General features: G+C 37.0%; 3 protein-coding genes across 6 annotated transcripts in view; 2 read left to right on the plus strand and 1 right to left on the minus strand.

Annotated features, from left to right (window-relative positions):
- Positions 1–10890: 10890 nt before the first annotated feature.
- Positions 10891–231201, minus strand: LOC135078997 (uncharacterized). Of its 2 annotated transcripts, none has more exons than XM_063973612.1 (10): positions 230945–231201; positions 190122–190301; positions 177655–177700; positions 46627–46835; positions 45276–45448; positions 16066–16238; positions 15393–15609; positions 14507–14846; positions 13200–14349; positions 10891–12169 (listed from the first exon to the last, which is right to left on the minus strand). In XM_063973612.1, the coding sequence occupies exons 2-10, from the start codon at positions 190185–190187 to the stop codon at positions 11952–11954; spliced, it is 2592 nt and encodes an 863-aa protein (XP_063829682.1). In that variant the 5' UTR covers positions 190188–190301; positions 230945–231201; the 3' UTR covers positions 10891–11951. The 2 variants fall into 2 exon arrangements, with proteins under 2 accessions (XP_063829682.1, XP_063829683.1); XM_063973613.1 differs by lacking the exon at positions 230945–231201 and adding an exon at positions 230677–230798.
- On the plus strand, positions 178052–182469 carry LOC135078541 (uncharacterized). The gene is made up of 2 exons (XM_063973078.1): positions 178052–178292; positions 181914–182469. Exons 1-2 carry the CDS (start codon positions 178097–178099, stop codon positions 182459–182461), a joined length of 744 nt encoding a protein of 247 aa, XP_063829148.1. The 5' UTR covers positions 178052–178096; the 3' UTR covers positions 182462–182469.
- A 55746-nt stretch (positions 231202–286947) lies between the features above and the next one.
- Positions 286948–288358, plus strand: part of LOC135079031 (uncharacterized) — a 6459-nt gene continuing 5048 nt past the window's right edge. For all 3 annotated transcript variants that reach the window (XR_010258704.1, XM_063973660.1, XM_063973662.1), the window contains exon 1: positions 286948–288046. Coding sequence is in view for 1 of the 3 variants with exons in the window: in XM_063973662.1 (XP_063829732.1) it covers positions 287119–288046 (928 nt within the window). In the remaining 2 variants the exon portion in view is untranslated. The remainder of the gene's footprint in view (positions 288047–288358) is intronic.

The following is a 288358-nucleotide window of genomic DNA, read 5'->3' on the forward strand; positions in this document are numbered from 1 at the left end:
CGCCTGATTTTTCATTGCACACAATCACTTTGTTCGATTTTGTCGAGCTTGATTTTATATTCTGTTAGCTGTTAGATACATACTAATGCAATTTTATAGGGACTTAGCGGACTACAAAACTGACTCCAATCAACAGATTGCCTAAGCCAATCTACGTTTGTAGCTAAAAACTGGTGCTCATTATAATGACACTACTTCTTCTTGCGACAAACAATGTCAATGAAATTATTGTTTTTTTTTTATAGTTATCTGATAAATAAAATGTGTAACTCAGTACCTACCTAACACAATCATAAATGAAGAAAAAAATACATACAAAATGTATGTATGGTATGTACTAAATTCAACGACAATCTTTTGAGATGATGACAATATGATTTTTTTACTATATCTGTTTTATAGTATTTCTTTATGTTCATAAAGTATTAACTACGTTAGTACTTACCTCTGTTTATCTGAAGAGAGTGTATGCGAAAACAGCTCTAGTATCCTAGCTAAAGAACTAGCGCGATCTTTCAAAGTGGTTTTTAATAATGCATACAAATCTCTATTTGACTTGAGGTTTTTCATTTTAATGAGTATTTTTACTGAATTGCACACGATAAACAACTCATAAACCAAAATAAACATCTTTGGTTTACCTGACATTATTTTAGTGTAACGAATTTTACCTAAGTTAATTTTGCTATGCGGAAAAATGAGGCGCTTTTATTTAGTTTTTTGTGATTTTCTCGAAAATAGGGATGAATAAGGGTCTAAAAACTGAGTAATAATATCGCCCACGTTGTCATCTATCATCTCTCATTCATGGTTTGTTAAAGATCGCCCAAGATGTCAACTAAAACACGCAGTTTTCATTAAAAAAAATACCTTTTAAAAATACGTCAAAATAGCCAAGCTAGAAGTTTTTTAGGCACTCATTTTAACACACAGATTAAGATAAAGGTATAAGATAATACATTAATAAGTAATAACATAAAACCAGTGAACGAAATTGGATAAATTGACAATACAAACAGAAGTCAGAAAATCCATGATTTTGACTTTGTTCACTTTACGGTCGCACCACATAACTATGATAGTAGATCATGACTTGATATTAGTGATATTTGATAGAATGAAGTCTCATCTTTCAATTTATATGCAAATCAATCTTGTTTTAAGTAGTTGCATTTAAAGCACCATGTCCAACACCTTGTATGGGCTCGATCCACCGTGCGCCGCGCGGTAAAACCATTCATAAAATGGTAATGCCCAGTACAGTCAGAGAGCGACAAAATTAAAATTCATATTTAGTTACATATGAGTGGGTAGCAGAAAATTATAGTGCTTTTAGTATAGGTAATGAAGGTCTTCTTGCCTTCGTAAAATTAGTCGTGCTGAGTTTTAGATCGAGTGAAAATGCTGAAAAGGCTCAATGGGAATTTCAAGCGTCTTTTTCTACAATTCAAGACAGTCGGAAAGCTCAGCTTTAACTTCGCTTCTTGCTTAAAAAGCTTCCATACTTTCCCTTATATTTAAGCACATTTATACTAATTCAAAATAGATTTTACCTTTTTAAACATTTAATAAAAACGATTCCTACTTATCCTTGAACAATAACAAATGCATTGTTTCTATTTTTGACATATAAGGATCCTCATAAGTTTGAACAACCACAAAGTACAATCCATGCGGGTGGACAATCAGTCAAGACGTTGTTTTGACGCATAAACAGTCGGTCTGACGTAGGGCCTATGCGGGCGACCTTTAGCACGAGAAATATTGCTGATCTGCTAGTTATAAATCTGGGCGTTAACAGGGTACCTAGGTATTCCTTGACCGTGGTACAGCTGAGTTATATTAAAACAGCGATTCGATTAGAAAACGATACCTACTTTCTTTGGCTCGCGTCTGGAAGTGTTAGAAGCCGCCCTCCTAAATCTCGTCACAAGGATGTAGTTTGTTAGTCGAGACAATGACAATTGTTGTTTTGTGTCTGGCGCATATTTATTTAAGGAGAACCGGAAAATGCGATGGACTTGGATGCGTTAGCCTTCTATAATAGGTTTCAATAGGAACGATAAAATCGTAAAAGCGCTTTTAAAAAGCTTGTTTTACAAGAATGAATATTTTTATGGACTTTTATGACTTTGTGAAAAAATAAGTTTCTATTTGCTGATGACAAAAATGGTCGGTATTTTTAGTTGCATTTATATAATCTAATGGCCTAGCTATGCTTCATTGTTCTAAAGTCGCATTTAGGGGATGTGACTAATAAAAGCTGAGATATACCTATTTTTCAAGAGTTGTCAAAATAGGCATGCATGTAGATATTTTTTGTAAAATTAACAAAAGTACAAGATGAAGTTTATTGATTTCATGAAATAATTAATTGACCGTAAGTTTATTGATTCCATCAAATATACGAAAATGATTTTCATACATTAGGTAATCGTCGTTCTTTTAGTAAGTTCAGGAACACGATTTTGATCTTAAACAACCTAATAAAACACCTGTGCCCGTTTTCACCATCGATCCCTAATTTTTAAGTGACCCCCTATGAAAACAAAATTCCTGTTATGTGTTACCATAGGGGTCACTTAGAAATTAGGGATTAATGATGAAAACGGGCACTAAGCAATCATCTAATGTACGCTTATAAGCGTACATTAGATGATTAGCGTACAAACCAGATATATCTGGTTTGTGGCATCTTCCCTCGCTGCACCGTTATCCAAGATTTCAGAATCACCCTCTGAAAGGGGATAGAGAAAGGTGATCGGGATTTGCCAGATTTCATGGGATAGATAGGTTTGAAGATAACTGGAATAAAGTTCATTTTAAAAGTGGAGTTGAAGTAAACTTATGTTATTGTGCATAAGATTGGAATGGAGCTGATGGATGATTTAAACTTTAAAGGTTAATGGTATTAACATGGAAAAGCCAATCGCTTCACGTACTTATTTCTTTGTAGTTTCAAAACGTTTGACTGTAAAAAATAATTAAATAAGATTTCTTCTGTTATCTTACCTCATTTGCTATTGATGGGTAGGTAGGTATGTACTTCTTTGTTATAATATTTATTCTCACGCATTCATATTGTTAATAGAAAGTGTTGTAAAACTTCTGAAGACATTATTCTTGTCGTTATTATACTTGAACATAATAGAATACCTACTAAGTAAACTTGCATAATTGTAACGTAATCCAAACAATACCTACTTTTTTATATTTAAAGACACAGTAAAAATATTTTCTTAAACTGATTCTATTGCAGAAAAATCTCATTTGTATTGTTTCAATCCTCCAATAAACTATAATACCTACGTAATAATTAACGAGTTTTACATTAAATTGAACCATGAGAAAATTCAGTCAAAGTTGAAAATAATATTATTATATGCAGACAAATCCGCAGCAAGTAACTCTACCTCATTTTTATTTAACAGAAATAAAGTAGATTCCCATTTCCCACAATCGTTACCGGTTTCTTTGCATTATGCAAATTTTATTTAAAAACGAATACTTGTTTCCTTGCCATACTGGCCTAATTATTTTACATTAACCTTCCAGGCGCCACTAGTGACTTTTGGAAACTTCTTTTTATTTCTTTCGTTTGTTCGTTTCAGCCAAATGTCGTCCACAGCTGGACAAAGGCCTCCCCAAGGATTTCCACAGCAACCGGTCCAGCGCCGCTCGCATCCAGGCACCTCTCTGCTCTTTTATTTCTTTTCTTTAGGCTAGATGGAATAGCACTAAGTACGAACATACTTTACATATTTATATTTATGTAAACTTTAAAACTTTTCTTTTAACACTTTGGTGATGTGTTATACCTACGCAATAAATTCTGCAAGAGACCGCGCTGAAAACTAAAAATATCTTGACATTTCGCAACTAGGCGTTTTCTGTAACCTTAAATAAATAGACACATAATTATACAACCTAAATACCTAGTGATAAATAAAACACTTTGTTTTTTAAAATTGCGAGAGTAATGGAGCATAATTACTTGTATTTTTTAAAATTGTTAAATGATTTGATTGAAAGATTAACCAATAAATATTATCTCAAGCATTCCTAAAAAAACTGGTCGCTTGTTTTAAACCCAGTAAAAGCTAATGTTCGTTTGATAGTACAAGCAGTTCATTAGAATTATTGATTTTATCTTCATTCTTATATTACAAGCCTTTAATAGTTTCTAAATAAGTTTTTTGTCGCGGCATATCCTTGTCACATGTCATGATGAGACTTGATATGCCATCAGATAATTTAGTATTTCGAGTAGCACGGTAGCGAGACAACTTTCGATGATTCACTTTCAAATTAATTTCACTTTGTTAAATCTGCCTGTTGTGTGTATTGTGTAATTTAATTTAGAAGTGTCAATCAATTGGTAATCTTGATAGTTGACAAGAAGATATCACTTTAATTCCTACCTATTACACATTACTCGTACATCTATACTCGTATCAAAATGACGTCATTACCACCTTACTAACACGCACGTTTTGGACCAAATAAACATTTTTCTTTCTTTCTTTCAGTAGGCTGAGTTGCACCACCTTATTTTAACCGTAACTATAACCATATCCGGTGTTATTTGTATGGAGTTTGATAAACTTTTGACGTTTGATAAAGTTAAAGTAAGATTATGCAACCCAGCCTTACTATTACTTATGGCCGATTTTTCAATCGTCGGAAAACTTTTAACTGAAGAATAAGTTTGGAACATTGACTGTTTCAGTATGGGAAATAGGTGTCAAAAGACAAGGTTATTCTTCAGATAAAAGATATCTGACGATTGAAAAATCAGCCCTTAGTTTAATTCAGCCTTACTAACTTATGGCCGATTTTTCAATCGTCGGATAACTTTTAACTGAAGAATAAGTTTGGAACATTGACTGTTTCAGTATGGGAAATATGTCAAAAGACAAGGTTATTCTTCAGATAAAAGATATCTGACGATTGAAAAATCAGCCCAACTTATCACTTGTACTTGTAGGGTATGCATGATTTAAAGGACATTGTCAGAAACCGCCTAAAAAACCGCCAAAAAACATTAACCCATCATAATTATTTTCTATTTTTTTTAATACATTAAGCACCCTTTCGTTCTAATGGACACTTAAGCATTGAAAAATTAAATAAATAAGTCTTTTAACGTTTATTCTATAATACTATTACAACTTCCGGACGTTTTGGTGCGTGGCATGGTCTAAAACCTATCAAGTTCCATAATTTTTGCCGATAAAATCTGTACGAGGCATTACCGTACTTTATTGCTGGGAGTCCATGTATAGTGATGTTCCTGCGGCCATCATAGACAATAAAATATCGATTTTGAAAATAAAATAAATCGATTAAACTGCTTTGAAGACTAGATTTGCGTTAAAAGCTAAAAAGATATTGACACTATTACAAGAAGCTATCTAAAGTGTCCAACTGGTCGAAGGTCGTAAATAAAATAAAAATAATTAGGACCATAAACTGATATTCATGGTATCATAACTGTAAAAGTGTCAGAATCCGATGTTGAATCCAATGCCAGTTGAAGTGTGAGAAACATACATCAACCTAGTATAGTTGCCAGTCTCTCATAATCTATGCCAATGAGGGTTTTCGCGATTGAAAAATCCGCCAGATGGCAATACGTAGACGTGAGATCCAAATGCTGCATGATTGGTTATTTTTGACATGACATTGACAGATATGTCAAAATCCACCAATCATGCAGCATTTGGACCTCGCGTCTACGTATTGCCATCTCGCGGATTTTTCAATCGCGAAAACCCTCATTCATAGCACATTAATAATAGACCAAATGAACTTTTATAGATTGTGAAAGAGAAGATAAAGATTTTATTATTTTATTAAAATCTTGCCACGAAGTAGTTTTTCAGTAGAAACCAGGATTGGATAATCGCTACAGGCAAGTATCAGAACATTTTATAAATATTTTTAATCGATTATATCCTTGTGAATCGATTTAATAAATTGTCATTTTACTTTTTCAATTAAAACTTTTTCAATCCCTAGTCTTGTCAAACTGTCATAATGTCAACAAATTATAAATGTCACGTCAGTTGACTCAATTTCAGTCTTCTGTGCGTTTATTGTATTTTTATTTCAATGAAATAGTGCTAAAGGGTTAGTACTAAAAGTGAAAGCCTTTTTTCAGAAAGAAAACCAATGTGGTGCCCTTATTATTCATACTGTTTGAAAGTTACAAGTCAGTGATACAGAGTTGCCGACATTATAACTCCGTAGTGATACCATACCAAAGAAGAAGTTTTCCTAAACACACACACTTGTGTTATTTTTATATGTGATCAAATAAAAAGGATTAATTCTACTGCTCAAATGGAATAACTTATCCCAAGAGACCGAATATAAAAAAAAACCTCTCCATAGAAATTATCACCATCACGAGGATGTGAATTTTTTTGAGAATTTGATATTGGTCCTGTAAGAAAAGTAGTTGTATTTCAGTAGTAGAATCAACCCTTCTTGTTTCATCAGCAAGAGTAACTATAAAAACGCCCTGTAGGTAGGTATTATTAAGCTGAAGAGTTTGTTTAGTGTCAAAGACTGTCACACAGTGTAACTTAAATTGGCATATTATGATAATGAACATAAAAACTTAAATAAATATTTATGTTAATATTTTTTGTATTTATTTATTTTCCCAAAGCTTCACAGTGACAGCTGAAACAGCAATACTGTTGTAAAACTAAACTTGGAACAAACTGTTACATATATTTTACAAATTAAAATAAAACCGCATGTTGCTTTACTTTCTCGTATAGGTAATAAATGTAATTAATGGCTAGATTATTAATGTTACTTTGTTACCCTCAATAGTGAGGAGATCTTATAAAATGGTAACCCTGATTTTCATTGTCATTCAAGTGCTCTTTCTTCGCATAGGCTTCTGTGATTTGGCCAAGGGCCACACACATTGCGATAACATTATGCGACATTGATTTGACGGCAGCGGAGTGAAGTCTTGCGACTATGCAAAATGATACACTGTAATCGTAGCGCATATAGACATAGACGGGGCGGGGCACATAGCTCGTAGAGCTGATGGCCGCTGGGGCAGGAAAGTTCTTGAGTGGCGACCACGAGCCGAAAGACGTAGCGTGGGCAGGCCTCCCACTAGGTGGACCGACGATCTGGTGAAGGTCGCGGGAGGTGCCTGTATGCGAGCGGTGCAGGATCGGTCTTCGTGGAAATCCTTGGGGGAGGCCTTTGTCCAGCAGTGGACGTCTTTTCGGCTGAAACGAACGAACGAACGATACGTATTACCACTATTTACCAGACATTACTATTTATTGCATACTCGCCGGATTACACGTAGGAGCACGCGCGTAACAGCTTCGGCCTTGCATTATTATAAGATCTTGTTCCGCCCTTTTACGAACTTCCTCCGTGAGGATATCCCCGCCGAATTCTATGATGAACCTATCAAAAGTCATATTCTGCAATGTCAACCCACCACAAGGTGGACCGACGACCTGATAAAGGTAGCGGGAAGGCGCTGGATGCAGGCCGCTACCAACCGTGCGATGTGGAAGTCATTGGGGGAGGCCTATGTTCAGTAGTGGACGTCCTGTGGCTGAAATGATGATGATGATGATGAAATGAATGAAAATGACAAATCTTCGAACGTGTATAATACCGTGCCAAAGTAATCATATAATTTTGGCACCTTAATAACTATTGCCGTTTTTGTTGTAAAGATCATGCAGCGCTACTTGCGGATATTATTGGAAAGAAAACTATGTGGGCTCTAGATCTGAAGCCGCTTTAGCGAACACGAAGTGCTCATACAATGCGGCGTATTTTCTTCCAGTCTTTAGTCAGGACTTTAGTCGAATTAAAACCCCGGTTGAACGTGATATAGCCGCACTAGAATACGATGCTTTTTTGCATAATCGCAAGACTTCGTTCCAGTGTCGACCGAATGTTATCACGATGTATGTGGCCCAGGGGTTACCGTAGCCGCTAAGGTTTGAAACTTCTTGCTTAAAATATTGTAGTCTTTGGCATAGACTACGACGGTAGTCATGGAGATAGGAGTTTGTTATCTCGTGTCAGATGTAAATGGTGAAAAGAAAACTCATGATTCGTGTTATTTTTATGCAATATGTAGGTATTTTATAAAAGTGGAACCCCGAGTGATCTCCAAAACCCATTCTATTATTATATACGATTCGGCTTCGATATCTATAATACAATAGAACTCCTATTTTATTTCATGTGTCAGATGACAAGGGTGGAAACAACCTACGATTCATGTTGTTTATTTACGTGCAATATGTGGGCATATTATAAAAGTGGAATGCCGAGTTGTATTTCTAAAACTTGTTCTATTATTTTATACTATTTGGCTGCGACTCGGCGTGACGACAATACAAAACATTTTTCGCGAATCGGTGTTCATACATTCACATAATACATTAGACGCCATGTTGTCATAAACGACATATTATAAAATCGCTGTGATTTAATATTCTTAATCATTAATTTTATGGCAAGTGTCCATCAGGAATCATTGTTCTTACACACAGAATCGTATTATTTCGCTTTCGGGTAGTAATATGTCAAAATTGTTGGTTCTTAGGCGAACAATGTATGGAGAACGAACATTGTCCTTTGAATTCTTAATGTAGGTAGCCTATGGGACTATATTCCTGAGATTTTCGGTAGTTATAAAAATATAATGATATTTTCTCCAGACTGTGATTCTTAATTCGGATAGTTGGAACCCCGAAGATTTAATCTAAGTGGGTACGGCTAAAGATCTTTATTTGCCTTTCATGCATTCATACATCTTTCCAGGTTTTAGTAAGCTTAATAAATAATTTGTTATATTTTTTTGTCTTACTTCTAGCAGATATAAGGACAAAGGGAATTTGAAATAGAAAATACACATTTGTTTGAAATGCACTAATCAGTTGCAATTAAATATTACAAACCGTTTATGTATTAAAACTATCGCAACGTAAAGTTTATAAGAAAATAGTTAACTTTTTACATAAAATAACTATTTAATGTGCAACAATCCCTCGTGAATACCAAACCATGGGCAAGCAGGTCTCGGACCAAAAGAGTTTGTGGTTTTAATAAAATTCATTTATTTACAATGAAGCCTGACTTTAAATGAAGTACCTAGCACATAAACAAATGAAACTTTTCATTGTCATCGATTTGTGTCAATGAATTTTAAAATAGAAAATCGTTTGGTACGAGATCTTTTGGTGGCCACGGTAAGGTTTTAATAAATATAAATTAAAATTTTGTTTAGTTGACGTTATGGAAAGTGCCGTAGACTGCTTGGTTGTGTAAAGTAAAACACGGCAAAAAAACTTCTTTTAAAGAGCCTTTATGTGGCCTTTAGTCGCAATAAAGTCAATAAAATAAGGTAATATATTATGTAACACTAAAAGATATTAAAACGTTAAAGTGGCCACCAATCAAACACTGACTAGACTATAAAACCGACCAGCGCTAAATAAAAGTGTTCCAGAATAATTTAATATTAAGGTTACAGTTACAACGCGGTCGAGTTAACTGCGTACCTTGTTGGAATGCGACTCTCCCTCGTACATCTTTCCGCGTTCGCCCCAGAGACGTGACGTCACGGCTATCAGGTGCGCAGTTAACTCGACCGGGTTTTACACATGCTCATAAAATGTCATCCTTATTAGCATGCTTAAAACGAGCGTCCTCGAACAAATTGAAATGAGCATGCTTAATATTAACAATGTTTCAACACACATGCTACTAAGTAGCAATTGCTCAATGGTGACATGCTTTATGCTAGTAATGAGCATGTGTATTTGTAGTCCTATTTGCAAAACCACGTATGAGTTTGGCAAGAAAAACATGCACGTAATAAGTCGAAATCGGTATAAATAAATTATGTAAGTACCTTATCTTTCATTAAAACAACTAGGTTATCTGGTATTAGTTGCAAAATTTGTGCGTTTTAAGTCTGTATAAAATTCACAAATACAATTGTAGTAAGTCGTTAATTTTTACGAAAAAGAGGAAATAAAAGTCGTATATTTTATTGGGAGGACGACCTTTTTTGTATAAAACTACTTATCAAAAGCATTTCAAATGTAAACATGAGTAATAAGTTTTTTAACATGGATGGTTATATTGCTATTGCTTATAATTTGCAAATAGGCGTTTGAATGGTATTTGTTACATCTGTACATTTACATATAAAATATATGCATTTTGGCGGGTTTGTTTATTTTATTCGATCCGTTAACTATTCACAGTAATATAATACAATAATACGCGTGAAAATGTAAAGAACGAGTAAATGAAAGGCACAAATAATTTAAGTACCTATATCAACCTCTAAATGAAGTACATTGTAATCTTAAACCTACAAAAATATGTTATGTATTGCATATTGTAATTTTACAAACACCCAACGAAGTTACAATCCATAAATAAATGTAAATTCATTTGTTACAATAAACAAAACATTCATTTAATGAAATTGTGGTCCTTTACTTACAATTCCTTTTAATTTTACTCATGTCTAACTTAAATAACATATTTTGCACGAATAAATGAATACAATAAAACCACTTACATAGTAATATTATTTTACAAAATTTACTTTCTATATACCCAAAACCCAGTATCATATAGCCAGCTATAATATTTTTGGCACACTACTACATAACTAAATTCGAAAACAACTAAACTAAAGTACCTACTCGTTACAATTTTAGTCTTTTACATACTATGTACATAGGAACAACGTTGTGTTTTGCATGTACTTTAAGTTATGTACATTTTATATACACTGTAGTCCATTAGGACTTCGATTGGTATCGAAAATTAAAAGAAAAACGTTTTTAATTCTAATGGTTTTAATTTTCAAATTAAGTTGCTTCCAAAAACCAAATTTAAAAGCGGTGTATAACGTCTGTTTTAAGTTTTGACTCTGAATTATGTTGGTGACATAAATGCAACCATTGCAAACTTTAAGCTTAGTTAGAGCTCTTATTGCAACTTTAAACCTGGCTAGATTGGTGAAACCATTGGAAAATTACCTATATCCCTTTAAGCATTGGTTTTACACATTAACCAGCTGTGATCCATAAATGCCACCATTGGAAAGTAACCTTCATAACTTTAATTGATGTAATACGCTAACTAGCCAACAGTTCTGATCTGTTCATGTTAGTACCATAAATGCAACCATTGGAAAGTGACCTTTATGCTTCTAAGCATTAGTATCACACACGCTAGCCAAAACAGATGTAAACTGATCAGTTTCGTGCAACTATCGGAAAGTGACCTTTATGCTTCTACGCATTAGTATCACACCAGCCAATGCAGCTGTAACCTGGCAAGTTGGGTCAACCATTGTAAAATTAACTTTATGATTTTAAGCTTTATTAGAGCTCTAATACAGCTCTGACCTGGCTAGTTTGTTGCAACCATTGGAAAATGACCAGTATGCTTCTAAGCATGAGTATCACACACGCTAGCCAAAACAGCTCTATCCAGTTTGGTGCAAAATAAAATGACCTTTATGACTTCAAGCTTTATTAGAGCTCATGGAGCTGACCTGGCTAGTTTAGTGCAACAATTGGAAAATGAACTGTATGCTCCTAAGCATTAGTATCACACTCTAGCCAATGCAGCTGTAACCTGCCACGATGGGTCAATTATTGTAAAATTACCTTTATGGCTTTAAGCTTTATTAGAGCTCTAATACAGCTCTGACCTGGTTAGTTCGAAGAAACCATTGGAAAAAGACCTACGCTTATAGTCTAGCCATTAGTATCACACACGCTAGCCTAATCAGATGTAACCTGGCCAGTTTCGTGCAACCATTGGAAATAACCTATATGATTCTTTTAAGCATTAGTGTGATACAGTAGCCAATGCAGCTTTATCGTGGCCAGTTAAAAATGACCTATATGCCTTTAAGCATTAGTATCACACACGCTAGCCAACGCAGCTCTGTCTATACTGGCGTATTCTTTCCCAGAGCGAGGCCGCGTCAAGTGCCGGTCTGCTGACACGTCACAGGAGCTGAAGGAAGACACCGAGAGAGACTCCATGTAGTCGGAGGTGTCTGAGGCGCCACTGGAGGTGCTCTTGTTGGTCAGCTGGCTGAGACGCGCTGTGATGTCAGGGTCTACTGTGGAAGAAAGGTAAGGTTAAAGTTTCAAGTTCATCATCATCATCATCATTTCAGCCATAGGATGTCCACTGCTGAACATAGGCCTCCCCCAATGCTTTCCATGTTGATCGATTGGTAGCGGCCTGCGTCCAGCACTTCCCTGCTACCTTTACGATGTCGTCGGTCCACCTTGTAGGTTTCAAGTTCACAGAAGATAAATCTATATCTATAAAAGCGAAAGGGCACTGATTGACTGACTGACTCACTCATCACGAAATCTTAGAAACTATAACACCTACAAACTTGAATTTTGGCAGTTAGGTTCCTTATAGGGTGTAGACATCCGCTAAGAACCGATTCTACGAAACTCCATCCCTAAGCGCGGCAGTCGCTAGTTTATAAATAAATTGAAAAAAAAACGAATAGCCTAAAGCCGGATCCAGACATGTGTAATGTAAGATTGCGTGTAATATAACACGAATTCTACGTGTGGACGGCACTACGAACATTACATGTAAAGTGCTGCCCATACTATTTCAATTACTTTACACGATATATTGCATTACGTGATACACCCGTCTGGATCCGGCTTAAAGGCGGGAATTGAACCCACGACCTTTCGCTTGCCGGGCGACTGCTCTTCCAACTAAGCTACTCGTACTTAGACAGTGGGTGAACCCGCAAATAAAAACATAAAGCCACATACTACTAGCCAGTCTTGGCTATTCTAGATTAGACAGACACGTTTCTCGAGCTCTATGTAGTAGTGTAATCCAGACAGTAAAGTTGGATACTTAGATAACTATTACAATTTCGTCAGGATTCAAAGTGACTAAATTTAATTGTAAACCGTCTTAAAGCTGCTTACCCAAGTAATGAACAAGTCTGAAAACTTACGAAACTTAATTTATAATTTAAGCGTGACTTTCAACTTCAAGGAGGTAAAAGACGAAACTACGAGTATCTTTTAATCTTGCAGAGCTCTTAAGTCTAAAGATGAACTTGGCTGTGTTGGTGGAACTAACAATTAAGGGAAAAAATAACTTACTAGTTTTCCTCTTCCGCATTGTAAGAGTATCGACGTCACACGAATTTGACTTCGTCAGCGCCGAGACTTCTTCGAAATGAAACGTCAGATTCTTCAGAGGGTCTGACGAATTCGACTTCACAAAGGCCGAATGCACTGGCGTCAAAGATTTCCTCATATTTTGCTTGTTGCACTTGATATGTTTCTTCATGGATTTGGAATTAGTCACGGGCATTTCGAACTCCTTGAAGTCTCCCTTGTGATGCTTCAAAGATCCCGTCGAAACTCCAGAATCGTTTGAACTGGAAGAATCCCTATTTTTATCGGATTTACTGGGAACACTTGACGAACGTCGGATCTTGACTGCATCTCTGAACCGAGCCACAAATACGTTCTCGCTTTTCAATTCGGGAACTTTGAAGGTTTTGTTCTTGTCTTCAAATTCTGATTTGTTCCCTACAGGGATACCTTCGTTTATCCTCTCATTCTTCGTCGCTTTTCTAAGCACAGTAGGCGTAAAACAAATCTGATTGTTCAGGTAGTCATCATCGTGTCTCTTAGTGAAATCGGCGGAACTAGATCTCCTGGTACTGATGGTACTGACTGTATCCGAGTGCTGAGTAGGATCCGACACGTGGCTGATCCTGCTAATATTATCTGAACAGTTTTTGTTGCTATTACTTGAAATACTGATTTCAAGAGGCTCCATGTGCATATAATTTAGGTGATCGTTGCAACAGTCTGTTGAAGGGTGCACAGTGTTCGTTGTAGCCGTGGAAATGTCATCGTCATGTTCAGGGATGTCTTCTAACGCATCCAAGTCCTCTTGACTGAACCCAGCGCTTCGAAGGATCTGCAAGGAACTTTCGAACTTCTCTAAAGTGGCTGTAAGGTCTAGGTTCGCGTAGTTATTATACTCGATTCTTATATCAGGTTTTTTGGTAACTGGGGTTACGTTAACGTAATTGGACAGTGCCTCTGCCGTGGATACTTCATTATTATTAACACTAGTATCACATTGGTTGTTGTTGTCCATAGGCTGGTCAGTTTCCTTTTTGGCATCGGTTTGGTTCTGAACGCAGGTGCAGGACTGGCCGTTGATGAGACATTTAAGTTTCTTTGGTGTGTCGTATAAGTTTGATGGGTCTGAGTTGCCATCTATTGGGTGCTCCTGGAAGAATATGAGAAAAATGAGTTAGTTTTGACAGACGCCGTTTAGTTTGGGAATAATGATGAGGGTTGTTAAGAAACGAGATGAATTCAGTAAGACTGGTCAGGAAAACTTTGTGTTTATGTTCAAGGTTTAGAAAACTTTCTACATTACTTACTTGTATTAAAGGCATCGGCGTCTTTGGCACGTCATAATTCTCGTAGGGTCCACTGAAGGACTTCTTCCTACAGCAGCAAGGCTTCGGCTGCTGCCAGCACTGGCAGCCGTTGCCGGTCTTGGCTGGTACAGTTGGCGTGCAGCAGGCCACTGGGCTGCCGCGTTTCGATTCGAAGCTCTTGTCGAGGAGGCATGCACTCCGCGGTACACTGTACTCGGAGGCAGACCCGCTTGATCTGGAGTAGATGGACGCGCGGTCGGAGTCCGAACGCTTCTCCATAATGTTCTCCATGGTCCACACTGGGGACATGATTGAACCTGGTGTGCCCATCGTGGAGGACCTGAAAAATAGATTAATCGAGGTTCAGATATAGTATATCTTATAGTAAGTCGAATGACTTACCAAGGTTTGTGAATGAGCAATGATGGTTTGTCCACATATTCTTCATCATTATTTCAGCCATATGACGACCACTGCTAATCATGATCATTGGCAGCGGCCTGCATCTGGCGCCTTCCTGCAATCTTTGTAAGGTCATCTGTTCACCTTGTAGGTGGACGTTCACATGTTATTGAACGGATATAATAATATGTAGTATATCCATACCACCACCACCTGAAGTGATTGAGTGGCCTGAATAATGACAGACAGTAGACAGTATTTTTTCCAAGAACAATGAATATTTTTCATCATTATGATGTCTATTATTATATTATTATGATTATGAGTCCATTATTATGATTAAACGATGATGATAACTCATCACATGGCAGGAAGGCGCATGATGCAGGCTGCTACCAACCGGGCGATGTGGAAATCATCATCTACGTTCAGCCGTGAACGTCCTATAGCTAAAATTATGATGATAATGATGATGATGACTTACCTAGTCAAGTGACTGATCTTGCCAATGCAACTGGAGCACCTTGGCAGCGACGTGGGCCGTCGGAACTTGTCTTCGCTGTCCAGGCTGGTGTCGAGGTCGGACAGGCAGTGCATGGTCTGGCTGGCCGGCGCCGCCCAGGACGGAGACACAGACCGCAGCGACGGGTGGAAGCAGTCGTCCATGCAGGAGCTGGTGTCGGAGAAGCGCTTCTCTAGGACTGGAAGAAGAATGAAGTCGTTTTTACAGGATATTCTTTAACTTTCTTTTATTGTGAGGGCAAGTCACAAGAGGACCACACATCTGGTGTCAGATTATTAGCTGTCAAAGACATCATTGAGGGTCGATTGATTGACAGTTTAGCGTACCCTGCAAAGTATGGATTATTTTCGAAAAAATAACTACGTTATACCTACCATGGTAGCGCTTACGTACGAGTAAGATGCAATCAAAGTAAATTAGCACTTTCTCTACTCAAATTGCATGCACTTGCTCTACCAAAAGACTAGAGCGGCGTCGCAAAAAAAAAATCTATGGTGTTGTCGAAGCCTCGGGAACAGTTGTAGGAGGTACAGCAATTGCTGCCTGCGGTTGCCGTCAACCGCCTTCTAACTCACGCTTTTTATTTTTAGTCTTCGAAGTCTTTGTCCATAAGGTATCTCAAGATGCGACTCACCAGAACCACTCCTAGAAGCGATGCTCAGCCTGGACTGCGCGTCGTGGCTATACGCGTTGAGGAGGTCCGTCAGCTCCCTCCCCCCCTCCGCCGCGAACACGAACAGCCCCTCCCCCTTGCCGCAGCGCGATCCCCCCTCCACGCAGAAGCGTTTGTCGACCACGCCGTAGCGTCTGGAAAGATAGAAACGAAGGTTATTCATTTATTTAACATTTGCACAAAATATTGGACTAAAAAGGCGAACTTATTGTCATATTCTCTTACAGACAACCTTTGGGCCAAGCTAGTTTAGTTTGCCTGTTAGGCACCTATTTGTGAGGTCCAGAGAACTTTTCTTACGAGCCATTTCAAGTGTTTCAATGAGGCTTTTCTATTTTCCTTCCACTGCTAAAGCTTTTGTGAAACCCGGACCTACATATTGACCACCAATAAACCTAATTTAGTGAAGACTAAGTTTTTAAAAGATAAAATGAAAAACGTGGCGACTGAAACTTCATTATTCCTGCAGATTTAATTTTCATAAGTTTTCAGTATGAATTTGTTTACGTATTTTTTACTGAAGTTATTATAGTAACTAAATTGAACGAATTCCAGAAATAAACAAAAAAGAAGCTAGCTTTTATACGATCATTATTGGAATTCCAAGAGAAAATAACATTCCTAGACGCTCCACTGAATTCGTTTATCAAAGCAATAAAAAATCTACAAATTATGCTCTACGAGTCTTAATCAATATAAGGGCATATTAAATAGTCTTTTTAATTGTAGTAATTGAAATCAACGCACGCGCACACAATTCTTCATCCGGCGAGTTAAGCTGGATATAATTGCTGAAGCAGTGTGTAACAGCTTAATAGTTTGTTTACGCACGCCCCGGTGACATTCGCTTAGGGCCTGGCTACAGGCTGGTGAGAACAGCCAATTCACCGCAAACGGAGGGATGTTAAGGGTAATATTTTAACGGGTCTTAATATGATCATTATTTCAGCCAGAGGACGTCCACTGCTGAACATAGGCCTAGCCCTGTGATTTCCAGATTGACCGATGTTCGGTTGCCTTTCCGCAACTATTAGGAGGGAGAAGGATTCTAGTATTCACAAGTATTCTCTTATTTTTATAGCAGGTAGGCAGGTATTAACAAGGCAGGTATTTGACCGCAATCGCACCTGGTGTTATGAGATGCAGTCTAGGTTAGTACATATTCTTATCTGCCCTGTAAGTGCCTATTCACTCTCGCCTTGAAAAGACCTGGATTCTGTACCACTGTCTATTTATTTTGTATTAAATAAAAATCCCGCTAAGCCCTCATGGTAAGTTAAATATGCTTGTGTTACGAGTGGGTCCATATTCGGTTGCATAAAAAATATTGTCATAATTTAAGAGTGCATAAAGTTTTTTGGCATACTCATCATTTCGCATAACGTTCATACAGAATAAATCATAAGGCATATATTTTTTTGCCATAACCACTTTTATTATAATAATATTTTAGTATATATTTTTTCTGTATTCTCGTTTTTTTAATAACGATTTCTAGGCATAACATTTATTGGCATCTAAACCAATGCCATAAATATTACCATTCATAATATACAAAATACCATAATGTTAACAAATATAAATAGACAAGCAAGCATGCAAACAAGCATGCAAGCAAGCAGCAAGCATGCAATCAAACAGCAAGCACGCAAGCATGCAAGCAAGCTGCAAGGTAGCATGTAAGCATGCATGCAAGCAAGGATGCAAACAAGCAAGCCTGCAAGCAAGCAGCAAGCATGCAAGCAAGCAGCAAGCAAGCATACAAGCAAGCAGCAAGCATGCAATCAAGCAGCAAGCATGCAAGCATGGATGCAAGCAAGCATGCAAGCAAGCATGCAAGCAAGCAGCAAGGAAGCATGGATGCAAGCAAGCAAGCATTCAAGCATGCAAGCAAGCATTAGGATTGCCTTATCTCCGGCGCTGCGGGAAGTGCGGTCCTTCCGCTCTGGCGTAACATATACCCGGCATGCCATGCTCGCTTCCGCAGCTTCGGCTTGCTGGTCGCCTTCGGCGACCAGCCTCAGCCGCTCCAGCTCGCACGGCTGCCGGATATATGTTACAGCAAGCGAGGACCGCACTCCCTCCGCGCCTCCGGCTTTTAAATTACACTCTAGTATAGGGCAGACTAGTACCACGTGGAAGAGACCACGGCCAGTCGGGATCTACATAATTTCAGACCAGGCAAGCTTAATGTTGTAAAAGAAATGTGGGCTGTATAATATGTGCGTTATAATAGATAAGAGGGATTCGAAATCAAACAGAATGTATTTTCACGAGCTTAAGTTTTCTAAGAGACAGGTCAAAAATTAAGAACAAAAATGACAATGATACAGAGAATTTAGTTTTTGCAAATCTATAGGCCGAAAGAGTATAAAGGTGGAAGGAGGATCGTTCGCAACATCACAAATACATAATTATTTACTCTTCAATGTTGGTTGCTCTTATAGACAATATTTATGACTTTAAATGTTATAAATAATTACATTATGTTTATAGTATTTTATTAAAAACAAACTTTATGTATATAAAAATTATGTTCTTTACATTTATGATTATTTAAATTATAGTATTGAAAATTAGAGAAAGTTATTATTATGCCTAAGAAACCATTATGCATTTAGAAAACTATGCATATCAAAGTTTATGCGAAAAAACTTTATGCAAATACTGTTATCCCAAACTAAATTATGATGAAAAATGTTATGCGTCTGAGAGGGCACCCGTTACGAGTGACCCGACACCGACAGCATTGGGCGATTGTCGCTTCAATGACTATGTATCATCTGTGACTATGTAGCGGCGATAGAGATCTTTCTATGTCTAGGCTTTCGAGCGCACGGCAGGTCGCCCATGCGCTGGACTACTGACCAGGTCAAAACCGCACTCAATGGTCCACTCCACGAGTGCACAAGAAGGCTGCAGTGCGGGAGGAATGGCGACGGATTGTGAGGCTTGCCACCGGGCCGGGTGTGACGACCACGACCACTCTGGCAAGAGTGTAGCGACGAAGAAGAAGAAGAGAATGGCTAGGCTGTTCTCCCTGAACTGTGCCTTGTTGAGGCCACCCGCATGGCACAAATGAAGTTAGATACGTTAATTAGCGAGCACGAACAATAGCCGTGACTCGCGTTCCGAGCAGCCTCAAAGCAGTAGCAAACCCTGGATCATATGCAATTGCAATAGGGTTCATTTTTCAATAAAAATGTGTAACATGATGTGCTGGAATTTGTACCTTTGTGCCGTTATCGGGTACGAACTTTCAGCCTTCGTGCGGGACACTTGGTAGTTGTTGGATTGTCTTTGAATGGTTGCTTTTATGGAAAACAAAACGGGTGAATTCTAAAATTAATGCATTTTTAACCGACTTCAAAAAGGAGGAGGTTCTCAATTCGGTTGGTATGTTTTTTTTCTTTGCTCGGATTCCCACCAGTAGTTACTTACCCCGATTTTTTATATGTACCTAAACATTTTTTAAACTAACAATATGGAGTGCGATTTCAAAGGCTTTGTTTTGAAGTTTTTCTGGAAAAACTTCTCAAATATAATTACAAACCTAAGGACTATTATCACCAATATTCATTTACAAATTAACATGTCAGTTAAAACATCTGTGATTTTCCAAAATGGCTGTAATAATAAACAAGCTCAGTCCTTAGCGTGCACTTATATCGCAATCTTGGAAGTAGACGCGAATAATTTGACCAGAGGTATTTAATTTAACGGGCCCCGAAGGAATCCTACCCACGCCGAACGAAGCTATGTACAGACAGCACATAATGCTGTTTTGGTGGCAATATAGCATTTATTTCAACTACATAAGGTGTACGTTGACGTGCTGCGGTCTGTACCTATATTGCACGACGGTCTTCACTCTTCAGCTATGAGCGCCTGGTTTTCTATAAGGTTCAGTTTTGGTCAGCTTTCAGTTTGAATAGGAAGTTCCTGAAGAAACGCTACCATGCTTTTTTTACCATGTGACGATAACAAACCGGCCAGCCACATTTTTAACTAAGGTGCAGAATTTGTGAAGTTAGGACGAGCTTGGCTCTAGATGAGATCTGAGAACTTTTTCACGGTGCTAACCGAGCATTATAACATTTTACATGAAAATGTCTTTGGTGGGATCACAATGAACTAGAAAGTCATTGGCAGAAGTTATCCATCAGTGTTATTTCCTCGTATTCGTGACAGTAAAATTGATTACTCTATTTTTTGGGACATCCAACAAAATTGTAAGCTTATCCCAAAGCTCACGTTTTATGTTGCAAAGAAGATTGTTTATTATATTACGAAAGATTGTCGTTTAAAGGTCGTCAACTCGTAAAGACCAGCAATCTTAAGGAAGGAAAATAAGAAACGATAAATCTCATTTGGAAAACAATCCAGCCGAGGCAAATGGAAACGTTTATAACCTTATTAAGAGCCAAATTGAGGATCGTTTGGGAAAAGTATTCCTCAATCTCCAAGATCCTTATAAATAAGGAGACAGCAATAAACTGACTTTCATCAGAAAGGAGAGTTTCCTTTCAAGGAATTTATAGATCTTGATGTAAATAAATGCATTTATCACTTCGCAGTAGCTTTTACGGTTCACAATAAAATCTAAATCACACTAAAAGATCTTGAAAGCGTACCATTGTTCCGGCGATAAAACAAAACCGCGGTCCAAAGAAGTTTCCTGCTTTAAAAAGGTTGGATTAGTTTTTATAAGGATATAAAAAGGTGCGATATAAAACCTACTACCAGCGCGCACGTGCCAGTAACATTAAAAAAGACGAAAATATCATAAAATGTTCTAAATGCATTTTTTTTTAATAAAGAATGGAATTACGATATTCAAACGCGATTCATCTCATTCCAAATTCGCTCTTATTCTAAATAACGTTGCAAGTTGCACAGCGATTATCGCGTAGCCGACCTCGGCGGCATTTACGTAATAATACCACAGGCTATGCATTCGAAAACGGGTCGCTGCAATGAAAAGTCCGTGCGATTCGAACATTGAGTAAGTCTGGTCGTGCATTTCCAATTCGGTCGAGTTATCATTTCGTAGGCGAACCACGTATTTCTTTTACAAGCGCATCTCGAAGACTACAAATGTAGTTCTTCTTAATGCATGTTAAACGTTCTAATAACTGCAATAAAACATGGCTTGATTTATGGCTATTCGATGGAATTGTTGTGTTTCTCGCCTTCTTAAAGATTTTCGAGATGATAAAGTTTTATGGCCTTTTAGATTAATATAACAGCGGGAGGAGTGTTATTCTGGGGGCGTCAAAATTTAATAGCATTTATCCGATTCTTGCATTTATATTTATTTTGTTTTGTTTTTTACTTCTAAATTCACAATCGTAATGGATTCATTTATTTGTATGAAACATTTTGTCATTTGACATCATGAGATCTTAACATTTTATTGTCCTGAAGCAGTGATAGGTTGTATGTAGTAAGAATAATGTTTAAGAATTTATTTTTGGCACAAAGAGCTTTTTTACGCTTTTTGAAATCAGTAATATAGTTTTCAGTACATTTAAATAAGCAATATTATTTTCAGTCAATTTAATATTCCGACAATAGACGTCTTCAGATTATTCGAAGGCTTTTGAATTTCGTAAATGATTTGTAAAGTTTATCAGAAGCGTTTATTAAATCAACTTTAGAGTGTGCTATCGTTCGGCAATGAGCACAGATAACTGAAACGGTCTTGTTCGTCAATTTGAAATAAAAGCCGTAACGCGAGATACCAGATAAGGTGAACAGGCACGGAGTCCGAGTTCTTAGGACTCGGGGCTAAGTTGTAATAAGTAAAAAAATAACGGGACTATTCCCACCTCCTGTTCCCACTGCTGCAACTCCTGTGTAGCCAGGATCTACAGCTTGACCGCCAATAAAAACCCAACCAGTGAAGGTTGTCCCGGGGGAAAGTTAAACTGTCATTGGACCCGCAATGAAATTAATCAGAAGAACATAGGACTTCGAAGACTTCGCGACTGTCGGGAATTATTCATAATAACCGGTTATTGTTAATAATTTTCAGTTTATCACATTAACCGTAACATATAAACTAATCTAATTTTCTAAAATGTTATAGTGTCATGCTTCTCAATCTGGACTGTTACTTAGCTTTATTATTAGTTTTTTTTTTCTTTAAGAGATAACTTGGTATTGTCATTCTCACTAAAATGTCTCTGGGGTGGTGGCGTAGTGAGGCGGGTCGTTACATTCCCTCTAATATGGTCGAGTGAAGCGATGGCTGGTTCACTCGTCATGTCTGTGAACAGGCGCTGCTTTCGGGGACTGGTCAATCCAAGTTATTCCAACTTATGTATGCGAGTCATTTCTACTAGTATTTGAGTATGTAATCTGTAAGTCTAGATATTAGCACGTCACTACCTTGTTTAATATGCCACGCAATTTTGTATACCCATTCTTATAAGATACACTATACAAGAATGCATGGTAAATTCAGTGAACTGCTCCTGAATCGAATGTACCTACTACTGCTATTTCTATTTATTTATATTAACCGGCAGACAGTGGTGACTGAGTTTGTTGCGGCGCTTCTTCTCAGCACTTGCCAAATGTTGGTCTCGAAGCGCTGGTAGGGTAAAAAGATTATGAGACATGTAGAGGCTCCTTAAGAGCAAAATGACGATTTGTAAGAACTATTTATTAGTCTAAACAAATAAAGAAATTTTGACTTTGACTTGACTTTGACTTTGAAGTTAAGGTTCGACTTCCCTTCAACGCAAAGTGGATGACAGGTGACAAAACAAGCAATAAAATAATATTTTAGTCGAGGGTCGAAAATATTTGTATCATTGGTTAAAGAAACAGTGACAGTTTTTGGGACGTAAGTTCGTTCGTTTCAGCCAAATGACGTCCACTACTGGACAAAGAACAATGTACAAGAGTGGGTACGTTAAATGACTGAAACCTGTGTTTTCAGTAGGTAAGATAAGTAAAAATTCTACTGAATTTTTCATTGACTACAAAAAGCTGAAATTTAAAAGAAAACAAATTAAATTGCCCCTTCTGTAAACTCTCAGGGTCCGCCCCCGGGCCTGCCCTAGATAGGGCCCTGTTTGGGCCCTTCCATTAAAAGATGGGATAATATCAAAGCAGGGCCTTAGGCGAGAGTCAGCCTTGTACGTCGGGCTATACATTTGTATTCTAAAATAGCCTTTATTACAATTTGCATAAGATGCCACGGTGTCAAGCTTGAAGTGCCGTCTGTACAAAAGATGGAGTTGTTATTAAGATCTTCCGCAGCGGCGACTTTCATTTATTTAAAATAATATTCGTACGTTTGTTGGAAATGGATTGGTTTTGTTGGAGAAATGAATTGTTTAGTGTACAAACATAGAAGGATTGATATTTCTGTTGATTTTAGTATTTAATAATATTTGCCAATATAAAGCCTAAATGGGCTGATTAATTAAATAAAATTTACAAAATCAGATATGTATGAAAATTCAAATGATGATATCAATTTTCTGACTTCACCATACTTACCATTTATATGCATATGTTAACATGGGCTAGTGTCGGCTCATATACCCATTTACCTAACACCCTGCATATTTTTCTTTTATCAAAAACTATAAAACTGCAGCCACAAAGTCCAATGAAAAAGATTGTAATTGGTTTCGCACTCCGCTAAGAGCGTCACAGGCCACGCTTTTACTTATATTACAAGCCATCGAATTTTAACCAGCTCTTAGCTTATTGGCGACAAATCCCTCATTTATTTACGGCATTATTTACCCGGGGTCCAATAACTTAAGCGGAGTTAGCGGGGCCGGTGCATAAGTTAGCTAACTTAACGACAACTGGTTAATCCGTTTAGTCAACAGCGATTAGTTAAGCTAAACTGTAAGGGAATCTTATTGTTGGGGCATACGTGTTTTGTTAATTTGATTTGTTAATCGGTTTACAGGAGCAGTTCTATGAGTGACAGGGTTTAAACTTTAAAGTAAATAAGTTTCTCCGCTACTTCCCAGCACTAGTTAATGAAATCACCACCTACTAAGTGGTGACAGGGTTATAGATATATTTGGGACCTTAAACTAAAAAAAAAACTTTAAAAAAATAAAACTTAACAGATGCGGGCATTAATTGAAGAAAGTTAATTAGGCTAGGTTAGGTTTTATTCTCCTACCTGTAATGATGGTGTAAATGTTTGGAAACAAATAAATAAATTTTAGGTAAGTTATGTTTGCAGAAATGTGATTCTTTCAACTCCAGATGTTTTTTATATAACATCTCTCATTTACGTAGAAATCATGTTAATAACACCATCAAAATACTTTTTTGATATGATTTAAAATAATTAAGATACAAAATAATTTATATAATATCGAATTATCCAAGTACCTTTTAGTAAATATAAAAAAACACTAACGCGCAGTAGAGAACAAAAGTTAGGGACACCAGCAAAGTATGCAGTTTTTTTCATAAATTGCATTGCAACTAAGAAATAAGTGTTTCTGTCAACATAATCACAATTCGTAGACAATTTGCGAGTCCAGCTTAAGTGATTACCCTGTTTTCGGGGAAATAGCCCAAAATGCCGTCGTAATAAACACATATTTCGCCCGGCATCAGATTTGAAGCATTAGTGTAATCAACAACATTTTCTTTCAAGATTTTTTCGTAAATTATAAAAGGAAAATGTGAGATTTTCTCGGAAAATGTTATGCTGAACGAGGATATTTTATTACTGTAGCATTGTGCTACTAATATTATTAACGCAACAAAAGTATGTATCTATACTTATAATATTATAAATAATATTATAAATGCGAAAGTAACTCTGTCTGTCTGTCTTGCTTTCACGCCTAAACCACTGAACCGATTTTGATTAAATTTGGTATAGAGATAGTTTGAGTCCCGGGAAAGGATACAGGATAGTTTTATCCCGGTTTTTGAAACAAGGACGCGCGCGGTAAAGTTTTTCTGTGACATACAAAATTCTAGGCGATCGAAGCCGCCCGCGGGCGGAAAGCTAGTAAATTAATAATAATAAAAATGATGTTTTTATTTATGTTTACATTAAGTTATGGGTGTCTGGTATAGTATCAAGAAAGAAGAATTTAAGAACCTACTTAGGTTTTTCTACACAAATATACATCATCAGATCATTTAGTCTCCACTGCAGAAGCTTCTCTCGTCACTTCTCTGTACCAGAGGCAAATGAAAGATTTGGCCTGACTTGGCCTGCAGGTGAATTTGAGGAGGCCTGACTGTGTTTTTGTCCCATAGAAACACATCAAACATGGAGTGCAAGTGTGGTTTTGTTCCCCAGTTGACGAAGCACATGATGTCGTGCCCAAACAACTGCAAGCAGGAAGATTTAATGAAGGCTACTGACAACGCCATTCTTGTGGCGGTGTTTTGGGCTAACATTGTGTAGGTTTTGTTGTCGACATTTTTCATATTCAAATCAAATATATTTATTTGCATAAAACAGGGTTACAATGGGTCTTTTACATTTTCATGTTTCGAAGTGTCAGTGCCTGTTCAGAGTGTTCAGCCATAAGTCATAGCATGCAATTCTCATATTATTTATTTTTTTAGACAAAAAAGACCGGCGCCGCGGTAATAACTAGTCCAAAAATATTTCAAAGCGTTTCTAATTTCAACCCTTCAGCTAATAGAGTTCTGCCCCTGGGGTTAATTATCAGAAAACAGATAAAAATTAAGGAGGGATCTCAATCTGCGCGTCCCTCCGTCTCAGAGGAGTTTCAAATATTTACTCGCTGCTTTCGATCCGTCTTCGCGAATAGCTCAGGGAGAAGAAACAGTGCATCTTGTGTTTTTTGTAGGCTTTTAATGGGTTTAATTTAACCTGCATTTATTTGTGTAATCCAATAACGTATTTAGTCCATCGAGCGCGCAACAGTAACGGAATCACTTCCATTCCTTCTATAGTCCTTATAATGGTATAAAACATAAACTTTTCTAGCTGTTCTATTTACAGATATTACTTTACAACTAGCGGCCGCCCGCGACTTCATACGCGTGGATCCCGTTTTAGGGCAGAAACTGCGTTAATCGGGCACCCGCGCGGTTTCATACAAAATGCTCCGTCGCGGCCACCCGCGCGGGGGACTTTCGTATGAAACCGCGCGGGCGTCCGCTTAACGCAGTTTCGGGCTGTACCCCTTTAGAGGTGGATTTTCGTAAAATCCTTTCTTAGCGGATGCCTACGTCATACGAGTAACATCTAACTGCATGCCAAATTTCAGCCCGATCCGTCCAGTGGTTTATTATTTGGAGATTTAATCATATTTTTTAAAATAATTACAGCTCATTATATTTATCCTCACAGTAGAATAAAGAGGCTGCTGCAATGAGTTGGCTGTTCTCCTTAGCCTGTGGTATTTACTTATGCGGTACTTTGGATTCATAGTCGGTAACTTATTAATTACTGGATCGCGCCCGCAGTGTACCTGCTCGGAATTACAATTAGATATGACTATTTTTGTAAAAAAAAATGTATAGTGCCGCTCCTTATATCTCAGGCTGACTGAGTTATAACAATATTATAGTGTTAATTTGTTTTTTTTTTTAATGTGATCTAGGTAGGATTAATAATACTAACACACGCATGCATATATTCATACATTACACACGCAACAAACACTTGAAGAGCATTGTGTTAATTTGTGTGAAACTTAAATATTTGTGTCTATCCACTTAATATGGCTGCCACAGAATAGAGATGGGTTATACTAGGTAAATTTGATACTAGGTGCACCTATTCCAAGTATTTATTAATACTCGATCCAAATACCTGTTCCACCTTGTACGTAGTAATTTAGCATACTTGACGCGACTAGTGCGGCGGACTAATCCAAGTAATATGACTTTAAAATACAATTTTCTTTGAAAAGATACAACCGTAGTATGAATAATCCATTTTGAAATTGAATAATAATTCCTCCCTTCATACTTCAACAGGCTTTGGACTGTCAACTTAAAAGTTGGCGTATTTAAAAGATATCAATTTCATAAAAATATTTACATATTTTTTTTTATTTACATGAATATGGTTGGACTACGTTTGTGTGCGTTTGCTTCGTCGCGCTCAAATTTGTTTGGTCAGACAGAGACGGAGTGAATCTCTACGTTCGCACATAAGCTTAGCGAGAAATACTAGGTGCGCGTAATACACGACTACGGATTACGCAATAATAACCTCTATTACTTTCAGGGTAGGGTCGGAAATCGTGTAATTTATAAAATACTAGGTGGATCAAGTATTTTAAAAAATGGAATAGGTGCCGCCTAGTACTGTAAAATACCTAGTGTGTGGATCTGTTCTAGTAAATACGTCTCATCTCTACCACAGAATACCAGCGTGCTCTAGGTGCTGACCTAGCCTAGAGCATAACACAACATGCTGAGTGGCTGCCATTTTGGTTCAAAACTATGTAAGTAACTATGTTGTAAGTAGTCTAAGGATATTTGGACTAAATAAAAATATTTTCTTTCTTTTTCTTTCTTCTTTCAATAATATTATTAAATAAAATTGTATGGGTAAATCAAAATTAATTAAATGCCTCTGCCAACTCGCCAATCTGGAAATCATTGTGGGAGGCCAATGTTTAGAAGTGGATGTTCTGTAGCTGAAATGATGATGATGAAATCAAAAATTAGAAATAAGATTAGAATATTTACACTTTGAATTACATCCAACAAAAGTATTTGACGTTTATTGTTTATACGTTTTTGTTACAAAATCAATCTTACTACAACGGCATAAGGAGCTACAGAGTTTACGTTGACATGCGTACAAGCGATCAAACAAAATATGCCGGTATTAATAAACCTTTCCCGTTTGAACGCATGGCTCGATTCAATTTCCGCCCTTTTAAATATTGATGGAATATTTTCGTACTGCAGTTTTGGGGATTTGAGTTTCATCGATGTTTTTGTTTAAAGGTTTGTTAGTACAATACATCATAGAATTTTCTTAATTTTTGTTATACAGGGTGTTAGGTAAATGGTTATATGAGCCGACACTAGCCCATGTTAACATGGTCATATAAATGGTATGGTGAAGTCAGAAAATTGATATCTTCATTTTAATTATTTTATTTTTCATACAAATCGGATTTTATAAAATTTATTTAATATGAAAATTAAAAAAAAATAAAATGATGATATCAAATTTCTGACTTCACCATACCATTTATATACCCATGTTAACATGGGCTAGTGTCGGCTCATATACCCATTTACCTAACACCCTGTATATGTCTCCGTAAAATTGTGAATTCCGTCAGATTTATAATCTGACGTAGTTAAATTACAATCTAAACTTTTTTTTTTTCGTCAGGAAATGCATGAAATTGCATACCCACTGGCCCGGGGGGTTATGTAAGGCTCTCCCTGCCAGATGGGCAGGGCCTACTCACTAAAACCTGACGGTGTCCTCCCGAAGTCTTTGGGACGGTGCTGCGAGTTATTGTCCGAGCTAGACGGCCTAGACATTCTTTCGCGGCTCCGCCCCAATTACAATCTAACCTAACCTAACCCACTGTTAGTTTACAATCTAACGCGTTATATTATAAACTGACAGAGTTCACAATTTCACGTTGACATATATTATACACCCCTTTGTTATGCTTTCTTTAATGGCAAAATAAACATTCTGAGACAATTCAGTCAGTGTTTCAATAGAAAAGGTCCTAATATCAAACAATATTGCAAGTCTGTTGGCGCGAATAATACAATATTACTGCATAAGCGGGTACCATTATTAGGCCGGGTACACACGGCGTGCCCACAACTATTCCCGTGGGATTACGATCCTCAAGCCATAAGCCCGGGCTCACTTAGCTTTAAGTAAATAAATTGAAACTTGCTGCAATCTCGCCAGACTTGAGAACTGTTGGGTAAATATTAATTAAAATCTAAATGTCGACTAGCAGTAGGTGGCAAGAATACTTATTTAGTTGTTATCTTTTCACCTCTTAATAATAAGCATAGAAGATAAGAAATCTGTAATCACCAAGATGCTGAAATTCTATTTTTTAATTTTAAAATATTAATATTAGCAAAAAAAATTTCTGAATCTAATTTAAGGCAATAATGGATTCAGTGGTAGGATCCATTAAACGAGTTGAAACTCGTAACAAAGAATCAACTTCAAGTCTCTTACAAAAAAATAAAATAAAAAAGTGACCTTTAATTTCAGCAATCCATTTTTCCCAGTGCAAGTCTATTTTTTGTGCCTTGGGCCGACAAAAATTGCGTGTAGCCGCGGGCGATACGCGCTCGCCAAACAAACCAGCTGTAATGAACTGCCGATGCGAAATAATAGGCTACCCCTTCGTGCGCGCCTGGCTTTATAATGCAATTAACATTTTTTTTTGTATTGGAGAGAAAGAATTTTATTCTAACTAGCTTTTACTCCTGGCTTCGCTCGCGCGGTTCTGGTCCGTTACGTCATAGATGTCCACGGTTCAAAGGTGTACATAATAACGTGCTATTGAATAGAGACTCCAAATGAATACTCAAAATGAAAAATAAAAATCATAAATCAAAAATGTCTTTATTTGTCTAGATTAATTAAATTAGTACTTTCAAATCGTCTATTTCTTTTGTAGAGCCTTTACATTCGACCCACGACAACTCAACCCACTCATTATTTTTTCTTACTCAACCCAATTTTGTTCCTTAGGGGAGACCTAGGAGAGTTGTGACAATTTTTACTTTAGGGGTCATATCTCGCTCAAAAAACATTCCACAGCTATGAATCATACAAATTAATGTAGCGCCGTTCCTTCTGTTTTCAAAACAATCACCAAAGTTAACTGAAGTATTAGGGTTTCTAAGAAAATCACCAAAATCTTAGACCACTCCCTCTGTCACAACTCTCCTAGCACCGAGGTAAGTTGTGACAGGTACCGAGGTGAGTTGTGACAGCATTGTATTTCATCTATTAGATATAAAAATACCATAATACTCAATCAAATATGATTTTTTAGCAAAAAAAGTACTTTAATTATCCTTTAGTAACAATAAAAACACATAGTTAAAGGATGTCGTTACACAGATTGAGATACATTTCTCCAGCTTTAATTTTTCTCCCACGACACTGGATTTTTTTATTATATTTTTTAGCTAATATATTTTCTTCCTCTTCTGTAAAAATATAATAGTCGCGGTGGTATAATCCATAGGCGGAGCTTCGCCTTCTGGGCTTACTTGATAAGCCTCTTTCTTCTTAATATATCGTAACAAGTTTAGATTGTAAGAGGTCGCAGCATATCTTAAACTTTAACCCTTTTTAACCTAATCACTTCATAAGCCAGGTCCTATATTTCGACTCCAGCAAGCAGTTCCTCTATATGGCATTCATGTATAGTTATTAGGCATTCAGAATCAAAAAAGTAGCAGCAGGCAATTATACAAATTATGAACCTACTAACACACAAAAAACATCTAAAAACATCGTGGAAATGGCCCATCAGAAAAATTAAGTAAGCTAGGAGAGTTGTGACAGGCTGTCACAACTCTCCTAGGTGTTTAAAATGACGACTTGGTTCGAATAATAATTATTATTTTCTAAACACGATGCGCACACAAAATATCAGTGCTACATTTTGAGACCTGAATAACCATGCAACTTGAGAAAAAATAACACAACAGTGCACATATACTAAAACATGATATAAATTGAAATAAATTTTTGACGAAAAACTTACTTTTCGCATTTTTTTGTACACAGACGTCATATTTACGTAACCGTGCCTCTAACGCCGCCCGCAGGTACTTAGTCAAGAAGAGCGTCTTAAAAGCGACAAACAAGCGTTTTTTCCACCTTCCTAACTATATGAAGTAAGGAGAAATCGTCCTTGTCACAACTCACCTCTGTCACAACTCTCCTAGGTCTCCCCTACTCTACCCACTACAAATTTTTAATTTTATGTTCCTTATTCACCCCAAAATCATTCCTAGCTCAAACCATTTTAAAACCACTTAAAAAATATAAGATTTTTATGTACGGTCAGAATCCCAACTAATATTATCCCATCCCAACTAATCCCAACTAATATTATAAATGCGAAAGTAACTCTGTCTGTCTGTCTGTCTGTTACGCTTTCCCGCTTAAACCTCGCAACCGATTTTGATGAAATTTGGCATAGAGATAGTTTGAGTCCCGGGAAAGAACATAGGATAGTTTTTATCCCGGTTTTTGAAACAGGGACGCGCGCGATAAAGTTTTTCTGTGACAGACAAAATTCCACGCGGGCGAAGCCGCGGGCGGAAAGCTAGTAAAAATATATTTTTTAGAAATTTAAGCTCAATTAACTTTTGTGTTAAGATCGTTCTATTAAATAAAACTGCAGGAATTCTGATATTTGAAAAACGTTTTCACAAAAGGACACAAATCAAATAATGACTAATTAGAATCTACTATAAATCCACTATAAATCTACTATAAATCAATCAAACGACTGTGATTTTTTATTATATCAGTATAACCAAGCGATGGCGTATAATTTTTCCCTAGACACTTGTTCATGAATGTACAAATATTTCAAATAATACAATGTATTTCATCAATTTTTTTCAAGCGGTATGACATGACAAAAGAAAAATAATAAAAGTATTCATGTGGGCAGCTAATCCCGCGGTAAAAGTTTTCAGCCTCTTAATTTGTTTATGTATTTACCTTAAAATAAAATAAAATCTTTGATATATTTAAGGTAATCAACATATTCATATCTATCATTTTTAGGGTTCCGTACCTCAAAAGGAAAAAACGGAACCCTTATAGGATCACTTTGTTGTCCGTCCGTCCGTCTGTCAAGACCCTTTATCTCAAAGACGCGTGAACGTATCAAGCTGAAATTCACATGAAATACTCAGGTCTATTGTCCCTTTAAGCTGTGAAAATATCAAACTTCTAAGCCAAGCCAATCAAAAGATACAGCCGATTATGTCGATATTTTCAACAAATTTTCGACACTCGCAAAGGAATCAAAACCTACAGGATACTTCCCGTAAACTCAGAATCTTGAAATTTGGCATAAAGCATTGTCATATAATGCAAATATAGGAAAAATTGCGAAAATTACATTTTTTTAGTTATACAGGGTGTTTGGCGCATCGTGTGCCAAAATGATTTGATAGAATGGGTCATTTCCTTTATTTTCAGCCCCCATAACACGTTCCATGCCAGGCGGCTACTTTTATATTAATTTTTTTAGTAATTTCACCAAAATACCCAAATCGCATCATTTAATTTCGATTTAAAAAAAAACTACTAGGTGTAGCTTCAAAGTAAATATTTTGTTTTGACATGCATTGATGTAGGGTTGCATCAAATCTAAATTTACTGGCAAATATCATCTAGTTTTTTTTTAATTCAGCTTTGAAGTTTTCCGAAAAGTTAAAAATGGACTGAACATTTAAGTTTACATGGCTATAAAAAAATAAATAGAAGAGATAGCGATCTTCGGATTTTATCAAAACTTCTCTAGTCTATCCCCATTCAAACGGTATACTAATCTTATTTAAATAATAACAATAACTTCACAAATTCCTTAAATTAGTGCATTGACTCTACTCGGACTGATTTGCGAAATTTGTGTTTATAGCCCCTTTTTGTGTGAATAGCACGTTATTAAACACCTAACAGGTAAAAAATATTTATCTCATGCAATGTAAAAACCTTTTCCCTATTGTTTTTCAATGTGGATTTCTTGAAATTAAAGACGAAAATAATTATTTTGATCGTTTATTAATTATTACAAATTTTGTTCAAAATGACCGCCTCGGCAACGTATACACTCACGACATCTTCTTCTAATTTCGACTGTTGTCGTATGCAGCCACAGTTCTCTTTTTATTACTACAAAGGCGTTTTCTACTCGTGGATTAGAAGAGATGGCCCTATACAGTGGCCTGCACGTTCCCCAGACCTAATTCCGTTAGATTTTTACGTCTGGGGACGAGCTAAAGAACTGGTGTACGTAACGAATTCAAACATTAGAAGAACTACAACAACGAATAAAAAACGCCTTTGTAGTAAATAAAAAGAGAAATGTGGCTGCATACGACAACAGTCGAAATTAGAAGAAGATGTCGTGAGTGTATACGTTGCCGAGGCGGACATTTTGAACTAAATTTGTAATAATTAATAAACGATCAAAATAATTATTTTCGTCCTCAAATTCAAGAAATCCACATTGAAAAACGATAGGGAAAAGGTTTTTACATTGCATAAGATAAATAATCTTTACCTGTAGGTATTTAACGTGCTATTCACACAAAAAGGGGCTATAAACACAAATTTCGCAAATCAGTCCGAGTAGAGTCAATGCACTAATTTAAGGAATTTGTGAAGTTGTTGTTATTATTTAAACAAGATTAGTATACCATTTGAATGGGGATAGACTAGAGAAGTTTTGATAAAATCCGAAGATCGCTATCTCTTTTATTTATTTTTTTATAGCCATGTAAACTTAAATGTTCAGTCCATTTTTAACTTTTCGGAAAACTTCAAAGTTGAATTAAAAAAAACCTAGATGATATTTGCCAGTAAATTTAGATTTGATGCTACCCTACATCAATGCACGTCAAAACAAAATATTTACTTTGAAGCTATGCCTAGTAGTTTTTTTTTAAAATCGAAATTAAATGATGCGATTTGGGTATTTTGGTGAAATTACTAAAAAAATTAATTTAAAAGTAGCCGCCTGGCATGGAACGTGTTATGGGGGCTGAAAATACAGGTAATGACCCATTCTATCCGCCAAATTATTTTGGCACACGATGCGCCAAACACCCTGTATAATATAATAAAAATATTTTAATAAAATAAGAATAAGAATAAGAATACTTTATTCAGCATAGAAAAATAAAATAAAAATACAGTACATATAACATTAAACTACAAGCTATGCTGAAGAGGCGTCCGCTCAGCTATATTCGCGACATAACAAGCGCCATGTCGAGAAGCTGGTTTTCAGCGGGAACCAACACGATGAAGATTGCGGATTGCGCACCCTCTTGACCGGGACCATATTGAGGCTACCAGTCAAGAAGGCGCGCAACAGGGGGCGTTAAGGACGGTGATCACAAAAAAGAGAGAGAAAAAAAAACAAAACAAAAAAAGAAAACAATATTAACACAAAACTAAACAGAATCAAAAACTAAATTAACTAAAAACTAATGTATTAAGAAATGCCACACCCGAGACACTAACGCGCCCGGAGAGGCTTAGTTCAAACGATCATAGCAAATGTTGTGATAGGGATAGAGACATGCAATTTTTGGTTTTACAAAGATAATACGATAGAAAATAATACAAAGTAATAAAAACCACCGGTTATAGGGGCATTTTTTGGAGAAATTTATAAAAAAAAAATTCTATAAAAAATTTAAAAAAAATCTCAAAAATTTTTTGACCTCTTTTTTGTCGATAAAAATAGGTCTAGTTTCATCTATTTTCATATGTACACTTTAACGTGACTCACACTGTATAGTACAGATAAAGGAAAAATTGCGAAAATGATAAATTTGAAGTTATATAAAATTTAAAATATTATTTTTGCTTACATGACATAAAATATTTTTTTAATAATTATAAACTTACTACCTACCCTTTTTCACATGAACGCGTAGAGATATTAAAGTTGAAATTCATATCAAACACTTCTTAAATCTAATTGCCTCTAAACTGTGAGAAATTCTAAATCAACGCAAAAATTCAAAACGCTGAGGTAGGTACCTACCTATAATGCAAATATAGGAAAAATAAATAAATAAAAAATAATCATACCGCATATTTTTTTTTTATAAAACTCCGGACTTTGACGTAATTTTGGTTTAAGTGAAATGAATGGTGTCCATTGGCATAGCTACAGGTTTTACCTTAGAATACTTGTTTTATATTTGTAGATAGTTACCCTGCCTAAAAAAAAACCCTAGCTACGCCAAAGCTAGCGTTATTTGATAAGGATCAGATATAAACACAAAATAATCTTGCGTGCATACCAATGTTATTTATACCATTTTGCAAGGGGAAAAGGATTTGTGGTTAGCCCTGACTACTTAAGGACAGGAAAAAATCAAATGATACCGCGAGCTAACTACGAACAGCGCCATCTATTGACAACCGTGCGAACTACGTAGTGTCGTTGCTCGGTGATAGGTGTTGCTGATTGCAGCTCATTGTTACAATACTTTTTATTAAAATCGGATTTTATTCCGGAGGTTTTACAATTTCTTACTACTTTCGCAAATCATTACAAATGAAGAAAGGAATTTACGGTGTGGTACCCTCAATGTACAATTAGATTTCGAGCGATACCACTTTTGGGCATTCTCCTTTTAAGTAGTTACTTTCCCCATTGTAATGTTATGAATTTCATTTTGCAATAAAAATACCATAGTTATGACTCGATTGTCGTAATGAACGAACTTTGTAAACCTTGCAGGTTTGTACGGAACCCTCGGTGCGCGAGTCCGACTCGCACTTGGCCGGTTTTTTCATGTAGGTGATGTTTTTTATTTTTTTTATTTAATTATAAATCAATGTACATACTAGTATGTATTTATCATTATTTTTCTGAAAAAACAGTAAACGTTGTTTTGCTATCCATACTTATTTTTGGTATATTTACTTTGGGTTGAGTAAGGAATGCATTTGGGTAGAATAACGAAATTATGTAATGGGTTGAGCTAGGAATACTAATTTGGGATGAGTGAAGAAATGGGTTGAGTTGTCATGGGTCGAATACGGAATAACCTGCCTTTACATGTCTCATTATTTTTTGCCCTACCACCGCTTTGACATAGACATTTAGAAGCGCTACAACAAACTAAGCCACCACTGTCACAGTAGGTATAGTATATGATTTATCTACTGTGCCACTGTCACCTTAAATATACGAGTATGCCAAGTGTTTTTTTGGAGAAAGGATATATTAATAACAAAATACATTATTATTTTGGAAATTTTTGTCTATCTGCATACTTATCCAAGCTGACCCCTATAGTCACGACTTACGAAACTGCTCGGCTCTAATAATCTCGTGACTTGTCACTTGTCCAATAATTACTAAGTCAATGTCAATGTCAGAGCCAGGCCTAATTAAAAGTGAAGGAGCCCATCCATTACGTTTTTGATAAGCAGACAGGCTGTACTTACAGAAGACAACGGTATGATGGATGAATTTGAAAAATAGCCCGAAGCAGCTGTTTGAGCCTTAATTTTATTAGTTAGGCAAGTGCTGCTGAAATTAAGGCTGGGTTGCACCATTTTACGTTAACTTTACAAACGTCAAAAAACTGTCAAACTCCATACAAAAACACCGGTTATCGTCAAAGTTACGGTCAAAGTTAGATGGTGCAATTCAGCCTAAATATAGACTTCAATGTTCAATATGTAGTATTGTAGGTTTGTAGGCCAGTTTTTATGCGGGCTGGTAAAAAAATATACCGTCATTTTCGTTTCTGGTTTAAAAAAGTCTAAAGACATTTATTTTACAGTTTTTTAAAAAGCGCTTTTATACGTCCATTTACTTAGTTGATTTAAGATTTTTTCATCAGTTAAATCGCTTGTTTAGCTGTATTCAGTACTTCATTTCCATTTAGATATATAACATTCTTATAGACAGGCCCACAAAAAGGGACGTGTTCTCGTTTTCTTCTATTTTATAGACAAAACTACTATAAAACAAAATATCGGCGGAGGGAATTCAATAACGAAGGTCTTATTACACTGCCATATCCCAAACTTACCTTCAAAAGAAAGTTATTTCGATCCATGATAATATCTCCTCTATCCCTCAAAGATAAAAGCTAAATTCGCGTGTGGATTCCTGTAGGAGGTAGGTAGAAAACAACAATAAAAGTCCAATTTTCTCTTAATAAAAGTATTAAGAGCGAGAGCGGTGTATTCTCGCCTCGCTCGCTCGTATGATCGGAAAGCAATTTATTTTTGACACTCGATATAAATCGGCGAACGTCGGGGGCATGCACTAGTTAATAACACGAGTATTAGTGACTTTGTCAGATAATTAAGCGGTGATTTGTTGGGGTTTCTTTAATAACGTTTCATGGAGGATTGAAAGAAATGGCTGAATCGGATCAAGATAATAGGATATACTAGAAAAATATAGAGCCTGATATTACAATACTTTTGGAAGTGAGAACTTCTTCACTTATAATTAAGAAATGTCCTGTTGCAAATAAATAGATAAAAAACAAGAGGTTCACATTTAGGAACGTGCCGTTATTGCAAATTAGCTTTATAACAACTACATTATTTAAGACTGGTTTGCACCATCTTTATATTAACTTTGATAAATGTCAAATATCTGTCAAACTCTATACAAAAATCACCGGTTATCGTTATAGTTACGGTCAAAGTTAGGTGGTGCAACTCTGCTTAAGAGACTTATGCCCGTTTTCACCATCAATCCCTAATTTTTAAGTGACCCCTATGGTAACAAATAATAGGAATTTTGTTTCCCTTAAAAATAGGGATTGATGGTGTAAACGGGCATTAGTGTTAAGCTTGACGAGCTGTCATCTGCTACTCAACTACTTATACTACGTGACCCTATTGTTTACTTTTAAGCAAATATAGTTTCTTAATAAAAAAGAAAAACGATCGTAATTTATGCAGAAAAAAGATAACATTACACAAAGATTCTGAATAAGATATCTCCGAAAACGGCGGAAGTAAGTAGCGCTCGACGTGCCGCCTACAGTAACGTTAACATAAAATCGCACCTTGAATTTTTTACGAGCGACAGCGTCTCAATTCCGTGAATTATCATCGCAATTTCTCAAAAACCAGAGCGGAGTCCTTCAGGACTAATTGAGGAGATACCAACAGTAGTGAAGATGGACAGTAGGGTCTCTTGTTGGGTCTTGAGACCGGAAAGAGACCCACTTGTCCTGAGTTTTTGAATGCTTTACACCACGATGGTACGATACTTTAAATTATCGTCTTCATTGCTCTATTAATATTAGAAGAAATTGAGTTTCTACACTCGTAGGTTCTGGATTCGATTACGAGGCGAGACAAGTTTTGTTTTAAGTTTGGTTAAAACATTGCTGGATTGAATTAGCCGGATAGACTGGATACCAACCCAATAATATACCAACTTAAAGAAGAAAAGTTTGAAAGTTTATTTGTAGGAGTAATCCGGAAACTACTGAACCTGAAATTCTTTGATCAGTAGAAACTTAGAAAGCTTATAATTCCCTAATATAGTTAATGTAACTAACATTTTGGTTGCAGTATTTAGTTTGATGTGCTGCTATACTTGTAGCAAATCTATACTAATGTTATAAATGCGAAAGTAACTGTCTGTTTGACTGAACCGATTTTGATGAAATTTGGCATAGAGATAGTTTGAGTCCCGGGAAAGGACATAGGATAGTTTTTATCCCGGTTTTTGAAATAGGGGCGCGCGCTATAACATTTTTCTGTGACAGACAAAATTCCACGCGGGTGAAGCTGCGGGCGGAAAGCTAGTATATAAAATAGCAAATATAGTTTTAAGTCCCTTTGTTCTGTTTTTTATTTTCTTTTTGTGTCAAATAAATATTGTCCCCACTGTGCCAGTTTACATTGTGTCGCGTTTTTTCATCTTTTGTAAGAAAATGTTTTCACAAAGGCCCAATGATAAGGATGTCTCGCTTCACAGATTTTCTCTTCAAAGTGCAAGGCGTTTGTTTTGGATAGAAAAAAATCTGTTATCGATATAGTTACGGTCAAAGTTAGGTGCTCAGAAATAGAACAATTTTGTGACACTTTTAGTTTACTACTTATTAAACGAAGTGACGTTTGATTAAAAGAAGGTTACACCTAGTCTGAATAAATATTTGAGCTTTTTTAATGAAGATTAATCTTACAAATGTGACATTTATACCTTTTTGATACACTTATTAGGCCGTAGAAAGTATTTTCTGTCTGACGTTAAGTTAAAAATTAAAATCCGATCTGATACATATCGATAATAAATGTATTGAATGACACTTTCTATATCAAGTATTGTCGATATTTGCACAACACTAATTTAAATAGGACCCCACCTAAGTATCGAAAATTAAAACGCTAAATTATAAACATTATTAAAACATCTCAACACTCCAGTCAAAACAAAGTCTAAAAGAAGCTAATTTAATAATTAAAAAAAAACGGAGCGTCTTTGAAAATATTCTTTTTACAAAAATACTCGAGTATTTCTCTTAAAAAGGCGTAAATAATTTCGGAACTGTCAGTAAAAAAACTTAAACCCTTTGAATATAACTGGCTCGAATCGCTTTGGGAATAAAAACATTTGCGCCTAAAGAGCCATTCGAGAAGTTTCCAAGTTGTTAAAAATAAAATAGCTCGGAAAAGAGGCGGTGTGGTGTAGTGATGGGAATGTCACGGGAATATCGACATAAAGTAATATTGTTATGTATAAAATAAAGGCACAAGAACTAAAGATTTTTATACACGTTTTTATAAGAGTTGCCATAAAATTTGAGGGATTAGATTTTGGGTACAAATCGAATTTTTAGATTTTTCATAGGTTTAGGTACACACAAGTGGGTTTTATTTATTAATGCAATGAGCCTTGTAAAAGTTATAAGAGTCAAGTTGATTCAAGTTTTTTACCAAATTGAAGATCAAATGCACTATTTAGTGCGTAACTTTAATTTTACGCATTTTACACATTGTACCTACGCTATCTGCGAATTTCTGAATTTCCCAAAAGTGTCTGAGTTTAGATACCTATGAAAACGTGTTTATCGATATTCCCATCCTTAAAACATGAAAGATCTCAGTCAGTGCCTTAAGCAGAGTTAATTTGGAGCTGCGATTCCAGAATAGGTCCGTCGTAACTTCCTAATAGGTTAATAAATGCCCGACCAGCCGGGAAGGGTCAGATTATGCACTCGAACTTTGAATTCATGGGAATTTTGTTCCACCTTCACATCAAGAAATCATTTTAGGGTATTAACACCCAAGCAAGAGAGCAAAATCATTTTCATAGAAGGTTAGTGATTTTTTATTTAGGTAAAACAAACATGGCTGAATTAAAAACAAATGACAACTTTGAATGGTGGTTATTTGCCGTACCTACAATGCTTTTGATATGAAACTTTTTCCTGGGGATTCAGCCGCGTAAACATTGGTCTTTAAAAATACTTTATCCCCTTTCAAAAACCGGGATAAACACTATCCTTTGTTTTTATCTGGGTCTCAAAATGACTCTACTCACTATGCCTTTAATCTAAATTGATTCAGAGGTTAAGCGCGACAAGGACATCCCATCAAAAACAATACTTGTCAAAAAAACCAAGTCTCGCAACTCAGTTGTTCTACGGTAAAAAGTTGTGAGATCCATGTAATACCAAGTCCAGGCCAGGAAATCTTTAACGTTTTACATAAATTATTGACTTGGCCATCGCACTAAATAATTTAATTTACACGTGTTTTCATGCGATGGCCAAGTCAATATATTTATGTAAAACGTTAAAGATTTCCTGGCCTGGACTTGGTATTACATGGATCTCACAACTTTTTACCGTAGAACAACTGAGTTGCGAGACTTGGTTTTTTTGACAAGTATTGTTTTTGATGGGATCTCATTTCTTTTTGTATTTTGTAGACAGCAGTTATGTATCTAGAAAACTGGACCGAAATTGAAAAATTTTACTCGACTTGGCGGTTGCACTACCGTGCCCCCAAATATCATTTCTTTTTGTATTTTGTAGACAGCAGTTATGTATCTAGAAAACTGGACCGAAATTGAAAAATTTTACTCGACTTGGCGGTTGCACTACCGTGCCCCCAAATATTTTAGTTTTTCCTTGATTCATACACCAAACACTACTTATATTCCAAATTTGAAGCTTCTAGGTCTGCTAGAAGTGCCTTAGAGTTTTGATGATCGGTGAGTCAGTGAGTCAGTGAGTCAGTGAGTCAGTCAATGAGTGACAAAATTAAGTAACTTTGACCCGTTATAATTCTTAAACTACTGGTTCAAATTGAATGAAATTTTAAATATACCGTGTCTTTACAATGCCTGCATAGCTAATGAAAATTCAGCCTTCTAGTTTTATCCACAACGAAGTTACAGGCGGTCGAAAATGGCCTGAATTGCTTCGAGAAAAGGATGGTACGGCCGTGCCGCTTTTTTGCTCGACTTGGTGGGGGCACTGCCGTGCCCCCAGATACAGACATTAGTCACTTTCGCATTAATAACAAAGGTTCATCATAACTTTAAAATACTAAAGGAAAATGGCCATCTAATAATAAAAAAAAAACATTCAAATACTGAAAGCTTCATTAAGGTAAAGTAAACAACTCATATTAATGCCCACTTTATTCCCAATTGACTGCGTACAATGTATGTAAATATAAGAATAAGGTATTCAGAATATTCAAAACATTCCCGTAATAAGCGAGCGGCGAAATGAAAGAACAACAGTCAAGTTGGAATTGGACGTTTTTGAAACAACACGTTAAATAATAATGCTCCAGTTTCTAACTTGGTGCCGGGGGCTGGTCTGTTAGGGTTCCATACGTTAAAAAATTAAAAAACTTCCTTAAAAAGAGTGTTATATAAATAAAAAAATACAAACATGTAATTTGAAGCTTTTCAGTGAAATGTGGATTGGTTAAGTGGCGACAGTAAACGCACATATTCGGATTAATATCAAATTGTGTTCAAGATCAAAAGCTCTTTTGAGAAGTAATTAATAATTGTAATAATTGCCTATTTTACCATTATTTAATGACTCAACTACTACTATCTGTAGCAACTCTTGTAGGAATACGGTGGGCGGAAGTTTGCATCGTGCGGTCATAAGCTGGCCACACAGCTATGGAGCAACACTATCTGTGGTCGCGATCCTCATCAGTGAGGGACCGAGGAAGAAGAGGGTAGCAACTCTGGAGACCAAAAAATCCGGTTTTCTTTACTAAATTGTATTAACTACGAACCCCTCCCATATCACCGTTGTGACAGCCCTGTAAGTTTTTGCGTAGTTCCGCTGCGAGAACTTTGTCAGTGATTCTTAAAGAGTCTATAATCATCCTCTGTTTAATTAACTATCTCTGTTGCAGCTTTTCTGATTGAAAAAATGCTGTTTTCTTCGATAAATTGTCTACGGACCCCTCCCATATCACCGTTGTGGCAGCCCTGTATGTTTTTGCGTGGTTCCGCTGTAAGTAATTTCATCAGCGCTAGTTGTTCTTAAAGAGTATAATAATCATCCTCTGTTTAATTAACTATCTCTGTTGCAGCTTTTCTGATTGAAAAATGCTGTTTTCTTCGATAAATTGTCTACAGACCCCTCCCATATCACCGTCGTGACAACCCTGTAAGTTTTTGCGTGGTTCCGCTGTAATTTCATCAGCGCTAGTTATTCTTAAAGAGTCTATAATCATCCTCTGTTTAATTAACTATCTATGTTGCAGCTTTTCTGATTGAAAAATGCTGTTTTCTTCGATAAATTGTCTACGGACCCCTCCCATATCACCGTTGTGACAGCCCTGTAAGTTTTTGCGTGATTCCGCTGCGAGTAATTTCATCAGCGCTAGTTCCCGCCGGTTGCTGTTATTTTTCTTTTGCCGCAGAAATAGTTCTCTGCAAATCGATTGCTTCCACATTTGTTGCTAAAAAGTGTACGCAATAACGAGCGAGTTTTCTCGAATATGGTTTTGAGCTGGCATTTTTAGGGTTTGCTGATTCAGGTCAATTAAGACTCGTTTGACGTTTGTAAAGTTATTAAGGCTTTAATAAGTAAATAAGTAAAATTCTTAGAACTAAGTTCTTGTACATAGTTTTATTAGTTTAGAATTTAAAATGTTTCTTTTCTCTTGTAATTTATGTTTTCATGCAAAAAGTTCAATTAATTTGATGATTATATTCTGTTGAAGTCATATATTTTAATTATAGCCTGGTCAAATTAGCACAGAAAATAGGGGTTACAATAATTCGCATAGAAATGAAAATTGAAATGAAATAATTCCTAACATAACAATTAGTATAAAAACATCACCGCATTAGTTAAATGAACAAACTCAGTTGCAGCTGGCTAAACAAATAACAAGAAAACGGGATTAATGTTAATCCGGGCCGATTTGAATGTCAAAGTTAAACGGAACGCGAAGTGGGGCGAACTTGCGATTCGCACTTATCCGCAACGAGTTCTGACTTTGCAGGGTTGCCACTAGGAATATAAAGATTTTATTATTCTACGAGTATTCTTCTTGTCGTGTCGACAACAAACCTACACAGCGTCAGCCCAAAACTCCGCCACAAGAGTGGCGTTGTCAGTAGCATTCATTAAATCTTCCTGCGTGCAGTTGTTTGGGCACGCAGGGGACGATATCATGTGCTTCGTCGACTGGGGAACAAAACCACACTTGTACTCCAAGTTTGAGCCATCCTAGAATCCCCACCTGAACAGATTGTCCTTACTACGGCCGACCTGCGTCCGAAGTATATTTAAAGATTACAAGTATTTATAGATATTATAAAAATGTATAAGGCAATATTCATTGTTTGAGTTTAATTGACACGCACTCTGAACCGTCTAGTCTGTGTGAGATCAAATTCATTCACCATCATCATTTCAGACATAGAAATGATTCCACAATGGCTGGTTGGTGGCGGCCTGCATCCAGCGCCTTTCCGTTTCACACGGAAAGCAGATCAGCTTTTGGTGTTGTCTAAAATAATATAAATTCCTATAACTGTATCATTCTTGATTTAGCATCACAAATATTATAACTGTCAGTGTATTTCAATCCTAGATCTTGTGAATATATTTACGTTATTATTATAAGTCTAAATTGCTTTCAAGTACCACATAAAATATGAAATATATTCTATTTTCTTTTTTTTCAATAAAAATAATGAGTATTTCGGTTGTAATTGGATCAAAAATTTGAATATGCGATGGCAACCCTACGCATAAGCAAACGGGCGGATCCTGATGAAATATTGAGGTAATTTCTCAGCGGAACGCCTTCCTGTGAAAAAAGATTAGCGCAAAGTTTCAGGCCCAGATTTGGGCTGAAATTGCAGGCAAGTTTCACACAAACCCATAAAGTGGCAATAAAAATCTAGGCCGTGACCATTATTTCAGATGGCAACCGCAGTTTTAATGACGTACGCCAGTAAGTATCATTTCAGTGTCTTGAAAATACTTAACGGGCATTTCTGACTCGTTCTTGGCAAAGTATTGTCGTTTCTGATTTTTAAAATCAATTACCAAAACACCACAGCATGTTTTCATTAATCATAGACTAGACTTAAGCCACTTTGTTTGTCTATAGATGTTTTTTCTTAAATCCGTGACATTGTAGATTTTGTTCAAATAGAGACTTCTTCTTCTTGTCGTGTCGAAAACAAACCTACACAGTGTCAGCCGAAAACTGACTAATTTTTAATCTATCTGTGTTAGCTAAGAATTAATGTATAAGTGCTTGAGTACAGTAGAGTCTTGCTAGTTTGCGTAAACTATTGAATAATTTAAGCCCCAAGTCGATGCAAAATATTCAGGTGACCTTTAATAGGTCAACACAATCGTGTAGGTTGAAATAAACTTTAGCATTACCCACATTTGGTTCCGCAGACATTATTCTTATCCATATATGGATGCAGTAGTTTCCGCGACCCAGTACGGACTACATTTATTCTGAATTGGAACGTGGTTATAATATTCCTATTGTTTTAGTTGATTTAAACAAGATTTAAGAAGAAGGTTATTATTTTATATTATCCATGTAATTTTTGGTAACATATTTTTTCTAGACTGCCCGCAGGCATTACGAGAAAGGTGCTCATCCAATTTATGCCAAAAATATGCTAAGCTTATACACACTCTAAGACCTTTGGTAGTTGGTAAACTCAAATCACCCTCAGAAACTCGACAAGCCACTACCTTGTTTGGAGCCTCAGATGAGCTCAAGACTTGCTATCTGCTATAGCAGCGCTTCGAAATTGTTTTAGGCCCAGTTCTTCTGGCAGAGAAATCCCTATCCCGTCGGCGCAAACACCACAACTTAAACGCACTCGAGTGCTGCCATGCTGCCATGAGGCCCTAGAGAGAAGCAGGAGGTGGGGCCCTAGAGGCTTCATAATATGCTCTCTCGTGAGCTGACAATAGTTGAAGACACTCACCTCAGCAGCTTGACGTCCCACAGCGCCAGCACCTCAGGCGGGCGATGAGCGCACAGCGCCAGCCGCGGGCCGCACGCATGAAGTCTCACAGGCCCCTGCTTCACGCTGTTGGTGCTGGGCGAAGAGATGATGACGGCCGCGAACTCCTTGCTACTGCCTAGGTTGTGCTGCACCTGCAAGAGAGAAGGGCGGTAAGGAACTTTTATAAGACTCGTTGTTTCTTTACGAGATTGAATCAGAAATGAGGAGATCCGTCTACTAAAGTCACTTAAAATGCCCGACGGATTAGCAAGCTGAAGTGGCAATGGGCAGGGCACATAGTACGCAGAACTGACGGCCGATGGGGAGCAAGGTTCTGGAATGGACGTCTTGTACCGGAGAGTGAGATGTCCACCCACAAGGTGAACCGACTACCTGATAAAGGTAGCAGGAAGGCGCTGGATGCAGGTCGCTACCAACCGTGCTATGTGCTTTTTGGCTCTTATATTGTAGATTATAATATAAAGTCGCGAGTGTACTTAACCACCCTCCATCCATCCTCACAATCTCTCCTGCTTATAATATGTATTAGTAGGATTTGAGAAGGGTTCGACAACTACACAACACAACAGAGGTTGCTTGTAAATCTTTAATTCTATTACAATAAGGTTACTCGAAGTCGATATTTATTTTATAGAGGTCATACCTATTATAGATTCAAATGTTATTAAGGATTACGATATATTGGAACAAAACAAAGGTCTAAGGTCGCATCGGTTGACTGGACATGTTCGATTCTAATCTCCGATTAGAGATAATTCGGGTCCCGCCACTAATCCCGAGGGTGAGGTTTGGAAGGGCCAGAGGATCAACTGAGGTTTTATTCAAAACTTGTATGGTACAGAATACAGATAGTACAATTGATGGGATAAAGCGGCATATGTATAGGTATTTGAATATCAAAAAGTCCTAAACACTGTGTTTTGGGTGGTTAACTGCCCTGTGGATTAATTGATGAAAACAGTGCATAATATACGATACTATTCCCACCTCTCATTTGCTGAAGGTCGCGGGAAGTACCTGGATGCGGGCGGCGCAGGACCGGTCGTTTTGGAAATCCTTGGGCGAAGCTTTTTCCAGCAGGGGATATCATTTGGCTGAAATGAACGAATAGCTTGACCGCTAAAAAACCCAACCAAACTAAACCAAATTTCTTGGCTGATGCTTGGGTCAGCAGTATCGCAAAGAGGCGCATCCTACACCTTCCGGATCTGGTGAGTAATGAAAGTTGAAAAATGGGGGAGTCTCAAGTATCAAAGACCTAATTAAATTATGCAACGCGAAAGTTTAAAATTAATTATTAAATACCTACCTTCACCCTCCATTGAATCAGGATCTCCCTGGTGTCAAAGGCCAGCACAGGCACCACGTCCTCGCACAGGATGGCAAGGGTGTTGGACTCCTTGTCCAGCGTGAACCCGGACTCGAAGCCGAGGTACTGCTGCAGAGAGAGCGAGGCCTTGGTCTGCCCGTTCTTCTGCCGTTCTTTCAGGTCTTTGTACAGTTGGATATGGACGCAATCTGTGGAAGAGGGTTTGAGAATTAGATTTTTATTCTTCCTTCTTCATTAATTCACCTTGAAAGCGGTCATGAATATTGCTTGAGTTTAACTAAAAGATAAACACACTATGTTACTTATACGGATCTTAGGAAGTTGCAATGTTTTTTCCCAACATTCTTAAGTTGTATTTTTGGTTAGGATTTTTTTTTCAAAATTACATAATGACGTGTGTGAGTCTTTTAATTATATTTTTTCTAATTCGGATTTTACTTGATACCTTTAGTCTTTTAATACCTAGATAAAGGTAGACGATGAAACTTGTAAGCTGTAATTTGTTTTCATACATTTTCAGCCTAACTTCTATCTTATTCCTCTCATAAATCTTACGGCAACTGGTAGTTCGTATAAAAACACAATAGAACAGTAGAACTACATGCCACTCATATTAAACGAGATTCCTAAGAAATTCTTTAATAAACTGACAAATCCCAGAATTGAAAGTAAAACACAAAGGAAAAGGAATACAAAACAGCTCGGAGTTCATTAAAAGCCCGACAGACGTCGCTTGAAATGGGACTTTTCTACAAAACCATATTCTTAAACCGACTCTATCCATCTTTCTCTCTCATCACCATATCTCAATACGATAGAGAGAGACAGAAAGAATCGAATATGTCGAAATATGTCGTGGAATAAGGATTCGGATTGTAATAAAAATTTTTCGTCGTGAAATATTGGCGAGGTAGATACGATGTCGTGAAATTTTCCAGATTCCTCTTATTTCCTAGCTCGATGTATTACGGCTAACACAATGCTTAATGAAATAAGGCACTGGTTTTCAATATGTTTAATTGCTTTCTTTGCCAGTTGTCTTTAAAATCACAAAAGCAATTTCGAAATTTTAGAAACAACGTTGTATTACGTGTAGTGACGTTTTTAACAGTACAATTACTAACCGTAGGAATAGTATTTTAACTAACCGTGGGAGAGCCATGCTTCGGCACGAATGGGCCGGCTCGACCGGAGTGATACCACGGCCTCACAGAAAACCGGCGTGAAGCAGCACTTGTGTTGTGTTTCGCCGAGTGAGTGAGGGTACCGGAGGCCCCCCCCCTCCCCACCTCCTAATGATAGCGCAGTTAAAAACTATTTTACCCCAGGAGGGTACCAGCTGCGTTAGCGTTGGAGAATCCCTCCCTGGACATCCATGCTCAGGACACAACACACCTGAGCGTGGATGCCCAGGCCGCCCCTCGTACTCTGGGGAGGGCAAAACCGCGCTCAACACCTGGGGCAAGAGCAAATTTACCATGGCACCCCCTGCCACGCTGGCCGTGGACTTTTGCAATATCAGGGGCTTACACTCTAACCTCAATGCTGTTCACCACCACCTTGAGACAGCAAAGCCGGCCTTGCTTTTCTTAACCGAGACTCAGATATCGTCTCCTGCGGACACATCTTATCTCTCCTACCCTGGGTATAAACTGGAACATGCCTTTGTGCCTAGGGCCGGGGTGTGCGTGTACGTAGGGGGCAATATCAGTTCTCGACGCCTCAGCCACCTCGAAAGCAGGGACCTCTCCACCTTATGGCTCCGCGTAGACAGCGATGACCACCCCCGCGTCTACGCCTGCCTCTATAGGTCCCATAGCGGTGATGCCGAAACTGACCGACTCATTGAGCACGTCCAAATGGCTGCAGAATCAGTGCAGCAGCAGATCCCCTCTGCAGAGATCGTGATACTTGGCGATTTCAACGCCCATCACACCGAATGGCTCGGATCGAGCAAAACCGATCATGCAGGGAGATCTGTTCACGACTTCGCCTTCGCATATGGCTTGACACAACTGGTTACTACGCCCACGCGAATCCCAGATGTAGAGAGCCAAGAACCTTCACTGTTAGACCTTCTGCTGACTTCCCATCCGGATGGCTATCAGCTATCCGTTGGCGCCCCTCTGGGCTCCTCGGACCATTGCCTTATCCGGAGTACGGTGCCACTCACGTGCTCGCCGCGACCACGAGTTGCATGCAGTCGCCGCGTGTGGCACTACAGGTCAGCAGACTGGGATGAGATGCGGTCCTTCTTCGCATCTTACCCCTGGAGGCAGGTTTGCTTCACGCAGGATGATCCCAGCGTCGTTGCTGATCTTGTTACTGATGTGGTGCTGCAGGGTATGGAACTTTTCATACCGTCTTCTGTTGTTCCCATTGGTGGCAAATCTCAGCCTTGGTTTAGTCAATCCTGCAAAAAGGTTTTACGCCGGAAGCAGGAATCCTACCAAGCCTGGGCAAATGCAGCGAGGCTACGGGATGAAAACACCAGCGCATTAAAAAAGGAGTTTAACTTTGCCTCTAGGTCTTTCAAAAGAGTCATTGCAAGGGCGAAGTCGGAGCACATTGGTAGAATTGGTGGGAAGCTAGAGCGTCTTCCTTCTGGAACTCGTGCGTTCTGGTCTCTTGCCAAAGCTATCCAAGGAAATTTCTGCACGCCATCATTTCCACCCCTGCACATGGGAAACGGTTCGTTGGCCCACGATGCAAAGGAGAAAGCCGATCTTCTGGGCAAACTCTTTGCGTCCAACTCGACACTGGATGACGGGGGACATGAGCCACCGATTATACCAAGGTGTGAGAGCTGTATGCCGGATATCCGGTTCCACCAAAGCTCAGTACGCCTGGCTCTATTTTCCCTGGATATCCATAAGTCGAGTGGGCCCGATGGAATCCCTCCTATCGTGCTGAGGACGTGCGCTCCAGAGTTAGCACCGGTTTTAACGCGCCTTTTTCGGCTCTCCTACCTCTCTGGCATAGTGCCGACCTCATGGAGGACAGCTTTGGTGCACCCGATCCCTAAAAAAGGTGACCGCTCAAATCCGTCCAACTATAGGCCGATAGCAATCACCTCCTTGTTCTCGAAGATAATGGAATCCATTATCAACAGCCAGCTCCTTCGGTACCTAGAGGCCCACCAGTTGCTAAGTGACCGACAGTACGGTTTCCGTGGAGGTCGCTCGGCTGGTGATCTTCTGGTCTACTTGACACATTGTTGGGCACAGGCGATCGAGACTAAGGGGGAAGCATTGGCGGTCAGTTTGGATATGGCGAAGGCCTTCGATCGGGTTTGGCACAAAGCGCTTCTTTCGAAGCTCCCTTCCTATGGGCTTCCCGAGAAATTATGCGGATGGGTCGCCAGCTTTTTAGCAGACAGAAGCATTAAGGTCGTTGTCGACAGTAAATGCTCAGACTCTATGTCTGTGAATGCTGGTGTCCCCCAAGGCTGTGTGCTATCGCCTACGCTCTTCCTTCTGCATATCAATGATATGCTGCAAATTAGCGGCATTCATTGCTATGCGGACGACAGCACGGTTGATGCCGCTTATACCGGCCGCGCAAATATCTCTCGGGAGAACGTCATTGAGAGCCGTAACAAACTTGTGTCCGACATTGAAACCTCCTTGAAGGAGGTCTCAGACTGGGGTCGACGCAATTTGGTCCAATTTAACCCTACAAAGACACAAGTTTGCGCGTTCACCGCCAAAAAGTTGCCGTTTGTCGTATCCCGCTGTTTCGAGAGCACTCCCCTAACTGCCTCAGCCAATATCGGAATCCTTGGTGTCGACATATCGAGCGAAGTCCAGTTCCGTGGTCATTTAGAGGGTAAGGCTAAATTAGCCTCGAAGAAGCTTGGTGTGCTCAATAGATCGAGACGGTATTTCACTCCAGCCCATCGTCTGCAACTTTACAAGGCGCAGGTTCGGCCTCATATGGAATACTGTTCTCATCTTTGGGCAGGTGCACCCCAGTACCAGCTTCTCCCTCTGGACCGCATTGAACGGAGAGCAGCTCGAATCGTTGACTGCCAGGACATTTCGGATCGGCTTGACCCCTTGGCGCTGCGTAGAGATGTATCCTCACTGTGCATATTCTATCGCATGTATCACGGGGAGTGCTCCGAAGAATTATCCGGACTTATTCCTGCCGCCACTTTTCGCCACCGATCTACCCGACAGCACTTCCACCCCCAGCACTTAGATGGTTGGCAGTCCACAACAGTACGTTTCTCTAGAAACTTTCTGCCCCGTACAACCAAACTGTGGAATGGACTGTCGTCTGCGGTGTTTCCGGACGGATACGACCTGCAAGCTTTCAAGAGGAGAGCGTATCTTTACCTTAAAGGCCGGCAACGCACCTGTAACGCCCCTGGGTCTGCGGGTGTCTATGGGCGACGGTAATCACTTACCATCAGGTGATCCGTTTGCTCGTTTGCCTCCTATCACATAAAAAAAAAAAATAAAAAAATACAAAGACTGGTGGTATGTGGTTTAAAGTAAACATTGCCTACTTATCAAATTAAATGATTTATTCAGTTCTTAAGCCCTTTCCAGATTACTTGTTCACGTCCCAAATAAAGCTTGCCCTACCACTACTTCGTGACAACATGGGCTAGTGCTGTGAAGAAGTGGTAGAAGAAACTCAGTCACCTTTGTCTGATAAAAACCTAAAGCCTGTCACTGAGTAGTTTGTTAACTCTTAAATACATGTTTTATTTAATAAACTAGCTTTCCGCCTGCTGCTTCGCCCGCGTGGAATTTTGTCTGTCACAGAAAAACTTTATCGCGCGCGTCCCTGTTTCAAAAACCGGGATAAAAACTATCCTATGTCCTTTCCCGGGACTCAAACTATCTCTATGCCAAATTTCATCAAAATCGGTTCAGTGGTTTAGGCGTGAAAGCAAGACAGACAGACAGACAGAGTTACTTTCGCATTTATAATATTAGTATATAAGTAATAGAAGTATAAATAGTATAGATTAAAGCACAATTTCTCGTAATTTTCTTAAAAGACTTCGTTCGCTTCATTTTGCCACGGCCATGGAAATCTTTTGTCGTAAAACGGGAACAACTACTGACTAGAGTCCAATCAAGTGAGCACAAGTCGGCTTCTTTAGGAGACAAAACGTCTGGTATTGTTAACGAGGGAGGCGAGTAGGATGACTAGCCGTCTGGGATATGTAGGACTTTCCTTTTTCTTGTTCTATCTATGATAAAATCAAAATTAATTACTATGATACCTTTAGAGAGGGCTTAATTGGAAGCTTTAGTCTGCTCTTATGGGTTGCTATAGACTATTATAGAGAGAGTTCATAGACTGCCATTAAGCTAGATTGAGAGAGTCATGATGACGTCATTTGGGTTATCAGTCAAATTTTAACTAAAGATTGGTTTAACTGCACCTGCTTCTTTCTTTTTGTTTTCTCTCTACCTCGTAATCGGCTGAAAAAATTGTTGGTACAAATCAAAAATTCTGTAAATAGGTGTTCAGTTCAGCTCAGCGGGACAGATAACCTGGTATAAAGCACCCATTACAATTAGATCAGATGCCAGTGGACGGCTTATTGTGCTGTCTATACATAACTGTGCAGAAACTCGGGAGGAGACGTAGGCATACTAGACCACAAAGAACTCTTTATAGAAGCACTCTAATCTCAGTGATGACCTGCGTATATCGGTCTTCTTTCCGACACCTTTACGGTGTAGCCATAAGGTCCAATTTATAGTATGCATCTTTTTGGAAAAACTACAACTAACATTCTAGTGTGGTCACCCTACCCCGGGAGGTAGGTTCCGCTTTGCGCCGCCCGAGCTACCCTTTCGGGCTGATGAGCTGCGGTAATGAGCCGCTCAGGCGACCTTGACTTCATTTGATGCCTTTGTGGCGAATTCGGTTTGTAAACGTGAAGAAAATGACGTTTTGCTGATTGGAAGACAATGGGGCTGATTTGAGTCGATTTTGTTATTATTTTAGTAATAGAAGATGTCACATCCAGCTTAACAATGTGGCTTCTTTTGCATTGGAGATAGATGCTATAATGCAACAAAAAAGCACTCGACTCTACATACATACACTCGGCATCAAATAAATCGCACCTCCCGCTACAAGCACCTATCAAACGTATTATGCATCCCCACTTCCCACCAACCATGGTACCATTTGAAAGCCTAGTTCTAAACTTCAATTCATTAAAGGAAAGGTTTTTCCCCAAAAATGTGTCTTTAGAAGGATCCAGAGTCACTTCTTCAAAAAATAGGCAGTTACGCTTGAGCCAACTTTTATGGCTATTAAACTGTTAAATTGGGATTAATTGCTATCCATCTGTTAAAAAGGACACGTAAGATCATTATTTGGTTTTATAACCACAAAAATTGGTCTACTTGGTCCCAGAGGTGAACTCCAAGTGAGGCCTATTTTCAAGTTACATTTATGGTACCTGTTTATTGTTTATAAAAAACTTAAATGTGTTTTTCTTTAAGTTTATTTATTGGGCTTTCAAATAACACCAATATTGTTGGGGTACGATAATTGTGTCAGAAGAAAATCTTTAAAGTTCGCGTCGCGGAAGGTGCGATTTATTTGATGTTGAGTGTAGTTCGCAGCGCTGCCGCCGTAACGTCATTCCTAACTGAGTAAGTTAGACGTAAGACTTCGCTATATTATAACAAGGTAAGAAACACGTTATAAGAAATGATTATGTTGAAAGAACTTGTAAAAAGATTGAGCCTTTCATATTTTAATTAATCAGAGACTAAGTACAATCAATGTTTCGAATTTAAACAAGCTAATGAAATGAACCTTTCAGACTACAAACTTAGAGATGCTATTATTTGGTATTTACCTGAAGAAAATCTAAAGACAATTAATAAGAATTAATCTGAAATTCAGAATATTTGAAGAGCTTAAATTTGACGGTGAAATTAAGAAGCACAAATCTGTTCTTTGAATAACTTTTAGTGCCAGTAATGCTATAATAACTTCTCTCATCCCGTAAGTCCTTAACTGTAGCCCTACCTTTCAGTTACTAAGGCTTCCTCAAAGCGCGCTCCGCTTTGTACCACTTGATATCACCCATTCGGAACTAATGAGCTAGAAGGAACGCGCTTTGAGAGACTTTTTAAATGACCTTGGGATAAGGACGTCCTTTGAAAAAAGTTTTTTTATTAAACGCTCCAGTAATATTAACAACATTTGGAATCAGGTCAGAGATTTTTAGGCTGTATCAATAAAAGAAGGAGACTGAAATAATTCGGTTTGTTTTTGTTTCTGAGCAATGTTGATTGGTTATGTGAAGATTGGTAAATTAAAGTACGACGTATTTTTTTAGATAAATATGAATAAGGACATCATAGAACGAAAAAACACTACATTATTCAAAACGGAATTTAAAAAAGGAAATATCTACGTCACTAGATGTAGCTGTCATCAAACTGCTCGGCTTATTTCGGAAGCACGACACGTTTTAATAAGGACCCAAGTAGAACGCATTTAGTAATTACTAAGCCACCCTCGAGCTATAATGTGCTTTATGTCCTTGAGCATTAAATCCAAATTTGACTCCACCCTCCCATGTGAATGACATTCAGTATTTCACCTATTATCTCATGAGCTTCGGCGTGGTACACCGCAAGGCGTTTTGATCTTTGAAATTGGAGCTGTAAGGACGAATTTCCTTTGTCGTCGAAGACAAAGGGCACATGACAGATTCCACTACATCAAAATCGAGTGTTCCATTTTGAAATTAATTCGGAACCGTTTTCTAATTGGCGCGACGTGACTGGGCTGTGTTCGGATCTAATCAGAATGTTTGAATTCGAATTCTAATTTGTGTTTCGAACGGTTGTGATTGTTGCCAGTAAGTTTCTGTTGAATTGATTACGTTTACTATGTAAATAATTACTATCAATTGATGTGAAGCGAAGACGAAAGGAATTACAGATTAGAGATTAATATAACATGGAACTCAGATACAGATTAATAATGTTAGCTAGAGTTGTCAAAGATTGACATTTTACAGCAACGACAAGACCTTTTTTACCATGCAAAATGACTGACTGTTGAACAGTTTTGGTAAAATTACCTAACCTATTTAAGTTACAAATTCTTACTCGGATTCTTGGACGAAAAGTGAAGTAAGAAAGGAAGAAATTTAGCAGTTTTGTTGTGGTTTTTTAAATTTGTGTTTGTCGAATATGAATGTGTTATCATGGTGGATTATTAACCAATAAGGCTGGGTTGCACAATCTTACTTTAACTTTAACAAACGTCAAAAATCTGTCAAACTTCATACAAAAAGCACCGGTTGTAGTCATAGTTACCGTTAAAGTTGGTGGTGAAACTCACCTTTAGTGCTCGTGATATATTTGAGGCAAATGAAACAAAACAGTGCAACATCTCAAGTTTTTTCTCAAGAAGCCCGTGTGAGGTCTCAAGACTGATCTCTACTGAAACAAGGGAAAGCAAGCAGACCGTGCAAAGTTATTACAATAGATAAGTTCTAGACAAGATATCCTTGTGGCAGGTCGTGACTGACCAATCTGATAGCTGCGAATGCTGGCAACTAGGTCAGCGCTGACTCTTGCTTTTATAGCTGCGACGGTTTTTACGAAAATTGCTTTGCTTTTAGTCGAATGGTAGGTATGTTACATACCTACTTGTGTTTGAAATTATATATGCTAATGCCGAATTAATCGTAACTATTACAATAACCAGTGTTTTTTGTATGGATTTTGATCGATTTTTGAGGTTAATATTAGGAACTAATTCCTAAAGTAATAAAATTTCGAAAATATTCGTTCAGCTAATAAATATTCAATGATACAACATGCGAAAAAGATTTTCCAATTTAGACAGGTACCTAGTTACGAGTAGTTACGTAAATCAATCAATTTATCAACTTTGATTTTTAAAATTAGTTTCCTCTGTTTCTACAATACAATAATTAGTAAGCCTCAGTTGCACGACTTTAACTGTAACCGTAAAATAACCAGTGTTTTTGTATGGAGTTCGGCAGATTTTAGACGTTTGTTATAGTTAAAGTAAGATAAATAATAATAATAAATAAATATCCTTGGACATTTTACACTACAAGATGGTGCAAGAGTTTGAAGTCAAATCACTCGAATACAATCAGATCTCATTATCGAATGCAAACACAGTATTATATCCCACGTACATATTTCCCGCGCCCCGGAAAGGCCTTACGTTTCATAAAATACAATAAAACCCCCCACCTATGTCAATTCACCTAAATCTCTTGCTGACGTTGCACCTCAGTCCCTCGGTAAACGAGGAGAAACATACGGGGTCATAGTTCAGACGGCAGCGAAAACATAATTATTAAAAGTAATGGCTGATTTGAAGGAGCTGGATGCAGGCCGCTACCAACCGGTCAATATGGAAATTATTGGGGAGGCCTATGTTTAGCAGTGGACGTCCTGTGGCTGAAATATGACGATGGCTGATTTGTTGCTATTATTTGTAATCATCATCATCATCATCAACAGCCCTTTACAGTCCACTTCTGGACTATGAGCCTCCTCCACTGTAGTGGAGGGTTTTGCCATAATCCCCACGCTTGGCAGGCGGGTTGGAGATCGCAGTTTAAAAGATTGATGTTTTTCAAAGAGCGGTGCTACCGGTTCTCTGTTTGATGTGTAGTCCCTAATTATTTGTAAGCGGCTAGATATTCGAACAAACTTTGGTTAATATTCGGATACCGTTTTGATTTTCCTGGCACTGAAGCTGTAGACTTTTAACATCATTGTTGTGTTCCGGCAATTGGAGATGAGATAGCTAATTCCACTGTGATTGAGAAATTCCGGGTGAACCTCATTTTCAGCTTCGGCCTGATCACTTTCCATCAGGGTAGATGCAGGCCAAGAACTTCCTCGTAAAAAAGTTTCCGTCTCAATTTTCCTCCCCTATGTTCGTATTCCTTCATGCGCGGGTAACGTACTAGTTCCCAAATGGGCCAGGATCGTGAATAAGTAACGCAAAGGCCCGGCAACTGAGCGATCGAGTTAACTTTTTGTTTGTATCTAACTCTGATACACCTGCGTTTTGGCAACGTTCTGGATAAAATCGTTTTTAACCTGGCTTGATTGATGCATGCCCAGAAAAACAAAAATGAAACAAAGGAACTCTTAGCTCCCAGATTCATAATGTACAACGTGAATGTAGGTGTTCATGATGTTTCACAGTATTAAAATATCGATAACAATAGATCTGTATATCGATTGCTTGAAAACGGACGGTAGATTTTGATTGTTTAGATTAGTAAGTATTATTCGTCGACAAGATACAGTCATATCTTTTGTATATTTTCTGTGTTCCTAAAAGTTGAGATCATGTAGGTATGATTTAGTGTGACCATTTTTTACATTATTTACTATCGATAGAAGAACTTCACTAGTCGGGTTTCATTGGCCGCCAAACTGTAAGTATCCTAGCTACAAGGCTTGCAGTGGTGGCAACGGGAGATGGAATAAGTGCCCTTATCGATAAAAACACATACATAATTCGGCATCACTAGCCAGTGTTGTACCGTCACGTACAACCTGAATGAACGGTTCAAGTGAATTAGACAAATGAGCTTTGTAAGGTACCTGGGTCGAATATGGCCAGCCGAAAAATATGGCCACTTGCCATTATTTCAAATACGAAATATTATAATAACCTGAACGCGACCATAAATTGTCGCTAGTGTAGCGTGTATCCGAACGGCGTACCTGTCACTCCTCCCGCGCGCCCGCTAGTCGCCCAGTGTTTATTAAATGGAAACGAGTTTTAAGGTTATAAAAACATCAAGTAACTATTGTCCTGTATTTTGTTAGTTTGAATTTAAGAATCTTTGTAAATCACATTATGATTTTGTGTGGCGATTGTAATTTGATATTTCTTTGTTTAATTACCAAAGTAATAATGAGTTTTTCATTCCTGATATGAAAACGTAAAAAATGAATGACTGCAAATATGGCCACCGTGTGGCCATATTTCCGATATTAAGTAAGTAGTAACCTTTTTTTTTGTTTTAGACCATGGCACGCTATAAATCTAAAGGGATTAGAGGTAATTGGTCAGAAGCATCAATGAAACAAGCATTAACTGCAATCAAAAGCGGTAAGATGAAAATATATACGGCTTCAAAGCACTATAATGTGCCAAGACGTACTTTGAGGCGTTATTTACTAGAGAAAAAGGAGACAAAATCTACATTGGGTTGGAAACCGCTTCTTAACCCTGAACAAGAGAAGATTTTAGCATACTTAGCATTTTAAGTTTAAAATTAAGAAAGACTTGTTGAGTCTCATTGTTGACTTTATCTTTTAATTTAATTTTTTGTAAAGGTACTTAGTTCCTTATTTGTAATGAATATCGCCCAAAGAATATCTTTTAAATAAATCTTATATTAAAATATAATGACTATTTTTATTTCATTTTATTTAGAAGTTTTTTAAACTAACTAATTCATACAGTAAATATGGCCACATGTATGGGCATATTTACCTCCCCCGTCGGAAATATGGCCAATTTCTATATTTTTAAAAATGTTGCAAATACTTTTTTATCATTTGAAGTCTTTAGATTTTTTTGCCTTTTTTGTAAAGATAAATAACCACTCTTTAGAAATGAGTGCTAAAACTTTCTTTTTTTAGCTTTATTATTATTAAAAAAGCATACCAAACCTTAAGGTGGCCATATTTGACCCAGGTACCTTATTTATGATATTGGGGTAGCAAAGGTTACCTTTTACACGCGTGACGTCATAAATGATGCAAGGCTTCAGGCGGGCACGGAGGGTATTTTCAAACGGCTCGGCATTTTGAAAGTTTTGAGGGGTAAAACGTGATGAAGGAATAAGTAAGATTATTTTTAGTTTAGTCGGGATAGTGGCTATTACTACAGCAGGTATACAACCTACACCCACTATAATAATAATTATGCTTAGAGCATTTCCTCCGTAAAAAATGCTAATTGCTTTTAGTGTGATTTTCAATCAAACGTGATACGATGTTGCCTTTATAAAAAATCAATAGCAGCATCAACGTCTTTTAGTCAATAATCAACATTAATTTTTTTTCAAAAGTAACTTATGTGTGACATTTCTTTTATCCTGTTCTATGCAACTTACGGGCGTGGAGAGAGGAAGGTATGGGGTTAATGCACTTTCTTTTCCTTCTCAAGGAGAGAGAAATAAAAATTGAAACGTTCTCGTGGTTGTTTCGACACGTCATCGCCTGTCGTCTTAACAACAATGTAAAAAAATAAAGAAGTCTCGCTCAACACTTTCAATGATTCCTTTGCCACCGCGATCTAATTAGAGACAGCGCCATCTAGTTTCTTAAAAGAGATTCTTGCGGTCTGCATATTTAGTAGTATTGGATACATATTCATTAGTTTTGTCTGATAAGATCGCATAAGATCATGCATGGTAGTTGATCCTGTCAAAATCCCACACATTCTGTGATGGCACTACTGGGTATACCTTTATTGTAGTCTTAACATTCACAAATAAGGAAGAAACTGGAAGAAACAAGACATTTCAAAGGGGAAACTTTGTACGACGTTTCATTAAAATTAATAGAGGGGAGGTTTTATAGGGCGTGTGCTATTGAGAAAAAAATGAAAGCTTATAATATTTTTGGGACCAACCTCAGCCCCCGTTTTTTTAGAAAGAATAACAATTTTTTGCATATTTTATGTATCGTAGACTGAAACGAAAAACTCCATAGGACACACTTAAAACCCAATAAAGTGAAGGATGTGACACAGGCCACATACCGAGCAAGACATGACATAATATCTCAACAAACATACTAGGTACTCAATGTTCCAGCATGGCAACAGATTGTAGTGAAAAAGAGAATAAAAAAAAAAATTTTATTTAAGTAAGTTATTTTTAAATTACTTTTAAGCTGTTACTTAACTATAGTTTCTCGATTGTAGTAGTTACTGAGTGTGAGCCGGATTTAAAATAATGGATATGAAAAACACCCGTTGCTTGAGCGTAAGTGAAATATCCTTATACTTCTTCGTGATATACCCACAACTCACCGGAGACGAAATCGTGACTTATCTATTCACAAATCATTATATCGACACACAAAAGATTTATTTATCGTCTTTTCGAATTTCAGTATAACACCAAATCGGGAAACCACAACCAATGAAGAGGCCACGAACGTGTGGATGGCGTGACGTCACGCGTTACGTCACTTAACATTTGGACGTCAAAGGCAAACAAAAGCTCATTATGGCTGTGGAAGCTGACCTGACCTTTCTGGAACCTGACCGGTCTACTTTCTCCTCACAGATACCAGCAATGGGAGTACCCTGGGGCAACGAATACTGATCAGGGATAGGACGGTAAAGGAATCGACTAGATAGTGGATAGTCAGTGTTAGTAACTTACATTATAACTACTAGTTTTACGCCCGCGGCTTCGCCTGCGTTGAATTTTGTCTGTCACAGAAAAACTTTATCGCGCGCGTCCCTGTTTCAACAACCGGGATAAAAACTATCCCATGTCCTTTCCCGGGACAGGCCTGGCTCACTCCGCGCGGTACATCCAATAATTACCTACAGCGAAGCGCCCCGCCGGCGGGTATTATATCAGTCGAGTGTCACGCGCGCGCCTGTCAGGACGCTGGCGTGAGTTGTAGTACCTAATTCTACGATCGAAGTATTATTTAAAAATGGACATAAAGAGAAAGAAATTGTGCGGCGTTCGGGTGTTTAAATTCGAAAAGAAATCTACCGGATTTTATTTATCTTTTTTTTCGCTTCCCAAAGATGCTGAAAGGTATGTTGGCCATGTAGGTAATCAATAATTCTTAGGATAGTATAGGGACCTAACCTACCATGACTACTGCTCAGAAAGCGTTCGTTCGTTTCAGCCAAATGATGTCCACTGCTGGACAAAGGCCTCTCCCAAGGTTTTCATTATTGAATGCGTTACACTACATACGTACATACGTACGTAATACGTACGTAAACCTACATACGTACCTCATGACATATAAGTAGATTAATTATTTTTTCACTAGACAGCAACCCTAACAGCGTAAGAAGAGTTCAGAGGCACGCGATAGAAAGAGACAAAACTTGTAGGTGAATAAAATTGTAGGTACGTAGTGCTGTGCGAGCTGAATTCCACTGTATCGCGTCGTAGCAAGACTCGCATTTATTTAAATCGTCTTGCGGAGTAATCCTTCTGTACCTGTACTATTACTTATTCTGTGCCCGGGACTCAAACTATCTCTATGCCAAATTTCATCAAAATCGGTTCAGTGGTTTAGGCGTGAAAACAAGACAGACAGACAGAGTTACTTTCGCATTTATAATATTAGTATAGACTAAGTTAAATCGACATACTAATAAGGTCTGTAAAACGCTCATAACTCTTTTCAATCTACGATAGATTCTACTGTCCAAATATTGAAAATCAGACTCAAAAGCATCCTTTAATCTACGCTTGAAGTTGAATCAAGTTTTGAATTTATTTCTGTAAAATGGATACCTAGTCCTACATAAGTAAGACGGTGGCATTTTCAGTAATTGTAAAGGGCGAACGGTTTCACTGAAAATAAAGCAATTTGGTTACACTATACATCTCATATCGAAACCAAACCACAATAATAATATTGTCTGATAGTAAAGTTCCAAATAGGCTCTCAGGGACTTCAGCAAGTGATAAAACATGAAAATCGTCACAAAGGATATCATAATCGATGTACTCGTATCCCTCTCGATAGAACTTGCAAATTCAATTGTTTTCCTGCAAGTGCGAGGAATCCCTTTGCCCTTTACTTATCATGGGGCTTTGTGAAATTATTTATTTGTCCCTACGACGTGACGCCCGACAGGTGGTCTTGTCTCTGACAAAGCATTTGTTGCGGGATCGACAAGGACAGCCAGCTTGTAAATAAGCTATCGTAGGATATTGAAAGGAGATGATGTTGTAGTTAAATCGAACGAAAAATAGGTTGTAATAGGTATTCATCATTTCAGGCACAAGCCGTCCACTGCTGAACATAGGCTTCCCCTAATGATTTCCACGTCGCCCGGTTGGTAGCCGCCTGCATCCAGAGCCTTCCTCGTCAGTCCACTTTGCTTCGACTTTCGAGGGCTATACACGAACAAAATCGATGCTTTTTTGTTTCAAAAACATTGATAAATCGGTGCTGATTTTGGTCGTCGAAAAAAAAATCTTGGTGGCCAGAGGCGACCTTGTGTGGCTGCAATACCTCTTCAAAAGTGGACATCTTTTGAGTGGAATGATAGTGACGATACTTCGAAAAGGCATCACTGGCTGTTCTACCCAGCTACTCTACTGCGTACAAGCCAACCCCCTCCGGGCGCGTTTGATATTTTTCTCTCGTTACGACCCAATTTGCGACAACATCTAGTTTTCGTCTGTCTTTGTGAGTTCTATCGAGTTATCGAGTTTCTATACGTTCTCGAGATTCCTTTTATTGTGCTGATAAGGTGATTTTGTTCAAGTGTTGCTGTTAGAGCTGTAGGCTAAATCGGTATTTTGTATTGTTGCGAGAAAATGATAAAAACTCTGCGAATTGATCGGAAAAATTTTGCAATTGTTTGCCAGATTAACAAAATGTTGCCATAGTAAAATATTTTAATAATTCTGGAGCTTTTTTAAGATAAATCAGACATAGTTGCGTCTTGTGTAACATTGTTAATTTGTGATAATACCTATAGTTCGCCTATGCCCTGGATATCGATGATGGAGGGCGTGACGTCATCACTTCTATTGGCGGTTGGTTCGAGCGAAGATCAATTAGAGCGAAACCGGCCACCCACTGAGACCGACCTAGGTCTGTTATTACGTCATTGTATCTGTAGCTCTAAAGTTTTTTATCAAATTAAATAACTTCAGTTTATTCTAAACTAGCTTTCCGCCCGCGACTTCGCAAGCGTTGAATTTTGTCTGTCACAGAAAAACTATCGCGCGCGTCCCTGTTTCGAAAACCGGGATAAAAACTATCCTATGTCCTTTCCCGGGACTCAAACTATCTCTATGCCCAAATTTCATCAAAATCGGTTCAGTGGTTTAGGCGTGAAAGCAAGACAGACAGACAGAGTTACTTTCGCATTTATAATATTATTAGTATAGATAGGTAACTCTCTCAGTCAGTATTGTTATTAATTTTTATATTTAAAGATTCGCGGGACCTAGAAATAGCGCGATTTAGAAGCGCTACAGTCGCGCGACAAAAACGCCTATTTATTTATTTATTTAATAATTTCCTATAAGCAAGTGAAAGCGCTCTTATTGTTATCAAAAAATTGTCGAAATGAAGCCGAAATTAGCAGATTGTCTCTTCCAAGGGCCGATGGGCAATACTTACCGTCGGGAACTGTAATTCGTTGTTTCTACACTATAATAAGTGCCACTATTTTTAATTAACTTTTCGTAAATTAACTCATGTGTGAATGTGAAATTGTGAATCAATTTGATCCACGAAATGTTTTGATTGGGTGAAATTCATTAGCAAACATTAATTTGAAAGCTGTGAATGTAATCATACATTTTAATTGTATCGTCGGGCTGATTGAAATGTGTTGTCGGCTCATAAAGTGTTTCATCGACTTGATTGACGATTGATAGAGATTTACTGCTGATTATGATTTTGTAGAGTTGTCAAAGATCGCAGGTTCTAATCATTACAGTTTACAAAAAAGTATTCAAGTATTTTTATTAATTTAATGAGGATCAATCACCTACTTACGTTACTACTACTTTCGTTGTAGTTATAATATTGACTATCAAATTAAATTGATTTGTTGTTATTTATAGGCATGAGTGAACTGACGAACCTACGTGGGGGTTTTTATGTGATTTTACAAAGAATATTAGGAGATTGGTTTGGATAACATCATGCAGTTTTTCAGTGAAAGGGCTTATTTGGAAGAGCATACATCATTTATTAAATAATGCTTAGTCGTTTGTAACATCCAATACATCGATTAGTTTTCATCAGTTTTATTTAATTGTTTTTCAGTTGTAACATGTATAGGTTCTCCTGCAAATCGCAATGTTGTTGCCAAAGTTAGAAGTATTGATACAAATTAAATATGAAACCCGAAGTAAGCTAATTAAAGTGCAAACCGCATCAGAAGTTGCCTCTGTTTGCCTCATTAAATATGCACACCGTGGCCATATTTGCGAAACTCCGCAACTCATCCGCCATATCCTACTTGTTGGGACTGACTTCGCATGGCCATAGAGACCGGTGCTATGTACTATGTGCTGATAGCATTTGGAGGCAGTCGCTATGAAAGATACAATCGCTTTACAAGTACAAATAGTTAATAAGTGCGTGTGTGACGAAGTACATTATTGTTCTATGCATTATTACCTTGTAAGAAGTATATTTTGTTCATTTTCTTTTTGTGATAAATAATCAATTAGCTGCGTTGTTATTAAGACAACAACGTCATTAATGAATTCAAAATCTCATCTAAGTATAAAATATTACCTAAGTCTGTTGCCATAACAAATGCTAACAGCATTGTTGTGTTCTGGCAGGTACACAACTACACTACCAGTTCCTCGGTGGTAGAGGATTAGCCAAGAGGTAAGATAGTAAGTTCCTCCATGGTTGAGGATTCCGGGTGAAGCTCGCTTCCACCTTCGACCTGATCGTCACTTACCATCAGGTGGGATACAGGCCAAGAGCTTCCTCGTTATGGATAAAAATGCAGATTTTCTCCTTTCATTATGAGCTTTTCTGCGGTCACCAAGAGTACAAGGCCAACCAACAGTCTCTATGAACAGTATTTAATACCGACTCCAGCATTTCCGTAATAATCCGCGCACCGTATCTCACCGCATCCGAATAAATCCTCGCTAATGACGCGACGCTGCTTCCAAAATAAATAAATTAAGTCTTTGGCAAGTTCGACACTGAGTTAGGGAGAGAACACACGCTATGCATGTGCCTGGTGCCTCGGGCAATGTGTACTACCTTATGGAGATATTAAACCAGGGGTGTTTAAAAACAAGCGAAGCATACTACTAAAACTTCATTAACCAGTAGAACAGTTGCTTCCAGCTACCAGCGCTGCACAGCGGTAATATGCTCTGGGTTTTAATGCATGATACATGCCTGTGCCAACCACTTGTGGTTGTAATTTTGGTTCAAACAAACAATTTAGGTTCTTTTGTTTACTAAACTGTGCATTTTTGTGAGCTAAATATTTTTTCTTTCTTTCTAGAAGGATGACTTTAACCACCAGTAGAGGATCGCTTAACATTTTCGTTTGGTTGTTGTAAATAGGCTTAAAAAAAAAAAAATTATTATATTTGCAGTCTTTAAGTTCCTTAAAAGGGGTCTACAACATAAATAAAATGTCCCAATTTGGTTGCTTTACTGTGCAGTTCCCCGCCTGTCTGTCACCGCCTTATTCCTAAACATCGGTGCTAATCTGAAAAGTTGGGATTTATGGGCACCATCAGATGCGCCATAACGACGCAAGTTGGCTTAGTTTTTGGCGCTAGTTCGAGTGGCTTGTTTATGGCGCCCCTTCGGATACTGTTACATTGACTTTTAGACGAACATATAAGTTGGAGGGCGAAAGTAGCTCAATGATTCAATACGGGGTCAATCATCACTACGGGTTGATCAATGCGGGGTTGCTTGGAAAATTGGAAATGTTGCAATGATTCAACTAAGTTATTTTAACTTCTTTTTTTCTATCCTTCTAAAATGTTCTAAGTAGTGAGTTGCAAGAACATAAATTATTTAAATTACTATCGTACATTATATTTCGAACACACAAACTGACAAAAGGCAATACAAACGGTATACGTGGTATAACCATTGGATAGCTATTATTCCATATCAAGCTATCATTCAAATTCCCATATTTAACACACTTTAACAACGGGTGACCATTGACCATAAACCTTTGGTTCTCAACTAGTCAAAGGAAAAAGCCTGTCCTAAGTAAGTATGAAAGTTAAAAATAGTCTTTTTTTTTCAGGAAAGTCTACAGGGAAAGAAGTCGATCAGAATTTTTATACACGAAAATAAACATATCAGAAAATGCATCTAACAAATCGTTGTTTTTTCCTGTATAATCTATTGGCACCTATTATGTTATACCTTGATCAGGGATCAAGAAAAGGTTTGGAACCTGTATAGGCCAAGAGATGGTCGAACTAATCTGTTTATAGCAATTAACGAGTCAATTAACAGCTGATTGGTCTCAAGGAATGTAGATACGGGCCATGGTTAATCCGATTATACCATAGTATATTGTGTGTATAAAACACGTATAGGAATGTGGTTTTGTTAACGGGCTTAACGTCTTCTCGATTTGAAGTGGATATTATTTGACTGAATGATGACAAAGAGGTACTAGTGCAAAACCTTGGAATCCTGGAAGAAGCAATAAATTAAAAGTAAATACGAACTAAATAACTCCTACTAGGTGGACCGACGATCTGGTAAAGGTCGCGGGAAGAGCCTGGATGCGGGCAGCGCAGGACCGTTCACTATGGAAAACCTTGGTGGGAGGCCTTTGTCCAGCAGTGGACGTCATTTGGCTGAATCGAACGAACTAAACGGTGCGTTTTAAGAATTAACTTTTGAAATAAAATCATTGGTCTAGTCTAGCTAAAGCAGCAAGCCCTATTTTGCTTAGGTACGTCCAATGATATTCTAGAACTATAGATATGTTACGTTCATAGAAATTACGATTTGAATCCGTGCCGAGCTATTCCAAATTGCACACATTGACAAATGTAACTGATAAGTGAAACAAAAGATACGAAATAGCACGCAAATGAAAGAGATAGCTATAGTTTTAACGATTCTGCACTAACTAATCTATGTCCGCAGCGCACGCATCCTTATCGCTCTAACGTCAAAACAAGATCGCTTTCTCTTTCTTAACTTGAACATGGCGCATGGCGTCTTGATTGTTTGCATAAATAATTGAAAATATAAATACTAAATAATTTTGCATAATCACATGTGGTAAGAGGTCCCTTGTATTTTGTTTACTTTAGAGTCATAATTGGTACACTTTCGAAACACACACGATGGCATTTTTTATTTATTTTGGTAAGAACACAGGAACTTACGGTGTGGTACGCACGCGATTGCGCACGACGCAGGCCACACGAAGACTAAACACAAGACGTCCCAATTGGGACGTATTTGAGTATTCACAGCGCGAGCGCTTATAACATATCTGCTTTTGTTTTTATATAATATCATTGGGTACGTCACAATCTTAACTCATTGGTTCATTTGCGAAGGTCAGTTCGGTATTCGTTCGGCGGCGGGCGATAAAAAATTGACTTTTGAAGTGTCACGTTGACACCTCCCCTCATTCATTCATTTTTTTTCCTACAATATTATAAATGCGAAAGTTTGGATGTCTGGATGTTTGTTACTCTTTCACGTAAAAACTACTGAACAGATTTTGTTGAAACTTTACAGTATTATTGTTTATAACCCAGAATAACATATAGGCTATAATTTATGACGATATGTGACAAACTAAATTTCACGCGGGTGAAGCCGCGGGCAAAAGCTAGTAAAGAATAAATTTAGCGACTATCGATAAATCCAACAGCACACACGTCCCATCACTACAACGCATATGGAAATAATAAAACCCAAGCGCAGCCGCGCGAAAACGCATTTCTCCATTTAGACACGTCGGCTACAATCATGGAATGCTGACTGAGCTGTACAGTGTACAACAACACTACTGCATGCATTCTGTATAGTCCAGTCATTTAAGCTTAAATTAGGTAAGAATCTCGGAATTAGAGATACCCAGCTGTAAGTCTGTAAATACTTGTATATTGACACCCTAAAAGTTGTTTCAAAACCTACATATGGTATGTATGTTCCTTATAGAAACAAAAACTACTCGACGGATTTTAACGAAACTTGGTACAATTATTCTTCATACACCTGGGCAGGTTATAGTATACTTAGGAATTCCCACGGGAACAGGAATTAGCGGGAAAATCCTTTTGTATGAAAAATCTAAACGCTTAACGGAAGTTAGACGCTTGAAATTTGGCATGTAGGTACCTTAGTAAACTCAAAGCTTAGTTACAACAAGGAATTCCCGAAATTCCCACAGGAATTAGCGGGAAAATCCTTTTGTATGAAAAATCTAAACCGCTTAAGTAGACCTGAAGTGATGCAGTGACCGCGCGCTCTCCGCCCTCTATCTCGAAAACGGTTCACCGTATAAAAAAAGTTTTTAAACAAAATTTGTAGAGAATTTAGTATTCTACAATATTGATAATAAATACAAATAGCAAAAAACCCACAGGAAATGAGATATTTCTAAAAAAAGCGCAAAAAACCGATTTTTGTGACCGTTGACCTTGAAATTTAATAGTTGCTTACACCCTACCATATGTAGGTTTTGAACCAACTTTTAGGGTGTCAATATACACGTATTTACAGACTTACAGCTGGGTATCTCGAATTCCGAGGTGAACTTACTATAATGACTGGACTAATTCGTTTTTAGATTTCCAATGGGCTTAGGGTGAAAAATAACTAGAAAACCAATTGGTTTTGCGTATGCCGACTGAAATGTTTGGTAGTTTGAAAATTCGCTTACAGCGATTTGAAAAGTTGCTTACAGCTTGTTAAAAACGATCGAGTGGACTGTCCTCCACCCCCCTGGCAGAGCCGATTTAGTCAGGGGGGGGACTTGATGGTAATTTGACCAGCTTGGTGACTGGTCGCCGCAGAATTCCGCCGAGAGTGGTGACCTCTGTGACGCGGATTATTCCGTCCTTGCCGGGGTGGACCGCAGATATTCTGCCTCGAGGCCATGTTCCCCGCGGGAGATTACCGTCCGCGATAAGGATGAGGTCACCAACTCTGAAATTCTGCGACGAAGAATCTTTGGGCGACCTCCTAGGAGCGATTAGAGGAAGGTACTCTTTGACCCAACGCTGCCAAAATAGTTCAGCAAGGCGTTGAGACTTCCTCCAATCACTCCTACTGAGCAGGTCCCCGGCATCAGTCTTTATGGGATGGTACGGTGACGATGAACCGATGAGAAAATGAAACGGCGTTAATGATTCGGGAGCGTGAGGTTCGCTGGACGCGTGGGTAAGCGGTCTGCTGTTCACCAGTGCTTCTGCTTCATGAAGAGCGGTGCATAGAAGCTCGTCTTTGGGCACTTGCTCTGCTAGCATGGCTTTCAGCGCCGTCTTCACGGTTCGAACCATCCGTTCCCACGCTCCCCCCATATTAGGAGCTGAAGGGGGGTATGAACTGCCAGGAAATATGCTGGTTAGCACATTCGTCTTCGAAACACTGCTGGTAGCTTGCAAGAAGTAGATTATTAGCCCCAACGAAAGCAGTCCCATATCTGACAATATCTTGCATGGGGTGCCTCTTCGAGCGACAAATCGTCGCAGGCACATGACTGCAGCGTCCGCTGAGAGGCTGTGTGCAATCTCCAGATGAATGGCTCGGGTGGTAAGACACGTGAAGTGAGCAACGTATCTTTTTTCTCGTCGTCTTCCCACTGCGACTAGCATCATCGGTGGTGGGACCAGATTCTCACGTCGAGTTGTGCAGGTAGTACAACGCAGAGTTATGAAGCGGATTGTGTTTCGCTGTCGTAAAATCCAGTAACGTTGGCGTATCTCGTTCACCACAAGTTCATTCAGTTTGTGAGCCTTTTTATGTTAGTGTGTCACAAGGAGGCGAGCGCTGTGGTGACGACCATCCAATATTATCGGTCTCTTAGTGAACGAGGGCATATCAGGCGTGGCAGAGACTCTTCCGTTCATTCGGAGTAGGCCTTCAGAATCGAGCGTGGGAGTCGAACGAAAGAGACGGCTGCTTCTGTTGACAGCTTGACGTCGGCGATTCGACCTCAATTCTTCTGAGAAGGACTCTTCTTGACATTCACGAATGATGTGAACCTCTGCCGTGTATAAATCCTCGTCGCTGAGCAATGGTAACGATGATAATGAATGCGCTGGATGACTATTATGAGCGCGCGAGGATGAAGAGAAACGTGTAGCCAAATTATGTGACCCCAATTTTGAATTTATGCGATTGCGGAGGATTTTGATATACTGATGCGCGCGGGCGGTTGCACGCACCATCCGCAACCAACTGCTAAATCGCGAAGGGTCCGCCGCCAATGTAAACGAAATAGGCGTTGGCGTGTGAGAATTTTGATCGTCTAAGGCATGAATGTGTATGTACTCTGCCTTAAACTCCCGTCCGAAATCATTCTGAGTTAAACTAACGGGTGGCAAAGTCTCCGAGGGCCAAGTCTCATGACTCTTAAGGAGGAAACTAGGACCGTTAACCCAACGAGAGGAGACTGCAGAACTCATTCGAGTAGCTTCGTCCGCAACGTTTAAACTAGTCGGAACCCACCGCCATTCACAGACCTCAGTGATTTCGGACATTTCTCCTACATGGTTGGCAACAAAGGGTTTTAATGAGCGGGCTTCAGCTCTTAGCCAACCAAGAACGTTCATTGAATCTATCCAAAATACACGCCTACATGGAGTTACATTGTGCTCCGCCAGTATAGTGGCCGCGAGGCGTGCGGCCAGCAGAGCACCCTGCAGCTCCAGACGCGGCATCGAGCCTGGCCTGAGTGGAGTGACCCGTGACTTCGCTGCAATGAAGGATAATTTGACTTTACCGTTTGAATCCAAAATACGCCAGTACGCGACACTCGCGTAAGCTAACTCGCTGACATCAGCAAAGACGTGTAGCTCCAGCTCAGATTGGTCTAAGTCCACGTTGCAATGAGACGCATAGCAACGTGGAATGTTCATATTTTCCAATAACGCGATATTTTCTAACCATGAACCCCATTCTTATTGTTGGTCCATTGGTAAGAGTTCATCCCAAGATACTCCTGTTCGCCAACATTTTGAAGGAGTATCCTGCTATGAACTGTCAGTGGCGAAAGAATTCCTAAATGTCTTTAGCCATTTTACGAGCTTCTAATTTAAATTGTTCCTTGACCAAATTATTTAGTTCCGCTAAGTCGGTATTTTCCACAGTTTTATTTATAAATTCAATTCCTTTAACATTCCTACTATTCTTAGAAAGACCATGAAGTACCCAGCCTAGACTAGTACGAGTGGCTATTAGTTGTGAACGCGAGCCTGACCTTAACTCTTGTGGTACTGTCAAAAACCAATCCGAGGCGCCAATAAGAACTGTAGGCTTGGCATCTTCATATGTGAGCTCAGAAACAATGTCACTCAGGTGTGAGTATTGAATGTCTTGAACCGAAACCGTTTGTCTAGACAGATCAATATTAGAAATAGTTCGAGCATTATTTATTGTATAAAATTCATTACTGTATTTTCCTCTTATTTTAAATGAAACGTACTGTATATCTTGCTCACAAACCATACCTCCTACGCCTTGTATACGTATGCGTCCATCTCTGCCCTGGATACCTATTTGACGCGCGATGGTGGAATCTATTAGACTTGCTGTAGATCCATCGTCCAGCAACGCGAAGGTTTCAACATCACCTTGGGGTCCCCTTACTACAACAGGAATCACCTTTAGTAAAACTTTCCGTGAGGGATGTGAAGGGGCTAATGAACACGAAAGGGCAGTATCATTAGACAACGGATGCTCAACAGGACTAGATGGTTGAACTATCGGTTGGATATTGCTGTCATTAGTCTCCTGTTCGACGGAAACGTAGGTGGACATGTTGGGCACGGACGGTTGACAAAAGGTAGGTGCAGCAGCATTTTTAGAAAAACTGGTTGACGTACGATGTAACAATTGATGATGATTGAGTTTACATTGATTTATGCCACACATTTTTCCTTTGGAACATGAACGCCATTGATGTTTCTTTTGAGATAAGCATTTATAACAAATTTTATTATCACGAAGAAATTGTACTCTTTGGTCAACATCGATAGACTTAAAACCTCCACAGTCTATGATACTATGAGATTTATGACAAAAAAGACAAGTGTCAGTTACGTCTGTCACATGGACGTGACACTTCCTGTCATGTGTATTGTTTTGAAAATTCATTTTATTTACAGGAAAATTTTGTTGAGAAATTAAACCAAAACGTGTGTAAATCCTGGATTCGAAACGAAGAAAATCAGACAATAATTCCAATTTGGATTTCTCACCTGTGTGTTCAGCGGCATAGCGTGTCCACAGCATACGCATCAACGGTGTTAACTTTATTAAAATTGTGTTGTAAAGTTCCGGTGAATACAAATACTCCAACTGATCTAAATGTTTCAAAACTGAAATTAAATTGTGTACACGACATGAAATGGTGTTTAAATCTTTGAGATCTGTTTGTAGTCTAGGTAATGAGCGAATTTGTGCAAGCTCTTCTAAAACTATGAGTTCTGGCCGTCCAAAATTATCTTCTAGAGCCTGTATGACCTCTTCAGGGTCTCTAGAAGTCAGTAAGAGGGCGGACACAGATAGAGCTGCGTCTCCGCGCAAGGAAGATCGAATCCGTGCTAAATTTTCGGTGAGAGAGCATGACTGACTGGTATGATAGTATGACTGTTTGAAAGCTATCCAGTCAGCTGGTTTTCCACTAAAAATAGGTAGTTGAGATGGTCTAGGTTTGTTGGTTAAAGAAGTGATGGCACGAGCTAGCTCTCTAATGTCATTAGATTGATGATGACAAGAAGGAGAAACTAGATGTGGTTCTACATGTTTTGACGTCAACTGACTATGATTAGGTAGTAAGCCTTCTGAACCTTTGGGTACCGTGTTGACAGCATCAAAAGGACCTGGTCTGTCCTCTGCACTTGAAGCGGCGGGATTCTGCGGCTGTGCAGCGGCTGATACGATATCCGAGAAATGGTCAGGCAAACTGTGAACCCAAGAGTTGACGGAATTATTGCGTGTACTTGACTCGATGGCAGCGAGTTGAGCTGCCAGAAGTTTGTCTTGAGCTACCCTCTTTGCCTTAGCTAACTGCTCCTCAATTTCAAGCATAGCCTTAGCGTGAAGAGCTTCGGCCTGTAAGCGAGCTTTAACAGTGCTGGATGTAGTTTTAGACCTATTAGAGTGAGTACCTCCAGCATTTGAGGTGGAGCTATCGACGCTTGGAGCGACTCCACCTGCTTGAGGCACCGTGACACTAGGATCTACACATACCTGTGAGGCTTGGGGCTCTGTAGGGTTACCTGATTGGTCCTTTACCTTGCTTCTAGTGAGCATGGTACCTTCACCTCTCCTATCGGAGGACCAATGTTAAAAACGATGGTGGACTGTATTATAGAGAGGCCTGCCGGTGGTGATTGTGGTATGCCACTAGAATCAAGGAAACTCCAATAAAAGGGCCAAAACAGTAGGTATATTGCAGCTTTGCAGCTCAAAACATTAACACGAGAGAGTACCAAAAGCAACTTCAAAAATCCAAAAAACAATATTAAAAAAAAGTATAAAACCATAAACAATATCAAAAAAGGATTGCTGGCCAAACTGCCAGCAACACAGCTGTAAAAATGGCGGTTTGGAGTTGGAGAGGGTTGAATCTCATTTATAAATAATGAAAGATTACTTGAGAATATACTTATTATGAGAGTCTATCTTATTATAGTAGAGTAGGTAGTGCTAAGTATAGCCATAACTAAGTTGTATTTTATCAAAAATGTTCAACATTTATAGATGACCCACGCTGAACTGTCCCACCAAACTCAATAACAGGGGGGCGCTACCATCGTTCAACTTTAAGGTTTCCAACATGGCAAAAATCGGAACCAGCGATCCGGTATTGACGGTGGCGCCCCACTGTCAATGTCATGGACAGGACAGTTCAGTATTTTGGAACTATATCTTACTTTAACTTTGACAAACATCAAAAATCTGTCAAACTCCATACAGAAAGCATCGATTATTGTTATTGTTACGGTCAAAGTTAGGTGGTGCAACTCAGCCTAAAGATCACTGAATGAAAAGGGCTCCCTTTATGGTATCAAAAAAGCTTATTGTAACAGAAAAATTACGAACGTTTTTAACAAATAACATACAAAAACATGCTCTTGCAAATTCCAAAAGAAAAACAATATCAAGCGCGCAATAGATGAAGACAATTGATAAAAACAAATTACGTTTACAAACGCGGTGCGAATTAACGATGTCGTTACCGTTATCGTTACAACGTCCGTTATAACGATGCGCGTAATGACAGCTGACAGATGTCACATCGTTAACAAGGCCACGTGACCAGCGGTAATGGTCACTCACTTGTTGTTGCTGTTGTTAGATTTAATGAGGGCATTTACTATTTCTGTTTTGCTTGTCTTGATTGGAGTGACAATATTTTTTTATAATAATGGCGTTTTGGACAGGGACTGAATGTTAAACGCATTTTGCTGACCACTTTTTTTGTGTGGGTTAAATAAAATAAAATTGTTGAGCCGCCAGCCATAGCTTAAATGGACCAAAGGCTTATTTAAGTACGTGCCTTCAAAGCTCAGAAATATATTTAATTTTGGATAATCATGTTGATTCCCAAAATCTGCAAAAACCAAACTTACTTAACTTTTACCTGTTCACCTCATTGCCATTTTTGATCAAATTAATGTTGTTGTGTAAATAAGTGGATCCTTACCTGAAACAAGTAAATAATATTATTAATTAACAAGCAACATTACAAATTAACTATAAATTATCTACCATTACATTGTCTTTGCCTTGTATTGTAAATGTTATTACTGTTTCAATAAAGCTATTTCTATGTCAGCTCTCTAGGAATTATTATTTCACTAAATAGCGCACGACAGCTTTTACAGGTTGTTTTTCGCATAATAATACACTGTCTACTTCGCATCAGTTCGCGAAATTTCCCTGGTCCTTCGAGCCGGATAGTCGAACCAATCGGATAAAAAGCGTATTATCTACTGTCTCCCAAGCTATCACATTACTACGCCGCATTAAGCGGTGTCGAAATAACACGAGTGGTGCCACCGGTGAGCATCGTCGCTGCATAATACATGCTTCTGGATTAGGGCTGCCACACGAAATATTTACAATACTAGCTTTCCGCCCGCGGCTTCGCCCGCGTGGAATTTGGTGTCACAGAAATTTTTTATCGCGCGCGTGCCTTTTTCAAAAACCAGGATAAAACTATCCTATGTCCTTTCGCGGGACTCAAACTAACTATGCCAAATTTAATCAAAATCGGTTCAGTGGTTTAGGCGTGAAAGAGAGACAGACAGACAGACAGAGTTACTTTCGCATTTATAATATTAGTATAGATAGTATAGATTAAATGATAAAAACTTTGTTGAAGAAAATTTCAATAGGGTAGAAAATCCTTGATAGGTATGTTACAATTTTCATGGCAATAGGCTCAGCAATTTTGTAACTAAAGTATAATAAAAATGGTGGGAAGACGCAGCGTTAGGTCTCCAACCCGGTGGACCTAATGACCTGGTTTTTAATGTTGCTGGATGCAGAAAACTCAGTTTCGTTCACTAAGGCGTTCTATAAGGTAGGTATCTATGTCCAGTAGGACTTTTGGAAGCTGCGTTTTTTGAAATGAGTCTTCACATAAAACTGGTGAAGTAACATTTTGCTTACCGAACAAATTTGCTGTTAACTGTTTGTGTTTCTAAGTGTTTCTGAGTATATTATGAGTAGATTTGCTTACTTAGGTAGAGACCAGATGGCATTATATTAGAAAAATATGAATTTATTTTATTAAACTGCCAACCCTGCCCTTGACTGGAACTGGTATATTTGCATACAATGAATATCCGATCCTCAGGACCCTAGCGGTAGGTCGGGAGTCATTCACTTTCGACTGAATTCGATGCCCGATGATATGCATGTGTTAACAACATTATGGGTGATAATGAGATGCTATGATTATGAAATAGGACTTCTACAGGAGTGTAGGTTGTTGATGATTAGGGATTCAATGTGGTAGATGTTTCTATGTAAAAAGGTGGATATGTCACCGTAAAATTGAGAATTCCGTAAATTTATAATCTGACGTTGTCATGTAAGTAGTTAAATTAGGTACAACCTAACCCACTGATAGTTTACAATCTCACACGTTACTTATAAACTGACGGAGTTCACAATTTCACGTTGACAGATACGACTGATCAAGCCCAGTTGACTGATATAATGCTAAAAGATTTTTTTCAAATTAATTGACCTATTTAAGAGAAATTAGTGGCATTGCTTGACTTGCTTCTAGATTTTCTCTTGGTTTTAGGCAGTGAACGGAAAACCGATTTATAAGGATAACCGGTATAAACGGTTACAGATTCATTTGGAAACCTTTTGATGCGGTTACGTGTTAATACTGTTAACACTTTCAATAGGTTAATTAAACGGTCCCAAAACCGAAATAAAACGGTTACCGATTAAAACTGTATACCAAATTAAACCGATATGTATTTCGGTTTTAAATGTTACGAACAAGTAACAGAGTGAGACAAAATCTGTGAGCCAAAGTTTGAAATAAAAAATCTGTACGGTTCCTTTGCTTTAGTTTATAATTATTGTTTTTTTATAAAATTGGCTCCTTCGAATATGAACATAATAAAGTTTTTTTGTTTTGAATTATTTGTTATATGCAATCAAACGTTAACGCGAAAAAGAGATGAAAATAGTAGGCGGCCTCTTTACCCGCTCGCTTAGTTTTCGATTCGCGGTGCATTTGATGTTGACTACTGCCGGGCGCCGGCGTTTGTGCTGTTTTGAATCGTTCTACCTCATAATCGGTGACTCTTAGGAAAAAGGGGTAAAGACAATTTTAATAGATAATTTTTTGATCTAGTATTATTTCTTATCTATTTTAATGATAAGTTTACTACTTGGCCAAAAAATGCAAAAAACTTGGGACCTCGAAAACTTTTTTTTTAAATGACGGATCGTTGGGGATTTTTGACATTTCATTAATGATGGTGTTCTCAACATTCACACAAATTTTCAGCTCTATGCGAATTATTATCCTGATGATGGAGTCCGGAGGTGGCCATAGGAACTCCTAAACGAAAAGGCGGAATCGCATCGAGTTTGGGTTCGTTGGATTTGTCTTTTCGAGCAGTTTAGTGCTAGATGATGTCCAGGGTCCTGATGATGGATTTGGGAGGTGGCCATAGGAAATCCTAAACGAAAAGGCAGAAACTCATCGAGTTTGGGTTCGTTGGATTTGCCTTTTCAAGCAGTTTAGTGCTAGATGATTTTTTTTGAAGGTACGCGCGCTGGTTGCATGGAGAGCTTTTCCAGCTACACCGGGCAGAGTGGCGAGTACAGAAGGTACTCTAACCGTTTGGCGATCGTCGGTGCGTGTGTCGACGAGGTCGAAGCCCAGGCTCGTCCGCGTCGGTCGCAGACCGACGTTCGCGATCGGGCCGTATCGAGCGCATAAGGCGCCCGATCAGTGGCGAACCCAACTAGAGAGTCGCCCACCGCGGTGTTGGACCAAAGTCCAGCCTGCGGTGGGCTCACTTTAGTGGGCCCGATCGAGGGGGACTACGGACGCGGCCTGAGGGCGCCCCGGTAGGCTCGGACCTCGGCTCAGGCCGTGTCCGGGGGACGGATTGGGGAGAACAGGCACGGTACATGTCTGTACCGTCCAAAATGAAAAGCTCAAGACGCGTCTGAGGTGCGGAGCGAACGATAATCTCTGGTCGAGGGTGACACCTAAGTACAGTCACGGAATGAAAAGGTTCGTCAGTTTTCAAATTGATTCCTTCAACGAATCACGAGCACATATTACCTTTTGAAACTATGTTACAGAATAATCTCGAGTTAGAGAAAATAATCTTTAACTGTTCGCCAGTAAAGTTCAAAATTATTCAGATCAAAGTTGTTTGACGATTAAACTTGTCAAGAAGATTATTATGATTGATAAACTAAAACCTTTTTGTTGGTTCAACCTGCCATTATCTATTAAATAAAAAAAACTATATTTTGTAACATTGCACTGATGGGATGGAAAAATAAACAAGCAAAACCTTATTCGTTAGCAAACGTCATACCTATTTATTTAAATGTTAGCAGCACTGTTTCTTGCACGGTTATGTTGGCAGGTTTGACTCTAGTGCAAGCGAAAACCGACACTAAGGTGACGAACCTTTTCATTCCGCGACTGTACTTGGCCTCACTCTTCCAAGGAATAGTTTGGTCAAATAAGGTGAGATGGGTGGGGACATTAGGACGAGTGCGAACCGGAGGACGTTTGCAACGACGACGTTTGACGACACTGCTGCACTCTTTTCGGGATTTACCGCGATACGCCACTACCTGAACCATTCCCCTAATTGTGTGACTGCGCGTTGGAGCGCCAAGATGACGTAATTCCGATTACGTCCGGACTTGTAGAGTGCGGTGTCGTCCGCAAAGAGGGCTAAATCAGTATTCGGATATTTGGGGTTGTCATTGACGTACAATGAAAAAAGAATGGGTGCTAGATGATGTCCAGGGTCCTGCTGATGGAGTCAGGAGGTGGCCATAGGAACTCCTAAACGAAACGGCGGAATCTTATCGAGTTTGGGTTCGTTGGATTCGACTTCTGGGGCACTTTGGTGCTAAATAATCATCCAGAGATTGAGATACAACTAAAAAGTGTAAAATAAAATAATTATAATAAAAAAAAACTTTTTTAAAAACAAGCTTTATCCTGAAATGCAGTTGTACTAAAACGAAAAAAATAATTATATGCTTGGTTCAAAGAATTTCGAAAGCTTGTAGCGCAAACAGAAAAAAAGAGGAATAAATTCCATGCGTGATATTATAATTTTTTATTTTATTACAAGTACTTAGGTTAGTAAATCGCATAAATTACCTTTAATTTATTCCTACATTCACTAAGCTGCGACTCTGCCTCCGCCGACCACGTAGGTCCGCAACGAAACAGCCTGTGCTGATAAACGTGGATAGGCTGAATGATCGCGAGGCCAGGGGGAGAAATATGCTGAAGCCTTGTCCAAGAAGCTATTGCCAGTCAAAGAGACAGATGATGTCAGTGCTGCTTGGGGATGTTTGTCATCTCATCTCTTGGAAACCGCTTCCGTTGCCTTGGGTATGAAATACCGACGTAATGAAGACTGGTTAGATGAGAACGATGGGGTTCTCAGGGCAGCACTCGACAAACATCGAAATCTCTTGCAAAAGCATAGAAGACGAGGTGGAAGTGTCGCGGTAGTCAAAGAAAGTGACTTTGAACTGCGTAGGCTGTCTCGACAAATAAAAGACAAGTGGTGGCGGGACAAAGCTTGTCACATGCAGTGGCTCGCTGACACAAACCAACTTGGGGAGTTCTACTTCGAGGTACGTAAGCTGATTGGTACACCATATCGGGCAAAAGTACCCTTGAGGTCTGTAGACGGTACGCAATTACTGACAAGTAAGGAAGATGTACTAAGGCGTTGGGCCGAACACTTCAATACTTTGCTCAACGTAGATCGATCAACTGATCTTAATAATATCAGCTTAATGCCTCAACTCCCTCTAGCCACTGAGTTGGATGAGCCCCTGACTTGTGGGGAGGTTGTCACTGCTATCAGGCAGCAGCAAAACAAGCGGGCGGTTGGCATTGACCTTATACCGGGAGAGCTGCTCAAGTGCGGGGGTGAGGAGTTGCATAAGTTGGTTTGGGAACTATTTGTTCGCATGTGGGAGGAAGAGCGAGTACCCGAAAGCTTTAAAGTATCTCGCATCAGTGCCCTGTACAAGAACAAAGGGGACCGTTCCGACTGCAACTCTTACCGTGGTATTTCGCTTCTGTCATCCCCTGGAAAGGCCTTTGCCAGAGTCCTTTTAAACCGCCTAAAGGATTTGTCAGAACGGATCCTGCCCGAAACCCAGTTTGGCTTCCGACCTGACCGAGGTACCTGTGAAGCTATCTTCTCCGTGCGTCAATTACAGGAAAAAAGCAGAGAGCAGGGTCGTCAGCTATATCTCTGCTTTGTTGACTTGGAGAAAGCGTTCGATAGTGTGCCTCGTGAAGCTCTCTGGATGGTGCTGGGAAAATTAGGGTGCACGGGAAAGTATGTGAGACTTCTGAGACTCCTTCACGACGATATGCAGTGCTGCGTCGCCGTAGACGGCGAACAGTCAGATTTCTTCCCCGTTACCTGTGGGGTGAAACAAGGGTGTGTGCTAGCGCCCACACTGTTTGCTCTATACTTTGCGGTGGTAGTCAAAGAGGTTCTACAAACTGTTTCTGAGGGAGTCCGCATCCGTTTTCGCACAGATGGCAGCCTGTTCAACTTAGCCAGACTTAAGGCGCGCACTAAAGTCTCGTATGCACTGATCACTGAGATCATGTATGCTGATGATTTGTGCTTTCTAGCAGAATCCTCAGAAGGCCTGCAACAGCTGATGTCCGTCTTTCACCAGGCATGCCGCAAGTTCGGCCTGAAGATAAGTGTCAAGAAGACAGAAGTGATGTCTTTGGACACAAATGACCACGAGTCTCTAAGCATTATGCTTGGTGAGGATGTACTGAAACAGGTGGATAAGTTCCGATATCTGGGGAGTACTATAACATCCAAATGTGATCTTGATACCGAGATCAGCAGCAGGATCAGTGCTGCAGCTGCAGCATTTGGGAAGCTGCGTTCCAAGGTTTTCTGCTCGCATGACCTAAAGCTGGCTACAAAAATTTCAATATACATGGCGGTTGTGCTGCCAAACCTACTGTACTCCTCCGAGGCGTGGTGCGTGTATCGCCACCATATACGCACACTGGATCGTTTCCACCTCAAATGCCTTCGCACCATCATGAAGATCAGATGGTCTGATCGAGTGCGCAATACCGAGGTGCTACGACGAGCCCATGTGGGTGGCATTGAGGCCTATATAATGCGTCGCCAACTTCGATGGTGTGGTCACGTATCACGTATGACGGAAGAGAGAGTGGCGAAGCGCATCTTCTACTCTGAACTTGAGGAGGGTAAGCGGAAACATGGCGGTCAACTCCTCAGGTACAAAGATGTACAGAAGCGGCACATGAAAAGATGCAACATTGAGCCCTCTCAGTGGGAAGGTTTGGCAGCACAGCGTCCAGAATGGCGGGAGATTGTGAAAAGGCAAGTCCACGAGTTCGAGGTGCAGCGTACGACTGAACTCGACGCGAAGCGCGATGACTTGAAGGCCCGTCCATCTGCCGCCTTTCACTATAACTATGTTGGCGGCGTGCTCAGATACCCTCAATGCGCGAGGGATTTTACCGCGAAAATAGGCTACGTAAGCCATCTTCGGGCACACCAGCGCCGCCAAGACAGCTAGGAGTCGGAGTGGTCGCCATGGCCGAAATCGGTCGGATGGATCATCATCATATCCTGATAACATAAAAACAGTAATAATGCTAAATAACAGGCGATACTAAAAAAATACATAAAAAATACACAAAAAAGGCCAACAAATAATAAAAAATGATACTTTTTGAAAAAAAACTGCTTTAAAATTCGTGTTTTTTTTTTGGTTATTTGATAAATTTCTCCAAAAAATGCCCCTATAACAGGTGGTTTTTATTACTTTGTATTATTCTTTATCGTATTGTCTTTGTAAAACCAAAAATCGCATGTCTATCCTTATCACAATATTTGCTATGATCGTTTGAACAAAGGCCTGCCACAACATTATTCTCAGCTACAGATAGAGACAATTTTAATTTTAACTAAAATGCTTATTTTACTTCGAAATCTTTTGTTTTTATTTGAAATCTAACTTGTCTTTATCAAAATAACAAATCTAGAGCCATTTTCAGTTTCGTTGTTAACGAAGCGTTGAATGGCGCGCCCGGAGAGGCTTACTTCAAACGATCATTGCAAACGTTGTGATAGGGATAGAGACATGCGATTTTTGGTTTTACGAAGGTAATACGATAGAGAATAATACAAAATAATAAAAACCACCGGTTATAGGGGCATTTTTTGGAGAAATTTATCAAATAACCAAAAAAACACGAATTTAAAAGCAGTTTTTTTTTTCAAAAAGTATCATTTTTTATTATTTGTTGGCATTTTTTGTGTATTTTATGTATTTTTTTAGTATTGCCTGTTATTTAGCATTTTACTGTTTTTATTTTATCAGGATATACCGCTTAGTTTAAAAGTTATTACGTTTTCCTTAAAATAAGTAATTGGAAGAAAAAAAATTCTATAATAAATTTAAAAAAAAAATCAAAATAATGACCTCTTTTTTGTCGATAAAAATAGGTCTAGTTTCATCTATTTTCATATGTACACTTTAACGTGACTCACACTGTATTTTCAAAATAACTATCAGGGGGTGATTAGTGATCGATACTGATGCTAAAAATGCAATCAGTAAAATTTTTGTCTGTCTGTCTGTATGTTCCTTATAGAAACAAAAACTACTCGACGGATTTTAACGAAACTTGGTACAATTATTCTTCATACTCCTGGGCGGGTTATAGTATACTTAGGAATTCCCACGGGAACGGGAATTAGCGGGAAAATCCTTTTGTATGAAAAATCTAAACCGCTTCAATTAGACGCTTGAAATTTGGCTTGCAGGTACCTTAGTAAACTTAAAGCTTAGTTACAACAGGATATTGCAAAATTCCCACGGGAACGGGAGTTAGCGGGAAAAAACATTTGTATGAAAAAATCTAAATCGCGTAAGACAGATAAAGGGGGTAAAACGGGATCCACGCGTACGAAGTCGCGGGCGGCCGCTAGTTTTTCTATAAATTTTTGGCTTTACACACACACAATTGTTTTTCTCCGTCATTCCTATCCTATTTTAGCTTTTTTTTTACTAATAAACTCTTAAAATACATAACATGTTTATTTTAACCTTTGGGAATGCAATTATAAACAGAAACCCAACTGAAATTAAACATTTTACTCGAAATAAAATCGTATTCTTAACAAAATTACAAAATAATCAACTATTAACCAAGTATCTAAGTAGGTCTATAAAAACAATTCGATTGAAATTAACGCTCCTCTGTCCACGGGTTTGCTAGCCACTCAGATTCTTTCATCACTGGCACCCGGAGTGCAGACGAAGACGGTTCTGGAATTGTCAAGCCACTTGCATCAACTTCGTCTTCGTCGAGCCAAACAAATGAAAAATGACGACCAGACTATAATACAAACGAAGGATTCCCCGTAAAACGTAAAAGAAAAGGGTTGCCAATTTGGGAGTTTTAATTCCCTAAATTTTTGTTTAAAAAAAGAAACAATGTTACGTAATGTCTTGTAAGAAAGTCCCCCTCCCGCCCCTGTAACGCATCGTAACGTTTTACGAGACCAAATTGCGTTACGTAATACTTGAATGCTCCGCCACTCAAAATGTCTGTGGACAGCATTTGTTGCCTTACGCGGCATAATTATACAATATAACACTAATGTTCCAGTATAATAATTTATTAGTTAACTATTTCACATTCACAGTTTCTTTTCGTAATGTTTTTTTCACACTTCAATCAATCCACGCTGAAGCGCCGAGGCGAGCACAATGATGATTGGCATGAGTAAACAAACAAATAATAAAATAAGCGGCAAATGTAAAAAGTATATTTGTTTCATTACGCCTCATAGAAGTGAAAGAGACACGTGCGATGATCAAACGAGACGCGCCGCCCGCGCGGCGATCGGTTGTAACTTGTATGGCCGTAGAGCGCATAGTACATTTCGCGCGGTGGAAAGGCAAATGAAGGTACCTACCTACCTTTATAATTCGGTTAGGGTTAACCGCATGTAAAACTGTAACATATTTTTTCTGTTAACATATTTAATTTTGTGATCAATGTTAACATTAACCGATTGATAAGAAAACCGAAATTATACGGTATATTTCGGTTAGGGTTAACCCATTTTCTATAGGGTTAATAACAGATATATTTATGTTATTAACCCAACCCAAACGTTCACTGGTTTTAGGTACTTGTGCTATACATTGTATCTTCACATTTTGGTCTAAATTAAAGAATCTACGTACTTAATTTGATATATTCGATTAACTTCTAAATTCTTACAATGAATACTAGACCCCATTATTTTCCCAGCTTTACCAAAAACGGCGGCAATAAAATTTAATTCTTCCAACATAATGTAAACAAAGCGCAAATTGAATTGAAAATTACATGCATTTAATACACGAGCGCCATAAAACGGCCATCAACGTTCGCCTCGACAAAACGCCATAAAGGCAAATGGAAACGGCGCGAATTAATTACGTCACAATGACGCGGGACGTCAAATTGACGGTAACGGTTCGGCGGCGATGTTGACACAACAGCCGCACAAATGATAGTACAAAACCATTGGATTAATGTCAAGGTTAATAGAGTCCAACGATTCTGAAACGTCAAGTGGCAAAAATCGGAACTAATGACCCAGTATTGATAGTAGCGTCCTCCTGTCATTCACGTATTTTAAAACAGTCAAAATGTCGTTGACATTTAGAAATCGTCTTATTGAAAAAAACAGTCCTAAATTCGTATTCACGTGTCATTTCGATAGAACGATTACTCAATAGGATCGCAACTCAGCGATTTGTCACTTGACGTATAATCACTGGCACCAAACTTCAAAATAAGTAAAAGGTGAATACCGCGGAGGCACGATCGAATACGCATAAAAACGAAATCTTAACAAAATCGGACGATTAATACGTGAATACGAAAAGTTTCGTCAACGACATGCAAGCGATTTGATGAAATTTCAAAGTTTGGATTCTTTGTATCGAGAAATTAGGCCACTGATTCGTTCCAAATTCGGAATCCGGATTTCAAACACACTTGTGTGCCACTACAGTCCAGTTTGCAGGATCTTGTATTACTGAATCCCGCAAAACTAGATTTCAGTGGAAAGGAGCCCTTATAAGCGCAAACGAAATACTCGTAACTTGCCGATAAATCGACATCGCCATCACAGAAGACTCCTAGACAAAGCCATTTTTCGACCGTCAGCGCTTGCTCCGAAACGTTTTGTGAAGTGAAATTGGAATTTCCCAAACAGGACCTTGTCGGGAAATGTCCAGGAATCCAATTTCCTTAACTGGATCCATGATACGTTGGAAATTTTGATTGTGCAGCATCTGACTTGAAATATCCCGGACAAGTTTCCTACGAGAGGGAAAGAAAATAAATGAAAAATGTAGGTTAATTAATTTTAAAGATATCCCAACTAATATTATAAATGCGAAAGTAACTCTGTCTGTCTGTCTGTCTGTTACGCTTTCCCGCTTAAACCTCGCTACCGATTTTGATGAAATTTGGCATAGAGATAGTTTGAGTCCCGGGAAAGAACATAGGATAGTTTTTATCCCGGTTTTTGAAACAGGGACGCGCGCGATAAAGTTTTTCTGTGACAGACAAAATTCCACGAATAGATAAAGAAAATTATGCATCGGACTACAATTTAAATAATTTTTCAACGGAACTAACTGACCCGGCAAAATTTGTACCGCCTATGTTCATCAGAAATAATGTGGGATTCTAATGGTGATAGATTTTTCAAATCGGTTTTTCTAGTAGTTTCGGAGCCTATTCAATACCTACAATCAAATCTTTCCTCTTCATAATATTAGTGTAAATATATGATATTTTGTTGTTAAATATGTAAGATCCGATAGTCAATATAACTGCCCATACATTTTAAATTCAGTACACCGTGAACGTTGTAACGACGCATTGTACACGAATGCACAAAAATGCATTCAGATACCGGAATGGACGTTTACACAGAATTGATAGTTTTCTATACAAAATACAACAAACTTGTACGAGACCTGAATTTAAATAGGTTTTGAACTTTTGATGAATGGTTTGAATTTATATGGACAACTTTGAAAACATTCGAAATATGTGGGTGTAGTGGCGTCTCTACAGGAAACAAATTATACAATACCAGCTTTTGCCCGTGACTTCGCTCGTGTTAAATTCAGTTTGTCACATATCGATGTAAATAAATAGCCTAATGTTATTATGATGTTTTATTAACAATAACTGTCAAAGTGTCGAGTATCATCAAGATCTGTTCAGTAGTTTTTGCGTGAAAGAGTAACAAAAATCCATATTCCCTACATCTATCCTTACAAATTTTCACATATATTAATAGGATTTGATTCCTCTGTGGTTGGTTGGGATGAAACTCACTATTATCTTTCTATCAGGTGAAGAAATGCAGTACATAATCTTTCCTATTGTGGCTAAAAATGATATAATAACAATTATATTGTCTAATGCCTAAATCAGTACCTATTTAATTTTAACCAGAGTATTAAAATGGCACAGGCGGGAGTCGAATCTGCATCGGCATTAGCATTGCAAAGCTGGCGAAACACCTGGATGCGTTGTTCGGGACGCCTCCAATCTGACGTGGGATTTATGCTAATGCAGTTCGTAAGTTGAAGGGAAATTACAGGAGTTTAAAAGAGTTTGTGAATTGTAATACTCTGTGGCACATGCGAGTAAATTGGAGCACCTTTATTGTACAAACTCGTGAAACGTAACGTGTAACGCCCGTGTTCACAAACATTACTATGAGGTCTCACAGTGCGCGTGGACGCACAGGGTGACACACGAAGTGACACGAACCAATCACAGATCTCTATTTAACGCTGTGCGTTCGATTTGCTGCTTTACTTAGGCAAGCATCGTTTGTGAATACGGGCGTAAGTGTCCTACAAATAAATAAGTCTTTCTACGCTTATGATTAGATGAAATGTTTCAATAACTTACGTATAATCTAACGTTCAGATGTCACTTTTTATTATTGAGCATAAATAATAATTATGCATCATGTAACATAGCGACACCTTTTTGCATAGCTCCTTCTTAGGAAAAATTTATACCCTTTTAAAGTATAATTTATAATCACCAGTTTCCATAATATGTGAATCTGGGATAATTTAATGTTCTAAAGTAGTTAGATCACATTATTTTTCTGTCAGTAGCCAGCTATTTTTAAAAATAATTGCTTTTACTTAGAGTATCGTGTGCTTCAAAGGGTAAAAACTCATTAATTCGTCTTCTAAAGACGTAGCAATAAAAAGGACACAAAATGCCCAATGAATTCTCTAAAAGGAGCTTTTTTTGATGCTGGTTGTAAAGGGACTGTTTTTGATGCTTTTGGTGGAATAGGATTTAGGAAAAATCCGGCTCGAAAGACTAAAAATTCATGCAAATGAAGCTTACTTCTTATTTGGAATTTTCGAAAATCGCCTTTTATAAATAAACTACCTCGTCTATCATTAGATCAGCTCGATGACACGTTATTGTAGTTTGCAAAAGAATTAATAACTTGACATAATTATGTTCGTTCGTTTCAGCCGAATGACGTCCACTGCGCTACACTGCTAGGCCTCCTCCAAGATTTCCACAATGAACGGTCCTGCGCTGCCCTAATTATGTAACTGTAAGATATTTTTTGAAAAGAAAGATGACCAAGACAAGTAAAGGTAATTAATAATAATTACACGTTCCGTAAAGACATTGAAACTCACTAAATAACAAAAGCAAACGAGGATATCTTCAATTTTAACTCTACAACACATTAAAGTTTTAAAATAATGAGGGCACAGGTGTGCTCACTTATCTGAACATAAATTGCCAACTGTGTGAATAAATTATCGACTCCACTTACTGATACCAGGTGTAATGACCGATAATTAGTTTTGGAAATAGAATATCCGAACAAGCAACCTTGACTCCGGTCACATAGGGGATGGGTAACCATTATAGATACAGATAATATTAAAACTTACGCCCGTATTCACAAACATTACTATAAGGTCTCACAGTGCGCGTGGACGCACAGGGTGACACACGAACCAATCACAGAGCTCTATTCAACGCTGTGCGTTCGATTTGCTGCTTCATGTAGTAAGCATCGTTTGTGAATACGGGCATAACTCCTTCTGCACAGCATCAGCCGTTGTGTTGTCTCGAAGTTTTGATAGGGCAAGCTATATTTGAGATATGTACATTGTTTTTGTCCCCTGAAAAAGACCTAGATAAGAAGTCATGTGATCGTAAAATTAGAAAATATCGGTTTCTAAAACCGAACTCATTGTGTTCTGAGAGTCTTTCGGTGTATCGCAGAGGAACTGGCTATCTTCTTAACTCCAACTGCTGAAACACAAGGGCTATTAAAATTATTGTTATGGCGACAGATTCATTCATTATTTTCAATGTAACAACAAAAAGCGGGCACGCGAATGCAAAAACTAGGCTAGATACTTGTATTATATGTAGATTTGATGTTGAAATAAAATGCTGAAGTTATTATTAACACTTGGGGTTTTATTCTTCTTATTTACTTCACAACTTGTACAACAACGTCTGTCCTTCGCTTTTTCTCCAATGAGATTAAATATGGCCGCCGCAGTGTTGCCAACCATTACATCATATCCCTTTTCCAAAAAAAAATTATAAAAAAAAAAGATAGTTACATATTAAGCAACTACAAACTTAAACATTTATATACTTTAATATATACTACTTATCAGAATTTTAACTATTTATGGAATACTATGTAACATTGTGTATGTTTTACAAACAAACTAAGACTTAAGTTTACTTAATTATATTGTCACTATGTACTTATATTTCTTTATACATAAAAGTTCCTATCATTGTAGTAACTGAATAATTTCTGTAACTGCACACTCATACATAAAACAGTACCATCAGATTATTGAGAGCGAATATGATATGAGGTTCTAGTATAAATACATCCATTACAATCCTTGATTACATAAGATCTATAATTATTGTTACATATCACTATACCTTGTAACCATTGGTCACTTTGTGGATCTTTCTTAAACCATATCTTTTGGTTTAACTTAAAGCTAGGTTTTTCCTTTACATTTCTATTATAGTTTCTTATATTTCTATTGTTAGTCTTAGCCATTTCAGTCTCTACATTATCATTCAACTTTGGTATTAAGTACTTATAAGTGGATGGTAACTTTGTTTTTAAGTTCCTGTTCATCATCAACTGTGAAGGTGTGAAGTGCGTGCCTGATACTGGTGATGATCTATATTGTAATAAGGAAATCCTAAAATCTGTTTTATCTTCATTACACTTTTTTAACATTTTTTTAGCTATCTGTACTCCACGCTCAGCCATACCATTTGATTGAGGATATCTTGGGCTAGAGTATGTGAATTTAAAACCCCATTCACTAGCAAACTGTTTACACTGTAAGGAATCAAATGGAATGTGATCTGCTACAATTTCAGATGGTATGCCAAAGCAAGCAAATACATCTATCAATACATTTATTATAGTATTTGCAGATTTATTATTAATTAATTTTATATCTAGCCATTTCGTGGTATAGTCATAGATTATCAAATAACTCTTCTTTTTAAAGTCCATAATGTCAATACCTATCTTTGAGAATGGTAATTTAGGTACCTCATGTGATAGTAAAGGTTCTTTAGTGTTGTTATTCTGGTAAGTTTGACAGATAATACATTTCCTAACCAATGCTTCTATGTGTGAATCAATATTGGGCCAATAATACAAAGTTCTAGCCAGTTGTTTCATTTTTGTCATTCCTAGGTGACCTTCATGCATTTTATGTAGGAGTTTTAATCTAAGAGAAGTTGGAACCAATAATCTATCATTCATGAACAAGAGTTGTTGATCAATTGTTATAATGTCTCTGAATTTATAGTAATGTTTTAAGTTATCTGGTATGTTTTTATCTGGCCAGCCATTCTGGGTGAATTCTAATAATTTTGACAATTCTACGTCTTTAGATGTTTCTATCAACAATTCTTGTTTTTGTTCATCAGAGCACTGTAAATAGTTTGCAAGACCTATACAGTGTATTACCTCATACATGTAAGATTGATCATCCTCAGTTTCCTCTAAATAAGAACGAGACAATAGATCTGCTATATGCATTAAACGACCTTTTAGATATTTAAATTCAATATTATATTTTAACAATTTTAGTTTCATTCGTTGCAATCTAGCTGACGGAATTGCATGGATACCTTTCTTTAATATGCTCTCTAAAGGTTTGTGATCATTAAGTATAGTGCACTTTTTACCATAAATAAAGTAATGAAATTTCTTTGTTGCCCAGACAATACTTAGTAACTCTTTTTCTATTTGGGAAAAATTTCTTTCTGCACTAGTGAGACTTCTTGAAGCATAACATACAGGTTTCCCATTCTGCATTAAACAGCAACCCAATCCATCCTTACTTGCATCACATTGAATTGTAATTGGTAATAAAGAATTAAAATTTTGCAATACTGGTGCTGTACTGATACACTTTTTAATGTTATTAAAAGATTTTTCATGCAACTCCGTCCATAACCATGTCACATCTTTTTTCAAGAGGGTATTTAATGGTGTTGTCAAGCTAGTTTATTAACAAAGTTTCTTAAGTAATTAATCATTCCTAAAAATATTTGAAGTTCTTTTTTGTTTATTGGAGTTTTAATGTTCATAATGGCTTTAATTCTGTCCGGATCAATTTTCATTCCCTCTTTAGAAAAAATGTGACCAAAATACTTTACTTCACTCAGCTTATACTGAAATTTTCTTTTATTAAATTTAACATTGCTTTCTTTTGCTCTTTCTAGTACACATTTTAATATTTTATCATGTTCAATTTCGTTTTCAGCACATATTAACAAATCATCGCAGTATATTACAACACCAGGTATGTCACCAAAGGTTCTTTCAGTGTATTTTTGGAAAATTTCAGATGCTACTGACAAACCAAATGGTAATCTGAGAAATTTGTAACAGCCAAAGGGAGTACTAAATGAACACAAGTCTGTTGATTTTTCTGTTAGTTTAATATTATAGAACCCATCCGATAAATCTAGTACTGAAAAAATTGATTTATTACTTAATTTGTTTACTATTTCATCCAAAGTTGGAATGAGGTGAAATTCTCTTATTAAAACTTTATTTAAGTCTTGAGGGTCTAGACAAATTCTCAAATTACCATCACTTTTCTCAACTATGACAAGATTACTTACAAATGATTTTGGATGTTCAACTCTCTCAATAATCTGATTTTCTTCTAAACTTTTTAGTTTTTGAGCTAGGCGATCCATTAGTGCCTGTGGAACTCGTCGCGGTGGTTTCACTACAATTTGTGCATCTGGTTGAGTGTGCAGTTCCAGCGGTGTGTCAAATTGTCCTATGCCCTGAAAAAGTTCGGGATATTGATTAATAATTATATCTTTGCTTTGAGCATTTACGCTGTTTATGCAGTTATTACTTGTTTGTGATAGATTGATATTATTTGAATTTAACAAGTTTAATTTCAGTAGTGAATTAAGACCGAGTATTGGACAAACATTTTCTTTTATTATTAGAAATTCAGTGGGTATTTTACCCAACTCATCATTCAAATATATTGTTAATATTATTTTACCTACTGGTTTAATTTTGTAACCCCCAAATGCTTCTAATAAAATGTTTGTCTCAGACCACTTAGGGTTCTCATCATTGACAATTTGTTGCAAGTGTTTTAATGAGATCACATTTACTTGAGCCCCGGTATCACATTTATAAGTAACTTTTTTATTTTCTGTTCTTAGTATTACTTGCCACTCATTTCCACCAATTAACTTTTTACCTCCGATGGAGTGACATGCTTTAACTAGTCATAAGTTATGAACATAGTTATCATCAGTACTGGCTGTCTCAATTGAATTAACTTTTTTGTTTTTGCAACCTTGAGCGAAGTGATTAAGTTTATTACATAGTGAACAAGTTTTACCATAAGCGGGGCATTGCCGTGGGCCATGTTCCCTGTTACATTTTTTGCAATGATAAAAAGTTTTGTTGTAATTATTTTGTGAAATGTACCTATTGTACTTAACTTTAGGGTTTTGTGGGACAACTGCATCGACCTTGAGTGACTCTTCTTGCTTCTGAATGATCTTGATATGTTCCCGTGATAGTTCCGCAGCTCTGCATTGGTCTAGTGCTGATTCCAGGGTTAAGTTATTAGTTTCTAGGAGTTTTCTTTGCAGGTTCCTGTCTCGGATACCCATGACAATTCTGTCCCTTAGCATTCTGTTTTCTTGGTCTTCATAGTGACAGTTCTTTACCAATTTCCTTATTTCAGAGTAGAAACTGTCAAAGGATTCCCCGTCTTCCTGATTTCTGCTGTTAAAGTTGAAGGTGCTTATGATCACGTTCTGCTTTGGTTCAAAGTAAGTATCAAATTCTCTTAGCAAATCTTCATATTTAGGTGTATCTTCTGATTTCTTTAATATATTGAAGTAGATGTTTTGTCCCTCCTCGCCTATGCAGTTCAGTAAAATGGCGGACTTTCTTTTTTCTGTGACTTTTTCCAAACCGGATGCCAATAGGAATACTGCTAATTGTTGCTTAAAATTTCTCCACCTCGTAAGCACGTCACCTACAGAGTCCATCTGAAGTGGTTGAGGCATTTTGAATTCGAGAGGAGTGCCCATTTCTTCGGTTTCTTGCAATGTTTCTTGCACGTGTTTGGAGTGGTTTTTCGTATCGTGATTTTCGTCAGTTTTCATAACTTCTTAATGGTTCTTGAAGCCGACTGCGCCATGTATTATATGTAGATTTGATGTTGAAATAAAATGCTGAAGTTATTATTAACACTTGGGGTTTTATTCTTCTTATTTACTTCACAACTTGTACAACAACGTCTGTCCTTCGCTTTTTCTCCAATGAGATTAAATATGGCCGCCGCAGTGTTGCCAACCATTACAATACTAAAGCTATGAAACCAGTAATTTGGTATGCTAAACAGCATCGTAATGAGCCAGATGCATCAGAATGGGCTGAATTTAAACACATAGCGGAATGGACGTGTTCCCTGGGCACCGGTGTAGCCGCTAATGTGCTTCGGCAATTTTGTAAATACAATGTTAAAATCGAGTTAAATAGAAATGGGACTGTAATTTTATTTCGTTTTACAATGAACGATGTTTACGCAAATAGAGAGAGAGACATAAAATATGTAATTTTGTAAATAATTTGTTAAAATCAAGTTAAATAGAGATGGGACTGTAATATTATTTCGCTTTGCATCAAAATATTTACATAATTCACTAGAGACATAAAAGGTGTACCAATCAGATGTAAACTTTTAAGCGCCCTATTGGATTACCATCTAATTGTGGGTTCGAACTCCGCTGAGGCCAGGTATTAGTGTAATAATAAACACGATACAAGCTCTTTCTAGTAACTTGGTGTGACGAATGGATAAAAACATTTTATTATAATTCTACATAAAATTACAATATCCTGCAATACAACAGGGAGATGGCGGGAGATCGTGATGAGAGATATCCGCCTCTACAACCGACGTGAACAAATAAGAAAAAGAAATATCACAGAATCCTAGTACAAACTGTGATATATTGAAATAGGATTCTTTACTTTCTTTAGCCTCGTAACTTGCTGAAAGCTTTTATAGAATAAGTCCTGCAACACCCCCCACACTAACACCAAAGTTGTTCACAAATCCACTCGGTCGATTACATTTTTGCAACCGGCGCGGATATCGCGACTTTACGATGTGATAGCCAAAATGGTCGCCATTCAAACCCATTCCGCGGAATAACAACTGTTCATGTGTTTTTGTGGAAGGAATGCATATTAATTTTTAGTGGAAAATTTTGGAATCTAATGTACCTATTCAGTTGTAATGCATTTTGGAGTCTAATGTACTGTAACCCTGAGAAATACCAAGTACTATTCCCAATTCTTCATTTCACTATTAGCTACTCCTGTGCTGTCAGGATCTACAGCTTGATCCTTCCCACTGAAGACTAAGGTTGAGTTGCACCACCTAAATTTAACCGTAACTATAACTGTAACCAGACAGATTTTTGACGTTTGTTATAGTCAACGTAAAATGGTGCAACCCAGCCTAACAATAAGTAGATTTAACCGTAACTATAACCAGACAGATTTTTGACATTTGTTAATGTAAGAGAGTGCAACCCAGCAGATAAGTTATCTATAGGGAACTTACACATGGAAATAAATGAAGAAAAAGAGGGAAAGTTAAGTACGTACTCGTAATAGTTAGTCTGTGTGGTTAAACCAACAAAAATAGGAGTTCAAAGTTTGAGGCGACTTCTGTTCTGTGCAAATAACAAAAGCGTAAAAACAGCCAGGCAGATGTTTAAGTAGATTTTTTCAGTTAACTGAAAACTCATTTGGAGCTTCAGGAATATTACGTGTTTTTAAAGATAAGCTTAAAAGCACATCAGAATTAATGTATTGCTAAAGTATTTATAAAGATATTCACACCAGAATTATGTATTGTTCACGATATCAAGTCTCCCGTTACTCATATTCGCACACAGTCATCTTCAAATACCTTCCACGTATTATGTAGGTAGGTACTTCGGATAGAATTTCAATCAGCTCAAAGATTGTGTTACCATTAGACAAAACAATGAGGTGTAAACCTGCATGTAAGCTGACCGGGGTCGTTCACCCCACGCGTGACAGGTGGCGTGTTTTCGATATGACTCATGACTTGTTGATATTCAAACTTTTTTTTGTCCCGCCAATCAAATGCCAAATTACTGGCCAGTAATCAGGAAGGGCTATAAATTGGTGAAAAAATTAAATCGAATTCTATTTTTAAATTCAATTTGAAAAAACAATTGGCTATTTCATATTACACTTCCATTTTTAAAATGGCAAGCCATCGAGTTTAAGGTTGAGTTGCACCACCTCATTTTAACCGTAACAATAACGATAACCAGCGCTTTTTGTGTGGAGTTTGACAGATTTTTGACGTTTGTCAAAGTTAAAGTAAGATGGTGCAACTCAGCCTAACAGTACGGAATTTTATGTGTCATTTTGCAACAAAAATATTGTAGAGTCGGTTGTGCTACCGATTGAATTAATGATATAATTTGAATATTCGATTGACAGTTTCAGTTACTTAGTAGACATTCAGTTGCATATAATATTTTGTCATATTTTACGAAAATGTTTTGAGTTTTTGATCGTATAAGCGGCATACAGCAATAAACAGAATCCTGTACCGACTCGGCGAAAGGAATAAGATAGTATCTTCGTTTTAGAATTAATTCGGTTAAAAGGTGCTGCTCGTGATCGCTCCCACTTGGCCGTTCGCGAAGATGTATTGCATCGCTTGGTTAGGGATGGGATAACGCCAAGTTTTGTTGAGTTGTCGATAGAATAGTAACAAATGTTCTTGTTCTGAATACGAGTAGAGCACATGTACGTCTTGTGCTAACTGACATGCTCACTGTACTGCACTGTGCATAAGCTCACATGAAGCATTGCATTGTTAGAGATACCGTCAACACGACACATGGGCTTATTCCACTATTCCCCGTTGAAAATCCCCGTCAACGGGGATAAGTGAACTTTTTGTTCACTATTCCCCGTTAACGTTAAATTGGAACTTATAATGGGGAATAATGAACTAAAAAGTTCATTAATCCCCATTACGTTAGGTAGTCTCAAAAATTCAGAAAATTATGAATGACTTTGAATGTCTCTGAACAAAATAGTAAAAAAAGCATCGAATTCATTACTTCATCTACTTTATCATTATCATCGTCATTAGGTATTTTAGCGACAGGACGTTCACTGCTGAACATTTCATTTCAGATTGGAAGAACATTACCTATGTATTTGTAAATTGTGACACATAATGAAAATGAATTGCAGTGCACAATGATTTATTAAGTTTTTTTATGAAAATATTTTTTTATCGATAAATTATTATATTCCCCGGTTCATGGCACATCACTAAAGCCATAATGAGATTCAATGGATTAATCATAACTCAGGCGCAGTGAATAAATTCATCTTTATGTATTTGTGGATCTTTGATCTGTTTTTGATTCGGTAGGAGTAGCGCCATTACGAAATGATACGTAAGCAGTTTTTTTATATGATGACCCAACTATTTATTTGAATTAAAGCAACTACGCGCCGTGCGCTTTAACTCTACCATCATATAAAAATGCTTCTATGGCCTTTTTACCCGACTGCACCAGAAGGAGGGTTATGTTTTTAATGTATCCTTCAAGTACAGTCAGCGTCATAACAGTAGCACCTCCAGTACCCAAAAATTTCACAACTTGTCTTTGTTTATAATTATTGGAATAAGGTTGTGTGACTTTTTGGCCACTTTGGGTGTCACGAACTATTTGACGCTGACTATACAAAACAATTTAAGCTTACCTTTTTTGAATGTAGAATAAGCGAACTGGCAGATGTTTCTTTTTCTTAAAACAAATTCATTGCACTTTATTTAAAATTAAAACTGGCCAGATTCCATACGAATAAAAAACAATTGAATAAAGAGAAAATATCAATTTGAGGTTGCGTTACAACTTTAGACCTCTTTCCACTGCAATAATTACAGAATGACTCAAAGGGCGCTGTTCCATGAGTAAATATAAATTAAATTCGATAATTATATTAATGAGGTTTCCGTTGATGTATGAGTAATCAGGAAACGCATGTAGCTCATTGCTATTTTGATTACAGTGTATGTATTTTTGATGATATTGGCACAGCGTGGGTAAACCCAGTGTGTTCCTAAGTACATAAATATACATTAATGTGAGTTTTTATTTATTTTTTTGTATTGAGAAAACAAAATTTACTTAACGTTGTGTCTTTGTAAGACAAAAGTCGGTTAATAATAAACATAATTAAAGCAGACTATACTTATAAAGTGCAATTTTTCAGGTATTCTCTTAGTTTCAAAAGGTACCTATCGTTTTTAAGGAAAAGCAGTAGGTACTCAAAAAGTTATTGCATAAATAATAACACTCCTTTGAAGATACATAAATTAATAAATCCATTGGTGGCGAAGTTATAAATGCTATAATACTTAATACTTAAGGCCGGGTAGCAGAGAAAATGGCGAAAATGAGGTTTTCTTTTTTCATTTTTGAGGTACTAAACAGTAAAATTAAAGGCTAAGATTTTTATTGGGCATAGTTGAGGATATTTTCGAGGGCTATTAACGGATGGAAACACGATTTGATGAAGTTGACTCGATAGAATAAATTCCCAAAGTTACCTCTATTCGTTTTCTATTTATGGTTTTATTTTTAAAATAAGCGATTTGAGATTCTAAATCTTTTACTAAACTAAAGTTCAGAAATAACTTGAGGGCTTTTAACGGATGAAATTTTTATATTGCGTCTTATTTAGTTACTATGTTAAAAAATGTGGAAAAAATCGTCCATGACGGCTTGGACAATCTCAATCAGTCGCGCGGTGGCGCTTACGGAGGACGGACGCGTGTCAGTTTTTTGGCCGTGACAGTTCGCGATTTGTCAATATTTTTGACAATGATGACTTCGATGAGTCACAGTATAATAATATCAGTGTTACTGGAGAAAGCTTAAATTTTTGGTAATTAAAAATTATCAATAAAAAGATTGTCTACCTATTGAAATTTAAATCGTTCGCATCCTTTTAAACGAAGACTCTACTCATGATACATAGTAGGTACATTCCTCAAATATGAGACAAAACCAATGAGTTAAAATTACATTTTAATAGTACCTACATACAATCGTCTTACACTCTTTAGAAGAGCACACTTACACAAATAAATAATAAAAAATACTGTCAAAGGTCTGTAGCTAAAGGTCTAAGCTGTAAGATAGAAGAATCTTCTAGCCAAAAAGATGGCAGATGCAGCAGATGTCAACGGATTAAAAACTGGAGTTCATATGACTCCTTGTAGACTTGAGTCTCTAGAGCGTCCCTTCTTCCACCATGCGTAAGAATTTTCACAAAAATACTGTCTAAGGTCTGTAGCTAAAGGTCTAAGCTGCAAGATAGAAGAATCTTCTACCCAAAAAGATGGCAGATGCAGCAGATGTCAACGGATTTAAAACTGGAGTTCATGTCACTCCTTGTAGACTTGAGTGTCTAGAGCGTCCCTTCCTCTACCATGCGTAAGAATTTTCACAAAAATACTGTCTAAGGTCTGTAGCTAAAGGTCTAAGCCGTAAGACAGAAGAATCTTATAGCCAAAAACATGGCAGATGCAGCATATATCAACGGATTTAAGACTGGACTAGCACCACCTTGCAATGTCATCCTCTCATTGTTATCTGTAATGTAAATTATTATTAAAATGTATTTTAAAAATAAAATGTTCGTTTTATTATTTCAATAATCTGACCTCTCAACTCAACTACACTACACAAACATCTTTGTTCGCAACTGTACTGACGAAACCTCGATATTATACCGTTCATTTAAGATGGCAAGCTTTTTGCTGCGGTAATGCACTCCAGGTAACCGTGTGTGATGCTTATTGCTCATAGTGATTTTCGATACAGAGCCCCGTACATACGTTATACATAAATTATGGAAAGAAAACACCCAGACCAATACAAACAAATATGTATGCAATTTTAGTATGATATTTTTCTTTATTAATAAACAAAAAGACTGAACAAAATTGATGCGTGTACTGATTAATGTAATTAACCACATGCAAAGCTTTGTGAATTGCAACAACTATAATTTATTATCCAAGCTCTAAATAATCGCTACTACGAGTAACTGATCATAAAATGTTTTTCCAATCGCTCAAGCTCCCGAGGATCTACCGATAGGTCGGGTGACGTAATCTTGAAATTCTTCTAGCCGGCGCGGAACTTCCGGAAGGTCGGGTGACGCCACGCCTCTTTGAACCGTGTTTACTTTGGCAGTTATATTCTATATTTATTCGATTCCAAAATATATTCCCAAAAATTTTGAAAGTTGTTTTAATTTGTATCACTTGGATATGATTTGTATTAGAAAGTGCTGTGAGTGTGACGCTTGAACGGAAGGAAGTCAACCTAACCAACTGCGTATTTCTAAACTGCGTATTTCTATACTGTGTAGCCGCGAGAGCTCTTTGGCGCGCTGTCTTCGGCGAAGTATTGCGCGCGCAGATTTTGACAGCGCGAAATACCTACTTTAGCAGAAATACCAAGCCTTAAAGGGCGTTCCATAAAACTTTCCGTATTTCCCCTAAACGTCTTCCAATTAAAAACGGGAACAGCAAATTATCAACATCACGACTTCTCTAACGTCAAGCGTTAAAAGACGTTAAAATACGTTAAAATTTAACGCCGATAATTCCAGTTTCAATTTCCTGAAAGCGGAGCGAGCGAGCGAAACTTCGTGCTTTTAAAATTGATGATCCGCGCTCTTATGAATTTTAAAAACTTCAAATTTTGTCGCGGGCGTTGACTGACGATTTGGATTTCCCTGTTTTTGAGGTAACTTTATGCTTTTAAATACTTAATTGTCACAATAACGAGAATTACGACTGAATTGTAGGGTAATTGCGCCGGTTTTCCGTCCAGCTCCTGTTTTCGTCCATTTGACCGACTTGCCACAAACAAATACGGAAAATTAGAATACAAACCTAACTTTCCGTGAAACTTTGGACTTGTTACAATCTATAATATTTAAGTAACAGTTCTGCCTGCATGAAAATGTAATTTGACAAGTAATAACTCCAAAAAAATCTACGGAAGTTGCTGCTGCACACAGGTGAATGGAAAAGGTCGTCAAGTTAGAAAAAAAACGTGCCGGTAGGGAACTTTCATGGTATGTTTAATTACTGTTTTAGCTACTTTACGTAATGTTTTTGGCACGTATGTCTAATTATTAGCATAATAAACACTATTTTAAGGGTTTATTAAAGTTTTCTAATACTAGCATAACAATTTTGCAAGATTTTGGTTTTCGTCCACGTGGACGGAAACCCTGACACCTAGTTAATATTTTTAATAATCATTTTACTTCAATGGACCTACAAAATACAATGTTTTTTCTTCCAATATGATCTTTATTGCTATTACATTAAACATTTTAGTTTACGTCCACTTTTTAACAGTGATAAACCCATAAAAACCGTTAAAAAGATGTGGACGAAAACAAAAAACAGCTTTAAACGTTGTTGTGTTTTCGTCCATGACGTCATGAGCAAGCACTGGGGTGGACGAAAACCAAAATTAGCTATTCCTGTAGATTAGTTTTCGTCCATTTGTCCTTCGACCTATTGAAATATTTTCCTAAATTTAGGTAAGAAACTTATTTAAATCTTTTTGATATCATTTGAAAGCTAACAAAATTACCTTTCAAATGATATACCACAATCCATAGTTACTGTATTGTAGAGTTGGTTTTAAGTTAATAATTCAACTCCACCCTTTTTTCTACACAGTGGTCGAAAACTAGCGTACACTAGGACGAAAACTGATTTTATTGGACGAAAACTAGTGAAATCGCCTCTTTTGCATAAAATATTTTTTATAAAAAAACCCGTGGTATTTACTTATTGTCATATAATATTAACGTAAAGTAGACTATATAAGGACTGAAATGACATATGATACATATGAGTAAGGGTATTTTAAGATATTCATTTCGCATCACAAAGTTGGCAACTCCGATAATTGGACGAAAACTAGCGCACTTACCCTACATTTATGGGGATTTTTTTGCAATTTAAGTAGTTGCAACGGACTGTCAGACTTTAGAAGTTCATCATTTCAGCCACAGGACGTCTATTGCTGAACATATCGCCTTTTCGTGATTCGACACACGAATGCATCCCCCAATGATAATACCTAATGATTCCCCCAACCCTAAGAAGCTTTATTAAAACTTAATCATAAATTCAAATCGGTGATTGGTTATTAATTTCATGAGACCAATCACAACTTTGAATAATTATTTCGAATCGAGTTTTGTGTGTCTTTTCAAAATAAATCTTGGCCTCGAATGAAATATTTTTTTCTTTTCTTTATGAATTTTTTATGATGGTTGTAACGTTTTGTTTCTCAAGTTTTACGTGTTGACAATATGGTGGGCCTGGTCGCCATTTTGTTGCGTCATAATTCTTTTATGTTTCGGTGACGTCACGGCTTTAGTTCTATTAAAGCCATAAAAATGCTGCCCATCTAGTTATGAAGTTGTTTTATTTCATAATAAAGTGTATGGGATATGTAATATGTGATTGTTGATAGTTTGGTGAGTAGTTGAACGTTTTATGTGTATTTAAGAATACTACCATTCATATTAGTAGCAGACAGAGAAGGGAAAATCTGAATAAAAGTGCGAAAATATTATATTCATTTTCAGAAAAAATGCAAAATCAAAAGTGTATTAAGAAAACAGAGGACTTTGGCGACTTGAAAGTCTTGAAACTTAATTATGATAAATAAAATACAGACACCTGTGTAAAATAAATTAATCATTGAACAGCTTGTGGTATTTTCTAATCCACTTAAGGAATTAAGCCTCCTGAGTAGTCACGAAGTCTTAACATTAACTAACTTCAATATAAAGTCAAATATGTCATGCATCTGTCGTAAACCAATAATAGAAACGCAACCGCAGTTTGTGGCGCGTGCGCAGCAACGTGGCAGGGTTGCCGTTGCCAGTCAAGAAAATACAAGAGGGTCTGATGGATCCTCGGTATTAACCACCTCTTTCTTTGATGAAGGACTCGAGGTGTCATACATGACGACGTTGGACATTCAAAAATTTATAATAATAAGATAATTACTGTAACTTTATGAAGAGCCATAGGCGTTTGACATGGCTGAAGACTTTGTCAAAGCTGTTTACGTAACATTGGCGAAATCATTTCCAAAATAAAAGATAAAAAAGCCATGCCATATCTACAATATACTGGAAAGGCTCAATGTTTGTGTGGCCCATCTGGGAATCTTACCTAAAGACTGGGACGACAGAACACAACTAACACTCCACACATCACCATGGATTCTTTAGCAGCCCTGGACATGTGTATATTTAGCCAGAACAGTGCACCAGAGGGAATGCACTTCTAATGGCGAAACCGGGTGATGTATTTTTACGAATTGCTCACCGAGAAATTATGCTAAAGTGACGGCTACTATTTTCTGCTAACGGCAGTTAAAATAAAAAAAAGTTATGCCAGATGGGGGGATGCACAGCAATCGCATTTTTAAGATTCCCCTCCTTTATTTCTTACAATGTACTTGAACATCGATCCCGATGGATGTACCTGATTTTCAAAAAGATCTAGTGAAATTTCCTTTACATTTTGAAAACGTAACTGGTTGGGTTTCATTCGCGGTCAAGTTGTAGATCCTGGCTACACAGGAGTAGCAGCCAAGGGAGTGACCGAAAGGCGGGAATAGTCTCGTTCATATTTAAATGATACCTACTTCACCAGCGCTAATTTTACTCAATCAACTTTGGACTTTGTTCTTTGCGATCCAAAGTCCAAACCCGAATGATGGATAGTGAATTAGTGAACGTCATGGTCGGAATACCCAAAGTCAAAGAACATCACCTTGAAACTTAGCACGTACGAAAGTTGAACGAACTGTTTTACTAGATTTTTTGCTTGCGTTCGTGTCTGAAGAAACCGACCGTGCAATCAAACGTTATACGGGAAGCGGTCTCTAACCATTCATATCTTGTAGGTACATGGCAAATCAAGTTAAATACTGTGTTTTATGCAGTTGTAAAAGGTTCTATTTTGGTGGCTAACAAAATGTTCTGTAGACTCTTTTATTTCAGATTCATAAACTTTAATGGTTTAATAATACTCTACGATTTTCGAAAACACAATTGTGCTAAATGTTTTTCAAACTTACTAAGAGGGAGTATAGGCCAAATGCCAAATCCTGCCGTTTGCTTTTGGTAAATTAAAGAGGGTCATCTAGGTTATCATCCTGTAGCGAGTGTCTTACTCCTTTAATGATGATGCTATCATCCATCCTGAGTTATGATGATAATGATGACGATGATAGTGTTATTTTTAATATAAGGTCAGGACTATTTCCATCTCTCGTTTCCAGCCCACCGCTGCAACTCCTGTGTGGCCAGGATCTAATGCTTGCAATATAAAGCCACTTGTACCTAAATAATTCCACTTCCTATTTAAAAACTGTGTACAGTCACATGCTGAAATCACAATATTTGTTAACGCAAACGCCAACACACCCTGAAATGTTTTTATTTTTTATGCAAGCCCACTTGTCCATAGCACCGCAAAACATTTTCGGTAAATTCTGCTCTTTTTGTCTCTCTTCCTCATCCAGAAATGTTGGTAAAATCGAGAGAGATGGACGTAGTAGATTTACATTTTTGTTTTTCAAAATTGGCTTGTGCTTTGAACATACAAACTATGCATATGAAGTTGTAGAATCTTATGTGGTCCACATAAGAGTTATTTTGCAGCGAAAATGTACAGTACCTATGTTTGCTGACGTTTGTAGGTATATAGTTTATTGACAAAATTTCCAATGGTTTTTTATGGGTTTGAGCAACGCAGCCGAGCGGCGACCAAGATTAAAGCCTCGTATACACTCGCGGATTCAAATTCAATTGAATAACTTCAATTTGTTACACACTTTTCTCATGATAATATTATGCGTTTAGGCAATGGCTACTAGGCAAAAAGAGTTTTACTTCAGTGCTTGAAGTTTGAAAATACTTTAGATATTTATTATGACCGCTATTGTCCTCTATTACACTAGAATCTGAAAATATGTATGTTGGTTGATAAAAAAAAAGAATTTTGAGTTTAGTGGTGTATTTGATAAGATTTGAAAAAAATATTTCTATTGTCATGATTTTATATCCTATCACAGAATCTCGTTCATAAATGCATTTTATTATATTACTTTTACGATACCCATAACATTATCCCATAATACTGTAGGTATGCGAAAACCAACAAACACCTAAAATCACGATAAGAAGCGAAAGCAACATAAACACACATTTAATTCCCTTATCTGAACGTTCAGCCATAAAAGCTGGATCGGCGACACATAAATATCGATAAACACATCCCAAACCTACGGCAACATTCATAACCAGTCCCACAATTAGTTCCCGAGACGAAGGACAGTCCGCGGGGACGCTTTGATCTGTCGTCTGAAGATTATGCTGCAAGAGGGAAGCAAGAACGCAATAATTATAATAATAGAGGTTAAGGACTGAATACCCGAACAATAAACATTGAACATTATGTACGAGTAGGTAGGTATGTAGGGAACCCAACTGCTCGATAGACCGACGAAATACAAATAATCAACTTGAAAAAATCTAACTGCCTAAGGCGGGAATCGTCGCACCCACGACCTTTCGCTAATGATCCCGAAAAAAAGCGGGTTATCGACTTTACTTTGTATCTTTAGCTTAAGTCCAGTTGTGGACTGCCACTGGCTGAAATTACGATGATTATGTCTGGAACCCATACTACAAACTTTGCTTAGTTCGAGACTAGATGACGCGGTACAAAATTGTCCATGTTACTTTTCATCATCATCATTTCAGTCATAGGACGTCCACTGAACATAGGCCTCCCATGGCATGTTACTTTTATTATTATCTAACAACCTTTACACAAGTGTCATGGCTATAAAAACAAGATGCGCGACAAATTAAACACCAATAAACAACATCCCACGACCTGCCGCAACGTCCGACATCCCACAACATCCTACAACATCCCACAATTAGTGGCAGACGGGAGACAGACGGACTGTCCGCGGAGACGCCTCATTGAAGGCCGCTTTGATCTGCCGGGGGAGGGCTATGCGAGAGGGAGGCAAGAACGCAAATATTATTGTTGATTTAGCGAAGTTTTTGTGTCAGTGTTTCGGCGAAATTGTAACTGTAAAAGCCACTTAATTAAAAAAAAAATGTTTGAAAGTAGTGTCTGGTCGATTTTGGTACAAATAAACTAAAACTGCATCGTTATTAGGTGTTAAATTTTTTTAAATGTTTGGTCAAATATCAGACATTTGCTAATAGTCAAGGAGAGGTGTTAAGAAGTGCTCTAAAAGAGCTTTAATAAGACAAAGGTCTCATTAAAGCTGTTATATTGAAAAATTAATTGCGCAACGCGACTAATTCGAGCCTTGTAGATTAACATACAAATTCGATATCCAAGCAATTCACTTCACATTCTTAAGTCTGAGTCAAGATGCCATTAAAGGCATTAGTTCAGTCCGGAGGCCTCAGAGCGGGAGATTTAGATGTAATCTCACTTGTTTTATTATCCCTGCAATTTGTTTTGCCGAGAGGATAAGACAAGTAAGGAATTTCGTAAGAATTTTATGTAAGTGTGTTACAATTTGGAGTTTGTCAGCACTGGATACGTGTGTTATAAGTTATTCTTTTTAATTGCTAACGATAATTTTGACTACTAAATTTTTAAATAAAAAGTGGCTGTTCGTCTACTGATAATGTTTTTGTGTTGTTACACAAAAGAACAGGTAAAAAATGATTTTCCTTTAAATCAGATACTTCAGGTAGAACAATCTTACTACGCTATGCTCTGACTACGAGCAGGTAGAATTACTCGTAGCATGGTAAACTCAAAACTTTTTATTCGCATTTTTAAATCATTCATCCAAATTAATATATCCAAGCGTGGTCCCATTCAGCATAAAGCTGTCCACGACCACTTGCAGTCCAATTGGTTTAAATGGAGATGCTGCTGTGTACACCACTTTACAGCGACCACTAGGGATGTGTGGCAAACGTTTCATTTGATGCAATTACTCGCTAATGTGTGTGCTTAACGTATTAATGAAATTAATGAAGTTCATACAATTATTTATTACCTACAACTGAGCAATAAAAATATGTAAAGATCGCGTAATCGAGAAATCTGGAGCGGAATGGATCCTAAATTTTGTTTCTGGTAGAGTCAATTTAAAAAAAATATTTCTACATTGATTTGCCTTCGTTCATTTTGATAATCAGGACTGAACAAACTGTACGTGTAAGCATTCATTATTCACTCATCTTTACAATCAAATCTCTTTGAATTTTAGTTTTCACTGCAAAAACAACACAAACCTTTATAATTTTTCAAATAGTAGGTACTGCACGTTGAAATTCTTTGACAAATAAATTTTTTAAACAATACTTTTCTCTAAAATAAAAAGATACGGGACTATTCCCACCTCTCGTTCCCACCACTGCAACTCCTGTGTAGCCAGGATCTACAGCTTGACCGCCACAAAAACCCAACCAATGAAGGTCAAGTTTGTCCCGGGGGAAAGTTAAACTGTCATTGGACCCGCAACGAAATTAATCAGAAGAACATAGGAGGAGTTCGAAATTAAGGTTCGACTTCCCTCCATTGCAAAGCGGATGACAGGTGACAAACAAAGGTTTAAAACCTTTAAGAAAAAGATTATGCACCACGGACAATAAATTAAATTAAGGGGGCCTATCTTATGAGCAATTAGCAACTACCTGCCAATAATATTTTTCACAAAATCGCTTAAAAGCACGGAAATTTTTCCTTGTCGCGACAAGATCGGTGTAATAAATTGCGGAAACAGATGTATGTTGTATTGAATTAAGCATTATATCACGTTCATGTTTCCAAAGATCACACTCCCACAAGATATGATGGGCAGACTGCTCATGACTGACATCATCAGTGGAACACTCGCAAAAAGGAGACGGAACTAGTTTGAATTCGTGAAGTTTATGTTTAAAGTTGCCATGTCCCGTGAGGAACTGCGACGAGCAATGGTCGATTTCTAACCATCGCCTAGTTAGACGTTCGCGTACATTCGGGAAGAATTTATATAAGTGACGTCCTTTGACTGACGTATCCCATCTTTTTTGCCATTCATTAAGTAAATCTTCTTCAACGACTTCTCGGGAATCAAATAATCGACTTATTTTAGAACGATCGCGGCTATTTAAGAAATCGGAGGTTATATTTTCCCTTGATGCGAAGTACATAGCCGCACGCTTTTGTACCTCTAAGTCGACCGGCAGTACACCAGCCAGGACTGGCAGAGCCTCCGTGCTCACAGTTCTGTAAGCTTTGCAAAGAAAAATCAATGCAAGGCGTTGACTTTGGAGTAGTTTCCGTCGAGCGGCTCCTATAGTAGCTCTGTCAGCCCAAACTGGTGCACCATAGCAAATGGAGCTTAAATAAGTGGCCGAATATATTACTCGGAGGATTTTAAACGTTAGACCCCACGTCGAGGTTGAAATGTGACTTAAGGCATAAAAGTTATTTTTAGCTTTTTCACCGATCTGTTTAATGTGCTCGACAAAACTAAAGTTTTTCTCTAAAATTAGTCCGAGATAGCAAACAGATTCCCGTTTTTTAACAGTTATTTCATTGAATTTAATGCGAGGCAAAACTTTAAGATTACCTTTTAATAGAAGCTGATAAGTTTTGTGAGGGGCAAACTGCAAACGATTCCTGTCTCCCCATTGAGATATTAAATTCAAGCATGTATCCGCTAGATTTTCAAGCTTTGATCTAGTGTCAGCCTCTATTAAAAGGAGACCGTCATCAGCGTACCCGGTTAACGAACAGCCTTCGGTTAATGGTAATGCTAGAAAATCATCGAAACCCAAATTCCAAAGGTAGGGCCCTAGGACCGATCCTTGGGGACAGCCGCGCGTGAGCACCTTTGATTCAGCATGATGGCCGAGTTTTAATTTAGTTGTACCGTTACAAAAGTACGAGTGCAGTAGTGAATATATATTACTATAGCATCCACGAACTTTCAGTTTTAAGAGCAGGATCGGCCACCAAGCATTGTCGAAGGCACCTGAAATATCGAGGAATATTCCTACAACGTACTTTGCCACCGAGGACGTCACTTTTTGTCTAACAGATATTACTGCATCTGCAGTAGACTTCCCGGCGGTGAAGCCAAACTGCTGCTCGTGAAAAATTGGACCACCCGGTAGCAAACGCGGCACTACTAATCGCTCTAACAGTTTACCTAATGAGGGAAGTAATGTAATAGGTCGGTACGATTTAGGATCTTCGGGCGGTTTGTCACCTCCCTTTGGTATAATTTTAATAAATCCGCGACGCCATATACTCGGAAACACGCCCTCCGAGATACAACGAGTGAAAACATTAAGAATATCCGTTCCGGCTGTTTTACACGCTGCTTTAATCATTTTATTTGATATTTTATCTTCGCCCGATGCTTTGTTTAAGGGTAAACTATTTACTATATCGTAAAACTCATCAAGGCTAGGAATAGAAGACACAGGCGACTCAGGCAGCACCGCAATAGCATTTCTGACGTCCCGATGATAATCGTTATCGTCAGACACACTATCGTCGGGTATAAGCGCGTTAAGAAGAGCACCTGTTGTTTCCTCTACACCCACCGTATGAGTGTTGTTAATTTTTATGTTAGAAATATAAGCAATATCTAATTTACGGTTAGCTTTGAATTCATGATATATCGGAGACCACGGACCCTCTTTTTCTAATCTCTCGACTGTTTTCCGCAGTAACACGCCCTTGGCTTTAGTTACAGCAGCTCGATAATGGGACCTGGCAACCCTCAAAGAACATAAAGCATTTTCATATGCATCCCCAGTAACATTTGCCTTTCGAAGTGTGTTAAGCTTACGGCGAGCCCGGCGAAACTTTTTCCTAATTTCTACCAGCGATTCATTCCACCAATCACATCTACGTACACCTCTAGTTGGAGCGCGACCAATCGCAACATCTGCACAATACGTAAAAGTATCGGACATAATTTCTGCACTATCAGTCGCGCTCAGGTCGGCACGAGTAAAATCTTTGGCATGAGACGCAAAAAGAGTACTGAAAAAAGCCCAGTCGGCCCCACGACATTTATATCTATAGTTGTTGTTGCACTCATGAACTGTGTCTTGTCGCGACATTGGTTTAAACTCGTACACTATCAAGCGATGATCACTACAGGACGCGTCGGGGAGGACACGCCACCTATCCAGCTGGACGTCTGCGCTAGAAAGCGTGACGTCAATATGAGACTCGCCCGTTGGGCTACTGTAGGTTGGTGGTGCATTAGGGGTGTTGTGAATAACTAAGTTCATTTCAGCTATGAAGTCTTCCACGGCTGAGCGACGCTCCACATCAGTCGAGCGGAGCTTGCCGTGCCAAAGTGGAGATGACGCGTTCGCGTCAACTCCAATGATAACCCTACGCCCTGTTAGGGACTGTAATACAAAGCGTAGGTGGTGTAGATGAGGCCCAACCGGGTCAGAATATTGAAAGTAACAACTCACGACAAATATGGAGAAGGATGGGGAGGATACTTCCGCAACAGCGCAATGCGACGAAGAAAGGTTGGCAATAGACGTTATTGTGAGTGTAGACGCTCGTGACACATAGATACCGGCGCGTGCACTGTTATTAATTTGAATAGTCTTGCAGCGCACGCCGACACGCTGATATTGTTCTTGTACTAACACGAGATCTAAGTTGTATTCTACAATAAGTCTGTCCAACTCCAACGTAGCAATTTTATCGTTATGGAGGTTTAATTGGCCTATGGAGACTTTAGCCATAAACAGTATTTAATATTAGTTGTTCTAATTTTGCCTTATAACTCGGACAGTCGGGCGAACCGCTTAAATGGTCGTTTGGTTTTTTAAAACGTTTACATGCCGCGCAAACTGGCTTAAAGTCTTTGGCGGTATTTTTAATACAATCTTTCGTATCGTGGGCCTCGGCGCAATACCCACAACAGCTAGATTTTTCCGTGCAAAATTTCGCAACATGACCATATTGCTGACATTTCATGCAACGAACTATTTCTACGTCATCGTTTTAAAGCGATAGGTAGCCCAATCAATAAAAATTTTTTCCTTTGTATTTATCAAATGTTTACGAATCTCGGGCTCGAGCTCTAAACCGATCCATTTTCTACCGTTGTTTAAAACACGACGACGAACTATTTTTGTTGACTTAATAAAATTGTCTTCAGAAATAGACATTTCATCCTTAATATTTTGCCTATACAAAGCTGACATAAATGCGGCGTCTTCTAATGTTGCGGGTACGTCTTTAACAAGAATTCTAGGTCGACGTCCTTTCGGTTTTTCTAAACGTAAGCCCGCGGATTTAATACCGGCGACGGATTGTAACTTTTTAATTTGGTTTTCGTTCGTTACGCGAAGTACTACACCCGCATTTGCCGTTTTCTTTAAACCTACAATTTGAAACCCGTCGTCCGTAGGATTGATCGCTTTCATCAACGCTTGTTTTGTCGCCGATGATGAGCCGAACTCGGCCGAGCGCTCACTAGTGGGATACGCAACGACACAGGGAAGGGGCGTGCGTGTTTCCATTGCCGCAGCGGCCGGAGCGACTTTAGGCATTTTTAGCTTAAGGCTTTCTGCGTAGGTGGGCTTTGAGACATTGCCAATAACATTATTTTGACTACAATTTTTATTGATTTTGGCCTCTAATAAGTCACGTTGCGCGATGGCCAATTTTGTCTCGGTTGATGATGATTTTAATGCCAGTAAAGATACGATTGCCGTGACTCGCTGTGTCATATCCATAACTGTCGACCGATTTTTAACGTCAATTCGCGAACCGAGTGAATTAATGACGACATTTATTTTTGTAAGATACGACGCGGCTTCATTTACTAAGTCGTACTGTGTTTGATCCGGTGCCGTCGAATTATCGTCTAGACCGGGCGAATCCGATAGTTGTACGCGTTTACAAGACGATGGCGACACATTTGTTGGGGATAATGCTTCGCTACGTGTCCTTTTTCCTACACTAGGCGGAGAACGTTGCGTTAAATTGCTACGGAGAAACACTTCGTTAGCGACGTCGACGGGTTGATCGTTGAACAGAGGCATGACGGACGAGTTTATAGTCGGGCGCAATGGAAACGCGCACCGCTGACGCAGCGCGCTTACGGTCGACCCGCCACCTCGGTTGGCGCGGGCCGATTTTATCAAACACCCGCAACGAGAGAAAATAAAAAAGATGTTTACTCACCGAATATTTAACAAGAAAACACAAACGAGGCGATAAATAGACAGAATAACTTACAGTTTCCGTAGTTCGTGTCACATACAAACCGATTATTACACTCACAAACACTTATAAGCGATTTATCTATTTTTATAAGCAAAAACTCCCGAGAGCTCCGTACGCTAGCACTACACCGTGCGGGGCGGGGGGGGAAGTCCAGGGGAAGAAAATAAAAAGATAGCGCTCTAACAGCCACGTTTCACGCTTTCGGTGGGATATAATGTGCATTATAATAAAAACTATACCCATTAAGTCGCAATCGATAACCGATTCTTGGTTTTGGATTGATAAAACACTGCATAAAATAGCTCTGGTGTGCTGCTGGATATACCAAGTGTACAACAAAATAAAATTTAAACAAAAAAAATGTCACTGCATAAAATATCCTATGACTATACCCAGCACATCACTACACCCATTGTCGGCATGCAGATAGTATCGACAGCTAATAAACCGAGCAGTTTATTGCTAACCTGAATAAGCTTTTCGATTTCGGCGAGTATAAAGCCGCCATTTTGGCTGAACGTTTTTCAGCCATTTTAAAAACTATTTGGACCGGTTTATGCGAAGCACACGCAGATTTAAATTTGAATTTCTTGATAAGAGAAATGGAAATGTTTTTTTATAAAAATAATCCAAATTAAATAAGTAAGTAGGTATATAACTTTAGATTAGTAGATAGTAGATACCTACTAGGGATACATACAGGTAGACTGCGAATTTTCTCTGATTAATATCGTTGCACCCAATGACAGTTTAACTTTCCCCTCTAAGCTCACTCGTTGGGCTTTTTAGCGGTTAGGCTGTAAATCCTGGCTACTGGAGTTGCGATAGTAGCAATGAAAGTTGAGATTAGAGGTCTTGGTAAAAAAAAGTAGTCTTTAGACTCATAATGAGAATGTTACACAATAAACCAGTTAAATAGTAATTTTCACAAAACAATTCCATAAAATTATGTTTCTAAAGCTCCAACCATAAAAGTAACATCAACATAACAACGAATGTGATCATTATTGAACAGCATGTAACACATTTGTCATACCTACGTTTCACTTTCATATAATTCCAACTCAAATTCAATCTAATCCTTAAGCCTTAAAGTCCACATTTCCCAAGCCGAATCTGGTGCTATTATTAAGAGTGATATATAATTTGTAACCCACAATTATCTAGCGATATATCACGTGACTTATTTTCAACCCGTGCCATCCCCTAATAATAATCTCCGGGTTATTAATAACCCTGCATTTTTATGAGGAGACACATTTTATTACGCCATAGCTCATCCCATTCGAATACACATGTGGCCACGGATAATGCACAGATTTTAATCGATGGTTATGATTAATATTGCTACACTATAGCAGGAAGGAGCTAAGAATTGTAATTGTCTTGTGAGAAATAAGAGTGACACAATCACAATAAAATCATTAATTGTATTGAAAATACACGTAATGAAAACTGATTTTATTAAATTAAAACTGTTGTTTCCTCCTAACTGATTTTTTTCTACCTTACCTACTACTCGTAGTACCTGTCTAAGCACGCATTCATTACTGTAAAGGTGACTTGTTGAACCATTCGTAATAAAATCTTCGGACGCTCTTTCTTCTTGGAGACCATAATTTTGCTCGTCACTGCATTGCTCAAGCAAAGAAAGTAATTAAAAATCTCAAACTAATTACCGTCACGTGTGACATTGTCACAACAAATAGAGATATTATTATGGAATATTGGTTTGATAATACAGAAAGTCGATATGGCATCCAGCCAACCGTCTGGCAATGAGTGTAATTCAATTTTATTAGATACGTGGATGATGTTATACCTAACTTATGATGCGATACGCATGAATTGTACTGGAGAGCAAAACGGCAGTATAGTTGATTTATATTGTACTTTATACAGAACTCATGTGAACTGGGACACAGATGCACAAAATGTTCTTTATTAAGGTAGTTGACATCGATATTGTATAAAAAAAAATTCAACTACATCTTAGGAATGGATAATTCTTGTTTTTTTTAAGTTAGATAATGATTATTAAGTGACCAAATTCATTTGAAACGTTTAATTTCAAACTTACAAAAATATTAACCCATCGAACGTCGAATTTTTTGAGACAACCTCAGGGAAAATTTTTAGTAGGACGAATTTACATTTTTTGAACCAAAATTCTTCGTGTTAACCCCGCATTGTTTCCACAAATCAATACTTAGTAAAGTGACTGCACCGGTCACAAATTCGGTAAGTTATGGTGCGTCCGCTTCGAAAATTGATAGTCTGGGGGCGGATGCGCACGTTAACGCCAATCTAAGCCCATTGAATTATGGGCGGTGGGCTTACTCATATTGACCTGTCTGCTCGGCTAGGGTTTGCTAGAATACGTTGTTTTGCTTTCCAAACCCGTACATACTTGTATTTCTTTTATCGTCCCGTAGATACTTCTATTTATGAGACATGTAGAGGCTCCTTAAGAGCAAAATGACGATTTGTAAGAACTATTTATTAGTCTAAACAAATGAAGAAATTTTGACTTTGACTTTATAATCGTTATAAATAAAACATCGTTCTAACTATCACGCTAAAGGTCGCGAGTTCGACGCGCAATTTCTTTGTGTATTATCATATTTATAGGTTTAGCTACCTAGGTTTAGTGCTCACACCTACCTAAAAGTATGTATTTTTTAAATTGCCCTAAAACATTTAGCAGCTTTTTAGTTACTGATATAACAAATTAAAGGGCTACCTACATACTGAAACATATTTTCTAGACCTGTAAACTATGTCTAAAGTCAGCTGAACTCAAAGAATGAAAACACAGTAAAAAAAAGTAAAATGTCGGTCAGTTAGCCAACTGTGTCGTTTTTGTTTAAACAGGTCCCATTGGGACGTGCACTCAAAGGGTTAACAGATTGGACATGCCTTTTCCCGCTTTTACTATTATTATACAGGTTGGTTTTTTCACAGAAAGTTACATCGATCGTATTTAAAGTTTTTGAGTATGTAATTGGAACAAGATCAAGTTTACTATAGTCATAAATTAGACAGGTTTTTAAAGCTTTTTTTAACTAAAGCCTTTTCCCAAAGATTTACTTTGGGAAAAGGCATCAAATCAGATGCTACACACTGTGGTATCTCACGAAGCTGTAATAGAAGATGTTTGTAACAAAGTTTATAAAATACTTTGTCTACATAGGCACTTACAAATTTTAAACCATAGACTTTAAAACCTTTACATTTTTGATCCTGTGTCTTTTTAAGAATTAATTATGAAGACTACTTAAAAATCATTTTTTGCTTTTTGTTCCCTCCCACATTTTTACCACTCACCCTGTATTAGTACTTCATTTGCCGATCGGGGTCAACGCATCGACAAACATCGACGGGACTCGCTGTTTGACTTGGAATATAATTATTTGTAGTGTAAATGAGATTACCGTGTTTATTGCGCAATATACTGTGTAGCTAGAGAGAGTAAATATGGAGAGTACGTATGGTATAGTTGCTTGTGGTTTAGGTTTGATTGGAAAATTAACATTATTTAATTAATTTCATGACAGAGTTCAAAATGGTTCAAACCTCATTTCGCCCAGTGGGTTAAGATAGTTGTTTGATTTTGTACAAGTTCTTTTTATATTTTTTTCATCAAAATTTTTGGTGATTTCAAAATCAAAATCAAAAATATTTATTCAGTTTAGACCACAAGTGGCACTTATGATTTATCCGGGTATTGCAGTTCGTTAATAGGTACTTGTTGAGAAATATAGACTTGATGACATATTGATACATGCCTTTTCTATGAATCTAAACAGTGCATACAACATCATAAACCCCATCCATGTTTTAATCAAATTAAAAAAAGTAATTTGATACTTTGTAAGTAATTCATTTGTTTTACTTTCCCTCTTCTACTCCGATTATTAATTTTCAATTGTTACTATAAAATATATGATACCTACCATAAATGCCGAGTCCAGTGTACTCTTTCATTATCTTGTTCCAAAACATATTATTTTTATCAGAACAAGCATCAAAGTTGTACAAAAAGGGTCTCCAAATAAAATAATTGAAAAAATACTCTCTATTTACGAAGAACAATACAGGGTGGGCATACAAATTTTATATCCAACAAAGTCGGTGCCTGCTATCTGCGCCGGTCCAATAAGCATATTTGTTTTCTGCAATGGGCAAACAATTTTTTCCAATACACTAGCTAAAGGGATGTCAGTGGGACAAGTTTATCTAGTCTATGGTAAATTCAGATCTGTAATCTAGTAAGAGACCACAGAAAAGTTAGGCCTTGGAAATGCTTATAGCTCGTGTCTCCTGTAAAAACGGTAAGAAACTGTTCTGTCGAGTATATTACAAGAATTAAGGAAAAACCTTACAAATTGCATACGTTCATACGTACCTAGGTATCACCCAATCTCATACAAATCAGATTTATGTCATCAAAATCCTAGATATCGTATAATATTTCGAATATCTTTTTATTCATTTAAGAATAACAATAAATTGTACCCAAAACAATATTCATAATACTTGTCTATAAAGATAATAATAACGAAAACAATATCGATAACGATGTTTAGGTAATGGGCACGTCACTACTTAAGATAGCAAGTTCAATACCCGACTTCGGCAAACATGTAAAAGGGATCACACGCCCGCGAGGGGGCGCTACTAGTGCTAGTTTTACACTTTTTTCGCTATAAATGAATATATTTCCCAGATAATAAAGTAAGATAGCTGTTAAATAACTAATGCCCGTTTTCACCATCAATCCCTAATTTTTAAGGGATTTTGTTTCCATAGGTGTCACAAAATTAGGGATTAATGCGAAAACGCCATTAAATTAATACATTTTGTTAAAATGTCTAATCATATTGAAAGGTGTCTTTAGTGACTAAATCGTACATAATTATAATTGATTTTATTGATTAGTTTAATTAATCTATTACGATCTTGAACAGTTTTGTTGTGAACAACTAACTACTAAGTTTTAGCTCGATGTAAATCAGAAGAAACGTTTCCAAAATTTAACTGTCACGTTTGGTAAGATAGAACCATGGTGAGAGACGCCAATAACAGTGAATAAATAATTTTCTACTGGATCGAAGCTTAAGTGACCACTGAAGACATTAAAATTTGGTTTCTACTGTCTGCGTACGCAAATTTTTAAAGTACATATTGAATAACGTGGTTCCTGTCAACATCTTTTTTCCTCCATTCACGCTGGCCCACATTCGTACCACAAAACGGCATCAAAAGTGTTAATATTCCGCTTGTGGCGCTCGCGAGCGTAACGACCGCCGCTTTTCCTGAGGGTCGGGCCCTCGCCCTCTTAGTGAGGAACAAGGCATAAGCGGTAGCGATTTTGTAAGAATAGAGTAATTGAGAGTAGTTTTCTTGGTAAACTACTGAATTTAAGATTAATTTTGGTAGGAAAGACCGAAAAGAGACCCTTTGCCGTTAGTGTGAGCAGGTAGCTACACTAACTGGGCTCTCTGTAACGTACAAAATAAAAATTGTCTTTATTTCTCCAGACTAATTAAATTAGTACTTGCAAATCGTCAATTGCCCTTCAGGAGCACGTCTCATAAGTTTTTTGCCCTACCAGCCGTAAAACCCTTAAAAGAAAGCCAAACATCAGATGACATAGAGACAGATGGAGACATTTACAAAGGAAACTTCACAAAATATAGAGAAAAGCTTATTTGTAAACTGATGGAAACTCATGATCAAGCTGTAGGTGGAAGAGAGCTTAAGAATATTCGACTACGGAGGAACTAGCTATCTTATCTCCAACTGCAGAAATACAACTACGCAATGCGGTTGTTATTATGGCGACAAACTTGAGTAAGACAGACGGTAGAGGCAGCCTTAGAATTAATAAGCCCTACCACCAAAAACCAGATTAAAGATTTTTCTTTTGTATTTCAAAACGCTAACTGCTTACACTCGAACCACGAAGCAAGTCCTAAACAAAATGCGCGCATTAAGGTGGAATTTTCCGTGCACACCTGTAGTAGGGTGGCCTTTCCCAGTCCGACAACTGATTGTAGACGACAGCACGTCAAGCTTACACTGTGGCATCTTATGCATTTGTAATAGAAGCTATTATACAATAAAAATGTATAGTCTGATGTGCTTTTGTTACATAGTACGACAGTTTGGAATTTGGATGGCTTATGGGAATGGTACACTTGTTTCTGATGGCTATTACGATAGTTTTTGGCTATTTTTACGTTTTAATACACATGTTTAAGTTCTTGAAACGATTAGGTACATTGCTTAGGGTAGGGGAGACTGAGGAGAGTTGATACATTATCGACTTTTTTGGAACTTATAAAATACTAACGAGCTCGTAAAAATGCGCGTTTTTAGTTTCAAGTCTCGAGCTGACAAATACGCGCTGTTGCGAGCGCGCTGATAGAGTTAATAGGTTTCCAAAAATCGACAATGTCACAACTGTCTCACAAATATTTCATATCAAAAGAACGAAAGTGACTTGTGTGCCGAATTTAGATGATGATAAAAAATCATACCCTAAAAGTATATTTCAGCACAATACGTCTAAAGTGCAGTTACCAGCTCATTCGAGTAGGTTATTTAATTTAAAAGTTGAAAAATAGCATCTATTACGACTATATAGAAACCCCCTCATTTATGATAACATCAAAACCCATTATGAAGCCATAAACGACTCAAAATCCTGGATGAAAAATGTTTTCCCTCATAAAAGTACACCATGACTAATGCAGTGTAAAAGAAAAATAACTAAAGATTACCTTTTATTACCATCGTAAAGCGTGATTACAAGAAATTATTTAGTAAGCTCCAGAAGGAATACAGGGAATGTTTGGGATTCAACCGAAACAGGTTGAAATATTGAATTAAATTCGTCATCTGTGAACGTAATGCTGTTTCAACCCCTGTGGGGGACACCATGCGTTAGTTTTTTGTAGGATTTTTTGAGGAATCTGATCAGAAAAATCAGCATTTAAATATCTACATTTGGTTTGTCTAGTAACATATTATGTTAAATCAAAGGTATATCCAAGTTGGCTGATAAGGCCAAACTTAGATAGCTAAATATTGCTCAAGCAAGCATCATAAGTCTCCGACACTCAATTACTCAACTGAACATTTTATTTTTCAAAATTATCTCCTACACAATTAAGAAAAAAAATTTTTTTTTTGAAGATATCCCATAAAACACTGATAGGATGCAGTCTCTACTCATAGGGGAGTGAAGATTTTAAATTAATATCTAATTTTAAGGGTGATCTACCTAATACTCTTAAGAGGGGTGAGACGCGGTATCAATCTTACCCTGATTTGTTTGTTTTGACTATGTCTTATACTTAGCAGGGGGTTCCCCTTGCAAAAAGGGCCTGGTGTATTACCTGAAACAAAGAAGGTATTTATTATTTAAATGCATAAACATTAATCAAAAATGGTTAAATATTACTTGGTGACTTATATAGTCTATTTTGCTATGGTAACTTCTACATTCCATGAACTCTATTTAAAAGTCAAATGGTCAAATATAGCCAATATCGCTTAGCATCTGCACACCGTGCCTTACTTCCCAAGGCGTTAATCCGACCGAACTCTTTCTTTGATACTTCACAGGGCGATAGATTAAAAAAAAACAATATTCAATATAGTCAATATCGCCTAGCATCGGCAATAATATCTCCTGCACTTACAAGGCGTCATTCCGAACTATATCGTTTCTGACACATCAAAAGCGATAGGTTTAAAACACAATATTAAATATAGTCAATATCGCCTAGCATCCTTACCCCAAGGCGTCAATCCCGAACTCTTGCTTCTGACATCCCACGACAGGTTTAAAAAGCGCCATTGCAAATTCAGAGTGTGCTGCCGAGATATCGCGGTGACATAATTTTGTTTGCTTTTTACGGCTTTTGGAGGGTTGGCTCCGTTAAGAGCCATATCTCACGGGGCATAGTATGTCGTCGGCGATTTATAAAAAATATACCTCAAAATGTGTAAGAGTTTGATGCTTTTGGACGGTGGGTTCGATACTTCGATTCCCAGATTCTAAACACAAATATTTACGTGAATATTTCAAGTTTTATGACTTATGAGTATGACTCCGTGTATAAGTGCCCTGTAAAGGGCCTATGTACTGAATAAAATATTTAATTTGAATTTGACCAACATCTTAATTTTCGCTGTTACCTGAAACAGCTTTCTTCGAAGGCATACAAACTTATAATGTTTTTAAAACACTCCGTCATTTCGCCGATTTTAAGTTAATTCGATCCCTTTGTCAGTCAGTGTCTGTATGTATTATCCGGATTTTTTTATGATATGATATTTACAAAAAACAGCAACTTAATTTCAAAATTTACAAAAGATGCTATCACTCCGATTGGGTTACACCCACCCCCATTAAACGAAAAGTATCACCATGACTTGACAGTACTGTCGTGTCGTGTTTGCCGAAGGAAACGTTTTGACAGTTGCATTATCGTTGGTAAATTTGCGCCTTTAAAACCACTCCCCTTGGAAGGGAAATGTGTATTTTTAAATAATATTCTTTAGAACATTTTGGTTGGTATTTGGATAGCTATATTATCACGAAAAAGCGATACCATTCCTTCGAGAAAGAGACACAATACTTAAGTATATAGTTATAATTTTCTCTTTTCGAAAAATAAGTGGACATTATATTATTGGGGGAGGCCTAAGTTCAGCAGGGACGTCCTATGGCTGAAATGATGATGATTATTACCTTTTGACAGTATAACAGCTGTAACTATAATTATATTGCGTGTTAAGTAAGATTACACACACTAGAAGTCTCTACCCTTTCTTTTAAAATTGAATGTTGTTTTGGATAATTGAAAATGTCATATCCACAAGAAAGGTTCGTTGTTGATTGAGAGAGTACGTACACATACAAAAAATCCTAGTCCTACATTTAGTTTACTCACTGACATGTCACGTTAACTAACGATGACAGATGTCAAGTGATATATTCAAGCTGTCAGTGTGATCAGACGGTGTATAAATTGCAGCGGACTGCGCCGAGTTACCGGCGGCCATTAAGCTATTTCTGAAGCCCTAATAAGAAACGCGTGCGGTAATGTGTACGGGGAAGTCTTTGTTTTGGTCGGTTTGTGCTTCCCGTAATGTATGGATGTTGTAAGGAATCGTTTATTACCTTATTTGCAGACTGAAATCCGACTGGGTGTTTTAATAACCAAAACAAACATTTATCCCATATCAAAATACATACATATACCTAATCTAACTGAAGAATAAGAAAAAAATACGTAAGTATAGTGCGCTTATGTTATATCAAGTTTGTTTTTGGGTTTCTTTTTTTAATCTAAAAAACTTTGACAAGCGATGGTTACGATCGAGTACCTATAAGCGGGACTATTCCCACCTCTCGTTCCCACCGCTGCAACTCCTGTGTAGCCTGGATCTACAGCTGGACCGCCAATAAAAACCCAACCAGTACAGGCTAAGTTTGTCCCGGGGGAAACTTAAACTGTCATTGGACCCGCAACGAAATTATCGATTGATACGATTGAGTATAAATGAAAAAATTATAATATCTCCCGCAAGTTTACCTCAGTTACTCCGTGACCATGGCGCTTGCAACAGTGCCGAAATATCGGAAACTCAAAACTAAGGTACATGGTAGCAATCCCCTCAGTAATAATAATTATGAAAAAACTATTGCCCGCGGCTTCACCCGCGTGAAATTGAGTTTGTTACAAATCGTCATAAATTTTAGCCTGTATGTTATTCCGGGTTATAAACAATAATACTGTAAAGTTTTATCTAAATCCGTTCAGTAGTTTTTGCGTGAAAGAGTCACAAACATCCAGACATCCAAACTTTCGCATTGATAATATTAGTAGGATTAGTTTCAAAACAATTGAAACAAATTCCTCTTTTCACTACCAAAAACTCGAATGTCAAGGGAAAAACAAAACAAAAATGCGAGTTGCCAAAAATAAAAATGGCGTTACCTTGAGTGTGCAAATGCGTTTGTCTTGTTCGAATTAAAACAGTTCCAACTTCGAGACAGCACAACACGTCCTAAACTGGGGGACTTTAATGCTGCCATTGTTTAAAATATTGAATACGATAGTTACAGACACTCTTAAAAAGTATGTAAATGTATTAAAAATAAAATAAATTGATGCCAATTGAAATACTGGCATTAATGATTACAAAAAATTGCGTAAAATTATTGAAAAGGTTATTGAAAAAATTATTAGGGGAGAGTTCGGTATATTGTACCGCCGGGTAAATTGTACCACCCTCATATTTCGTAAAGTATTTATTGAATGTCTGTAATTGCAACACTCAGCGATACACAACTAAAATCAATTAATATCGGCCATGTGGTTTTTGCCGTGACAATTAACACGTGTGTTTTATTTTGAAAAGTATTTTTTCATTGTTTTCAAGTAACTTTTGACAATACATGTTTAGTTTGTAATTTTGTTAAATTTAATCACAGGGTGTTTCTAATATATTATTTAGAAGCGTAAATTAGTGTGGATTACAATTATTTGAAACATTTTTCGGTATTTATAAGCTATATTTTTTACCGATTTTTTAAAAGCACTATCACCTAGTCGGATAAATTGTACCACATCAAGTTGTATGGAACTTTACCAAAGGATTTTGAAATTTTTTTTAGTAAATCATATTTTGAAGTTATAATAGCGTAGTTATGTTTGACTAACAATAAATGAAAGCAAAAGACTGGCAAAGTAGATTAGGTACAAGTGTGCGTTACGATAATTGGAATTACAAAACTTGTACTCAAAATCGTGATAACGTGTAAAACAATATCGATTGTCTATGTTATTAACTACTGTTCCTTTTCGTTTCCTAATTTGTTAAGAATGTATCGTATAATGTTTTGCCATAGTTTTTTTATAGGCTTGAAATTTATTAAAATCCAATTTAGTAACCCTGTGGTACAAATTATCGAACCGGTTGGCTAAATTGGACCGAAGCTCTGAACTCGTACTTTGTTGATTTGTGCTAAATATACAACAATCATGTTAATTAATACTTATGAAATAGTAAGTTGAATAATGTATCTTTCATTGTATACCATGGACATTAGCAAAAACAAAAGAAAACTATGTGTAAAATGGGATTGAAAAAAACTGGTCCAAATTAGCGGACTCTCCCTTATAACTTTGTTTTTAATTTCGTAAAAAAATTATTCTTGTTATTTAAAAATTATAGGTTTCGTTGAATTCACATTTAAGTATCTGAGATTTAAATAAAAGGTTAAATAAGCTGTTCAGTCCGATAAATCCGATTAAAACATGTTAAAGCTCGATTCACACATATCAGTGAAGCCACAGTTCCGTCACAGTGTCCTTTCAGTTCAGTATCAGTGCTACAGTGTTGCGTCAGTGAAATATTTTGAATATTTTAAAATGTCAGAGAGCTGTTTCAATATTCTTGTTCAGAAACTATGAAGTAAGTTATTTTGTTTTTGATGCCGCAGCGGCGTCCGTGATCCGACAAAAAATATCGTCGTCAACGAATATGTCCGTGATTGCCGCTGTCGGCACTGACACTGAGAGCACTGTGTCGTCACTGTCACTGTCACTGACAAGTGGGGATGCGTTCATAGAAACTGTATGAAAGAATATTTCGTGCCGGTACTGAGCCTGAACTGTGACTTCACTGATATGTGTGAATCGGCCTTAAAACTCAAAAGACTGACTTAACATCACCAAGTCTAACATCAAATATGAGGGCTTAAACTGCAGTTATTGTAAATAAACTTACATAAAGCAAAAAGCCTATGACTGCTAACTAAGATTAGCACCAGGATTTTGACAAGCCGAAGAAGATGAAGTTTATACCAATGTTAGTTTAAATGATAACATTTTAATAAAGCTACACTCAGCATAACTGCATTCAGCTAGACAAAACTTGTAACAGTAAAATAACTAATTCAGTAACCGCCAAACTTGCCAGACGGTCCATGAGCGAGCGAGTCTTTTCACTTAAAATGGGAGAACTTCGGTGTTGCCTGTTTAAAATTCTGTAAAACTACTCTGTCAACGAAGTTTTTTAGCAGAATTTATGCAAGCCTTCTAATGCGGTGTAGTTTTGGCAAGTCAAACACTGAATTTTTTGAATAATTTAATGAAAGTTTCACGGGATTGTACACACGAGAAAAAGTAATAATCTGCTAAACTTACTAGTCAAACTTTATAAAATTTAAGCAAACATTCTAAATTAATTTGAAAATTATAAATAACTTGAAAAAATCGAACTGCCTAAGGCGGGAATTGAACTTCAATCGTGAATCGTGGGTTCAATTCCCGCCTTAGGCAGTTCGATTTTTTCAAGTTATTTATAATTTTCAAATTAGTTTGAGATGCGACTCTTAACGCTAAAAATTAAATAACTATTCTAAATTAAGTTGTCAAACATTGTAAAATATTCAGGTTTCAATTTATTTCTTTCATTCAATCTCGTAACACATAAAATGTGCCAATACTTGGCAACATTTTAAAATGGAAAAAAAACTTATTTGGAAAAAAATAACAAATGAAAAAGAAAATCTTACTTTTTTACAATACTGTCGAAAACAAGCAAAAAAATTGTAAGAAACAAATAAAGAAATGTAATAAAACGTGCAAAGAATCTTCATGTACCTACTCGTAAAATAAACATCCTTCCACTCGGCCTGATCATCACTTTCCATCAGGTGAGGTGCAGGCCAAGAGTTTTTCTGTCACCTATTGTGTCGTCCCCTAAAAAAGGCCTTGGCCTTACATACTAATAAAGAGGGAATACATCAGAAAATCAGTTTGCAAAATGCTTACTTTGTAGTAACTATGTATTATCAGATATTATGTAATTTGTGGAGACATTATTGCCACAAGTTTATCGGCTGAGGTCGGTACGTGACATTGCAGGAAGCATTTATTTGATAACTAGACGTTTTATCATCTTTTCCGTCCGTCCATTGAATAAAATATTCCCAATATAGACTGCGATGACGATTTATTAGATTTATTTTAAAGTTCAACTCTCTTGATCAAAGGCTTTCTTTTAAAACTTAATTGAGACAAAAAAACTGAAAAATTAAGTACTTTGCGTTATTCTTACAGAATTTCAGAGACATCAGTTTTAAAGTCTGACATTACTAGTGATTTTAGAAGAAATCCTTTAGATTTAGTATTATTACGATTGTATAAAAGAAATTGTTTAGATAAAATTACAACATTCACAGTCACACAATGGAAACGAGTTATGTACTTTGAAACATGAACGAGTTATTTTGAACAAAATCTACAATGTTTTTTAGTAATCAATAAGAAAAACTGTGTCCACATTTTAACTCTTTCACGGTTCTATATTGGCTCACATAAAATTCTAAGTCCTATTCTTTGTCTTACTACCGATTTGTGTTCATAATAATCTTTCTTCATAATTTTATTTTTCATACTTTTTTTATTCATACATTTTTATTCCTACCATCGGAGCTCATAACAGTTAGTAATCATAATTTTTTTATCAATACTTTTACTACCAAGAACCATTTAAAATACATAATTTTTATATTCAGATCTTTTTTCTTCATAACATTCATTGATCATATTGTTTTAATTAATAATGTTGTTACTAAGAACATACTTCAACTCATAATGTTGTTGTTCAGAATAATTTACTTTATAACAGACATACTCGTATCTTTAAAAAAATCATATATAATTTAATAGAGTAGATAAGCATGCAGAGCATGCAGCATGAAAGCATGCATGCAGCATTCATTGGTATCTCCTCGTCTCCGGCGCTGCGGGATGTGCAGCCCTTCCGCCCTTGCGTAACGAGGCTCAGGCACCCACGCTTGCTTCCGCAGCTTCGGCTTTTTGGATCGCCATCGGCGCCTTCGGCGCCTCGGCGACCAGCCTCAGCCGCTCCAGCTCACCCGGGCGCCTGAGCCTCGTTACAGCGGGCGAGGGCTGCCCTCCCTCCGCGCCTCCGGCTTTTAAATTACACTCTAGGGGTAGGGCAGACAAGACTACGTGGAGTCGGTTTTGCAGCAATTCGTTTCTGTCACGTTAGTTTTGTGGCACAAAATATTGCCTGTTTTGGACCATTTCAAATTAATTTAATGTTAAAATACGATTTAATACGAATATAGACATCATGTTTTTCAATAATATTTCACTTATGAGTAATAAATTTATGAAAACAAATACACTCAGCGGCACGGAATTTGGCCCAAGCCTAAACACCCAGATAATGGGCCAAATAGGTGTTGTATACCTAAGTTTCGTGTGACATGTTAACAGGACATTTGTTTTTGTTAATTTAAGAGGCTATGTTCATAAAAAAATGCGTCTGTTTAACTTTTTTGACTCTAGAAACGTATTTCGTTGTTGGAGCGTAAAGAGTACGGGTAAGTTTAAATTCGATATTGAATGTTGTAAGGGTTTGGCGTTTTGTTTTTTGTTTTTAAATTAATCTTAAGGTTATTCTCGATTTCATAATTTGAGAATAATGCCCATTACTCCAGCTCAAGTTGCTCAAATAATGTTGCTTAGAAGTCAAGGGCGTATGCAGCGGGAGATGACTGAAACTTTCAATTTATGGCATACAAACTTAAGGTACACGTTCAAAAGGCATGACCAGACCGCCTTTTACACAAGAAGACCAAGAAGTGGGGAATTAAGGTGTATGTCAGCGCGCGATGACCCGATAATCGTGCTTGCAATATCAAGAAATCGGGTTCTCACTACGTTTGACATTCGCCAGCGTTTACAAACAGCAAGCCCAGTGAATGTCAGTGAGCACACAATAAGAAGGAAGATGGAGGATCATAACCTGCATACTCGAAGACCAGCTTGAGGATCAGAACTTCTCCGATACCTTCGCGAAGTGCGACTTACGTTTTCTAGAGAACATGCAAATTGTACGTTAGACTAATGGAGTAGACTTTTTATGAAAACTGTCTGTGCGTATTAATTCTTCTCCGCACCTTCTCTATACACTTCCACGGCCGTCTGGAGCTCTTAAGGTGACTCTGCAATCATCGATACATAGAACTTTACTCCATCAGCCTTGCGTCCAATTTGCATGTTCTCTAGAAAACGTAAGTCGCACTTCGCGAAGGTATCGGAGAAGTTCTGATCCTCAAGCTGGTCTTCGAGTATGCAGGTTATGATCCTCCATCATTCTTCTTATTGTGTGTTTACTGACATTCACTGGGCTTGCTGTTTGTAAACGCTGGCGTATCTCAAACGTAGTGAGAACCCGATTTCTTGATATTGCAAGCACGATAATCGGATCATCGCGCGCTGACATACACCTTAATTCCCCACTTCTTGGTCTTCTTGTGTAAAAGGCGGCCTGGTTATGCCTTTTTAACGTGTATCTTAAGTTTGTATGCCATAAATTGAAAGTTTCAGCCATCTCTCGCTGCATACGCCCTTGACTTCTAAGCAACACTATTTGAGCAACTTGAGCTGGAGTAATGGGCATTATTCTCAAATTATGGAATCGAGAATAACCCTAAGATTAATTTAAAAACAAAAAACAAAACGCCAAACCCTTACAACATTCAATATCGAATTTAAACTTACCCGTACTCTTTACGCTCCAACAACGAAATACGTTTCTAGAGTCAAAAAAGTTAAACAGACGCATTTTTTTATGAATATAGCGTCTTAAATTAACAAAAACAAATGTCCTGTTAACATTTCACACGAAACTTAGGTATACAATACCTATTTGGCCTCATATCTGGTTGTTTAGGCTTGGGCCAAATTCCGTGCCGCTGAGTGTATTAGGATACATCACATTTATGAATATTATAGTTATTTATTCGAATGATTATGAGTTTCGATCATTAGTATAGAAAAATATATGAAAACAAATATTAGTAAAAACTAAGTGTATGATTAGTGATATTATGAATATCAATGATTATGTTTTTAAATATGTAGGTTTTAAATTTTTTATGAAGAATGATCATTATGGTATCAAATTGTATGAGAAATATTTTCGGACCTCCAATGATAGGAATTGAAAAGTTATGTAAGAAAATGCGCTACCCTCTTTCACAACATTTTAACCGCGAAATCATCGGAAACGGAAACCCGAGCGTGGCATCGGAATCTGCGTCGGTGAGATCAAAGGGCCAGCAATTAGAAGCGGCGCGCGCGCAGAAACGCTCCATTTCAAATTGGGTGGGCTAGTCATAAGCGGTAGCGGTTCCAAAATAAAAAAAAATACTTTTAAAGCTAGCCACTATACAGAGTTTTTGTCACCCGACGGTTGAGTCGGGCTGTTAATCTTGTCGTATGGACTATGCATGAAAGAGCGCACATTGCACCGTGTTGGTATCGGCCGATTCTTCATACAAATTAGAATCGGATGCGCCTAGGCTAATGTTCAAATTGAGAAACAACATTTTAAGGAGAAATAATACTTAAAATCCTGCGCATCCAGGTAACTACTTCCACCAGATCAAAGTCAAAGTCAAAAGTCAAAATTTCTTTTTTTGTTTAGACTATTAAATAGTTAAGGAGCCTCTACATGTCTCATAATCTTTGGTCCATCTAGTGGAGGGTCTGCCTATACTACGTCTTCCGGCCTGTGGTCGCCACTCGAGAACTTTTCTGCCCCAACGGTTATCAGCTCTACGAGCTATGTGCCGTTATGGAAATCCTTAGGGCAGGCCTTTGTCCAGCCGTGTAGCCGTGGACGTCATTAGCTAAAATAGTCATTTTGATTGGTCTAATCTAATAAACCCGTATTTTTTAAAGATTTTGTGAAAAAGTAATGCATTTTTAGATCGTAAGTCATAGATGTAATATGACGTATTTCCTCAACTACTTGTACCACCCAAAGTTCTAAATTGTAAGGCGGCGAATATTGCGCCCGCGCATTGTGAAACAGGAATATAGTGTTACGTCACAGACGCCATTGTTGCATTTGTCAAGAGGAAACATCTAATTAATGGCTGATTGAGTTTGGGAATAGTGTAGACTGTAGAGTTATGAAGAGAGCATGAGAGCAAAGTTGGTTTATTCTTTCAAATATGTAGATTACGATAGATTTTGTTTAGGACTTTCAAATATAACTTAAATTTAAAAAAAAAATAGGAAGCTATTGTAGCGTGTACACATAAAGCTATTCTTTTGTTACAAACTACTTAAGAACAGCAGGACCTATTTTCCTAGACCAGGCTCAGGATGCATATCTACTTGGTTGTGGTCGACCGGTTGCGGTTTAAAGACGCAGCGGCTAGTCGGCCGTCCTCTCCCATCCCAGAGCGTGTCTTTCCTTAAAATCGTGCCTCCTGGTATGCCGGTTTGACCGGAGCAGGCCTCGTCCTGGCTGGGTGAGCACTATCGTATCGTATCGTAAGTCGTAACTACTTAAGAACAGCAGGACAATATTTGCAACTTAAAATTTTCGAGATCTAGGTCCCGGTTTCAATTCTTTTGGAAACTAGCTTTGCGTAAAATTGCCTCTAGTATGACACTGAGGGGTTAGTAACAGCCGCGATATCAATTCAGAAACACTATTTATTTACCCTCAGCAAGCATTTCTAATTGCAAACATACTTAATAATAATAACTCCAGATCCTGTTCAAACGTGTTTATCGGGTAAGTGGAAGGCATCTATTTCGGGTACAAAGAAAAGACATTAAGGTAAGCGTCCGGCTGGATTTAGAGCTAGACTGAAATCCAGGCAGTTCAGACGCGGGTAAACTTGCTGCGAATGTTAGCGTCTTGGGCAGGGGTTCCCAAACTTATTTTCGCCCGTATTCACAAACGATGCTTGCTTAAGTGAAGCAGCAAATCGAACGCACAGCGTTGAATAGAGCTCTGTGATTGGTTCGTGTGTCACCTAATAGAAATGTTTGTGAATACGGGCGTTTGTCTATTACCCCCACTTTTCCACATTTTCACCTGTTAGAGTCGAGTCTAAAAGTCTAATGCCCGTTTTCACCATCAATCCCTAATTTTAAGTGACCCCTATGAAAACAAAATTCCTGTTAAGTGTTACCATAGGGATCACTTAAAAATTAGGGATTGATGGTGAAAACGGGCATAAGTCAGGGTCTAAAAGTCATCTTAGTAGATGAAATTACAAATCGCCCCCCAAGCCACTACCCAACACCCCGATTTTTTTCTGGGTCTCTTACCGCCCGCCCCGCTTTGGGCCTGCAGCGCCCACAAGGGGTTATCGCCCACTTTGGGAAATGTTGGTCTTGGATATTTGGGATTGTAAAGTTGCATTTCTGGGAGGCGTGTGTCGGACGCCTTGCTTAGAATATGTTATGTTTTTTTACATTGCCACTGTTACGGCAAACAAGTTTAAAAAAGTTTGTTTAAATATTTAAGGCATTCGAATTTCGAATCGAATGTATTCGAATAGCATTTGAATTTGAAAATTAGTTTCAGAACTCCTTTATTTTTCTTGCTATGGAGCAATTAGCTGACCTCTAAAAATGTTATAAAAATGTTTTTAAGCACTTTCAATGCCTTACCTGAGAATTAAACCCAGGCCCTGAGATATCTCTAACCACTAATCAAGGAGTATATCAGTACAGTAGGTACTTATTTCTAATTTACTAAACTAACAAATTCTAACCGATGTACACGCACAGTACGTGCCCTACGGAAACAATTCACTGAGCAAACTCATGTAAAATTTATTTTAAGGACTGTACTCACTGGGAGCAATTCGCACGAATTGTGACGTGAATTAGAAAGAAAAAAGAAGGAAAAGAATTTTATATAGTATCATGAAATAAAATTAGGTATGTTTGTCACGTAATCGCAGCAACAGCATAAAAAAGCAAAATAACACCTAAGTATCACAAATGTTTACGATGCCGCAGTGTTCAAACTGACGTGCTAAGTATCGTCTGTGCATTTTATTGTGAAAAGATCGTCCTTTTCACGAACAAATTAACTACAAGCCAACTGGCGAATTTGTCGCTTTTTTTTAATTAAACCTCGCGAATACCGCTCGAGTTTGTTACGCGAGCAAAGCATGCGTAACATGCTCGTTCGTAACGAATGCTCTCAGTGAGTACCGCCCATTATATTAGGGGACACAATACAGGGTTGTCATTAAATATGTACGCTCTAATGTAACTAGCCTAGAAAGTTATTCTGATTAATTTTTCAATTTAAAACAACGAGTTTAGATTCCGAATTATTTTTTAATAAATCATAAAAGTAAAATAAATTCTGTTAATACCATAATATTAACCGGTACACAATAATTTGATTTATTTATTTAATTTATTAGAACAACCAACAAGACAAACACGCATCCAAGAAAATGGATTATTAAAACTAAAAACTTATAAAAAGGCAATAAACATCGTAAAATGGCAAGAAATATGTATAACTTATTACCCAACTGCGCCATTTTTAAATCCAATAAACGAAGCTACATGACAGGCACTAGGTATTTATTATCTTATAATCTGTAATTATTGGATTAATATTATTGTATTTTAATTTAACAAAAACCCCGCGTAAATATTGCGTCTGTCGCAGAATGTCATTATTCAACCATATTATATCCATATTCCTATGTTCATCCTACTAATATTATAAATGCGGAAGTTTGTATGGATGTCTGGATGTTTGTTACTCTTTCACGCAAGAACTACTGAACGGATTTCGATGAAACTTTACAGTATTATTGTCTATAACCCAGAATAACATATAGACTATAATTTATGACGATCTGTGACAAACTAAATTTCACGCGGGTGAAGCCGCGGGCAAAAGCTAGTCAGGGATAATGCAGAATTGTTCAAATCGGCCCATTAGTTTCGGAGTCTATTCAAAACAAACAAATATTTTCTCGTGTAGAAAGAAGTGTGTGAATTCTTTGGTCAATAGTTTGAACTAAAACCGGCGGTTCCAGAGGGTTTCACAATCCTCAAAATTTATAGGAAGATAAATACAAAGATAGAAAATTTTATCAGCGCAGGACCGGTCGCTATGGAAATCCTTGGGGAAGGCCTTTGTCCAGCAGTGGACGTCATTTGTCTGAACCGAACGAAATAGAGAGGTAGTTAGTTAGTAGTAGGTAGTCCACGGAATAATAACATCGATAATCCATACACAAATCGATATGTTTACGAATCGCTCACGTCTACCCGCATTGCCTCAGTCTACAAACATGGCTTTGTTTGGCCCATTGTTCTAGTTCAAGGAAAGGTTATTTTGGGGGCCCTTGAGTGACCAACGGAAATTTGAAGAGGCAACAAGAACGCTAGTACAGTGAAGGACTACATTTTTGTTGGAAAACTGACCTTATTACAGCCCCATATAGATGCTTGTATTTATGAGGAGGTGAACTGTAAATAACCCCATAGCGAAAACGCCTCATCTGTACATTTTTGTAGCAAAATTACTTTTATTACAAACCCATAAGATGCAGTATTTAGCACATGTGCCGTCGGCTGTATGTTGTAGGATTCGAAACAAAAAGTCATTCATAGCTACTGAGAGCTGTTTGTTGTTTGACCGTTTTTTGTTTGTTACTTTGGGCATTCCATTCATTTGTTTTTGACATAACAATTAAAGTAGGACTCTAATTGGCAACTCACAAGGTTTCAGTTTCTGTAAAAGTAGTTAAGAAAAGTAGATAGGCTAGAGCATTTACTTGTAACAGAACTACGAGCCGCTCCATGAAATATCTAGTGTGGACCTGTTATGTACCTACCATTTGCAAGAACGTTACATTACATAGAAATGCCCTAGTCTATACTCACCTTAAACATTATGCAGTATGTTGTCAAAAGTCATAGCTACATAATTATTGAAGTACTACATATAGTACTTAGTTATGAAAGTTTATGAAACATGACTCTGCATGAGCCTATTCCTCAGATCATAGAAGGGAATAGATGTGAAACGGGGGCGTGGCGCGTGTCTCCGCGATATGCCCAGAAACGAACATCGGCCGCGTAGCTAGGTTAGTCGCGATTCAGTCGTACTAAGGAAATGTTCTCCGATATTTTGGATAATGCGTCGTTACGTGCAATAAAACAAGTGAAACGAAGAACTACAGGAACAATGGAGTCATTTACTACATGTAAGTATTGCAAATCCATTGGTATTTTGCTTATAAATAAAAAAACTAAACATTTTTACGAACGAATTCAGTGCCGTAACAGTTACTGCGATATCGAAATCAGTGGTGATAAAAATTCTAACACACTTGTACATTGACGATTTAGTTAGCAACCACTTTATGTCATGCTCAACTACTGCGCAATGTATTTAATTTCTTCCGATATCCACTGTCGTGTGAAAATACACAGTACGGCCGCATGTGCCGGTCGTAACATAGTGCCGTGCTCGTGTTCTAATGCGGTTTCCTATTATCGATAAATAGAAGTAAATTATAATTTTCTATTTTGTAATTTTAAATAAAAAAATGATGTTACTTGCGATTATAAGATTTTACAAAAAAAAAAAAAACAGTAGAAGTAATTAGTAACTGTCAACTATGTAATTACTATAAGAGCTAGTTGAAAGCCTAATATAGGCATTATTTTTGATAAACATATGCGGTACGCAGATTGCCCCTAGCGATTTAAAGTATCGATATCTTGTCGACTCCATTTTATCTTTGTTCTCTCACTAGAGTTTTCAAAGTGTGCGTAACGTCACGCGGCCATTGATTGGCCATACGGCACGCCTTCTGGCCAATCACAGCACTTTTAAGCCGGTTGCACATGTTGTCGTAGACTCTCAGTCGCTTTGTTTTTACACAGTTGAATGTGTGTGTGGGAGCTGTGGTGGGGGAAATGTGGGGACACTGGTTCTCGTTGTAGTTACGCGCGACTTCATATATATTCTCTTTCTATGATCTGAGGCCTATTCCTTTAGTTTCGCAAATAAACCGCAAATATATCAATGTCTGTGATTTCACTGGCAACACAGTTTAAAGTTACAAAACGCAAACTAACTTTACGAGTTTTCAACGCGGACAATAGTTAATCAACTGTCGTTTATAAATTCTTGAAGGCTAGTTAACAGAGAGTTTTAGAAAGACGGGAAATTTTAGAAGGGTTTATTTATAAACTGTAATAATAGTATTAGAGCCTTTATTAACAATCTTATTCGTTATATTTACGCATTATACAGACTGTTTCGGTAAGTTCTATTTAAGTATTATACAGATGGGCTTCACCCGTGCAGGCTTAATTGATAGGTCATCTAGATAGATGTCGCACCGCGCACCGGCTTGACAACTAACAAGAAACACCCTGTATATCTTTTAAAGCTCAAAATCCATACAAGTAAAGTCATGGACAAAAGCTACAAGCTAAATTCAATCCACTGATTGAAGTAAAAATCAAAGATAAGTTTTGTACACAACATTGAATGGGTGAACGAAATATTTGTATGCAAACAATCTCCTTGGGTCCGGCTAGAACAATGTTACTTAAAGAGAGTATACGAAAAAACAGAGAAAAATAATGTCATATAGCACTATCCATACAAAAAACTAATGCGTACGAGGGTCTGATTCTGTAGACACTGAGCGAAAATATAAAAAATATAGAGATATAACACTAACCTTAAATGTTATCTGTTTCTTGGTATTTAACTCGTTTTAATTTTATAATCATTCAATTTTGAAATAATGTTCAGTGCAGTTTCCTAAACAGCAGGACGGTAAAGAGTAATTTTTATTTGGTGGTTGACAAAAAAATTATTAAACCATAATTTAACAGCTACGAGTATTATGCTAAATCACGAAGGCAATAAAAGAGAGAGTTGCAAGTATCGTTTTTTTATTTACTGTGGTGAAAATAATGGTTGCTTTTATTACAATCCTTTTTCCTGCATGAATTCTGCACACTTTTTAAAGAAAAAAAGAGCCTAAAAAAGAATCCCAAATTCTTCGTTTTACGACAGTGACATATCCACTATACAGAATCAGCGCCACCTAAGAGCATGTCTAAAGAAAGGGTAAGCCCTCCAATCGCCGTCATTACGCAGGGCGCCTGCACCGAAGTGCTATTCGCTCCAACGGGCGGGAATAGTTTATGGCCAGTATTTGGATCGTTCACCTCATTTGTGTTCCAAAAAGGATTCGGAGTTTCTGTTACGCGTTCCCGAAGTGAAGGAATGACATAAGTTACTGGAGTTATTCAGGGTACTATTTTATCACCAGCTATCAACAGAGCATGTGACGCCACGAAACCGATCAATTGACATCTTTTTACGTACTGCGAAAGAATAGTATGACTTTGTAATGTGTCTTTAGAGTCAAATGACCGATCATTATTATTATTACGCTATTGATATATTATTTTCTGAAAAAATCGAAGCAAATATAAAGTCGACAGTTCACCGAGCTGTGGGTTGGTCAAATACCTTTTTTTTAATCCATCACGTTTTCGAAAAGTATTTTACACGAATTTTCGAATAAGATCAAACTTATTGGTTTTCGCAATGCTGTTGTCATTAAATCCTAATAAAGTTCTTACTTTATAAAGTCTTAAGGAGGTTAGGTTGGAACAACTTGTTGGAATAATTCATTTGGAAAAAAACAAAACTTAGGCGACTTACACAGTTTCTTTCTAATCTACCCAGATAAAACAATTATAAAAGTAAAAAGTTTATAAAATCAATGTCGAAAATAACAAGAAAACTTTGAAACAATATACTTCTAATGGCAGGTCTCATCCAACTTTGCGAATCCCTGGGCGCTGCGGACATTGTCCAGGTCGTAAGAATTTTCTGGAAGAGCTAAATTGGAAACGGGAAACGTAATGTTTTCTTGCACGGCTGAAATAGAAAATGCCATTGCGTTGTTCGATAAAGGCAAGCATTTCTTTGAATTGTCTATAAATAACGAAAACTCAGGACTTAAGAGCTACTGTCCATGGCTTTCTGTGCGTCACAAAAAATCTTAATTACTTTTAGTTTTTTTTTGAGGCAAGTGTTAAAGGTTATGCTATCTTTTGACACTTTATCCACTGTAACGATTAAGAATTGATTCATCCGACCGATTTCAGTCATGGCGACCACTTCGACTCCTTGTCCTGGCGGACAGCTTACCCTAGAATAAAAATAGTTTGAAACCCAGGAAAAACATAGAATTATTCTCATCCCAGTAGTCCAGTCAAGCATCATTTAAAGGCGAATAAAATATTTTTGTGACAGACCGAAATTATAAAAGCTAGTAGTCATATAAGTTACCTGATGATGAAGCCAGCGACAAAATAAAAGGTTTCTCTCAGATTAAGATCACGCCAAGAATCTTGTTATGTTTGCGTTCATCACTTTCAAGATAATCACATAATCTTATTTTTGGGTTATTTTGTCACTGATCTTGTCAGATATTATCATCAAAAGATAATCTTCATGTTAAAATTTCGCTTGTGCTAAATTCTAGAAGTTTCTGATTACTTTCTTTGCTCTCAGCATATTATCTAGGACATCTTCGACGACTAGGACGAGTCTCACTCATTTCTACTTCAATGTAAGGTAAGATTTTAAATGTAAGTTAATTTTATACCTCTCTGTCTCATATGTTTTCACTTTTCGTATCCAAACCGCTAACCAGATTTTGATGGAAAATAACTAAGTATGGTGATAGAAATAAAGTCTTGACTTCTTTACTTAGCACAATTTACTCGGCGTGTCTCTCTCTTTTTTTATAGCAACCCTCGTTCTAACATTTTAGCTTTTTCTATAGGGCTGCTACACATTTTATTGCAGTGTTCCACCAATCGTATTTGGAATAAATAACGCTTACAAGAACTAGTACAGTTATAAATTCTTGAAAATAATAAAATTGAGTTTCTCTCCTGTGACTACTGGTATGACGCTTGGTAAGAATTTATTTATTTATTTATTTATTTAAGGACAGCTAACAAGACATACACAATTAACAGGGAAAAAAAACATTGAAAACAATACGTGTCTATAGTGTAGCCTTAATTAAAAGCTGCCACGACATGTGCATAGATTGCGTGGAAGCGTAGTATCGACTAGTCAAAAAACAAAAAAATTAAATTGAATGTAGATATGAGAATTTAATTCAAGCCAGGAATCCAGCATATCAACTGCATGTCTTAGATAATAGTGACTGTAGGTAGAATACAATATTTAAATGCAGTTTGATATCAGACCGCTGACTGAAATGTAACTTAAGAGCCATTTTACATTTTCGTGCGAATTTCTAAGATTTTGGAAGCATGAATTACTATCTTAAGCAACACCCAGAAATTATTTAATAACTGCGAAAGATAGGTCAATCCTTGGTGTTGACCATTAATGAAACGGATTTACTAAAACTCTTTTGCTTAATTCACAGTGCCCCATCTCCCACAACCATTTTACGGAAAAATTGCCGCAGACTCATTTTCAAAGTCCTGTATCTATTATTTATGCTCATATAATAAGCTTAAAAATATATAGTAATCATCGGACATATATTCTTGTAGTCCATTAATGAAATAGATTCTTGAATTTCATTACCATTATTGAGTAAAATCTAAAAATAATTTGGCAAATTTGAAGATTAACGTCACATTTTGATCGTGGTTTTTGGTTTAAAAACACAGCAATAACTGCAATAAAAGTATCCCAAAATAAAGAATATTCATTGTAGAATTGATTTCTACAGTTATTGTTTAAATATTAGTAACCACTTTGTCAAAATATTGATGTGAATATCAGTATAAATTACAATGCGCAAGCCGACATCGATTAGTATGGCGCGAGCGCCCGTCAAGGCAGGACCTGTGTCATTTTTCCCGCCGTGACGTTTACGTGCGTTCGTGTCGTAAAGCGATGATTTGTACGGCGACCAAATACATTTGATACTATGCCGAGAGGCAGTTTCGAGTCGGCCGGCCGAGCAGAAATTGAAATGATGAATTTTAATTTCTTTGACGGATCTGAGTGTAACTATGTATAATATGTAGGATGTAGGTACCATGTATTTAATTTAATTAATAAATTATAAAAAAGTATATCAATTATGCTAGCACCCTTAACACAAGCATATTGGTTGCCTACTTTTGGACTAGATGGCGCTGTGAAATTGTCCAAAGATTTGTTTATTTATTTATCCGCTTTGAGTTTTGTTTCGTGAAGAAGAAAAAGAAGCGTTTTGTTTCGAGTGGGAAGCTTTGTTGTTAAATCTATACTAATAAAAGAGGAAAGATTTAATTGTTTGTTTGTTTGTTTGGAGGCAATAGGCTCCGAAAAAAAATTCTTTCACGATTTAGAATCCTAATTTTTTTCTATGTAGGCTATAAAATATTTTCAAAAACTTTAGTCCAAAATCTTTGATAAAATTCGACATTTAATAAATAAATTAGATTAATACTTTTTTTTTTCAGTACGATTTTAGTACTTGTTTTTCAGAAATTCTACGATTTAACTAAACTTCTAAAGTGTTTATATTTTATGCATAATTTATTAACTTCTAAAATATATCCTATTGATAGATGACGTGCTTCGTATTTTATTAAAATTATTACCTGACTAGGTTAAAAAGGTGTGGAATGTTATTTTGGAGATAACTTGGTTCCATATAAATATAGAGAGATGCTAAGTAATGCGCTGAGTTTGAAACTCAGTGTCGTATTAGAAATTCACACACATAAAGAAATCAAATTATGTGCTCATTATCCACTGCGGTATCAGTATTCAACGTTCGAATAATCTTTAGTACTATGCAAGCAATATAAACTGTTTACATAATGACGTCGCTACTGTCATCATTGCTTTCACAAGCAATATGTTCCAATTTGTCCCTTGTCACATTTCCCTTTAGATTCTGTGATCTGTGCTTGTTTCTAAGTTGATATCAATAGAATATTCCTTAGTATTTTTGATTTAAATTATTTTTTTTATTTTGACACGTGTTTGAAAAATCAAGGTCAGATTACAATAAAATAACAAGTGAAAACGTAACATTGCATTGCAACTCGCAATTTCGCAATATTGATGAGGAGATTCCATTGGAAAGTCTGTATTAATTCCTAGGATTCCTCTAACACCATCAAATTCAAGAGAATTCAAGAGAGTGCAGTTTCCCATCTCATGCTTAGGGACCACGGTTTAAAATAGTGTGGTTGCATAGAGCCTGCAACGGGCAACCGCGTGCGCAGCTGCTCATACTAATTTTCGATACAAAAGCAAGTGTTGGCGCCCTCACGAGTTTTAGCGGAGTTCCATATGGTAGCGGGAGTAGACTTAATGGAAATCTATGCTTCTCCGACGACCAGTTGTATGTGGAATACTCCAGAGTATGCGCACACAATAGCCTGGTGATTTTAGCACCTGAAGGAAAAACAAAAAAACATTGTTTACAAAGAAATCTGCGACAGGTGTAGTGTTTTAATTTTGTTTTAGAAAGATCTCTAAGCAAGAGCTGAAAATCAGTGTTCTGCTCATTTCAGAGCAGTGTCTACACTGAGCTCTCTGCTTTTTTGCATCGCTGCGGCACACTTATACCTTAGCGCGCAGGATTTTCTTTCTTTCTCTTTGTAATGTACTATATCTTTCCTGCTACTCCTGTGTTTATTAATCTTACTTTTTGCTTCTTGTGTGTCAATGTGTTTTGCAAATAAACCATTTATCTATCTATCTATCTATCTCATAATTTTGTAAGTACTTAAATATTTAAACATAATAATTTGTAGATTTTATATCAAAAAATATAATCATTTGACAAAATTAATTTTCTTAGAATATTTTAATTCTATTAGAACATTTTCCACTTCATCGCAGAAGAAGTCGCGGGCAAAAAGCTAGTATGAAATATGTAGTAGTTATTGCCCGCGGCTTCACCCGCTTGAAATTTAGTTTGTCACAGATCGTCATAAATTATAGCCTATACATTGTTATTCTGGTCGACGCCAGGGATGGATGAGCGTCGCTGTCGCTGGCGACAGGGTCTTCTGGTTCAGGGTTCATGGCGTAGGTCTCAGGCAAAATGAAATCCACTCGTAGAAATTAATAAACTCAGTGTATTCACGAAAATAATTACACACAGCACTAGAGTCGTATCGAAACTGAGTGAACCAAAGGTCTTGCGATAGGAACGTCCGACCCGAGTGATAGTTGAACACAGGCTGCCTAGTACTGCTGTACTGTACTGTAAAGTTTCATCAAAATCTGTTCAGTAGTTTTTGCGTGAAGTGTTTTACAAACATCCAGACATCCACACAAACTTTCGTATTTATAATATTAGTAAGACTAGTAAGAAGTAAGATAGTAAGATGAATTATTTTAGTTATTTGTTTACTTATAATAATATTTATTTATTTATTTCGTAGCTCTGTCTGATAATGGATCTGGAGGAGATGCAATGGCCACCTCCGTAACAAAACAATAGAACCCTATGGAGTTTGGGCTTGTGTGATTTGCCTTGACGAATATTTCGTATCCAGGGTCCGATGATGGAGTTGTAAGGGGGCAGATTTTTTTTTCACTATGTGACTGTCTTTATTTTGTACTTAATATATATTTTACATATTGTACCTATTCGTGTTTCATTATGAATCGAAATATAAAAGACTTAATAAACTCTATTAAAAATTTAAATTAATTTATCAAGTTTGAATACTTCATTCTACCTTAAAATTAATAACTTAAATCAAGTCTTAAATAGTCTTAATACGGTCACGGCTCAAGATTTTTTTGTCCATTTCAGCGTTCTTTTTACTCTTTTGACGTTGCGTTGACAGCTTTTACCTAAATTCGCGCGGAATATTTTTGTGAAATGGCTCTTAATGTAAGTACATTATGAGGACAGACATGGTTGAGAGGTTTGATTGCCACACAGAGCATGGAATCGTCACGCGCCGCGAAAATTTAAGATTTAAGCGTTTGCTCACAAACGGCTACAGGCTAAATGGGGTGACTGAATGAATAAAGCTGGTAGACTTGTTCCCCAGGCAGCCCTGTTCTCCAGTAAAATGCAGTTTAAAACGGTCCTCCAGTCCTTACTCGAGTGCGATATCTATTTGCGGTAGCTGTATCAAGATTGATGATCGGGTGGCTGTGCAAATAAGATTAAACGTTCGGAAGCTTACCCACTGGAACAATGGCGGATTCTTCGGCGACATTTTATTGGGGGTTTGGAATGGTTTCGGAGAAATAACGACTCTATTGATGAATTGCTGGAGGTGGGGTGATAAGGTCTGGAAATAATTAACTGCTTTAAGGTGCAAGACGGTCAACGATTCGATTTTGGTGGTGGCTTGAAGAGCCTAAGCAAAAATATGAAGTCACGACATTTGATTAAGTAATCAAAGGTCAACATGGCGATTCAAATTGATAATTATTGAAACTTTAGTTAGCTCCAACGTTACAAGTACAAAAAAGAACCAATACAGTACTTATAACGCAGTAACACTTTGATTTTTTAAGAAATACATTTAGTTTTTTTTTTTCATAATTATGTAAGACAAGGCAAGTATGAAAAATAATATGAAAATGAATAGCTTTATAACACAAGAGATATACTTACCTAGCTGAAGGGTGTATATCCACCTAATATTCTTACAGCTTCAGACAAAGATTGGAAATTGGCTCTAAAATCTAATTATTGTTGCTGATTTAGATTTAAGAGCCAAATTAGGCGAATTAGGTAGTCAACACAAAATAGCCGGTGTTATTTTCAAAATCTGTCAGATTGCATCATTCAGTTCCTCGTTGACGCACCATGGACAATGACATCACTATTAAAATGCAAATGCCGATTGTGGCACGGACTGGGCAGTCACACCGTTTATCAGGTACGTGCGGGATTACCCGCCGAATTTAGGGCTGGCACTCGTCCGGGATACAGATTTGATCTAGTTTCAGCGTTCGGGTTTTCAAATTGCTTTAAAAGCACATAAGTAAAACCGAACAAAAAACTTTACTTAGATAAGGGGAGACGGTTTCTTAGAAAAGAGACTTTCAAGTATATTCCTTTACTAACTGTTGAAGCGACTAGTGCAAACAGTATTAGACTTAATCAGTCATAATTCTATGGCATAAAGAGAAGGAATGCATCGTCAACAAGCATAAAAATATCATCATCATCAACAACAGGTCATTTAGCTTCCATTGAAGGAGCAGAGGCAAATGGAGCATTTGGCCTACACTCCTCACACTGGCCAAATGGTTTTGGAAGGCTGATATTTGCACATTTGTCCCTTAATCGCCTCTTACAAGTAGGAAGTGTTTTATTGGTATTGTGGTTGCTCGGAAAATAATTTCAATTTATACACTAGGTACATGAAGTCTTGGGGAAGGCCTATGTTCAACAGTGGACGTCCTATGGCTGAGATGATGATGATACACTAGGTATATGAAGTCTTCGTCCGACAATTTAGTGGTGGCAACCCTAACCGTATTGAAATTCGGTGTCCGAATCACCCACGTCACAATGAAGGGTGTATTAGACTAGTGATAAGTGCGAGGGTAAATAGGGATTGGGAGTACGGGACTATTCTTGGAATTTTCTAGAATCATTCGAAGGATTTTTGGCAGCTGTTTTCGGTTAGTATGCCGGACGATAAATATAGAGGGCGAAACCGAATACCTCGACAAATGTTCGTGATTACAACGTGCAGGAATGGTTACCTGAATAATTTAGCTAAAACTTAATTATAAAACTTTAACTCTCTCTAACTAAATTATAAAAAAAAATAAGAGGTCGGGTAAAAAAGTATAATTTATGTGTTGTTGACTTGAGTTATTGCAATGACTTTTAAAAGAGCTGATGCGTATTAATAAATGATTAATACGCCTCAGCAGTTATCAATGACGTCACCGCAAAAATGGCGGTAATTCGACGCCATTGTCCGTTACCAAGCCTCCTTTGTCAAAATAGGCAAAGGAATCCAAAACAAAGCGTGGAACGGAACGTTTTATATTGGCGCGACGTTTCTTTTCACGTAACGAACGTAATTTGCCGCCGTTACTAGACCGATCGGGGTCCGATCGATGTAACGTTAGATAATTCTATAAAGCGTGCGGTCGGAATTGCCACGGAAATAAATGTGTGGATTTTTTTGCCGTGGTAGGTGGATTTTAGAAGAACATGGAACTGTGGACTTTTCGTTTTACCGTGCTGGGTGTTAATAATGACCAAAGCAAGATAATGTAGAGTCGAATATTGACACAAAAAATATAATAAAAAGAAAATTGAGTCAGGATCTTATTTAGAATCAATAGAGACAGAAAACATTATTACATTTAGAATTCATATCTGTTATTTAGAATTCGTATGTGCCCTATTTTCTAATGGAGAAGTCGTAAGTTGTCACTTCTGTAGTAAAATTACCTATAGCTTCTAAACTAATATTAATACGAACACTTAACATTTTAATAGAAATTTTCTTTCAATCCAGTATCTTTATTTAACATTGATCTATAAAGATAAATGCGTATCAAGTAGAGACAATTGTTTTCCAACAATCTATTTGAACAGTTTTTATACAGCTGAGTAATATGAGAGGCCGAAACGTCCTTCGCACAGCAATTGTTCCAGTGATGAGAAGATTATTTTGCTTAGCACGCGATCTGACGGTAGAGAGATTATTTATAAGCCTATCCTCATTTAAGAGTAATTATTTAGTTAACTTACCTACTACTTAGTAAATACATATGACTTTAGTACGAGTATATTAAGCAATCACTGAGTGAAGCCCGGTTTGTGAATTGAGATTTTTGGTAAAACTCCATTCAGAAACCGGGTCATAGATTATCTAGTTCAAAATAAGCAATAGGTAGTCCTTTCACATAGGATTAGGCATAGTCCATGGTATATGCAGCCTTTCTCCTACAAATAGTGATACTCACTTAAGTCAGTTATGCTAGTCGCCGTAGGAAGTTAAATACTGCCAATTCTTACCTGAAACAAAAAACACAAAATTGTAACGAAATTTCAACCCAGAGAGAGTAAAATTGGTAAAATACACTAACAACATGTCTAATAAACATAAAATGTAACCTAATTTATTTAATTTTGTATTACAGCTATTTTCGAAAGTAAAATTAGATATGGATGACCAATTCCAACAATTTTATATGAGTCAATTAATTTTCAAATATCAGACAACTTGCATAATGTGAATCCTCGATCAATCATAAATTCAATTTATTGCTAGTTGAAAATACATACTTAGAACATGATATCTTACTTGAAATTGAAAAGACTTGCCTCAGGCGGATCACGAACCCACGACCTTTGCTTACTGGTAACTAGTTGGTAGAGTATTTGTCTGACAAGCAAATCGTGAGTTCGTATTTCGACCGAAAGGTAGTCTCATTTTAGAAGTGAAATATCATGATAACTATTGTAGGCGTCCTCTAGTTAACTTTCATTCTTTAATAATTTTAACATTTTTGCAATAAAGCGTACAGTAAATCGAAATTAGTTAGCAGTTTTAGTATACATTATGCAAAAAACTAGTAAGGAAGTTTTTTTCTCGCTTATCGTCGACTCAAGACACGACTCAGCTATTTCTTCAACATCGAGATCGGACTATGAATAGGAGCCGGTAACAAAGATGAATGATGGTCCAACTGGACAAACAAATGGTAGTATAGGGATAGCGGAAAAAACAAAGTCATCAACGACGAATTTAGGGATATTTGTTTGGTTTTGTACCCATATCTCCATGAATACCTAAAATATATAAGATTTCTATTCAGATAACTTTTTAACACGTAGATTCTGGCATCCCGCACACTTCGTCGGCCGATAGTTTGGTCGGGCTGTCAATCAATATGAACATGTATGATGCGCACATTACATTGATTTGATGTCGGCCTATTCCTTACACAAATTAGACTACCAAACTATCGGCAGATTAAAAAGTCTATAGTTTACGGGGAGTTTAATGTACGTATCTTACAACTTACCTGTACTGTATCTCCTACAGCGTTGATACCGAACAGCAGATTCGAGGGTCTGTAATTCGAACACCGTCGACCGCTGGACTATAAATTGTGGTGAACCAAATTACAACAATAAAGTTGAAGAAGTTAACGGGAATATAAGTAATTTATGCACTACAATTACCTATATTATACACGACTTCCTTACAACATACAAGTGCATGTTTAAAAAGATTTCAACACAAAACTCGTGGTAAATCCCGACCTCTTTCTTTCCTTATATCCAATACATTGAAATGCAAATGGCCACCGGCCATACATCTGAAATAGGGCAGCGCATTGTCTTAAACTAGTCATGACATGCTAATGCTGCCCTAGATAACGTGAGTGAGTGACCATTGTGTTTGGGATACGCTTTCATATGGATAAGTTGATATAGCAAAATAGCGCCCGTATGCACAAACGATGCTTGCTTAAGTGAAGCAGCAAATGGAAAGCACAGCGTTGAATACAGCTCTGTGATTGGTTCGTTTGTCACCCTGTGCGTCCACGCGCACCTCATAGTAATATTTGTGAATACGGGCGTGAGTAAATTGGCTTTGAAAACTGTTTTGCAGTTCCAAAACAACTTTTACATAATAACTCTCCCACTCTGGGACAATAATATAGGCCATTACTAGAAACTAAGCCACCATTGTCAGCCTCTTTTCCAATAAGTTTAAAAAATTATGTAAGTACTGCACTGGCATGAACTAGGCAGTTTCAAACACGCATAATTGACATATTACATGGTCTCGAAAGAATTGTCAAACGAATGAGGCAAATATTTTAAAATTAAAAAAGAACCCTTTACAGAACGAGCACATAGACGTCATTTTCTGATGGATCGACCTTTTTTTTCTATTGACTTCCAGAGTCCTTTTCATTCGTTTCTATCATACATTTTTATTTCCTTACACGTTGAAAATATCTTCTAACGCTTCTCATAAAATGATTTTCAGTTTTTACTAAAACTGAATGGATAAGCTCAAATACTAACCTATCCTAACCCATCTCCCAAAAGAAGAAAAACTTAATAACTTCCAAACGTTAGTCATCTATTAAACGAAATAAATCACATCACAGAACGTTTTAAATCTTTTACTCAGTACAAAACTATCTGGAAGCTCTCAACATGAAAGCGGGATAGTATATCAAAAGTTCAGCAAAGGGTGACGGAGCCCTAAGTGGTTTAGGACCGGTGCACACTAAACATTGTCTATTTTTGAAGTACAGTCAGCGTCAAATAGTTTAAACGGGACTATTCCCACCTCTCGTTCCCACCACTGCAACTCCTGTGTAGCCAGGATCTACAGCTTGACCGCCACAAAAACCCAACCAATGAAGGCCAAGTTTTTCCCGGGGGAAAGTTAAACTGTCATTGGACCCGCAACGAAATTAATCAGAAGAACATAGGAGGAGTTCCAAATTAAGGTTCGACTTCCCTCCATTGCAAAACGTCAAATAGTTTGAGACATGTAAAGTGGCCAAAAAGTAACACAACCTTATTCTAATTGTAACAAAGACGTGTTACGATTTTTCTGGTAATTGTTACTTTGGTTACACAAACTATTTGACGCCTTCGTGGTGTAATAATGGATTGAGAGCTGAAATCTCCTGATTTGGAATTCCTGAATACAATCCTAGAGTACACACAATTTGTCAAGATATTGCAGGTTTGTTTTGAAGATGTTGGTCATTTCCGAATAGAAATACTTATCCCAATGAAAGGGATATTTTTATTAACTGTTATTAGATTTTTTATTGAGAATAATAATAATTAAGAAAAACTTGCATGAAAACATTGAATAAAAATAGTAACTTTAGACTTGATTGATGAATAATGATAAAAGTAAAACTTCCATGAAAACATTGGTTAAATATAGTAACTTTAGACTTTATTGATGACAGGTTATTGAAGAACATATTATTATTATTATACCCTACTTAGTTGCCACTTTGCATACATGTTTTTATGTGTCATTATATCGCTTGTATGATTTATTTTTTGCGTAAATAAGGCTACTACTTATTCCATAATAATATTGTAACAAACGTGGAATCTAAACAATTGCTAATGTGTGTACGTCTTCTTATAAACTAAACTTATAATTTCAACGTCCATCTTTAAACAGTTAACTGTGATAGTCTTAACCAAAAATAGACCCGTCAGTTATGTAAACAGTAAACAGTTAACCGTCAGATCTTCGAGTGTGTTAACTTGAACTAAGTACGGCGTTAAAAGCGGCGTGTTTGTTGTGCTTAACTACATCTGGAAATAATTTGTTAACTTTTAAGATTGACTGTTGATATGATTGTTCAGAGTAACATACGCGAGTTGTAGTCTTAACAAATAAGTGACTTAAGACAGTTTTTTTTTATTATGCCCGTATTCACAAACATTACTATGAGGTCTCACAGTGCGCGTTGACGCACAGGGTGACACACGAACCACTCACAGACTCAGAGCTCTGAGCTCTATTCAACGGTGTGCGTTAGATTTGCTGCTTCACTTAAGCAAGCATCGTTTGTGAATACGGGCGTTAATGAATCATCATCATCATCATTTCAGCCACAGGACGTCCACTGCTGAACATAGGCCTCTCCCAATGACTTCCATAATGACCAGTTGGTAGTGGTGGCCTGCATCCAGCGCCTTCCTGCTACCTTTATGAAGTCGTCAGTCCACCTTGCGGGTGGATAATATCTAAATGTATAATATTATGTAGTATTTTTAAAGCAATACGGAATAGTGTTGTTAACGCCTCACGTGACATGTTTTGACATTGACGTTGTTTTGGTTGTAAATGGTTATGTCCTTGTATTTTTTATGAAGATAAATATAACCCCATGTGATAATGATGGAAGTGCTTTGTTGTCAAAACCTTGGCTCGACGAGTCGCCGTCATATTAATATTTCGTTGCTAAAAGCCATGTTTACTAGAATGTTCTTCTTTGATAGTGTAGATTGACAGCTGAGAGATTTTGGTGTCAGAGTTTCAGATCCGCAATTGAAGAAATGGCAGAAGAAACTCCGTCATTTTTGGCATTAAGGACGTAGTAAGTGTAATCAATAAAGATACCTAAAGGTTTTTATTTGCGAGAATAGGTGCTTCGTTCTGTTGTTTTAGGACGTCATTCTGTTAACATATATTTTTAAAATGCTCTGGGTAACTGATATAATCAGCTGTACCAAAAACATAGTGTTTTAGGCACTGCACTGGATAAGCAGCGTTCATGTTATGGGTCTATGTCTACTATGTAAGAATCGTTGTATACCAAGTACCAACATGGAGCAATAAAGACTATGAATTAGAATTTGTATTTGAATTTAAGTCTCAAAATCCTACTAGGTTTGTAGTCGAAACAATGTTTCTAAATGTTATAATAACTACATAGATAATTGCTACAGTACAAAACTTAACGCCTGAATGTAACTTATGTTATGTTCACAAGTATTTCCAAGATAAATTACCGTGTATTGTAATATCTTTCACAAACATAATAATATAGTCGTACGACGTGTTTCTGCGTCGATTCACAGCTCGGCACTCTATTCATAGGCTATTATCAAGATTGATGTGGCAACTATTTATAACAGTTTCGTTACTCAAACGCAATCCATAAAGAAAATTGATGTAGAAGCCTCCATTTTTTCCATAGAAGCGTGTAGGAAATTTTCTCGGCGCGTAAAGGTTGACGGTTTTCTCATCAGCCGCCATTTTGGAATCTCATAACTTGTCAGCCGATCTAGCTAACTACCACAAAATGATGACCTTCCACGAAAGAATTTCTAAAAGGTTTTTATACCTTAGTTGTTGCATCGCATCGCAGGGAAGATTAATTTCATTAATTAATTAATTTCGAACTCTTCTTAATGTTCTTCTGATTAATTTCTTTGCGGGTCCAATGACAGAATAAACTTTTCCCCGCGACAAATTTTGCTGAAAGCAAAGCTGGTTAGGTTCCTTTTGGCGATCAAGCTATAGATCCTGGCTACACAGGAATTGAAGAGGTGGGAATAGTCTCGTATATAAAAAAATATTTTAAACTAAAATTATCTTTTATTCGCCATAAACCTACCGTTTGTATCTACATTAGGCCTCCGATCACGTTTCCAACATAATCATAGGATTAGAGAACACCATCAATACACAAGGTTTCAAATTAAACGCTCACGAGTAAGGTGCGAGTGTTCTCTATTGTTAAAATAATGCGGGAACTGTGAGGAGTCACGATAGAACGAGTTAGGGTATTTGAAGGCTATATTATGGACTAGGAAATAGTTATGCAAGGAGTTAGGGATATAAGCTGATAGTCCGTCATCAGAACAATCAGGGTTCGGGAGTTGAATCCCAATGTGGGGAAAATGTTAAATTGTGTTATTTACATGTGTACCTATTAATGGTGTTTCAATAAATGATGTCAACTGCTGGACAAAGGACGTCCCAAATGACCAGTTCTAGCAGTGTTCTAATCAAGATGCAAATGATGCAATGCATCCCACTATTCATCTGTGTAAGAGAGTGAGAGTGGACGTCCTATGGTAAAAATGATGATGACCTACGTAAGAACAATTTACGAGTATTTGTTTTCAGTGACCTCAGTACAAGCTCTGCTTCGTTAAAAGCTAGATATCAATATGATTTTGGGATCACGTCAATAACATTGTAGCTGAAAGCTTTAAACTTTCATAGCTTTTCAGCGCAGTCAAAATCAAAAAATTGCACTTATTAATTATAAAATACGTCTCAGATAACAATTTTCCCGACTACTAACATAGACATGGACAAACCAGCATTGCATTGAACTAGAAAAACAAAAACATTCCTTGCATAACCGTCCCGAGCGCGTGGATTTAAAATTCAAATTAGGCAGTAAAAATGGCGACCTTAGGCGATAGTAAGCGTTATTTACTTTATGTAACCCGTGACCTTGTGCCGACGTGCTAACGAGGGCTCGTGTGCGCGCGCGCACCTCACAGCTTAGGGAGAACAGCCATGCCAGTCAAAATGACCTACTTTTAGTCTTCGGTAGCTTCATTTTTTTTTTATTTGACAGGAGGCAAACGAGCAGACGGATCACCTGATGGTAAGTGATTACCGTCGCCTATAGACACCGTATTATGTCAAAATATCTTTCGGAACGATGAATAGGTACTACCTCCTACACGTGAAGTGGTTTTCACAAATTGATTGATTGATTACCCAAATCACCATAGTGAAATGAAAAATTTAAGACAAGTCGTTACCACAAAGCAATACTTTGTAAGTTAGTAAGGTACTCTTCACAATATTATACCTCGCTATAAGTACACAACTTAGCATGCAAACATAGCTGGGATAGTAGATAGTTCAAAGTCTTAATAGTATTAAGTTCATGGTCTTATTTTTTATTTTTAGAAATTAGAATGAGTATCACCTGCCATTAATTTTACACTATTGTAGGTAATGTATCGCGCCCGTGTTTGTATTATGTGCTACTTTAACCATATTTAATAAATTGAAATAAACATAAACAAAAACAATTGTCTGTCGGTTCTCTTTGTTCTGTGGCCCGCTGCGCCGGCGCATAGAAAGCCAATAACGTAGGCTAAGCGGATTGACGCGTCGATCTGTCATTACCAGCAAATCTGACAGCGGCTAACGTGTTGTTTGCTCTTATTAACATGAATAAATTGATATTAGACAGGTGTATAAATCATAACTTGTACAGGCTGATCGTTTATAAGTTGGTATTTAGCTAGCCATTATGACATTTTAAAAACGTAAAAAAGTATTTTTTTCTTTGTTCTATTATTTCCAAATGAAGATGTAATTAAGGCAAAATATCTTTTTAACATGCCGCTACCAACCGGCCATTATTGAAATCATTGGGGGAGGCCTATGTTCAGCAGTGGACGTCCTATGGCTGAAATAACGATGATGATGACATTATATTGAAAGCAACCCAAAATAATCTATCAAACAAACCATCTATGACAAATAGATAAAAGATTTTATGTAAAAAAAGTCATCATCATCACCATCAAAATTTCAGCCACAGGACGTCCACTGCTGAACATATGCCTCACCCAATGATATCCACATCGAATGTTTCCTACAAATACTGTACGTACGTACTTTTTATACGTCGATCGTACGGTCTATAAATTAATTAAAGCTACAATTAATTAACACTTGTGTCATTAACGACGAAGTTTACAGCAGCAATTACATTAGACCACAAAATAATCCGACCTTGTTTAAAATTCAAACGCATAACCTTGATTGACGGAACACGTATTTTCATCACAAAACACACGAAATTTCATTTATATTCACATTTCGTCAGTATGAACCTTCGTTTAGGACTGAGTAAGAATGATTCTTCCTCGAAGACTTACGGTAATGGCAATGAAGAAAAATACGTAATTTTAAATAGAGCTTTTAACTAGAGATTGCAAACCGGACCCGGGCGGGCCGGGCCCGGCCGGGCTCGGTGCGTCTTTAGGCCCCCATTGCGCGTCCGGTGACCGGGCCCGGTCATTATTACACTCTTATTCAAACTATGATGTCCATCAAACTAACTAGTGTTGAAGCCGAGAGAGCTTTTTCGGCGGCTGGGTATATTTGCAGTAAATTGATAACCAGGTTTGGTGAAAAAACTGTCAATACAGTAATACAATTTGTTTTTTAAAATCATTTTCTCAGACTGAAAAATAATTGTTTTGCCTTAAGCAAGTGACTAGAAACTTTTTTTTTGTTTAAGAAAAAACATATACCTACTTTTAGCAAATAAGGTTTTGGTTATACCAAAGCTACCAAAGTATGACTAAGCTATTAGTTGTTATGACACGTTTAGTACTTTAAGCTGCATTAGTAAGTTATTATTTTTCTTGCTTTTCTATGCTTTCAAAAAGATACTATAAGGAGTTAAGGGAAAACCTGCTTGTTTAAACTTATAAAAATGAATTAATCATTGTCTTTTTCTTTATTGGTTTCATCGTTAATACACAACCCGGCCGGGCCCGGCGGTTGGCGACAAATATGCAACCGGGCCCGGCCGGGTTGAGGAACATACCGGGTTGCAATCTCTACTTTTAACTGATTATAATATACCATCTGAGTTTTTTAAATATGTATTTGTACGACTTCTACGAAAAGGATTCACGATCTCAAGATTGGTGTACAAAATGGCAGTGGCTGGATGACAAAAAAACTAGAGATTGTCCTTTATATGCACTTTTTGGAAGCTTACGTCCAGCTTTGGACGTTGAATGTTGATATTAAAATACCACTATTAGGTACAAATTCAAAATCATCATCATCATCATCATTGAGTGTCCACTTGAGAAATACGATACTATCTATTTTACTGGAGGAAAATACATAATTACCAAAGCGAAATACCTCTCACTGATTAATCACGAAATCACAGAAACTTTAACACCCACAAACTTGAAACTTGGCAGGTAGCAGGAGGGTGTAGACATCTGCTAAGAAAGGATTTTACGAAACTCCACCGCTATAGCGGGGTCCATGCGTACGAAGTCGCGGGCGGCCGCTAGTTTAGAATATAATATCTAATCAATTCATTTACAGAGCAGTTCATTAGAATATTCTATTGAACGTAAATTGTTCAATAACAGTGACAAGTTTAATCAGCCGGTTACAGCAATATAACGACTTTTGTGTTCCATTTGGTATTAATTTCCGATGATGTAATTATTGTGACACAATTTCCAAGGATTTCAAAGGTTAGGCTTTGATTATTAATTTAATAGTAACTGGAGACAAAGTAGACAATCTTGAAATTCAAAATGTCTGCTACTATCTAAATACGTACGAGTAACTCAGTTGGTCACAGGAGCATGGAAAACAGAAGGTGTTCACTTCCCGAGACCTTCACCAGATCGTCGGTCCACCTAGTGGTGGATCTGCCCACACTATGTCTACCGACCGAGGTCGCAGGAGAACTTTTCTGCCCCAGCGGCCATCAACCATCATCGTCATCATTTTTTCATAAAACGAGCTAAAGTCTTAAAAGTACATAGGTAGGTATTTAAGTATATACTCGTACAAGACGTCTAAATTAATTTTATCATGTGATTGAATGCAAGGTCCGATTCACTATAAAACTCAAAACATGCGTTCCTAATATAGTTAAAACAAGAGTGTAATTATTTTTATCAAAAAAAGCCGACACATAAACATGGTTTTAATTTCAATTAAGCTTTAGCAATGAAACCGAAATAAAAACGTAATCAAACCAACTTGATTGATAGAAGCGGTAAAAACTTCAAGTCTTTGTATTGGTAACACATATTTTAATAACCCTCCTTCAGACGCAGTCGAATAATAATAACTAAAGTGTTTTTTGGGGTTCCGTATCAAAGGGAACTAAACTATAAAGGCTCATCTGTTTAATTTAATTATTCCATGAAGTCATAATTAACCGTGAGTAGTTATTATAGTCATGGCATCGAATTAATCTTCATTTGAACTGATATCATCATCATATCAGCACGTCCATTGGTGAACATAGGCCTCCCCCAATGACTTCCACATCGCCCGGTTGGTAGCGGCCTGCATCCAGCGCCTTCCTGCTACCTTTATGAAGTCGTCGGTCCTATACTGATTTAAATAATTAATATACGAGTAGTTACATCATTATTGCATTCTTTATAATAATGGAATATTAATATTAATTTTTAATTATCTTTTTTATAAGCCAACTGACGTTTATATTTAGAGATATAAAAGCAAATTTATTACACAAAGCACGGTTCCACGAAATTATTAATAATTAAAATATAAGGCACTGCCTGGTATTTTTGTTTTTAAGCAAACTACCTTAATTTAAATTTAATTAGCATTATTTTAGAAATTTTTGTCACTGTCTTTACCTTCTCACGTTAACCACCTGATGCCTCCAGGCTCTAAATTAGCAATTCGAACATGTCCTATAGACCTGTTTTGGAACCTGTTGCAACAGCTGCAAAATCTAGACACGATTAAAACACCTGTCTTATTTCGCTACTATGCTTTTGTTGAAATATTCACAATCAACCGAAAATACACTTTCTGGAATTCGCAAAAAGCTCCTTTTGCGTTGGCTGGATATTGGTCAGGCTTAAAACAAAGGAAAAGCGACTTTATCAATGCGAAAAAGAAACAGTTTTCGTTGATGACGTTCCAAATTCAGTTTTTGTTTTCTTTTCCGTGCAAAGGAATTGCAACTGTAAGTTAATACAGATAAAGCATGAGTTTGCTAAGTGTAATAAGTTTGCCTGTCACCAACGAATGGCAGGTGTACTAAAGTAAAGGTACTTGTAGTTTGGTACATGTTGACATAATTTGAAAAAGGTGTTTTTACGAATGACTGCATTTCGTGTTAACTTAATCATGATATCAAGTTTTTGGGTGCAAGTTGTATTCATTCGACAAAATTCGATGTCAATTGATATTTTATACATTTTACACTGTCCCTGCTGCTGGTCATAATAAATATTGTTGATGAAAAAATAATGAAGTATACAAAAACTCATCTTAATCGGTTCAGTACTTTAGGAGAAAAAATCTAAAACTGTAGACATCTATTTTCGCATTTATTGCATCAGTATTGTACACATGTATTCAGCAAGCCACTATTTTATTCTTCAGAGTTTTGGGACCGTAATAACTTCTAAGCTTTACTGTTCTAAGTTTTATGTAGGAAACAATAAAAGTTTTTATTATTAGCCTTACTTGTTCTCTCTTATTTATTAACCGCTTATGTGAGTGGGCGGTTAATACGGACCACCTGATAGGGACATAAAATCAATTGTAACTTTGATGTAGTATCATTAAATTATAGTACATGTCGTGATGGGTAACATTGTCTACAAGTCTTGTTAAATTTAATGACGTCATTATTTTTCTTAACATTATTTTGTGGGCAAATAAATAATATACATACTATCAACTACTAGCTGACCCGGCGAACTTCGTACCGACTATGTTCATCTAAACAGTCAAAGGTGACTGACTGACTGACTGACATAGTGATCTATCAACGCACAGCCCAAACCACTGGACGGATCGGGCTGAAATTTGGCATGCAGTTAGATGTTTTGACGTAGGCATCCGCTAAGAAAGGATTTTACGAAACTCCACCCCTAAAGGGGTAAAACGGGATCAACGCGTACGAAGTCGCGGGCAGCCGCTAGTCAGAAACACTGTAAGATTCTAATCATGAAAGAAATTTTCAAATCGGTCCAGTAGTTTTGGAGCCTATTCAATACAGTGTGAGTCACGTTAAAGTGTACATATGAAAATAGATGAAACTAGACCTATTTTTATCGACAAAAAACAGGTCAAATTTTTTTTGAGATTTTTTTTTAATTTTTTATTGAATTTTTTTTCTTCCAATTACTTATTATAAAGAAAGCGTAATAACTTTTAAACTAAGCGGTATATCCTGATAAAAATAAAAACAGTAATAATGCTAAATAACAGGCGATACTAAAAAAAATACATAAAATACACAAAAAAGGCTAACAAATAATAAAAAATGAAACTTTTTGAAAAAAATCTGCTTTTAAATTCGTGTTTTTTTGGTTATTTGATAAATTTCTCCAAAAAATGCCCCTATAACCGGTGGTTTTTATTACTTTGTATTATTCTCTATCGTATTATCTTCGTAAAACCAAAAATTGCACGTCTCTATCCCTATCACAACATTTGCTATGATCGTTTGAACAAAGGCCTGCCACAACATTATTCTCCGCTACAGGTAGAGACAATTTTAATTTTAACTAAAATGCTTATTTTACTTCGAAATCTTTTGTTTTTATTTGAAACTAGCTTTCCGCCCGCGGCTTCGCCCGCGTGGAATTTTGTCTGTCACAGAAAAACTTTATCGCGCGCGTCCCTGTTTCAAAAACCGGGATAAAAACTATCCTATGTTCTTTCCCGGGACTCAAACTATCTCTATGCCAAATTTCATCAAAATCGGTTGCGAGGTTTAAGCGGGAAAGCGTAACAGACAGACAGACAGACAGACAGACAGAGTTACTTTCGCATTTATAATATTAGTTGGGATCTAACTTATCTTTATCAAAATTACAAATCTAGAGCCATTTTCAGTTTCGTTGTTACCGAAGCTTTGAATGGCGCGCCCGGAGAGGCTTAGTTCAAACGATCATTGCAAACGTTGTGATAGGGATAGAGGCATGCAATTTTTGGTTTTACGAAGGTAATACGATAGAAAAAATTTAAAGTAATAAAAACCACCGGTTATAGGGGCATTTTTTGGAGAAATTTATCAAATAACCAAAAAAACACGAATTCAAAAGCAGATTTTTTTCAAAAAGTTTCATTTTTTATTATTTGTTGGCCTTTTTTGTGTATTTTATGTATTTTTTTAGTATCGCCTGTTATTTAGCATTATTACTGTTTTTATTTTATCAGGATATACCGCTTAGTTTAAAAGTTATTACGCTTTCTTTACAATAAGTAATAGGAAGAAAAAAAATTCTATAAAAAATTAAAAAAAATCTCAAACAATTTTTGACCTGTTTTTTGTCGATAAAAATAGGTCTAGTTTCATCTATTTTCATATGTACACTGTAACGTGACTCACACTGTATAAACAAACAAATCTTTTTTTATAATAAAAGTTTAGGTAAAACCAAATGATTTGACAGACACGAATCTTAACATAAATAATCAAAACAGAAATTATTATCGTCTGAAGGAGGTCGCTACTTCATTGCGCTAAGATAAATAAATTTTAATCTAGCAGTTAATTTGAACGCTTGATTAGCTACTGTTACTACCCTTGAGATCCAAATGAAACGTATTGAATAACGCAATTAAATTAATTATTTAACATGATCTGCGATTACCTGAAACAAAAACAGGGCAATTTGGTAAATTGTTTTCACTAGTAATTAGGAAAATTGGTTGAAGCAAACTTAATTAGATCAATTTGGGTGTTTATTACGGTTATTATTTAGTAGGCAAACAAATCTAATATTAAAAACAGTTCAAAATCTGACACTTTTAGACTAGGCGCAGACCATCGATTTTTAGTTGGCCGATAGTTGTGCCCTATTTTAAATTGTATGAAGAATCGGCCAAATCAAATCGGTGTAATGTGCGCACTTCCATACATGCCCATACTGATCAACTGCTGCGCCTAGGCTTAAGCTTACACTATCAATTTCATTAACTTTAAAGGTGGGTAAATGTCTATGTTTCTGTGTCTCTTAATTTTGATAAAATGGCCTTTGGGTTGTGAGACTATGAAAACAGACCTACACAAAACTCTATGTAAAGTCTCACTACAATCGCTCAAAAAAATAACTATGTAAAGTCTCACTACAATCGCTGTTAATTCAGTGTCACCATCATCAGGTCATTTAGTCTCCAATGCTGGAGTTTATCCCTAATTTACCAGAGGCAAATGGAGAATTTGACCTTACTACTTAATCTGGCCAGACCGGTTAGCATATTCTCTCTGACATATTCATATGAAGTCTTACGACATCCACATCCATGAGAAGAATGGAGACGGAGAGTGGAAACTGCCAGAATCATGCGGCTACTGCCTCCAGAGTGAAACTATTTAAGTGAGTGTTGACCGACTCTACATTTGAACTCAATCATTCCTCAAAAGCGACGATGTTAACATATTTGTTTCATCAAACCTCTCAAAGGGAGTCTCCCAAAGTCGCCAAGAGAGGGGAATCCCCTCCAACTTGTACACAAGATCAAAGCTGAACCCTTAAGGTAAACGAATGTGTCGATTAGTGATAACAAAGAGCAATTTGTTGTCCATCAGAAGGAACACCCCTTGCATCATCAATCGCTAATAAAATATTTATCTTTCCCACACATATTGAGGGGTGATGACTGATATCTACTTGCAATATTATGAAGAGGGTGACAAGAGGAATGATCAAATATTTGGGCAAATTCGGTATTTTTGACGTGTACCGATTACCACCTCTCGTTCACATCGCTGCAACTTCTGTGTAGCCATAATCTACAGCTTGGCCGCCAATAATAACCCAACCATTGGAGGTGAAGTTTGTCACGATTTTTTTACTATTAGTGAAGAGTCCTGAATTCCATTGATCTTGTCAGCTATAGCAGTCCAAGTTTTGACTTTGATACTTGCTCTGGTCACTTAAAAGCTGCTTGATGGCTTGGAACTACTAGGACATACTTAATTTCTGATTTCCTAGTAGGTATTTTGTCGTGTGTTAAGACACAAAAGTTTGACGTGATTTTGAAGTATAGAATCTTTGCCAAGAACACCAAAATCGAACACCATTTAAAAAACGATGGAATTTGTAAGGATGACACATTCAGTTACTTACATCTTTCAGAAAAAATCCTTTTACTTTATCACTGAGAGACAGCAATAAGTACCTACCCTTATTACTTTATCTCGCATATACACTCCTTGAAGGGGTGATTACTTGCAACACCAGCAACTAGTGGACACAAACTAGACAAATTGCTCATCTTTCGCCCCTCACTCAAAATTTATCTACCCCACTCTTGGGGTGACACCCATTACATAAACTTGTTAGCTGCGAAGTGCAGTAACTGACCGATATACTAAAGTTAGTGATACCGTTGTAAGAGGGTTTATTTCAAGTTGTTTCGTTAATGTTTTGGCTACAACAAACTCATCAGAACAAAAAGGTATGTTCGGCTTTTAGGGTTAAACGTCCGGCCAAATTAAGGACCGAGTCCGGCTATTGGTTTTGGACCTGGCAACCCTAATCAGAACTAAATTTGAATACATTATAAAATAAACAATATCAGAAAGTTTCATGTTTAATCTCCATGTTTGTAGCTCCAAAAAATAAGGTTGATCTGCGTCTCTATGTAATTTTCCAACACTTAATTAATGTTCTCAATGTATCGATGGTTGACTATCGATAGTTTTAATAAAAATCGGTTATATTCATCTTTATATTTGTCTAATAGAAATCAATACTGACAAAAATTGGAGGTATTATTTACTATTTTAATGGATGTACCTACTTGTCTATTGTATCGAATATTATTATTTATGAGCGGCAAATTAATACCTACTACCGACAGTGTCTTTATAGTATTGCACTATATTATACTATTGTTATGTTCTAAACTAGAATGTCGTGCTATACGTCATCTACCTTCACTCTCAAGACAAAGCATGTGTAAATGTATATTACCGTGCTAGCTGGAACAGTTACCTACTCGCAGAACACGTTTCAAATGTTGTTTTCACCTCTTTTGTGCTTTTCTTTAGAATTTGTGTAACTAGGTTTTGGCAAATGTAGTCTACTTTGGTTAATTCGTAATGGAGAGTGGAGTACGAATACCAAAAATCTGATGTATTTTTCTTGTTTCATACAAAAATTTTTGCTTTGGCAATTTGCATATTTTGGTGCAAAAGATGATAATTTTGTGTCTCATCTCGGAATTCGGTTGAGGAAAAAATTTAAGAAAAAAAATTTTGTATTTCTACTCTTGTGTTTGATTTCATAAGCATCTAAAGGGGATAGGACTGAAACGCTATGATCTTCAAGTGAAAAAAGAAAACATATTATTTATAGCTAATAGCTCTTCTTGCGCCAATATACGGCAGGTTTTTGACCAAATATTTAGGTGTCCAGTCCTGCCGTGTTATTGCTAATTAAAAGGTTCGCTTAAAAACGCGGCAAAACACGCCAATCTGGTTCCCGCCAGTTATCGGCGCATGCGCATCTGCTCGCGCATCTGTCGTCGGTAGTTCAGGTTTAAAATACCTTCTCGCAATCCACGCGAGTTTGGAATATTAAGTTCTTCGTTCTTTCGTTTCATCATCATCATCAGTTCAGCCATAGGACGTCCACTGCTGAACAAAGGCCTCCCCCAATGCTTTCCATGTTGATCGATTGGAAGCGGCCTGCGTCCAGCGCTTCCTTGCTACCTTTATGATGTCGTCGGTCCACCTTGGTTCTTTCGTTTATTTCAGCCAAATGACGTCCATCCATAATCCATTGCTGGACGAAGGCCTCTCCCAAAGATTTACACAACGACCCGTCTTCGAGGTCGATTAAGTTTGACATTATGGCTTCAATGCACTCAAGTGCTATTTCGGAAAAATTTAATGCTGGCTCTTTTCTTGCACAAAGGCTTAGTATTGCTATCCAACGAGGAAATGCAGCCCGCAACCTCGTCTCTTTGCCTCGCGGACATGCTTTTATTTTTGAGTGAACAATAAGTTTATTTATTTTTCTCTTCGTTTGTTGTAAAAATATCTGTTTATTTTTTTAATAATGTGTAAACAAAAAGTGCTATTTTGATTTTTTTTGTGATAGCCCGATATTCTGTTTTCATCGATAAAATAGGTAGGTAGGTAGCCTCTACCAGTATCTCAGTATTCCCAACTCTCTCCCAAAAAATAGAATGCCGTGTCGGATTTATACTAAGCTTGGAAATTACTTAATAATTTGTGCTTTAAGTACAATTTACATATTTAAAAGAACATTTTCTACAGTCAAGACAATGATTATGACCACAGTGCCTGCTGTCACCGTAACAGTTTTCTATCTGATTGAATAGTTACCGTTTCCCGTGACAGATGGCGCTGTGCCCTGGAGGCATAGGAAAGTTTGCATTCAGAGGCAGATAATCCACAGCCAGGGCTGTATTTAGGGGAATATGGGTAGTACCCCCAGTAGTTTAGTAGGCTTGATCTTGGGCAATAAATTCATTTATTTTTGCAAAATAAAATTCATTTATTTTGCAAATAGGCTTTAAAAAAAATGCATGCATGCGTTTTCATCATTGAGAAACGATCTAATGGGTAATACTGGGACTACTTATTGTCTACTAAAATAGACTATTCTTAGCTTGGTTTACTTACAGATTAGAGAGATGAGGATTGATCTTAATCTAAGAAACTTTGACATTGTTAAGACCCACAAAAAGAGCTAAATATATGTTACGTTCATTACAGTTGTGCAGATCATTTACTTGGGGTTTTAGAAGCAATATTTCTAGGTAGGGGCCCAGGCCTAACCCTAGCTACGGCCCTGCCCCAAGCCGTGGGGCAGAAAGCGGACTTTCTCGATTATTGTGGAAGCACATGCCGTCTGCCAAGGTACAAGCAGGATTATAATACGTCGTGGAGACGTAATACCTGTGGACGGGCAAACTAAAGACTTGCGGGGAAATTAACTAGTTATTTTAAAGGTCACTTTCGTGTAAAGATACGTATCTTGGCTTTGACAGAAGGCAGGCAAGAAATTAAACTTACCTAAACTTTTTAAGCGGGCCAGCGTTTTTCTTATCAATCTGTCTGTGCGCTCAAAGTACAGTTTCCCTTCTTCAATATGGTTCATAAAAATTATGTCACATTTTCTGTCTGCCATGAAGTATTGAAAAACACACATTTATATTTTTTTCGGATGATTAGATTGATTTTAGCCCGTATGCATGTGATTTAGTGACAAATAAATATTTTTTATTTCTTTCAATTGCCAATTATTATTATCTGAGTCATCTAGCTAGAGGCATTTGTGAATAGGCTCAGTAACAGTGCGTACCTCTAGGTACATTATCGCTCGCTAGCAGACTTCTACAAAAAAATATACTTGCACTTCTTCCTATCTCTTTTCAGTACCTTTATACTAAGGTGATGACGAAAATCTATCCTATAATACCAACAGTAAACAATGAACCATAAACGAAAGGTAAATTTTCCACAAAATATGCATCAAGTCTCCAGTTTTCGCGACGGCATGATGTATCAGATGCACGCTGCACGTACGTACTGATAACAGCCATGTGACTGATTGTTATCACATCTGTGGAACGAGGATTTGTCATTTTCTTAGCAAACATAGGTACTAACACTGCATGATAATGTATTGGGATTACGAAAAGTAAATAGGTAGGAGTAGGTACCTATTAAATGAATCCGTGGTCGAGCAGTAAGATACGTAGAAGTGCTCTCTTTTGTAGCCTTAACATTGATTTCCAATTGGTGCAGAATTTCTAAGTAGGATTTAGGATAGGAATTGAAGTTAAGCTAAGCTTTTTCCATGTCGGGTGGCCGTGGGTATCGCGTCTCATAACATTTGACACTAAGATCATAACGATCTACATTCTACATGTCAAGTAAACGATGAATACGTTAAGTTGTATTGATTTTAGCTTTCTTCAAGCTTCTTCTATCGTATGGGTATGTCAATATTTACTACGTGATTTAAACTAAGCGAGCGAAAGATTGCTCAACTCAACACCCTTCAGATTGGGATCAGTCGTCAGACTTCAAACATTTTCTATCTAGCCAGTGAATCTAGCCTGTTTCGTTTACGTTTACTATGTCATAATTTCAGACCTACATAACACCTTATGAAACAAACAGATGATTTGATTATAAATCGTCGAAGGATTTCCTGCAAAATGTTGAAACTAACAAGTCAAAAGGTGTTAATTCCCGTCGACAGCAAAAACTTGAAGCCGACTGCACCTGTCGGCGAGTCAACATTGTGGTGGCGTGAGTCGATAAATTGTCGATGAAATTCAGAAAAAACAATGAATACTTGTTTTCGGAGATGAATCTCCTTAGTTTTTACCACCTTTATTTATCAGAGTTATTTATGTGAAATGCATGTAAGGTAGCCTGTCAACTACAAACAGAATCCAGTATACCGGGTTGAAATCTTATAGGTACAAAAACAGCATAATACCATAGTATATTAAATTAGATATTAAGATTTAACTAAGTATTATAAAATACAAGCATTCATAACATAATTATTTAAGCACTATCGATACTCAAGCTCATATTAACGGTTACATCACTAAAAAACAAAAACGACCGAAAAAACATTTCGGTTTCCGTATGCAAACGTGCGCCAGCAAAAAAATTAAACAAGCTAAACTTTTGAAGTATCGCTTTTGAAATAATGTTGAGGTTTGACAATTTTTCTAACGATTTTTCATACACATTTTATGAAAAGCAAAAGTTGCAATCTCGACGTAATTGTCAGAAAAACAAGGTCTAAAGTTCACTGACAATTTCACAATCTTGTTTAATATGCAAGGAATCCGATTCCGAAGTTTTGCAGGTGATTTAATTAAAATTCCAAGACCTGTAATTGAAGCACTTGGTTGGGGTCATCTCGAAATTTAAATATTTGATTCTTTATTTGAATTTGAAAAGTTCGAAGAGTTTTGTTTTTTAAACGTGATGGATTCATTAATATTATGGTAAACATAGAACCTTTTTTGAAGTCGGTTAAAAAACACTGGCTGGCATGAAACATCGCAAAGCCATAAAAACTAATAATAAACGTTCTACCAATTTTTTAAAGATTAAACACTTTTTTGTGGGCATTATTATACCTTACAAATACAATCTCATCTAAGGTAAAATTTTTTGAAAAATGTTTTAAAATATACTTTTTTTTACAATAAGTTTATTGTTCATAATGTTACAATTTGTATAAACCGAAAAATAGTTAAATACTACAGCTACTTTGAAAATACCTATAGCTTCAGTGCCTACATTGAAATACAAAATTATGTTAACCACTGAAAACACAAGCCCCGATTATAACGTCGTTCATCCGTCAGATCACTAAACATCCTGGCTACATCCTACAACAATTAGCCCAGGAACTAACCTAAGGGCTGCCCTGAATACCCTATTTATCAAACAGACATACAAACAAAGCCTGTATTCACTAGCGGTCAATGCACCAAATGCACTTTCGAGTATACGTGCTTGCTATCCTTTTCTATCGTGGAAACTATTCGGTCTATCTCGCTCTACAAATCAGTTGTCTGTGCAGTCTTGTGATTAGTAATTAAAAGTGTTTGTATACAGGGTGATCTTTGAAGAAACTGGCGGTGCATATAGCCATTTTTTTAAATTTAATTTTTACGGATATATTCGGTAAATTACGTAGCATAGGATTAAATCTGATTGTAATTTATTAAAATAGCACCTGTTGCACCTATGTCATAGTTTTATACCTTACACAATAGCTTAGATAGAGCTGTATCATCCGTAAGAATGTGCAAAGCAAACTTCATACATTCTTCATTCGGTTTTAAGAAACAAGTCATATTTTTATGGTAGAACAAAATAACCATCTAAATTAACATTAATAATGGTCAAATACCTGCCTTGTCGTGCGCAAAAAAAAACATTTAATTTTGTTGTACCAAAATTTTCCCTGAGTAGATTTTGCGTTATTACATTAATACACCTACTTACAGGTGCCAAATAAATTTCCCAGACCAGAAACAAAATAAAAGAATGATTGATAGCAACACAAACATAATATTAAAATAATTGTTCAAACACCCTGTATAAGATCATCGAGAACTCGAGCAGTTGCTCAATATTTTATGAGATGCACTCAATGACATCACCTCTATAATAGTATTGAAGGCGATTCGATTACTGAGGGAACCGACTCGATTAAATTGTAACAACTTTGTAACGATTTTAGCGGTCATCGATCAAACTGAATCGAGTTAATAAAAATACATACTGGTTTTGTGCCGTGTGGGGACGGCCATAAAGAATACTCTTCCCCACCGCCAACAGGAGGCGTGTCGTAAGAGGCGACAAAATCCCTGCAGCACCGGACGGGCAGCAGCGTCTGCGTGCGAAACCTTATAAAAAACTGCGATCGCCAACCCGCCTGCCAAGCGTGGCGATTAAGGCAAATCCCCCCCATGGAGAGGAACAAAAAAACACGGCCCCTAGTCCCCGGCGGCCCCACTATCCCGGGCCACGGTAGCGGTCACGGTAACGGTGGGGCGAGGGGTGCTAAGAATCACCGGGTACCGACAGGCTACCAACCCCGACGACCTCTGGCCCTGGCAACATTTAACACTCGCACGCTGCGGACTGACGTGAGGCTCGCCGAACTCGAGGAAGAACTGAGCAGGTTGCGGTGGGATATCGTAGGATTATGCGAAGTCCGAAGAGAGGGGGAGGACACCATAATCCTGAAATCCGGAAACCTGCTCTATTTCCGGGAAGGCGACCAGCAGTCCCAGGGTGGTGTCGGGTTTATCGTCCACAAGTCCCTTGTCAACAACGTGGTCCAGATCGAGAGTGTTTCGGCGAGGGTAGCGTACCTTATACTCAGAATCACCAAACGGTATTCGCTGAAGGTCATACAGGTATACGCACCGACCACGGAACACCCCGACGACGAAGTGGAGACTATGTATGAGGATATTTCCAGAGCCATACATAGCTCCCGGTCCCATTTTACCGTTGTGATGGGGGACTTCAACGCGAAGCTGGGTAGACGAAGCGATAATGAGCTGAAAGTGGGGCAATTTGGGTATGGAGAGAGGAACGCACGTGGCCAACTGCTGGCTGGCTTTATGGAGAGGGAGGGCCTCTTTATGATGAACTCCTTCTTCAGGAAGCCAAAACAGCGAAAGTGGACATGGCTGCATCCCAATGGCGCTATAAAAAATGAGATCGACTTCATCTTGTCGACGAAGAAGCATATATTCAATGATGTCTCTGTGATCAACTCGGTCAAAACAGGAAGCGATCACCGAATGGTAAGAGGCACATTGAATATCAGACCCAAGCTCGAGAGGCGTCGACTGATGAAGTCTACGCTCCGCCCAGCGCCCATCCAACTCCAAAACCCCGAAAGCTTTCAGCTCGAGTTGCAAAATCGTTTCGAATGCCTAGGAGACTGCGAAAATGTGGACGAATACAATGACAGGTTCGTGGAAATTGTCCAAACGACTGGGTCTAAGTTCTTTAAAACCCGTCGTCCAAAAGGAACCAAAAAGATCTCTGACCTCACCAATAAACTTATGGAAGAGAGACGAAACTTGGTTCTGCAGTCCTCTGAAGATGCTGCTCAGTATCGGCGTCTTAACAGACAGATCTCCAAGTCTTTGACTCGCGATCTACGCCAATTTAATACAGATCGTATTAAAGAGGCGATTGAGCGTAACAAAGGCTCTAAAGTGTTCGCTAGGGATCTGTCTGTTGGCCAAAGTCAACTGACCAAGCTGAAGACCGAGGATGGCAGAGACATCTCGTCGGGGCCTGAGTTATTGGAAGAGGTTGAGAAGTTCTACGGACAATTATACACGAGTGTACGTACACCTGTCACAAATCTAGCCGAAGACCCAAGAGCTAGACTGACCCGACACTACACCGAAGATATCCCGGACGTCAGCCTGTACGAGATTAGAATGGCTCTCAAACAGCTGAAAAACAACAAGGCACCGGGTGATGATGGAATCACGGCTGAGCTTCTGAAAGCAGGCGGAACGCCGGTACTAAAGGCTCTTCAGAGGCTGTTCGATTCCGTCATACTTGAGGGAAAAACGCCTACGGCATGGCACAGAAGTGTGGTGATACTTTTTTTCAAAAAAGGCGACAAAACCTTGTTGAAAAATTATAGACCCATCTCACTTCTGAGCCATGTCTACAAGCTGTTTTCGAGAGTCATCACGAATCGTCTCGCACGCAGGCTCGACGACTTCCAGCCTCCCGAACAAGCCGGTTTCCGAAAAGGCTTTAGTACCATAGACCACATACATACGCTACGGCAGATTATACAGAAGACCGAGGAGTATAATCAGCCACTTTGTCTGGCGTTTGTGGACTATGAAAAAGCCTTCGACTCGATCGAGACCTGGGCAGTGCTACAGTCTCTCCAACGGTGCCAAATTGACTATAGATACATCGAAGCGCTGAAGGGCTTGTACGAAAACGCCACAATGTCGGTCCGCCTCCAGGATCAGAACTCGAAACCTATCCAGTTGCAGCGAGGGGTGAGACAGGGAGATGTCATATCTCCGAAACTGTTCACCACCGCCCTGGAAGATGTTTTCAAGCTTCTGGACTGGAGCGGATTCGGCATAAATATCAACGGCGAGTATATCACACACCTTCGTTTCGCGGACGATATCGTAGTCATGGCTGAGACCGTGGAGGACCTAAACACAATGCTCGATGGCCTCAGTAGAGCCTCTCAACAAGTGGGTCTTAAAATGAACATGGACAAGACAAAAATTATGTCAAATGCCCGTGTTGTACCCACTCCTCTGAAGGTTGGAGACACTACACTCGAACTTGTTGACAATTATGTATACCTGGGACAAACAGTCCAGTTAGGTAGGTCCAACTTCGAGAAAGAGGTTAATCGTCGAATCCAACTCGGCTGGGCAGCGTTCGGGAAGCTTCGCGAAATTCTCACGTCCGAAATACCGCAGTGTCTCAAGACAAAAGTATTTGACCAATGTGTGTTGCCAGTGATGGTGTATGGCTCTGAGACGTGGTCGCTTACTATGGGCCTCATAAGAAGGCTCAAGGTCACCCAAAGAGCGATGGAGCGTGCTATGCTCGGAGTTTCCCTGCGTGATCGAATCAGAAATGAGGAGATCCGTAGGAGAACCAGAGTGACTGACATAGCCCGCAGAATCGCTAAAATCAAGTGGCAGTGGGCGGGGCACATAGCTCGAAGAGCTGATGGCCGCTGGGGCAGGAAAGTTCTTGAGTGGCGACCACGAGCTGGAAGACGTAGCGTGGGCAGGCCTCCCACTAGGTGGACCGACGATCTGGTAAAGGTCGCGGGAAGTACCTGGATGCAAGCGGCGCAGGACCGGTCTTTGTGGAAATCCTTGGGGGAGGCCTTTGTCCAGCAGTGGACGTCTTTCGGCTGAAACGAACTGGTTTTGTGATGCACCCGTTTTGATGTTTTTTTTTTAATTTTTTTGTATAAAAATTGTGGGACGTATAAATTAATTAGCATACTTTAAAAGTAATAAAACATTATTAGTTAATTTATCAATCGCACGAGATAATGTTTTATTTTATATTTTTATCTCTTGAAACTATCGGTATTTTAAACTAATAGGCCGTATATTTGCCGAACATAATGTAACATCAGTATAATGTAATTCCTATACAGTCTATTCAAGATTTTTTGCGTCAAGAATTATTTCAGTCTCCTTTGATCTACAATTTGACCATATTAAAATTTATCGAAACTTGCAGCTAAAATATACAAATGAATGAAACAGAAAAAAATAGAACTACTTACTTTTGCAAATAATAATAAGTATAGGAAGATTCAAGACACCTATTAAATTATCAAGTTGAGTCTCAAAAAGTCAATACAAGTGTTAATAAAACCCAAAAAAGTGTTGACCAAATCTAGCTCCAAGGTTCAAGAGTCTCGGATCGTGGGAAAAATAGAAAGGCAGACAGAAAGCACAAGTAAAACCACAAACAATCACTAATGTCGCCTTTTTAAAAGATTGGCCGCCATATTTGTAGAGGTGACACTTGTGAAATGAGAGCTTCCGAAACTTTCTTCTTTATTTTAGGTATTAAACTAGGCATGTCGGTTCTGTTTGTTTTATCTTTGACCAATATTTGGCTAGGATAACGCATTATTTTAAGCTTGTTAGCAGATTTATAGATGATGAAGATTGTGTGAAATTACTAGCACAACTAAATGGCTCATCAGATTTTATTTGAACGGAAATCATTTTTTATGCAGAACAAGGCAGGTATTTGGCACCCGATGTTAAGTGTGTTGCAGTCTAAGATGGTAAATAAATATTTGCCCTGTAAGTGCCTATTCAATTTCACCTTGAAAAGGCCCGGATTAAAGTGTTTGGTAAAGACAGCAACATCTTTTCTTATGTAAGTAAGTCGGTACAAGTTATTTATCCATCATCTATCGTAACAAACTTTCGCAGTAATTAATTAGTCGAGTATACCTCGTTTCTTTGACTTTGATCCAGCAACTTTTACCTTTATTTTTTGCTGGCGTAATTATTAGGTAAAAATCTGCGACCTTAAGTCTATTCTGCCTATTTAGTCTATATGTCTTACTCATCGGATAGATAGCCAGATAATGTGTCAAGAGCGAGTCACTATGCTATTTGTGTAGTCCTGTGGACTTAGCGCCTTGACTTTTAGTTTTGTTTGTCCACTCGTTAGCGCTGTGTAACTGTTGGTTACAGATTTAGTAACTATTGAATTGAAAGTAAATAAATAAGTACATTACGGTAACGCAGTAGCACGACAGAGATGAAAAAAGATGTTAATAATGTCGAAATCGTGACACGAACCAACAGTATAGCAGCTTGGTTTTTAAAATGAGGGACTAAATTAAAATTAAAACTGTAAAACTTGAAAAACGAATTTTGATTCATTTGGTTTTGACACTATAATTTACTAAATAAAATAATAATAAGAGAGATAGATAGATACAAGGTTTATTTGCAAAACACATTGACTCACAATAAGAAAAAAGTAAGAGTAATAAACACAGAAGTAGCAAGAAAAAAATAGTACCTACATTACAAGGAATAAAAAAAAATCCTGCGCTAAGGTGTAAGCGTGCCGCAGCGATGCAAAAAAAAAATAGAGAGCTCAGTGTAGACACTGCTCTAAAAATGAGCATAACACTGATTTTCAGCTCAAGATACCTTTACTACACTTTTAGCTATTGCATAATATTATATCATTTTCATAAACTTCATTAACTCTGTGACGAAAAGCGACAAATAGTTATACTTTTTACTATCACCCCGTATAGATAAACTCACCAAAAATTTATTTTCAACTGATACGCGCCTCTATTTGTATACCGCCAAAAACGGAACAATATGCATGCAAATATACACCTTTCTGCAACAGAAGTGGGCATGATGTCACGCCGGTTCCCAGAAAGCCGACTGCCGAGGCTAACTAGTCAGTTTAGATCCGAACTACAGCCTAAATGTAACGGCCTGTTCAATTCTAAAAGTTTACCTGTTGTTGGTGCCATTATCTATACTCTATAATAATATTATAAATGCGAAAGTAACTCTGTCTGTCTGTCTGTCTTGCTTTCACGCCTAAGCCACTGATGAAATAGACTAGATTTTGATGAAATTTGGCATAGAGACAGGTAGTTTGAGTCCCGGGAAAGGACATAGGATAGTTTTTATCCCGGTTTTTGAAACATGGACGCGCGCGATAAAGTTTTTCTGTGACAGACAAAAGTCCACGCGGGCGAAGCCGCAGGCGGAAAGCTAGTCAAAAATAAGTAAACTATATCAAAAGTTTGTTTTTCTCTATTTATTCTAATTACACTCCAAAGAAGAAAATTAAATCATCATCATTTCCATCAATGTCCGTTCCACTGCTGAACGTAGGTCTCCCCCAATGATTTCCGAATTGACCGGTTGGTAGCGGCCTGCATCCAGCGCCTTCCTACTACCTTTATGAGGTCGCTGTCAAAGAAATAAAGCGAATGTGTGATGCTGGCTAACGGCTTCCTTGCAAAACATAATGTTAATTTAGACCTACGTGTGCTTAGAAAGTCTCTGTAAGTGGAAGGACCACTCGTACGTAGCTAGTACAAACTTGTAACATAAGTCGCATTACCAATTTCGCTGTGTAGGTATTTAACATTTAGCGAAATTTCGCGAACCCAATGACTTTACTGTTCTAATTAGGCTATGTCCAAATGCCTCACCATAAAGCAGCATTAGTATTCTAAGAACACTCACGATCCGCGTACCCACGGCCTACGACGCGATTATTCGGAAAATGCTACTACCCGCAACTTTGTGCACAAATTACTGTGACTACTGTATACATACTATAAATGTTTGTGGTTATAGCTACTTTTCAATAAAAAAAAATAGTTTATATTATACAAAATTAACAATAGTCAAATTAATCCCTGGTGCTAAGTTAACTGCTTGTATTAGAGTGGGTTTTCCACAATACAATAGTCTAGCGGTAGGTTTCGAACCAGCTTTCCTCGAATCTCAAGTCACACAGACACCGTTGTGGTTGTGCTATAATTAAATATTGTGCCCTAAAATTAAATAGATAATACCACCAAATTTAGTCGGCCGTTTGGTGTAGTGGTTCGAAACGGACTACTATTCCGGAGGTTGCGGGTTCGATTCCCGCACAGTACAAACATTTGTGTGCATGAACATATTTGTTTGTATTGGACTGGGTGTTTTCTATGTATAATATGTATGTATTTACAAAAAAAAAAGTATTTAAGTATGTTTATATCCGTTGTCTAGTACCCATAGTACAAGCTTTGCTTAGTTTGGGACTAGAAGCGCAGTGTAAAATGTCCAAGGATATTTATTTAAATAGCTGTCAAAACGCGATTATCCCGTACATTTGTTTGTTATCTCATTTGACTTTCATTATTTTCACATGCGATCGTAGTAGTGACACGTTAATATAGGAAAAAAATAAAATAAGGAAAAGTTTTAAGAAATTATTTTTGAATTCGTTCGCATAAGTATACCTAGTGGTTAGGTAGTAGAGTTATTAAAAACATGATAGCCTCAGAACTGTTAAGAAACTTTGTTAACCTTTCCGAGCTTATCTTAAAAAAATAAACGAATGCATTATGAATAATATCAATATCAATAACGTATTATACCAAGGTTTGCAAATCAATAAAACTGACAACTCTCTTAACAATAACCTGTCTATATTAATGCGGCTTTGACGGTCAAAACGTATTTATAAATGTTTAAAAAATAACGAGATTATTATATGTATAATACAAAGAACTAGTTTTTGCAGCTCCAATGACGTGATCTTTGGTACCACATAAAAACTGAGAGTGGAAAAGATAAGAAAATACTTTATGATAAAGTTAAATCTAGACCTTACTTGATAATAATCGCTTAGTTAACTTCTAGCACTTCGTGCCTACATAATACATGTACTTACTTACTCGTATATAAGTAAAATAAAGAGTAAGAATATGTATGTAGTTGAAATCGAACATAAATAAAATCAAATCAAATTATTTATTTATTCATAAACATAGGTATAAAAAGCTTAATATAAATTTTAATTTTTGAGCTCTATGCTTAACCTATTCAGATTTCAGGCATGAATTCGTGGAAATTATTAATAATTACATAAATAATTAAGTTATTTGCATTGCATTATTAATAATTAGAATGAGAGAATAATAGTACTAATTTAATAAAAGTTTATGCTACAACCTCACCATTTTCATCATTTTCTTACTTCTCGAAGGTTCAAAACAATAAAATGAATTGGGACAACGGTTTTTTGCCAACTTTCAAAAAACTTTTTTGTCGTAAAACGCTCGTTTGGCGAAAACTCATTTGGGTGTTTAAATAGAGTTGGATAATTAGGAAATGGTGTAGACAACTTACATTTATAGAGGTCACATTGAGTAAGATTCGATAGAGGCCAGTTTATCCAGAGTGAACATTTTGAGAATAAACTTTCGCGTTCCAATACAATTAAAATAGAGAAATACGGGTTTTAAGACGACATTATTATAGTGAGTTACATTAGTACTCACATCTAGAACATTTTCAAAAACAAAATTTTTACTACACACAGCAGTGATAATTAGTATTAATTAGCTATCATTATAGTTAGTTACTAGCGGCCGCCCGCGACTTCGTACGCGTGGATCCCGTTTTACTCCCTTCATCTATCTTACGCGGTTTAATTTTTTTCATACAAATATTTTTTTCCCGCTAACTCCCATTCCCGTGGGAATGCAATTTTGCAATTTTGCAATATACTGTTGTAACTAAGCTTTAAGTTTACTAAGATACCTGCATGCCAAATTTCAAGCTTAAGCGGTTTAGATTTTTCATACAAAAGGATTTTCCCGATAATTCCCGTTGCTGTGGGAATTCCTAAGTATACTATAACCTGCCCAGGAGTACGAAGAATAATTGTACCAAGTTTCGTTAAAATCCGTCTAGTAGTTTTTGTTTCTATAAGGAACATACAGACAGACAGACAGACAGACAGACAGACAGACAGACAAAAATTTTACTGATTGCATTTTTGGCATCAGTATCGATCACTAATAACCCCCTGATAGTTATTTTGAAAATATATTTCATGTACAGAATTGACCTCTCTACAGATTTATTATAAGTATAGATAACTTGTTTGCCAACCAATTACTATGTAAGCCATTTTGTATTTTATGTATTTTAAAAACATCTAAACATTGTCCTACAAAAGAGCAAGCGGTGCACGTAAGAAGTAGTCACTCACTACCTGAAAAAAATCGACAATCATAGTATTTGGTGTAAAACACTTAACTTCAGGTGTGATCGCAGTCAAATGTTTGCCTTGCTCTGCATAAAAAATTAGAAGTAATAATAACAAATAATAAATAGTGAATAGTTCTGCCATTATTATGTGGCGTGGCGTCCACTCCACTAGCTAGTCTGCGGTTGATGGGCAGACCATGTTAATTAAGATTTTAACGTGCTGATTATGGTTAATGTTGTCGTAAAAATATTAAAATATTTTTTACGGTCCGTCACTGGAGTGTAACGGCTAAGGTGTGTTTTGGGAAAAAATAATGGCACCTACGAGTGTAGTTGAAAGAGTGCGTCGCAAAAAAGTTTTTAGAGTCTACTTTAAAAGTTACGACTGGAGTTCCAGTACTTCCAGTAGAATAAATTTAAGGCTGGTTTTAGTGTCACGCGGACTGTCAGTGCGGATCGCTCCGCACAGCCGATCTGTATGAACTGCTAGGGAGCGGAGCGGTTCATCCGGACCGCATTACTCTAAAACGCTCCCTAGAAGTTCGTACAGATTGGCCGTGCGGAGCGGGTCCGCACCGGATGGTCCGCGTGACACTAAAACCAGCCTCAGTTTGAGGTTACGGATATCAACTAAAGGTAATCTTTATTGCCTAAGTATAAAATACAGATAGATAGATAACACTTTTGGCCCATAGAAAATTGAAAATTATTACAATTTCGACGGCAACGTTTCAGCTGCTATGCTGCAGCCGTGGTCACAAGCAGTGTCAAAGTCAAAGTCAACATTTCTTTATTTGTTTAGACTAATAAATAGTTCTTACAAATCGTCACTTTACTCTTAAGGAGCCTCTACATGTCTCATAATCTTTTTACCCTACCAGCGCTTCGAGAATAACATTTGGCAAGTGCTGAGAAGAAGCGCCGCAACAAACTCAGTCACCACTGTCTGCCGGTTGATATAAATAAATAGAAATAGCATTAGTAGGTACATTCGATTCAGGAGCAGCTCAGTACATAATGTAACTCAGTCTTAAATGTCGCGTGAAGACCCGTGTCTTTCTATTTAAGTTTGAAATGGAACGCGTAACTTTAAAATCTTATATTGTTGAATATTCTGTAAAATCTAAGACAGAAATCAACAAGCGTGGGCAGAAATTAATTTGAAATAAACGGCAAATCAACTTCGTATTGGGATCCGTTTCTTCTATCACAAAGCGTTCAAAAGAACCATCCTCAGGCTCACCTGGGGAGGTCAGACAACAGCACATCATACTATACATTGTTATTGAAAAAAAGCTCATATTACAAAGCAATAGAGACTTCAGTGTTAAGCTCGATGTGCTTGTATATTCACCCTCAGGTGGATGTAATATTATTTCCTCTCTCGTAAACCCTTTGAAGTCCCCTCCGTTAGATGTTGAACCGTGGGTTTATTGTGCGTTTCGTATTGATATGTTTTAGTGCCTGTTGCACAAACGATAAAGACAATGGGTTTGATAGCAAATTATTTTGGTTATGATCTCCTATATGAATTGAAATGAAATTTCGACGAAAATATTGTAATATCGTTTAAAAAATCGCAAAGCGTTTAACCCCTAAACGTCTGTTTTTACCTGTTTCCTTATCTTCTGGACCATTCCAGCGCTCTGAGGCACCCACGATTTGAGTGAGAATAAATAAACGCCAGAATAAACACAAAAATTTTAGAAATATTGGTGAAAGACTATTAATTAAAGTCCAAAAAGCAAAGAGGTTCTATGTTTGACTGTATGTAGTTTTTATAACAATTTGCAAAAGCAACTTTACAACAAACCGGATAAGTAGTTTCGCCATTCAGCCATTTAAAATTCTATCCAGCCTTTCTTCTTATTTAGGAACGAATTACCTACCAAGGGCATACCTTTTAAGTATATCCTACCGAGTTCTTATAAGGACATTAGAAAATTGAATTTGCATGCCGAGTTGGCGATTACTAAAGAATTAAGTGGTTAATTTAAATAAACTTTTACTTAACTATTTCACACCTGTGTGCCTAAGATGCGCGCCGTGATAACTTTTATCGACGTCAAAATGTATGGGCAAAATCGATAAAATGGCGTGATAACCGCCTATCATGGCGCGCATCTTAGGCCTACTGGAGAGGTTTTTTTTCTCTTTTATTGAATTGAGAATGGATAGATGTAAACCGAAGATTTTTTTGTTGGGTTTTCACAGTAGATTTCACAATAAAACAGAAGTCCAAAAAAATTACGAGTAAGTAGGTATTTGTTGTTTACTCAAGGTCGGCCATAATCTTTTTATGCATACGGTATTGTACTTAACTGTCAATTGTCGCCGTGCGGTCTGTTCGACCCAAATACGTTTAACTGGTTGACTCAACATTTCTCGGAAGTATAGAATTTGTGAATGACAGTGTAAATACACATTCATAGAAATTTGTAACAAGATCTACATTAAGAATATCTTAGGGCTTTGGTGAAATTAAAATTTTACAAAATGCGAAAGGTTTTTGCAAGCTGTTTTGCTGATCTTTGAAGAAAGATTTATTAGTTTTGGGTTTAATAACTACATATAACATAAATACATAATATTAATACATACATACTTAATGCTGCTGGAATCCTTTAAAGTTTTAGTGTATGATTGATATAACAGAAATAATTATTCCTTAGGCTGATAACAAAATGATTGATAAAATATAACAATAAAAATGTAACTACCTTTTGTAAATTAGTAGGTACATTGCAAGTAGAAAGTAAATATTTGAATCAAAGGCAAACTAAACTTGCCTTGGACAAAACTAAGAACAACGTAACCAACTTACAGCCTAAACTTCAACCCTTAGTTTACCGCGGGATAAACTTATCTATCAGTGGGAGTTAGGGTCTGGGTGTCCCTAAGGAAAATAAAAGATACTAAAAGAACGGGAGTGTTACGCGCTTGAAATTTAGATGTTTCGGCACGTGAGGCGAATGTGCTTCAGATTTCGCGGTTTGATAGGGCCTTTAAAATGTTTTGATGATAAGACTGTGACTGTATTAAATTAAGTTAAGCAATGTAAGAAGAGTTTACAGTTATTTAATAATCCTAGAACCTACCGTGATTTTAATACTGTATACTTAGGCTGGGTTGCACCATCTTACTTTAACTTTGACAAACGTCAAAAATCTGTCAAACTCAACACAAAAAATATCGGTTATCGTTAAAGTCACGGTTCAAATAAGGTGATGCGACTCAGCCTTATGTAGTTTAGTACCTATTCGGTTATTTTCCTTAAGAGTAGGCGCACACCGTTGATTTTTAGTTGGCCGATAGTTGTGCCCGATTTTAAATTGTATGAAGAATCGGCCAAATCGAATCGGCGTAGTGTGCGCACTCCCATACATGCCCATACTGATCAACTGCCCGACTAAACTATCGGCCGACGAAAAATCAACGGTGTGCGCTTACTCTAACTGAGAATAGTTTGCCTCCAATGATTCTTAAAGCACATTTTTTTTGTTTTAATCATTACTTACGTTCTTCTTGGTTCTCAGAACACGAATGAATATAAAGTAGCGAATTCTTAAAAAACAAATAATCAGATGTATTTAATAGTAAGTATTCATTTCATCTTAACTTAATGGAATTTTAACCACAAACTAGTATCTTCTTAAGAATTCGATTCCGATAATCTTGCACTAGCAGATGACGGCACGTCAAGTTATACACTGTAGCATCTTATACAGTTGTATTAAGTTCGATTTTGCAATAGAATTTGTGTTGCTTTTGGTACAAAAACATCCCAAGGCCGACTGAAGGTTAGGAAATTGTTACCTGCTTTTAATACCAAGTTTAAGTTTAAACGTTCTCGCGATTATGTTACTTGTTGAATAGACAATAAAGTTCATCGCGAATGCAAAATAGTGTGGTATGTTTTTACTGAGAAATTAATAATGCATCAATCGTGGAACAGAATTGTTTATAGGTATTTTTGTTTGTCTTAATCTAGTGAAGGTGAATAGATAAGTAATGCATCCCAACTAATATTATAAATGCGAAAGTAACTCTGTCTGTCTGTCTGTCTGTCTGTTACGCTTTCCCGCTTAAACCTCGCAACCGATTTTGATGAAATTTGGCATAGAGATAGTTTGAGTCCCGGGAAAGAACATAGGATAGTTTTTATCCCGGTTTTTGAAACAGGGACGCGCGCGATAAAGTTTTTCTGTGACAGACAAAATTCCACGCGGGCGAAGCCGCGGGCGGAAAGCTAGTTATAAATAATTTGAACTGTCATAATCCTATCCTACTATCCTACTAATAATATAAATGCGAAATTTCTGCTCTTCACAGAAAGCAGAAACTAGACACAATTGAATATTAATTAAATGGGCGTTACAATTAATGACCTCCAAATTGTTAAAGGACTTGCATTCTAGACACCCGCAGATTGAATTTTTGTCGGCCGATAGCTTGATCGGGCTGTTAATCAGTCATGTATGAAAGGCACATCACACCGATTTGGTATCGGCCGATTCCTCATACAAATTAGAAGCGACTAAACTATCGACTAATAAAAAGTCTGTTGTCTGCGAAAAAAACGACTGATTTGTATATATGCCTTTTTTCTCTTCGGATCTACGTTTGGGTTTGTTGCTTATTAATGGCTTAGAAAACTACTTTCCCCTACCGATTGTTTTGGGATTTATCCTCCGTTATCTCCTCACGAGACTTTAATGGGTTCTCCCCTCTTTGGGCACCCTTGTCTATGGCAAATAAATTGTCGGTGCCCTATTATGGGTATCTCAGGCTTGAGGCGGTTTAGTGCAATAATTTAGTAGGTTTACTTGGATTGGTATCTTGTTTGTTATTCTTGGTTGACGTAAGGTGAAGGAAATGTCATAATCAGGTTACGATAATTTGACTTAATAGTATTTTGAGGCTCACTAAAGAGTGAAAGCTAAGCTATCGTTATTATGAATGCTAATAATTTCACTTCTTAATCAATTAATTTAAAATTACTTATTAACGACTTTATACAGGAATTTACTTCATATTATAAAAATGATTTAGAATTACTTTTATCACACAATATTTCACAAGCGCACATAATAATGACACAAGTACAAAAACCTAATCTGTTTCTCAATTTTTCTCTGCAAAGTAAAATATTTTTCAAAGGTTTGAACCTTAACTTAATTTAATAAAGTTCAAAACATGGTATCAATAATTCAGTCATCAATACCAGGTATATAAAGTAAAGGTAGTATCAGTATATCGGTTACATCCATTATGTATTTCTTAAGAACTGCTTAATCAAATAAGAGGGAACTAAGAGGAAATTAAGAAACAACTAAAGGAACCCTCTTACTCGACAGATTGCCGATTTGTCGGTTGCTCGGATGCGGAGAAGTTTCAACTTCCTCGAGTTCATCGCCGTAAGTCGCAACTAAATAGATAATTTATAATACGAATGCACAATGCTTTGTTAATCATGGCTGTGGTAATTGAAGAAGAACGCATTAAAGACATGTGCTAGATATTAATTTAATGTGACTTTTAATTTAACTGCGATCTAAATAAGATCGTTCTGCCTCCTTCCTAAAGTTGATGTGCCCTAACTGGGTCCACATTATATAACTGCTTAAATTGTAAGACCTAATGGGCTAATGTGTTTTACTACAGTAAAGTATTAAGTATGTGATTTATCAGAACATTAATACAACAGTACTAAATATTACAGGTAAAATGCTATTTATTTTTAAACAACGTTTTTGTATGATATCAGTCAGACGTTTAATAAAAATGTTACGTCATTTGACTCGTAGCACTATGATGCTCGACGTGGAAAAAGAACATCAACGTAAACATATCAATTTACCTAAGTAAAAATATTTTGTTAATGCATTGATTATGATTTTAAAATCGTGCTTTGCTTTTTTGCTTCGAAAATTTCAGTCAATAGTGACTAGCCAGTTTTATTATATTCCGGTACTTTGTCTTATTAGAATGGAACACACGAGTCGTGTTAGTTATTTTGGAAAAAATCCATTACCAAAATAAGCCGGCTAATATGCACTTGCCAAGATTTCGTCGATTCATGGCTCCAAGTCAAAATAGTGTGAGCATAAGTCTTGTCATAAAAAAAAATGATAAAAATTCAAAATTTTGCAGAAGACAAATAAAATGAAATAACAAAATTAGGCATAAAGGCTTACCTGCTACAGGAGACAGCTTGCGCATAACACACCATCTTGATTTCCACTGAAACAAAAAGAAAAAATCTTATTACTATGTAATTTGCTTAGAACTGTTTAAAAAAGTACTGAAAAAGTCAGTTGAACAACAACTTATTATTTCATAGGTTTGGTAATTAGTAGAACATTTAAAGTAACCTAAACAAAAATGTCCTATAATTTAAAGATAGCATTAATATGTCAGTCAAGATCAACCTGTAAAAATCCTTTTTAATAACGGATAAAAATAAACAAGACAAAAAGTGTCGTTATTCCTAAAATAAATTTCCAAATCATGCGCGCCCTACACCACACGCGGCGATCGTTGAGTTGTCGCAATAGTTGCTCGACAGTGGCGCCACGCGTCCGCCATCTTAGTTGCCCGTCACGCGCCGACGCGACCGCTCGCGCGACTGCCGCGACAATGGACTACGAGCCGAAGGTCGAAATTAGCACGGAAAAACTGATCGGAGCCGTGAAAAAACGGGCCGCTTTATACAGCAAGACCAACCTGAACTACCACAATCATGGCAAATACAAGGGAGGTCTCTGGAAAGAAGTGTGCCGTGAAGTTTTTCCAGAATGGGGCAATATCAGTCCAAGGAGGAAACTCGAATATGGTACGTATGCCGCTAGGAATACGGTTGCGCGGTTAATTATTCGCAACTGGTTCGTATTAATAAACTGCGCTCGATTTTGTGGGCTTTCTATTTATAAAATACTTTAGCGTTGTTGTTGGACGTAAAATACGTAATCATATTTCTTTGAACATAACTGACGGTGATTAAAGTTCGGTTTCGTATCCTTTTGAGGACTAATTATTGCGTTGTGACGTCACGATGCCGCAGTTGCGCGGTAAATTGCTAAGTCAATGTTATTTTTATAAAACTAGGGAAATGAGAACAAACACCAATAACCTTCGTTTATCACGAATAACCGATAAATACCGGTGTCAGTCAGTACAACTAATAACATTTGCTAAGTAAATATGTTTTTTCAATGATGCACACATACAATACACAGCACATCAAAGCAAACATTTCTTTTGCAATATAGCATCTATTGCAAGTAAATAAGATACTACATCGCGTGTACACGATTAGTCGTTCTCAAGTGTCATGGCAACTGATAAACCAGTATTAAAGGTTAGTTGCTGTGAGTCGTCGACTAATTTTTATTGCGCGATAAACAGCGCTGATAAGAACTGTGCATGTTATGGCTAGAACTAAATTTCATAGAATTCTGTAGTTAAGTAAGTATTGCAATTTAGTTAAGTAGGTTTTAAAATTTTCATTTAAGAATATTTTGATATTTTTTACGTTGTTTGCAATGTAAATTAAGTCAATGTTATTTGTCAGATTTAAATAATACCTATCCTTGAACAGTGCGCCATCTAATCTAATCCTCATTAGCACTTAGGCTGAGCTGTACCACCTAACTTTGAAGATAACCGGTATTTTTTGTATGGAGTTTGACAGATTTTTGACGTTTGTCAAAGTTAAAGTAAGATGGTGCAACCTAGCCTAAAAGTAGGTAACTTCTCAAAATAACTTCTTGAGTGCAGTTATTATGCTTACGAGACTATTTGATTTTATTATGAGGAATCAATGACACATTCTCAACATTAATTTGCCAAATACGCATAATATTCAACCCACTTCGTATTAGGCAATATGACGGTGCAATTGCGGGTAGCCGGAGTAATTGGGGCTAACCATGAGCAACACACGTTGACAGGAGCTATCACACTAATACACTATTATGTATTCTGTATGTCATAGAGAATACTACTCCATGTTACACTGTAAGTGTACAGAATCTGGACCACAATTTCGAGATCGTCTTATAAATTCGGTCATCAGCATCCGTGTCAAGATGATGACGGGATTTTTTTCACAAGTGTCAAAATAGGTTGAATTAAATAGTTTCCAATAAAAGTTGTACGTCAAACTGACAATTGCTAGGCATTCATACATATAGAAACTATACAATTTAGTATGTTGGTTATCGCTCGCTAGAGGAGAGTCATCCAGACTACCCGCAAGAGCGTTTTTAGCCTTTTAAATAGAGCTTTTTTTACTTTTGCATAATAAAGTTAAACATTTAATTAAAATATCGACGTTAATATCCAGTGGTAAAATAAATCTCTGTCTCATTTCAACTACGCACTTATTAATTACTGTTAAATAATGTAAAGTAACATAAAAATATTTTTTTTTCAAACTCCGAAATACAGACACTAATGTGCTTAAAGTCCTACTTCTAACCATTTAATACACAAAGTAGGTATGTCATCCACATCCTATTGACCCTCGACCCACAACTAAACTCCGGAACCCTTTCAAACCTAACCTCATTAACTGGGATCCGGATCTATATCTTTTTGACATAACTATATCTTTTTGAGCACCTTCCAATCTAGTTGCGGCGAGCTGACTCGTTCTGACGGTAGTTTTCTATCAACAACGCGCTCGTGGGCTGAATACGGGATTCGAGACTCGTTGGAGACAAGTTATGACAATAGACGCCGCTTTACGTTTTGTTCTGATGACTGATGTTCTGATGACATAAAAGTACCTATTTTTGTTCTTTATTACGTTAATTGAGAAAGTATTTTGGATCCGGCGAGATGTAATCTCGTTTTTATTAAAGAGGCAAACAGTTTTAAAAATACTATTACTTAGATTTGTTAGAATACAAATGATTCAGTAGAGTTCTCATCAGAGTTTTGTAAGCTAACTTTAGTAAAATACGCATGAATTTAACTCGAAAGCACTTTTTTACTTTGATTCGTTTCAAGAAATGCAACGAATTCATCCTCCTCTGCATGTGTATTTTCTGATAATATTTTTTTTTTCTTTATTAAGGAAACAAACATTATGTTTAGCCAAATGCGTAAATAATATAAAGAAAAAAGGCTTAAGCTTTTTTTAGTGAATTTGTTTAGTTTTGAGTTACAACTTCATCACATAATTATTATGAAAGCAAAGTCTGTGTCACAAGGGCATCGCAATTTTGCGGCGTCTTGACATCCATGTAGTCTGTAAGTCTATGTCCCTGTCCCAACCGTAGATGTTATCCAGTGAATTAAAGAATACGACATTCTGCTTACCTGGAAATTCTATTCGAAATGTACCACAGGTATTAGAAAAATTAATTTTGCAACTTAAACAAAACTTTACTTAGGAAATTAAAAGGTAAAAGTGAACTCAAATCTGTCAGTCAATTATGATAAGGAATGGCATCGTTTTCATAACATTTTCTTAAGTATTATTTTAGTTAGTTGTCAACTAACGCCCATATTCACAAACGATGCTTGCGCAAATCGAACGCACAGCGTTGAATAGAGCGCTGTTTGGTTCGTGTGTCACCCTGTGCCTCCACGCGTACTGTGAGATTTCATAGTAATGTTTGTGAATAAGTGCGTACGCTTCAATCAAAGATCTTCAAGCATAGGCAAGCCGAGCGCTCGAGTATGTGACTCGCTCACCCAACTGTCTCGACCGAGTAAACATTTTACTGTCTCGCCCGTTTACTCGGTACGTGTGATCAAGGCTTTAGGAATGAATCTTCATAGATTTCATAGCACTCGTACGTGCGGAAAGTCGATGCTACATTATTCAAGATTCGCTACGTGCGTGAATGAGATACGCGTTTGAGGAGTAACGTGAAGTATGGAGAAAGATTATTGACCTATTTTCTTTTATCTCACGAAAAAGCTATGAAAACATTAGATATTATGTACTTTTTTTTCGTCAGGAAATGCATGAAATTGCATACCCACTGGCCTGGGGGAACCAGTGGGTTATGTGAGGCTCTCCCTGCCAGATGGGCAGGGTCTACTCACTAAAACCTGACGGTGTCCTCCCGAAGTCTTTGGAACGGAGCTGCGAGTTATTATCCGAGCTAGACGGCCTAGACATTCTTTCGCGGCTCCGCCCCAGTAGATATTAAATATGTACTAAGCTGACTGCTTCTTCTCAGCACCAGCCCGTTTATTGTCCCGAAGCAGTACGGTTTAAAACTAATACTGGGACGTGTAAATGCGCTTTTTAAAAACCTATTTACAGAAAATGAATGACTTTTGTGACTCTCTCACTCTTTATGATAAACTGATAATAAGTTGAAGGCACAATTTGAGTATTATTTGAAGCGATATCATTTTAACAACCTTCGGAGAGGGAAAGGAAGGCAAAAAACATTGTACAGTGTTTAAAATTAACATTTCACTTTTGTTTCAGCCCACGACCTTCAAAGGCGATGGAAGAACATCCGCACATGCTTCACAAGAGAACTGTCTCTACAGAAAAAAGAAATGAGAGGCAGAGAAAACTCCACCTCCGATTCCGATTTCAAGAAAAGAAGAAAATACATTCACTTCGACAAACTGACCTTTCTGATTAATGCTGATGAAATTCCCGAAGCTCCTGATATCAAAGAACCTGTGGACGAAGACTCCAATGATCCTTTGGAATCACAAATGTTTAATATGGAGTCTGAAGACTCAGACAGAAGATCAGCTTATGAAGAATCTTCTAGCAATCATCATTATGTCCAAATAGAAGAGGAGCCGTTTCAAGCGAACATGTTCCAAAGAGATGGTAATATGAAACAAGAATTGCTGCAAATGGTGGGAGATATGAAAAAGAGTGAGACAGAAGATGAAGACAGGCAGTTTGCATTGTCAATAGTCCCGGCGTTGAGAAAATTGAACGATCAACAGAAGTTTGACGCTAAAATTGAAATTTTGAAAGTCCTGAAGAGAATTAGCTCTAGCAGTGACTCGTGATGAGTTTGTATTGGAATAATAGTAGGTAGGTACGTAGGCTAAGTTAAAGATAAGTTTATCCTTTTCTCTTACAAATTCAAATTCTTATTAAGATATTAACATAATTTCACATTATTAACTCAAATGTTCATGAGCATTATATTATCCATGCTCAATATAATATTTTGATTATAAAAGAGGATTCTTTTTTAGTTTTGGGCACAGAAGATTAAGTCCAAAGTCTTTAGTTTTTTATAATAAAGAAATTAGTGGTTAAGTCTGTGAGGAAATGTAAGCAATGAGACAAGTCATTAAATAAGTACTTTAACATTAAAGAGCTTTTTTCATCATTTTGCAAATTCCCACCCTATCCTTGTACCTACTACATTTAGACATACCCAAACGTTTTTCTTTGAAAATACTTATTATATGTATTTCTTTACATTACATAAATAGGTACATTCAAAACCTTCTTCACATCATAATTAAATGGTAAAGTAAGATCAAAGAATAGCAAAATGAATTGAACATTCGCGACGTTAGTTCCATAATAAAACTAGGTAGGTAGATGACGTGCAGAGAAATAAACGATTTTCATATTCAAGGTCAACTAGTCCATACTTATGTAACTTTGTGTTTTAACTTTTAAGTTTTAATGCTGAGTCATGATGAATTTTGGTGTGAAGATTGTAAAAAGCGCTTTAAATATTTGAAAAAATAAAATGTACACGCGATCGAAGCCGCGGACAGAACATCGTAATTTATAAAATATAGGAAGTCAATGATTAAATTGTTTCATTGGAAAAAGTGCACTTTTTCCCGCAAAAAAAGCTTCTGTTCTCTTCCACTGGCTTTTTAACAATGAATAATTTTCCGAATAACAACTACAAAGGCAGAGCTAATTTCCGATTCGTTCCGATTGGAACTTTTGGCATGGAAAAATCACCTGAATAGCTGCTGATGAAAAATATAGCTGGAATTAATCGTTTCCAGCCGATATTACTTTGGGCCGTGCCAATTTGGAGGAACTGCAAAAAAGATGACCAAAGCGGAACGTTGCATTTTGGAATGAACAAACCAGTCACCAGCAGTAAAGAAGAGTAGATTTGAATTAATTAAAAAACACTGTCAGTAGCAGAATTTAAAGCATTAATTGGGAAATAGCATTAGACAATCGGGAAGCCTATACCCTACACTACACTGCAGATATTTTACATAATGAAAATCAGAGGCATGGATTTTCACATTTCTAAGTAAATCTATTAACTTATGAGCACGTTGTTGGCACAATGGCTAATATTGTCTAGTTCTTGCTTTATTTCGAGTTCATACTGAATTTCGACTGATTTAGTTATTATGCATTGTTAATTGACAAAGTTTTACTATTTTCAAATGTTTCGGGATTATACCCTTAGATATACCTAAGTATTCTTCAACATTTTTTTCTCGACTCACAAAATTCATACAACATTTTTTCTCATAAACCATTCATTCATACCGAACAATAAAATAAAAATCCTTGAGACAATCATTGGATAATACTAAAAGGCATCATTCGCGACATCCCAAAAGCAATAAATAACCAAAAATTGGCCATTCCCCTGCAAAAATGGCCGTCATTAAAAATATTTACCTACGTCACAGGGTTTATCGTATCACCGAATCCCTCTACGTTTTTGCCCAGCAGGGGTCCCCGAATGGTAGGTTTTATGGCCACAAAAACTACTATCCATGGTAGTATTTGTAGCCGTCACAATAAATGGGTTGGTAGACCAAAGAGACCAAGCAGACCATTCAGTTGTTATTGTGGAATTCGATCGTGTAAAAAGTAAATGCATGTTCTTGCAACCAGACTCCAACTCTTCTATGAACTTCATTTAAGAAACGCGTAAATCTGAGGGCAGTGGGCACGATGGTAGAGCCTCTGCCAAGACGAGACAATGACCGTAAAACTGTAGGGCTGAGGACATGCTTTTTCTCAGAGTAATGTATTTTCAAGCTCTACTTAAAGGCACTTGTGTTACAGATAATTTAATTATAATAACTATATGTATACAATTTTATTGCAGACTAGAATTTAATTATTAGTAAATTAGGCTGAGTTGCACCACCTAACTTTAACATTAACTATTTGGATAATCAGTGTATTTTGAATGGAGTTTGACAGACTTTTGACATTTGTTAAAGTTAAATTAAGATGGTGCAACCCAGCCTTAGAATACAAACTCTTTATCGATTGAGCTTTCAGTAGTGAACATGGCATTTATTGTATTTTTACCTTTCTAACTAATTGGTCATCCTTTTTGTTGCAAATCGTCCCAATTACATAGGACCCTATAGCTTGACATGCTGTCGTTTGTACATACAATCGCAACTGCAATTTACAACGTAAGTATCTACAGGCTGTTCTATCCCAGCTGTGGTGTTTGCAACTTTTAATTAGCAAGGTGACGCAGCAAAACGCTCGTGACGCCATCGGTATAGTAGGGAATCGATTTTATCCTTTAATTAATAGTACGATAAGTCGAGTATCGATACCAATATTGTTGTGGTTGTCGACTTTTTATTTTTCTACGCGATCATCGGGTGAAATTCTCGTGAGTAAATTGAGTTGGCAGAAATGTTACGACATTCATTATGCAAAATTGCTCTTTGAATTGCTACAGAAAATATAAGATTGGTACGTTTTGACCGTTCATAAAAAGTATGTCAATTTACTATGGAGTCAAGTAATTTATGTAACCGAAGTGTAAAGCCAAGCTGTGGTATCTAAAGAAATGTACTGTTGGTCTCTTTCTGACATTGACATCGGCGTATGGCGTCGATAGGAGCGTAGACGTCATACAGCGCGTATAGTGTTTAATAGGAAACCGTTAGCCTATTTTTTTTTCTGATGTAGTTTCTTTCAGACGTCAGTTCGAGTTCAGTTCAGTAACTGAACTCGACACGAAGCGCGATGACTTGAAGGCCCGTCCATCTGCCGCCATTCACTATAACTATGTTGGCGTGCTCAGATGCCCTCAATGTGTGAGGGGGTTTGCCGCGAAGATCGGCTACGTAAGCCGTCTTCGGGCACACCAGCGCCGCCAAGACAGCTAGGAGTCGGAGTGGTCGCCATGGCCGAAATCGGTCGGATGAATCATCATCATAGCGATTAATAGGAGACCGTGGCCGACCGACAGTCTGCCAATAGAGAGAGATGGCGGGAGATCGTGCGGAGTTGTATCCGCCTCTACAACCGATGTGAACAACGCCTCAAAGTGACCACGACCGCTCTGCCAAGAGCGTAACGAATAAGAAGTAGCACGAATAATAATGTGACCGTAGCCTAACCAGCAGTCACTAGTAATCTATCAACGTGTGGCTGTACCCTTAGCAATGCTAATCAAATGCCAGCTGTAATCGCGCATAAACATTCTGCATTGACCTGGATACTAATTATCTAGATAAACACTTTGTCGAGCCAGTTTAATGGAAATACTTATTACACGATAGACTAGACTTGTCGTGTGCATAACGTTTAATCTTTAGACTCTAAATTAAACGTAGTTGTAGCTCTAAAGTTTAGAGCTAAAACTAATAGATTGATTAATTAATTGTTTTGCATTTAAGAGTAAAGACCTCTAGTTAATGTTTATTAGGTAAGAACGCAGGTTCGATTTCTTAGCGGGTCAATTTGAAAAGGATTTGCACTCTTTAGAGATAAATAATTGATGTAGGTAGGTAGGTACTGCTTATAATACATTATTATGCCCATATTGCCCATATAAGTTTAGTAAAGAAGTGACCTTTCTAACGTGTTAAACAACGTGTTTCTCTAAGTTTCCGGCATACTATAAAAGTTTAAACTTTTGTGATTTTCATCAATAGGTAGGTTATTCTGCACGCGACTGAAGCACCAGACAAGCGCATATCAAGCCAAACCTGTAGCATCTTATATCGTTGTAATACGATCGATTTTGCATCAAAAATGTATAGCCTGATATGCTGTCAACTACAAGGGAGCTATGCTTAATACATACTTCGGGGAACCACCACTATCAGTCGATTTGAATTCCATCAGCGTTGACACCGGAAGTATGTATGTGTGAGTCAAATCGATACGATCAAAGTCTTCGTCGATGACTAATTGTATCGATCCAAAACATCGTTATGTTGTGACTATAGACTGGATTTGTAAACATGTGGGAGGTGTGCGGTTCTAGGATTCAAAGGTTATGAATAGCTAGCTATGGGCAAATCATAACTGCATAGTTTCACATGTTGTGAATAATTCGCAAATTCTGTTATACATAGATCGTGCCATCCACGAAGACGCGCCCCACCATTCTTCCGCTAATGTTTGAGTGTTATCGGTACACGCTAAATTATCCATGAGTGCACACGCACAGTACAATTATGACGCTCGGATTGCTTGGATCAAACTCCCCGCACTTCCCTCGATCAAAAATTGGTGGGGCGCGTCTTCGTGGGTGACACGATCTATCTATATAAATCTTATAATCATCATCATTTCAGTCACAGGACGTTCAATACCTCTCCTAATGATTTCCAGATTGGCCGGCTGGTTGCGGCTGGATCCAGTGCCTTCCTGCTACTTGTATGAGGTCATTTGGACGTCAGTCCACCTTGTGGGTGGACGTCCTACACTGCGCTTGCCGGCCTCTCTAGAACTACAGCTCCATCTGCCGTCATTTTTCTACGTGCTGGTGCCTATTAATTAATTTATATACTTAACTAGCTTTCCGCCCGCGGCTTCGCCCGCGTGGAATTTCGTTTGTTGAATTTTCCTGAATTTTCTTTGATATAAACCTCACTGAGCCCGAGACCTTTCCAACGAATGCAAAACCGTGGAAATCGGTTCGTGCGTTCTGGAGTTATAGCGTCAGGAAGGAAAACCCGACTTATTTTTATATAGTAGATAGTAGATTTATGTAAGTAAATTCAAAAGTATCTAGGCTAAGTTGTATTATTAAGTAATAAATGTATTCTTATTCATATTGTCACTTTAGCTTGCTAATAATCTACCTTATTAAGGCGGTTTAAATAAAGCTTATCTGTCAATTAAAAAACCAGTAACGTCACAAATTATAGTAGGTAGGGTAAGTGCGCTAGTTTTCGTCCAATTATCGGAGTTGCCAACTTTGTGATGCGAAATGAATATCTTAAAATACCCTTACTCATATGTATCATATGTCATTTTAGTCCTTATACAGTCTACTTTACGTTTATATTATATGACAATAAGTAAATATCACGGGTTTTTTTATAAAAAATATTTTATGCAAAAGAGGCGATTTCACTAGTTTTCGTCCAAAAAAATCAGTTTTCGTCCTAGTGTACGCTAGTTTTCGACCACTGTGTAGAAAAAAGGGTGCAGTTGAATTATTAACTTAAAACCAATTCTACAATACAGTAACTATGGATTGTGGTATATCATTTGAAAGGTAATTTTGTTAGCTTTCAAATGATATCAAAAAGATTTAAATAAGTTTCTTACCTAAATTTAGGAAAATATTGCAATAGGTCGAAGGACAAATGGACGAAAACTAATCTACAGGAATAGCTAATTTTGGTTTTCGTCCACCCCAGTGCTTGCTCATGACGTCATGGACGAAAACACAACAACGTTTAAAGCTGTTTTTTGTTTTCGTCCACATCTTTTTAACGGTTTTTATGGGTTTATCACTGTTAAAAAGTAGACGTAAACTAAAATGTTTAATGTAATAGCAATAAAGATCATATTGGAAGAAAAAACATTGTATTTTGTAGGTCTATTGAAGTAAAATGATTATTAAAAATATTAACTAGGTGTCAGGGTTTCCGTCCACGTGGACGAAAACCAAAATCTTGCAAAATTGTTATGCTAGTATTAGTCCACTTAATTATCTAAGATTTCTATACAAAAACTTTAATAAACCCTTAAAATAGTGTTTATTATGCTAATAATTAGACATACGTGCCAAAAACATTACGTAAAGTAGCTAAAACAGTAATTAAACATACCATGAAAGTTTCCTACCAGCACATTTTTTTTCTAACTTGACGACGTTTTCCATTTTACTGTGTGCAGCAGCAACTTCCGTAGATTTTTTTGGAGTTATTACTTGTCAAATTAAATTTTCATGCAGGCAGAACTGTTACTTAGTTAATATAGATTGTAACAAGTCCAAACTTGCACGGAAAGTTAGGTTTGTATTCTAATTTTCCGTATTTGTTTGTGGCAAGTCGGTCAAATGGACGAAAACAGGAGCTGGACGGAAAACCGGCACAATTACCCTATTTCCATTTTATTGAGAACGTAAAATGAAATATTAAACTAACCAATAAGGATATAAACATTAACAATTTTGCTTTTATAGAACGCGTTCTTGATCGGGGCCGCACGACTTTCTGTAATGAACCGTAACCAATGCGGGTGAAGCCGTAGGCAAAATCTAGTTTCCAATATATGACCTACATTAAAAAGAAAAATAATAACACTCCCAGTACTTGAAAGTGCCCTACAGCTGGAAATTACGGTCTTCAGTCTGCTAATTTTACAAGAAATTATATTATCGTTATAACTACAAAATGAAGTGCATTTTTCCGTTACAAAACGTTCTCAGAAATTACTACCGGTAGGTACGTGCTTAAACACAAGTAGGCAATCTTGAGCTGGTAGTGCTGTTACTTTACCGACAAGTAAAATTATCTAATGTAACATCTAAACACAACATAAGTACTTTTGTGTTTTTGTAAGCAAAGTCCGTTTATTATGCAAAGTTGTTACGTTTTTCCTTGTTTTCTTCTTATTCGTTATAATATCAATATTAAATAAGTACGTTGCCTGTTACATGACTAAAAATACATAATTTACTTTAATCTGCGCAGTTAAAATCAAGGAGTTAAAATGTTTAAGTGCCATTCAACGCATTTTTTTTTGTAAAGTTGACTGAACTTTCATGATTCCATTTGTTGTTTTGGTTGAATAGATCAAGTGATTTATGACATCAACATCATCAGGCTTTTTAAGGCAACCGCCACTCCTATTACTGAGGTCATCGGTCCATCGAACAGGGTCGTCCTACGCTACGTTTGCCGCAACGCAGTCTTCAATTCTGTCAGTATTTTTCTATTATTTTACTTATAACAGATTCTCATCGTTCACAGATGTATCACTGTCACATCACTATCATTTGAACGTTATCGATATGGCGACACATTTCTCAATATCGGTTATCAAGTTGATAATGGATACCCTATCAGTTATCGATGTGATAGGCAAACAATATACGAAGTACACACTCCGTATAATTTATCTAATTTCAGTTGGTGTGACGTGAATTTGAAACAAATACTTAAGTGTATCATGTTGCAACGATCAATTCGAATTCTTTTCTTCATAGTGTCTAGACTTTTTTTCAAGGTTCCAACTACCAACACAAGTCCTAACTTGCCCTACAGTCACTTCAGGACAATATGAGTGTGAGAACTGAGAAGAGGGAAGGGAAGCTGAGTGAAAAGAAAGGGAGACCTTTGGCCAGCAGTGGACGTCATTTGGCTGAAACGAACGAACGTCGAAAAGTGACGGAAGAAACTCAGTCACCTCTGTCAGCACTCAGCTTTTTATTAATGACAATTTAAAATATTTTCAGTGACAAAATTATTGCTAATAGATAAATTTGTTGTATGAACTCACCTTTTTTCCATCCCGGAACTTGACAGTGCCCTCTATTATCGAGGTGGCGGGACTAGTGTCCGCCATTTTGTTTTTTAAATGTCACGTGACCCGCCCGCAGCGCCACCGTGGCGACATCTTTCACTAGCACATATTCCACCACAAAATTGACCACTTCACTCGTTTTCACTTCACATAGATCTGTAACAATGAAAAAATAAACAATTAATAATACAATTATTATAATAAGCCATTTAAATTTCAATTAAATGTAGATACACGCCAAATTGTTTTCCAAAAAGCAGAAAATTCGTTAACAATCCGATTGCGCGCGTTATTTTTTGCCTAAATCTTTGCCTATTCTTAGAAAATCTAGAACAAAAACCAGCACTAAACCGCGGGATGGATATTTCACGGCCTTCGACCGAGACTGTGAATAATTCATTTGCAATTTTATTCGCAAAGTCATTCGGAAATCGTTTTTAATGTGAGAATGTCGGAATCCAGTTAATAAATCTGTACTGAGACAGGCTGTAGTCTGTGGTAGACCAAGGACAAGGGACGGCAGAGATCCGGGAGCTTTTGTGCCTACTGAGTTTAAAGTGACTGGACTATTTATAAAATATATATTTTTAAAGTAGGTAACTTCTTAAAACGGCAATTGAAATGCATAGTTTCATTTTCGTTTATTTGCTATCTTCGGTTTTTATACGGATTGAGAACGATAAAGACACATTCAGTCGGTTGAAAAACAGGACCATAAAGTACATAATACATATTATGGACAATTCTAAAAACCGCATAAGATCTCTAGCAAAGATCTCAAGTTTTATAAGGCTATTTTATTCAACGTATTAAGACCAATCTCAGGCTTGATTAAGATTCTTACCTAGCCAGCGATTCAGAATACAGGACCTAATACAAAAAACATTGTATTAAATAACTTAAAAATCGGCTAATTATTTTAATTTGAATTTACAACAATCCTTTTTCTCTGATCATGTAAAATTAAGCAACTTCTCTTTGAGCCCGAAGAATGTTAGAACATGTGCGTTAATTCGGGATTCCTCTTACGTCTCCAAACACACTCGTTTGTTACTTTGTAACAAAGCAAAACTTGTATCAGAGTTTATACGGCTAGGGTTGCCAGATTAAGCATTTTAATAAAAGCCTGCGGGACATTCTGGACACTCCTGTAGGCCGATGCGCGCTGCGATAAGCGTTTATCACGCCGTTTTATCGATTTTACATGATAAGCCCATACGTTTGTCGTCTAAAATCATCGACAAGATTTTATCACGGCGGGACACTCCTGATATTTATGCCCCAGAATATTTCGGGTCGTATGTTCCAATACAATACTGATTGGTTCCAAATAAAAAGAGAAAAAAACATTTAGTTCTTTCAATAGTTACAAAGCAACAGAGATTTTTACAGCTTTACATTAAGGTCCAAAATCAACGTATGTCTATTTCAGTTTCTTATGATAGGTTGATTTATAAAATAATGTAGGTAAGTACTGTGTAATAGTCGCCCGTATTCACAAACATTACTATGAGGTTTCACAGTGCGCGTGGACGCACAGGGTGACACATGAATCAATCACGGAGCTCTATATTCAACGCTGTGCGTTTGATTTGCTGCTTCACTTAAGCAAGCATCGTTTGTGAATACCTACGGGCGAGTGTGTAGTGATGGTTTGTTTCTTAATAAACTGCTAAGAAACAGAACATTAATTGAGGCTATCGTCTGAATTATTCGATTTTGATTTCTCTTTTAAGGGTCTCAAAAATTATTTAACGAATCTCACATAGACAGGAAATTCTAAAAGGAGAACTGGTAGGCACTTCTTAATTACAAATCTTCAGTTACAAACACGGCACGTCTCTGTGCTTGTGTATTCTTTGAACAAGTGAGTGTGAAACTTAACCCGGCGAAACTCAAGCTCAAGTCTGAACTTAGCGAATACTTTGACGAAATTCCTCACAAAGCGTGTAACGGATTACGAAGATACTTTTATCAACAGACTTGTACGTGGATTTTGAGATTTAAAACAGTATCTGGGAATGTTTGGAAAGGCTGCTTGTGGATTTTGGTTGATTAAATTTATTAAGATAATGCTAGGAACAATCACTTTCTTATAAAAGACGATTTTTTTTTTGGTAAGTCGCTACAGCAGCCTTTGGCATGGATTTTCTTTATTCATATTGATCAATAGAGTTTTAATAGAAACAATTACATCGAAATCAAACAATACAGTCGAATGCGCATTAGACTACATATTTATGCTGTAAAAAAATATCAAGCTTGATGTGCCGTGCCGTAAACTGTAACTGTAGTACTTAAATGTTTTACTTTTTCACGTACTCAATATAAAATTTTGCGACATTTTTCTTGCATTTTTACTAAAAATGATATCATAAAACTACACACGTCAAAGAAGACGAACGATAAAGTGCAGAATCGCCTTAATACCCTATTCGATTCCGCTACACCCACAGCTCGGGGAATATGAAAAATATCGCGACCATATTCCTGCATTCACAAAGTTTCGCCAACGAAAGCAAGATATTTCTATATTGTGTCCCATTTTGTATCCAACTATGCGGAGCACATTTTCAGAAATGAAAAGAATTTGGATTCAAATTTTTGTGAAAAGCAAAATTTCGTTGCGAATTCTGTCGGTACAAATACAAAACGAATCGTATACAAAATATAACGCTTCAAGAATTCTGTGTAATATCACGGTTTAGAACTCGTATTTTGATCAATACATTCCATCTTTGGCTTTCATTTACGAGCTCATTCGAATAACTGTCAATTTTTTAGAAGCATTTTATACTGTCAACAGCTCATCTGATTATAATTTACTAGCTTTTGCCCGTGGCTACACTCCCATGAATTTTGGACTGCAAATTTTCAAACCGGTAAACTATTCAATGTTTTTTCCTGGGTCTCATAGAAAAACTCATAAACCTCATTTATCTTTGCAAGTAGGCTTTTAAAAAGCACCTTTACAGGTCCCAGTATTAACCTACCACTGCTTCGGGACAATATGGACCAGTGTTGAGAAGAAGTATCTAACTATCTCTACACACAATTTCTTGGTTTAAGCTTGAAAGAATAACAAACATTCACATTTATAATATTGGTAGGATTGATGCTGTTACGAATGAGCTTTAATTAAAACCCTTTTATTAAATTTTTGTACATGCCAGAATTTACCAGGCCACTCCATAATAAATGTTGGCATACAGAAAACAAATAAAAAGGCAAATACAATACGAAAAACAAACACATTTTTAATATTCCTTTGGCTTCATTACCATGTAGCTGTAATGACCCTTAACATTTCACGTCCATCTTTGAACATGTTTTCGTTGCCCAGGGACATTGTTGGTTGTACAAGCTCATTCTAAACGTTCATAATGCCGTTCCCGTTCTAAGTAAACGGTACATGTTTATTTTGAACAATTTTGAACGAATTGACCTCCCGCAGTCCGGCCCGAACTTTTAAATTAAAAAACTTTTCGGATTATCGATATTTTTTGCGAAAAACACGTGGGATTACGGCGCTGAAATTGCCTTATTTGTTTACGGGGATTTTTACGAGTTTATGAATAATAATTATTGGTACCTTTTTAAGGATATAAATCACAAGCTTACATTTTATTAATTAAAAAAGTTTTTTTAACATTCATGATCAGTGGAACTTCTACACTCGCCAGTGGTAGCAACTGGTACCTACTCATTGAAATTTCAGAATAATCTTTATTTTTTTAACTTCTAATTAATTAATACATCGTCCAATGAGGAATGTCCCAAAGATATAGAATAAGAGAAGAGGACAGTAGGTATTTGATACTTTTGCAATTTTTTTTAAAAATGTAATATTACTTATCGCGCAAATGTCCTCGTTTCTATTTGCCCACGTGTTTCTATCAATTTTTGGGGACATAATCAATCCCTATTTTTATTGCGCCGATTAATATTGGCCATACTTAATCCAAATTTTGCTATTGCTCAAGTCCGCACAATGGGGCAAATCCAAATTAATCCGAACGCCCCGGCCCCATGTGGTCCATTCCCAGAAATGGCAGATGAAATTCAATAATGCACCGAATGACCCCGTGGGGACAGTGAAATATGTACCACTGTGCAGCGATTAGTGCTTAGTAAACATTGCACGCTTTTGAATTTGGAATCGGTAATGGATTTAGATTATTTTTATCAGAAAAATAATATTTATTTTTAAACATTATTTTTTCTTCTTTATGCAGTTTAAAATGTGTAAATGAGAATTTATGCAGTGCGGAATTTTAGGGTTGATTTTTTGCTACGAGAGGTAAGGTAAGGAAATTGTTATGACTAACACCTTAAAAGAAGAAAAAGAAGAAACTAAAGTAAGGTCTTACTACAACAGTTACTACAACTGAGAGTTAGAAATTTGCATAATCGGTGTAAGTTTTAGAAATAGATCTAAGCATTTCCGACACCAACTACAGCTAGTAATTTTATAGTATTTATAAACCTTTTACAATCCCACCCACAAACAACAGCAATTCTAACCCTTTCACTGCTCAACTCAATTATTTACGCATAAAATTGTATGTTCGACATCGTATAATCGCGCTATTTATGCAAAATTCACACTAATTACGAAATTGCTTGGATGCAAAATCGAGTGCCCTGCAAACCAGAAGTGCAGTAGGAAGCATGCTTTACAATGTAGACAGCATTATGATTATAGTAAGTGAAAGTTGAAGTGTAGTATGCGTGCGCACGCGCAGGAAATATCCAAGCAGATTTTGATTTAAGAGTTGAGTACTTAAAGTAAGGTGGCATTGGATTTCAATATGCCATGCAGTTTACGACGTTGCAGTTTGTTTTGTGAAAAAGCAAAAGTAAAGGGTGAACATTTTTAACTATTTCTCAGCGACTTTAAAAAAAAAGAGAAGGAATTAAAAAATCAATAAGGGACTATCAATGTTAAAAAAGACTTTCCACAAGAAGTTTTGTTGAAGCGTAAAGAACTACTGGTAGAAATGGAGAATTAACGCATTTTTTTTGTAATTTGTTTCTTGATCACCCGCAAACACCTGGGTATTTTTTTTTATTTACTGGGCCTTCTTAAACACCTTTGTAAGTGTGATAATTATATCGTACCTACATTCTTTTCTATGGAAATAAATCTATTAATTTTTCTTACTACATTGTTTGGGATTAGTAATCTACCACATACGGTTAAGATAAATAGATACTAAAAGATGCACAAAACTCCATGAAACTAACATTCGCTTCGAATAAATGAATGAGCTCCATCTACTCTAGTACAGTCGACCGCACATAAACTGTACATTGCAAAATCACTCTTATCCCAATCACATAAGATCCAAGTGTAGCTTGACGTGCTATCCGTACAGTAATGTAAACATGTCGGCGCACATTAATCATTGTGAGTAGGCTTTGGTGAACCGTACAATTAATTACGCTATAGCCAAGGCTGTAGAAACGCTACTCTAAATTTTATGGTACACAAGTAGCCAGTAGTAAATAAATGCATGAATTTTATGATACACAAAGTACACAGTACATAAATGGATTATTTTTACCCGACTGCGCCAGAAGGGTTATATTTTTTTCATTCAAGGGGGCAATAGTAGAATGGTGAAGAGGTCGGACTGGCCGACTCGAGATCCGAGGAACGCTGGAACCCTGTTTCCGCTGGACTATTCCACTTTCAGCCTGACCATCAGTTTCCATCAAGACGCCAAGAGCTTTTCCCCCTTGTGGTAAAATAAAACAATTTTTTCACATAAGACCATTGATTGGGAATCAAAGCTTTTATTTATTTGGTTCTATGTTTATCCATCCATTCAATCATTCTGAGACAGTTACTACTTACCAGTTTTACGAGCAATAATTTTATTGGTTTACAAATCCAATAATAAACAGTATTTAGGTGTACAACATGCGAATTACTGAAATCCTAGGTAATAACTTAGAATATTTTATGTAACTTTAGGTACTTTACGAGTTGTTAAATTATATGGCTACTAACTTGTGATTATGAGTGGGTTAATTATCTGAACAGCTGCGAAAATAATAATTATTTTCATTAAATCCACCCTATTTGGGCAAGAAATGATACTTATTGTTATTAGGAGGGGAATGTAAAAGCTTTTAATAGTATATTTTGATTTACGTGCAGTTTTCACTGACAGAAGTGTTCAAGAGATTGGTTAAAAAAACATAACCCTTCCTTCCAAAATCCTTCTGGCGCAATCGGGTAAAAATAACATTGTATTTGGGATTGTTTTCAGTATTATAAAGAGTTTATAATACTGAAATGTAAAGCTATTATTAGCGAGCGTTACAGAATTTTAGGGATGAATCGAAGCAATTTTGAAATGATTCCAAATTTTAACAGTTAATGGAAATCGATGTATGGATAAAATTAAAATCATAAGGTGTACTTGCGAAAAAATTTCGAGATAATTTGGTACCTAATTATAATATTTTGTCAATATATGAATGGATTTTCTTAAAGCCCCAATATTTAGTTGGCCTTAAAAACAAGATCCAAAGAAACAAACCCCACAATAACTCGTGTTGAACATTAGTTCTTCAAATGGTAACCGAACACCAGCTATTCGCGTTACTGCACAGACAACGGTACGGCTTTCACATTCTATTTGCTCGAGTCGTGTTCCATAGACAAACATCTGTTGAGGGTTTAGGGTCCCGTAGAGTATAGAACCTTGACGCTAATTTAAGTTAAAACAAAAAGTGATTATACCTTTGGAAGATCAACAAAATCTATGTATTTCATGAAATAATATTTTTTGTGAGATTATTTTGTGTTTATTGATCATAGTTATGGAACTAGATTGTAACAAGTACTTTTCTGAAAACCGCATCAAAATCGGTTCAGCCAAATCGAGCACATACAGGTGAAACTGACAAGTTTCTTTTTTGTCGGTAAAAGCAATAAAAAACTTATTTAATTGTTACAAGTTTGCTTTTTAAAACATTTTTACACGTCCCAGTATAATATTAACCCTACCACTGCCGCGGGACAATAAAATGGACCACTGAAAATATTCCAAGCAGACACTCACTAAACGCTTAAACGATTAAAAGTCAAAAGGATTATGTGCTTTATTTGCTTAGCGCTTAAAATAAACTCAAATTGTATACTTTTGAGCTTGAGTACGGAACCCAACTGCAACTTTTTCAAGTAACTTATTTTTTGTCAAAATTGCCAATATACCCAGTTTCGCACCCAAAGCAATGGACAAAGATTTCTTTGTGCTCCTGCATCTGTCTTTAAGCAGATGTCCAGGGGTGCCACGCTTCAGTTGTAGAAGATAACAGGATGAAGAAATTATGTTTTTACGCCGATTATATTACACTACGTTTATGTGTTACGTCTTAAGTTAACTGTAGAATTCATAAATGTGACAAAATAAATGACAGTTGAAATTTATTGTAAGGGTGTGAGAGTCGTAAAATTTTGTTCTTAAAAGTTGTGCGTGTAATACTATGTTTGTTTGTTAAAATTATAGTATAGCGGTAAATTGCAAAAATCATGTCATAAGAAAATGTAGTAAACTTGACTTGATGATATAGCAAAAAAAAAAACTCTTTTCATAGGTACAAACTGCGAGTACACTGACTTTGGTTAAGCGACTAGGATTTATAAACATTGTCTCGGGAGAATTAAAAAAAAATACAAAGATTTAGAAAAAACAAACATTTGAGAAAGGTCATACCATTGTATGGTGGGTAATTATTTTGTTGCAAAAAATATAACATTTATGTAACTGTTAACAGTTTTTTTAAACTATCTATCACTACCTGGATACTACTATGTTTTTTACAAGTATGGATTCTATCGATTAAATTTTCGATTGATGATTGCGATTTTCGAGTATGATTGACAGTTGACAGCCCTGTCGGAGTCCGTATCAACGCGGTCGTAATCTGTCCACCTGCCGGTCTCGTGTTCGATACAATAAAGTTCCTTTGTTCGTTGCAGTTTTTATCTTTATCTTTCATAAATACTTTGTTTGTTTGATTATATTCTAGATTTCAGAGTGCTTGTAAAAGAGGGTGATAGAGATTTTTGCGATAATACTTTTAAACAACGCACTGCAATAAAATAGTCTCAGAAAAAGTAAAAATATACAAAAGGAAAACAGATTTTAAAAATAAATAATAATAATTATGTATTACGAATAAGTAGTTATTTAACCGACGATTTTTAATGACCAACGACATCATAAAGGTAGCAGGGAAGCGCTGGACGCAAACCGCTACCAATCGATCAACCTGGAAAGCATTGCGATGGCTCCTACGTATAAAGGCGAAACTGCCGCTTACGCTTTTTTCCAATTATTTAAGCAATGATTTGACTTTGCTCTAATCTATAACGTCAGTAAGAAAAAAAAATTTTTTTTCCATTAGATACAAAATAAAATTTTAGGCAAATAGGCGTATGTGCAAAACAACGCCACGCATAAAGCCCAATCATACGATTCGTCCATCTATATGAGTAGTTGCTTACATAAATATATATTTTTTATAATCCAAATCTTAAATAAAGCCATGAAATTAGCAAATTGTTTTATTTATAAATTATGACACATTATTATAGTTATTTAATTTTAAGCGTTAAGAGTCGCATCTCAAACTAATTTGAAAATTATAAATAACTTGAAAAAATCGAACTGCCTAAGGCATCGTGGGTTCAATTCCTGCCTTAGGCACTTCGATTTTTTCAAGTTATTTATAATTTTTTTAAATATGACACATTATGTTAAAAGACCTAACTAAATCTCGAGCACAGTATATGGGCGTATTTGCGTTAAAACGTAATAACGATACATTAAACAACTTTTTCTTACTGACTTATTATTGACATAGTACATGATAACAATTAAAATAATTACATGCATAAATAAAGAGAGTAATCGAGTCTTTTTACGTTGAACAATATTACATAAAATTACAGAAATATGACGACGTAAAAGGGCAATGCGTAAAATCTCAAAAAATATATAAGAAAAATATAAAAATTGATAACAGCAGTAGCAAAAGCATTACATGTTAAGGCTAAATGTGAAATTTCATTAAATTCGTTTTAGTAGGTCAGAAGATATGACCCAAAAATATGGTTCTGGCCACTTAAATGGCTCTCCTGTAAAATCTATTTTTTTCACTTACGCCAGTATACGTAGAAGCCATCGATTTGGGGGAGGCCTATGTTCAGCAGTGGACGTCCTATGGCTGAAATGATGATGATGATTTATTTAACCAAAGATGCTAGTTTTTGTAATAATTAACCTGCACATACGGAGTTATCTTCGCGTGAGGCGAGGTTAACCCTCAATTACCCGATTTCCACAAAAGGGTTGTCGTAAAAAAATACAATCCATTTCTTGTGACCTTTGTTTTGTACGCAGTTTGATATAAATGAAAGGTCTTGGTTGACTGGACTTTTAGAAAATGCTGCACGTGGTCGAACACAATTTAATGTCAAAAAACAACTCTATTATAGCCAAGATATCCAATAAATGCGTGCTGTCCGCACAAAAATGTATGTCACACAAAAACTTTATACAGTTTGCTAACCAAAAAAACATTGGCCATATGTTGGCCGTAGCGAATTATCCATGGTCTGATGGTCAACATAACAACAAACCATTCTAAACCGTATTCCTATGACTACAAGTATTATAATCATGTATACAATGTAAAAATATTGCGTGTGTGGAATATATTTGTAAGAAATCCTCTGCATTGTGATTTTATCTTTAATTAACTGAAGTACATGTTATGATGACATAGTATTTGATGGACATACACTAATATGGCGTTTGTATATGTATGTATATGTAGGATGATGTAGCATTATCTTACATCAATCTACATAGCATATTAAATTCTTAAAGGTAACTCGTACCAACTAAGGTTTGGCCCGATATGATTCGAATAGAAGTTTTTTAAATCTTGCTTTTTTGTTCACAAAGTATTTGCATTTATGTGATTTTTGAGCCTTTTCCTTTAGTCCAGAGCCAAATAACAACCAAGCTGATTATACAGCAACATTTTATGTATAAGTGCTATTTAACAACAAATTATAGCCTAAATACTCTCTTAGACATAAATAATTCTCATTACTGTTTAAAATCCAATGCCCATTTCCCAAATGGTCCCAGAGCAGTTTTCCCAAGACAATCCCAGCAGCACGGGAGGGTTAACTGAGACCGCGGAGCCCAGTCACGGTCGGGGTACACAGGGTTAAGCTTAGTGTTGCTAGTTTCAAGGGAAGTGGGACGTCCCAACTCTTAAATTTTGACTTTTAGACTCATAGGTAGGTATTACCAGTAAAATGAAGTCGGATAATAGCTGAATGAATACGTCCATAAATGGATTAAAGGGAATCTAATGACATCAATCAGGTAGGTACTTAACATTCTAAAAAAAAAAAGGTTAAGGTAGCCAGTTCCTCCGTGGTTGAGGATTCCGGGTGAAGCTCGCTTCCACCTTCGGCCTGATCATCACTGACCATCTGGTGAGATACAGGGTATCCTTCCGTTTGGCCAAATTACTTTTCGCCAAATTTCACTTCGCAAACAACTTATCGCCAAAGTTTCATTTCCCAAATGAACTTTTAGCAACTGTACTTTTCGCAACTAATTCATTTGGTCAAATTATCATTTGGCCAAATTTTACTTGGCAAATGTTTTTATAGCAAATGTTTTATGTTGCCAAATATTATATCCCAAATAATTTGTTTGGTCAAATTGACACTTCACATACTTACCCACCGTTACCCACAAATCAAAGCATAAGGCACATGATCATGGTTTTCACAATAATTTTATGTAAAACATTGCAGAAAATAGTATGGTTGCAAAAAGTAGGTATTGCAGAAAATAGTAGGTTAGGTTAGGTTAGAACAGTGACCCTTAATGCGCGAAGGCGAGCGAAGCGTGCCGCGGCAGCGGCCGCCGAGCGCTAGAATCACCTCTATTGTTATTGAATCATTTGGAAATTTCGATACAAAGAATGAAATAAGGAAATTAATGTAGAACAAATACCTATATTAACTCCCCACTAAACAAAATAATAACCACAAGCTAATTTGAATACCATTCTATGCACCAATCAAATTATTTTGTAAATAGTTTATCGTGAAATATTTTTGCCTAATGAAACATTTGGCAAACCATACTTTGCCAAATGAGAATTTGCCAAATGAAAATTTGCGAAACGTTGTTTGCGATGTGATAATTTGGGAAACGTTTTTTGGCCAAACATTAGTAATCCGAGATACAGGCCAAGAGCTTCTTCGTTGTGGATAAAAAAAAAGAAAAAAAGGTTGCGGAAAATAATAAGAAATAGGCATTTGATAAATAACTTCATACATAGAAGTACTATTACTTACTTACTATGATATTATGTTTCTACGAGACTGAAGGGTCGATTTACCAAAATTATAGAAATAATTTATAAATAAAATACACGGTATTGCTCTTAGCCTTAACAAATCTATTAAAAGTATCTTAATAGGTATGTGACATTGCATATTCAATAATGTCCTTGTTCCTTTCCATTTAATGTGCTTTGTATCATAATATCCTTTTTCTTTTAAATTTTGTTTGATATAATGTCCCAACGTTTCCTGTTTGTCTTATTCATCGTCCCATTCATTTTGAGGGTACCTTCACTATTTAGTGAAACGGCAGCGAGGGTAAACCGCGGCCCTTAATTACGCCTACGTCCGAACCGGATAACCGGATGTAACTTAGTTACCTGGCTTTGTGATAGCTTTGTAACAATAGTTGCGCGTGTTAATGTTAATTTAGGAGTTTTAATGTTAGAAGGGACAGTTTACGCACATCACTATTGCTATATAAGTTTGTCATGAGCAACTTTACGAGTTGACTTTGCAATGGTTTTGAATATTTAACTAATGAAGTTACACAAAGTGATTCGAGTTACATAATACTCAATTATTGACAAAATTACTTGATAAATCAACTGTTATTGTTTTTAATGGACTAAGGATGGGTTGCACTACTATCTTAGTTTAACTATAAGAAACGTCAAAAATCTGTGAGACTCCATACGAAAGGCACCGGTTATCGTTATATTTACGGTTAAAGTTAAGTGGTGCAACTCAGTCTATAACTCAATTATTATTATGGTGATACAGTTTATTTATTTATTTATTTATTCATGAATAGAACGGTAGTAACAATTACACTATTCAAACAAGACGTAACAAAGTTCAGAATAACATTTAAGTACTTATAAACAATTTAACTTAACTTAATTTAGAAAAAGTACATAAATCAGATGCGAAAGTTAATCTGTGGTTTGAAATATCTTAATTTATGAATTGTCTTCCTCGAAATAAAACCAATGCTCAACACTGCTATCAAATAGAATAAAATCCCATAACTTGTTAAATTGTTTTGATAATAAAAAATAATCCATCAACTAGAAGTGGAAGCCTTTAAAAACTTTGGTCGTGATGACGTCAGCAGGATGAGCTAACCGCCATTTTGTTAACCAAGTTAACAACAATAATTATACAGTAATTACGGTAATAAAATAACTTTGGAATCGCCATTCATGTTACAGCTCATTAACAGACATACATTGCAAAAACAGACCTATATTTTGTGGTTTGGTTCGAGTGAAATGAATTAGCGTTATTTCGTAAAGAGTTGGGTTCCAAAAGTCCTACTTCCTATAATATTATAAATGCGAATGTTTGGATGTCTGGATGTTTGTTACTCTTTCACGCAAAAACTACTGAACGGATTTTGATGAAACTTTACAGTATTATTATTTATAACCCAGAATAACATATAACATAGGCTATAATTTATGACGTACTGTGACAAACTAAATATCACGCGGGTGAAACCGCGGGCAAAAGCTAGTAATACATAAGTTTACACTAACTACAACTTAACGCTACCTTTAGAATTGTCTTTTAACTTTACCCTTAGCTGGTATCGCTATTTTGGCAACACTACAAGGATCCGTGGGTATTATTTAACCCACACAAGAGCAGTCATTACAAAGTAATTTTTATTTAATTAAAATATAACTATGAAAACTGTGTGAAATGAATTCATGATATCATCGGGTCACAGTCTCCATCTCCATTGCAAGAGTCTCTCTCTCTCTAATTTACCAGAGGCAAATGAAGAATTTGGCTTACACTCCCTACGCTGGCCAGCGGGTTAGGGAGCAAAACGTCAGTATAAAACCTCTTTCTATGTTCTGTGGTAAAAAAAACAATGAAAAACGAGTAGAGTCCCTTATCTACAATCCCGCTAACCTCTTAAGACTTGTATTCACCAACCGATCCGCGATTTGGCAGGCCAGCCAAACCGCACGAAAATTAGAGTACACTGTTATGGTAGCTGAGATGTACTTGGCGTAGTGTGAATACGTAATGGTGAGGTTGTTGCCTTCTGGGACGCGTCTCGGATTGTGGTTTAGCTACTAGCTTAAGCTATGAGGATTTTATGAGCTATTGTAAGTTCTATTTTGAACTTGACTCGCTAAACTTACTTGAATAGGGAATATGCATCGATTTTAAAAGTTAATAAATTATGTAGGTATAAATAAACATAATTTCTGAAAACTAGTATTGAAATCGGACTGGAAACAAAAAAGTTACAGTTTAAACTTAGTATGGAAATAGCTGAGCGTGACGTCAAATGCCACCCGCCCATGGTAACTTGTATGGGACTCTGCGTGTCGTTCTAACATGACCAATGACGTCATGAGATCACTAACGTCTATATCTTAGGTATCTTCTGAAATTTTTGTTAAAGAAAAGCACTGATTGATTTGATAATGCCAATGCTACTGAAATGTGAAAATAAACCGGTGCTATGATCTGATTTGATTATTGTTGGAATTGTAAAGATCTATGAAGATGAGGAAAGTAATCAAGGATATCAAGATTAAAAGATATCTAGGTGTTTCTTTTTAAGGAAGGAAAATGGATTAGTAAAAAAAGGCCAAGTTTCGAACAAAAATTACAAACTAATTAGGTAATGAAAGTTCAAAGAAGGTTTAATAAATAAGCAACAAAGAATGAACGAAGTTTTTCGCTTCTTTTAAAACAAAGACTGATACGAAACAGAAATTAGCTAAAACTACAGACAGAACAAGATAAGGTTGTTTCTTTGACATAACCTTGCCAGTCGATAACAACATATGTACCTAACTACCTACCTACATGTATGTATGTTACATTGAATAGATATTTATTATGTACAAACCCGTATTCGGTCATTATCTAGAGGCACATTCACGCAAAACTAAAAGAACTTTTTGCTCGTTACATTTTAAGTTAAGAGTGGCGGCCATAGTGAATAATGACCTAGCGAAGAATTAAAAATAATGACGGGCCATCAGCTCAGCTAGGTGTGAGCATTTTAGATAATTAGTTAGTATATTAGCGCTAATTACTATGTATGGGCAATGGGCATGTCCGGGAAGCTAACATTGGTCGCGAAATTCGTTTGTTTTTCAAGACTGAGTGTGTTACATTAAATCCTTTTCAGGGTTCTCCTTGTCAGGGGGCATTAAGAGTACTAAGGGTACCAAGACCAATGTACACAACCTGTCTAGTACACAATACGTCTTAAGATTTCTAAATAAGGGGATTGACATAGTGATCTATCAACGCACAGCCCAAACCACTGGACAGCTCGGGCTGAAATTTGGCATGCAGGTAGATGTTATGACGTAGGCATCCGCTAAGAAAGGATTTTACGGAACTAACTAAGGGGGTAAAACGGCACAAAATAAAACGATTGACACTTGTTTTTCACCCACAAAAGAAAGACGACTATAGACAAATACCTACGCTAACATCAGATCTCAAATCTTCAGCAAGGGGAGTGTAGGGCAAAACCCACATTTGATTCTGGTAAATTAGAGAAAGAAAGAAGTGGAGACTGTACAACCTGATATTGATGCATCTAAACAAGTAAAAAAGTCATTAGTTGCTTGCAATGCTGACATCATCATCATCATTTCAGCCACAGGACGTCCACTGTGTGAACATACGAATAGGTCTCCCCCAATGATTTCCAGATAGGTCGGTTGGTGGTACCTGCATCCAGGGCTTTACTACCTCAATGTTGACTCACTAAAAATAATAAAGACCGCTTCATTCTTAGCAAATCACAATTTTAATCAACCATGGTTAACTCGCAATAAAAATCAACCATAGACAATTAGATTGGCCTGCTTAATTCGCGTTGACAATTTTATTTGTCAACACCAGATTTCGAGGCAAGTGTAACGACAATTTGGAAGTAGGATGCGACGAATCGCGGCCATTTCGATAGAGATTTCGACGGCGATTACCACATACTTGCGACATGAGATTTTTGATGATGCAAAAATGGTTATTGAGCGCGACGTTTTGGGAGTTTTGTTTTGTTTCCGTTGCTTCAATATTATTTTACGTTCATAGACTACAGATGCTATAGGCAAATATGAAATTGTGAGGGTGTCTTAAACAGACCGAAATACACTTGTTGGGCCAAAGGTAAAGAATTTTTTAACGAATTTCTAAAACATTGATGAGTGATTCACTTAAAAAATATGTAGCAGAAGAAAGTCTAGTCAGTAAGTAATTTATTTTCAACTAGCGGCCGCCCGCGACTTCGTACGCGTGGATCCCGTTTTATCCCCTTCATCTATCTTACGCGGTTTAGATTTTTTCATGCAAATGTTTTTTCCCGCTAACTCCCGTTCCCGTGGGAATTTTGCAATATCCTGTTGTAACTAAGCTTTAAGTTTACTAAGGTACCTGCATGCCAAATTTCAAGCGTCTAGCTTAAGCGGTTTAGATTTTTCATACAAAAGGATTTTCCCGCTAATTCCTGTTCCCGCGGGAATTCCAAAGTATACTATAACCTGCCCAGGAGTATGAAGAATAATTGTACCAAGTTTCGTTAAAATCCGTCGAGTAGTTTTTGTTTCTATAAGGAACATACAGACAGACAAACAGACAGACAGACAGACAAAAATTTTATTGATTGCATTTTTGGCATCAGTATCGATCACTAATCACCCCCTGATAGTTATTTTGAAAATATATTTCATGTACAGAATTGACCTCTCTACAGATTTATTATAAGTATAGATTTCATTTATGTCGCAAAACAAATTAAAAATGCCTTTAATAGCAGTTGTAAAATCATTGCAAATAATTCTAAATTGCTATGGCTTGGTACTTGAAAGTGCCGGTGAAGTTGCAAAACATAAAACAGTTAATTTTCTATCACCACACATAAACATAGGAAACTAGGACCAGTTTTGTGAACTTGACTCTCTTGTCCGGGTGTTGGGAAAAAGAGGGCCAAGTTTTGCATTGCAATGAAAAATAACAACACAACGCTTTTAATTAGGCAATCAGCAAAAACAGCAGTAATGTTAAACTCATTCAAAATCTTAACGTAAAAACGTACTAAGCATTTTTTTTTAATTCATAACCGCGAAGCTCTTGGCCTGTATCTCACCTAATTAATAAAAAAAAAACTGCGTTTAGTTAAACGATTATTTTATATTATTATTGTGTTTGTCTAAATAAGTTTGCATAAACATCTACCCAGAAGTAGCAGAGCAATAAATAATACTACTGGGAATGAGACTGATACATATTATTCCTAAACTTGGCCCTTTAACTACTGTGCTCCCAAAAAAAACCTGTCCCGTCTTCAAGCCCGTCTCGTTAGTAATCACGGCAAATAACACATATTTGCACGCTCCACGCGTTCTTGTTACACACATTATTAATTTTAATTTGATTCTACCTGCCGTGGGAAATAGTCCTATAGTTCTTTCTATTCTTGGATATTTTATTCCATCGTTTTACTCGGTGTTAGAGCACAAACCTCTGATTTACCAGAGGTATTGCGAAAAACTAGGGACTGGAATTCGCTGCCTATTGCTGTTTTCCCCGAAAAAAAAAACCACTATAATCCGCGCCTTTTCAAGGCGAGGGTGAATAGGCACTTACAGGGCAGATATGTACCATCCTAGACTGCATCTCACTTAACACCAAGTGAGATTACGGTCCATAAAAAAGCGACTTATTTTAGAAACGATTTAATCGCTCTAACGATTCAATAGGCTATATTGGCGCCTATTGAGTGTAAGCTTAAATTGAAGCCTATTTGCAAAATCTACACGTCTGAAACGGCGGAATGTAAAGTAATTTGTTCGTGCCCTAAGCTCTTCTCGCATTCACTGGACCGCATTCGTTTTCAATTTAACCGCCATAATGTACTGGATTTAGGTGCCATTTTAGTACCTAAGTGCTCACATCTTTTGTGCTTCAGCCGAAAACAACTTTAATTGATCAAAGGAGCAATTAAATCTCTTTTGGATCTACGATTCGTTCTGCTCAAATGGATTTTGGCGATCTGGCAAATTAATAAATTGTTATGCCTGAATAATTATGAAGCCACGTGGAAACCAATTGTTTACTTCGGAGGCCTTCGAATCGGTAAAAACAATTGATAGTCAGTAGACCCAAGCTCCTCAAGCCTGCCCAACGTGGGGAATGTGTCTGACCAGGATGGTAAGACAGTGTAGGGCAAATCCTCTATGGATGGTTGTGCTTCTGCTTTGAAGGGTAAATAAATAGTCTGATGATGATAAATATGACCCAAACTAGCAGTAACACTAACGGGATCTCCTTCATATTATGCATGTATTCTGAAAACTAAGATGCATACCCTGCAGCTTTTGTGGGGCGATCCTGCCAGAAATGCGAAGCCTGCCTACTCATAACCTGATGTTCTTTAGGAGTTATGCTAGAAGCTCCATCAGTCATTTGAGAGAAGAGAAAGCGACTGGCATCCATATCACATTCAGACGAACGACGTTGCAGGCCTTTACATTTTTGTGTTTGTTGCAGTCCTGGTGGTCTGGTGTCAGGCTCAGATTTAATGGCAGATGACAGATGACTTGACTCTTTAGCGATAAAGACACACTCATAAAAAATAGCGGTAAACAGTATGAAAAAACCGCCCACCGAATTATTTTAAGAGCCCAGAAATACTTTCACGTACAACTAATTATGTACAGCATTACGAAAACGACTCACATTCATAGCAATTAAAGTTTTTACAATAATCTGGTTAATTCTCTCACTTTTGCACATTATGGCCGTGAACTTTCTTCATGTTTCTAGGTAGATCTTGGCTAACAAGAGATAGGTAATTGTATTATTATGAAATGTTCAGCCAGCGTATAAACATTGATTATACAATTATTTTATCGCTCAATAATTTCTGGAAAGCATATTATAAATGAGGGCAATTTATCTTCTTTTGTTTTGTGTTTTCGAACAGATAGCGAATCTCTGACAATAGCTGGCATAATGATATGCGTCTGAGTGGCATAAATTGCTGAACCGACGTCAGTTGGCTTGTTAGATTTGAATGTTAACCGGACATTGACGTTTTCGTTTGCAAGTAAATAAATAGTTGAGGGATTTATTCATTGGCTGGTTAAATATCATTAGCGTGTACTATTGAAGAAGAAATGTATGTTACATTACAGTACAACGAGGAAGCTTTTGGCCTGCATCAAACCTGATTGATGGACATGATGATCCGGAATGATGATGATCCGGATGATGTTCTGGTATGGAGGCCACGTACCGGAAAACGCAGCGTGGGACGTCCACATACAAGGTGGACCGACGACATCGTAAAGGTAGTAGGGAAGCGCTGGACGCAGGCCGCTACCAATCGATCAACGTGGAAAGCATTGGGGGAGGCCTATGTTCAGCAGTGGACGTCCTGTGGTTGAAATGATGATGATGATGATGATCAGGCCCATTGTAGAAGCGAGCTTCAACCTAAATCTTCAACCACAGAGGAACTGGCTATGTTATCCCCTGTTAGTAACAAATACAATGTTGTTAACATTGTTGTTATGGCGACAGACTTAGGTAAGTAATTGGAGCGAAATTGCAGTAATTAATGATGAGTAGGTTGTAATTAAAATCATGTAAGACAATTAGACACACATGACATTAGTTAAGTTTTGATTGATGATAATAATTCCTCTTAAAGACAGACAAAAAGAACTCGAGCAGTAACTCAAAATGCTAGCAATCCATCAACTCCACGCGCGGCACAAAATCTTAAATCACTATAATTAAACGCGTTACTACATACATTTGCTCTGCAATAATGGCTCCGTAATCGAGTTCACTTTCACATACACTCACGTGAGTCGATTAATTTTGAGAAATACTCGTAAAAATGTCAAACAATCCTAAAAAGGCGCGTGCGCAAACGATGAGGTAAACGACATTGGTGATGATTCTGATGATGTTCATGCTGATAATAATGATCATAAATCATTCGTTTATAAAAAAACATGCGCTAATAGGTTTCAATGATGCTTAAGTGTTTCAAATTTGAGTAGAATTGCATGTTACCAATCGCGCTGTAACAATCATGACATCTATGTAAAGATAGAAATTATCAATATTTTTATGGAACAGAAGGCAAAGGAGCAGACGGATCACCTGATGGTAAATGATTACCGTCGCCCATAGACCCCACAGACCCGGGTAAATTACCAATATTAAAGAAATTCTCAATTTTAATTTTAACAATTCGAATATTTTCAATCAAGTCAAGCCTAAAATGAAATCTATCATGGAAGTGGAAGATAAACTATACTACAATAAATAAATAGCTCATCATTAGAGAAAATCAAACCTTAAAATTCTTCAGATATTTTAGTATCAGAAACAAAAGACTTATAATGGAGGGTAGACCGATTAATCTGCTAATAAAAACCTAACTACCCGCAATTATGGATAACATCCGTGATCAAGATTATAATTAATTTTAGAAAAATTAAGAAGAAAAACGGTAAGATTTTGTCAAAATTAATAATTCAAACGTTCAAATGTGAAAACGTAAACACGTTCGCAGCCGTGGATTGAACAAACCCACATGTGTCGCGCATTCGTATTCCCAAATGAATCGGGAGCATTAGGATGATTAGCATAGCAAATCCCGCGGGAAAACTTCCGGGGTCTGTGAGGTTAATACTAACGACGGTTTTTGCTGGAGAGGGAGCCATATGAATGCAACATTGTCGCGATACGACGCATACACGTTGATTTCTGTTATGTATGTTTACCATGAGTTTACATTTAGGTGTACTCGCTAGCGAGTGCGCCAAAACATTATATGAAGACTTTAGTTCTTGAAAGTGGGTTACCTACGCCATATCGAATGACAAATGATCGAAAATCAAAATATCGAATACGTTTCATCGAACGATCAAAATATCGAACGATCAAAATATCGAATGCTCAAAATATCGAACGTTCAGAATATCGAACGATCAAAATATCGAACGATCAAAATATCGAAAGTCGATATAGACGTTTTTATTTAATTCATCTACCTTGCTCGGCTCCGGTGCATGGTTGTGTTTGGTCGTACAACTTTTAAACAAATGTTCCTCGGCTCCTTGCTGAAGCGTTGTTATTGCCGTACTGCTACAATTAAATTTGTATTTTTGTGTAGATGAATTTAATAAAAACGTCTATATCGACTTTCGATATTTTGATCGTTCGATATTTTGATTGTTCGATATTCTGAACGTTCGATATTTTGAGCATTCGATATTTTGATCGTTCGATGAAACGTATTCGATATTTTGATTTTCGATCATTTGTCATTCGATATGGCGTAGGTAACCCCTTGAAAGTAGCCGCTAGGGGCACTGTACAATCTGTCATACATTTAATATCCTGTTTTTACTCAGTCTCTAGCGAGCTCACCAAGCCTAAACTCATGGTAAGCACACAGAAATCAACGTCTACATGTCGTTTCTAATGCTGCATTGTCGCGAAACCTGCCTTGTTATGCATAAAAAAATATTCATGCGGCGCGGCGATTGCGAAAACAAATGACATGATTTATGTTTGACAGATTGTACAGCGCTGCTATATTTTGAAGAAATAAAATCGTTACTATATATTTTTTCACTCACTATCTACTCTAACGAGTTCCTACCTATGTTTAATGTTAAACTCATTGTAAGGCTGCTGTTGTAGTTTATCGACGTGGAAATGCTCGTGTAGAATTCTTAAATTTCTGATTTTAATTACTTATAATGGATTTTATTTATCAAAAATACGAAAACGTTCTCTACAGCTCATTGATCTCATTTGGAAACAGTTCAAGCAAATCATTGAATTTGCTTTGTTTAATAAATCGACTTTTAAAGTGTTAAGAATTATTTATCGTTAGTAACGTTCATTAAAATCAAAAAGGTGTTAATTTCTTTAATAACGAAAATGGATGTTCTCTGTCATCAAGTCAAACGATCGGAGTAAATCTTGTATCGATATCGCGTTTCACACCTCGTCAATAACGATTTTAGCAGTGAAATGCATTCCGCGAATCGATGAATTTTATCGATGGATATAGGGTTGCCAGGCGTCCGGCTTTAGCCGGACATGTTTGGTTTTTAAGGGACTTGTCCGGCCAAAAATTGTCTTGTCCGGCCTGTCCGGCTTTTGTTAGGCTTTTTATGTGGCTACCGCGCTAGTCAAGACTCGAGCCACAGAATAATGTTTAGTGAAATATTATAGTACCTACTCACTCATGAGCCATGACGCTATTTTTGCACCCCCCCCCCCCCCTCCCCCGTGACATGGTATTAGCTATTAAAAAGGTATGTCCGGCTTTTAGGGTAAATGTCCGGCCGAATGAACACAGATTCCGGCTTTTGTGTTTTTGGACCTGGCAACCCTAGATGGATAGCATCGAGTCAGCTACGGACGAACAAACAGACTAATGGCCGTGTTCTTGTTATTATATCATTATCGCGTGCTCGAAACTACCATTGTCGTTAAAGATGTTTTGTGACACTGCAATTTGATACTGGTATGCGCTTTTTGTCAACAAAGTAGTTCTAAATGGTGTTGGTCTCAATATTTTTGACAGTTTGCTAATATAATCTAATAAAATTATGTATCAACAAAAAATATCATGCCCATGCGAATTCACAGAATAAGTTGATTGACAGATGAAGTTGATTTTGATTTGAATTCGAAAATCTTTATAATTTCGAGTTCAAGATCTTTCTATTTTCAAGTAATTTAATTACAGGTACCTAATATTTAATTTAATGAAACACACACGAACCCTGAACTCTCCGTAGGAATGTAATGCCTGTCTTAGGTCAAGCTGCAAAAGCCAATAAAGCCAAATTCACAAAAAATGGTTCGACTGAATGAGGTATTTTGACAAAAAAGGCTTTTTAGGATATTTTTTGGACAAATATAAAGAAAAAAAATTTCACACACATACCAACATTACTTCAATCGCAAGACCTACTCCGTAAACTGTTCAAAGTAAAAAATGAAAAATTAGAAGTTAATTTAACTCGCGCCTCAAAACAAGTTTTTGTTAAGTCCCGTGCTCCCAAACAGACAAACGCATTTTGTATTTTAGCCACAATGCTATAGGGTTGATTTTGCTACTGGGATATTATCCGGTACATTTTTTGCTCGTGGCCATTAAGGCGAGGCGTGAGGGTACTATTTTGGTTTCTTATTTCAATCTAATTATAGGACAGCAGTTTTCCATCGGAATCGATTGTTTAGACATAAATTAAGGAACACAAAACTAGTGATTTGCAGTATTTATTTAATTTTTAGCACTCAGTAAAATCGTTGAAGCAAAAATTTAAAAACTTTTTGAGTTATTTGTTGTTTTGAACAAATTAATCAATAAGTAACTGAAAATGCTTTAAAAATAGTGCAACTATCAGTAAAATAGACACACCTTGTATTGAATAAAAGGCACTATTACATATAAATTCAATACACAAAAGATACTTATCTATAAATTACCTACATTAAATTGTAGTCTTACACAAACGGACTTTCTAAAGCCAGCCTGACCCCGTGACACTCACTAAATACAATTTTATTACATATTATTATCCTTTGTACATAATAAATTAAACCAACTCGTATGAGTAAATCATTGTTAATGGTTTTACCGATTTATTTACGCGGTGTGTTCGAAAGAGGTTGGAACGTAAAAGCGTGTAACCCAAAAAAAAAAACGTTTTTGAGGAACCCTTTTTTATCTGTCGGCCGTTTGGTGTAGTGGTTCGAAACGGACTACTATTCCGGAGGTAGCGGGTTCGATTCCCGCACAGTACAAACATTTGTGTGCATGAACATATTTGTTTGTATTGGACTGGGTGTTTTCTATGTATAATAAGTATGTATTTACAAAAAAAAAGTATTTAAGTATCTTTATATCCGTTGTCTAGTACCCATAGTACAAGCTTTGCTTAGTTTGGGACTAGAAGCGCAGTGTAAAATGTCTAAGGATATTTATTTATTTATATTTATTTATTTATTTGGACCAACAACCCAAATACACCTTTTTACGACCGTTTGCTACCGTGGGATGTAGACACCTGATGTAGTATTTTATAAAACAAAATTATGTCAATAAAATGTAATTAATAATATGACTGTTGTGAGAAAAATAGATCAGGTATGTAATTTTTTGTTAAGTTAGTAAGTTTATTTAATTACCTACATCCAATTAATATTTTATTAATCACGCAATAATGTATTACGTTTTTAAAATTAATAAATTTGTTACAGACAAAAATATTCTAATAGTTACAAAACAATGTATTGTCCAAATATGTGATGAAATTATTACTCGTATATAATGAACATTACTGACTCATGTCAGTTTTAGAAACTTAATAATAATTACCTAGGAAGTAGGTACTCGCATTGCACAATTAGGTTCTCAATACACTAATTTAACTTTCCAATACTAATGCGTAGAAATAAACATAATAGCAGTATTGCAAGCCGGATGTATGTTATATAATAAAACGTATACTTTCAAAGCTATTTGTTTTCCGGCACCAGTGTTTCCATTGACAGACGTTGCAACAACAGTTATGATGCATTACATTTGGGCAAGATTATTAAGGTTACGATTGCCTGTAATTTAGATTGATGAAGATGTATTCGACAGGCAGTCTGTTTGATTGTCTGAACTCTGCTCTAGACAGTCGAGGGATTTGGTACGAAATTACTTATACATTTTTTCATTCGAGCGAGAAACAGCAAATTGTGATACGTTTTACAATTAAAAGGCCATCCACTGCAATAAATGATAGATCTTTTGTATTTTTTTTTTGAGATAGCTGTTTTATGATTTTACTTATGGTGCATAAAGGCTTTGTCTAAATAATAAAAGAAAAATGTTTTCCTATAAAAATTAGACATAATTACTCGTATACTCATTCATATCTTTAACTTTGAGATTTCTTTCACAATTTATGGAGAATAAAATCAATTTCATAAAGTATAGTCTAAGAGTGAATATTACAGACGAATCTTAAAGAATTTGGAAAGGTCACAGAATGCGAACAGCTAGGGACTGGAATTCGTTGCCTGCTGCTGTCTTTCCCGAAAACTATAATCCGGGCCTCTTCAAGGCGAGAGTGAATAAGCACTTACAGGGCAGATATGTACCATCCTAGACTGCATCCCACTTAACATCAGGTGCGATTGTGGTCAAATACCTGCCTTGTTATGCATAAAAAATAATAAAAAAAAGAAATGTCGACCTTACAACTGCTATTCAACCGCAAATCGATGCAAATGTCTGCCAAGCTAAAAGTAAAATGTTGAATTTGAGTGCAATTGGCAATTTATCGAGGTCTATGAAAGCATAAAGGCGATAATGGATCAATCTTGGTTGAAATAGTTATAAGGGAGGCTGTAAGTATCGTAAAGGTAGCAGGGAAGCGCTGGACGCAGGCCGCTACCAATCGATCAACATGGAAAGCATTGGGGGAGGCCTATGTTCAGCAGTGGACGTCCTGTGGCTGAAATGATGAGGCTGAAAGAAAGTCTGGAGAGATTAGCTCGCTGATGGAGCTGTTCTGAGATAAAGTTGCCCTAACGGGAACTCTATAATGCGATGATAAAAAAGGGCCGACTATGAGTAATTGCGTGTATATACTGGATGAAGTAAGTAGGTAAATAGACGTTAGTTTGTCTATTAATATTGGTGATTATTTAAAGTTTGTTTGTTATAAGTAATTTATTAACGATAATTGCCTTGACGCAGCAGGTTTTCTTTACATTAATAACGGAAGCTATGATTTTATTGGAATTTAAAGAGGACTTAATGATTTGGATATACTTCGATAAATCTTGATGGGATTAATGGTTTGATTGATATAAGGTTACTAGCTTTCCGCCCGCGGCTTCGCCCGCGTGGAATTTTGTCTGTCACAGAAAAACATTATCGCGTGCGTCCCTGTTTCAAAAACCGGGATAAAAACTATCCTATGTCCTTTCCCGGGACTCAAACTATATGCCAAATTATTTCATCAAAATCAGTTCAGTGGTTTAGCCGTGAAAGCAAGACGGACAGACAGAGTTACTTTCGCATTTATAATATTAGTATCTTAGATGTATAATTCCATTGGTTCGAACAAGCCAGTGTATACCAAGGATGCACTACGCTACGTGTTTACGATTCGATTAAGTGCTGAGCATTCGGTGCATTGCATTATTATTAATCAGTTTAAATCTCGATATGAAATGGCACAGAAACAAATCAATGAACATGTACTGGCCACATCCAAACTTGTTGACCTATGTAATTACAACACTGAGCGTTTTGAGACCTTATCAAAAAAACAGTCTTGTAACTGTATTAATGGCCTTCAGCCCACTACAATACCAAAGTCTATTCAAACTGAGCCGGCGCAGGACATATTAGTCACTGAATCCCAAACTAATGAAACTGCCTTGTCTAAAAAAATTAGTGATACCGGTAATGGAGGGAAAACCTTTATTCTGATCAGCTTGGTCAGGGGGTAGGTTCTATGCTCAGGGAGCACTTGAATACACAAGTCTTGAATTATTGCTATCCAGGCAGGTTTCTGACAGAGATAATTTACGAAATTGGTAAAAACCAAGAATTAGATGAGAACTCTAATGTTATTATAATGTATGGTAATAGTTACTCTGTAGATAAAAAGAGTATAATTCAGAATATTGACCAACTCTTGGATTTGCAAAATAGGATAAAATGTAAGATAATTTTGTGTACTTTACCCTATGTAAATTCAGGGTATAATCTAAATAAGATAAACAAGAACATATTTGATTTAAATATACTTATGTATAACTTGACTTATCGTCATAGCGACGCACTTTTACTTCTTGACATAAATAAATTTATTTCTAGCTTTAAGTTGACTGTAGATACAATGTATCTCTCAAAAAAAATGAAGATTAAATTAGCCTCATTGATTGCATACAATATTAAATGTAATTATATTCATAAAACTGATCATAGTCAGGGTACTAATAATTTGATATCTCAGTATGTAAATAGTAACAATATTATGACTGTACCTACTACTAGTTGTTTAAACTGAGGCACTCGACAAAGGCCAAGCCCGGAACATTCAAGATTGTTCATCAAAATATTCAAGGCTTGGCCAGCAAAGTCTTAGAAATAGAGCTATTCTTAAAAAGTTTTGATATTAATGTAATGTGTATTACTGAACACTGGCTAAAGAAATATGAAAGCTCTTTTCATATAGATAATTATCAGTTAAGTAGCGCGTTTTTTAGGAAGTCGGCCATTCACGGAGGCTCCTTAATATTTGTGAATAATAATATCAGATATAAAGAACGCAAAGATGTAGTAGGGCTATCAGTTGAGCGTGTTGTCGAAATTTCCTGTGTCGAGCTTGAGAGTTACATCATTGTATGTGTGTATAGACCCCCTTCTGGGGACTTTGGTATTTTTGAAGCGGCTATTGAGGATGCTCTTAATAAAACTTGTAACAGCAACAAAAAGGTCTTAGTTTGTGGAGATTTTAACGTCAATTTACTAGATAGCTCATCATCATATTCTGTAAGACTACTTTCCCTTTTTAAGTCATTTAATTTGTTTAGTCAATTTAAGGAACCAACTAGAATTACGGAAACCACAGCTACTTGTCTAGATAATATTTTCTCTAGCTGTGTCCCTGACAATAAAGCTGTCATACACAATCTTACGTCAGATCACTGTGGTATTAAAGTAGAATTTATTTGTAATAATTTGAATAATAAAAGTAATAAAAATGCCGTATGTAGACCTGTAACCATTAGTCGTCTAGAACGTTTTAAAAATAATCTTGAAAATAAATTGCATTTAGTCCCGTATGTGCAGGGAGACCCAGATGCTCTTTACAATAACCTTTTCGAATGTATTAAAACCGAACATGACAAAGTTTTTACGGTAAAGCCATTAAAACCAAATACCAAATCAAAGTTTAGTGACTGGGCTACCAAGGGAATATACAAAAGTCGAAATACGTTATATGAACTTTATGGCATGAAAAAGTATAATAATAGTGTATCTTTTCTTGAGCATGTAAAAGAGTATTCAAAAATTTTTAAGAAAGTTTGCTTCAATAGGGAACGCCAGTAATAAAATAAAAGAAACTTGGAATGTTATCAACCGAGAGACTGGTAAACTAAAACCAAGAGATAATGACTTTTCTCTCAAAGTTCACGATAATTTGATATCTGCAGATAAAGATGTAGCGGAAGCTTTTGACAAATTTTTTGGTAATATAGCTTCAGCAACAACTGCCAACTTAAAGTCATCTCCCTCCGAGGCTGAAGAAATATTGAAAACCCACGTGACACCCTGTGACACGCACTTCTCTTTTAAACATATTACTCCATTAGATATCACTAAAACTTTTAATCTTTTAAATGTAAAGAGTACAACTGATATCTGGGGCATCTCTGTCAAGATAGTCAAACACATTATTGATATAATTTCCCCACAGTTAGCGATAATATTCAATAATTGCATAGAGAAGGGCATCTTCCCCGACCTCATGAAACATAGTAGACTAATGCCATTATTTAAGTCTGGTAGCAAAACCGACCCTGGCAATTATAGACCCATTTCTATCTTGCCCGCTCTAAGCAAGATTTTTGAAAAAATCATACAGGAGCAACTTATGATTCACTTTGGCTCTAATAAACTATTTCATAGTGAACAATTATGGTTTTACCAAGGGTCGTTCCACCACCGATGCCGGGGTTGCACTACTTAAACATATCTTCGAGGCTTGGGAGAATTCTCAAAATGCACTAGGGGTCTTCTGTGATCTCTCAAAAGCTTTTGACTGCGTAGAACATCAAACGCTAATTCGCAAACTGCACTATTATGGGGTGAAGGACTCGGCTTTGGATTTAATACAATCCTATTTAAACTTTAGAGTTCAAAAAGTTGACATAAATGGTGTTTTGTCTTCTGGGTCACCTGTGAAAATGGGAGTTCCGCAGGGGTCCATTCTGGGTCCATTCTTGTTTCTTATATACATTAATGATCTACCATATTTTGTTAAGGACTCTTGCGAAATCGTGTTATTTGCTGATGACACATCTTTGATTTTTAATATTGATAGAAGTAAAAATAACTTTGACGATGTAAATAATGCACTAACAAGAGTTTTAAGTTGGTTCACTACAAATAATTTACAACTCAATGCAAAGAAAACAAAATGTATAAAATTCTCTTTGCCTAACGTAAAAACAGTTAGTACCCAAATAGAACTTAATAATAATGCAATCGATCTGGTAGACTCTACTGTATTTCTGGGAATTACCCTGGATTCAAAACTCCAGTGGGGCCCCCATATAGAAACTCTGGCGGGAAAGCTCAGCTCAGCGGCTTTTGCAATAAAAAGGATACGGGCATTAACCGATGTTTCAACAGCTCGCTTAGTCTACTTTAGCTACTTTCATAGCCTAATGTCATATGGAATCATGCTATGGGGCAAAGCTGCAGATTTTGAAACAATATTTATTTTGCAAAAACGTGCGATAAGATACTTGTATAAAATGAAAGCAAGAGCGTCCCTTAGAGAATTGTTTAAAGAAATTGGCATTCTCACGGCCGCTTCACAATACATCTTAAACTGTATTCTATTTATTCAACAAAATATTAACGAATTCAAAAAGAAAAGTGATATTCACCAAATTAACACTAGAAATAAAAATAAATTGGCTATACCCGCTTTTAGACTTAATAAAGTGTTTGCCACTTTTATGGGACAAGGTATCCATTTTTATAACAAAGTCCCTGATAAATATAAAGAGCTACCGTATAATAAATTTAAAGGTATAGTTAAAGATCACATGCTTAAAAAAGCCTATTATACAACTCGAGATTTTCTTAATGATAAGTCATCCTGGGAGTAGGATTATGGTCCTCTCATGCTCGCACTAAAAAGAATTAAAATGAAAAGTAATATTGTATAAACTAATAATAATTTCTCAAATGTTATAGTGTCATGCTTCTCAATCTGGACTGTTACTTAGCTTTATTATTAGTTTTTTTTTAAAGAGATAACTTGGCATTGTCATTCTCACTAAAATGTCTCTGGGGTGGTGGCGTAGTGAGGCGGGTCGTTACATTCCCTCTAATATGGTCGAGTGAAGCGATGGCTGGTTCACTCGTCATGTCTGTGAACAGGCGCTGCTTTCGGGGACTGGTCAATCCAAGTTATTCAAATTTATGTATGCGAGTCATTTCTACTAGTACCTTAATATGTAAGTCTAGATATTAGCACGTCACTACCTTGTTTAATATACCACGCAATCTTGTATACCCATTCTTATGATACACCATACAAGAATGCATGGTAAATTCAGTGAACTGCTCCTGAATCGAATGTACCTACTACTACTATTTCTATTTATTTATATTAACCGGCAGACAGTGGTGACTGAGTTTGTTGCGGCGCTTCTTCTCAGCACTTGCCAAATGTTGGTCTCGAAGCGCTGGTAGGGTAAAAAGATTATGAGACATGTAGAGGCTCCTTAAGAGCATATGACGATTTGTAAGAACTATTTATTAGTCTAAACAAATAAAGAAATTTTGACTTTGACTTTGACTTTGCAATGTTTGCTAGTGTGATAACAATAGTGTACATAACTTTCAAGTGACTTTCCTTTATCATTTACTAAATACTATTAATGCACTTGACTATTTTCGGCGTCAAAACATTTCGGTCAAAGCGACAAAGATAATGATCATTTGTAAAAACTCTGACAAACAATTTAATAGCAGCTATTTCTGTCTGCCAAGTGTTTTTATCTAATTAATTAATTATCTCATTTGCATCTTTGATAATAACACCCAAAGACACACGATCCAGCCGACCTGTCTCGACAGGCGTCGTAGGTGCGGTCCGTTTTTTGCATCTTCCGTTCCAACCGGTTCCGTCGTCTTCATTGAAGCCTTACTCTTTTTGGAGTGCGCGGTGAAATCTTAATCTCGTGTGAAACGGTTTTTGAACTTCACGGTTGGGTTGAACTTGGGTAAGCAAGTAATCAGGTAAATGTTCAATTTGATGTAAAGGCACCTTTAAGTTTTGCAAATAGAGTGGTTTTAGAGTTATTATTTATATCGACAACCATGACATCAGAAACTGCTTATTTTCTCAACGCCTCAAAAACTTGTTTGTGTCATTTTATGGTGTTTTCAGAAATCATAGTACTTATTTAAAAAGTCATTTTAGTATCCTACGTTAGCTATTATTAAAATCTATGTGGGCGAAATCTCGGTCAAAAGCACTAAAATTATTTATATTTATAGCTCCAAGCGGAAAAATACACAAGACTAAAAGTTCAAGCATACTGAATACTAATACTGATTCCAACTAAACCAAGTCTTGCGAAAAACGGCCTAAATTTTCCACACGAAATGTTTCTGACGGAATTTAATACACGAATGCTCTTTCCCGGGCAAATTCAATTCGCAAAAATGTTTCAAATGTAATAAACAAAAAATCATACAAAGGGTTGGAAAACAAAGTACGTTGTGTTGAAGGGCATCAAGGGATGAAAGGTCGGCTTTTGTTGCTGACCGTATGCGTGCCGTAAATATTACACAATGGTCTAATGATCTTTGTGATTTTCACGCAAACTTGGATGTTAGTTTTGTGAAACGTTGCTACATGTTTGTTTTGGAAGTTAGAATTTTGAATGTTTGTCGACGACAAAATTCAAACAGTTGACCAATTTGGTGATTTAACGGAAGCAAATTTGTCAAAGGACATCATCCATTTTGGTCCAAAATCAAAAGTGCCGGCCAAAAAATAAAAGTGCTGTATTCTGATAGAATACGTCCGCCTTAGCATTTATTACTATGGCACCTCAGATCATAGAAGGGAATAGATGTGAAACGGGGGCGTGGCGCGTGTCTCCGCGATATGCCCAGAAACGAACATCGGCCGCGCAGCTAGGTTAGTCGCGATTTAGTCGTACTAAGGAAATGTTCTCCGATATTTTGGATAATGCGTCGTTACGTGCATTAAAACAAGTGAAACGAAGAACTACAGGCAACAATGGAGTCATTTACTACATGTAAGTATTGCAAATCCATTGGTATTTTGCTTATAAATACAAAAAACTAAATATTTTTACGAACGAATTCAGTGCCGTAACAGTTACTGCGATATCGAAATCAGTGGTGATAAAAATTCTAACACACTTGTACATTGACGATTTAGTTAGCAACCACTTTATGTCATGCTCAACTACTGCGCAATGTATTTAATTTCTTCCGATATCCACTGTCGTGTGAAAATACACAGTACGGCCGCATGTGCCGGTCGTAACATAGTGCCGTGCTCGTATTCTAATGCGGTTTCCTATTATCGATAAATAGAAGTAAATTATAATTTTCTATTTTGTAATTTTAAATAAAAAAATGATGTGTTACTTGCGATTATAAGATTTTACAAAAAAAATAATAACAGTAGAAGTAATTAGTATCTGTCAACTATGTAATTACTATAAGAGCTAGTTGAAAGCGTAATATAGGCATTATTTTTGATAAACATATGCGGTACGCAGATCGCCATAATTAAAAAGTTAATGCGTGATAGTAGTTAATAATAACGTATAATAATAAAAAGGTTCTCATACATAAGCATTTTGTGAAACCAGTTTCGAGCCTTGCCCCTAGCGATTTAAAGTATCGATATCTTGTCGACTGCGTTTTATCTTTGTTCTCTCACTAGCGTTTTCAAAGTGTGCGTCACGTCACGCGGCCATTGATTGGCCATAAGGCACGCCTTCTGGCCAATCACAGCACTTTTAAGCCGGTTGCACATGTTGTCGTAGACTCTCAGTCGCTTTGTTTTTACACAGTTGAATGTGTGTGTGGGAGCTGTGGTGGGGGAAATGTGGGGACACTGGTTTTCGTTGTAGTTACGCGCGACTTCATATCTATTCTCTTTCTATGATCTGAGTATGGCACCAAAGCTGTAGCACCACTGTGCATCGTAGTATTTGAGTTCAAAAAATATATTAAAACGACTGACTTTGATCTTTTTTTTTGACTTTTTTTTGTTGGCCGGCACTTTTGATTTTGGAATATATGAAACGTGGATGATGTCCTTTCGTTAGCCAAAACTATAGCATGATTTAGGTAAAATGAAAATGTTAGCAAAAATAAAACTCGATCATTACAGAATAGCTTCAAGATATAAAAAAGTTCAATTTAAAAAAGAAGAAAAGAAAAACAAATAAATAACATTTAGAAAAACGCAACGGTAGTTGTTAATTTAGTCATACAGAAATGTGTATTTATAACAAAGGCAAAAACTGGCAGCAGTTAATAAGATTGTTAACTTAATTGCATATTGAGTAGTTATTGTAAATAAACGATCAACGCTAAATAAACCAATAACTTGTCAAGTTATGCTAATGACCAATAAAAATTCAATAAATATTTACGCAACTTCTAATCATAGGATCTTAGAATTAAAAGTAATTCAGTCTTATTCGTTGGTACGATGAGAGTTAAAAATCCATTTTTTTGTAAAAAAAAAAAGTAGTCTGAAGCCATTTTAATTGTCAGAACAGGATTGTGACCTCATTCTTCGCTAATTAACTTCCGATCCCTTTCTTTGTGAATCGAGTCGTCCACAAAAAACTAAGTACTTTAGAGGGGTGATTATTCACGTCGAGTTCTTAATGACGCATCCTTTTCAGTGACATTGTCGATTGAGTTACTATTTCGCAATGAATGTTTTGTCTACGAAAACAATAGAAAAGCTGCCTCAACACTAGCTGTTAAGAGCCATTTCACAAAAATATTCCGCGCGAATTTAGGTAAAACCTGTCAACGCAACGTCAAAAGAGTAAAAAGAACGCTGAAATGGACAAAAAAATCTTGAGCCGTGACCGTATTAAGACTTGATTTAAGTTATTAATTTTAAGGTAGAATGAGGTATTCAAACTTGATAAATTAATTTAAATTTTTAATAGAGTTTATTAAGTCTTTTATATTTCGATTCATAATGAAACACGAATAGGTATAATATGTAAAATATATATTAAGTACAAAATAAAGACAGTCACATAGTGAAAAAAAAATCTGCCCCCTTACAGCTCCATCATCGGACCCTGGATACGAATAATGAAACACGAATAGGTATGATATGTAAAATATATATTAAGTACAAAATAAAGACAGTCACATAGTGAAAAAAAAATCTGCCCCCTTACAGCTCCATCATCGGACCCTGGATACGAATAATGAAACACGAATAGGTATGATATGTAAAATATATATTAAGTACAAAATAAAGACAGTCACATAGTGAAAAAAAAAATCTGCCCCCTTACAGCTCCATCATCGGACCCTGGATACGAACTATTCGTCAAGGCGAATCACACAAGCCCAAACTCCATAGGGTTCTATTGTTTTGTTACGAAGGTGGCCATTGCATCTCCTCCAGATCCATTATCAGACAGAGCTAAGAAATAAATAAATAAATATTATTATAAGTAAACAAATAACTAAAATAATTCATCTTACTATCTTACTTCTTACTAGTCTTACTAATATTATAAATACGAAAGTTTGTGTGGATGTCTGGGTGTTTGTTACACTTTCACGCAAAAACTACTGAACAGATTTTGATGAAACTTTACAGCATTACTAGGCAGTCTGTGTTCAACTATCACTCGGGTCGGACGTTCCTATCGCAAGACCTTTGGTTCACTCAGTTCCGATACGACTCTAGTGCTGTGTGTAATCATTTTCGTGAATACACTGAGTTTATTAATTTCTACGAGTGGATTTAATTTTGAATGAGACCTACGCCATGAACCCTGAACCAGAAGACCCTGTCGCCAGCGACAGCGACGCTCATCCATCCCTGGCGTCGACCAGAATAACAATGTATAGGCTATAATTTATGACGATCTGTGACAAACTAAATTTCAAGCGGGTGAAGCCGCGGGCTTCACCCGCTTGTGATATTATATCTCTACTATTTCATACTAGCTTTTTGCCCGCGACTTCTTCTGCGATGAAGTGGAAAATGGTTCTAATAGAATTAAAATATTCTAAGAAAATTAATTTTGTTAAATGATTATATTTTTTGATATAAAATCTACAAATTATTATGTTTAAATATTTGAATACTTACAAAATTATGAGATCTTTCTAAAACAAAATTAAAACACTACACCTGCCGCAGATTTCTTTGTAAACAATGTTTTTTTGTTTTTCCTTCAGGTGCTAAAATCACCAGGCTATTGTGTGCGCATACTCTGGAGTATTCCACATACAACTGGTCGTCGGAGAAGCATAGATTTCCATTAAGTCTACTCCCGCTACCATATAGAACTCCGCTAAAACTCGTGAGGGCGCCAACACTTACTTTTGTATCGAAAATTAGTATGAGCAGCTGCGCACGCGGTTGCCCGTTGCAGGCTCTATGCAACCACACTATTTTAAACCGTGGTCCATAAGCATGAGATGGGAAACTGCACTCTCTTGAATTCTCTTGAATTTGATGGTGTTAGGGGAATCCTAGGAATGAATACAGACTTTCCAATGGAATCTCCTCATCAATATTGCGAAATTGCGAGTTGCAATGCAATGTTACGTTTTCACTTGTTATTTTATTGTTATCTGACCTTGATTTTTCAAACACGTGTCAAAATAAAAAAAATAATTTAAATCAAAAGTACTAAGGAATATTTCATTGATATCAACTTAGAAACAAGCACAGATCACAGAAACTAAAGGGAAATGTGACAAGGGACAAATTGGAACATATTGCTTGTGAAAGCAATGATGACAGTAGCGACGTCATTATGTAAACAGTTTATATTGCTTGCATAGTACTAAAGATTATTCGAACGTTGAATACTGATACCGCAGTGGATAATGAGCACATAATTTGATTTCTTTGTGTGTGTAAATTTCTAATACGATACTGAGTTTCGAACTCAGCGTATTACTTAGCATCTCTCTATATTTCTATGGAACCAAGTTATCTCCAAAATAACATTCCACACCTTTTTAACCTAGTCAGGTAATAATTTTAATAAAATACGAAGCACGTCATCTATCAATAGGATATATATGTATATTTTAGAAGTTAATAAATTGTGCATAAAATATAAACACTTAAGAAGTTTAGTTAAATCGTAGAATTTCTGAAAAACAAGTACTAAAATCGTACTGAAAAAAAGTATTAATAATATGTTATGTAATTCTAACTTTCTTGTTTTGTGTGTAAATTTTATAATAATAGATACATTAACTTAAAATGACTTAAAAACTAAAATTTAAAAATTACTAATTATAAAAACTATTTACAAAATAAAAAATACTTCACCCCCAGCGCAATTTATTTATTAAACGTCGAATTTTATCAAAGATTTTGGACTAAAGTTTTTGAAAATATTTTATAGCCTACATATAAAAAAATTAGGATTCTAAATCGTGAAAGAATTTTTTTTCGGAGCCCATTGCCTCCAAACAAACAAACAAACAATTAAATCTTTCCTCTTTTATTAGTATAGATTTAACAACAAAGCTTCCCTCTCGAAACAAAACGCTTCTTTTTCTTCTTCACGAAACAAAACTCAAAGCGGATAAATAAATAAACAAATCTTTGGACAATTTCACAGCGCCATCTAGTCCAAAAGTAGGCAACCAATATGCTTGTGTTAAGGGTGCTAGCATAATGGATATACTTTTTTATAATTTATTTATTAAATTAAATACATGGTACCTACATATTATACATAGTTACACCCAGATCCGTCAAAGAAATTAAAATTCATCATTTCAATTTCTGCTCGGCCGGCCGACTCGAAACAGCCTCTCGGCATAGTATCAAATAAATTTGGTCGCCGTACAAATCACCGCTTCACGACACGAACGCACGTAAACGTCACGGCGGGAAAAATGACACAGGTCCTGCCTTGACGGGCGCTCGCGCCATACTAATCGATGTCGGCTTGCGTATTGTAATTTATACTGATATTCACATCAATATTTTGACAAAGTGGTTACTAATATTTAAACAATAACTGTAGAAATCAATTCTACAATGAATATTCTTTATTTTGGGATACTTTTATTGCAGTTATTGCTGTGTTTTTAAATCAAAAACCACGATCAAAATGTGACGTTAATCTTCAAATTTGCCAAATTATTTTTAGATTTTACTCAATAATGGTAATGAAATTCAAGAATCTATTTCATTAATGAACTACAAGAATATATGTCCGATGATTACTATATATTTTTAAGCTTATTATATGAGCATAAATAATAGATACAGGTCTTTGAAAATGAGTCTGCGGCAATTTTTCCGTAAAATGGTTGTGGGAGATGGGGCACTGTGAATTAAGCAAAAGAGTTTTAGTAAATCCGTTTCATTAATGGTCAACAACAAGGATTGACCTATCTTTCGCAGTTATTAAATAATCTCTGGGTGTTGCTTAAGATAGTAATTCATGCTTCCAAAATCTTAGAAATTCGCACAAAAATGTAAAATGGCTCTTAAGTGAAAGTTATTATTTTTACCTGGGGTTTTCAACCTTGAAGAGCTATCACTGCACCGACTTGTTTGTGGCAATTTATGAAAAAAAAAAGAAACACCAGTCAAGCATTTTTGATTGAGCTACCTTTTCAACCTGAAATTGATCTAAAAATGATGACAAATTCAAAGAAATACAATTTCAATTTATAGGAGAGAATTTGATACAAAAGTCGAAGAGAGAAGTAGAAATTTTCAGATCACAAATAGCAACACTGTATTACAAATTTATTGCTACAAAGTCGCCTAAGGCTCTTAATAGGCAATAACAGATGAAGTGAACTTAAACTCTAGTCAATCATCATAAAACGGCATTGTTTCTGCCTCGGGCATTATATTTCCAGACAATAGCTAAGAGCTTTATAGCGGTGTTTAACTACTTAAAACTGCTTGTTACGGGTCTTAAAACTAGTTAGTGAAGGAAAGTTTAAAATCTGCAAGCAAACTTCACGGAACGGTGTTAGTGAGGCACTGATGCTGCTCTTTCCATTTCGATATACCTCGTTTTAATAGTATTTTAGTATATTCTAACTAAACGGAATAGAAATAGCTTGCAGACAGAGAGATTTTAGTTCACTGCAAAATTTTACACTACTGCTACATTTCACTGTATGCGAAATTCTTCCAAAAAAATACAGATACAGAAAAATAGTTAATTATAACAGATATAGAACGTTATTATTACGGCTAACAATATTGGACACCTCAATTCAGTAGTAAATAATGATAGTGAGGTATAATTAGATAGTTTGCCACGATTAGATTAATCTATCGATGGTTATTCGATTTTATCGGAAGCTAGCTACCGATTGGTAACCCATCGATAAGTCCAGTTGACGGCATGTCAAGCTACCCACTGGCTTCTTACGAAGTTGTATTAAGGGTCATTTTGCAATAAAAGTGTAAAGTCTGATGCCGTCTACATTGCAAGGAGTTTGCCACCGCAAAACCTTTGCGGTTTGTAATAGGATACAAGCTATAAATAGGTTCTTGCAATAGCACATGAAACTACACACTGTGGCTCTTATACAGCTGTAATAAATGTAGTTTTGTAACAAAATATTATTTTCCGATGTGCTGTGGACTACAGACAAGGCAGGAAAACGTGACGTAAATTGGTACCTGAATTAAAATTCTTCTAAGAAATAATAGGAAGGCGAATACAAATGGCTCAATTAGTAACAGGTGCTAGGAATAAATACGCTTTATTGTTTTAATTATTATTAATTCACTTCGTGCGCAAAGAGAGAAATCTTTGTTATTAATACATAAATGATTAGTTAGTGAAAGTAACTAACTTGATTTATTTCAATATTATCATAATTTAAAAAAATTGTCTGAAGCATAATAATTCCATTAATGAAAATAGCGTTTCGATCAAATTACTTATAAAATAAGCTGTTTTGTTTAATAAGTAGTTATTAATTGAAATGCTAAATTAACACAACAACAAAAAATGACCACAATTCAATTTGCATCATTACGTGAAAACATGAAAAAAATTACTTACGCACTTCTGCGCGTACACCTTTCAAAATGGTGAAGTAGGTAACTTACCTACCTTCGTATGACGCATGAATAATCTCTATAGTGTTTCCGATACGTAAATTCCTGGAAGAATGTTTAAAAGGTCGTGGATTCAAATCCTTTAGAATTCTTTCAACTACCAGGTAGGTAGGTATAATTAAGTTATTGTTTGCAGATAAGTAAATTACTCCGTAAATAGGTATTAATTCCTATCAGTCACTTGTCTGTAAGATAAAAGTGTTTCGAATTGCAAACTACATTCTACTAAGTAAGTAGGGTAAGTGCGCTAGTTTTCGTCCAATTATCGGAGTTGCCAACTTTGTGATGCGAAATGAATATCTTAAAATACCCTTACTCATATGTATCATATGTCATTTTAGTCCTTATATAGTCTACTTTACGTTAATATTATATGACAATAAGTAAATACCACGGGTTTTTTATAAAAAAATATTTTATGCAAAAGAGGCGATTTCACTAGTTTTCGTCCAAAAAAATCAGTTTTCGTCCTAGTGTACGCTAGTTTTCGACCACTGTGTAGAAAAAAGGGTGCAGTTGAATTATTAACTTAAAACCAATTCTACAATACAGTAACTATGGATTGTGGTATATCATTTGAAAGGTAATTTTGTTAGCTTTCAAATGATATCAAAAAGATTTAAATAAGTTTCTTACCTAAATTTAGGAAAATATTTCAATAGGTCGAAGGACAAATGGACGAAAACTAATCTACAGGAATAGCTAATTTTGGTTTTCGTCCACCCCAGTGCTTGCTCATGACGTCATGGACGAAAACACAACAACGTTTAAAGCTGTTTTTTTGTTTTCGTCCACATCTTTTTAACGGTTTTTATGGGTTTATCACTGTTAAAAAGTGGACGTAAACTAAAATGTTTAATGTAATAGCAATAAAGATCATATTGGAAGAAAAATCATTGCATTTTGTAGGTCCATTGAAGTAAAATGATTATTAAAAATATTAACTAGGTGTCAGGGTTTCCGTCCACGTGGACGAAAACCAAAATCTTGCAAAATTGTTATGCTAGTATTAGTCCACTTAATTATCTAAGATTTCTATACAAAAACATTAATAAACCCTTAAAATAGTGTTTATTATGCTAATAATTAGACATATGTGCCAAAAACATTACGTAAAGTAGCTAAAACAGTAATTAAACATACCATGAAAGTTCCCTACCGGCACGTTTTTTTTCTAACTAGACGACGTTTTCCATTCACCTGTGTGCAGCAGCAACTTCCGTAGATTTTTTTGGAGTTATTACTTGTCAAATTACATTTTCATGCAGGCAGAACTGTTACTTAGATATTATAGATTGTAACAAGTCCAAACTTGCACGGAAAGTTAGGTTTGTATTCTAATTTTCCGTATTTGTTTGTGGCAAGTCGATCAAATGGACGAAAACAGGAGCTGGACGGAAAACCGGCGCAATTACCCTAGGTAATCTTTCTACCTACTTTAGTATTAGTAGACTAATGCCCGTTTTCACCATTAATCCCTAATTTTAAGTGACGCCTCCATAGGGGTCACTTAAAAATGAAGGATTGATTTTGAAAACGGGCATAAGACTTGATTTCCTAATAACAACAACAAACTATTCTACCCACCCAAGGGTGACCCAAGCGAAGTCGGGGCGAGCCGCTTGTTTGATAACAAAAAAAAATAAGTTAGGTAGTACCTACCTACTTACCTAAAACTACAATACCTAGAAGTACCTACCTAGGTTAAGTAGGTAAGCATCTAGTTGTAATGAATTGATAAAAGACCTACTAGCAATATGTAAAGACAATGATAGAAAGTGAATTAAAATTATTATTGTAGGATTATGTTACCGTAAACATTGAATATTCAAATAGGTTTGCGTCACGTTATCTGCAGATTGTAGTTAACTACAGTTACTGCTAAAGTTAACCTTCAATTGAATCCAGAACCAGTAACACGTAGCATTTTAATCTAAAACTAAGAATAAGTGTAGTTTACCTAATTAGACTTTTTACTATTGCTCGTGGAACGCCCAAAATGCGGGTAGGAAACTCCGAATTCCTGTTTTTACAAACAATTATTGCACAACTAGAACAAAACTTTTTGCCGCACTTGCGCAAACAAAGATAGTGGTTACGATCTCGTGCACACAATCAATAAAAATCCTCGCGAGATTGCAAAAAAACTTATCGGAAAGCGAAGCCACGTCAGACGATACCTACAAGTAACAACAATAGTGTGATAAGAAAAAAAAACTTGAACTAACCGTAAAAAATCCGCTCACTTCTGGCTGAACACTACCTGAGATCTTTGCAACATTCCAAATGCACAACAACAAATCCGATACCACTGGCTTTTTATTAACACTCACAGTAACAGTATTCACACTATAAAAAACAATTGTACACTTGCAAAAAAACACAGTAAAAAGTATTTAGAACGTTTTTCACGAAAGTTTGTACGAGATTTACGAGAACGCGCGACGCGGCCTCCCCTCACAGCGGTCGGAGCCAAACTGAGGGTCGCGCGTGCGAGTGAAAGGACGAATAAATTTTGAATGGACAAATTTAGCGTTAGAAAGAGATAGATTGTGGTGGAATGAAGTTAGCGGAATGGCAGCGGCATGACCGAGAATGACCACATGTTTCGCATTTGGTTTAATACAATCGTTGCACAAAACAAATTTGAGTTGGCGCGTTTTTGTTGCGCGCCACGTGTTGTGAGTTAACGTTTTTTTAAAAATAACTCAATAGCCTGCTATCCGAAGTGTTTTTTTTACTAAAAAAGCCATTAGGACTTGAAGATAATTCAGTAAATATTATTAAGGGCTTTGAGTGACTATTAAGTTATTTTCTAACTAGTATAGTTTGAGTAGGTATACTTAGCGCTCTTTTGTGGTGAAAAAGAATCACGTTTAAAAATGTAAATGTACCCAAATAAAACTTGTCAGAACTTAGTGTTAAGCGCATATAAATGCAAATTTCACATTCTGCAAAAGAAAGTAGCTGAAAATTTTGCAAGAATAAATTATGCATAGCTCATAGCGCGGCGCGATGAAAACCATATTAATTTTGCAGATAACCCTGATGCTTTTTTCTGAAAAATAACTTGCATGCTTTTACGTAGAGACCGTTAATGTGCGACATTTTAATTAAAAATGGATTCCGCGTGTTTTTACACATTAAAAAAATATTACTGGAATTCCCGGTTCTTTTAACGATTATTGTGGGTGGAAAGGGCGAGATCAAACACTTATTTTATTTTAAAAGAATCTGTTATAATGTAGCTATAGTATCTTTACATTATTATGATTTATCTACTACATTTATAAATAAGTAACATTATTCTTACTTAACATATTTATCTACTACAACTAAGTAAGTTAACATTATAAGTAACCGCAAAAGTTTGTTTGAAAGGATTTATTTAGGGACGGTAGTTTGTTATTCATTCATGGAAAACCTACTTAACGGGTGTTGATAAAACTTTACAATGTTATGTATAGCTTATGAGTGATGTTACAGTGTCTATTAATAAGTCAGTCAGTTACTTTTTATTGAAATCTGTTTTCACTACCTACTTAAATTAATTCCAAGAAAAAATTAAATTGTAATGAACGAGATAACGCGTTTATATGTAGATACTGTCCCAAAATTCAACGATAAACCGGACTACTTTAGGATAGGATAAGACTCGGACTTATGGAAAAATAAGAAAACAATTAAGATTTTTTCTTTTAACTAAAACTTAGGAAAAGTAAGAAAAGAAATATTTTTTTTTCTTATTTTACCTAAAGTAATCATGACTGTACCTACACCATACGACGCCGGCTTATCGTTGAATTTTGGGTGTTTTTAGATTTAGGGACTACTTCCTTAGAATATTAACACAGATATTAGGGTAAAATATTTAAGAATTTTGTGCATGCTATTGTTGATGGCTGGATAGGTGATCATATTTTGTTATTTTCAATCTTCTGTACATCCTATTCAACAACAAATAAATATTTATATTCTTTCTATTCTAATGGTATTGGATTTTTTTACATCTTTATTATTATCACATAAAAAGGGAAAATATCAAACGGTGACTTGTACAATTTGGCCACCCGCCCTTCCTTGTTTGTAGCGAGTATCAATTTCATCACGCGATATTTTCTTAAGCGGGAAAAAGAACGAACATTGTAGGCAGATCGCAGTTAGTTTGAGAAATAAGACATTGCTTGAAGTTCCTAATAATCAGTTTCTTATAATAGGGACTAAAAAACTTGTAGGTCTCCAGTAAGCGATTATTACCACCATCCATCGACAATCGACATTTGCAAAAAACAACTTCGTCGACGTGTTTATTTTATTAAGAAAGTTAAGTTTATCATTAAGAAAGTTGTAGCAATAACTTATTCTGTGGTTGTAGGCAGTTTTCATAGAGTCAATGGATTTGGAATAAATATCTTAGAGAAATAATTAAAAATACCTGGCAAAGATTCTAATATAATTATTATTTAATATTACCACAGAAATCTTTTCAGGACCCTAAAGAAATTTTCCTACTATCTTTTCCATGATTTTTTTTGAAGCTAAATTAGCCATGTCTCGAAACTTCCAATATAACATTCTCACTGCAACACATCTAACGGCTGAAGAAACGTGTAAAAACGGGCCCATGAATATTACAAGGCAGCCGTTTGCAGGACGCCGAACGCCGGAACACTCGCCGGTTTTTATTCCGGCGTGGTGCCCGCCGAGGGCAATGCTGATTGCTTTGTGGCAAGTTTGTTACATTTTATTGTTATGTATTTTTGATGGAAATTTTGGGATAGTCTTTACAATTTGTTGTAGTCTTCATAAGCCAAAAGAGGCGTATCTTCTTAATTAATAAAACTCTTTCAAAATAAGCAGCAAAATTGTTTTGAGATAAGGGATTGGTCCCAGTTCTATAAATCTTACGAGTAGTTTACTGCGGCAGGTTACCTAATTGTGATCGCTATAAATTATAATCCCATCAAAAACAATACTTGTCAAAAAAACCAAGTCTCGCAACTCAGTTGTTCTACGGTAAAAAGTTGTGAGATCCATGTAATACCAAGTCCAGGCCAGGAAATCTTTAACGTTTTACATAAATATATTGACTTGGCCATCGCACTAAATAATTTAATTTACACGTGTTTTCATGCGATGGCCAAGTCAATATATTTATGTAAAACGTTAAAGATTTCCTGGCCTGGACTTGGTATTACATGGATCTCACAACTTTTTACCGTAGAACAACTGAACTGCGAGACTTGGTTTTTTTTACAAGTATTGTTTTTGATGGGATCTCATTTCTTTTTGTATTTTGTAGACAGCAGTTATGTATCTAGAAAACTGGACCGAAATTGAAAAATTTTACTCGACTTGGCGGTTGCACTACCGTGCCCCCAAATCTCATTTCTTTTTGTATTTTGTAGACAGCAGTTATGTATCTAGAAAACTGTACCGAAATTGAAAAATTTTACTCGACTTGGCGGTTGCACTACCGTGCCCCCAAATATTTTAGTTTTTCCTTGATTCATACACCAAACACTACTTATATTCCAAATTTGAAGCTTCTAGGTCTGCTAGAAGTGCCTTAGAATTTTGATGATCGGTGAGTCAGTGAGTCAGTGAGTCAGTGAGTCAGTCAGTGAGTGACAAAATTAAGTAACTTTGACCCGTTATAATTCTTAAACTACTGGTTCAAATTGAATGAAATTTTAAATATACCGTGTCTTTACAATGCCTACATAGCTAATGAAAATTCAGCCTTCTAGTTTTATCCACAACGAAGTTACAGGCGGTCGAAAATGGCCTGAATTGCTTCGAGAAAAGGATGGTACGGCCGTGCCGCTTTTTTGCTCGACTTGGTGGGGGCACTGCCGTGCCCCCAGATTCGCCTTCCAGTCTTAATCGTATTTTTAGAGTAAGTAGGTACCTGAAATTACTGTGTTTGATTAGGTAATTTTCATTTAATAAATAATAATTCATACAACATAATAATTCACGCAACATCTTTTCGTCCAAATTACCTCAATGCCTGAAGACTAGAGTGTATAACCAATGTGTGTTACCAGTGATAACTTATGGCTCGGAAACGTGGCCTCTCACTATGGGCCTTATACAGAAGCTCAAAGTTGCACAGCGTGCTATGGAGAGGGCTATGCTTGGTGTTTCTTTGTGAGATCGAATCAGAAATGAGGAGATCCGTACCTAAACGAACCAAAGTCGCTGTCATAGCCCGACGGATTAGCAAGCTGAAGTGGCAATGGGCAGGGCACACAGTACGCAGAACTGACGGCCGATGGGGCAGCAGGGTTCTGGAATGGAGGCTGCGTACCGGAAAACGCAGCCTCGGACGTCCACCCACAAGGTGGACCGATGACATCATAAAGGTAGCAGGAAGAAGCGCTGGACGCAGGCCGCTACCAATCGATCAACATGGAAAGCATTGGGGGAGGCCTATGTTCAGCAGTGGACGTCCTATGGCTGAAATGATGAAGCGATTGGTCTATTAAATTCTAGTTCACTCGACAGGTTTTGATCTATTGTGTTTTACCTAACATATAAAAGAGAGACCCAATTTCTCATAAAAGAAAATAGCGAGCTGTGTAAAAGGTTGGGTATGCTTTTTCACTTTCTGTCAAACAATGATTTCATTATCACTTTATCACATAAATCTAAAACTACTAAAGACTGTTGTGAAGCTTAAATAAAATACTTTATTCATTGCGTTTTACAGAATAAAAGTGAAGAACTATTTAGCAGAAAAGAAGCCTTGCTGAACACTGGGGCTAATAAAAGGCTGGTAAAGAGCAACATTGTCAGTAATGCGGGGCAGAGCTAGGGTTGAGGTCTATTCACACTGGAGTAGCTACTTTGCTACAAAAAGATTCGTGTAAACTAAGGCTTTTACTGAAGGTTCAAAACAAACTCTTGAAAATTAAGATACAAGTAAACTGGTGAGAGTAGGATGGAGAATGCAATTTTCAAGAATTTTCCCTTATAATATTTACATGTAACGTGTGTATTTTGAGAACGCGAAAAGATCCAGGCAGTAGACGACTGTCATAGAATGAAGTAGAATCCTTGCAAACTTCTTTTGTATCAATAAATCAACGAGCATAATATGGAACTTTCCGGAGGCTCTAGCTAGGTCCAAAACTTGTGTAGGAATCGGAATACGAGGTATTCAAGTAGGTGAGCTATAGTCTGAAACTCTTAGGCATGGGCAGATGCATTCCAATCTTATCATGATGTTACAAGACTTAGTACGTATGGTCCAGGATCTGCTAGAACGATATCCCACATTACCTTAAAAAAGCTCTTAAGTACAGAGCGCGATGATTTTTGCCGCGTGGGCTATATTTTAAGAGTTATAGAAATACACTGGACCGCAAAGAAAAAATGGAGTATGTTTTCTTTCATAAAGTTAGGTCAGGTACTTTAGAAGATTTTCTAACCGACCCGAAAAACCGATTATGCTGTCGAGTGAAGCACGGTCTTGGATTCTGTTTCATATGGGTAATGGGTATAAAGAAATCGATTACCTTTCCGAATCTCCCATGAATTCAATAATAAAAAATATTATCTTTACCACATTAAATAATAATAATCCCAACTAATATAATATAATATATAATAATTCGATGGGTGCCTGGAACAAAGCCGCAATAGCCATAGCAGCAGTTTTCCGATTAAGTGATTTTAGTAAACTGCGGGTCCCTATACACCTTTTGAATTTTTTTCAGAATTTTATCTTTGAAACTGCCTGATTTACCAAAAGCACTATGGATATTGAATCGTTATTCCCATTCATCATTTAAAATTTGTTGACCGGAATAATCGTGCCATATACAATGTTAAAACTCTTATTTAAATCTTCTACAAGCAAACGGCTATTACTGTATCCTTCAGATCAGCTCCCGAGGCTGCAATACACTATTGCTGTTTGATTAATTGCACACTTTTTACCGGAATAAAACCACAATGGACTCTTACGGAACCGACTTTCAATGTATGAAGCGGCAATATGTATTTCTACCTTTTTTAAAGTATATTCTAAGCACTATAACCTTATGCACATTAAATGTTACTCCAGAAAAAATAACGCATCGTTTGATATACAAACCGTTTTGATACGCCTCGTAGTTTAGAATTATTCAAAATTGACACTAAATCTCTTCTCCTGTCAAATTGTGTTTTGTCGATTGTGGCTTTATTCCCGGCACCCATCGAATTATATAATATATATAATATATAATATATATCCCAACTATCCCATCCCAACTAATATTATAAATGCGAAAGTAACTCTGTCTGTCTGTCTGTCTGTCTGTCTGTCTGTCTGTCTGTCTGTCTGTCTGTCTGTTACGCTTTCCCGCTTAAACCTCGCAACCGATTTTGATGAAATTTGGCATAGAGATAGTTTGAGTCCCGGGAAAGAACATAGGATAGTTTTTATCCCGGTTTTTGAAACAGGGACGCGCGCGATAAAGTTTTTCTGTGACAGACAAAATTCCACGCGGGCGAAGCCGCGGGCGGAAAGCTAGTCCCAACTAATATTATAAATGCGAAAGTAACTCTGTCTGTCTGTCTGTCTGTCTGTCTGTCTGTCTGTCTGTCTGTCTGTCTGTCTGTTACGCTTTCCCGCTTAAACCTCGCAACCGATTTTGATGAAATTTGGCATAGAGATAGTTTGAGTCCCGGGAAAGAACATAGGATAGTTTTTATCCCGGTTTTTGAAACAGGGACGCGCGCGATAAAGTTTTTCTGTGACAGACAAAATTCCACGCGGGCGAAGCCGCGGGCGGAAAGCTAGTCCCAACTAATATTATAAATGCGAAAGTAACTCTGTCTGTCTGTCTGTCTGTCTGTCTGTCTGTCTGTCTGTCTGTCTGTCTGTCTGTTACGCTTTCCCGCTTAAACCTCGCAACCGATTTTGATGAAATTTGGCATAGAGATAGTTTGAGTCCCGGGAAAGAACATAGGATAGTTTTTATCCCGGTTTTTGAAACAGGGACGCGCGCGATAAAGTTTTTCTGTGACAGACAAAATTCCACGCGGGCGAAGCCGCGGGCGGAAAGCTAGTAATATTATAAATGCGAAAGTAACTCTGTCTGTCTGTCTGTCTGTTACGCTTTCCCGCTTAAACCTCGCAACCGATTTTGATGAAATTTGGCATAGAGATAGTTTGAGTCCCGGGAAAGAACATAGGATAGTTTTTATCCCGGTTTTTGAAACAGGGACGCGCGCGATAAAGTTTTTCTGTGACAGACAAAATTCCACGCGGGCGAAGCCGCGGGCGGAAAGCTAGTAATAAATAAATAATAATAAATGTGGCGTTTACCACCCAAACCACAGCCTTATTTCAAGGGCGGTTTTAACTCTGACTCTTAACTGTTCGACTCCTGGACTGCGTGAGTCTGGAAAATTCTTTAACCCCAGACCCGAACTTGGTGCAAACACCGCTTGTTACCCCGACTTCGGCTGTGAAGTTCAGCGAAGAATTTGTTTGTACTGTAATTGGAGGTTACGGCAGTTTAAGCCTTATTATTAGTCTAAGCTTTAGTGGGCACAAAGGGCTTAAAGCACTTTAACATAGTTAAAGCTTAAAGCACTTTAAAGTGACTATAGGTGAATTACATGTTACCCAAGTATCGGTTAGTGTCAACTGCGGACATTACAACTTGTTTAATTGTATCAAGTGCTATTTTAAAATAAAAATTAAAATCTGATGTGATGGCGATTGTTATATTTGAGACATTTGATTGTTATAACACCGTACCCTAATGTGGCTACACCTTTAAGGTATATTCACACTAGCTGGTCCGGCAAACTTCGTACCGCAGTACCCGCAGTTGATAAGACACTAAAAATATTATTTACCTTTTTGGGTATTCGGGTAATAATTTATTTATTACATATTATGTTAATCCAGGGTTTCAGCTACAAAATCTCCCAGCCTTTCTTGAGTTATAAATTGTGTAGTTAATCCCAGTGTGTTTTATGTTAGATACCTAGAATTACCTTGCTTAGAAGAAATATGCGACCGCGGCGAGGCTTTTGCACGTACTAGCCAAGTACCTACACGCCAAGTTCAACATATTAGTATGAATACACCTTTACCCGGCGCCGTTTGCAAACGCTTTTCACGGTAAACAACACATAAATACTACAACCGGGAAAAAACAAGACAACTTCACCCACAAACAGGACGTCACAAAAATATATTACCTCAGCATCCTGCAGCAGTCGCCGAAAATGCGAAAATGGCCGTTACACAAACGTTTTTCAAATTAAGTACTTTTATTGCCGGTTTTGTACCTACTTGAATGGGTAAAGCTTGTAAAAAAGAGAAGAGACAAAAGGAAAAACAATATAATAATATTATGTGCCACACAGGAATTGAACCTAGGACTAACATTATCTGTGGACTAACTGAGGACAGTCCCAGCCTCAGATCATAGAAGTCTGAGGTCCCAGCTCACTCGCTTCTAGAAAATTGATTTATTTTTTGTACTACAAGTAGGTACGGGACTATTCCCACCTCTCGTTCCCACCACTGCAACTCCTGTGTAGCCAGGATCTACAGCTTGACCGCCACAAAAACCCAACCAATGAAGGTCAAGTTTGTCCCGGGGGAAAGTTAAACTGTCATTGGACCCGCAACGAAATTAATCAGAAGAACATAGGAGGAGTTCGAAATTAAGGTTCGACTTCCCTCCATTGCAAAGCGGATGACAGGTGACAAACAAAGGTTTAAAACCTTTAAGAAAAGATTATGCACCACGGACAATAAATTAAATTAAGGGGGCCTATCTTATGAGCAATTAACCTACCTAATACAAGTAGGTAGGTACCTGTGGCGGACAGCCGCTCGGGCGTGCGGAAATAAGAAAATTCCTTCGTTTTAAATAAAGGTGTATTTCAGCAATATATGCCCACAACGGCTATCAAAAATATGAACTTCAAAACTAAACAAAAGGTCTCAAAAAGAGTAAAAAAAGTATAAAAGCATAAACAATATCAAAAAGAGGTTGGTCCACCTATCGGTTCCCAACAGTACCTATTGTTATTTGTGCCTAAAGACTTGTTTTGTTACCCTATCGACTATAGCTACTCGTACATAATAATTGGCTAATAATTAAGCTAGTCGATAGTATAGCAGACTAATATAGACACAGAATATAATAGTTATAAGTGCCTAGTTAATATTAAGATTGTATTTTTGTAGAATACCTACTTAACTCTTGCAACTAAATTGACCACACGCTAAAATGCTTACAAAACTATAAAGGAGTTTACTTGTAAACAAATAAAGGAGTTTTAAATTAATCAAACAAAAAGACCTTGATGTCTCGTTCGCACTTTCAAATATTATATCACTATATCTATCCCAATCAAGTATCCAGGAAATCAGTCGATCCTCACAATGTCAACATGTGCTTTAAGCTCCACGTCAAGTGGTCTAGGCAAGCGAAGCTCGAAAGCCCTCGACGAGTGAGCCACAGCCGCCATTTTGTTGAAAGCTGCTATTTTAGAGGATTTCCCGATACAATGACCTTAAAAACTTCTTAGGTTTTATCACCCACTGGGGGATTACGTCCTTTTTGTCTTTTAAAGTTAAGGGATTCATGCCCGTTTTCACCATCAATCCCTAATTTTTAAGTGACCCCTATGAAAACAAAATTCCTGTTATGTGTTACCATAGTCGTCACTTAAAAATTAGGGATTGATGGTGAAAACGAGCATCAGTCTAATAAGTAAATAAGGCTTCTTATTTGGACATTTACGGTCAGTATTTATTTATAATAGTTATTAATTATTTATTTATAAACTGATAGTGAATGTGCAGCATTAAAGCCTAGTTATTAAGTATTGTATGTTTATAATTCAAATACATAACCTCAACATTGACTGGTAGATAATACTGTTAGGCATTAAGCACGCTAATGTAGGTGGGTGAATATCCCAAACACGTTTTTTACGCGGCGGAGCTGAGAATCGATGGGAGAAATGTAACTAGAGCGATGTTTTTTTTTCTGTATATGTTACGGTCAAAGTGATAAATGTGAAAATTATGAATAATCGCCGGTTATTATGAATAATCACCGCATGATTTGGTAAATGTGATTAATATGAGGTCATTTATGTGTGTATAAAACTAAATAGGCGGCTTAGGGGTGGCCCAAGGGCCACCCCCGCCGCACCCTAACCTATTTTTCACTTTAAATCAAAACATTATGTTATAGGCATCATGGAAAAGTAATATTATGCAAAAAACATTCCAAACTCATTATGCCAAATTATATTAATATATGATATCAAAACGTTCAAAAGTTTGGCTGTACACGAGCACGTACACAAGATGTTGTTCTCTTTTATGAAATTTGTTAGTACTAAGGTTGAATTATTAAATAATCACTGTTAAATGTAATTAATTTATCACTTTTACCGCGACTGTCGGTAATTATTCATAATAACCGGTTATTATTAATAATTTTCAATTTATCACATTAACCGTAACATATATACTTTATACAGCGTTTTACACGATAGCAAAGTCTTCAGGACAATAGGTAGTTATTTTATGTACTAAAAAAATTTTCAAAGACCCAAAATCTAATAGCGGTGGCGCGTCCTAACTCTATTTCTACTCATAAATTGTGTTATTCCTTCTTTCTCGGGGATTCTAGTAATTTAAAAATAGTATAGCCATAAAATACATTAAATAAGACTTCCAAATGATATGAAAGAAATGTGATATTTCATATTTTAAGTGTTTTAAATAGCCTTTCAAAACTGTCCCACGAAAAAAAGCAATTACAGTGGCTCAATTTCGACACTCTCTTACTTCTCCAAAGAAGCTTTGAGAGACGTAGAGTTCTTCTTCCCTGCATCACTCAACTGTGTCCTCCTGATCGGGCTATAAAGACTTGCGACTTGTGGTATTGTTTTTCCAGCAGACCCTTAAATATTAGTATCAGCGGCACAGGAATACAAAATTTTTCAATTTCGCTGGCAAGTGTATGAGTGAAAGCTACTTACTTAGATGCTAAACGATTCTTTAACATGATTAAAGTTTGGTGTTTTGTTGTATCTGCATACAGAAATTATTGATCAGAATTATAGTTTTCTTTATAATTTGAATTTTGTAACAGTTTTTCAATTCCGGTGGCGCAATTTCGGTGGCTCCGGTGGCGAATCTATTGCCGGAATTGGTCTTATTGGCTCTGGAGCATTGTACCTAGGTCTACTAAGGTCTCAGTCATAACTACAATATCGTCAGTGAATCGAAGTTGTGTGATGTACTCGCCGTATCTTGATACTGAGCTCGGTCTAGCTCAGAAGCTTGAAAACCTCTAAGTGGGAGGTAGTGAAGACTTTAAGAGATTATGGTGTCTCCAACTCTGAACCCTCGCAGCAATCAGATAAGTTCCGAGTTCTGATCTTGGGGGAGGGCTGATATGATGAAGTTTTCATACAAATACTTCAGAAGTTGCATGTATCAACAGTCAATTTGATGCCATTAAAGAGACTGTAGCACAGCCCAGGTCTTGACCGAATCGAAGAAGGTACAAAAAGGCCAATAATAATGACTGATTATAGTCCTCAGTCTTCTGCATAATTTGACGCAGCATTAAATATGTACGTAGTATTACAAACGTCTTTTCGAAAATGAGGTTGTCTGGGAGACTGGATGTTTCAGGAAAAAGCTGCCTCACCTGACTCTGGACCATCGCCAACGTCCATTCCATTCCAGTCTCTAGCACCACCACCATGTCTTATTTTTTGGTTTATCGACCAATAAACATGGTGGTATTTAAGAGAACTTTAGTACTAGCATTACATCTGATTTCATAAGCTCAGTTGTGATTTCATTATCTCCTGGTACATACCTTGTTGTTTTTAATAGGGCATTCTAATCTCACTCAAGCTAAAGTCTATGATATCTTCGCTAAAGTGTCGGAATAATCTCGATCTGCAGCCTAATTACTAGTAGTGCTTCTTAATCTCTCCTAGCAGCTTAGGCATTTACCAAAATGGTTCTGCTATCCTCGTTATTCATGTTGGTATATTCAATTTGGTCCTCGCAAATACATACTTTCGATTTATTACAAAAAAATCGTCTCTATAATACACTTTGTATCAGCGTGAGGACTTGGATAGCTATTTATACATCGATACTAAGCAGAATCTTAAAAACAGATGAAAATAGTCCTGAAACAGCTAAAATTTCCCTAGTCTCGTAGGTTGCAATCTATTCTGCCACTCGAGATGAAAATTCGTGGGGCTTTGGAGCTGGATTGGCACTGGTCGTGGCTTAGGCTTCATCAGTCGACAGCTTTTGAGCATCTTTTATTCGGCATTCTTCTATTTCGGTGATGATTTCTTCTTCTTCCTCGGTCCCTCTCACTGATGAGGATCGCAACCGCAGATAGTGTTCCTTCATAGACTGCGGTCATAAGCTGTGTGGTGATCGGAGAATGCAAATGTGATTAAATTGCATTGCAAATTTTGATTTTTGCAGTACTATTAGGGTGCAGCTCAGTACGCTTTTACAGTTCTGGCATCTTTTGCTAGGCCTTCTCTCTCTATGAGGCTGTCTGGATTTAGTCCCCCGTTTCTTAATTGTACTACTTTCATCTAGCTCATTGTCACTAGGTTTGCATAGTTTTCCGTTAAATTACCCTGTCACAAATATGTAATGTGTTAGTTCAGTAGCTGGTATAGATCTAGAAATATCTTCATACTTAATCTCCAGTTCGCATGGTCTTTAGCGAATAATTAGTTGCGTAATTCTGAGTATGGGATAGGTATGATACCATCATGAAAACTTGGCTAGCCTGGACCAATATTTTTACTTATGGAAGATAAACCTAACACCAACCTGGGGCAGTTGGTCGTCCTCCCGGGACTAAAGTTGGTTTCTGAGCTTGAGGGTCATGTATGATGTCTTTGTGATGACTCTAGAATAACGAGGCTGTTGGCGGCTAGAGCCAGAAAGTTTTGGATTTGTTCTCTATGGAGGGATTTTGCCGTTATCACCATGCTTAGCAGGCTGGTTGGTAGTTCCAGTATGGTAGTATAATACCCGGAAAGATGCTGCAGCCCACCCTCCAGTATTTTGATTCCTTAGTCGGCTATTACGACTCACGTGGGAAGATTTGATGCTTTTTTAGGGTCACAACACAGGCCTGAATATTGTTTTTAATTATAAACATCTTTACTGGATAATAATACTTAATTGATTACAAATAAATAAGTAATTTGAGACAATCATCCGTAACATTCCGAAGTCCGCTGTATAAATAAATTTCGGTGGATTGGTTCTTAATTCCGGTGGCTCAAATACAATTTCGGTGGCTCTTGATAATTTCAAATTGACATGTCTCGAGAAGTATTAATAATATTTTGATCTCTACCATATCATTGAATAATACAAGTTATTTACTATTATTTCTGCCACAAAAAAGTTTTGGAAAGTGGAAATTAAAATTCGCCACCGGAATTAGGCAAAAAACGAGTTTGTTGATATTCACCCAGGTACATGAGTACTCTTTGCACAATTAAGAAATAAAAAACGTTTAACTGTTACCAAGTCCGCATAGCAATCACTTATTTTGGTTGATTGGTATTAGGAGTAATTAACAAAACATTTACGTATTATTTATTTATAACTACCGAGTTTAAATTAATACTTTTACTTAAGTTATTTATACCCCAGGAAGTGTCTGTTTTGTTGTTTTTATTACTCGGTAGGATTATCAGGGACAATGAGTGTAATCTCCCCAAAGCAGAGATAACAACCGAGTTTATGGTGCCATAGCATAAGAGGAAACGACAGCCTAATTAAACCATGCGATGCGATAGGGGTGTAAATTTAATTTTATTGGCAAGTATTACACCTTAGCTTTTGAGCTCAAAGGCCGAAAAAAATATCATCATCATCATCATTTCAGCCACAGGACGTCCACTGCTGAACATAGGCCTCCCCCAATGCTTTCCATGTTGATCGATTGGTAGCGGCCTGCGTCCAGCGCTTACCTGCTACCTTTACGATGTCGTCGGTCCACCTTGTAGGTGGACGTCCCACGCTGCGTTTTCCGGTACGCGGCCTCCATTCCAGAACCTTTCTGCCCCATCGGCCGTCAGTTCTGCGTACTATGTGCCCTGCCCATTGCCACTTCAGCTTGCTAATCCGTCGGGCTATGTCAGCGACTTTGGTTCGTTTACGGATCTCCTCATTTCTGATTCGATCTCGCAAAGAAACACCAAGCATAGCCCTCTCCATAGCACGCTGTGGAACTTTGAGCTTCTGTATAAGGCCTATAGTGAGAGGCCACGTTTCCGAGCCATAAGTTATCACTGGTAACACACATTGGTTATACACTCTAGTCTTCAGGCATTGAGGTAATTTGGACGAAAAGATGTTGCGTAGTTTCCCGAACGCTGCCCAGCCGAGTTGGATTCGACGATTGACCTCCTTCTCGAAATTGGACCTACCTAGCTGAATCGTTTGTCCGAGAAAAAAATATGGAGCGAAAAAACAAGATCACAACGCGTTGTGCGTCAAAACGATCACATCGCGAATTTCTTAAGAAAATGCAATAACGCGACCTGTCAATGAAAAGTCATAATGTGGACACACTTGTTGATTTAAACTTAATATCATGACGGAGGATATAACTGGTCAAATGCCTCTCCCAAGGATTTCCAAAATGACCGGTCCTGCGCTGCCCGCATCCAGTTACTTCCTGCGACCTTTACAAGATCGTCGGTCCACCTAGTAGGGGCTATTACTTATTCTGTGGTAGGGGTTGTAACTTGCGGATGCATTATTCAAAGTAAATCATCCTACTAATCCTATCCTATCCTATCCTACTAATATTATAAATGCGAAAGTTTGTCGGGATGTTTGTTACTCTTTCACGCAGAAACTACTGAACGGATTTTGATGAAACTTTACAATATTATTGTTTATAACCTAGAACTCAGATCATTCTATGATATGAGACCTAGAATAACATAAATGCTATATGCTATAAGGCTAGTTTCCTAAAAAAATTTTTTTAGTCCGTCATGTTTAATATCAAAAAATATTGGACACATTGTGGCGACTACGTCCCACTTACGCCTCATACCAATTAATTAAAATATACTTAATTGTAATACTTCTTGTACAAACTTAAGATGTAAATGCTTTGTTAGTTGTAGCGTGTTAATTTTAGAGCATGGTAATTTTAGTTTCTCACGCACCTGCAATTTTAGGATTTTATTGTCGGAATGTTTAACTCAAATCTTTTTAGTGTTTCGCCGATGTAACATGTGGTCCATTGTTGATCTATGCAATTATTATTGCAGGTGTCTGTGTATCAAGCAACACCAACCTTTGTAATGTCTTTCTATTGTTTGTTGTTTACTTTGTATTATGTTTGTGCCAACCTTTGCCATGTGTTTCATGCTAATTGTTTTGTTTGTATCTTCGTGTTATTTTCACTTTGTTTTACGATTGTTACCTGAAAAGGCCGCCGACCGTCGAGAGTAAAACCAATGTTTAGTTTAGTCAGTCAGTACGCAACCTCGGTACCGGTCGGACGCCTTGAAGGCCCATCCTCGCGCTTACACAATATAGTTACCGTCTTACCAGTCTATATGAACTTTTATTTATAAAAACCTACGAACCCTGCTACCCAAGTACAGAGCGCCGACAGTGGTGACCCCGACGTGATCTTACGTGTTTTATTGTGCGCTTAGGGTTTTATCAGGGTTCAGGTTCGCACCGCGCAGTGATAATTTCGCGCAGTGATAGTTTCGCGCAGTGACAATTCATAGACTTACTGACATTCTTCGTGATTGTGTGAGTGTAAACAGCGTAACGTTAAAATGGCTCATGAAAATACCAATGTCAACGGGCCCGCCAAGAATTTCCCATGGCTACAGATACGCCACTCGATGCACTTGCCGACATCGCAGACCTCGTAGCAGAAACCGTTAGGCTGCGGTGCACGAGGCCATCGCCCCCGGTAGCAGCGATCTCCACACACGACACTGACGAGCGTTTACGCCGGCTGGAAGAAAACATGTCGCTCCTCATCAAGAACTTGCAACAGGCACAAGTAAGCGAGGTAGATGCGAGAAGTAGCAGGCCACGTGGTCGTGCGAACTCACGCTCGCGAACACCACCACGGTCTAGAACTAGACCGGCGGACTGGCTGTGTTGGTACCATCATCGCTATGGTGCACAAGCGAGAAAGTGCATTGAACCATGCCCCTACAACAAACCACAGCAGGGAAACGCCAGCGGGAGTCATTAACGGCGGATGACGCAATTTCCCATACACCTACACGCCGCATCTTCGTTACCGACAAGGCCAATAATGTAACGTTCCTCATTGATACAGGGGCCGACCTTTGCGTATACCCTAAAGCACTAGTCCCTACGGCTTGCAAAGCTTCTGCCTATGGATTAGTCGCCGCCAATGGAACTTCAATAACCACGTATGGTACTATCGCACTGACCTTGAACCTCGGGCTTCGAAGAGACTTCCCATGGATTTTCGTGGTAGCGGATGTACAGAAACCCATTATAGGTGTAGATTTCCTCGCTCACTACAACCTGATGGTAGATGCAAAAAATAAGAGGTTGGTGGACGCAATCACTCATCTTACGGTCAATGGACATGTGGCTGAGTGTGAGCAACTCACTGTGAAAACTTTAAGTGGAACATCACCTTACCTCGATCTACTATCCAAGTATGTTGCGATAACACGACCAGACGGAGCCATGCAAGAGGTAAAACATGGAACGAAACACCACATACTGGTGACGCCAGGACCTCCCGTAGCACTCAAACCACGAAGGCTCGCTCCCGATCGTCTTAGAGCTGCCAAGAAAGAGTTTGATTCGATGGTAAAACTTGGCATCGCTCGTCCATCGAAAAGCCCGTGGGCAGCGCCGTTAGTTATGGTAACCAAGACGACCACATCCTCCACGCCAGAATCCAGTTCATCACCGATTCCGGGAAGTGAAAAGGAGACTGAAGAAAAACATCGTCCATGCGGTGACTACCGAGCTCTGAATGCAAGAACAGTGCCCGATCAGTATCCAGTGCGTCACATTCAAGACTTCGCACAGTGTTTAAGTGGTAGTAAAGTGTTCTCAAAATTAGATCTAGTGCGTGCATTCAATCAAATCCCTATCGCTAAAGAAGACATTCCAAAGACTGCTATCACAACGCCGTTCGGTTTATTTGAGTTCAAGTTCATGACGTTCGGCTTGCGCAACGCAGCTCAAACGTTTCAGCGGTTTATGGACGAAGTGTTAAGTGAATTAGACTTTTGCTACTGCTACATAGACGATATTTTAATTGCATCCAGTGACGAAAATGAACATTTAAAACACTTAGAGACAGTATTTATTAGGTTAAGAAAATATGGTGTAGTGATTAATCCTAAGAAATGTGTATTTGGCCAATCAGAGATCGAATTCCTAGGTTATTTAGTGTCAGCCGACGGTACTCGTCCGCTCCCTGAAAAGGTTGAAGCAATACGGACGTACCCACTTCCGACCACAGCAAAGCAGCTACGACGGTTCCTAGGTATGCTAAACTTTTATAGAAGGTGCATACCTAACGCAGCCGCTAGCCAATCTAGTCTTAACGAGCTGCTGCATGGTAACATAAAAGGTAAAACTCCAATTGCGTGGACGGATCAGGCGAGAAAAGATTTTGATGTTTGTAAGGAGAGTCTAGCCCAGGCAGCTTTGTTAGCCCATCCTCGGGACGACGCCGAGTTAGGCCTCTTTTGTGACGCATCAAACAATAGCATTGGAGCAGCTCTGCAACAAAAAGTAGGTAACGATTGGCACCCTATCGCATTCTTTTCTAAAAAGCTTACTACGGCCGAACAAAAGTACTCAGCGTACGACCGCGAACTATTCGCTATCTATGCTGCAGTCAAACATTTTAGGCATTACGTTGAAGCACGACAGTTTGTAATTTTTACTGACCATAAGCCGATAACCTATGCATTTCGTAAAAAGGAGCAACAGTGTTCACCCAGGCAGTTTAGATACCTGGATTTAATCGGTCAATTTTCAACAGACATACGTCATGTGAATGGCGAAGACAACGTGGGTACTGTGGCGACTACGTCCCACTTACGTCGTTCGTCGTCGTTTCAGCCGAAAGACGTCCACTGCTGGACAAAGGCCTCCCCCAAGGATTTCCACAAAGACCGGTCCTGCGCCGCTTGCATCCAGGTACTTCCCGCGACCTTCACCAGATCGTCGGTCCACCTAGTGGGAGGCCTGCCCACGCTACGTCTTCCAGCTCGTGGTCGCCACTCAAGAACTTTTCTGCCCCAGCGGCCATCAGCTCTTCGAGCTATGTGCCCCGCCCACTGCCACTTGATTTTAGCGATTCTGCGGGCTATGTCAGTCACTCTGGTTCTCCTACGGATCTCCTCATTTCTGATTCGATCACGCAGGGAAACTCCGAGCATAGCACGCTCCATCGCTCTTTGGGTGACCTTGAGCCTTCTTATGAGGCCCATAGTAAGCGACCACGTCTCAGAGCCATACACCATCACTGGCAACACACACTGGTCAAATACTTTTGACTTGAGACACTGCGGTATTTCGGACGTGAGAATTTCGCGAAGCTTCCCGAACGCTGCCCAGCCGAGTTGGATTCGACGATTAACCTCTTTCTCGAAGTTGGACCTACCTAACTGGACTGTTTGTCCCAGGTATACATAATTGTCAACAACTTCGAGTGTAGTGTCTCCAACCTTCAGAGGAGTGGGTACAACACGGGCATTTGACATAATTTTTGTCTTGTCCATGTTCATTTTAAGACCCACTTGTTGAGAGGCTCTACTGAGGCCATCGAGCATTGTGTTTAGGTCCTCCACGGTCTCAGCCATGACTACGATATCGTCCGCGAAACGAAGGTGGGTGATATACTCGCCGTTGATATTTATGCCGAATCCACTCCAGTCCAGAAGCTTGAAAACATCTTCCAGGGCGGTGGTGAACAGTTTCGGAGATATGACATCTCCCTGTCTCACCCCTCGCTGCAACTGAATAGGTTTCGAGTTCTGATCCTGGAGGCGGACCGACATTGTGGCGTTTTCGTACAAGCCCTTCAGCGCTTCGATGTATCTATAGTCAATTTGGCACCGTTGGAGAGACTGTAGCACTGCCCAGGTCTCGATCGAGTCGAAGGCTTTTTCATAGTCCACAAACGCCAGACAAAGTGGCTGATTATACTCCTCGGTCTTCTGTATAATCTGCCGTAGCGTATGTATGTGGTCTATTGTACTAAAGCCTTTTCGGAAACCGGCTTGTTCGGGAGGCTGGAAGTCGTCGAGCCTGCGAGCGAGACGATTCGTAATGACTCTCGAAAACAGCTTGTAGACATGGCTCAGAAGTGAGATGGGTCCCACTTACGCCTCATACCAATTAATTAAAATATACTTAATTGTAATACTTCTTGTACAAACTTAAGATGTAAATGCTTTGTTAGTTGTAGCGTGTTAATTTTAGAGCATGGTAATTTTAGTTTCTCACGCACCTGCAATTTTAGGATTTTATTGTCGGAATGTTTAACTCAAATCTTTTTAGTGTTTCGCCGATGTAACATGTGGTCCATTGTTGATCTATGCAATTATTATTGCAGGTGTCTGTGTATCAAGCAACACCAACCTTTGTAATGTCTTTCTATTGTTTGTTGTTTACTTTGTATTATGTTTGTGCCAACCTTTGCCATGTGTTTCATGCTAATTGTTTTGTGTGTATCTTCGTGTTATTTTCACTTTGTTTTACGATTGTTACCTGAAAAGGCCGCCGACCGTCGAGAGTAAAACCAATGTTTAGTTTAGTCAGTCAGTACGCAACCTCGGTACCGGTCGGACGCCTTGAAGGCCCATCCTCGCGCTTACACAATATAGTTACCGTCTTACCAGTCTATATGAACTTTTATTTATAAAAACCTACGAACCCTGCTACCCAAGTACAGAGCGCCGACAACATATATTTTTATTTGTCGATCTAACAAATAATTACATAGTTGTGGTGCGTTGAAGTTCCGCGCGACGTCACAAAGTGCGGCGCTTTTATGCACTTATTGACGTCACGGGCCTCTTCTTATGAACTTTGGCGCGCTTTATCTCTTTAAATTTTCACTAGTTTGAAAAAGTAAAATTACGTGTAGACTATTTTTTGATAAGTAAACTGACGGACTAATAATCAATAACTCTGGCCATTTTTGCAGTGGGCTGGCTGTTCTACATTGTGCTGTGGCAGTGTTGAGTGAGGAAGATTTACTGGGATCTCTAGTTAAGATCCGAGATAAAATAGTTTAGTTGCACTCGTTAAATTGGTTTAATAGACTTGTAGTTTTTATCACTTTTTGTTTCGGGTAGATAGTTCTGTTTACTTGATAATAATATTATACTCGTAGGTGTAATACCAGCAGCAGTTGGATCATAGTTATAGATTTTTTATTTACTATTAGAGCGACCGTCTCCATAGTACTGTGATAGCACGCTGTGCAATTTTGAGCTTCTGTATAAGGCCTATAGTGAGAGGCCACGTTTCCGAACTATAAGTCATCACTGGTAACACGTGTGTAGACTTTAGTCTTTAGGCACTGAGGTATTTTGGATGAAAACATGTTGCGTAGTTTCCCGAACGCAAGTTTATTTTTTAAATAACAGTTTGCCAGGCAGTGTTTAATTTGATGGACTGTCGTCTTTAAAAAGGACTGTGTCAAAAGAAAAAATATCCAAAGTAACACGTTACTTTTTTTGCCCCTTATGAAGGTAACTTAACTAAATCGAGACTACGTTCATGCCCAAACAAGCTTAATATTTTCGCCATGAATTTAAAATATTATGTGACCTTGTACTGCAAACACTATCTTTACTCTCACTAAAACTTCAAAACCTTTTCTTCTCTTTTCAACCCACCCTATTAAATCACCATTTGCCTCCAATTTACACCTCCAGTTAATCATTACAGCTAATTACAGATAGCCATTAATCAAATGCCGCTGCCCACCTGGCTGCATTGTGATATATTGTTGTGGACCTTCCGGTACCCCCAATTACCTCAAATTACCCCTAGCTGGGTAATACAAAGGATTTTGACCCTAAAACTTTTGAAAGTTTGAGCCGAAGCAAAAAAATTGGGAAGTTTTAATATGTTTTTTGGGGTTTTTGCTTTTGTGTGGGTGTTATAATTTTAGTTTAGGGTTTCTTAAACGTTTAACATCCGTAAGAGACTGTAACGGCTTTGTGGTGGCTGGTTCGAGTCTGGTTGAGGCCAAATGTAAGTGTGATGAATACAAAAGCGTTTTGCACCCGGAGCCCCGGAGTCATCATTCATCATCGTCATATTTTAGTAATTCATCACCATCATCATATTTTAGTAATTGGTAAGTATTTATTCTTTATATCTATTTATGTTGGTTTATTAGAAGTCATTATACACTATCTGCCTAGTTTGGGGTTGATAAATTATTGTTTTTTACGAAATAATGTAGAAACTCTCTCTTTTTATGACAATATTTTTTTCCAATTGAATAACTGACTGTCAGATATTTCGAATTCTAATTCAAATTATTTATTGCTTACTAATTATTTATTTCACCTAAGAATGCTCGCAAAAGTATATCGACTCATACATAACAATCACAGATATTTCAACATCTGCTGTTGTATTTATCACTTCATTATTAAAAACAATTCAATTCTGACTTACTATCTTCTATTACGACTGAATAGATTTGAATTTTCTTTAGCTCTGTCCTTATTTACTATGCAATGAAATTGAAATTTAATTTCACTTATTGTCTTCTTTATATTGATTAACTTAAGGTGTATTTTAGGCTGTTTAAGTGTAGAATAAGGTTGTAAATAGTAATTTATTTCAACCCTCACCCTACAACGGATATGGAAGACAATAATGAAATCGACGCGTGCGCACGATATGGCGTTAAATTTAGCGTTTCCATTAGACGAGAGTTTGAAACAATTGCTCTATATTTGGAATTCTTAATGCTGTGTTATTTTGGTGAACATTTAAAGACGGATGTTAATTTTGTTGGGAAATTTATAAATTGTTATTCGTTGGTTTTGTTGGAATAAAATAATCTAGAAAAAGAAAGAACCATGTACGCGACATTGTGTTATCACTGTTAACTTTAGGGACAAGGTATCCAAAGCGATAAAGGTATGAGGATCATCATGGTGTTAACTCACTTTTGAAATTGATTGAAGATGAACTCGTATGCGTTCGGTTTCATCACGAAGCTCACAGTGGTTGCGCCAACTGTAACAAAACAAATTAAAAATCTTCATCAGGTCATTTATGGAGAATGGCCCTCTTTAATTTACCAAAGAAAGGTCTTATTATACTCTGCCTGGACCACAAGGCACGTAGCTAGTGCCAGTAGATATTCTGAAGGCATCAAATGGAAAACCACTATTTGAACAATCAGTTAAGTATTCATTTTTAGGGAAAAATAATAAAATTTTCAGTTTCCTATCGCTATTTGACCAACCTAACCTTTTGAGGTCACTCACACATAAGAATAATTCAGTTTTATAGAACAAGCTCTCTTATACTATAGTGTTTTGACAACACGCGTGAAACTATAGCAATCGTTCAATCCATTGCTTATTTATTACACCAAGCCCCTCACCATAAACTTCACAAGGATATCAACAATAAACACTGATCAATATGGAATTCTCACCCATGGGAAACAAAGGCCGCCCCATAAAGAGGGGCGGTCACAAATTGTGGGCACGTGCTACTACTTACGGCTGTTTGGCCGTCTGTCCATCAAGCATGATTGGAGACGTTTTGCAATGAGTGTTGGATTACGTTTCCGTTCGAGTGTTACTTATTAAATTTTGCATTAGAGGTGATGTTAACTAGTTTAGAGCGTAAGCGCACAGTCAATGCTTGAGGTATGGAAGCGGCACGGGAGTGGTGACATTGACATATTGTGACGGGATAAAGCATTCTGAAGATCTGAAGCAGGGAATTTATGGATATCCGTAACCGTAACCGAAACTTTGGGATATACGAAATAAAAAAATATCCAAAACTGTAACCGATTCAAAAGTTTCGGACAGTTTCGGATGTAGGCAGTTTAAATTGTTTTTTTTTGGATAGCATTAACATCAGACATAACAGCCTGATTTACCTTTATAATGCCATCTAGTATCAATTTTTATTTTTTTATTACTTTTTATTCGATGCAAAATGTGCGGCCATGAATGAACCGTGTTGGACAACTATTGCAAATTTCATTCTGAAGCACATATATCCGTAACCGTAACCGAAACTTTCGGATATCCGAAATAAAAAAATATCCGTAATCGTAAACCAGGATTACATTAATTCAAAGTAGGACTTGTATGTATGTATGTATATGTATTGAGTAAATACTTCAAGGCACGTTTCTACATAGAGTAAGCCTGAAAAAAAGAGCCAATTTCTCAAAAAGCACAAGTAAAATAATGCTTTATTGCACTTCAGCGTCAAAAAACGCCATTATTATAAAAAAGACTCGTACTCCCCCATGTAATAATCTAATGGACGACGGTTTTAGGCAACGCCGACGGACTAGCATTGCGTTAGCTGAGGTGTTTTGTTTTGTTGATGCTATTGTCTGATAGCATTTGTAGCAATTGCTATCGCACATATAGAGATTGATATTGTCATAGCGACATCTCAAGTAGGTAAGTAATCTTAATATCAATTTTATTTACTTTTCATACTACTACTTAATCAACAGCTTAATAAAAAAAGTTCAGTAGTACGCAAAACGAAAAATTAATTATAGTAAATTTTATCTTAAGGTTGCCAAACCAATGCGATCACACGCGATCAGCCGGCGTTCAGCGATGGCGACCAATCACAGATCATCTGAGCAACCAATGCATTAAGTCTGATCGACATCGCTGCACGCCAGCTATTCGCGTGTGATCGCGTTGGTTTGGCTAAACCTTTAAAAATACTTTTTGGAGAGGTGGAGTAGGGTATGGATGACCTTTTTATAAGCTACCTACAAGTTAATTTCAAGAGATTATTTCCCAACGACGTGAACTGCTGGACAAAGGTCTCTCTCCCCAAGGATTTCCATAGCAACCACTTTACTCAACTGGGCGCTTTATAAAGACTTTATTACAACAAAGTATTGAAACTCATTTAATTGTTGATAAGGGATAACTTTCTACTGCTTCAGTTCCAAAAAACAAACAACGACCCCTGAATTGTTCCATGGGCGGTTACACCCTTTTTTACCCCTTGCAGTATTGAGTAATCAAACCCTACTAAATCAAACTTAGCTTGCAAATTCAATGTTTTTTACCTCAGCCTCAAGTACTTTCCAAACCTCGTATTTCACCCCAAAAATAAGAAAAGCGAGGGCCGGACTATAAATAACAACGTCAATATTAGCTACAGCCGATTTATGGGGTAATATTTTATGGCTATGACTTGCGTCATAGTTATTACCTCTTTTGTTTGTACCTGTCTTGGATTTCACTGTATTATGAATTTATGAGCAATGATTGGTTTAATCTTTAGGTTAACTATAAGACTAGGCGCAGACCATCGATTTTTAGTTGGCCGATAGTTGTGCCCGATTTTAAATTGTATGAAGAATCGGCCAAATCGAATCGGCGTAATGTGCGCACTTCCCTACATGCCCAATAATGCCCATACTGATCAACTGCCCGACTAAACTATCGGCCGACAAAAAATCAATGGTCTGCGCCTAGGGTAACTGGAACATTTAACGTAACCAAAATAAATTTAAAGAAAATAAATCTTTCTTCCTACTGTATTTCCCGAACTCTATAATCCGGGCCTTTTCAAGGCGAGAGTGAATAGGGCTTAGGAGTGAACACTTACAGGGCAGATATGTACCATCCTAGACTGCATCTTACTTAACACCAGGTGCGATTGTGTTCAAATAGGTACCTGCCTTGTTATGCATAAAAAATCTAAAGAATTTTCAATAGAACTTTATGCAGTGATACAAACGCGCGTTACCACTTAAGTGGCGCGACTGCATAGCTATTGTATCGTTGCTTTTGTATTGAGTGTGACTGTATCGATTCTGCATCATGACTGAATCGTGTTTGTACCTAATGATGAAAAAAGTCGCAATGTAAACGTGCGCTTAGTTAGGGCTCTTTCAATTGACGTTTTGAGTAGGACGTGAGTCGTGTATTTGCAAGACCGCACACTAACTGTTGGTAATTGACATTTTTAATCAAACACAGTTGTTACACAATTTTCCGTGTGCGGTCCTGAAAACGGATGACTAACATCCAGATGAAAATATTTTATTTGAAAGAGCTTATAAATTCTCTGTGTATACTAACTTGAACTAAACTTGCGCTTCAAGTGAAATTATTATGTTAAAATACAAAGGCCACAAAACGTGTTGAGGAAGTGATATAAATAAAATCAATTAATATGGAAAATAGAAAGGAAGGTAGTAATTAACAAATGCCATGTTAAATACTTAATTGATTTATACTAAACAATCGATCAATCAATAATATAAATGTAAATTAATGTTAGTAAAATTAATTAATGTTAGTAAAATTAATTAATGTTAGTAAAATTAATTCATGTTAATTAACGGCTTTTCATATCCCTATTAGAAATCGATATTGGAAGGTCGATCGAGGAAGCTCTTGCTCAGCATCTCACCTGATGGAAAGTGATGACCAGGCCGAAGGTGGAAGAGAGCTCAACCGGAATCACAGAAGAACTGGTTTTCTTACCTCCAACTGCCGAATCGAACTGCCTGTAAAGGTGGGAATCGAACCCATGTCCTTTCGCTTGCCGTGCGACAAGCTTTCGCTTCCAGTGTCTAAGAAGCTCAGATGGAAGAGCAGTCGCTCGGCAAGCGATGGGTCGTGGGTTAGATTTCCACCTTAGGCAGTTCGATTTTTTCAAGTTATTTAAAAAAAAGTTTTAAATAAGACGGTGGTAGCTAGGTGAACTTAGATCAAGCGCTATCTACCACTAACCACACTGAGCAGAAAATTTTACCCCTACTAAGGCATTTAAAATGAAAAAGGTTTACTTATCAGGTTTTACTATGGCGCTACGCCCAAGAATGCCCGTACTCTTGTATTCTACTCGTCCGCTTGACCCTCCGCGAATATGTTAGCATAACCATAGTTCCCTATGTAAATGTATTCTGCACTTTAATCGATGAATATCAGATGTTTCGATTCGACCAGGCGTTAGACGACTCGACTATACCCGTCCTTTTCCCTCATACCAATATCTCACCATGAGTGAGAGAGGTAGAGAGGTTGAAGTTTTTAAAGTTAATTTCAAGAATAAGGCTGCTGATGGATGTTAGAGATTGACCAGGCGTTCAAGTCTACAAAGCTAGATCGATTATACCCGTCCCTATTTCTCTTACCAAGAGTGATAGAGGTAGATAGAGTTGAAGTCACTAAAGTCAATTTCCAGAATAAGACTCCTGATGAATTTTATACGGAACTCGTCTACTTTGTGACTTTGCAGGATCGGTTTAAGTTGGGACGCGCGTCCCTTTAACGGTTAGATCATGAATGAAATGAGACGACCTCCGTGTGGCAGAAACAATTGACAACTTACATGACCTGATACAAATACAGTGTGAGTCACGTTAAAGTGTACATATGAAAATAGATGAAACTAGACCTATTTTTATCGACAAAAAAGAGGTCAAAAATTTTTTGAGATTTTTTTAAAAAATTTTATAGAATTTTTTTTCTTCCAATTACTTATTGTAAAGAAAACGTAATAACTTTTAAACTAAGCGGTATATCATAATAAAATAAAAACAGTAATAATGCTAAATAACAGGCGATACTAAAAAAATACATAAAATACACAAAAAATGCCAACAAATAATAAAAAATGATACTTTTTGAAAAAAATCTGCTTAAAAATTCGTGTTTTTTTTGGTTATTTGATAAATTTCTCCAAAAAATGCCCCTATAACAGGTGGTTTTTATTACTTTGTATTATTCTCTATCGTATTATCTTTGTAAAACCAAAAATCGCATGTCTCTATTCCTATCACAACATTTGCTATGATCGTTTGAACAAAGGCCTGCCACAACATTATTGTCCGCTACAGGTAGAGACAATTTTAATTTTAACTAAAATGCTTATTTTACTTCGAAATCTTTTGTTTTTATTTGAAATCTAACTTGTCTTTATCAAAATTGCAAATCTAGAGCCATTTTCAGTTTCGTTGTTAACGAAGCGTTGAATGGCGCGCCCGGAGAGGCTTAGTTCAAACGATCATTGCAAACGTTGTGATAGGGATAGAGACATGCGATTTTTGGTTTTACGAAGGTAATACGATAGAGAATAATACAAGGTAATAAAACCACTGGTTATAGGGACATTTTTTGGAGAAATTTATCAAATAACCAAAAAAACACGAATTTAAAAGCAGATTTTTTTCAAAAAGTATCATTTTTTATTATTTGTTGGCCTTTTTTGTGTTTTTTATGTATTTGTTTAGTATCGCCTGTTATTTAGCATTATTACTGTTTTTATTTTATCAGGATATACCGCTTAGTTTAAAAGTTATTACGTTTTCTTTACAATAAGTAATTTGAAGAAAAAAAAATTCTATAAAAATTAAAAAAAAATCTTAAAAATTTTTTGACCTCTTTTTTGTCGATAAAAATAGGTCTAGTTTCATCTATTTTCATATGTACACTTTAACGTGACTCACACAGCCACCTGGCGTACATATTTATTATTGGGGTTTTTAAAAGATATGTTGTTTTCTTGAAAGGAATGTTAGGCTGGTTTTAGTGTCACGCGGACCGTCCGTTGAGGACCCGCTTCGCACGGCCAATCTGTATGAACTTCTAGGGAGCGTTTTAGAGTAATGCGGTCCGGAGGAACCGCTCCGTCCCTAGCAGTTCATAAAAATCGGCTGTGCGGAGCGATCCGCACTGACAGTCCGGGTGACACTAAAACCAGGCTTAGAGAGTCTTCGTGTGCTGTAAATGGACGGATGGGAGTAATCGCATGCGCTGCTATTAGAAAAAGCGGAAAATAATATTTAATGACAATAAGCCTACAAAATGTCTTTATGCCGCTTTTGTACCTGAAACAGAGAGAGAACAATGGTGGTATAAGTCCACTGTCGCAATCTACAATACGATAAAAACCATTTTAAAATAATTAGACAGAGACATGAAATAGTTTTTATGTCATTCGCTATGCAACATGAATTGTACAAATAAAATAAATTGACTCTTTTTATAGGAAACTTAATTATTGTAACCTTTTAATCGATGACGTATCATTTTAACGTGTCAGTGGGGGCGTGGGGTCAAACGTCATAAATAATGGCCGTCATAAGGGCTATTACGCGTGTTGACGACAGATGGCGGGTTAGGTGAGGTCAGGGTTAATAGGGAATGACGTCGGATGATGGGACAATATAGTTTTACGGGGTTGTATCAATTTTTGTGTAGTAGGGATGTTTCCTGGGTAAAAAAGCAAGTGTTTTAATTAGTCCGTCAGTTAGCTTATCAAAAACTACTCGACACGTACTTTTCACTTTTGAAAACTAATGAAAATGTAAAGAGATAAAGCCAATGTTCAGTGCTAAAGTTCTAAAGAAAAGGCCCGTGACGTCAGTGAGTGCGTAAAAGTGCAGCACTTTGTGACGTTGTGCGGAACTTCAACGCACTATAACTTTTTAATTATTTGTTTGATTGACAATTAAAAATATACGTGTCCTATATTTTTTATATTAAAATTTATGGACTACAAACATTTTTTTAGGAAACTAGCCTAGCTAAGTGGCGGCTTTGGTCGATCACTAAAGTTACGGAACGTAAGCTACGGTCAATAATGGATGGGTGACCATTAATTTTAGTGTCGTTCATCGCAAGCATGTGCTTAGGAAAACTTGAAGGCGAGAGTGAGTAGGCATTTACTGGGCAGATATGTACCACCCTATAACTTATAGACTGTATCTGACTGGATGCGATTGCGGTCAAAAATATTGCCTGTTTTGCAGGAAAAAAAATTGGTCCTGCCAAAATGTTACATGGTATCGTTAAACCAAGATCTAGACCTTAAGCAGTTTAATAACATTTTCTAGATGAGAGAAAACATTGATAATATCTGACAGTAATTTAGACTACATAACTACCTCAGTTTCGGAGTACTTTCTACCTTACTTTATTTTTGTTCAGACTACGAGTATTTGTTTGACATTCCCAAAATTCTGCTCTTCAATCCAGTAGGAAACATGTTATATTAGATCGTCAGTCCACCTGTTCGAGAACTGCTCAGTTCCCACACTACGCACCAATCAATCGTGAGTGCTCCAACGCCAAAGTTTCATTCAAAAGGACCTAATTGTAATTACTTTGTGTAAAAACATGTAGAAATGAATTTCTTCCCTTATAAAGTGGTAGAGAATGCTATTACTGGCATTACATTACCAATAACATTTATCTAAGTACTGACCAGTTAATCTTTCCACATCTGTCAGGAATGCGGTTTGTAGGGCTGTCTTGTTTGAAACTTAAAGCCTATTAGAAAATGGAAGTTAATCGGAGAAGAGTTCAGCAGGATTTAGCAGAGACTTTTATGTCATTTTTGGAGAAAATTCACAAGACGTTATTCTAATTAATATGAAAATCATGTGTTATGGACGGACATAGCTTTGATATTTCTAAGCAAGAATGGCAAGGAACCGCCTCTGTGGTCTAGTGGTAAGACCACCTGCTTCAGACGCCGAGGTCTCGGGTTCGATTCCCAGTGGGGGCAGATTTTTCTGTTCAGTTTGGTTGGTGGTAGGGCTTGTTCTAAGTCCGCCTGGCTAGCTACCACCATCTTACCTAAGTCTGTCGCCATAATAACAATGTTAACAACATTGTTGTGTTCCGGCAGTTAGAGATAGCCAGTTGAGGATTCCGGGTGAAGCTCGCTTCCACCTTCGGCCTGATCATCACTTACCATCAGGTGAGATACAGGCCAAGAGCTTCCTCGTTGTGGATAAAAAAAAATAAAAAAATTAACAGCTTATTATGATAAAGTTTTAAGTTATCTTTAATCTTTCATAACGACAGCTGGATGAAGAAGCGAGATATATTTGTGGCGTGTGGGGAGGCTGACGTTCAGCAATGTGCGTACCTACCTACTGCACATTGGCATTGTCTGAAATGATTTTGTCGTAATCTTAACATGCTCACAAGAGTTTCGAGGTTATTAAGATAAACGCTGAAGATCCAACGACGGTGTTCCCTTGGGACCAACTTGGCTCTCCCTGGTTGGGTTTCTATTTGAGGTCAAGCAGTAGTTCCTGGATACACATGAGTTGTAGTTGTAAAAATCAGAGTTGGGATAAGTCTAAGACATGTCGTTACTATTTTTATTTCAAAGTCCCTTTATTGTTAACCCTAGAGGGCCAGTAAGTATGGGCATAGATCCGGTGCATCATGCACCAGACCCGTTTCACTCGGGCGCCACGCGCTGCGAAATCGTACTAGTCCTCAGATCATAGAAGGGAATAGATGTGAAACGGGGGCGTGGCGCGTGTCTCCGTGATATGCCCAGAAACGAACATCGGCCGCGTAGCTAGGTTAGTCGCGATTCAGTCGTACTAAGGAAATGTTCTCCGTTATTTTGGATAATGCGTCGTTACGTGCAATAAAACAAGTGAAACGAAGAACTACAGGAACAATGTAGTCATTTACTACTTGTAAGTATTGCAAATCCATTGGTATTTTGCTTATAACTAAAAAAAACTAAACATTTTTAACCGACTTCAAAAAAGGAGGAGGTTATATGTTCGACTGTATGTATTTTTTTTTTTTCTATGTATGTTCACCGATTACTCCGTCAATTGTGGACCGATTTTCAAAATTCTTTTTTTGTTCGATAGGGTACACTTCTGAGGTGGTCCCATTGTCACCAAGTCAGGATCTGATGATGGGATCCTAGGGAAATCGAGGGCAACCCTCAAATTTTATAGGCACGTATATCGTTTTTCAAACTTTTTCTTAAGTTATTCAAGTATTTGCTCCTGGAAATCATCATCTCATATTGATGAGCTGACGATAGAAGGTAAAACTCCTTAATGCTTAGGAGTTGGAGGATAATTCTTTGAATTTTATAGATAAGTATAGTTTCTAAAGTTATTCAAGTGTTTACATCAGATATTCATTATCTCATCATGATGAACTGGTCATGGTAGGTACAACCCCTTAATGCTTAGGAGTCGGAGGATAATTCTTTAAATATTATAAGTACAAATAGACCAACAGTTGTATTCTTTCATGTTTTTAAGGTGGGCTGACGGTTTAAGGTCTTTTTAGGTTTCCTATATGGTAACCTGTATTTTGCAGGGAATATTATTTTACACTAGACATGAAGAATATGGTCTCAATGTACTGCCTACCTTCAGTGGTAACATCAAGGTAATAATTAGTTAACTAAAAAGCAAGAAATAAGTAAAATTTTATTAAAAAAAAATAAAACCGACTCCAAAAAACCTACACTAAAAAGTAGAAAAATAATTACTAATTACCTACTTATTTATTAGGACGAATTAATATTTATGTAGGTATACCATGATTGATACTTTTGGAGTCGGTGCAGGCAAACTTTACATGTTTCATAATCTTGGCACCGACTCCAGAAGTATCAATCATGGTATACCTACATAAATATTAATTCGTCCTAATAAATAAGTAGGTAATTAGTAATTATTTTTCTACTTTTTAGTGTAGGTTTTTTGGAGTCGGTTTTATTTTTTTTTAATTACGAACGAATTCAGTGCCGTAACAGTTACTGCGATATCGAAATCAGTGGTGATAAAAATTCTAACACACTTGTACATTGACGATTTAATTAGCAACCACTTTATGTCATGCTCAACTACTGCGCAATGTATTTAATTTCTTCCGATATCCACTGGTCGTGTGAAAATACACAGTACGGCCAGGCCTGGCTCACTCCGCGCGGTACATCCGATAATTACCTACAGCGAAGCGCCCCGCCGGCGGGTATTATATCAGTCGAGTGTCACGCGCGCGCCCGTCAGGACGCTGGCGTGCGTTGTGGCATGATCGAAGTATTATTACAAAATGGACATAAAGAGAAAGAAATATTATTGTGCGGCGTTCGGGTGTTTAAATTCGAAAAGAAATCTACCGGATTTATCTCTTTTTTCGCTTCCCAAAGATGCTGAAAGGTATGTTGGTCATGTACAAAATCAATAATTCTTAGGATAGTATAGGAACCTAACCTACCATGACTACTGCTCAGAATGCGTTCGTTCGTTTCAGCAAATTAATGACGTCCACTGCTGGACAAAGGCCTCTTCCAAGGTTTTCCATAATGAATGCGTACTTACCTACATACGTACCTCATTACAAATAAGTATATTAATTATTTTTTTACTAGACACTACTAGACAGCAACCCTAACAGCGTAAGAAGAGTTCAGAGGCACGCGATAGAAAGAGACAAAACTTGTAGGTGAATAAAATTGTAGGTACGTAGTGCTGTGCGAGCTGAATTCCACTGTATCGCGTCGTAGCAAGACTCGCATTTATTTAAATCGTCTTGCGGAGTAATCCTTCTGTACCTGTACTATTACTTATTCTGTGGTACGGCCGCATGTGCCGGTCGTAACATAGTGCCGTGCTCGTGTTCTAATGCGGTTTCCTATTATCGATAAATAGAAGTAAATTATAATGTTCTATTTTGTAATTTTAAATAAAAAAATGATGTGTTACTTGCGATTATAAGATTTTACAAAAAAAATAATGACAGTAGAAGTAATTAGTAACTGTCAACTATGTAATTACTATAAGAGCTAGTTGAAAGCCTTATATAGGCATTATTTTTGATAAACATATGCGGTACTCAGATCGCCATAATTAAAAAGTAAATGCGTGATAGTAGTTAATAATAACGTATAATAATAAAAAGGTTTTCATACATACGCATTTTGTGAAACCAGTAATTCGAGCCTTGCTCCTAGCGATTTAAAGTATCGATATCTTGTCGACTGCATTTTATCTTTGTTCTCTCACTAGCGTTTTCAAAGTGTGCGTCACGTCACGCGGCCATTGATTGGCCATAAGGCACGCCTTCTGGCCAATCACAGCACTTTTAAGCCGGTTGCACATGTTGTCGTAGACTCTCAGTCCCTTTGTTTTTACACAGTTGAATGTGTGTGTGGGAGCTGTGGTGGGGGAAATGTGGGGACACTGGTTCTCGTTGTAGTTACGCGCGACTTTATATCGGCCATTCTCACGATCAGGCGTTCTCAGCCTAATTACCATATCATTTTTGAAATTTGGCTTAATTGACTTAAATGCAGTTAAATATAAAACACATGAAAAGTACGAATTTAACAATCGTAAAGGCGTCAAATTATTCAAAGCGGTTTTCGCGTAAATGAGATCCAAAAATTTTATGGTCACGGTAATTAGATAAGGCTAATACTTAATCTAACGGTAATTAGAAAAGATATGTAAAATAGCAAAAAAACAACATCTTGCATTGATAAATTTGTATACAAATATATAGCGTCATAAAAAACGCTGTAGGTACACTTAATAACCCTTTGCAAAAAGAAAAACACTAATTTCTATTATTTATTGTATTTAGATACTTTCAGTATACTGCAAGAATCGAGGCTATTACAGGAACACTTAGTTTCAGCAAGAAGGGGCTACATGTCACATTTCAAATGAGAGCATTTAGCTGAATCAGAATCTTAATCATCATTTATTTGATTTAAATGTGGTACAAACGATTTAACGTACAGATAGTGGATCAGGAGGTCTCACAAATTTGACTTTTCGGATATGCATATATCGAAAAAGTAATGATATAAGTAATTTTTCCTCTTTTTAATCTATCTGCGATCAGCCATCACCCATTATCAGAATAAATTGAATTTGTAATAATGACAGTTCCAACTCTGCATATCCCATGAATTGTCACCTCGATTCTTTTACAATAAGTTTTCAGATTGATGCTATTCGCTTTCTCCTGAGCCTGAATGCAGAATTCTCAGAATTTAGAAGGGATGCAGCAAATAGATTTCATGACGGTCTAGTCTTTGTTTGTAAGCTTTACATGAATTTTCTACACCCTCTTTGACGTTTGGTATCACTTCAGTGGACTTTGTAAACCAAGGTACACAGCTCAAGATTTTTAATAATTTATTTTGAAAACGTTAAAGTATTTCTACATTTGCGAGGCTAAGTCGATGCCATATGTCTACATGGGTCTTAGGATGCATTTGTATGTAGTTTGTTCTCCAACCTTCTTCTGCCTAGTATCCATTGCATATCACGAAGTTTTTTCTATGCATAAAAAAGCAGTTAAGATGCCTAGGATGGTACAAAGTGACTAAACACTCTTGTTTTGAAAAGTCCCATTCTTTGTTGATTTGTTCTTAATGTGATCACGTCAGGTAAGTGTTGCTGTTGGACAATCTCATCTTCTTAGGGCAAAGGTAATATGGATAGATTTTAATGGTATTATACATATTAGAATTAATTAATGATTTAACATGTAAATTAATATCAATGATATTAATAGTAAAAATAAGTATCTGGTACGAGACATGTTTCACGCAGGGGTGACATCTCCTGGCCATCAAGAAGCCCCGATTTCACTCCACTTAACTTCTTTTTGTGGGGTTACCTTAGGGGTTAAAATATACTCTAAAATCCAACAATCATGCAGCAACTGAGGCTGAACATCCGTCATGAAATCGAATCTATTTCGAGGTTACTCTAACGAAAGCTTTTCAAAATGTTGATGTCAGATTGGAAGAAAAGTCCGTAAAGTTGTTATGCGAAAGTCTAGGTATTAGGTAGTATATTTCATATTTTATCATCATACTTATTCAATCGTGAGTGCAATTTGTAGGTAATAATTTCATACAACGGTGATTATACATATATGGTAATTAGTACATGGAAATTATAAAACGATAGTTTTTCTTCAAAATTTCCAAAATCTGCAGCGTACGCAAATACTATCTTACTACAACGTATGAAGGCCAAAGTACTGATTCTATTTAAATTAACAACGTGTATCTACCTTCAAAAATCGAGTATAAAAATAAGGACATGGTAAATAGAAAAATTGAAAACCAAAGATATGGTAATTATACTCTTACGCAATTCATCGACGGTACGCCAACGCAATAGACGTCTACTTGCTAACAGGTCTTAGAACTAACTAAGGGCTCGCGCCGCGCGCGTAAATGATGTGTCAAATATTATTATTTAGGCTTGTGTGCCCAAAAACAGAAAACGTCACGGAAATTAGGACTTTCGCTTGGACAAGCAGTTTTTTAATTCTAATTATTTACAGAATGGTTCTATTGAATAGATATTTTGCTATGCATAAGACAATCTTTTGTGCTCTTTAAAATGTTGAATGGAGTGAACAAAATCTATATGACATAAAAATTACAACCAACTTTTAACATTAAGTCGGTGTGCGGACGCGTAACGGTAATTAGAGAATACAGGTTCATGAAATTAATTAAGTCACAAATACTTAAAATAGAGGCCTATGATTTAATGCACAGCCAGATAGGGTTGTTAAGTAACATATAAAAATACTTGCATGTCTCTAATTTGTCATTTTTAACGATTTAACAGCCCGGACACGCAAAAACTAGCTCATCTGAGAATGGCCGATATCTATTCTCTTTCTATGATCTGAGTACTAGTCTAACTTTACGCCTAGATTTCTATACGACGGATGTTGGTAGAAAATTGCCTTGTAATGGACCAATTTGAAGCAAGCTTACTCGTATTTGTCGATAATTCTATTTTCAGATTTGTGATGAGTTGCACCACCTAACTTTGACCGTAACTATAACGATAACCGGTGTTTTTTGTATAGAGTTTGACAGATTTTTGACGTTTGTCAAAGTTAAAGTAAGATGGTGTAACCCAACCTTAGACATTTTGGCATTTACTGGGCAGGTACCACCCTAGATTGCATCTCACTAATCATCAGGTGCGATTGCGGTCAAATACAAAAAAAAAATAGTAAAGCATATTTGAAAAACAAATGGACCGAACAATTTAAACTTCGAAAAACCACACTTTTAAAACCAGTTTTGTGAATTTATTCACAAATTGACTGTGACAAATCACCTACTCGTACTAAAAATCCTAGCGCAAACCAAAAAACTAGTATAAAATATCGCTTGTCTGTAGGAACTAGTATGTCCTCGTAAAATACTAGGTTTGTACAGTCGGCGTCAAATAGTTCGTGACGTAAAGTGGTCAAAAAGTTGACAATACAACCTTATTCTAATTTTTTATGCATATCAAGAGGTATTTGAACACAATCGCACCTGATGTTAAGTGTGATGCAGTCTAGTTTGGTACATATCTGCCCTGTAAGTGCCTATTCACTCTCGCCTTGAAAAGGCCCGGATTATAGTCTTCGGGAAAGACGTGTTGCGATCTTTTTGGCTACTTAGGCCCGGTTTTTTTATTCGTAGTTAAAATAACCAATGGTCAAATTCGACAGATGTCAAATGACAAGTGGTTAAATATCAGAAAAAATGTTTTTCGAACAATGGTTAGCTTGAGTTTTAGTACATTTTTTAACTATTAGTTAACATTTTGTTAATATTTAACCATTAGTAGCAAAATTTTACAATTTTTTATTTTAACTATGAATCAAAAAACTGGCCCTTAGGGTGTCACGAACAACACTGACTGTACGCACCTCCACCTATGTAGATTGAAGATTGATATTTTTGTCGTGGAATTATGTATACATTCTGATGTCAGACTTGATAAAATCTGTATCTAGATTATAAACTAGGTATATCCTAGTTCTGATCCGCTGACCTTAACCGCGCCTTGATTTAAATGTCTTGACTCTTGATGATGTAAGTGTTGCATAGTAAATACTATTACTTGACAATGACACTATTGTTAATCTTAAACAGCCGGTTTTACTCATATTCATACTTAGTAGGAAAATAATTTAATTTATGAGGCTAGAGTAGAGCCTTTATTATTATTGTGAACTAGCTGACCCGGCGAACTCTGTTCCGCCTTAAAGGCAATAAATAAGCCATCGCAATTTTTCCTTATTTGCTCACCGTTTAGACCTACCCTGGACTACGACAAACATTTTAAAACCAAAATCAGCTCAATTGGCCCAGCCGTTCTCGAGTTTTAATCAGACTAACGAACAGCAATTCATTTTTATTTATATATATATAGAAGATAGAAGATAAGCGGGCACGTCGCACGATTACTGGTAGCTGCGTGCGGTCAGATACATTTTACTAGCTTTTGCCCGTGGCTTCACCCTATTGAATTTTGGTCTACTACAGAAACACATGGAGTGTCCCATTTTCAAGAACTGGGATAAAACTATCCTGTCTTTTTTCGTACTATCCTTTCATCAAAATCGGTTAAGCGGTTTAACTACACTCTTCCAGATAACACAGGGAGATCACAGTATTAAATAAAAAGTAGAAGGTTCCTAAAAAGTAGTTTAGAATTAGGTTAAGATTAACTCGTACTTTTAAGGTACTTACAATGAGACTAGATGGCGCTGTATACAGGGTGGAATTTTGTAATGCCACCTGGAGGAAAAGTACTCTTAATACTGTAGATAGAAAATTTTACTGAAAGAAAACATTCCTTTATTTTTGAAAAGAAAGAGAACTGCATTCAAAGTTTTTCGAATTTTTTTCGAAAATTCTCTACCATACCATACAATTTCCTGTACATATAATTAACTTTTAAAAAAAATAAAACCGACTTCAAATGCGTGAACACAAAAAAAACTAAAAATTAAAAATATTGCGTATAAAAAAGTTCATCCCCAATTTTCCACCCTTGGGGGTGAAATATTTTCTTCAAATTCGCATGAAACCACCCTTTTGATAATACCTATTCAACAAAAAAATAATCGTTCAAATTGATTTATAATCGGCGGAGATATTGCGTATAAAAAAGTTCATCCCCAATTTTCCACCCTTGGGGGTTGTTTTTTCTATTATTAAATTTAAATGGGACCACCCTTGAGGTATTACCTATACGCCAAAAAAAGATTTGTTCAAATCGGTTCATAATTGGCGGAGTTATCGCGTAACAAACATAGAAAAAAAAAAAAAAACATACGGGTCGAATTGAGAACCTCCTCCTTTTTTGAAGTCGGTTGAAAATAATTTAAGATTTCACGGTTTTCCTTTCATTTGATTTATCAAGTTTGTTAGAGAGATTTCATCCTTATACTTAACCCTAACGATCGATGCAATAAAAATACAGGGTGTAATTTTTAACAGATTGTAGTTGGTTCGAATCCCGGGTGTGGTAAGCATTTTTTTGGAAATCTTTGAATGCAGTTCTATTTCTTTTCAAAAATAAAGGAATGTTTTCTTTCAGTAAAATTTTCTATCTACAATATTAAGAGTACTTTCCCTCCAGGTGGCATTACAAAATTCCACCCTGTATAAAAGTTATAACAACAAAAAGAATATCTACTAAATTAATTTTAATTAATTTCTACATTATACGCTCAATGCATCAGATCTGTTACAATGATTAATAGATATGTCATTAGATGTGCATCCTGTGGCGGCCATATGGTCAAAATGGCTTGTGCACCCCACGCCACCGAGCTTAAAGCTCATCGACACACATGAATGAGCTTTAGTGATGCTTTGGAAAATTGTTGTTTTCGAAAGCTTTTTTCGTTTATTATGAATAATATCTAGTTTTTTATTTTGTCTGGAGAAACATACCTGAGAGAATAAGGTAACTTCTTCGTACTGCTTCGGTCTTAAAATGATATTCCCATTATTTGTTTCCGAATTTTGTCTGTGACAGAAAAACTTACCGCGCGCGTCCCTGTTTCAAAAACCGGGATAAAAACTATCCAAACTATCTCTATGCCAAATATGGTTTAGGCGTGAAAGCGACACAGACAGACAGAATTACTTTCACATTTATAATATTAGTATAGATTTTTGTGTCCTCTTTAGGTGATATTGTGCTTGCAATAAAGATGTAGGTTCTTAGTAATAATCGTTAGCGAACAAAAAATATTTATTGAGTTCACCTACTAATTTATGTAATTCTATTCTATGTAATAATAAACATGGGAGTTTCTCGATTCTCATGTTTGGAAGAGATTTCTTCCTGTTAACTAATAGTTCGTCAGATATATTTTTTTGTAATTTTCAGTATTTTGTGTTGTGCGAAGAAGAGTATGTAAAAAAATATATTTTTTGAACTTTCAAAATTCTCCACATTGTGGAAATACATTTACAAACTACAAGGAAGAGAATAACTCTCATTAACATGCAAATTGAACCATAAGCCTCTCATCTTAGCGCCAGTTAACTGTGCGAGTTAGTTTTGGTTTTAATTATAAACTTTCGGTTCGGAGTTTTCATACGGCTTTTCTTCAAAGTTTAATAAGTAAGTATGGTGCTTGGATAGTTTACATAATAATGGGTAATTTAGTAGCTAACAAAACTTTAGGAAAATACTGTATCTTGCTTTTTAACCGACTTAAAAAAGGAGAAGGTTCTCTTCTCATTTCGGAATTTGGACTATTTTTGGAGAGCAAAGAAAAAGGGTCGGTTCAAAATCGATATCTATAAAAGCGAAAGTTCACTGACTGACTCACTCAATCATCACGAAATCTCAGAAACTACAAGTACTAGGAGTCTCAAATTTTCCATGGGGGTTCCTTTTAGAACGTAGGTGCTTACTAAGACGGGATTTTCCAAAATTCAACCCCAAACGGGGTCCACGGATACAAAGTCGCGAGCGGCCGCTAAGTAGTCTTTAATATCTTCAAAAGTAACCAGCTTCATGAAATAAAGACTAAATAAAAAAACTACAGATTGACAATACATACTTACCTCAATTCGTCCAAGCATTGAATTTATTGAGAATTGAATAATAACCACTTCAAATCAACACATTCGCTCCCAACTTCACTTCATTTGTTTTAAAACTACACTTCACATCTCTGATGTTTTTTCTTTTGTTTTTATTAACCCACGTGGCCGCCACATCTGTCTACCCGGTCGTTGGTTCGATGCTCGTAAATTAAGCGGTCAGTTTGTACATCCGATGTTAGTAAACAAAGATAAGCTGTTAAGCTTTAAGCTGTGCTTGTGTTGGGTTAATTTTGTTTAAGCTGTAGGATATTTTGGGCTCATGTTTTGTGGGTGCACTCAAAATATCAGAGTAAATAATTGAGAAAAGAAAGAGGTGTGAAATGAATGTAGAGTCCTATACGTTTTTAACAACTTTTACGTCGCATAGGTAAGTGACTTACTGCGTTTTTGGTGTGCCACAGATAATGTGATTTCTAAATTACACGTATAGTACTGATTGAAAGTTAATGTTTAACTTCTAATTTTTATTTCTCTTTGTATTCCAGATATTAAATTAAAGTTAAATAGTACAATCAAACAAAGTAACTGAGTAAAATCTCGCTAAACAAAGAACATTAAATAAGAAAATATTATATTAATACAGTCAACTCAAATTGGTTTCGAAACTAAAGTTTATAATAATTATCTTGTTTGTTATACAAAACCATGAAATACTCGTTTACGAAGCAAATGTTACATTGTAGACTTTTGTTAGTTACTACATTTCTAGACGGTAATTACACAAAACCCTACTGGTAACTATGGCCTAGTTTCATTTTGTGCTACAAGGCGTATGCACACATCGTAAACAACTTGCACAGACACATCCTTCGTACAGATTGTATCAAAAATAAACAAATACAATCTGAAAGGATTCTTTGAAGCTTTCAAGGCGCCCTCAAGTGCGCGTATCAACTATCAGGTTACTACACAGTAATGGAGTGACTAGTAATTAACAAGCAACCGTACAACGAGTAGTTTATATTTTTAATTAATACAGTGGAGGACTTATTGGTAATTTGCATGAAATTATTATTAAAAGATAAATAGAAATATAGGTAGGTAATTGTCATTGCACACCACACGAAAGTGAGATGTATTACGCAAAACATACTCAGGAAAACGAGTATTACAACTAAATTCAGCTAGGGACTGGAATTCGCTGCCTGCTGCTGTGTTTTCCGAAGACTATAATCTGGGCCTTTTCAAGGCGAGAGTGAATAGGCACTAACAGGGCAGATATGTAGCATCCCCCCTCTTAACACCGGTCGATTGTGGTCAAATATGCATGGCCTTGTTATGCATAAAAAAAACTTTATTTTTTTAAGTTTCGTACCTAGTTCTTATGTGAGTATTACAGAAGAGATTTCATTTATAAAATTCCAGTCCTAAGATTGAGGATGTTCCTGAAATTTCAATATTTAGATCAATTAGAGGAAAAAATCTGTCACTTAGATTGGTAGAGTTTGAGCGTTGTTTTGTAATACTCGTAATATGTAATCGTAGTGCACATAAAACTATATGCAAATACATTATGTATTAGGTAAGAGTGTTAATAACTCACCTCTGTTACAACTCTACTTGGTCTCCCCTACTTACCTACTGGTTATTTGAAAATACAAATTAAAATGTTTTAATAGTGTACCTACTTTTCGCGCTAGCGCTCTCTGAAAAACATCGATCTTTTAAACTGGGATCTCCAACCCGCCTGCCAAGCGTGGGGATTATGGCAAAACCCTCCACTACAGTGAAAGAGGCTTATAGTCCAGCAGTAGACTGTAAAGGGCTGTTGACGATGATGATGAATACTATTTTCTAGTATCACATAATATTCTTTTATTCTAATAAACCCCATAATAAGACACCAATCGGAACACAATACGGTTTCCCTCTTCATTACAGATTACAGACAGACGAGTAGACAGAAACGATATTAATATACCGACTCAGACAGACGGGCGGTAGACGCAGATGCGCTCAGCTCGTTATGAACATTTCACTCATAGAGTACATAGCTTACAGAACAGCTTCTGTCTACTTACCTACCTACAGAAGGCTGAGTTGCACCACCTAACTCTAACCGTAATTTTTTTTTAATGCAAGACAAGGCAGGTATTTGACCGTAATCCTGATGTTAAATGAGATGCAGTCTAGGATGGTACATAATCTGCCCTGTAACTTTGTAAGTGCCTATTCACTCTCGCCTTGAAAAGGCCCGGACTATAACGATAACCGGTGCTTTTTGTATGGAGTGTGACAGATTTCTGACATTTGTTTAAGTTAAAGTAAGATGGTGCAACCCAGCCTTAGTTTCTGTCCGTGACTTTCGCTCGTCATAGAGACTGTTTACAATTTTGTGCGAACATTTATTTGTCTATATCAAAAGTCGCCCTTGTGATACCTTGTCACTAACACTAGATGACTAGTTCACTGCATAAGATATCTGCTAGTGAAAGTCCCATTAAAATCGGCCCAGCCGGTAGCCAAGAGTTTTTAAATAAGAGAAACAGACAACCGTGTCTTTTGATACTCACCAAATACAAATAGGATTGTGTCGTTTCCACAGCTTTAAGCTCAAACTTTTGTTGGAAAAATAAGGTAGGCAAGAATAGAATCTTCTATAGAGTTGTTCTCTCTGTATGTCATTTATTCATTGCCTTGAGCGAGTCTGCCAAGTTATGTAAGTAATTATATTCAATAGTATGTTAGCAATAGTTCCTGGAACTGAATCGATACATAAACTTCTGATTATGAATTCTGGGTATGCAGGCAAATGATCCAAAGCAGGGATGTTATGGATATCTGTAACCGTAAACGAAACTTTCGGATATCCGAAATAAAATATTATGTAAAGACATAACAGCCTGATTTACCTCTTTAATGCCATCTAGTATCAATTTTTATTTTTTTTATTACTTTTTATTCGATGTCAAGTGTGCGACCATGAATAAATCGTGTTGGACAACTATTGCAAATTGCATTCTAAAGCACAGATATCCGTAACCGTAACCGAAACTTTCGGATATCCGAAATAAAAAAAAATATCCGTAACCGTAACCGAAACCAGTTAAATATTATTCCTATATCCGTAACCGTATCCATAACCGAAACTACGTAGCCATAACATCCCTAATCCAAAGCAATGGAGATATTAAAATTTCATCCCTACGACATGTAGGTATTTGCTATACAATCGGTATTCTACAGGGAATACATTTTGAAATAACTGGCTGACAATCATTAGGCTACAGGTTTTTAGTCAATCGATAGTTTGGTATTGGTTTCTAATTTGTATGAGAAATACTAACGCCCGTATCCTTGCTTAAATGTAGCAGCAAATCGAACGCACAGCGTTGAATAGAGCTCTGTGATTGGCTCGTGTGTCTGTGCGTCCACGCACACTGTGAGACCTCATAGTAATGTTTGTGAATACGGGCGATAATCGGTATGATGTGCGAACTCATCAGCGTTGCCAGACGTCCCGATTTTTAAATCAAATTTAGCGGTCCCGCTTTTCGGAGAGAGACACTCACTTCACCAGACTATTGTTTGAAACGCCATATTATTCTAAAGAATAAAACTTTTTTAATTTTTTTCTTTTTTTATTCTAAAGACGAATTTAACGATAGAGTAAATCTGATTTAAAATATTATTTTTTTGGTAAAATACATTTTCTATGGCTACTTTTGCTGTCTATTGTCACGTAAACGTAATTTTAAGTCAAATAAAAAGATAAATATTTGAAAACATTTGATTATATACGTTTTTTTACTATGTCCCGCTTCTGACGGAAGAATCCCGCTATTTTCACTCAAAAAGTACCAAAGTCCCGACTTGGCGAAAAAAAAAAAAACTGGCAACGCTGATACTCATACATGTTCATTAACAGCCCGACAAAAAGCCTAACCATTCGTCTAAGGTAACCCTATCACTGCTTCATGTCTTGCTTCTGTAATAGCGAGTAAATTAATAAGAATAAGATGCCCTGGTTACTAATAAATAAAGTATACTGAAGACGCTAAAAAAGACTACTAAATAAAGAATTTTAGAACATGAAGATTTTCGCTGAATGTATTTAAAACACTCGAGCGAAGCCGCGGGAACGAAATAGTGTTCAATATAACTCAGATTACCGCAAAAGGTCCGATCCCTAATCGGAACTGTTCAAATTTACTGAAAAGGATTAATCTAAACTGAAGAACAAAGGTAATATTTTCGGATGTGGAGGTTTTACTACCAAATCCGGTGGCACGCGGTGAATAAAAATGCATAGAATAAGACCCGAATATTTATGTAAATTAGATAAAAAATAATAGTCTTATTTGTGTTCATTTCACGGTTTCCTTTCAAACGGTGGTTATTATGTACAGAAATAGCATCATATCACTGTGGCACGACGAGTAGGTATTATTAATAGCAATTTCGCAGCAAAATGAATTGTCTTAAGTGCTGTCTTCTGTGTCTATTTCTGTCTGAACTACTATGAAGATAGAGCCAAATCTTGTAATAATGAAACGGCCATTCCACATATTTTGATTAAGGTGTAGAGTAAGGGCGTGTAGAGTGAGAAGCTTGGCTCCACATGCGATCTTATTTTTCACAGTGTGAGCCATACATACGGTGCCTCCTGGCAACATTTTAAATGAAATTGTGGTGGTGGGATTTAGTAGGTATTATTATTATAAAAATAATATATTGTAAATACAAACAAATTACAAATAATCCCGTTAACCCCTCTTTGTAACTAAACATGCTTGTGTGTTACGAGTAGGTTTCGTTTCTCGGATCACGAATCGGCCAGTCCGACACCTTCACCGTGGCTATCGTCGCTTCAAAAAACATTTCTGTGCTCTCATCTCGCCATAAAGATCCGTTTCTACGATTTATCCGTTCACAAGGGGCAATAAGCTACTTATAAAGGGCTAATACGATGTAGGAGAACTCTTCAAAGCCCTTAACCTATTTTCGCTAAGATAAAGGTAAGGGATTCGGATCAAAAGACTTCGTTTTGTAGTGCCACAAGCAGGATTTGAGAAATTATATTAGAGTGTGTATGAATATGTTTGGTTCGTAGGCGGATGAAAGGATTGGCTTGAATCTTGATGTGAAAAGGTATTTCAAAGTTATTATTTATGAAGCAAATTAGGTTATTATAAAAGGCAAAAATAAGTTACAATATTTTGCACGTGGGCCCGTAGACGGCGAATCTGGAAATCATTGATGATAATGTTCAGCTGTAGACCTACTGTAGGAAATGTCACTTTAAACTATTGTTCAACGAGTGTGTAACTTTTTATTAGGGGTTAGTAATAGTTTCGCACGAAATTCGTTTCCTTTCAATAATAATATTTTTTTAGTAGGCGTTTCGCCCGGATGTATTAGAAGTATTAAAATTGCGTGCGAATTGACTCCTTCGAGAACTAGTAATCTCATACCTACTACTAGTTCTCGAAGAAGTCGATTCGCACGCGATATTAACAAATCCGGGCGAAACGCCTTCTAAAAAAATACATAATTATTATTATTGAGAAGGGACGTTTCGCACGTTCGTGCGAAACTACTACTAACCCTTTATTAGTAAGGGGGTTAGATGAAATGACCACAGATTTAAATCTATTCCGGAATGTAGAAGAATCTACATTCTTACCTTAGCTTTGTTTCAAAATATACTGAGTACTTTTAAGAGTGGCTTAATTAATTTGAATGAGAAATCAATTAACATCACAAGCAATAAAATAAGGATCAACGCGTTTCATTATGGTGATATCGGATCCTAACCACGTGTGCAGACACGTGTCCAATCACGTGGTGTTTACGCTTGTCTGTCTGTCTGTATACAATAGGACAGCTGTAAACAAGGATACGGGGTGTTAGGGAGGGTCTCGATTGAGGGATGCAGTTGAAATTGGCAGTAGGAGCGAAAGTTTGATATTGAATAGGAAATCAGAAAGGTGTAGCGTGTGGTCCTGTCAATTGTTTTTTACCTACATGGAGAGAAATTGCATCAAAAATAAAAAATGTATTTTATTAATTTTAGTACTCGTATACAACTGCACGCAGGAAGGTTGAATGAATGTTACTGACAAAGCCATTATTGTAGCGGAGTTTTGGGCTGACACTGTAGGTTTGTTGTCAACAAAACAAGAAAAAGTACTCATATATTTGTTTTAAATATGACTTAATAATTCTTCTCATACTTGTATTATAAAAGCGTGAGATCATGATCTTTCCTTGGGTGAGGCTTTTGTCTAGCAGTGGACTTTAATGAGGGCTATCGTTTTTATACTTAACAGTTGGCACCCCTGGCGATTGACAGGACCTTACTCTACAGTGGCGCCATCTTTATGAGTGCAAATGCGATGGTCCTCCTACCACTTTAGCGCTCACCACTTGGCGCCACTGTCTTCGCTACTAGCAAGTGACAGGACCTTATTCTACAGTGGCGCTAACTGGTAAGCACTAAAACGATAGCCCTCATTGGCTGATGTGATGATAGGTATAGCAAACAACCGTAACCACCTTTGTTTATCTTTCCGGGTCCGTTCAAAAGCACGTAGTTTTCAAATGCACGTTTCCAATCACCCAAAAGTTACCGACTTTCCAATGGTGGTTTAAACAAAACAATGGGTTTCCGAACGGACGTAACCGCGGATTTCCATGAGAAAGGAACTTTTTTCATATACCCGGATAACCGGGCTGACGTGCCATAGCCTAAAGAGATCAGTTTATCGTCGTTATCGTAATTTAGGTCAATGGTAGTCCACTGCTGGTATAAGAGAAGAATTATCGCAAAGCACAGCCTATCGTATTTCAAACCACTACTGTCAGATTATTTTTGCAGTTGGGAAACTTTTGCTAAGCCATAAACAAAGCACATAGGTGTACTTTGTTATTATCTCGGAAAGGAAATAAAAATGGAAAAAATAACAACATTTTTTTTGAGATTCTCTAATTACAGTATATGACTGGGCAGTTAATTTATTTGGTTAAAATTCCAGAAGAACTGAAACATTCCGTAGCACATTGTTCCTTCTTCCCACTTCAATAACAATGTTCTGTTTGTTCTCTCACATCTATATCTGTAATCCGGTAAGGGTTAAATGCGGTAATTCGATACTGCCGATTCAAATTCAAATGAGGCCCTTTGTAAATCATCCGAGTGGTTCGATGGCTGGCCCTTTCGCTGGCCGGGGAATGGATGACTTAAAAATGTAGTAGGTACATACAGGGTTTGGCGTAAATAGTGGTCCAAAGCATAGGAGTCGATACACTGTACACTGAGGTACCATACACCAGTATTTAAAAAAAGAATTGTCAAGGGTGACACACCCTGTATAATCCATCGTTACCTACTGATATTACTGAACTTTTTGACGACTACAAAAAAGGAGGTTCTCAATCCGTTACATTTTTACAGGTTGAATATTGGGAAGCAAATACATTTCTGACTTATGGATATTTTGCAGACTCCAGAAATACTGGTACCTATTCCTAGTAAGCTTGTGGGTGGCTTAAATCTCACTTCAACAAATGAGCTTTCTTTAGTTACCCATGTGACCTCGGGATGTAAAACTTTCATAGGCAAATGTTTTCAGTGTCGGACTGTTGACTGATTCCGGAGCTGCAGAGGGTCAGTGAGTACTTTGTTAAACCCCGTCACCGCTGGTCTATTGGGATGAACCTTTTCGATTTAGCTTTTAACTCAGAGAGGTCAACGGGACTAATAGTAATTTGTGCAACACAAATAAGTAATACTTTCTATAAAAGTACGGTAATTAACTGCTTTTCATTATAAAACATTGCCAGTAAGGTACTGTCGAATTGCTTAAAATAACCATCGCATTCGCATGTCCCTAGTTAAACCAAATACCCAAACTACACACTTAAAACTAAACGAGCCAAATTCTTCAAAATGGAACTGTTTAAGGACTTTTTCCAGAAAACGTCTCCATCAATTTAGGTAAAGCGTAATTAACATGGAATGTCATTCGATGCGTCATTTGTTTTGTCAATGTCACAGAAATCGTACCAAATACTTTTTACTGGGATATTTTTACACCCCGTGGGGTGTGGGTAAACAGATGTGGGTGAAATGTGCAGTTTAATTGGTTTACTAATAGCATTTTTGGGTTTAATATTGTTTTGTGAACTATAAATCAGAGCAGTAGAAATTGTGTTGAAGAAAAAAGATAGCTTTTTGACATGGGTGGGTAACCTAATCCAAAAATTTGTCACACATAGTTGGAAATTCCCATCAAAAAGATGAAAAATCATAATTTTACTATAATACAGTGTGTTTGGGATAGGGCTAGCGATAATAAGGCGATGTTGTGATGTCAATTTTATCGACAAAAATTCCCCCTTATGTGGGGGGGGCTTATTTTTTTATTATTATATTCATTCCAAGAGGAGGGGGGTAGGCCCACATATGGGGCATTTTTGTCGATAAAATTGACATAATAACATCGCCTTCAATTATCGCTAGCCATATTCCAAACACACTGTATAAGTTTTGTAACTTAGTTCTTCTACTGCAAAAAGTTGTTCGAGTGAGTTCTCGTGTAAAGCAAAAAAGGGTATAAAAAAGTTTTGGTAGGTAATTTCTATGAAAACTCCTATTCAACAACTCTGTTATAAATTGTTTTCTAATCAATTACTACCTATCATGTAATTATAATATATATTAGAATAATGAGGCAATTGGCTGGCAATTGCATCATAAAAATACGAAAATGAAGTACAATTTTATTATTTATTTACAATAAATAGTTAATTAATTTTTGCCACAGCTGTTAACATTGAGGGCCAAAGATAATTACCAGCAGGCGTCATATTAATTAATACGTAACATCAGGGTCTTTTCTAGTTATCGGCCCGAACCATATGCGATGGTGGCGCCCCCATCCCGTGATTAAACCCGTTTAGATACGCAGCTTCGGATAATGGGAAAGGTAATTAGTAATTATGTGATGTGATGGTCTAGTAGTGAGTTACTTTGTTAATTGAAGTTTTTTAGCTAATTACCATTTTTTATTTTTACTGTGGGTTTCGGACTGTTAATGAAAGTTCTTGAAACAAATCAAAATAACTTGATTTCTTATTAATATAGGTTTTCAGATCCTAAATGTGAGAATGAGAATCTTTTTATTTGTTGAATGATCAACCTTCTTTTCTTTTAAATCATTGATATGAAACTTACAAAGAACAATAAAATTATTATGTATATTTGGAAAAGTGCTTAAGGCACTTTAGATAAAATAAGTTAAAGAAGTACCTTTTTACTCGCACAAAATTTATAAAGATTTCGCACGATCACAGATTCAGATACTCGCGTTATTTAAAAAAGAATTTGAACTTGGCTTAACTTTATTCTTAAATAATAATACTTATGCCAGTTTTTACCATTAATTGTTTTTCCTCTATTTATTTAAAGTAAAACATTTCTTTTCAGCCATCGTAGTAAGTATTTAAATGACTGAACAACTAAGCATTCTCAAGAGTCTCCTATAACATGCATGTCACACTTTCACACCGCACTCGTAAGGTTAGCTGTCTTGGTAAAGATACTTTATCTACTGACCCTTTAACCTGTTATCTGTCGGCGCCTAGCGTTATGGAGTGCCACATCCCTTTCGCACTTTGGGGTTAAGCTCAAGGGTGCAAGAAAAAAATTAACGACGTGAAAGTGAGAGGGATGGTTTGTTTTTTGTTTTTGAACACAGTTGAAGATACATTTTTTATGCAGCTATTTTAGAACTTTTTCTGTGCATGTCGTAGAAAAGAATGCTAAAATGAAAAGAGATTTTTTCATTCTTAGAGTTTCTGTACTTTGTAGAATTTAAAAATCTTGAGCAATTTGTAGGCATTATTGACGCAAATGAATGGGTGTAGTCTACTCTAAAATTATGTAATATTGAAATATTTCTTTTAATTTTTGCAATGAATTTTAAACAAAGTAAAAGAGTTTTAAAAAGCCTTCTTGAAAAAAAAACACCTTTTGATAGTGTTTTAAACATAATTAATATAACATACCAGTGTTTCCCTTATAAAGCCTTTCTCCGTACTTACACCTTAAATTCAACTTTTTGACATGTAACGTCATAAAGATAAGGGATTATTATCATTTGACGTTACCCCACCCGTCAATATTAGCACAAAATTACCTCTAACACCTAATCCTTAATATCATTGCCATAGAGTTGGAAATCCTACATTTTAAGCTTACATAATTACACTTGAGGTAGGTTATTTTATGATGTATGGGGTGATAATATTTGTCGTACAAAATGTTGATCGCGTCATGAATTAGTGTCTATGGACCACCCACGATCTTGTCTATGGCTTATCTGGCTTCTGAGTCTAAGTTATGTCTATGGATAGAGTACAACCGACGGCAATTGGGCATAAATGGGGACAAATATGGCCGACCTTAAAAATATTTTTTGAACTTACCAATTTTGAAAAGGTACAATTTGTAAATATGCTTGTAAAAGGTGGTAATCCGGGACTTCTATACCGACTGTAAACATTTTTCCCGGAAGAAAGCTACATTATTAACAATAACTTTGGAACAATATACGTACGACACTTTAGAAAAGTTACTCCAGACAATTACTAGTTTCTCTTAGCACACTTATTCACTCACACACAAAATCACACTCACACTATCACACACACACACATTTTTGTTTTGTTGTTCTATTTAAATTATTTTTTAAATTAAAAGATAAAATTCAATCTCAACACTGATTTAGTTTATGTCTTTTTTGAGGAGGAGCCTGACTCTCGTTACACAAGTTAACCTTATACGAGAGCGGCACATATTCTGTAATTGTATATTACTGTAGTATTTTCATTTTCATTTTCATTACTGAGTGGCATATTATGTGTGCTATCTAGGCAAATCTATCAGGACGGAGTCGCAGGCAGCTAATCCAATGATATTGTTATTTTTTCGTGATGCTAGAGCGAGTCAATGTATGTTTTGGTTAAAATTCCTCATCTGTTATCAAAGAAAGTACCTACTTAAAGATTAAGCAACTGAAAGATATTTTTGAGTGCATCAAGATATTATTAACAAATCGTTGGTTTCCCTAAAGGACGCACAAACAAAAATGCGATTACACAAAATTAGCTATTATCTCAATACCAATAGAGCTATATTTCGATATTCTTTACTTTTGTTTTAAGTCTCTCTGATACTTAAACACAGAAGTGGTCAACCAAACATAATGTTTGATGCATGTTGTGTGTTTAATGATCTTTTTATGTGTTTGATACTTCGTTACGACCATCAAAGGGTTTGTGGGAGCGACGTTAAAATTGATGTCTAAAAAACCTTGTGGTTTTCAGGATGGTAGAGTTACTGAAAATGCAAAAATAACTTTTCCCTATTTACCAAATTTCGTTGTTCCACGTAAGGTATTTTGAAAATCAACTTTTTGAAAAAAAAAAAAAATTTTATAAAATAAGATTTTTGTGTTATTTAAGTTTATGTAATTACATAAATAAAATACCAATTCGTACGTCAGTAATCTCGTGAATAACTTGATTTAAAAGTAATTTGAATTTATTTCTTTGATTCACTAAAGTATTAAGTATAGTATTATTATTAATAATACACTTTTATCCTATATCTATCCTATAAAAGTGTATGATTTAATGTTCAAAGGAATGGAACCTTCCGCCTGGAAGTCTTACTCGACTTACACTTGCCTGATTTATTGAAGGAATATTAGAGAATAGTTTGTAGTATTTATGTATTGATCTTGAGTACGAGTACTTAATGGGAAAACTTTCATTTCCCATTTAGTTCTACTTTTCCTAGAGCTTGCTTACTTCTGCTATCGGTGTATGTAAACATACAAAATGTATGTACAGTCAGCCGCAGGAGCCCGCCTCGTATCTGTCATGCCCCAAACCGCGGTGTTGTATGAACTCGACCAACTTCGTCCGTATTTTACGTTTCGAAGTCCAGGGGATAGGAGATTTAACATTTTTTTCTAGAAATCATAGAATATGCGTCAACTTTATAAAAAACTTGCCACAGTAGTGTTCACACTTTTTTTTTACAAAACGACGAGTAAAGTGGAGTGAAAGCAAAAATCGTTGAAAATTTTAAGGAAATGACATATTTTGATTAAGTTTTGTGTAAAAACTGCAAGGATTCTGGGGGTTTTAAGAGTTGGGATGGACACTAATGGACAGCAGAACTACTTAGGTTGCCGATACAAACATAACAACAGAAATATTTGAACAATTGTGGTCGTGGTAATGTAAAATATCATAAGGGGTGTCAATTTTCGACGAATTTCATAATTTATTGTGTAACTTAAAAACAATTGAGATATGTTTTTTTTCTTATTTTTCCTAAAGTAGTCATGACTATGTCCATCCTGCGGCGCCGGCTTATCCTTGAATTTTGGGACACGTTGTATATAAAACTCAAAGGTGAATATAAAACTCAAACTGACTGAATGACTGACTGACTGACATAGTGATCTATCAACGCACAGCCCAAACCACTGGACGGATCGGGCTGAAATTTGGCATGCAGGTAGATGTTATAACGTAGGCATCCGCTAAGAAAGGATTTTACGAAACTCCACCCCTAAGGGTGTAAAACGGGATCCATACGTACGAAGTCGCGGGCGGCCGCAAGTTCTGATCTAATTCTCGATATTGATCCACTGCAATGACTTTATTAATTTCTTTCTAATCTTTGTGGTTCCTGTCAAAATACCACTTTCTAGTCTTGTCTCTAATACTAAATCCTCTTTTAGGTCCTCTCTTTTATAAAACTTCCACTTTTTTATTGTCCCAGAGGCGTATATTTTACCACATTTTGGTATATGATAAGAAAGATCAAAGCGCTCTATCCCCTGGCCTATCCGTTCAGTCAGGTGCGTTCGAAAAGTTAGTTAGATCGCTGTTATTGACGGCTGCTACGGGCCGCGTCTTTACGATCACCTTATGAACACCGCTATGAAACAGCAACTATTCTGAGTCCCTTTGTTTCAGGAATATTCCTGAAAAAAGCGTAACGATTTAGGCATTAAATTTTAATTTTCTATTTCTTTAAACCACCTTGAATGCGAGTTACTGTCTCTGGTGAAATTCTCTCTTCTCTTCTCTCTATTTTCATAGCATCTGACTACATAGCATATTTTTAGTAGGTTGCAAAATAATTGGTTGATATTTTTTTTGTTTAGCGCTAAAATAACACGCATTTACAGTAAATAATATGTCTAGAAGTACATAGTAAGTGTCTTGTCCTGAAGCAGATGCAGGGCCAATTTAATACTTGGATATTTAAAATTTCTTTTTAAAAGCCTTTCAAAAATGTCTAATATTCTCTTCCAGCGAGCGGCCAAATTATAGCACCCGCCCAAATAGCACCTGCACGAATAGCACCAGGCCTATTCCACTTGGAGCACCTATCGATATTTTGAGCAGGTGCTCTAATCGCGGTGTATTTAGTCAATTCGCGTTCAGTCGTATTGAGTTATTGCTCAAGTTGTGGCGGTCCATATCGTTTGTTGGTGTTTGTTTGTTTGTTTGTTACAATTTCGGTTCAGCTCCGGTAAAATTGGGAATGATTACCAAGTTCGACCTTTGTTTTAAGGCTTGGTATTTCTGCTAAAGTAGGTATTTCGCGCTGTCAAAATCTGCGCGCGCAATACTTCGCCGAAGACAGCGCGCCAAAGAGCTCTCGCGGCTACACAGTATAGAAATACGCAGTTTAGAAATACGCAGTTGGTTAGGTTAGGTTGACTTCCTTCCGTTCAAGCGTCACACTCACAGCACTTTCTAATACAAATCATATCCAAGTGATACAAATTAAAACAACTTTTAAAATTTTTGGGAATATATTTTAGAATCGAATAAATATAGAATATAACTGCCAAAGTAAACACGGTTCAAAGAGGCGTGGCGTCACCCGACCTTCCGGAAGTTCCGCGCCGGCTAAAAGAATTTTAAGATTACGTCACCCGACCTATCGGTAGATCCTCGGGAGCTTGAGCGATTGGAAAAACATTTTATGATCAGTTATGTTACTCGTAGTAGCGATTATTTAGAGCTTAGATAATAAATTATAGTTGTTGCAATTCACAAAGCTTTGCATGTGGTTAATTACATTAATCAGTACACGCATCAATTTTGTTCAGTCTTTTTGTTTATTAATAAATAAAAATATCATACTAAAATTGCATACCTACATATTTGTTTGTATTGGTCTGGGTGTTTTCTTTCTATAATTTATGTATAACGTATGTACGGGGCTCTGTATCGAAAATCACTATGAGCAATAAGCATCACACACGGTTACCTGGAGTGCATTACCGCAGCAAAAAGCTTGCCATCTTAAATGAACGGTTATCGAGGTTTCGTCAGTACAGTTGCGAACAAAGGTGTTTGTGTAGTGTAGTTGAGTTGAGAGGTCAGATTATTGAAATAATAAAACGAACATTTTATTTTTTAAATACATTTTAAAAATAATTTACATTACAGATAACAATGAGAGGATGACATTGCAAGGTGGTGCCAGTCCAGTCTTAAATCCGTTGATATATGCTGCATCTGCCATGTTTTTGGCTAAAAGATTCTTCTATCTTGCAGTTTAGACTTTTATTACAGACCTCAGACAGTATTTTTGGAAAACTTTTACGCATGGTGGAGGAAGGGACGCTCTAGAGACTCAAGTCTAGAAGGAGTCACATGAACTCCAAGTTTTAAATCCGTTGATATCTGCTGCATCTGCCATGTTTTTGGCTATAAGATTCTTCTATCTTACGGCTTAGACCTTTAGCTACAGACCTTAGACAGTATTTTTGCGAAAATTCTTACGCATGGTGGAGGAAGGGACACTCTAGACACTCAAGTCTACAAGGAGTCACATCAACTCCAGTTTTAAATCCGTTGACATCTGCTGCATCTGCCATCTTTTTGGTTAGAAAATTCTTCCATCTTGCAGCGTAGACCTTTAGCTACAGACCTTAGACAGTATTTTTGTGAAAATTCTTAATTTCTTACGCATGGTGGAGGAAGGGACGCTCTAGACACTTAAGTCTACAAGGAGTCACATGAACTCCAGTTTTAAATCCGTTGACATCTGCTGCATCTGCCATCTTTTTGGCTAGAAGATTCTTCTATCTTGCAGCTTAGACCTTTAGCTACAGACCTTAGACAGTATTTTTGTGAAAATTCTTACGCATGGTGGAGGAAGGGACGCTCTAGAGACTCAAGTCTACAAGGAGTCATATGAACTCCAGTTTTAAATCCGTTGACATCTGCTGCATCTGCCATCTTTTTGGCTAGAAGATTCTTCTATCTTACAGCTTAGACCTTTAGCTACAGACCTTAGACAGTATTTTTTATTATTTATTTGTGTCAGTGTGCTCTTCTAAAGAGTGTAAGACGATTGTATGTAGGTACTATTAAAATGTAATTTTAACTCATTGGTTTTGTCTCATATTTGAGGAATGTACTATGTATCATGAGTAGAGTCTTCGTTTAAAAGGATGCGAACGATTTAAATTTCAATAGGTAGACAAAATTGATAATTTTTAATTATCAAAAATTTAAGCTTTCTCCAGTAACACTGATATTATTATACTGTGACTCATCAAAGTCATCATTGTCAAAAATATTGACAAATCGCGAACTGTCACGGCCAAAAAACTGACACGCGTCCGTCCTCCGTAAGCGCCACCGCGCGACTGATTGAGATTGTCCAAGCCGTCATGGACGATTTTTTCCACATTTTTTAACATAGTAACTAAATAAGACGCAATATAAAAATTTCATCCGTTAAAAGCCCTCAAGTTATTTCTGAACTTTAGTTTAGTAAAAGATTTAGAATCTCAAATCGCTTATTTTAAAAATAAAACCATAAATAGAAAACGAATGTCCACATCCGTAGATGTAAACACGGCTTAATTTCATAACTGGATGTGTCTAATGTGTCTATGCCTTATTTTATGATTAATGTTGGCAACACTAAAAAATTATAGCTTCTCTTGCTCATCACACTCTCACCAACTCGTACTGGTTTTTGTAAATATTGTGTTTTTATAAATAAAAGTCAAGATTAAAGTACAAAATCTTGTTATTTGTATGTTCCACGAACATAAATGGTGCCGAAACAGTATAAACAAGCTTCGACAATAAACTTCGAGCAACGAAACCACACCTTCGCCGGCCGGCAAGAAAAGTAAGCTGATTTCACTGCATATTGCTGAACATACACTTGCGCAAGAATAAATAAATCGAAGGCCAATCAATACACTATTGTGCCATATTGATTTGCAAGTCGCAGTAGCCAAAAGTGAACAATTTTATTCAACTTTGCAAGAAAATAACCGGCCGCCATTTTGGTTCCCTTTACTTTGCATCGAGAAAAAATATCACCACGCCCTGCCATTTTTCGCCATGACCATGGATAGCGATTCGGCTGAAAAGGAAGTGGACAAGAACGCAAGGAAAGGTATCATAAGAAAAATCGCACAGTGTAAAGCGTCGTTGACAAAGGCAGAAAATTTTATCCGCACATTGGAATCGCCAATCAACAAGGACGTGGTATCTGCGCGGCTACAACAACTGCAGGAGGTGCTGCCAAGGCATGAGCAGCTACTGATCGAATTAAGTACTTTGGACGACACCCTTGATGAAGACTATTTCGGAAACGACGCGTTCGAGGACCGGTATTTGGCGATCGTGGCGAGCCTTCGAGGCCTACTGGCGCCGCAGCCGCCGTCGCCGGCTCCAGCATCGGGCGCGCAGCAGTCTACAGACGCGTGCGCTACCAGCGTGAGGCTGCCAGAAATAGACATTCCTGCGTTTGACGGCAAGGACTACACAAAATACCACTCGTTCATCGAACTCTTTAGTGCAGTGATAGATAATAATTCTAAATTAGCCTCAATTCAAAAGCTTTTCTATCTTAGAAAATACTTAAAAGGTGAGCCATTGTCATTAATCGAAGGATTACCCGTCACCGGGGACTCGTATGGAAAAGCTCTTGAATTGTTGAGAAATAGATATGACAATAAGTTTCTTATTATCACTAACCATGTACAAGAGCTGCTAGACTTCAATCCACTAGTAAAGGGAGCGGCTACCAATTTAAGAGAGTTAGTGTCACATGCTCGCCAGCACTTAGGTGCACTGAAAACATTAGGACAACCGACCGACAGCTGGGACATGATAGTTTTACCCATTTTGTTGCGAAAGGTCGACCAGTTTACTTGCAGAGCCTATCATTCGGAGCGTGACACCACAAAGCTGCCCCTACTGGATGACTTCTTCGCTTTTGTGGAGCGGAGAGCTAGCAGCTTCGAGGAGAGCCAAAGAAGTGAAGGTAAGAGCAACAATAATAATAACACTTACAAAACTAAAGTGTCAAACTATGCAAGCAAAACTGCCACACGGTCGTGGTCTTGCAAATATTGTAGTGAGCAAACACATAGATTATTCAAATGTGACAAATTTCTAGCCATCTCACCAGAGGAAAGGCTCAATTTCATTTCACAAAATAATTTATGCAAAATATGTTTCAATTCTCACACAAATAAATGTAAATTTCACTTCAAATGTGAACAGTGCAAGGACAAATCGCATAATACTCTCTTGCACTGCAATGAAAAAGTATCAATGCACAGTAATTCTAATG

The sequence above is a fragment of the Ostrinia nubilalis genome, chromosome 15, assembly GCF_963855985.1.
Source record: "Ostrinia nubilalis chromosome 15, ilOstNubi1.1, whole genome shotgun sequence".
NCBI classification, from domain to species: Eukaryota; Metazoa; Arthropoda; class Insecta; order Lepidoptera; family Crambidae; genus Ostrinia; species Ostrinia nubilalis.

Coding starts and splice junctions, on each gene's coding strand:
- LOC135078541 (XM_063973078.1), top strand. CDS start 178,097: ATGGACTACGAGCCGAAGGTCGAAATTAGCACGGAAAAACTGATCGGA. Junction 178,293..181,913: donor AAGGAGGAAACTCGAATATG/GTACGTATGCCG, acceptor CTTTTGTTTCAG/CCCACGACCTTCAAAGGCGA.
- LOC135078997 (XM_063973612.1), bottom strand. CDS start 190,187: ATGGCGGACACTAGTCCCGCCACCTCGATAATAGAGGGCACTGTCAAG. Junction 46,836..177,654: donor CAAGCTGTCTCCTGTAGCAG/GTAAGCCTTTAT, acceptor CCTCTTCCACAG/ATTGCGTCCATATCCAACTG. Junction 15,610..16,065: donor CGCTTCTAGGAGTGGTTCTG/GTGAGTCGCATC, acceptor TTCTTCTTCCAG/TCCTAGAGAAGCGCTTCTCC.